Source organism: Ornithorhynchus anatinus, chromosome 14 (genome assembly GCF_004115215.2).
Source record: "Ornithorhynchus anatinus isolate Pmale09 chromosome 14, mOrnAna1.pri.v4, whole genome shotgun sequence".
Lineage (NCBI taxonomy): Eukaryota > Metazoa > Chordata > Mammalia > Monotremata > Ornithorhynchidae > Ornithorhynchus > Ornithorhynchus anatinus.
In genome coordinates, this window is record NC_041741.1 from 47,935,860 (window position 1) to 48,198,592 (window position 262,733).

The 262,733-nt window shown below is 58.2% G+C and overlaps 8 protein-coding genes, 1 long non-coding RNA gene and 1 other non-coding gene across 16 annotated transcripts; 5 read left to right on the plus strand and 5 right to left on the minus strand.

Annotated features, from left to right (window-relative positions):
- The first annotated feature begins 3,235 nt into the window (after nt 1-3,235).
- Nucleotides 3,236-20,567, plus strand: SERHL2 (serine hydrolase like 2). Its single transcript, XM_029078524.2, has 11 exons — nt 3,236-3,383; nt 3,489-3,602; nt 4,435-4,476; nt 4,875-4,894; nt 7,206-7,280; nt 10,274-10,386; nt 12,235-12,314; nt 16,409-16,443; nt 18,979-19,061; nt 19,484-19,580; nt 20,215-20,567. Exons 1-11 carry the CDS (start codon nt 3,236-3,238, stop codon nt 20,332-20,334), a joined length of 927 nt encoding a protein of 308 aa, XP_028934357.2. The 3' UTR covers nt 20,335-20,567.
- A 389-nt stretch (nt 20,568-20,956) lies between these two features.
- Nucleotides 20,957-32,666, minus strand: RRP7A (ribosomal RNA processing 7 homolog A). Its single transcript, XM_029078525.2, has 7 exons — nt 32,567-32,666; nt 30,291-30,433; nt 27,384-27,509; nt 25,071-25,194; nt 24,014-24,111; nt 21,867-22,065; nt 20,957-21,350 (listed from the first exon to the last, which is right to left on the minus strand). The coding sequence occupies exons 1-7, from the start codon at nt 32,652-32,654 to the stop codon at nt 21,265-21,267; spliced, it is 864 nt and encodes a 287-aa protein (XP_028934358.1). The 5' UTR covers nt 32,655-32,666; the 3' UTR covers nt 20,957-21,264.
- Nucleotides 32,667-36,111: 3,445 nt separating this feature from the next.
- POLDIP3 (DNA polymerase delta interacting protein 3) lies at nt 36,112-53,958 on the minus strand. Of its 2 annotated transcripts, none has more exons than XM_029079279.2 (9): nt 53,846-53,958; nt 46,178-46,565; nt 44,853-44,927; nt 44,409-44,510; nt 43,182-43,364; nt 42,268-42,345; nt 41,749-41,878; nt 40,747-40,813; nt 36,112-38,446 (listed from the first exon to the last, which is right to left on the minus strand). In XM_029079279.2, exons 1-9 carry the CDS (start codon nt 53,902-53,904, stop codon nt 38,272-38,274), a joined length of 1,257 nt encoding a protein of 418 aa, XP_028935112.1. In that variant the 5' UTR covers nt 53,905-53,958; the 3' UTR covers nt 36,112-38,271. The 2 variants fall into 2 exon arrangements, with proteins under 2 accessions (XP_028935112.1, XP_028935111.1); XM_029079278.1 differs by having other exon boundaries at nt 44,853-44,930.
- Nucleotides 53,959-54,263: 305 nt separating this feature from the next.
- On the plus strand, nt 54,264-54,413 carry LOC114816855. Its single transcript, XR_003764659.1, has one exon. It is a non-coding gene; the product is annotated as a U12 minor spliceosomal RNA (small nuclear RNA).
- A 4,972-nt stretch (nt 54,414-59,385) lies between these two features.
- On the minus strand, nt 59,386-64,232 carry MIOX (myo-inositol oxygenase). The gene is made up of 10 exons (XM_029078599.1): nt 64,102-64,232; nt 63,072-63,152; nt 62,776-62,856; nt 62,464-62,626; nt 62,232-62,299; nt 61,543-61,652; nt 61,228-61,295; nt 60,815-60,864; nt 60,307-60,419; nt 59,386-59,801 (listed from the first exon to the last, which is right to left on the minus strand). Exons 1-10 carry the CDS (start codon nt 64,114-64,116, stop codon nt 59,693-59,695), a joined length of 858 nt encoding a protein of 285 aa, XP_028934432.1. The 5' UTR covers nt 64,117-64,232; the 3' UTR covers nt 59,386-59,692.
- Nucleotides 64,233-69,080: 4,848 nt separating this feature from the next.
- ADM2 (adrenomedullin 2) lies at nt 69,081-71,466 on the minus strand. 2 transcript variants are annotated; one of them, XM_029078529.2, is made up of 3 exons: nt 71,427-71,466; nt 71,065-71,231; nt 69,081-69,649 (listed from the first exon to the last, which is right to left on the minus strand). In XM_029078529.2, exons 2-3 carry the CDS (start codon nt 71,190-71,192, stop codon nt 69,331-69,333), a joined length of 447 nt encoding a protein of 148 aa, XP_028934362.1. In that variant the 5' UTR covers nt 71,193-71,231; nt 71,427-71,466; the 3' UTR covers nt 69,081-69,330. The 2 variants fall into 2 exon arrangements, with proteins under 2 accessions (XP_028934362.1, XP_028934361.1); XM_029078528.2 differs by having other exon boundaries at nt 71,065-71,466.
- Nucleotides 71,467-76,761: 5,295 nt separating this feature from the next.
- SBF1 (SET binding factor 1) lies at nt 76,762-100,752 on the plus strand. Its single transcript, XM_029078982.2, has 42 exons — nt 76,762-76,853; nt 86,978-87,063; nt 87,314-87,451; nt 87,535-87,675; nt 87,776-87,886; nt 88,465-88,570; nt 88,667-88,799; nt 88,959-89,067; nt 89,219-89,332; nt 89,527-89,604; nt 89,739-89,852; nt 89,928-90,056; nt 90,290-90,388; nt 90,930-91,134; nt 91,252-91,364; nt 91,593-91,742; nt 91,866-91,934; nt 92,090-92,248; nt 92,413-92,693; nt 92,842-93,014; nt 93,124-93,197; nt 93,349-93,544; nt 93,693-93,814; nt 93,946-94,118; nt 94,525-94,661; nt 94,755-94,959; nt 95,055-95,251; nt 95,505-95,633; nt 95,915-96,010; nt 96,270-96,347; nt 96,884-97,062; nt 97,236-97,424; nt 97,527-97,628; nt 97,768-97,953; nt 98,038-98,164; nt 98,253-98,416; nt 98,917-99,153; nt 99,268-99,375; nt 99,558-99,793; nt 99,887-99,974; nt 100,073-100,204; nt 100,360-100,752. Exons 1-42 carry the CDS (start codon nt 76,799-76,801, stop codon nt 100,456-100,458), a joined length of 5,817 nt encoding a protein of 1,938 aa, XP_028934815.1. The 5' UTR covers nt 76,762-76,798; the 3' UTR covers nt 100,459-100,752.
- A 1,519-nt stretch (nt 100,753-102,271) lies between these two features.
- Nucleotides 102,272-187,083, minus strand: PPP6R2 (protein phosphatase 6 regulatory subunit 2). 3 transcript variants are annotated; one of them, XM_029079415.1, is made up of 25 exons: nt 187,029-187,083; nt 148,898-148,952; nt 145,028-145,165; nt 136,974-137,219; nt 135,183-135,369; nt 133,504-133,641; nt 129,801-129,866; nt 129,200-129,312; nt 128,604-128,717; nt 126,665-126,791; nt 126,256-126,408; nt 124,503-124,697; nt 122,883-122,947; nt 120,977-121,092; nt 119,852-119,937; nt 118,546-118,626; nt 117,815-117,912; nt 116,969-117,026; nt 115,395-115,552; nt 113,946-114,127; nt 112,347-112,512; nt 111,841-111,926; nt 109,538-109,775; nt 103,827-103,976; nt 102,272-102,937 (listed from the first exon to the last, which is right to left on the minus strand). In XM_029079415.1, the coding sequence occupies exons 4-25, from the start codon at nt 137,198-137,200 to the stop codon at nt 102,904-102,906; spliced, it is 2,838 nt and encodes a 945-aa protein (XP_028935248.1). In that variant the 5' UTR covers nt 137,201-137,219; nt 145,028-145,165; nt 148,898-148,952; nt 187,029-187,083; the 3' UTR covers nt 102,272-102,903. The 3 variants fall into 3 exon arrangements, with proteins under 3 accessions (XP_028935248.1, XP_028935246.1, XP_028935247.1); XM_029079413.2 differs by lacking the exon at nt 102,272-102,937 and adding an exon at nt 103,484-103,669; XM_029079414.2 differs by lacking the exons at nt 102,272-102,937; nt 187,029-187,083 and adding exons at nt 103,484-103,669; nt 158,261-158,345.
- Nucleotides 187,084-193,527: 6,444 nt separating this feature from the next.
- LOC114816681 lies at nt 193,528-202,093 on the plus strand. Its single transcript, XR_003764486.2, has 4 exons — nt 193,528-193,623; nt 194,714-194,833; nt 199,469-199,621; nt 201,748-202,093. It is a non-coding gene; the product is annotated as an uncharacterized LOC114816681 (long non-coding RNA).
- Nucleotides 202,094-205,106: 3,013 nt separating this feature from the next.
- Nucleotides 205,107-229,476, plus strand: DENND6B (DENN domain containing 6B). 3 transcript variants are annotated; one of them, XM_029079418.2, is made up of 20 exons: nt 205,107-205,382; nt 211,352-211,390; nt 211,473-211,515; nt 213,666-213,778; nt 216,564-216,644; nt 217,618-217,723; nt 218,470-218,549; nt 222,277-222,339; nt 222,683-222,738; nt 223,939-224,061; nt 224,611-224,706; nt 225,029-225,123; nt 225,661-225,726; nt 226,057-226,121; nt 226,352-226,441; nt 226,694-226,747; nt 227,094-227,203; nt 227,453-227,555; nt 227,652-227,726; nt 228,434-229,476. In XM_029079418.2, exons 1-20 carry the CDS (start codon nt 205,158-205,160, stop codon nt 228,554-228,556), a joined length of 1,806 nt encoding a protein of 601 aa, XP_028935251.1. In that variant the 5' UTR covers nt 205,107-205,157; the 3' UTR covers nt 228,557-229,476. The 3 variants fall into 3 exon arrangements, with proteins under 3 accessions (XP_028935251.1, XP_028935255.1, XP_028935254.1); XM_029079422.2 differs by lacking the exons at nt 205,107-205,382; nt 211,352-211,390; nt 211,473-211,515 and adding an exon at nt 212,591-212,756; XM_029079421.2 differs by lacking the exons at nt 205,107-205,382; nt 211,352-211,390; nt 211,473-211,515; nt 213,666-213,778 and adding an exon at nt 215,900-216,189.
- Nucleotides 229,477-262,733: the final 33,257 nt, after the last annotated feature.

The following is a 262,733-nucleotide window of genomic DNA, read 5'->3' on the forward strand; positions in this document are numbered from 1 at the left end:
TCTTCATCTCCCACTCCCTTCTGCGTCACTCTGACTTGCTCCCTTTGCTCTTCGTCCCGCTCCCTGCCCCACAGCGCTTCTGTACATATCTATAACTTTATTTATTTATATCGATGTCTGTCTCCTCACCTCTAGACTGTGAGCTCATTGTGGGCAGGGATTGTCTTTCTTTATGGCTGTATCGTACTTTCCCAAGCGCTTAGTACAGTGCTCTGCACACAGTAAGTGTTCGACAAATACGATCGAATGAATGAGGACTTCTCCAATTAAGCCCTCTTTTGCTCTTCTCCCACATCTTTCGGGGTCACCTATGCACTTGAATCTGTACCCTTTAAGCACTTGATATTCGCCTCACTCTCAGCCCCACGGCATTTATGTACACAATTGTAGTTTTGTTATTTATATTAATCTCTATCCCCTGTTCAGGACTGTAAACTTCTTATGGGCAGGGAGTGTGTCTACCAACTCTGTTGTACTCTCCCAAGCACTTTGTACAGGGCTCTGGGCTCAGTAAGTGCTCGGTAAATACCATTAATCGCTTGATCGATTGATCGGCTTTAGGACTGGGCCAAACATTCATTCATTCATTCAATAGTATTTATTGAGCACTTACTATGTGCAGACTTGCCCACAGTCACACGGCTGAGTAGTGGCAGAGCCGGGATTCGAACTCATGACCTCTGACTCCCAAGCCCATGCTTTTTCCACAGAGCCACGCTGCTTCCCCTGAGCACTTACTGAGCGCTTACTGTGTGCAGAGCACTCTACTAAGTGCTTGGAAAGTACAATTCAGCAATAAAGAGAGACAATCCCTGCCCACACCAGACTCACAGTCTAGAGAAGCAGCGTGGCTCAGTGGCGAGAGCCCGGGCTTGGGAGCCAGAGGTCATAGGTTCTAATCCCTCCTCCGCCACGTGTCATCTGTGTGACCTTGGGTGAGTCACTTGGCTTCTCTGGGCCTCAGTTGCCTCATCTGTAAAATGGGGATGAAGACTGTGAACCCTACACAGGACAACCTGATTACCTTGTATCTACCCCAGTGCTTAGAACAGTGCTTGGCACATAGTAAGCGCTTAACAAATACCAACATTATTATTAGAAGGGGGAATATAGACATAAAAACAAGTAACAGACATCGATATAAATAAATAGAATTATAGATATATACATAAGTGCTGTGGGGCGAGGGGAAGAGAAAAGGGAGCGAGGGAAGGGAGGGGGAGCGGAGGAAAAGGGAGGCTTGGTCTGGGAAGGCCAAGAGGTTGGACTTTAGTTCATTGCTTTGTTCTTTTGTTTCCAGAAACATCTGTTGTGGCAGGAGGGTATGGTTGGCTCCTTTAATGCTAACCTTCTCACTGGACCTCAATCTTGTCTATCTCACCATCGACCTCTCGCCCACGTCTTGCCTCTGGCCTGGAACACCCTCCCGCCTCATATCTGACAGTGACTCTCCCCGGCTTCAAAACCTTACAGAAGGCCCATCTCCTCCAAGAGGTCTTCCATGACTAAGCCCTCCTTTCCTCTTCTCCCACTCCCCCACTCCCTTCTGAAATGCCCTGGCTTGACTTATTCATCCCCTCTCTCAACTCCACAGCACTCGTGTCCATATCTGTAATTTATTGATATTAATGTCTGTCTCTCCGCTCTAGACCCTAAGCTTTTTGTGGGCAGAGAATGTGTCTGTTTACTGTTATACCGTACTCTCCCTAGAGCTTAGTCCAGTGCTCTGCACACAGTGAGTGCTCAATAAATATGACCGACTGATTAATTGTCCCTTTTTGGAATGATACAAAGGTGTCGTCTCCCAGGAGGGGAAGGAGGTGAAGCCAGGGCTGAGCCAGTATCCTGAATTCTTTGGCAGCCCTAATTCTCCCTCAGGTTCCAGGCTTTGCTCATCTGGCAGGGGCCCAGGGACACTCCACCGAGTTCTGAGGCACCAGGCCTGGGTTTTTCACACCCTCAAAGGTCAGGTTTCTGCCAACTATCAGAAAATAAATCCCCAATCGGTCTCAGTTGTTGAGTGTCCCCTCTGCTAATGCCCTGAAATGTGAGCGTCGATGATGATGACGGCAAATTTGACGGCTCTTAGGAAGCGTGGCGTAAGCGGGCCTGACTTGGGACTTTGTTCCAGTAGCGGGGAAGGAGGAGCCAGAGAGGGATGTGGCTACAGGGTTGGAGCTAGGGCCAAGCGGGCTTCCATTCCAGTTCTGGAAGATAGAAACAGCCTGCCCTGTGCTGGGAGTCTTGGATCCAGATGACTTATGGAGCCGAAATGAAAGAGAGGACTCTCCCCGAACTGGAAACAGGTCAGACTCCGGGCCTAGAACTGCTCCCAGGGTCTCCAATGGTAGAATGAGGGCAAGAGAATTGGTCCGGGTTTGCTCCGGTCCTGGACTGAAAGCCACGCGAGGAGTAGGGTGAGGGAGCTGAGAAGGGTTTGTTTTTAAAACAGTATTTATTAAGCTCTTACTATGTGCCAGGCACTGTACTAAGCGCTGGGGTAGTTACAAGCTAATCAGGTTGGACACAGTCCATGTCCCATATGGGGCTCACACTCTTATTCCCCATTTTATAGATAGGGGAACTGAAGGACAGAAAAGTTAAGTGACTTGCCCAGGGTCACACAGCAGACAAGAAGTTCAAGGGGATTATGAGAGAGACCCTCACCCTTGGGCACCCCCCGAAGGAGGACCAGACAGCTGGATTTGTTTAACAGCTCCGGAGCATTATTTATTTAGACTGGAAATCAAGTAAATCAAGTGAAAGCAGCGTAGACTAATGGATAAAGCACAGGCCTGGGAAACAAAAGAACCTGAATTCTAATACTGGCTCTGTCATTTTGCTGTGACTTTGGGCAAGTCACTTCACTTCTCTGTGCCTCAGTTGCCTCATCTGTAAAGTGGGGATTAAGTCTGTGAGCCCCGTGTGGGACAGGGATTGTGTCCAACCTGATTATCTTGTATCTACCCCAGAGTTTAGAACAGTGCTTAACATGCAGTAAGCGTTAAACAAATGCTATAATTATTATTATTATTAAGTAAGGAAGTGATCCAAAAAGGGGTTGTGGGGAGCTGAGGGACTGAGGAGGGGAGGAGTCACCTGGGGCTAGGTAAGGGAGCCGGTGCTACGGTTATATTGGATTCTCCCAAATGCTTAGTACAGTCCTCTGCACACAGTAAGCGCTCAATAAGTATGACTGAATGAATGAATGCACTTCTACCCTGCTCTTTCAGGAATGTTCAGGGAACTAAAGATCTCAGTCCCCTGGGGTCACATCGCCACTAAGGCCTGGGGGTCCTCACTGGGCCGTCCCGTGCTCTGTCTGCACGGCTGGCTGGACAACGTCAACACCTTTAATCGGCTCATCCCTCTGCTGCCTCCAGGTAGGGGAGGACTGGGCCTCGAGCTTTGCCGGAAAGGGCTGACGGGAAAAGGCAGGGGAAGAGTGGAGAGCAACCACTCGGTGACTCTGTCTCCCTCTCTTCTAGGATTTCATTATGTAGCGATGGATTTCGGAGGTCACGGTCTGTCATCCCACCGGGCCACGGGGTTCCCGTATCACTTTGAAGACTTTGTGAGCGAGGTTCTCAGAGTGGTGACTTGTGAGTCTGCGGTCCAGGCTGGGGAATCATCTCTCCGTGTATCCCATCGGCCCCTTGGTCTGACACGATTATCACAACCCCAGACGCTCCTGTGGAGCTTTGGGGGGCAGGAGGAGGAGGGGAAGAAAGGGATGGTGGGCCCCAAAGTGAGTTTGCCTGAGGCAAGCAAACTTTCCTGGAAAAACAGAAGTCCAAGCCCCTATTCTTTACAACATTACTGAAAGCAGCCCTGTCTTGCGTTCGGTGAATGAAATGGAGATTAGCAACCAGTCTTTTTTGGGAATTTCTACTTATGAACCAAAAGCTGTTTTTTTCAGTCCAGGGAAGCAAGAGTTTTTCTGACTTAAGCTTGTGGTCTCCTGTGGGACCTCCTCTCCTTAGGCCTTAACAGCCGATGGGTTGAGGGGGAGAGGGGCACTGGGACCACTCGATGGTCTGCCCACCCGGATGCCAGTCTGCCCTTCAGCATCGGAGGAGACTGTTCCTGGTCCCTTGGGAAGCAAACCATCAAGGGGGAAAGGGAAGACTGGGGAAGAGTCATCCTGCTTCTGTCCAGCCTCCTCTGGCCCCAGGCTTGGTGTGGGGGATGAAGGGGGATCCTTGTCAGTGGTCCTTGGGTGGCTGGAGTGAAGAGAATATCTCGTTGGTACTTTCTGGTTGCCCATTTGGTATTCTTCTGGCAAGGGCTTTAGTCAGCCAGGGTCTGGGGGCAGTGCTAGGAGGAGAGGAAGCTTGTGTTCTGGGGAATTTTCCAAGCAATTTAAAGCCAGTGAAGTGGGGGCAACGCTAGGCCTCCTGAATCAGCACTGGCTGCTCTTCTGTTGTCTTTCAGCCTTCAACTGGAACCGTTTTTCTCTCATCACCCATAGTTTTGGTGAGTGAACCCAGCCACCAGAGGGTCCTGAAAAGTCCAGAGGGGCAGGTCCACAGGGCAGCGTTTGGGGGCTTCTCCCAGGGTGAGCTGGAGCAGGGTACGGGGGACGGGCTTTGGGCTAGGCCCTGGCAGGGGTGCCATTTTGTGGAAACACCAACAGGAGACGGAGGGTGATGGAGTGGAATTCCACGCCCCGCGGGTACCGAGGGAGGGCCAGGGCTTCAATCAGGCCTGAGACCCTTCCCCGGCTCCGGTTTGTGAAACGGGTTCCCGTTCTAAGCGGGAATTGCCAGGGGCAGCTGCTCAAGCAGTTGGAGAAAGGAGAGCAGGGGGACAGAGGGAGCTGTTTGGCTCCTGCGTTCACCTAGTTTCAAGAGTTTCCTCTTCTTCCTCCCCAGGTGGAGTCGTTGGAGGAATGGTGAGTAGAAGAGTCTTTCTACCAACCCAGAGCTCCTCCTTGAATAATAATAGTAATATTTATGATATTTGTTCATTGCTTACCATGATACCAGCACTTTCATTCATTCACTCATTCATTCATTCCATTCATTCATTCACTTAGTTGTATTTATTGAGTGCTTACTCTGTGCAGAGCGCCGTACTAAGTCCTGGAGAGAATACAACAGAACAATAAATGGACGCATTCCCTGCCCACAACGAGCTTACAGTCTAGAAGGGGGAGACAGACATTAATAGAAAGAAATAAGTACAGACATGGACGTAAGTGTTGTGGGGCTGGGAAGAGGGAATAAAGGGAGCGAGTCAGGGTGACGCGGAAGGGAGTGGGAGAAGAAGAAAGGAGGGATTAGACAGGGAAGGCCTCTTGGAGGAGATGTGGCTTCAATAAAACTTTGAAGCCAGGGAAAGCAATTGTCTGTCATATCCGAGGAGGGAGGGGGTTCCATACCAAAGGCAGGACGAGGTTGAGGGGTCAGTGGCGAGATAGATGAGATTGAGGTAGAGTGAGGAGGTTAGCATTAGAGTGACCCAAACTGCTGGGGTAGGTACATGATAGCCAGGTTGGACATAGGCACCGTCCCACCTGGGGCTCACAGTCCAAGTAGGAAGGCGAACAGGTTTTGAGTATCTATTTTACAGATGAGAAAGCTGAGGTCCAGAGAATATTTATTTCTATTAATGACTCTCACCCTTCTAGACTGTAATCTTATTGTGGACAGGGAATTTGTTTACCAACTCTGTTAGAATGCACTCTGCACACAGTAAGAGTTCAATAAATACCACTGATTGACTGATTGATTGATTGATTGGTAGAAGCGACTTGCCCAAGGTCTGAGTGCCCCCAGAAGCTAATGAAAATTGTAGAGAAACAGCATGGCGCAGTGGATGGAGGACAGGCCTAGGAGTCAGAAGGTTATAATAATAATAATGCTGGTATTCGTTAAGCGCTTACTATTGTGCCAAGCGCTGTTCTAAGCACTGGGGTAGATACAAAGTAATTAGGTTGTCCCACATGGGGCTCACAGTCTTAATCCCCATTTTACAGATGATGGAACTGAGGACCTGAGAAGTGAAGTGACTTGCCCAAAGTCACACAGCTGTCTAGTGGCGGAGCTGGAATCAGAACCCACGACTTCTGACTCCTAAACCCCTGCTCTTTTCACTGAGCCACGCTGCTTCTCAGGTTATGGGTTCTATTCCCGGCTCCGCCACTTGTCCGCCGTGTGGCCATGGGCAAATCATTTCACTTCTCTGGGCCTCAGTCACCTCTTCTGTAAAATGGGGATTGAGACTGGGAGCACCATGTGGAACAGGGACTGCGACCAACCTAATTGAGCGTGTATCTACGCCAGGGGTTAGCACGGTGCTTGACACATAGTAAGCGCTTAACAAATGCCATCGTCATTAAGGGCAAATTACCCCACCACTCTATAGCCTTTCCCTTCTCCTCAAAGGGCACAAGGGGCATGGTTGGGCACGGTGGGGGAGGACACAGGGCTGTTTTGGTATTCACTATTCCTTCCCAGGTGGAGAGTGGGAAATCACGGAGGAGGAGGTGGCACGGCAGTGGGTGATGGCAAAAGGCAGTTTTGCCTCAGTTTGGCTGAATAAGGGTCTGATCTTTAGCTCTCGGTCTCTGAAGGACGGGACTCCAAAATGGTGATGTCCTGGCCTCTGCTTAGAGGGAATGAATCTCTCCCCTCTCTCCACCTTTTACCTTGTTTCTCTTCTTTCTCTCTCATTTTTCTTCTAACCTCCTAAGGAAGCAGTGTGGACTAGTGAAGGTATTTGTTAAGCGCTTATTATGTGCCACGCACTGTACTAAGCTAATCGAGTTGGACACGGTCCCTGTCCCATGTGGGGCTCAGTCTCAATCCCCACTTTACAGATGAGAGAACTGACGCACAGAGGAGTGAAGTGATTTGTCCTACATCACACAGCAGACGAGTGGCAGAGCCAGGATTCGAACTGGGATTAGCGGAAAGAGCCCAAGCCCGCGAGTTGGAGGACCTGGGTTCTAATCCCAGCTCTGCTACCTGTCTGCTGTGTGACCTTGGGCAACTCACTTAGCTTCTCTGGGCCTCAGTTTCCTCGACTCTAAAATGAGGCTTCCACCCCTGGTCTCCCTCCTTCTTTAGGCTGTGAGGGCGATGAGGAATGGGGACTGGGTCCAACCTGGTGACCTTAGATATATCCCAGCGCTTAGTACAGTGCTTGGCATGTAGTAAGTGCTTAACAAATAAACCACCCTGATTATTATCTGTCTCCAGTTTTCCTGCCTTTTCCCTGAGATGGTGGATAAACTCATTCTGCTGGATTCTCTTCCCTTCATCCTGGAAACCAAGGTAAGAAAACCCAGATGCAGACATCCACAACCAACTCCCTGGAGAATATGCTAGCGCCTCAGTAGGGAGGCTGTGATCATTTCCCCCAACACAATTAATTCCCTCAGCGATATTTCCCAAGCCAAACTAATGTCAGCTCCCTGCTAAATAGTACTTAGGATGCGGCTGTTCTTGTATTTTAAGTGCATACTATGAGCCAAGCACTCAGTACAGCGCTGCGAGGAGGTACAAGAGAATCGGCTGGAAGAATCTCACTGTGGGCAGGGATTGTGTCTCTTAGTTGTTATACTGTACTCTCCCAAGCACTTAGTTCAGCGCTCTGCATGCAGTAAGCGCTCAATAAATACGACTACATAATAATAATAATAATGTTGGTATTTGTTAAGCGCTTACTATGTGCAGAGCACTGTTCTAAGCGCTGGGGTAGACACAGGGGAATCAGGTTGTCCCACGTGGGGCTCACAGTCTTAATCCCCATTTTACAGATGAGGTAACTGAGGCACAGAGAAGTTAAGTGACTTGCCCACAGTCACACAGCTGACAAGTGGCAGAGCCGGAATTCGAACCCATGACCTCTGACTCCAAAGCTACATGAACAGCCTTTGTCCTACAGGGGGGTCAAAACTAAGAGAGAGGGAGGACACGTAATTTGCAGGTATTTTATATAATCCATTTTACAGAAAAAGAAAAGGAGGCACGGAGACGTGAAGTGATTCGTTGCACGTCACCCAGCAGGAGAGAAGCAGAGCCGGGTCTCAAACCCGGGTCTCTCCACTCCCAGGCCTGAGCTCCTTCCGCCTGCCCACACGGTTTCCCCGGGAAATACTATTAGTACTAAATAGGAGTGCCGACTTTTCATTTTGAGTGTAGAAAGAAGCAAGGAGGAGGCTTCCTCTCCTCGCTGCCTCGGGCCTTACCCGGATCATGGCGGGGTGGTGGCTATCGACAAGTCTGGCTCCCTGAGCTGCCCTTAGCTGGCTCTGGCTCCATGCAGTTCTGACTCTTGGCAGAAGAAGAGAAGCAACGCGGCTTATTGGAAAGAGCACAGGCCCGGGAGTCACAGGACTTGGGTTCTAACCCCACCTCCTCTGCTTGTCTGCTGTGGGAATTTGGGCAAGTCACTTCACATCTCTGGGCCTCAAATCCCTCATCTGTAAAATGACAATTAAAACTGAGCCCCAAGTGGGGCAGAGACCGTCCAACCCGATTTGCTTGTCTCCACCCCAGCGCTTAGTACGGTAGCTGGCACATAGTAAGTGCTTACCAAATACCACAGTTATTATTATTATTATTTCCTGCTGCCCATTTGAGAGGGGAGAGGGGCAGTGGGTCCCCTAACCTGGGGAGGGAATGTGTCAGCGGCAACTGTCCGGCTGCCATGGCCAAACTTGCCGCGGATCCCGACAACCTAGAACCAACCGGAAGAAAACGATGGCTTAGCCTCTTCTGATAGCATCACGCCCTGGTGCCTGTCAAGGGGGACGAGAGGCCTCGGATGGATGGGAGGGGGCCGCACTGTGAAATTCAGCCCCGCTGTGTAGCAGAGCATTGATCTTCCTCTGAGGAGGGGGACACATACACCCACACACAGGCATGTGAGACACCCAGGGCGGAAGGCCACGGTACCTTGGTCCGGGGCTGGAGCAGGTAATTTTTCGCCCAGCTGGACCCGGCAGACTCTATCTCCCCTGCCCGTTTTACCACCAATTCATTCATTCTTTCAATAGCATTTATTGAGCACTTACTATGCGCAGAGCACTGTAGTAAGCGCTTGGAATGTACAATTCGGCAACAATTGCCAAGACTGCTTCCAGTCGATATGCCCGTTGCCACCCTGCCGGGCGGGCCTGCTAGATACGCAGCCGGGAACACGGGGAAATGTTTTAGTAGAAGCCGTGGTCACTCTGGAAATGATTTCCTCAGGAAACCCCAGCCACTTGTCCGTTAGACCGGTTAAACCGTTGCCTTCCAGGGAGGCCGGGAAGATTCATTCATTCAGCCGTATTTATTGAGCGCTTACTGTACGCTGGAGAGTACACGGACTGCTTGGAAAGTACAATTCGGCAATAGAGACAATCCCTACCCAACAACAGGCTGTCTAGAAGGGGGAGACAGACAACAAAACAAAGCAAGTAGATAGGCGTCAATAGCATCAAAATTATTAAATAGAAGTATAGATATATACATATCATTAATAAAATAAATACAATAATAAATATGTACAAATATAGACAAGTGCCGTGGGGCGGGGAAGGGGGAAGAGCAGAGGGAGGGATTCGGGGCGATGGGGAGGGGAGGAGGAGCAGAGGAAAAGGGGGCTCAGACTGGGAAGGCCTCCTGAAGGAGGTGAGCTCTCAGTAGGGCTTTGAAGGGGGGAAGAGAGCTAGTTTGGCAGATGGAAGGAGGGAGGGCGTTCCAGGCCAGAGGTAGGACGTGGGCCAGGGGTTGAAGGCGGGACAGTCTCAGACCTTTGAAATCCATGCCCTGAGGGCCCAGACTATCCTGGGGCACCTACCTTCTGAGCCAGGCTGGTTCCAAAGCCAAGGAGGTCCTGGTAGAACCGGACTTCCGTCTCTCTCCCTGAGCATGTAAATGGCAGCCAAAAACCCAGGCTTAAAGTGGTGGCTTAGATATTCCTAAAACGGGGGCGCTGGGGAGGTGCGGCAGGGCTACATTTCTTCATCCCCTTCCCTGACTCCCCCAGCGGTGATTACAAAATCCTCTAAACCCCATCCCTCCTCGCTTGGGCCCCTAAATGAAATCTTTTTCCACTCTCTTCTTGATCCTGGCTGGGCCCTCAATCAATCAGTGGTATCTATTGAGCGTTTGCTATGTGTGGAGCACTGTACTAAGCGCTTTCATTCATTCATGAATTCAACTGTATTGAGCGCTTACCATGGGCAGAGCACTGTGCGAAGCGCTTGGGAGAGGATGATAGTGCCTGCAATCTAGAGGGGCTGGGCTTCGTGACAGGCTGACCGTTCCATGTCTAGGAAATTGAGCACCTCCTGAGCTACAGGCGGAAGGCGATTGAGCACATTCTGCAGGTAGAGGCCACTCAGTGTCGTCCCCCAACAACGCTCGGCCTTCCCGATATGCTGGAGAGGTGAGTTATTGGCTCTCCTTTACAGGGAAGGGGGTGGGGTGACGCAGGGCAGAGGAGAGCAGCAGTTAAATCCATCAGAAGGGTGGCTAATGAACCACTCGAAGCAGCGTAGCCTAGTGGGTTGAACACAGGCCTGAGAGTCGGAAGGATCTGGGTTCTAACCCCAGCTCCCCCAGTCGTCTGCTGGGTGATCTTGGACAAGTCACATAACTTGTCTCTGCCCCAATTACCTCATATGGGGATTCAAACCTCGAGCCCCCTGTGAGACATGGATTGGTTCTAAACCGATTAGCTTGTATCTATCCCAGTGATTAGTACGGTGCCTGACTTGTAATAAGTGTTTAACAAATATCATAAAATAAAAATCCAAACCATAAGAAAAATAAAATTCCATGACTACAGTCTCCAGCCCTCTCCCAACCCCAGGAATCCCCCCACCACTTTCCACGGGTCCCCAGGTCCCAGTTCGAGAAATACTTGCTCTAGCGTCACTCGTTCTCCTCATCTCGGCCCACTGTTGACCTTCTTTTAATTTTTATTTTCTTATGGTATTTGTTAAGAGCTTATTGTGTTCCAGGCGCTGTACCGAGCGCCCGGGTAGATACTGGTCTAATCAGGCTGAACTCAGTCCACATCCCACCTGGGGCTCACAGTCTTAATCCTCATTTTGCAGAGGAGGTCACCGAGGCACAGAGAAGTGAAGGAATTTGCCCAAGGTCACACGGCAAGCAAGTGCTAAGGCCAGGACTGGAACCCAGGTCCTTCTGGCTCCCAGGCCCATGATCCACCCACTGCTCCTTGAGACCTGGTCGTGTTCTCCTTCAGGACCCAATGCAGTTTTCGAATCCGGACACTCTGAGCTCAACAAGTTCTCACATAGGCCCTGTTAACTCACACTGTAGCCCTCGCAGTATCTCACACCCGGTGTAAACCCACAACCCTTTGTTCTCACCCTGAGACGACCAGTTGCCAAACAGGCTCTCGGTTGTCGGGAGAATATGCCTTAATAATAATGATAATAATGTTGGTATTTGTTAAGCGCTTACTATGTGCCGGGCACTGGTCTAAGCGCTGGGGTAGATACAGGGTCATCAGATTGTCCCACGTGGGGCTCACAGTTTTAATCCCCATTTTACAGATGAGGGAACCGAGGCGGAGAGAAGTGAAGTGACTCGCCCACAGTCACACAGCTGACAAGTGGCAGAGCTGGGATTCGAACCCATGACCTCTGACTCCCAAGCCCGGGCTCTTTCCACTGAGCCACTGCCTTAGTTGCCTCAACAGCATTCTAGCCAGATGCAAAGTGAAAATGCAAATTCTGGTGGAATCACTACTGTTGGCTAACTCAAATACGCTCTAATGGTGAGACCCACAACATCAAAAGCAAGCATATTATTCCGGGAGAAAATCTCCTTTTTGTAAATTAAAGGATAGAGATACGAGATAGGTTGGACACAGTCCATATTCCACATGGAGCTTACAGTCTCAATCCCCATTTTACAGATGAGGTAACTGAGGCAGAGAGATGTGACTTACCCAAGGTCACGTAGCAGACAAGTGGCAGTGCCAGGCCCCTGCTCTATCCACTAGGCAACACTGCTTCTCTACCTGACATCACTAGACTGGTAAGCTCCCTGTGGGAATGCGTCTACCAACTCTGTTATATTGCACTCTCCCAAGTGCTTAGCATATTGCTCTGCACACAGTAAGCACTCCAAAAATACCATTTACTGACTGATTGATTCTTTTGATTTGAAACCTCTTCTCCTTTCTTTCCATCCTCTCTCTTCTCGTCCCCGCCCTTTCCCTAGCCATTACTTAACGAGAACTTTGCTCATTTTCCTCCAGGTTCCTGAAAACAAATCCCCAAGTAGGAGAAGACGGTGGGAAGATCTTACTGCAGAGAGGGACGAGCGAGGAGGCCGGAGGTGAGTCGGTCAGTCGATCGTATTTATTGAGCGCTTACTGTGTGCAGAGCACTGTACAAAGCACTTGGGAGAGTACAACACTAATGAGACATGTTCTCTGCCCACAGTGAGTTTACAGTCTAGCGAAACCTCCTCATCCTACCATAGGATATGGTGCTGGCCAGCCCAGCTAGCGATCATTCCTTTATTCATTCATTGAATCGTATTTACTGAGCACTTACAGTGTGTAAAGCACTGTACTAATCGCTGGGGTAGATATAGGGTAATCAGGTTGTCCCACGTCGGGCTCACAGTCTTAATTCCCATTTTCCAGATGAGGTCACTGAGGCACCGAGAAGTTAAGTGATTTGCCCGAAGTCACACAGCGGACAGGTGGTGGATCCGGGATTAGAACCCATGACCCCTGACTCCTAAACCCGGGCTCTTTCCACTGAGCCACGCTGGTACTTGTTGAGCACTGTATATATCTGTAATTTATTTATTTTTATTAATGTCCATCTCCCCCTCTATACCGTGAGCTCACTGTGGGCAGGAATGTGTCTGTTATAGTGTGTAATAATAATAACAATAATGGTATTTGTTAAGCGCTCACTATGTGCCGAGCACCGTTCTAAGCGCTGGGGTAGATACAAGGTAACCAGGTTGCCCCACATGGAGCTCACAGACTTAATCCCCATTTTACAGATGAGGTAACTGAGGCCCAGAGAAGTTAAGTGACCCCCAAAGTCACACAGCTGACAAGTGGCGGAGCTGGGATTAGAACCCATGACCCCTGACTCCCAAGCCCAGGCTCTTGCCGCTAAGTGTACTCTCTCAAGCGCTTAGTCCAGTGCTTCGCGAAACAGTACGCGTTCAACAAATAGGATCGAATAAATGAAAGTACCCAGTGCCAGGGTAAAGAGGAGCCTACTGGGTTCCGCATGTGGCTCAGTGGAACGATCCGGGGCTTGGGAGTCAGAGGTCACGGGTTCCAATCCTGACTCTGCCCCTTGTCAGCTGTGTGACTGTGGGCAAGTCACTTCACTTCTCTGGGCCTCAGTTTCCTCAACTGGCAAATGGGGATGAGGACTGTGAGCCTCACGTGGGACCACCAGATGACCCTGTATCTCTCCCAGCGCTTAGAACAGTGCTCTGCACGTACATTATTATTATTACATTCAACGCAGGAGGGAGCTTCTCTAGTCAGTCCTAACCATAGTCCCACGGGCCTGGCGGCTCCCCCTTCCTTAATAATAATAATAATAATGTTGCTATTTGTTAAGCACTTACTATGTGCCGAGCACTGTTCTAAGCGCTGGGGTAGACACAGGGGAATCAGGTTGTCCCACGTGGGGCTCACAGTCTTCATCCCCATTTTACAGATGAGGTGACTGAGGCACCGAGAGGTTAAGTGACTTGCCCAAAGTCACCCAGCTGACAAGTGGCCGAGCGGGGATTCGAACCCATGACCTCTGACTCCAAAGCCCGTGATCTTTCCACTGAGCCACGCTGCTTCCTTTTTGGGGAGCCCCAATCCTGGGAGGTGGAGGGTCGTCCGGGGGGGTTCCCGGGCACCACAGGGACCCGGGCGGGGACAACGACAGCAAAATACCCTACACCACCACCCGGGGCGTCCTGCTGTTGCCACCTCCTGGTTGTTTGCGGGTATTTGTTACCCCCTTACTATGTGCCAGGCACTGTCCTAAGCACTGGGATAGGTTTAATAACAATAATAATAATAATAATATAATGTTGGGATTTGTTAAGCGCTTACTAAGCGTTCTGGGGGAGATACAGGGTCATCAGGTGGTCCCACGTGGGGCTCCCAGTCTTCTTCCCCATTTTACAGACGCGGTTACTGAGGCGCAGAGAATAATGATAATAATTATGTTGGTATTTGTTAAGCGCTTACTCTGTGCAGAGCGCTGTTCTAAGCGCTGGGGGAGATGCGGGGTCATCAGGTGGTCCCACGTGGGGCTCCCAGTCTTCATCCCCATTTTACAGATGAGGGAACTGAGGCACAGAGAATAATAAATAATAATAACAATGCTGGTATTTGTTAAGCGCTTACTATGTGCAGAGCACTGTACTAAGCGCTTGGAATGTCCAAATCGGCTACAGATAGAGACCCTCCCTGCCCAATGACGGGCTCAAAGTCTAATCGGGGGAGACGGACAAAAACGACACATCATAATCACGATAAATAGAATCAAGGGGATGGACACCTCATTAACAAAATAAATAGGTTAATAAAAATCTATCCAAATGAGCAGAGTGCTGAGAGGAGGGGAAAGGAGAGGGGGAGAAGCAGAAGGAAAGGGGGCTTAGCTGAGGGGAGGTGAAGGGGGGAAGGGAGAGGGAGCAGAAGGCGGGGTGGGGGGAGCAGAGGGAGCTTTTTATGACATTTGTTAATAACTGTGGTATTTGTACAGCGCTTATTGTGCCGAGCACTATTCTAAGCGCTGGGGTAGACACAAGGTAATCGGATTGGACGCAGCCTCTGTCCCACATGAGGCTCACGATCTTAATCCCCATTTTCCAGATGAGGGAACTGAGGCACAGAGAAGCGCTTACTATATGTTAAGCATTTATTAGATGTCAAGCACTATTCTAAGCGCTGAGGTCACAACTCCTACTGCCTTTCACCTCCCTCAAAGACCGCGAGCTTCCCTGGCCATCTTCCACCCGGATCGGTTCCTCGTGACTCCCTTCCCAGTCCGAGAGTCCTTGGACGAGAGTATACAAAGCTGCTGGGGCTCTGACCTCACCGACCATCAGTAATAATAATCACTGCGTTGTTCATTAAGTGTTTATTAGTTGTCAAATAATGTGCTGGAGTAGATACAAGATAATCAGGTCAGTCACACTCGCTGTCCCACAAGGAGCTCACAGGCTAAGCAGGGGGGAGAGGAGGTAATAATAATAATACTACTAATAATAGTGGTGTTTGTTAAGTGCTCACTATGTGCCAGGCAGTGTTCTAAGCCTTGGGGTAGATACAAGATAATTGGGTTGGACACAGTCCCTGTCCCACATAGGGCTCACAGTCTTCATCCCCATTTTACAGATGAGGGAACTGAGGCACAGAGAAGTGAAGCGACTTGCCCAAGGTCACTCAGCAGACAAGCGGCAGAGTCCGGATTAGAACCCACAACCTCTGGCTCTTAAGCCTGGGCTCTTTCCACTCCTCACGGTACGGAGGAGGAAACTGAAGCATGGAAAAGTTGAGTGACTTGTCCAAGGTCACACGGAAAGCCAGTGGAAGAGGCAGAATTTGAACTCAGGTCCTCTGACTCCCAGACCATGCTGCTTCTCAATTTCACCCACGAATTTTTACTGTAATACATTCTGACCACCTAACTGCCCAGCAGCTTTACATCTCTCTCTCACCCTCTCTCTCCTTCTCCCTCATGATGAGAAAGGACCCCATCCCAGGAGCTTTACACCGGCTCAGATCTGACCGGGATCCCCGCCCAACTGGACCCCCAGAAAAGTGGTCCGTACTCCCCTGTATTTGCACGGCCTTTGGCAAGGAGAGTAGTTATCCAGAGAACGTTCCTACCACCTCTGTTATATTGTACTCTCTCAAACACTTCACACGGTGCTCTGCACACAGTAAGTGATAAATACCACTGATTTTATCATCGCACACACGTCCACTCGTTCTGGTGGGGGACGACAAGTCCCAGCAGTGCGGGTGTGACCCGAGGTGGTGTCCCCTGCTTCGCCATCCCCAAAGTCAGGTTGGCCCCAGTCCAGAAAAGCCAGTTTTGGATCGGGGGCGAGACCCATGTCCGGTTCAGCGGCTCTAGCTAGACCCGGTCCCGCCATTTTGGCCCAAGCCTTCCTGGATCCCCCCAGTCTGGGTTGGAGTTCGGCATGACTCCGCTTCTGGTGTGTCACGGGAGTGGGAAATCCAGGAGTGGGTCTTCTGGATGTGCCAATAAAATCTCCACAGACTCCCACCTCCTGCCTGGAGCTGGGCCCCAGACTAGGGAGGTGGGGGTGGGGGGCGGGGGGTACCACCCCCCAAATCCCCAATAGGACAGAAGAAAAGCTGGGACTCTGAAGGAAGACACCGCGGTCGCCTGAGCCACTTTCTTTCCATCTCTTAGGTCTGGTGTTGAACAGAGACAGGAGACTTAAACAAGTAAGTGTCACTGGCCTTGGTTTTAACTACTTATTGGGCCTCAATCTCATCTACCACCAACGACCCCTTGTTCACGCTCTCCTGCCCGCCAGGAACTCCACCCCCTTTACGTCCAATAGACCAGAGCCTTCCCTACCTCCAAAGTCCTACTAAAATCACATCTCCTCCAGGAAGCCTTCCGTGACTGAGCTCTCGTCTCCCCCCATTATCACTCGCACTTGGGTCTATACCCCCTAGGCACTTGGATTCTCACCCTACCCACACAGCACTGATGAAAATATCCTTATACCCTGATGCTTCCCTTTTCCGTAATTTATTTTTCTGACTACCTCACGAGATTATAAACTCCTTGTGAACAGGGATCACTTTAACCAACACTATCTTACTCTCCCAAGAGCTTAGTACAGAGCTCTGCATACAGTAAGCACTCAATAAATACCACTGATGGGTTGACTGTGAGGTTCTCTCCCTCAGATAGCTTCCCTTCTTAATGGTCACCAAACCCCTATTTAAGGAGTTCCCCAAAAGAAGGCCCCAGTCTCCCCGCCTCTGCTGCAGATTAAGAACCGACACAAATTAGCCCCATTTCCCAGGACCGGCCCCAAACGCTGGGCTTGAATACACTAAGAATCAAGGTTGCAATACTGGATTCTTCTAAAATCAAGACAAACGAATTGAAATAGTCCCCCTGAGATCTGATGAAAGACTGAAAAGAATCGCAAGTTCATACCCACTCCAATCTTGACGTTTCTTTTTATGTAAATTTATTTTTCAATCTACATTGCCAAATGGCTTGCTGACATCTCAGCGCCCTTGGGAAACTTCCCCGCTCTCTTCATTTCCAACACTGCCCCGCGAACTTTCACAACACCCCTAGCCCCCACGGAAACACCAACGTGGCCTAGTGGATAGAGCACGGGCCTGGGAGTCAGAAGGACCTGGGTTTTAATCCCGGCTCCTCCACATGTCTGCTCATCTCCCCCTCCCTTCTGCGTCGCCACAACTCGCTCCCTTTGCTTTTCCCCCCTCTCACCACCCTACAGCACTTTTGTATGTATATATATACCTATAATTCTATTTATAATAATAACTTTAAGCGCTTCCTATATGCCAAGCACTGTTCTAAGCACCGATACTGATGCCTGTTTACTTGTATTGATGTCTGTCTCCCCCTCCTTTAGGCTGTGACTCCTCTGAGGGCAGGGATTGTCCCTCTTCATTGTTGAGATGTACTTTCCAAGTGCTTAGTACAGTGCTCTGCACACAGTAAGTGCTCAATAAATACGATTGAATGAATGAATGAATGAATGCATGTCTACTGTATGACCTTGAACAAGTTACTTACCTTCTCCGGGCCTCAGTTCCCTCATCTGTAAAATGGGGATGAAGACTGTGAGCCCCATGTGGGACAGGGACTATGTCCAACCTGATTATCTTGTATCTACCCCCATGCTTAGAATGGTGCCCAATACAGAATAAGCGCTTAACAAATACTATTAAAAAAAAAAAAGGGAGGACAAAAGAACAAAAGCACATTCATTGGGTTAACCCCAGTAACTGCTTAAAGGGTCACAAATCCAGGTTCAGTAATCAGTCAATCAGTGGTATTTATTGAGTACTTACTTTGTGCAAAGCACAGTACTAAGCACTTGGGAGAGGACAATAAAACAGAGATGAAAGACACATCCCGATTAGACTGTAAGCCCGTCAAACGGCAGGGGCTGTCTCTATCTGTTGCCTACTTGTTCATTCCAAGCGCTTAGTACAGTGCTCTGCACACAGTAAGCACTCAATAAATACTATTGAATGAATGAATTCCCTGCCCAGAGTAATGGTAATTCACTGAAGTGAGGACTGTGTGACTGGAACACACCAACAGAACACACCTGCTAGGTTTCCAGGGCAAAATAATCAATCGTATTTAATAATGATGGTATTTGTTAAGCACTTACTAGGTGCCAAGCACTCTTCTAAGCACTGGGTTAGATATGAGGTAATCAGCTTGTCCCACGTGGGACTCACTCCCCATTTTACAGATGAGGTAGCTGAGACACAGAGAAATTAAGTGACTTGCCCAAAGTCACACAGTTGACAAGTGGAGGAGTCGAGATTAGAATTTACGACCTCTGACTCCCAAGCCCGGGCTCTTTCCACTAAGCCATGCTGCTTAGAGCGCTGTGCACAGAGCACTGTACTAAACGCTTGGGTGAGTACAATATAACACTGAACACATTCCCTGCCCACAACAAACTTATAGTCTAGAGGGGGAGACAGACTTTAATAGAAATAAATTACAGATATAGAAATAATAAAAGAGTAAAAACTAAGGGAGGGTGACCTAAGGGCAGGGTGCTCCATCTTCCTTCCCATAGCAGGTTCCGCTGCAGGGGAGGACGGGTAATGTAAGGGTCTGCTTTGGGGCAGGGAGGGAGACGCCGCCCCCCCAAAACCTTCAGGGCTGCCGGCAAACAGGTCCAAGCCTTCGTTGTGGAATCCCTTTCGGCTAAGGCGCTCCCTCTTCTCTTGCTCCCGTAGATGGAGTTGTGCATTGAATGCGTAAGCAAGGCCAGATTCCTGAGTTTCACCAAGAAAATCCAGGCCCGGATCCTGCTGATCAAGTAAATGTGAGGTTGGGGGGGGGGGGGGGGGGCCCTGTTTCCCATCTCTTCAGCCCATCCACCAACCCATTTGTCTGGTGACAAGGAGAGGCAGAGGGGCATGTGATAGGGACTTTCTGGTGGTCAGCTGGGACCACCCACCCTCGGCCATGTGGTCTCTGCTAGGGCCAGGCCGGGGAAGCTGGTCCAAAGGCCCAAAGAAGTCACACGGGCACGGAGTCAGTCAATCTACTGAGGGCAAAGCACCGTACTAAGCGCTTGAGAGAGTACAATATAACTCTATAAGACACAAAGAATGGTGGGGGCTCGGGATGGAGTGGTTGATCTCACCTCCCTCCAGCCCGGGGAAAGGGCCTGGAAACCTCCCAAGTCTTGCTCCAATCCGACCCCTGCCAAATACCGGGTGTCACCTTGTTTTCCAGGTCCACCAGGGGATATTTTAACGTGAGAAGAGAAAACGACAAAGACGGGGAGTTGGTGGAGTCGACGGTGAACTTACTCAAGTCCACGCTGAAAGAGGTGAGGAGGGCTGTGACCAAGGGTTTGAAGGTTGGTTTCTGGGAGGCGGGCTACCTTAAATCCTAGGCCCCACCCAAGACCCTGCCCAGTGGGGCAACCCTTAGCCCGCCCCAGGAGTCGCCTAGAAACCCACCTCTGAAGTTAGGACCTTAACAGAGGTGACGACAAGAGGTTCAGTGCCCCAGAGCCTGCAGTTTCGTGAGGGAAAAGCAGCCACATTGGCCTATGCCCACCAGTCGAAAGGACAACTCATTCCTTAGGGCTGACCCGACTTCCAAAAGTGAATCCCCCCACCACCGGGCACTGCTGAGGGGGCTTTTATGGTATTTAAGAGCTTACTATGTGCCAGGCACTGTACTAAAGGCTGAGGTAGAAAAAAGCTAATCAGGTTGGATAGTCCCTGCCCCATGTGAGGCTCACAATCTTAATCCCCATTTCACGGGTGAGGTAACGACGTAACTGAGGCAGAGTTGTTGTTACTTATCCGAGGTCACACAGCAGACAAGTGGCAGAGTGGGGTTTAGAACCCAGGTCCTTCTGACTCCCAAGCCCTTGCTCTATCCATCAGGTCACGCTGTTTTCCATTTACAAGGACTCCCTCCTAATCACACCTCATGGTATTTTCCTTCCCTAGAGATTCGAATTTGTGAACGTAACGGGCAACCACTACATCCACCTGAACGAGCCTCAGACGGTAGCTGGGATGATCGGCTCCTTCTTAGAAAGCGGACCCAAGCTGAGTGCCAGGCTATAGCCCCGCTGCCCGCGGCCAGCCGACCGGTCGCTCAGACCAGGGAGACCTTCTCGTCGGCCTGGCCCGTGGCCCAGTGTGGCTCATGTACCTATGAGCCCGAATCCCACCCTCCTCGAAGCTGACGGAAAAATGACGGTGGCAAGGGCCAGGCTCCTGTGGAGGCGATGGCTAATGAGTCGTAAGCGCTAAAAGAGAGGAGCCTGGATCTGGTGACATTAAAGTCTGTGACCCAACTGTGGCTGAATTCTCTTTTTAACCTCAGAAAGGACAGGGCCTTTGGTTTGGAAGGTGGGAGTCTGAGGCCCATCCTTCGAGAAGGTCCCACAGCCCCCTGAGTTTTCCCACTCGTCGGGCGGGAGGACGTCTCTCTGGGGGCGGCAGGGCCCGGAGCTGTCAAAGGAGAGAACGCCCCGGTCTAAATCCAAGTTTGTGCTTCTGACGATGCGCTGGGGAGGCAATCCTCCTTCGGGACTTATTCCCTCCCGTCTCAGCCACACTGGAATTTGTCCGGTGGGGAGAAACCGCCCTAACCCGGGGGCCGGGACAGTCTCCGGGAGATTGGGGCCCCCATTTTCTGGTCTCCAGTCCCGAGCAGGAGAGAGGATTCCTGCGGCCCGAGGAATTAGGAAACAAGGTTGTCTTTTATTTACAAGCTGCCAGAAGCAGCGGCTGTGTCCCATCTCCATTTCCCTCCCGGCTCTTTCCTTCCGCCCCGGCCGTCGGCCGTGGGACGGGGGAGAGAATCCGGGAAGGACGAGGTCACAGGGTGGGAGGTAAAGCCTGGCTCCCATCATCACCACGCCGCTCCGGGGAGTGAACGGAGGCAAGAACGGCGACTCTCCCGAGAGCCGGAATGCGGCTCCCGGGTTCTTCCTCTCCGAGGGGGCGAGGGGCCCGGGGGAAGGCATGGACCCAGGGGAGGGCCCGGGCTCAGTAGGGGCGGAATTTGCGCTGGGCCCGCATCAGGGCGATCCTCTGTTTGTCCTCTTCAAACTTCTTCCTCAGTTGGGCCAGATCTGAAAGCCAAAAGACACGGGGAAATCTGAAACTCGCCGGGCACTCCCAGCCAGAGGTCGGGAGAATCCATCAATGGGAATGGGGGGCAGGAAGGGAGGCAGGGCAGCTCAGAACCGGGGGGGTTCCAGAAGGGCGAGTCGAGGGATGACGGGAAAAAAATGACGGAAAGGGTCCGGTGGGTTCCGCTGGCCCGAGACCCCAGAGTCTCCCTAGGGGTGATCTCCGGGGGCTTCACTGAGCCCTCAACCACCCGCTTGAGTCACCATCCCCTGACCTCCTCCAGCCCGGAGGGACTTGGGGCTCACTGGCCTCCACCCCCGACTTGCTCCTCTGTAAGTGCTGGGGCAGGGCAGAGGGCCGCAGAGTGGGTGAGCGGGTCTCGGCCTCCCCCCACGGAGCTACAGAGTCTCCCCCGGTCACTCCCCCCGTCTTGGGTGGCGCCCACTCTCTGAGAACAGCGGGGCGACCGAGGACGGAACACGGTGGGGACGGAGAACGGGGACGAAGCCACTCACGCTCCCTCTTGGTCTCTCGGTGCTGCCAGGCGTAGAAGTTGAGTAGCTCCTTGCGGGCCCTCTTCTGCTTCTCCTTCTCCAGCAGCCGCAGATTAACGGCCTCGGTCCTGGGGATCCCGGGCCGGCGGCCTTTGCGGGTCACCTTGACCCAGCCCTCGTTGTCGGGGACGCCCTCCTCCTTCTCGGCCTCGGCGTCTTCCTGTGGGGGAGGGAGCCGATCTCTGAGCTCCGCGACCGGGGTCTCTCGCCCCCTCTAACCTCCCTCGTTACGAACGGAAGCGTCCGGCGAGCAGGGAACGTTTCACTTCCTAGCTTCGGACTCCCCGAGGGCTCAGTCCGGCGTATTGCCCCTGGCAGGTGCTCAGCAAACACTCTTCCTCCTGCCCTCGCCCGCTCCCCTCCCTGGTCCCAACTGACGCCAGGTGGGCATCCCGGCAGAGGCTCCCTTCCACAAGTCAATTCCCCAACAGCTGTGGGCCAAAAGGGTGCCCGACACTGAACCAGTCAATCAGTGGTATTTATTGAGCGCTTACGGTATTCAGTATACCGCACTAAGCAGCTGAGAGTCCAACGGAATTGGCAGACACGATCCCCACCCACAGAGCGCTGACAGTCTAAACAGCCCTTGGGGAAGCTGTCCAAAAACAGTATGCCCTGCTCCCCCATACCCTGAGAAAGCTGGGGGGTTGGGGGAACGGCAGAACTGGTTAGTACAGTGCTTTACGTACAGTGAGCGCTCAGTAAATACAACTGAATTGGGAAGCAGCGTGGCTCAGTGGAAAAGAGCCTGGGCTTCGGAGTCAGAGGTCATGAGTTCAACTCCCGGCTCTGCCACTTGTCAGCTGTGTGACTGTGGGCAGGTCACTTCACTTCTCTGGGCCTCAGTGACCTCATCTGGAAAATGGGGATTAACTGTGAGCCTCACGTGGGACAACCTTATTACCCTGTATCTACCCCAGCGCTTAGAACAGTGCTCTGCACATAGTAAGCGCTTAACCAATACCAACATTATTATTATTGAATGAATGAGTTCCAGAGGGGACCCGACAGAGTGCTAACTTAGCAGGCCAGGGGACGGGAGTGGTGCCCACGTCCAGAACGGGGCCGGCTTTCGCCCTTGGATGGAGGGTCAGAGGTCCTGCCAAAGGGGCCAAAGATCTGTGGGGGCAGGTGGGGAAGGAGCCAGCGCTTAGAACAGTGCTTTGCACATAGTAAGCGCTTAACAAATGCCATCATCATCATCATCAGGTGCAACAACATCTTTTTGGAGAGCTCATTTTGCTTCCCCTTCCAAACCATGGCCTAGTGACAACAGCCCCGGGCCTGGGAGGTGGGAGATCTAGCTTCTAACCCTGGTTCTGCCCCCTTACAATAAGGATAACAACTGTGCTGCCTGTTAAGTGTTTACTCTGTGTCAAACCCTGTGCTAAGCGCCGGGGTTGAGAAAATATAAGCAGATCGGACACAGCCCCTGGTCCCTGTGGGGTTCACAGTCTAAGGGGGAGGGAGAAGAAGGACTTAATCTCCATTTTACAGGCGAGGAACCAGTCCCGGAGGAGTGAAGTGACTTGCTCAAGGCCTCCCAGCAGGTAAGTGGCAGAACTAGGATTAAAACCCAGGTCCCCTGATTCTCAGGCCCGGGTTCTAGCCGCTAAGCCACACTGCTTCTCTGACCTCCTTCCACACCACAAGCAATCACCAAATACACCAGACCGCCGCTCTTCCCTCCTTCAAACACGCTGTATCTACCCCTGCGCTTAGTACAGTGCCTGGCACAGAGTAAGCGCTTAAAAAAAAAATCACCATTATTATCGTTTTCAAGGTCACAAGTCCTCCAAGAGACCTTCTCGATTAAGCCCTCTTTTCCCCAGCTTCCTCTCCCTTTCGCCTCCTCTACGCACTTGGATCTGTGACCTTTGGGCATTTGATATTCGCCCCACCTTCACCCCCACAGCGCTTACGTACATATCTTTAAATGACATATTATGACTTATTTACATTAACGCCTGTCTCCCCCTCTAGACTGTAAATCTGCGGTGGGCAAGGAAACGTGTCTGCTCTGTGGTACTGTCCGCTCCCAAGCGCTTAGTACAGTGATCCGCCCATAGCAAGCGCTCAGTAAATACCACCGAGCGACTGATTGATACCTTGGCCATCTTCTTATCGTATTTCTCCATGAAAGTGTCCACTTCAACTTTCAGGGCCTCAGGGTCCACCAACGAAGCTGAGTAGTTTGCGATCCACTCTGGAACAGAGGAAGAGCCACAAGCCCCTAGCGTCAGGTTTCCCGCAAACCCACACCTCCCCGCTCTCCACACCGGGGGACGGCTCGGCAGAAAAGCAGCGTGGCTCAGTGGAAAGAGCCCGGGCTTGGGAGTCAGAGGTCATGGATTCGCATCCCGGCTCTGCCACTTGTCAGTTGTGTGACCGTGGGCAAGTCACTTCACTTCTCTGTGAAGTTACCTTCATATGTTACCTCATGTAACATGTCATGTAACGTCATGTTACCTCATCTGTAAAATGGGGATTAACTGTGAGCCTCACGTGGGACAACCTGATTCCCCTGTATCTACCCCAGCGCTTAGAACAGTGCTCTGCACCTAGTAAACGCTTAACAAATACCAACATTACTTCACTTCCCTGCGCCTCAGTTCCCTCATCTGGAAGATGGGGATGAAGACTGTGAGCCCCATGTGGGATAGGGGCAGGGACTGTGTACAACCTGATTAGTCGATATCTACCCCAGTTCTTAGTGCAGTGCTTGGGACACAGTAAGCCCTTAACAAATGCCATTAAAAAACAAAAAAAATCAAACGAACTGGGGTCAGATACGCTTCTAAATCCAGATAGGAAAAGTGATCGTGTCTATGACCGGAACCACACGGCTCCCTTATCGTGAGATTGTTCGTCGGGTAGCCGGACTCGAGCACATGCGGGAAGGAGGACTGCCAGAGGTCAAGGGTCAGCCTCACTATCCCTCCCCACACTGCTCTCCTTCCAGCCTCCGGAGCCAAATGGGGTTGGAGGATGGGAAATGAGGCCGGAAGGAAAGCAGCTGTCGTCGGCTGTCCTCGGCGGGGCCGCGAGGACGTTATCTCCCGGGAGGTCTCGGCGGGGAAGAAGCCCGACGGGGAGAGAGAGAGACCGAGAGCCCGGTCTCCTTGCCGGAAAGGGAAAAACGGGAAAAGCTGTGGCCCGACTCACTCTGGAGGCCGGTTTTCACGGGGCGGCTCTCTGAGGAGATCACCAACGGACCCGTCCGGCCTAACGACGTGGCAGTCCGAATGCTGGCTGGCCTCCGAAACACCACGTAGGCCACGTGGAACTTCTGGAGAGAGACAGACAAGAAAAACACTGGCCACTGCAAACTCCCTCCCGTCGCCGGGCTCGGAGGAAGCTCCCCGCCCAGCGACCGATCACGATCTCATTTTGGAACTCGTACGCGCCCCCGGCCCACGGCAGTGTGAATGTCACCATCGGGGGGAGATGGGGACAGATTGATAATAATCATGATTGTAGTATCTGTTAAGCACTTCCTATGTGCCAGGCACCGTACTAAGCCGTGGGGTGGATACAAGCAAATCGGGTTGGACACGGTCCCTGCCCCAAATGGGGCTCGCAGTCTCAATCCCCATTTTCCAGATGAGGCAACTGAGGCCCAGGGAAGTGAAACGACTTGCTCAAGGTCATGCAGCAGACAAGCGGCGGAACCGGGATTAGAACCCGTGACCTTTCGACTCCCAGGCCCGGGCTCTAGCAGTCAGAGGAAACTGCCCCTCTCCTGAGCGATCCACCCCGTCAGTTTCAGTAAGTCCGGCTCCGGACTTCCACCGGCTTTCGACAGACCGGTAGAGGCCACTTGAGGGTTTAATGAGGACTCAGAGTCAACAGGAGTCTTCTATCGGGAGAGGCTTTTCTTCCACTCCCTTCTGCGTCACCCTGACTCGCTCCCTTTATTCAGCCCCCCACCCCCAGCCCCCCAGCACTTACGTCCATATCTGTAATTTTATTTATTTCCATTAACGTCTGCCTCCCCCTCTAGCCTGTCAGCTCCCTGTGGGCAGGGAACATGTCGGCCCACTCTGTTAAGTCGTACTCCCCCAAGCGCTTAGGCCAGTGATCTGCACAGAGTAAGCACTCGATAAATATGACTGAGTGGGAGGGAAAGGAACCAGAGTCAGATGCAGCAAATGAGGAGGAAGAAGCGTGGTCTAGTGGAAAGAGCGCAAGGCCCGGGCCGTAATCCCAGTTCAGCCACTTGCCTGTAGTGTGACGCCAGTCGAGTCTCTCAGCTTCCCTGAGAAGCAGCTTGGCTTAGTGGACAGAGCACGTGCTTAACTGCTCCTGCGTCAATCCAGTCACTCACCTCAGCCCGCCTAGATGACTGCATCAGCCTTTCCGACCTCCCAACCACCTGCCTCTCCCCACTCCGGTCCGTACTTCACGCCGCTGCCCGGATCATCTTTCCACAGAAGCGGTCAGGGCACGTCACCCCCTCCCCCGGCTCAAAAATCGCCAGTGGTTGCCTATCCACCTCCGTATCAAACAAAAACTCCTCACCAGTGGCCTTAAATCAGTCCGTCACTTCGCCCTCTCCTAGTTCACCTCGTTTCTCTCCTACAACCCAGCAGGCAGACTTCGCTCCTCTGGTGCTAACCTTCTCATTTGATCTCTCCTGTCTCGCCGCCGACCCCTGGTCCAAACGTCCCGCCTCTGGCCTCCAATGCCCTCCCTCCTCTCATCCTCCAGATGAATACTCTGCTCTCCTTCAGAGACTTATCTCTTCCATGAGGCCTTCCCACACTATGCCCCACTTTTTCTCATCTCCCACTCCCTTCTGCGTCGCCCCGACTTGCTCCCTTTGCTCTTCCCCACCCCCGCCGTCCCAGCCCCACAGCCCTTATGTATAGATCTGTAATTTTATTTATTTGTATTGATGTCTGTCTCCCCCCCTCTAGATTGTGAGCTCATGAGGGCAGGGATTGTCATTGCTTATTGTTGTACTGTACTTTCCCAGGGGCTCAGTACAGCGCTCTGCACACAATAAGTGCTCAATAAACACAATCGATTGAATGAATGGGAGTCAGAAGGACCTGGGCTCTAATCCCGGTTCCGCCACCTATCTGCTGGGTGCCCTTGGGCCATTCACTTCACTTCTCTGGGCCTCAGTTACCTCAACAGGAATATAGGGATTAAGAGTATGAGCCCCATGTGGGACAGGGACTATGTGCGACCCAATTAGCTTGTATCTACCCCGGTGATTAGAAGTGCCTGGCACATAGAAAGCGCTTAACAGATACCCTAAAAAAAAAAAGCTTGGGGGCCCTACACCCCAGAAAAGCTGCAAGGATGAACTACCGATTGTGGGGAAAAAGAAATGGGGTCCCACCCGGGAGTGCTCCCGGCCCTTCCGATATGGGCCCTGATGGACACCCCAAAAATCCCCCAGTCTCCCGGAATCCCTCCTCCCCGCCCAGCGACCCCTCGGGCCGACCTGGGTTCTGGGGGGAGACTCACCACGGCCAGCTTGGGCTGGAAGAATCCGGATTGCGGCTTCTGCTGACGCTCCGCCAGGTCCGGCTTCTCCTGCAGCTCCACGGACTGGATAGTGCCACAGCAGGACAGCAGCTGAGTCAGGTCCTCCTGAACACGGCCCGGAGACGAGAAGGTCACAGCCGGTCACCACCTGCCCCCGCAGAACCTCCCACTTGCCCCTGCCCACACCTTCACCCCTTCACGTAGCACGGGCCCAGAGAACGGGTAGGAGCTGGGCAACCCCAAACTAGTCAGTGACCTCTGAATGGGCAACAGCTGACTTCTCCCTCTCTTGACTGGAAGCTCCTTTTGGGCAGGGAACCAACTGTGTTCTAGTGGACTCTCCCAAGCACCCAGTACAGTGCCCGGCACATGGGAAGCGCTCAATAAATATCACTGGTTGATTGCTCTGCACACCGTAAGCACTCAATAAATACCATGATTCGCTGACTAAAAAAACGAGGCAGTCATCCCCACCCTTCCCACCCCTTTGGGATGCTAAAGCCCAATCGACCAATAGGCTAATTAATAGTACTTACTGATCACCTACTCTGTGCATGCGCTGTACTGAGCACTTGGGAGAGGATAATATAGTTGGGAGATCCCCATCCCTGCTCTGAAGGAGCTGAAAGTGTACTGTGTGCCCCGCATGGTCTGGAGAAGCAGCGTGACGTAGTGGAAAGAGTCCAAGCCTGGGAATCGGAGGACCTGGGTTCTAATCCCAGCTCTGCCATTTGTCTGCTGAGTGCCCTCGGGCAAGTCACTGCACTTGTCTGGGCGTCAATTACCTCATCTGTAAAATCAGGATTAAATCCTCCCCACCTCTGCCTCTGAGTGCCAGGTGAGACAGAGACTGTGCCCTACTTGATTATCTTGTACCTACGCCAGTGTTTAGTACAGTGTCTGGCACTCGGTAAGCGTTTAACAAGTACCATTAAAAATCAGCAACTGGAAGAGCACAACAGAATTAGTAAACACAATTTTACAATCCAGCGGGGTAGACCCTAACAATTCACAGATAGGAGGCGGCAGAAGAAAAAGGGGATCTAGAGCGATTGATCAATGGTATTTATTGAGCACTTACTACGTGCAGATCACTGTACTAAGCGCTTGGGAGAGTACAATACAGCAGGAATAGCAGACACGTTCCCTACACATAATGAGCTCTCAAGTCTAGAGGGGGAGAATTACCGTACGAGAGTTAATGCTGAGGTAATAAGGTACGTAAGATACTCTTGGAAGAATTATGGACAGGAAATTGTGAGGACACAAGCCGACGTTTTAAACAAGAGAAACCCAGTTAGGATGTGACATAGGGCCACGGAGTCATATGACGCTCTTATTTTTTATGAATTTCTAAGAATAATGATCAGAGGTCAACTTCTTAACCAGCAGGACGTGCTGAGGTCTCTGCTGGAATAATGATCGGCCTTTTCCGCTTTAAAGAAGTAGAGTGGCCTAGTGGACCCAGGCCTAGGAGTCAGGGGTTCTGGGTTCTAATCCTGGCTCCACCCCTTGCCTGCTGTGAGACCTTGGACAAACTGCTCTGTGCTTCAATCACCTCATCTGTAAAACGGGGATTAAGACTATGAGCCCCATGTTGGGACACAGCTGTGTGCAGTGTGATCAGCTTGTACCTTCCCCAGTGCTTAGAACAGTGCTTGACACATACTAAGCTATTAAAAACATCATCGTTATTATTTCTTAGACTGTGATCCCATGTGGAACAGGGACTATGCCCAACTTGATTAACTTGTATCTAACCCGGTGCTTAGCACGGAGCTTGGCACATCGTAAGTGCTTAACAAGTACTCTGTCGTTAATTCTTTTTCTGAGCGCCTCAGTCAATTGAATTTATTGAGCGCTTACTGTCTGCAGAGCTCTGTACTAAGCACTTGGGAGGGTAAAATACAATAAACAGGCACATTCCCTGCCCACACCGAGTTTACGGTCGAGAGGGGGAGACAGACATGAACAGAAATAAATAAATGTCAGATATGGATATAAGTGCTGTGGGGCTGGGAGGGGGGATGAATATAGGGAGCAAGTTAGGGCGATGGGAGCTACTTGGGTTGTAATTCCAGTCTCTAACATACCAGAGGTCAAGGCCAAGCAGCACAAGCTGAATGACTTCTCCCAGCACCGGGGTCTCGAGGACCCACAGGGAACTTGCCGGGAACAGCCTGAAACAAACCAAAGGAAACGCGTCCTCTGGGAGGAGATGTTGGAGGGTTAGGAAAACCATGAAATCCTACTTCAGTGCCTAGAATGTCCTTTTGACTTTTTTTAATGGTATATTTTAAGCGCTTACTATGTGCCAGGCACTGTTCTAGGCACTGGGGTAGATACAAAAGGAATCATTCAATCATACCTCATCTGCAAAACTAGGGATTAAAAAATGTGAGCCCCACGTGGGACAATCTGATTATCCTGGATCTACCCCAGCACTTAGAACAGTGCTCTGCACATAGTAAGCGCTTAACTAATACCATCATTATTACATTTATTGAGCACTTACCATGTGCAAAGCACTTGGGAGAGTACAGTATAACAACAAACATACACATTCCCTGCCCATCAGGGACATAGTCCATATCCCACTTGGGACTCAAAGACTTAAGCCCCATTTTACAGATGAGGGCACCGAGGCACAGAGAAGTGTAGTGGCTGGCCCAAGGTCACGCAGCAGACAAGTGGCAGAGCCGGGATTAGAAGGCAGGTTCTTCTGACTTTCAGGCCCGTGCTCCATCCACTAGGCCATGGTACCTGGATGTCCTATTGGTATGACCCAATAATGGCACAGAGTTATGGTCTTTTAAGTGGAAACCCTCTCCACCGGTGAGGCTGCACCCCGACCCCAGACCCCGGCCCTAGTAGATGCTCACTCACCTCCGTGCAATACGGGGGCACGTTGAGGATGAAGAGGGTGCGGCTCTTGGGGTAGGGGCACTGGGTCCCCTCCCTCACCTTGTGCTCCTTCATATACAGCCAGTGAGGACATTTCTGCTTCTCCGAGAACTGGATAGGAACGGCTGGAAGGAAAAGGTGGGACATGAGACCCAGACCTTCCATCTCCTCCTTCCGGTCAATCCCTCAGTCCAGGAGGGGATCCCCCATTTCTTGCTTTTAGCTCCCAGCTTCACCCAGTCCTTCATGTCTCCTCCCTGGGCCCCTCCTGACCCAAATCTGGCTTCCCTCGCTAATAATAATAACGTTGGTATTTGTTAAGCACTTACTATGTGCAGAGCACTGTTCTAAGCGCTGGGGTAGATACAGAGGAATCAGGTTGTCCCACGTGGGGCTCACAGTCTTGATCCCCATTTTACAGATGAGGTAATTGAGGCACAGAGAAGTTAAGTGACTTGCCCACAGTCACACAGCTGACAAGTGGCAGAGCTGGGATTCGAACTCCTGACCTCTGACTCCAAAGCCTGTGATCTTTCCACTAACCCACGCCGCTTCTCTGCTTCACTAGCAGCCTTACCCCCATCAGGAGAATTAATGATGGCGTTTGTTCAACGCTTACTATGTGCCAAGCACTCTTCTAAAATACTGGGGGGGGGGAATACAAGCTAATCAGGTTGTCCCGCATGGGGGTCACGGTCTTCAACCCCACTTTACGGATGAGGTAACTGAGGCACAGAGAAGTGAAGTGACTTGCTCAAAGTCACCCAGCTGACAAGCGGCGGAGCTGGGATTAGAACCCACGACCTCCGTCTCCCTAGCCCGGGCTCTTTCCATTGAGCCATGCTGCTTCTAAGCAGGGGAATGGCCTCACAAGACCCCATCTGACTCCCCCACTACCAGTCAACTGGGATTGTGGGCAAGTCACTTAACTTCTCTGGGCCTCACTGACCTCATCTGTAAAATGGGGATGAAGACTGTGAGCCTCATGTGGGACAACCTGATTACCCTGTGTAATCACTTAGAACAGTGCTCTGCACATAGTAAGCACTTAACAAATATCAACATTATTATTATTATTATTACCAGTCCCCTGGGCACTAGGCTCTCCTGAAGCAGCAGGCCCTGGACACTGGGTTCTCCCACTATCAGGTCCCTCCCCACACAGTGCCCACCTTGACCCAAATCTGGCTTCCTTCAGTGGCCTCCCCTCACCCCCTCTGACTCCTCCACTGCCAGTCGCCCAGACCCTGGCCTTCCCTGCCCGGAATCTGGCCTCCCCAGGACCAGCATCCCCGGGACCCTGGCCTTCCCTACCCCAAATCTAGCTCCCCCATTAGGAGCACCCCCCCCGGGCGCTGACCTTTGACGACCCCCTCTGGTTCCCCTACGACCAGTCCGATGGACATTGGCCTCTCCTGTCCCGCTCTGGCTCCCCCCTTGCCAGTCCCGCAGACCCCCTCTACCTCTCCCACTACCAGTCCCCCTGACAGTGCCCTCCCCTGACCCAACTCTGGCTTCCCTCAATGGCCTCCCCTCACCCCCTCTGACTCCTCCACTGCCAGTCGCCCAGACCCTGGCCTTCCCTGCCCAGAATCTGGCCTCCCCATGACCAGCATCCCCAGGACCCTGGCCTTCCCTGCCCCAAATCTGGCTCCCCCATTAGCAGCACCCCCCCCGGGCACTGAACTTCCACGATCCCCTCTGGTTCCCCTATGACCAGTCCAATGGACATTGGCCTCTCCTGTCCCGCTCTGGCTCCCCCCTTGCCAGTCCCGCAGACCCCCTCTACCTCTCCCACTACCAGTGCCCCTGACAGCGCCCTCCCCTGACCCAACTCTGGCTTCCCTCAATGGCCTCCCCTCACCCCCTCTGACTCCTCCACTGCCAGTCGCCCAGACCCTGGCCTTCCCTGCCCGGAATCGGGCCTCCCCAGGACCAGCATCCCCGGGACCCTGGCCTTCCCTACCCCAAATCTAGCTCCCCCATTAGCAGCACCCCCCCCCCGGGCGCTGACCTTTGACGACCCCCTCTGGTTCCCCTACGACCAGTCCCCCGGACACTGGCCTCTCCTGAGCCGCCCTGGCTCCCCCCTTACCAGTCCCCCTGCCCCTGCTCCCCTGGCCCCAGTGTGGCTCCCCCACGACCAGCATGCCCCGGGGCAGTGGCCTCCCCTGGCCCCAGTGTGGCTCCCCCAGGACCAGCCCGCCCCGGGACATGGGCAGCCCCCCGGCCCTCGGCCTCTCCTCCCTCTCTCTCACCGGCGTAACCGAGGGGGCAGGGGACGTTTTTCCGTGGCAGCCTCCCCCGAGCCGCTCCTTCCCCACGCGGCCTCCCGCCCGCCGCCATGGCGCCTGCCGCCGCCGCCAGGCCTGCCGGGAGCTGTAGTTTGGCCAGCGCCAGGCCCGGGGGAGGAGGAGGGGCGGCCCCACGGCGTCTCCATGGCGACCGGGGGCCCCCCGTCCCCAAGACCAGAGGAAATCCGCCTCCTCCTCCTCATCATCGTATCTGTTCAGTCTTTCGATCCTATTTCTGGGGCGCTCGCTACGTGCAGAGCACTGGACTAAGCGCTTGGCACGGCCAGTTCGGCAACAGAGAGGGACCATCCCTGCCCCATGTCGGGCTCACGGTCTAACCATCACATGGTGTCCGTTCATTCATTCAACCGTATTTTTTGAGCGCTCACTACGTGCAGAGCACTGGACTAAGCGCTTGGCACGGCCAGTTCGGCAACAGAGAGGGACCATCCCTGCCCCATGTCGGGCTCACGGTCTAACCATCACATGGTGTCCGTTCATTCATTCAACCGTATTTTTTGAGCGCTCACTACGTGCGGAGCACTGGACTAAGCGCTTGGCACGGCCAATTCGACAACAGAGAGGGACCATCCCTGCCCCATGTCGGGCTCACGGTCTAACCATCACATGGTGTCCGTTCATTCATTCAACCGTATTTTTTGAGCGCTCACTACGTGCAGAGCACTGGACTAAGCGCTTGGCACGGCCAATTCGACAACAGAGAGGGACCATCCCTGCCCCATGTCGGGCTCACGGTCTAACCATCACATGGTGTCCGTTCATTCATTCAACCGTATTTTTTGAGCGCTCACTACGTGCGGAGCACTGGACTAAGCGCTTGGCACGGCCAATTCGACAACAGAGAGGGACCATCCCTGCCCCATGTCGGGCTCACGGTCTAACCATCACATGGTGTCCGTTCATTCATTCAACCGTATTTATTGAGCGCTCACTACGTGCAGAGCACTGGACTAAGCGCTTGGCATGGCCAATTTGGTAAGAGAGAAAGACCACCCCTGCCCCATGACGGGCTCACGGTCTAACCATCATATGGTATCTGTTCATTCAATCCTATTTCTTGAGCGCTCACTATGTGCACAGCACTGGACTAAGGGCTTGGAATGGGCAATTCGGCAACAGATAGAGACAATTTGTTAAGCGCTTACTATAATAATAATGTTGGTATTTGTTAAGCGCTTCCTCTGTGCAGAGCACTTTTCTAAGCGCTGGGGGAGATACAGGGTCATCAGGTGGTCCCACGTGAGGGTCACAGTTAATCCCCATTTTACAGATGAGGTAACTGAGCCCCAGAGAAGTGAAGTGACTTGCCCACAGTCACACAGCTGACAAGGGGCAGATCCGGGATTCGAACCCATGACCTCTGATTCCCAAGCCCGGGCTCGTTCCACTGAGTCACGCTGCTTTGTGGCCATGAGCTATGTGCCAAGCGTTTGTTATGAACACTTAAAGTGTTCTATGTGTTAAGCGCTTAGGACAGCGCTTACTGTTCTAGGTGCTGAGAGGATATATTATTTATTACCCTATTTATTTTGTTAATGATGTTTATATTTCTATGATTCTATTTACCTTGACGTTGTTGTTTTGTTCTGTTTGGCTTTGCTGTCTTTCACCCCCGTTTGGACTGAGCCCATTATTGGGAAGGGATTCTCTCTGTTGCCCAGTTGTCCAAGCGCTTAGTACAGTGCTCTGCACATAGGAAGCACTCAATAAATACCATTGAATGAATGAAATACAAGGTGATCGGGGTGTCCCACGTGGGCCTCACAGTCTTCATCCCCATTTTACAGATGAGGGAACCGAGGCCCAGAGAATAATAATAATAATGTTGGTATTTGTTAAGCGCTTACTATGTGCAGAGCACTGTTCTAAGCGCTGGGGTTGATACAGGGTCATCAGGTTGTCCCATGTGAGGCTCACAGTCTTAATCCCCATTTGACAGATGAGGTCACTGGGGCACAGAGAAGTTAAGTGACTCGCCCATAGTCACACAGCTGACAAGTGGCGAAGCCGGGATTAGAACCCATGACCTCTGAATCCCAAGCCCGGGCTCTTTCCACTGAGCCACGCTGTTTCTCCGTGGCCTAGCGTGGCCTAGCCCCTAGGCCAGTAGCGTGGCTAGCGGGGGAGAGCTGAGGTCTGGGAATCGCGGGACAATAATAACTGTGGAATTTGTGACGCGCTTACCGTGTGCCAGGCACTGTACTGCACCACCACCCGCCCACTTCAGGGTGCCCCGGGTTGGCACCCAGGGTGAGCCGTGCAGAGCTCTGCCAGCAGCAGCTAACTCCACCGTCTATTTGTCCTTCTCACTTTGTCCCTCCCCAACTTGTCTCTCAATGCCTCCCCTCATACTCACACTTGCACCCTCTCTAAGCCTGTCAGTGGGCAGGGATTGTCTCTGTTGCCAAACTGTCCATTCCAAGCGCTTAGTACAGTGCGGGGCACATAGCGCTCAATAAATACTACTGAATGGAGGACAGTCATGTGGAGCCCCCCTATTCCCAGTCTGGGGAATCAAGTGTCCCCCTGCCCCCAAGTTGTGCCTGTACCCGACCTCTCATCCACATCCTATAATAATAATACTGGTATTTAAGAGCTTACTATGTGCAGAGCACTGTTCTAAGCGCTGGGGTAGATACAGGGTAATCAGGTTGTCCCTCGTGAGGCTCACACTTAACCCCCGTTTTACAGATGAGGTAACTGAGGCCCAGAGAAGTGAAGTGACTTGCCCACAGTCACACAGCTGACAAGTGGCAGAGCCGGCATTCGAACCCATGACCTCTCACTCCCCAGCCCGGGCTCTTTCCACTGAACCACGCTGCTGTCCTATAACACCCTCCCCTCTTATATCCGACATACAATGACTCTCTCCACTTTCAAAGCCTTATTGAAGGCACACCTCCTCCATGAGGCCTTCCCTAAGCCCTCTTTTCATCACCAACTAAGCGCTTAGTAAAGCGCTCTGCACACAGTAAGCGCTCAAACACGATTGACAATGTTGGGTGTGGTTCTGGAACAGAACCTGGAAAATACCCTATAAGTCCGCGGCAAAGCACATCCCACGATACAGCTCCATTTCCGAGGAACCCACCCCAGCTGCATCACGGGCTTCCCCGGCCCACCTTCTGTTGTACTGTCCTCTACCAAGTGCTTAAACCAGTGCTATGCACATAGTAAGCGCTCCATAAATACCACGGATTGTTAGCATCCCCCGCGAGGGGTCCCATCACCAGACTCCACGGCTTAGGGTGACTGAGAGGCCCCCTGGCCTCAGCAGCCAAGCCACCCACGCCCCTGGGGGCCTCTCAAACCGCCAAGTGTCCTGCCCCGCGCCGGGAGGCACGGCTTCCCCCTTCGCCTCTTTCCGGACATCGTTCCTGAGGCCAAGCGCCATCAAAATCCTGGTTTTAAATGACGTTCGAATGAACTACGGCGGGCAGTTTCTGTAGGCCCGCTCTGTAAAGTATTTCTCAAGAGGCAACTCTGAATCCAGCCTAGGTATTACAAACGTTTATTCAGAAACAGATGAACAATACATAGTCTTCTCCACCTCTCTGGGGCATCCCCCCCTTTTATTTTTTTTTTTTTAACCAAACCCAATCGCTGGGTAATAAGAGGAAACAAGTTCACTTTCCCCCGGCCTTGACACCTGCCTGGCAGTTGCTCAATGACCTCCTCCTTCGGGAACAGCGGGGTTCTACTTCGGGATCAAAAGCAAATGGCCGAGAAAAGCGAGTCCCGGGGGGAGGTTTCTGGTCGGCCTCCCGGGGGTGCGGGAGGTGGAGCGTGTGAGAGGAATGCTTCGTGACCACTGCTGGGGAGCGCGGGGTCGGACCGCCCCGAGAGGAAAGGGAGGAGACGGCCGGCATCCACTGGGGAAGCGGATTCTGGATTCCGGGCGTCACTGGACGGATTTTAGTTTCGCTGGTTGGCCGCCTCGGAGCCGGGGGGGATCGAAGCAAGGGTTCGAGCGTTAGATCCTTCCTCTCTCCCGCCCGGACTCCGCAGCCGATTCCCCGCTCTCCTTTACGGGGTCCTGGTGGCTCCTTCTCAGGACCACCCGGGGCCTCCTGCCCCGGGGGACACGACCGGCTGACCTCCCGGGCCAGCCCGGTTTACCATCTTCTCACGCAGGATGAGGGTTCCCCTCACCTCGGGGAGTCACCCTTACCGTCGGGGGGACGGGGACGGGCGGGAGGTCCTAAGGATCCTTGGTGAGCAGCATGACACCGCCTCCTCTCCACATGGCTCCGTAGTGTTCTTCGGGCCTCTCCCGCTACGGGAGGGGCTGCGTTCTCTTCCAAAACTGGACGTGCAAGCACTTGGCGTGGGGGCGTCCAAACAGTACGAAGGGGAGGGGCAGGCTCCTCCTCTGCACCCCGCCCAGCCGTTTCCGCGCCGTCTCCAGGCGTTCTGACCCCTCAGGTGCTGTGTGAAGGCGGCCTCGCCCTCCCCCGTGACTGGCTCCTGGGGGACTTTCGGTGCCCGGTGCCTTTTCCAGTTGCATCCTAGGAATCTCCACTCTGTAGGCGGAGGTCAGGGACGTGGCCACACTAATATTCGTACGGTTGCTCCGGAATGTTTCCGGGCCAACGCCCCCCCCCCAACCCCGAGGACGAGGGTCCCCGGCTCGCCGAAGCAGCGATTCTACAGCGAGGCCGGACGGAACCCGAGCGGGAGGCAAATGATCTCGTGATTAACTTCAACCACCCAGGGAGGTTTTCTGCACTCACCTCCGCCTTCGCACACGCTCCACGGCCCCCAAACCCCTCCAGGGTCCCTTGGCTCGAACGTGGATGGCGACGGATGGGGCGGATCGCCCACTGCGGCCTGACAGACAGGGAGAGCGGGGGGGTTTGGCCTCCTCACAGAGAGGACAAAGAAGTCACTGTCCCCGGGGCTCTGGCCTGGTCCGGAGCCCCGTCGTGGCTGGACGGTCCCTGATCCCATCTGGCCTCTCACGGGGGCCGGCCCGATCGTTGTCCTCTGCCTCTCCGTCTCCGCGATGCTGTCGGCCTCTAGAAGGAGCTCGCCATCTCGCCGTAAGTTGGAGATTCCTTTGCCTCGCGGTAACGCCACGGGATCGCTTTCCTTCTTGACCGGTTTCCGCCCGGCAGCCGGACCGAGCAGCTCTCCCAACGGTCAGATTCCCATCGGCCCTGAAGACGCCCGGGTCCGCTTTCCCTTCCTCGGTGGCCAACCCGAGGGGGGTGGAGGGAACTCTGGGGAACTGCCCAACCAGAGGAAAACCTCTTTTTAAACCCCAACTCTGTAGTGCACGTCCCGCACCTGGCCATTAGAGATCGGGCTCACCCACACCTCGGGAGCGGAGGCGGGGAGAGGTCGGAGTCGTCCACCCTTCCAGAAAAACCATGAAATTAAAAACCTCGATGCCGGGGTGGGGGCGGGGGACGCACACGCTAAAAGAAACACTACTGTACAGGAAGGCTGCAGTTGTAGAAAACGACGGTGCCCAACCGCCGCCGGGGTCCGATCAGAAACGTCAGTGCTCCCCCGCCCGCCAACCCCCCGCCGCCCCTGATGTGGCCTCGGGGGGTGGGGGGCTTCCAGTCTTCACGCAGGGTTGGCCGCGGGCTTCTCGTTGACAAGTGGAGCCTTCCTCCACCCCCGCCTTCCGGGGCCCCCGCTCAAAGTTTGATTTTGAATTCTGTGGGCTGCACGGAGGCGGAGGCCGCCGACGACTTGAACAGCGCCTTGAGGATGGTGTCCGGGTCCACCTCGGCCGCGGGGTGGGGCGAGAGGGCCGAGCTGGCCCGGCGGGGCGCCTCTCCACCCTTCAGCGAGGGGCTGTCGCTCAGTCGCCTGGAGAGGGGGAGAAAAGCACGCATGAGCTTCCCGGTACGGCGAGGAGATCTGCTGTTCCACTCAGAGGGGCAGTGGGGCAAACTCCGCGGATCAGAGGAAAGCCCACTCCGACCCGATCCCAGCCCCAGATTTGGGGGGCAGGACAGGGGGCAGGGCGCCGGTTGTCTTCATAACTCAGGCACGCTCACTTGGAATTTACGCTTTACCAAATTGGGGCGACGGCGGGGAGGGTGACTGTCAGGAAAAACATTCAATTTCTCACAGAATCGGCCGGCTTTTCAAGAACAGAATTGGCTGCCGTTCTGGAGGACGGAAACGGGGAAAGAGACTGAAGACTCTAGACTTTGAGCTCACCGTGGGTTGGGAACGTATCTACCAACTCTGTTATATTGTACTATCCCAAGCGTTTAGTACAGTGCTCCGCACAATACGTGCTCGATAGACACCGCTGACTGACTGATCGAAGGGAACGGTGGATCCCTGGGTCCCTCCCCTCCGGCCGCCACAGCTGCTTGATCCGGGCCCACAGTGGCCCCGGAAGAGCTGGGAGTTGAGGTCCCGTGCCGGTCCCCTCTTGTCTGCTGCGTGACCTTGGGTAAGTCACTTCACTTCTCTGTACATCAGTTACTCATCTGTAAAATGGGGACAAAGACTGTGAGTCCCATGTAGGTCAGGGACTATGTCCAACCTGATTAACGACGCCAGTGCTTGGTACGGTGCCTGGCACGTGGTAAGCACTTAAATATCATTTAGAAAACAAATATAAAAAGCACTTAGAGCCCAGTTTAGTAGCCCAGCGCTCTTCCTGAAGCTGCTCGTTTGATTTCCTCTCCCGGGCAGCGGAGGGGAAAAAGTGAGAGGCAGCCCCCGCCCCTGCCACAAACCCCCCAGTTTCCTGGGTGAGCATCATCTTCAGCCCCTGGCCTTGTCCCCGGGCTAACTGACCGGGCTATGCCGGCCTAACCACCCCATCCGCCCTGCGTGTCCGCTCCTCTTTTGTGGGCCTGGGCCGGCCTCTCCGTGGCCTTTGCTGGGGGATGGGAAATTCACCCTGTTCGTATAGGGATAATAACGTTGGCATTCATTAAGCCCTTACTATGTGCCGAGCACTATTCTAAGCGCTGGGAAACAGGGTAATCAGGTTGTATCACAGTCGTAATCCCTATTTTACAGATGAGGTAACTGAGGCACCGAGAAGTGAAGTGACTTGCCCCAAGTCACACAGCTGACAGGCCGCGGAGCCAGGATTAGAACCCATGACTTCTGACTCCTAAGCCCATGCTCTTTCCACTGAGCCACGCTGCTTCTCACGTTGGCATTTGTTATGCACTTATTATGTACCAAGCACTGTGCTAAGCGCTGATTACAGGGTAATCCGGTTGTCCCAAGTGGGTGGGCTCACAGTCTCAATCCCCATTTTCCAGATGAGGTAACTGAGGCACAGAGAAGTGACGTGACTTGCCCACAGTCACACAGCTGACACGTGGCAGAGCCGGGATTCAAACCCATGACTTCTGACTCCCCAGCCCGGGCTCTTTCTACTGAGGCCTCCCCGCTTTCCCTGGTCGCTGTGAAGTTGGGACCACCGCCCACCCCTGCGTTCCCCTTTCAGAGGGTGGCACGTGGGAACGACGGCCTGCCCAAGGGACTGGGGTAGTCTCGATTCATTCCCCCATTCAAGAAAGGCACCCAACGGAACCGGTCACCAAACCGATCCCTGGGAAACGCCACTCGGCCTGCTTCCCCGCCCCCGGCCCTGAGCCAAGACCAAGCGACCAGGCCTGGTCTTCCCGAGCTGCCGAGGAGGGCGGTCCCGTTCCCGAAGGCTCGCGGCCTCCGACCCTGGGGCCGGCGTCTCCAGCCAAGCCCCAGAGGGCCAGCTGCCGGCATCCTGCGTCCCGGGGAGATCGTGACGAGAGGACTGGGGAGCCATCTTGCGAGCCCGCCCGGATCCGGCACCATCCGGGGCCGGAGGAATGGCTACGGGCACAAGTACGTGGCAACGGAGACCGGGGGCGGGTCCTTGCTAAGTCGGGGTTCTGTGAGAAAGCCTGCCCACCGCGCTCTAGGAGTTGTGGCGAGGCCTTCACTTCTTCCCTCTCTAGCCTGCCTTTCCATCTTCACCCCGGCCTGCCGGGGTGGATTCCGACTAAACCAAGGGAGCGCAGACTCTCAGGATGAGGAGAGACCTGACCCCCCAGACCCGAGGGCCTGAGCAGAACCCCTGCCCAGCCCCCTGCACAGCCTTGCAACGCCCCACTCCCAGCCCCTTGGCTCTGCTGGCTTCCGATACTTACAGGAGGATGGGCTGGTCTGACGTGATGACGTTCCCGTTGATGTGGAGGTTGCATTTCATGGGCTGACCTGGAAGAGAGGAGGGAGGAGGAGGAGGAGAATTTCAGACCCGGGTCCGGGAATCAACTGAGGTCACTTGCCCTGGGCGACTCCTTCTGACCCGGGGCGCCCAGGGGGCGGCCACACCACAACAGCAACGCGCCCGACACCCCCAGACAGCCAGGCCGTGGGGTCCCCGCAGGCGGTCGAGCACCAGGCCCTACTCGCATTTACGGCAGAGACTTCCTGACCTCGGGGAAGCCTCAGGGTGTCGTCGGAGGCCAGGGAGGGCGGCCACGCCGAGGCCGCAGGGCCGGGGGCTCTGAGAACAGACTGCCTGCTGGGTGCCGAGCGCTATCCACCCTTAGAAAGTGGACTCCAGGAATAACATGCATATTCCCTGCCCTCAAAGAATTTACAGTCTAGGGGCCCGTTGGTAATGGGACCAGCCCAACCTCTCCCTCCTCCCACAGCTCCCTGCCACACAGGGGAGAGTACATATGCACAGATGGAAACAATCTGTGGCTACTTCCCCTAGCTGGACCTTCTTTTCTTGTCACCTCCCCTGCTAAGACTGGAAACTCCTTCTGGGCCAGGATCGTGGCTACTCACTTCATTATACTCTCCCAAACATTTAGTTTGGTTCTCTGTGCATAGGCAAGCACTCAATAAATACCACTGATGCACTGATCAGTCTCCCCGAGGGGCCTCTTGTCCCGGAAGCCCTGGGAAAGAGTCCTGCCGGATCGGGGACGATCAGAGCATCCCGAGCCGCAGACGGGAAGTGGTAGCGTGAGTTTGGACACCCCAGGAGCCCTGTCCTCCACCAAGGTGGGGGGGGAGAAGAGGGAAGACCGGGGAGCTGGGGAAAAACCCACCACGAGCCGGCGTGGCTTGGCGTCTGGCCGCCGGAAACGGAAGCCGAACCTTCGCTTCGAGACGGCGACTCCTCCGCTCTAACTTACCATCCAAACACCGGTTGTTATACTTCTTATAGGCGGTGATGGCGTCTTCCTTCTTCACGAACACCACCTCCGCCACGCCAGGGTGCACCAGGCGGGCTCGTTTTAGCGCTCCGCACACACAGAACAGCTCCTGAGAAAGAGGAGGAGGGCTCTGGCTCAGGGGCGGGGAATCCCTGAGACCCATCCCACCACCCGGGGTCGGGAATGCTAGCTGAGCACTTTCTGTGGGCCAAGCGCGGTGCCCCGTGCTAGGTGCAATGGGTATACTGGGTACGGTGCTCTGCACCCAGTAAGCACTCAATCAATGCGACTGATTAATTGATAAATGGGCCGGTCCCAGACCCGCTCCCCGCCTCCAATCCCCCTAACGGTGGAGAGGTGGGGTCCCCAAACAACATGTCTGGTGGGAGAGGCTTGAATCGCCGGCAGAATCAAAAGCAGCTCCCGGGGCCGCTGGGGCGTTCAAGATGGGGATTCCAATCTCCCCTTCCACGGGGCCTGGCAGGGGCGGGTACTCACGACAATGTCCTCTTCCGTGACCCGAGGGTGCAGGTTATTCACAGTCATCTTGGTGCCTTCCAGGGGGCTGAAAGTCAGCTGCCAACACCAACGGGAGGAGTCATCCGGGGGAAGGGACGGAGCAGGCCGCAGGGCAAGAGCCGCGAGAGAGGAGGTTGTTCCCCGGGGCCCTGCCAGTGCCCCCACCCTATTTCCTGCCTCATTCTCCAGAGGAAGGTCAATGCCTTGCCTGATGAGGAATTTCGGGAAGCCCAGGCTGCCCTGTAGGGTGCAGAGGCTGCAAGCCACCATCTTGTGGCGGGGAGGGAGAGGGGAAGGAGGATTCGTGCCCCACTGCCCACTGGTAAGCCCGGGTGAGAGAACGGGGGGCTCCCATCTTGGCTTCTGCAGGTCAGGAGGGGGGACATTCCTGAATGGAAGGTCCATTCCATCCATTCCTGAATGGAAGGTGGGTTTGGTTCTTACCGTCGTTCCCACCCGAGAGGCCCCAGTCTCCCCCTGTGGACTGTCAGCTCCTCCTGAGCAGGGATCACCTCTACCGACCCTCACATACTGTGCTCACCCAAGTGCTTACTACAGTGCTCTGCACAGAGTAAGAGTTCAAAAACTACCACTAATTGATTGCTCTGCCTCAGACGAGGGGCCCGCTGATCCCAGTTTTCTCCCCGTGCCCTCTCCCCAGCCAGGAAATATGGGTGCCAGACAATCTGCCGCAATCTCAAACGCTCACGGGAGTGGGAGGGTGTGAACAGGGACACCACTCCCATCTCCACTTCCTCCCGGACATCTCCGTCACCAATTTTCTCCCTCAGGACTCCAGGAAGACCAGAGTCTTCCGGGTTGAAAAACTCCAGGCCCAACTGCCCCGAGGGGGACGAGCCTCACTCGGGGTCGTCTCTCCGGCCCAGACTCACCTCCGCGGCAGGGGGCTCCTTCGGGGGCTCCTCCTTAGTCACCAGAGTCCGTGACACGTTGGTCAGGGTCTTGGTTTGGCTCGGGGAGGGCAGGGTCGGAGGGGCTGTGTAGCTGTCGTTCTGCACCACTTTGGTGAGGGGGACGGTCTTGGAGAGGGAGAATTTGGAGCTGCTCAGCCCGGCCTGGACAAAAACAACGGGGCCGATCTGAAACCCGGGGGCCCGGCAGCCTCGGCACCCACGGCCCAGACGTGCACCCTCGGGCCTACTGACCCTCCGATCCGAACCGCCAATGGGCGACTCACTGCTTCGCCCCAAGGGCTTTGAGCCGCCTGCTCCCACTTTATCCCTGCTCTTCCTCCTAAGGCCGCCCTGTTAACGATTCCCGGCTGCCTGTTCCCCCTTTCCATCGACTGTGAGCTCCTTGAGGGCGGGGATCTCGGATCTTGCAACTGTTGTATTCTCCCAGGCACTCAGTACAGAGCCCGAAGCTCAGGGGTAGATACAAAAGCAAATGGAGCTGGACCAAATCCCTGTCTCATGTGGGCTCACAGTCTCAATCCCCATTTTACAGATGAGGTAACTGAGACACAGAGAAATGAGGTGACTTGCTCGAGGTCACCCAGCAGACAGGTGACGGAGCCAGGATCAGAACCCATGACCTTCCGACTCCTAGGCCCGGGCTCGATCCACTTCGCCACGCTGCCTCTCTCTAGGTAAAGAGGTGCCACCCTATGCATTAAAGTAAACTTTTGACATTTTGTGACCTTTTGACATTTGATATTCACCCCACCCCCAGCCCCATGGTACTTATTGCACATATTTTAAAATTATATATTATAAATTACTTAGTCATATTAATACCTATCTCCCTTTCTAGATCATAAGCTCGTTACGGCCAGGGATGGTGTCAGCTAATTGTTGTGTTGCACTATCCCAAGTGCTTAGTGCAGTCCTCTGTACATAGTAAGCGCAAGTGCTCAACAAACTCGATTGATCGATTGACTGAGGAGACGACAAAGCCTGGAGCCAAGGGGCAGGGATATGGGCTTTCTCTCTGGAAATCAGTTGGGGTCTGGAAAGGCCTGGAAGTCTACCCACAAGGAAAACAAACACCCAGAAGGAACCATCGAAAAAAAACCAAACCAAAAAAAAGCCAAGATTCCAGAGTTCAAGGCTTCTCCCCGGCCCCCCTCCCCTCCCCAGCGTCGAGCGACCCGCCCTTACCATGCGGGGCGGCAGGGGGAAACTGTTGGTCGTTGTGATTTTCATCTGCTTGCTGGGAGTGGGAATCACGCCCCCGTCATCTTCGTCCATATCGTACAGGTTCTGCAAACAGGGCCGTGTCGGTCTACGGGGAGAGCGCCAAGCTCCCCCGGTACCGACCGGCCCGTGCCCCGGGATGTGATTGGTGAGGCGGGGGGTCCCCGAAGCGAACCCGGGGAAGGGAGCTGACCCCGGTAGCCACGGGGAGGGTAGAGGTGGCCGCCCCCGCCCGCGAGCCGAGCGTCGTCGGCTCACGGACTCACCAGGGAAGGGAGACCAAGGGATGGCCCTCCCGGCCCATGCCCAAACTTCTGGCGGGGGTTTCCTTCTCGGGGAGAATTCCAAGTGAGCGAGCCCCTCCCACGTTCCGGGCCCCCAGCCCCATTCCCGGGGAGACGGGCACACCTGTTTGTGTTGGTGGTTGTTGACTACATTGATCCTCATTCCGGCAGGGTGAGAGAGAAGCGGGGCGATGGCCTTCTGCTGCGGAACCCGGGAGGAGAAAACCCGTCAGAGCCCCATCCCGCCCCCAGGCCACATCCCGCCACGGTCCCGCCCCTTGTCACCCGAAACGGCAGGGAGAGTCCAGTCCCGGAGCCCCGGGCCACTCCGGCCCTCTCCCGGGACCCTCCCACGCGGACTGACCGATCTCTTCCAGACGACACGCTCCCAAATCAATCCCTGGCAGAAAGCCTCTCTTCCCTGGGGGCCGGCTTGGCTTCCCCGACAGCATTTAGGCCCAGTGGCTCCTTGCCCCAGCGCCCACCCCGGTAAAGGAAGACTACCCCCGAAGTGGGCTGAGACTCTGGGATCACCACTGCCATTCTGGGATCACCAATGCCACAGGGAAAGCCAAGGCCAAATCCAAATCACACCTCCCGCACCCCAAAACACACACACACTTCCCATCACCTAACCATCAAGCTTCACCCAGCTAATCCCTTTCAGATCCTCCACCGGGCTACGACCTCCTGGCCTCGGGGGGCCGGGAAGAGGGGTTCAAGCAGGGCCGCGAGGCCCAGGCCCACTGCAGCCGGAAGGTAAGACGGTCTAAGCAGACCCATGGATAAAGGAGGGAGTTGGGGGGGCACATCATCTCCCAACCGGCCTTCAGCTCCCCGGCTCTACGGGAGGCCGGGGGCAATCGTCTCCAGGCAGCGGTACGGCGGCGAAGTGGGGAGAGGCGGGGGCAGTCTACCTTTTTTCAAGGCCTCCCCCAACAGTGATCCCAGAGGCTTCCGGGAAGGCTTTCCCAGTTCCATTTCCCACTTTCCTCTAGCTCCACCTCTCAAGGATATCTGCCCTTCTCGTCCACTGGCGAAGGCTTGATAGCCCCTCTGTTCCAAGTACACAGAAGCCAAGCTTAAGGCCCTCCTCTCGGGCACGGTGCCAGCCACGATTCCCTGGGGCCTCTGCCCAGACCCCCGGAGGGATGGAGAGGCCGCACGGCCCCCGGGGCACGTTTTCTCATTTTTAAAAGGCCCCGATTCAGCGGGGGATGGGTCTGCCCCTCTGAAACGGCTCTGCCTACCCCTCTAGACCGTACGCTCATTATGGGCAGGGAACGTGTCTGCTAATTTCTCTTGCGTTGTTCTCTTCCAAGCGTGCGGAACAGTGCTCTGCACATAATAAGCACTGGATAAATACCACTGACTGATTGGTTTGGGGGGTTGGTGGGTTCCCAGGCTTCCCTCCGGGTGCCCAGCCCACCGGGGACCCCTCCGGTGTACCTGGATGGTCTTGGTGATCTTGAGGGTGGGGGGCGCGGCCCCGGGGCCCACGAGGGCAGCAGGGGAGCCCCTCTTCAGGCCAATCTTCTCCCGGGCATCCACCACTTTGCTCCCTTTCTCCGAGGCCGTGCTCTGCTGCTTCCGGGAGTTGAGCGTCTCCCGGGCGTCTTGCACCTTCCCTTGGATCCTGAAGCGGGCATCTTTCTGCCCCAGCTTCTCTCGGGCGTCCTTGACGCCCAGTCTGTGCCGGGCGTCCGTCAGGCCGATCTTCTGCCGGGCGTCGAAGGTCTGCTGGAAGCCGGCGGCCGGAGCCAGCCGGCTCACGGGGGTCTGCTGTTGCGTCCCGATGCGAGATTTAATGCCGCCGATCCCGGGCCGGGCGTTGAGCCTGCCGAGAGAGGTCGACCCCGTTAGGTGGTCCCGGGGGAGGGGACTGGGCGGCCGCAGAGGGATGGTAGGCCCCCCGCGGTGACCCTTTTACCCGGGAGCTTTCGGCCGCACCCCAAGAGCGGAGCGTTCGGCGGCCCGTTGGGACGCTGAGCTGGACGGCAGCCGTGGGGCCTCTTCCCTGGCTTCCCACCCTCAAGGCGGTTGCCCGGGCCCAGGGGCCCCCTCCCTCCACGACGGACCTGCTGGTTGCCCCTTCCCTTTCCCCCTTCCCACCTGCCGGACCGCTGCTCTCCCCTCCCTCCAGACCTTTCAGAAATCACCACCCACTAACCACTCATCTCCCCTCCTTCTACAGCGCAGCCTAGAAGATAGAGCCCGGGCCTGGGTTCTAATCCCAGCTCCACCACTCGTCTCCCGTGTGACCTTCGGGAAGTCATTTCACTTTTCTGTGCCTCGGTTATTTCAACCGTAAAAGGGGGACGAAGACTGGGAGCCCCATGTGGGGGAGGGACTGTGACCAACCCAAAATCTGCTTATCTCCAATCCAGTGCTTAGTAGTATAGTAAGCGCCTACGGAATACAATTATTATTTTATTCTGCAGCCATTTTGTCCCTCACAGTCCTCCTCCTCCCCTACGGTAGCACTTATGTTCATCGCTTTATGATCCGTCGTTTCCTTTGAGGTACTTCAGTGTCTGTCTCCCCCCTTAGACTTTTAAGCTCCTTGAGGGGAGGATTCACGCCTACCAACTCGAAGGTAGGTACCCTCTCGAGCGCTGTGGACGGTGCTCTGCCCACGACAGCTGCTCAGTAAGTATTATAGATCGACTGACTGATTGATTGACTGACTGATTGGGAGATCCGGCCCAGCCTGAGGATTCAGGTTTGCTCAAGACCAGGTAGTGTGGCTCGAGTGAGGGCATTAAGGCTTTCTCTGCAGTAGTAATAATCATAATAATTGTGGCACTTGTTAGGCGCTTACTTTGTGCCAAGCACTGTTCTAAGCACTGAGGTAGATACAAGTTAATCAGTTAATTAATGTATTAATAGTAGTAATTGTTGGGGGGGGCAGTGCACTGTACTATACCCTTGGGAAATACAAAGCAAAACGATCCATTTCCTGCCCACAAAGAGCTTCCATTCTACTGGGGGAGACGGACCCAGGACAGTGTCTTAACCGCCCCCCCCGCAAGGTTCAGAAAGGGCCAAGGCTTTTGGGGATCAACTCGGGCAAAGTCCCGGTGTTAAACTGGATTTCCGGAGAGTCAAAGTCCCGCGCTGGCCTGGAAACCACCCGGGTTGGGGGACGACGGCGAGAACGGCACGAGGTGAGGCCAAGGTGCCGCTCAGCGGGGTGTTGGGCCTCTGCTTTCCTTTGCGGTGGGGCCCGCTGGGGCCAGCTCCCGTTCGATTCGGTCGTTTCCTCTTTCGGTGACCCTTTGGGGAAGTTTTTCCCCCAGCTAAGACACAGACTGAGCACTTCACACCATCGCGACATCAATAATAATAATAATGATGATGATGCAGCGTCTCTAGACTTTAAGCTCGTTGTGGGTAGGGAACATGTCTGTCAATTCTGTCGTACTGTACTCTCCCAAGCGCTTAGTAACTGCTCAATAAATACCACTGACTGATTGAATAATAATGATAAAAGTAAAAGATTAATATTTGTATTTGCTTTGCACTTATTGGATGCCAAGGACTGTACTAAGCACTTGGGTAAACACAAGAAAATCAGCTAGGACTTAGTCCCTATGCCACAGTGTTCACAGTAAGTGGGAGGGGGAACGGATACTGCATTCTCATTTTACAGATGAGGAAACTGAGGCACCGTAATAATAATAATAATAATAATGTTGGTATTTGTTAAGCGCTTACTATGTGCAGATCACTGTTCTAAGCGCTGGGGGAGATACAGGGTCATCAGGTGGTCCCAGGTGAGGCTCACAGTCTTCATCCCCATTTTATAGATGAGGTCACTGAGGCACAGAAAAGTGAAACGACTTGCCCACAGTCACACAGCTGACAAGTGGCAGAGCTGGAATTCGAACCCATGACCTCTGACTCCCAAGCCCGGGCTCTTTCCACTGAGCTCGCTGCGTCTATGTAATGAAGTGACTTGTCCGAGGTCACACGGGTCTCCCGATTCCCGGTCCTCAGCTCCTTCCACTGGGCCGCACTGCTTCCTACATTGGATTCCGATATGGAAAAGGAACTAAACTCAGAACTTCATCTGAAAAGAAAATAAAAGCATGCCACAATACAGGATGATCCGCTTAACTCACATGTTTCTCATCTCATCCAACTCTCTCCTTTTTATTTCCTATTCTGAACAAACAATACTGCGTGGCCTAGTGGCAAGAGCCCGGGCTTGGGAGTCAGAGGTCGTGGGTTCTAATCCCGGCTCCGCCACTTGTCAGCTGTGTGACCTTGGCGAAGTCACCACTTCTCTGGGCCTCAGTCACCTCATCTGTAAAATGGGGATTAAGACTGTGAGTCCCATGTGGGACAACCTAATGACCTTGTATCTACCCCAGCGCTTAGAACAGTGCTCGGCACATAGGAAGCGCCTAACAAATACCACGGGCTGATGGGACGAGAGGTTTCTGACGGGGTGGATCGCATGCTGGTGAATGAGTGCTGGGAGCAATCAATCATTCAATGGTATTTACTGAGTGCTCTCTATGTGCCAATCGCTGTTTTATGCACTTGGGAGAGTACGATACAATAGCGTTGGTCGGCACACTCCCTGCCCACAAGGAGCTTACAGCCCAGAGTCAAAAAAAAAGGGAAACCGAGGCACAAGGCTGTTAAATTGGCGGAGCCCAGACTTTCAGCATAACGCTCTTACCCTGGACAGACCAGCCTCCCTTCTATCATTTATTATGAATCCTCCCCAACAGAGTGTAAGCCCACTGTGGGCAAGGATGTCACCCCAGCGCTTAGTACAGTGCCTGGAACATAGTAAGAGCTTAACAAATACCACAATTATTCTTATTTTTACTATTCCCTTGCCCCCTCCGGTCTCGAGAACTTCCCTTTCTGCAATGGAGGGAGGGAAATGGGAAAAAAAAGTCTTGGTTTCAAACTTCCCAAGCCCTCAGCCCAGTGCTTTGTACTCAGTGGGCGCTCCCTAAATCCCACCATCATATAATAGTCTTTGAGTGCTTACTATGTGCAGAGCACTGTACTAAATGCTCAGGAGAGGAGAATATGACTGAATTAGATCGACTCCAAAGAAACGGGACACCTGAGGATTTCTAAACCCACGGGGCTCCCGGCAATTCTTGGGCACAGCAGGAGAGCTGCGGCCCTGGAAGTTCGTTCATTCAGTCGTATTTATCGAACGCTTACCGTGTGCAAAGCACTGTACTAAGCGCTTGGGAGAGTACGACAGAACAATAAACTGACACAGTCCCTGCCCACGAGCTTACAGTCTAGAGCGGGAGGCAGACGTTAATAGAAATAAATTACACTGGAGGTCGAGGGTTCTAGTTCCGGCTCTGCCAACGGTCTGCTCTGTGGCCTTGGGCAAGCCACTTAAACTCCCCGTGCCTCAGTTTCCCCAGCTGTAAAATGGGGATAAAAATGCCTGAACCCTATCTTGCACGGGGGTTGTGAGGAGTAAATAAAAATAACTAATGTAAGGTCCTTTGGTAATAAAAGCCCCAAACAGAAACTCACAGAGGAGCAGCGGCCTAGTGGACAGAGCCCAGGCCTGGGACTCAGAGGACCTGGGTTCTAATCCCGGCTCCACCGCTTGTCTGCTCTGCGGCCTTGGGCAAGTCACTTCACTTCTCTGGGCCTCAGTTCCCCCATCTGTAAAATGGGGATTAAGAGCATGAGCCTCATGTGGGACAGGGACTGTGTCCACTTGATTACCTTGTATCTACCCCAGTGCTTAGAACAGTGCCTGGCACGCAGTCAGTGCTTAACAAATAATTAAGTTCTCTTTCAGATGTGAGCCTGTTGTAGGGCAGGGATTGTCTCTCGCTGTTGCCGAATTGTACATTCCACGCGCTTAGTAGAGTGCTCTGCACATAATAAGCGCTCAACAAATACGACTGAATCAAGTACCATAAAAATAAAATAAATGCTTTCGGCCCTCTCGCCCTCATCCCAGACTCTGTCCCCGTCCCCATCCCATCTCTCTGGGCTCCAACGCTCTTCCGTTTGCCTCCATGGGAAGCAACTCGTTCCTAACTCCAAACCACGGACACACCTCCACGATTCAGCCTTCCTGCCCCACTTTCTCTGCTGGACCATCCTGATTGCGGTTTCCAGCTCACACCATCCTGTCCCACTCGGGGCAAGGTGTAGTGCCTACAGCCCGGGCCTGGGAGTCAGAAGGTCATGGGTTCTAATCCTTCTCTGCTGTAATAATAATAATATTGGTATTTGTTAAGTGCTTACTATGTGCCGAGCACTGTCCTAAGCGCTGGGGTAGACATAGGGGAATCAGGTTGTCCCACGTGGGGCTCACAGTCTTAATCCCCATTTTACAGATGAGGGAACTGAGGCCCAGAGAAGTTAAGTGATTTGCCCACAGTCACACAGCCAAGTGGCAGAGCTGGGATTCGAACTCATGAGCCCTGACTCCAAAGCCCGTGCTCTTTCCACTGAGCCACGCTGCTTCTCAGCTGGCTGTGCTGTGTGACCTTGGGCAAGTTGCTTCACTTCTCTGGGCCTCAGTTCCCTCATCTGGAAAATGGGGACTGAGATTGGGAGCCCCACGTGGGACAGGGACTGTGTCTAAGCCAATTTGCTTGTATCCACCCCAGCGCTTCGTACAGTGCCTGGAACATAGTAAGAGCTTAACACATACCACAGTTATTCTTATTTTTATTAGTCCCTTGCCCCCTCCAGTCTCGAGAACTTCCCTTTCTGCAATGGAGGGAGGGAAATGGAAAAAAAAAAAGGCCTTCCAGAACTTTCGGGCCAGGACGGGCTGGAGGGGCTCGACTGAACTCTCCAGACTGTAAGTACGTTGGAGGCAGGGAATATGTCGGTTTGTTGCCATATTGAACCCTCCCAAGCGCTTAGTACAGTGCTCTGCACACAGTAAGTGCTCAACAGGACTGAGGGAATGAATGAACTACGGTTTGCCAAAATGAAAACAGGCTGAAAAATGGATCCGAAGACTGAGCCTCTGCAAAATACTTGGAAAAATGTCACTCACTCCACACCTTTTAGTCAGTCAGTTGTATTTATTCAGCGCTTACCGGGTGCAGAGCACTGTATTAAACACTTAGGAGAGTTGGATAAAACGAGAGACATATTCCCTGCCCACAGTGAACAGCTAGGACTTAGTCCCTATGCCACAGTGTTCACAGTAAGTGGGAGGGGGAACGGATACTGCATCCTCATTTTATAGATGAGGAAACTGAGGCACCGTAATAATAATGTTGGTATTTGTTAAGCGCTTACTATGTGCAGAGCACTGTTCTAAGCGCTGGGGGAGATACAGGGTCATCAGGTTGTCCCATGTGAGGCTCACAGTCTTCATCCCCATTTTACAGATGAGGTCACTGAGGTACAGAAAAGTGAAGCGACTTGCCCACAGTCACACAGCTGACAAGTGGCAGAGCTGGAATCCGAACCCATGACCTCTGACTCCCAAGCCCGGGCTCTTTCCACTGAGCTCGCTGCTTCTATGTAATGAAGTGAGGGAGACAACTGTAAAATGGGGAGTCAATGCCCGTTTTCTCTCCCCTTTAGACTGGGTGGCCCGTGTCGGGTGGAGACCGTGTCTGGTCCTGTTGTACTCTATCTGCATAAACGCTTCACGGTGTTTAGCACATAGCAGGTGCTTCACAAATATGATTATTACTGTTATTACAGTGAGGCCATAAAGGGCTTGACCGGGCCAGGCTACTAAGTGGGGAATTAAAGGTCTACTCCTTATAATAATAATAATAATGTTGGCATTTGTTAAGTGCTTACTATGTGCAGAGCACTGTTCTAAGCGCTGGGGTAGATACAGGGTATCCAGGTTGTCCCACGTGAGGCTCACAGTTAATCCCCATTTTACAGACGAGGCAACTGAGGCACAGAGAAGTGACTTTTACCATTTGGATGACCCATTGAGGACATAACAACAAGTAATAATAATTACGATAATAACGGTACCGTTAGGCGTTTACTGCTTTGTCCTAAACACCGGGGGAGAGACAAATCAACCAGATGGGACAGCCCCTGTGACTGTTCTTGACTTCTCGGTGCCTCAGTGACCTCACCTGTAAAATGGGGATGAAGCCAGGGAGCCCCACGGGGGACAACCTGATTGTCTTGTATCTCCCCCAGCGCTTAGAAAAGTGCTCTGCAGCTAGTAAGCGCTTAATACCACAAATATTATTATTATTCCCTGGGCCTCAGTTCCCTCATCTGTAAAATGGGGATGAAGCCAGGGAGCCCCACGGGGGACAACCTGATTGTCTTGTATCTCCCCCAGCGCTTAGAAAAGTGCTCTGCACAGAGTAAGCGCTTAATACCATAAATATTATTATTATTCTCTGGGCCTCAGTTCCCTCATCTGTAAAATGGGGATGAAGCCTGGGAGCCCCACGGGGGGCCACCTGATTACTCTGTATCTCCCCCAGCGCTTAGAACAGTGCTTGGCACATAGTAAGCGCTTAAATACCAACATTATTATTCTCTGGGCCTCAGTGATCTCATCTGTAAAATGGGGATGAAGACTGGGAGCCTCCCGTGGGACCACCTGATGACCCCGGATCTCCCCCAGCGCTTACAACAGTGCTCGGCACAGAGTAAGCGCTTCACAAATACCAACCTTGTTATTATTCTCTGGGCCTCAGTGACCTCATCCGTAAAATGGGGATGAAGCCTGGGAGCCCCACGTGGGACCAACTCATCCCCTTGGATCCCCTCCCCCCAGCGCTTAGCACAGAGTAAGCGCTTCACAAATGCCATGGCTTTATTATTATTATTATAATGGTTCCCACAAATACTATTATTATTATTATTGTTCCCGCCCGAGCTCCTGCCTCCATCAGCCCGACCAAACCCCCTGGGGCCCCGGGAGGAGAGCGACGGGCCGCTCAGCCAATCAGCAGGCGGAGAGCGCCGGCGGCGCGGCGGGCTCGGCCAATGAGGAGCCGGGCTGGGGGCGGGAGGCGGGCACAGCGAGGCCCCGGCCGCAGGACGGGGCCGGACGAGGCGGCCGAAGCGGCGGCGGCGGCGGGACGGAGGGGCAGGGAGAGAGGGAACCCGGCCGGTCCTCCCCGGCCCCCGAACGCGACGCCGGACGCCTCCCCTTACCGCCCCTTCACGGTCACTCCGCGCTTCCGGATCAGCTCGTCCAGCGACAGGTCCGCCATCTTGCGCCGCGAACGACGGCCGACGGCCCTCACGTCATCTCCCCCCTCCTCGCGCGCCCTCCTCAACTCTCGCGATCACCTCGCGCGCCGCCCCCGCCCAACGGGGAGGGAACGGCCACGTCTCCCATGAGCCTTCAGGCTGCCGGGCTCATTTCCATACGCCAAATGCCCACGTCGTCCCTCTCCCCCTCTCCCCAGCCCTGAAATTAAAATTTTCCGGGGAAAACAAGACGGGGGACGGTGTGAAGCGCGCAAGGTTGACGGGGGAATCGCGGCTGAAGAGCCGGCTGTGGAAGCCCCACCATAAGGGAATTAGCTATTGAGTGGGATGCCAAGGGGCGTGCGGGGCACAACGCGTCATGCCTTAAACTTATGAGTAAGGAAAATAACGATTCGGGGTAACGCCCGAATCCTCACTACGCATGTGAGAAGAATTTTTGAGCGGGTACAGGTTGTCCCTAAGGTGACCCGCTTACTTCGCGGGATGCCTGGGTGTCGCGATCTGCCCGGTCCTCTTTTGTAATTTAAAGATAATTTATTACGTTAATAATATTGACCTTTAAACGCTCAGTATGTGGCGGACACTGTGCTAAACGCTGGGGCGGTTACAGCGTCAGCAGGTTGAGTCACGGGGAGATGCCAGGCATCGTCCCCCTTTTCCGGATGGGATCGTCGAGCGACATACGGAATAGTATTTATAATGTTGGTATTATTTAAGCGCCTGTTAGGCGCAGAACACTGTACTAAACGCCGGGGGAGGTGCAGCGTCATCAGGTTGAGTCACGGGGAGAGGACAGGCTTCGTCCCCATTTTCCAGATGAGACCATTGAGACACAGAGAATAATATAATGTTGGTATTATTTCAGCGCTTAGTAGGTGCAGAGCACTGTTCTAAGCGCTGGGGGAGTTACAGCGTCACCAGGTTGAGTCACGTGGGGAGGACAGGCTTCGTCCCCATTTTCCAGATGAGATCACTGAGATAGAGAGAATAATATTTATAACGTTGGTATTATTTAAGCGCTTACTAGGTGCAGAACACTGTGCTAAACGCTGGGGGAGTTACAGCGTCCTCAGGTTGAGTCACGTGGGGAGGACAGGCTTCGTCCCCATTTTCCAGATGAGATCATTGAGACACAGAGAATAATATAATGTTGGTATTGTTTAAGCCCTTAGTAGGTGCAGAGCACTGTTCTAAGCGCTGGGGGAGTTACAGCGTCACCAGGTTGAGTCACGTGGGGAGGACAGGCTTCGTCCCCATTTTCCAGATGAGATCACTGAGATACAGAGAATAATATTTATAACGTTGGTATTATTTCAGCGCTTACTAGGTGCAGAACACTGTACTAAACGCTGGGGGAGTTACAGCGTCATCAGGTTGAGTCACGTGGAGAGGACAGGCTTCGTCCCCATTTTCCAGATGAGATCATTGAGACGCAGAGAATAATATTTATAATGTTGGTATTATTTCAGCGCTTACTAGGTGCAGAGCACTGTTCTAAGCGCTGGGGGAGATCCAGCGTCATCAGGTTGTTCCACGTGAGGCTTTCAATCTTCATCCCCATTTTCCAGATGAGGTCACTGAGGCACAGAGAAGCGACTTGCCCCCAGTCACACAGCAGACAAGTGGCAGAGCTGGGATTCGAACCCACGACCTCTGACTCCCAAGCCCGGGCTCTTTGCACGGAGCCACGCCGCTTCTCTATTATTAAGCCTCAGTTTCCCCGTGAAATAATACACTGGTTTGAGCGAGAAGCAGTGTGGCTCAGTCGAAAGAGTCCGAGGTCTTGAATTCGAATTCCGACTCGGCCTCTTTTCAGCTGCGTGACCGTGGGCGTGTCGTTTCACTCCTCGCTGCCTCAGTGACCTCATCTTTAAAATGGGGTTGAAGACCGGGAGTTTCACGTAGGACCACCTGATGCTCCCGGATCTCCCCCAGCGCTTAGAACATAGTAAGCGCTCAATAAATACTGTCACTTCACTTCTCCGTGCCTCAGTGACCTCATCTGTCAAATGGGGTTGAAGACTGGGAGTTTCACGTAGGACCACCTGATGATCCTGGATCTCCCCCAGCGCTTAGAACAGTGCTCTGCACACAGTAAGCGCTTAACAAATACAACATTATTATTATTATTCTCTGTGCCTCAGGGACCTCATCTGTAAAATGGGGGTTAAAACTGTGAGCCCTACATGGGACAACCTGATGACCCTAAATTAACCCTAGCGCTTAGAACAGTGCTCAGCACATAGTAAGCGCTTAACAAATACCAACATTATTATTATTATTATTACACGTTTCTCCTCTCTAAGATGGAGAGGTGTCTTCCCTCGTTTTCCTTCCAAGCCCGTCGTTAGGGGCAGGGAATTTATAGAGAAGTAGCGTGGAGGCCGGGCTGGGGAGTCCCAGGTCCTGGGTTCTAATCCCGGCTCTGCCACTTGCCAGCTGGGTGGCTTTGGGCAAATCACTTCACTTGTCGGGGCCTCAGTGACCTCATCTGGAAAACGGGGATGAAGACTGGGAGCCCCACATGGGGCAATCTGATAATAATAATAACGTTGGTATTTGTTAAGCGCTTACTCTGTGCCGAGCACTGTTCTAAGCGCTGGGGTAGACACAGGGTCATCAGGTGGTCCCACGTGAGGCTCCCAGTCTTCATCCCCATTTTCCAGATGAGGGAACTGAGGCCCAGAGAAGTGAAGTGACTCGCCCACAGTCACACAGCTGCCAAGTGGCAGAGCCGGGATTCGAACCCGTGACCTCTGACTCCCAAGCCCGGGCTCTTTCCACGGAGCCACGCTGCTTCTCTACTAAGCCTCAGTTTCCCCAAATGTTACTACATGACACTACACGTTCCTCCTTTATAAGACGTAGGGGTTTCTTCCCTGGTTTTCCTTCTAAGCCTGTCGTTAGGAGCAGGGAACTTATAGAGAAGTAGCGTGGAGGCCGGGCTGGGGAGTCCCAGGTCCTGGGTTCTAATCCCGCCACGGGTCAGCAAGTCACTCGATTTCTCTGTGCCACAGTTCCCTCATCTGTAAAATGGGGATGAAGCCTGTGAGCCCCACGTGGGACCACCTGATCACCTTGTACCTCCCCCAGCGCTTAGAACAGCGCTCGGCACACAGTAAGCGCTTCATAAATGCCATCGTTATTATTATTCTCTGCGCCTCCGCTCCCTCATCTGTAAAATGGGGATGAAGACGGTGTATTATTACTTCATTCATTCATTCAACGGTATTTATTGAGCGCTTACTATGTGCAGAGCACTGGACTGAGCGCTTGGAATGGACAAATCGGTAACAGATAGAGACGGTCCCTGCCTTTTGACGGGCTGACAGTATTACTTGTATTATTATTATTATTATTATTACTACAAGATCATCAGATTGGACGGTCCTGGGGTAAACAGTCCGCGACCCCTCCCCGATTTCCCTTCTCCCCATCCCGTCTGGGGCCCTCACGGGTGCAGAGCAACGTAATAATAATGTTGGTATTTGTTAAGCGCTTACTATGTGCCAAGCGCTGGGGTCGACACAGGGGAATCAGGATGTCCCACCTGGGGCTCACAGTCTTCATCCCCATTTGACGGATGAGGCAACTGAGGCCCAGAGAAGTGAAGTGACTTGCCCACAGTCACCCAGCTGCCAAGTGGCAGAGCCGGGATTCGAACTCATGACCTCCGACTCCAAAGCCCAGGCTCTTTCCACTGAGCCACGCTGCTTCTCTAACGTACTGAGCGCTCAGTCTCCAGGTCAGACCGGGTTTCCAGACGCGAGGCCAACAGGCCACTGGAACATGTTGTCTGCGCAGGGTTGGGCACCGACCCGTTGGTCGCCCCAACCCCCTGGCTTCTCCTCCGAAAGTCTTTCAGGGCACAAATCCGATGTAATAATGTTGGTATTTGTGAAGCGCTTCCTCTGTGCAGAGCACTGTTCTAAGCGCTGGGGGAGATCCAGGGTCATCAGGGGGTCCCACGTGAGGCTCACAGTCTTCATCCCCATTTTACAGATGGGGAAACTGAGGCCCAGAGAAGCGAAGCGACTCGCCCACAGTCCCACAGCTGACAAGGGGCAGAGCCGGGAGTCGAACCCATGACCTCTGACTCCCAAGCCCGGGCTCTTTAATAATAATAATAATAATGTTGGTATTTGTTAAGCGCTTACTATGTGCCGAGCACTGTTCTAAGCGCTGGGGTAGACACAGGGGAATCAGGTGGTCCCACGTGGGGCTCACAGTCTTCATCCCCATTTTACAGATGAGGGAACTGAGGCACAGAGAAGTGAAGTGACTCGCCCACAGTCACACAGCCGACAAGTGGCAGAGCCGGGATTCGAACTCATGAGCCCTGACTCCCAAGCCCGTGCTCTTTCCCCCGAGCCACGCTGCTTCGCTGTGTCTTCCGGCGAGTCGAAAGGAAGGAAGGACACCAAGGACTCAAAATAATTGTTGAGCAATTTGGTGCCAACCTTTGTCCTGAGCGTTTGGGTAGAAACATTTTAATGGGGGTGGGACGCCGTCCAGGATTTACGTGGGAGCAGGGGATAATAATGTTGGTATTTGTTAAGCGCTTATTACGTGCAGAGCACTGTTCTAAGCGCTGGGGTAGATACAGGGGAATGAGGCTGTCCCACGTGAGGCATCAATATTATTATGATTATTAATATTATTATTATTAGGGGACAGACGGAAAACTGAATGGAATCCGGGCTCTGCTGCCCTCTAGTGGCGAGGCCCTTCATGTCGAGGTTCCGTCTAATCGATAGGATTGATTGAGCGCTTACTGTGTGCTGAGCGCTATATTTCCCTTGAATGATAATAATAACTGTGGTATTTGTTAAGCGCTTACTATGTGCCAAGCACTGTTCTAAGCGCTGGGGGAGATACAGGGTCATCAGGTTGTCCCGCGTGAGGCTCACGGTCGTCATCCCCATTTTACAGTTGAGGGAACTGAGGCCCAGAGAAGTGAAGTGACTTGCCCACAGTCACCCAGCTGACAAGTGGCAGAGGGGGGATTCGAACCCACGATCTCTGACTCCCAAGCCCACGCTCTTGCCACTGAGCCACGCTCCTTTGGGAGAGGGCGGCACAACAGACTTGGGGGACCCTTCTTACAGTCTAAAGGAGGTATGGGCTAAGCCCGGTGCCCCGCACAGAGTAAACGCTCAATAAGCAGCGGGGCTTGGGAGTCAGAGGTCATGGGTTCGAAACCCGGCTCTGCCACTTGTCAGCTGGGTGACCGTGGACAAGTCACTTCACTTCTCTGGGCCTCAGGTCCCTCATCTGTAAAATGGGGATGAAGACTGTGAGCGTCACGTGGGAGAACCTGTTGACCCTTTATCTACCCCAGCGCTTAGAAGAGTGCTCTGCACCTAGTAAGCGCTTCACAAACACCAACGTTATTATTATTATTATTATTATTACACCACGCTGCCATGCCCCTGTTCCCCTCCCCAGCGTGTGATTTCGATTCCTTACCCCATACACAGTCAGGACTCTGCAAGGAATTTATTTTTGGAAGAGGTCGGAGCAGAAAGCCAGAGACCAGAGTGGGGGCGGGGGGAGCGTCAGGGAGAAGGGGGCTGGGGGGTCAGTATGGGGGAACGGTTGTGGGGGCTCGGGGGGCTGAAGAGAGAAGAGAAACAGCAGAGCCCCAAGGAGAGATTTGGGGACCAAGAAGCCGTGCCCGGTTGAGAGCCGGATGGGTGGGAGGGAAGGGGAGTCTTCGGGCCTCGCTCCCAGTGCCGGGGGAGGGTCTCGACCCCGGGGGGTGCCGAGGTGCGGGGCGGGGGGCGGTCACCAGCTCAGGGGGCCCGGGCAGTAGGTGTCGATGAGGGACTGGTAGTAGGGGCGTAGCTTGGCCACATCCGGCAGGTCTGGAGACTTGGTGTATAGGTCGAACTGGCTGCGGAAAGAGCACGGGGAGGCTAGGCGGGGCTGCGGGGAGGGAGGGCCCAGGCCCCGGTGGGCAACCCCGGTCACCGAAGGGTAGAGGAGGAGGGCGGGGGGAAAGAGGAGGCGGAGGGCTGGAGAGAATGACGATTATAACTGTGGTATTTGTTAAACGCTTACTATGTGCCACGCACTGGGGCGGATACAGGCAGATCGGGTCGGACACAGTCCCTGTCCCACATAGGGCTCACAACATTGATCCCCATTTGACAGATGAGGTAACTGAGGCCCAGAGCAGTGAAGTGCTCTGTCCGAGGTCACACAGCAGACGGGTGGCAGGGGTGGGGTTAGAACCCCGATGCTTCGGACTCCCAGGCCCGTGCTCTACCCACTAGGTCATCCTCCTGCTTCCCTGAGTGCCCCCAGGGGAACATCGGGAGCAGTGGGGAGGGTGGCTCGGCCGGCCACCGGCCGGGGGGGTCCCCACTGGCCCAGGCGCCCGACCCCAGGCCGCTTACTTGAACTCCTGCACCCAAGGTAGCATGCGCAAATCCTCCTCGTTGCAGAGGTGACGGTATTGGCCGCCCGTGTGCCAGGGGTAGAACGAGTGGAAACGGACGATGTAGAACGCCTAGGGGCGAGCCGGGTGAGCTGGGCACCGGGGCGGGGCCAGGGGATGGGGGGCGGGAGGCAGGCAGGTGAAGAGGCAGGGGATGGATGAGGGGGGGACAGGAGCGGAGACAGCAGCGGATACGGTGGACCGGGCCTAGGATTCCCAGATTGGAGCAGCGGGATTAAGGCCCGGGACAGGACCGGGCTTCCAGGATTAGACTGCTGGATTGGAGCGGGGCGAGGCAAAGAAAGCTCTTCCCAGATCCAGGGCTGGGGGAGGGTCGGTGTTGGGCTGGGGTTCGGGAGGGGATGCCGAATCCCGGGGAGACCCTCCCCCCCTTCCTCTCCGGTCCCTTTGGGGCCCAGGATCCAACCCGGGCAGCGCATGGGCCGGGACCTCCGACCCCGACCTACCTCCGGCGGGAGGGAGAAGTTGTTATACGTCATCATCTTGTACATGTATTCTGGTGAGGGGCGAGGGGCGGGCAATCACCGGCCGGTCCCCAAACCCCGCGCAGCCCCCAATGCCCCTTAATTCTCCGGGGTGCCTCTCCGGCCCTGGAGAGAGGCCTGCCTTCTTTCAAACTTTCATTCCGTCGTATTTACTGAGCACTTACTGTGTGCAGAGACTTCACGAAGGGGGTCTCAGCAGCCCCCTCCCCCTCTTCCCACCGTGTCCAGCGCTCCTCCCTCCAGCCTGCCCCCCAACTCTGACAGGTTGCACCCCCTCCACCCTCTCCCTACACTGCTGCCCGTGGAACCCCGCCCCCCCGCCAAAGAGGAGCGCTCCCCTCCTGCACGGCCTAGGGGCCGGGACCCTCACTCACCATCATGGCCCCAGGACATGAGCACGTTCTGCAGACCGCAGTGTGGCTGGTACATCCCGTACTCGGTGCTGGGGGCGGCGTGGAGGACGGGGGGGTCTCAGATTTAGAGGGACGAGCAGACTCACGGCTCGCTCTCCTCCCCTCACCCTCTCCCCGGGGCGGCATTTAGGGGCTTTTCCAGGGACGGGGAGCCCGGGCAGGAGCTTCTTTCCTGGCACGGGCTGAGCGTGGACGGGGAAGGGGTGGGCGCGGGCCCGGTGGGGGGAGGGAGGGATCTCTGCTGGACTCCGGGGGTGGGACTTGGGGGGCTCTCACTTGTAGCGGGGGTCTTTGGCATCAGGGTTGTCCTGGAAGGTCGAATCGTGGAAGACAATGGAGCTCTGGAAGCGGCAACCGACGGGGAAGGTGTCTCCGACCACCGACCACTGGAGAGCGGGGACAGAGGGCAGAGAGTGGGGAGGGCAGGGAGAGGACGGGAAAGTGGGAGTGAGGACCAGAGGCACAGGGCGGTGTGGGGGCCACGGACCCTCAGCGGGGCCCCAGGCCTGGGCATCCGCAGAAAGAGGACAAAAGTAGGAGGGGGGGAAAGTCTGCAGCAGCGTGGTTTAGTGGCAAGGCGTGGGTTCTAATCCCGGCTCCACCACTTGTCTGCTGTGTGACCTTGGGCAAATCACTTAACTTCTCTGTGCCTCGGTTTACCTCATTTATAAAATGGAGATTAAGACGGTGAGCCTCACGTGGGACATCCGATTACTTTGTATATATTCCAGCGTTTAGAACAGTGCTTGGCACATAGTAAGCGCTTAATAAATGCCATTATTATTATTATAGTGATCCTGGGGACAGACTTCTGTTTCTTACCTCCCTTCTGCCTCTCCCTCCGTCCGCTCCCCCTTCCCTCCAACCCCAGTCCCTCGTCCGACCCCCCCCCACCCCTCATTTCTCCAGCGGCCCCTCACCTGTGGATTCCCAGACAGGCGGCCCCCTCCCCACCAGCCCCTTACCTGTGGCTCCCCGGCCAGAGCCAAGACCTTGCCCAGATCGTGTATGAGCCCCACGAGGTGGAACCAGCCTGGGGGAGAGAAGGAGGCTGAGAAGTGTCCCCGGGGGATGGAGGGTCTGGAGGGGAGGGGGCATCCCGAGGGGGTGGGAAGTCTGGAGGGGAGCAGGTGCCCCGAGGGGATGGAGACCTCCGAGGAGTGGACGGCGGGCGGTGGGGGGGACGCGGGCAGCTACCCTTGTCCGGGTGGGCCCGGCGGATGGCCTCGGCCGTCTGGAAGGCGTGGAACGAGTTGGGGAAGTCGACGTCGGGGTCGGATTCGTCTACCAGCCCGTCCAGCTGGTCCAGGGCCTCCATGATGGTCATCTTCTTGTAGGAGAACCCGCCGAACTGCACGTGCTGAGGGGCCAGGCCCGTCAGCGGGGTGGCCCAGACCCCAGACGCCGACCCCCCCACTTCCAGCCCCGCGGGCACCGGGCCACAGACCCCACTGCCCCCAGCCCCACGGGCATCAGGGCACCAGCCCCTCCACCCCCCTGCCATTTCACCTTTCTCCGGACGAAGTCCACCGTCTGATGCGTGTGCATGAGTAGATAGGTGTTGTAGACGCGCTCCAGCAGGGGACTGTCCTGAGGTCAGACCCTTAGATCAGCCCCCCTGCTCCCGGATAGGGCCTGGCCTCTGGGCCCCAACACTTCAGAACCAGACCCCGAGAAGAGATGGGGGGACGGGAGGACGGGGACCCGGCGGGGTGGGGGACACGGGAGGGGGTTCCTGGGAACTCTGGGCTGGGGGATTGTGGAGAGGCCGGGCGGAAAGGGGAGAAAGGGTGAGGGTCTCGTACAGAGAAGTTGCGGAAATCCCTTGGCCCTTGTCCGGTCTTGTTAACCGCGTCTGGCTGGTCTTCTTGGGAAGGGTCTTGGGCCTAGAAGGGGCAAGAGGGGGTGGAGGGGAGGTGGGGGGGCAAGGGGGAAAAGGGGGGCAGGAGGAGGAAGAGGAGGGGGGCAGGAGGGGGAGGAGGGGTGGCAGGAGAGGGAAGAGGAGGGGGAAGAGGAGGGGAAGGGGATGTCAGGCCTCAGTCCTTGAGCTATCAGCGCCTGTCTGTCCTCATCTCCCTGACCCCTGGCTGGCCTGGGGTTAAGCTCTGCCTGGGCGGGGTGGCTTGAGCAGGGGAGGGGGGGAGGGGGAGAAGGGAGAGGGTCCTTTGACCCCAGGCTGAAGGGCGGCTCCCCCGGCCACGGCCTTGAGGGTCCCTTCAGGGACGTCCTCCTCCCCCTTCCTCCTCTAAGGAGACCCGGGGGCGGGTAAAGACCTGCTCTGCCGGAGAAGGAGCCAACTGGCCGAGTGTCCGTGGGTCTGACTGCCCCGAGGGCCTCTGGGTGTCCTTGGCCCTGTCCTGAGCACCCCTGAGTGTCCGTGGGTCTGCCCCGAGGGCCCCTGGGTGTCCTTGGGTCTCTCCTGAGCACCCCTGAGTGTCCATGGGTCTGTCTCGAGCACCCCTGGGTGTCCATGGGTCTGTCCTGAGCACTGCCGAGTGTCCGTGGGTCCATCTGCTCCCAGTGCCCCGTCTTAGTCCGGATGCCACTGTTTGGTTTCGAGTGTCCGTGTGCCTGGCTAGTCTGTACGACTGTGTTCGGGTGTGTGAGCCGGTGTCCGCGCCCGTGTCCACGCCGGTGTCCGCTCCGAGCCGGAGGAGGGGTCGGGGGGATCTCGGGAAACCCGCAGGGACCCCGCCGCCCGCCCGTCCGTCAACCCACCGACCAGCCCTCCCCCCGCTGCGGGGAGCAAACCCGAGGGGACACCCGGGGAATGGAGCAGAGCGGAGCGTGGGGCGAGGGGACCCTGGACTCCCCCTGGCCGGGGCCACTACTCACCCTGGAAACCTCCATCCTGTACTTCCTCCAACCGGTGTCGAGGGGCGACTCTGAGTTGGGCGAGTGGGTGTAGATCGGGCCAGAAGGGCAACCCCCCTATATACCTCCGCCCCCCGCCGTTACATAACCCCAGGGCCGGGAGACAGGGCCTGTCTGAGCCAGCTGGACCCGGCCCGGACAATAAATCACCGATTAACCGCGTGCCGCCGGCCCCTCGGCCCAGCCTGTCGGCGGGGCGACCTCGCGAGCCCACGGGCTAATGCCTAGATTAGCCGCAAACGGCTCCTCCCGAATGACCCAAGTCATTCATTCAATCGTATTTATTGAGCGCTCACTGTGTGCAGAGCACCGTAAGTCATCGTGGGCAGTCCTGCCTGGCCTGGAGGGACCCAATAAGGAGGAGGTGCGGGAGGAAGGAGCTCTAGAACCTCCACCCGTTGTCCATCTGGTCGAGGAGATACGGCTAGCCAGATCCAGATACGGCCACTCTCTTGGCGAGTAAGCTGGAGACCGGGGAGAGGGTGGGATCGGAGGCCGGGTGGCGACTCCGTCGGCTTGCCTGAACCGTGGATTCATTCGCTCTATCTCATTTATCGAGCGCTTACTGTGTGCGGAGCACTGTACTAAGCGCTTGGGAGAGTTCAATACAACGGTACATATACAATCCCTGCCCACAACGAGCTTACAGTCCAGAGAGGGGGGAGACAGACATCAAAACGAATAAATAAATGACAGCTATGGACATAAGTGCTGTGGCTCTGGGAGGGGGGGAAGAGCAAAGGGAACAAATCAGGGCGACGCAGGAGGGAGTGTGGTGGGGGGGCTTAATCTGGGAAGGAGGAGCACCGGAGGAGCCAGGTTTGCGGGCTGGGTTGGAGAAAGAGAGAAGCAAGGTGAGGTAGGTGGGGGCAAAGGGTTGGACTGCTTTAAAGCCAATGGAAAGGAGTTTTTGTTTAATTCAGAGGTGGACGGGCAACCACTGGAGTTTTTGGAGGAGCGGGGTGACATGTCCCCAGTGTTTCTGTAGAAAAATGGTCGTAGAAAAGTGTTTCTGTAGAAAAATGGTCGAGTGTAGTAGGGGGAGAGACAGGAGTCTGGGAGGTCAGCAAGGAGGCTGATGAAGTCATCCTGGAGGATAAGATGAGTGATTGTATTAACGTGGAAGAGGTTTGGAAAGAGAGGACAGGGCGGATTTTAGCGGGGTCGCGAAGGTGGGGCCGACGGGATTTAGTGATGGATTGATTATGTGGGTTGAATGAGGGAGAGGAGTCAAGAGTAACGAACGCCAAGGTTACGGGCCGGTGAGATAGGAAGGAGGGTGGTACCGTCTACAGCGATGGGAAAGTCACGGGGAGGACAGGGTCTGCGGGGAAGATAAGGGGCTCTGTTTTGGACATGGTAAGTTTGAGGTGACGGGAGGACAGCCAAGTAGAGATGTTTTGAAGGCGGGAGGAGATGCCAGGCTTGAGATGTACATTTAACAATAATAATAATAATAATAATGATAGTGGTATTTGTTAAGCCCTTACTACATTCCAGGCTCTGTACTAAGCTCTGGAGTTGGTGTGGGGGGGGTGGGGAAGATAAGGAAATCAGGTTGGACATGGGCACCCACTCATTCATTCGATCGTATTTACTGAGCACTCACTGTGTGCAGAGCACTGTACTGAGCGCTCGACTCCTCGTCCCGTTCTGGGGTGAGGGTTAACACGGCCCGCAATGAGTTAATGGGGTTAATGGTTCAGCCGCGGGCCCCGCCCCCTCCCGCCCCCCGCAAACCCGAACCCCTAACCCCAACCCCCTGGGTCCAGCCTGTGGGTCGGGGTGGGGGTGGCCGGGGCTGGCCCCGGAGAGGGCCGGGGAGGGGGCAGGGGGCACGCCCTCGGCTACTTCTTTGCCTCCAGACCCCCCTCCCCCCGCCACGCCCCCTTCCCGGCAAAGCCCCCTTGGGGAGAGCGGTCAGCAGAGGGCCCTGGCCCACCCTTGACCCTCAGTGTTTCCCCCCGCCCTGTGTCTCACCCCACTGTCGTCCTCCCCCTCATAACCCCGTCCCAGAGACCCCCATTACCCCAGCCCAACATCCCCATCTCAGGCCCCTCCCCAGTGACCCCCATCCCAAGGACCCCACCCCAACATCTCTGTCCCGGGGCCCCCCAGTGACCCCACCCCAATATCCCCATCCAGAGGAGCGTTATGACCTAGTGCCTAGAACGCGGGCCTGGGAGTCAGAAGGACCCGGGATCTAATCCTGACTCCTCCACCTGCCTGCCGTGTGACCTTGGGTAAATCACTTCACTTCTCTGGGCCTCAGTTACCGTAAAATGGGGATTAAGACTGGGAGCCCCATGTGGGACAGGGACTGTGTCCAACCCTTTTTGCCTGTTATCTACCCCAGCACTTAGTACAGGGCCTGGCACATAATAATAATGATGATGGTATTTGTTAAGCTCCTACTATGTACACTGTTCTAAGCAGTGGGGTAGATGCAAGGTAGTCACGTTGTCCCACGTGGGGTTCACGGCCTTAATTCCCATTTTACAGATGAGATAATTGAGGCACAGCAAAGTGAAGTGACTTGCCCAAAGACACACAGCTGACCAGTGGCAGAGCCAGGATGAGAACTCATGGCCTCTGACTCCCAAGCCCGTGCTCTTTCCACTAAGCCACGCTACTTCTCTTAGTAAGCATTTAACAAGTACTATTATTATTATTTCAGTGTCCTCAAGCCCCCAGTGTCCCAAACTCGGTGTCCCTATCCCACCAACATCTCCATCCCAGGCTCCACCAGTCATCCCATCCTAGTGAACCCACCTCAATGTCCCCATCTGCGTCTCCATTTTCTGGTGACCCCATCTTCCGGGATCCCCATCCCAGTGACTTCATCCCTCAGAGTAATGATAATAATAATAATTGCGGTATTTGTTAAGCCTTTGCTATGCGTCTGGAACTGAACTGAGCGCAGGGGTCCATACAACGTAATTGGGTTGGACGCAGTCCCCGTCCGACACAGGTCTCACCGTCTTATTCCCCATTTTACAGGTGAGGGAACTAAGGCCCAGAGAAGCAGCGTGGCTCAGGGGAAAGAGCGTGGGCTTTGGAGCCAGAGGTTATGAGTTCGAATCCCGGCTTGGCCACTTGTCAGCTGTGTGACTTTGGGCAAGTCACTTAACTTCTCGGTGCCTCAGTTACCTCATCTGTCAAATGGGGATGAAGACTGTGAGCCCCACGTGGGACGACCTGATTCCCCTGTGTCTACCCCAGCGCTTAGAACAGTGCTCTGCACATAGTAAGCGCTTAACAAATACCAACATTATCATTATTATTATTAAGTGAAGTGACTTGCCTAAGGTCACCCGGCAGACAAGGGGCGGAACCGGAATTAAAACCCAGCTCCTTCTGCCTTCCAGTCCCGGGGTCTATCCACTAAACCACGTTACAACCTCCCAGTGTCTCCGGCCGGTTGTCACCATCCCCCAGGGTCCCCCCTCCCTTTGTCACCATCCCCCAGTCTCTCCATCCCTTGTTCCATCTCCAGGTCAACCCCCCCTCATGTCCCCTGTCCCAGTGTCCCTTTCCTACTGCCATCAACCCCAACCAATGAATCCATCAATAGTATTTATTGAGCGCCTACACCGTACTTAGCACTTGGGAGAGTACAATAGAGTGAATGGACACAATCCCTACTCTCAAGGAGCTAACAGTCTAGGGCGGGAGTCCGTCGCAAACTACTATCCCGGTGTCCCCATCCTCTAGTGTCCCCATCCCTCCTGGAACGCGCCCGTCTCCACATCTCCACCTTCCAGCGTCTCCATCCCCCCGGCCGTGTCCCTCTCCCACCGCGGGGGGCCAGGTTAGAGGCCGAGGAGGAGCCCACGCTGCGGATACACAGTCGTCAGACGGGGTGGACCCTGAGAATTCTCGGTTCATTTAATTTAACAATAATTTACCCTCCCTCCCCCCTCCCCGGAGTCCCGCACAGTGGCTCCCCTGGCCCCCGGCTCCCCTGACTTGGTCTCTGATCTCTCTCCATCCCGGAGCCGGGCCTCGTCCTATCCCCTCCCCTGACGCTGCCGACCAGAGGCCAGGCCGGCTTCCGGGAGGTCACCTAAGCAGTCTCAGTCCCGTTCCCCGGCCGTGGCGATCCTGGCAGTGAGTGACCCGGCCAGGGTCTCTCCCTCTGCCCGTGGGCCGAGTGGAGGCAGGGCTCAGACTCCAGAGCCGGTCCTCCCCATCTCCGCCTGGCCTCTCTTCGTGCCCGAGCCTCTCCTCCCCACACCAACTCCAGGTATTCTCAGCCTCTCCCTCCGCCATTGTGTGTGTGTGTGTGTGTAATAATTAATCATGGTATGTGTTAGGCGCTTACTGTGTGCCAGACACTGTACTAAGTGCTGCGGTAGATACAAGCAAATCGGGTTGGACACCGGGCGTGGATGTGTGTGTCTGTGTGAGAGCGAGAGAGAGTGTGTGATTATGTGTGACTCAATGTCTGGGGGGGGGGGGGGGGGGGTGACTGGGTGTGGGGGAATGGATATGCGTGAGTGGGTCGAGTGTGTGACACAGCGTGAGGAGATTGGGTTACAGAGGGTTATAGTGTCACCCTTGGCATTCTACATTTATGATTATGCGGACGAGCGGTTAAGGGTGGGCGTAGGAGCTTGCCCGTCGATGGGACAGTGTGAGCTCGTCAAGATGAGCGTGGGTCAATCACAACGGACCCGTGGGTGGGTGATGGCGTTTGTGAGCGGAGGATAGGGGTGTGAGGATGCGTGGTTATCGACAGTCTGGTAGGCGCCGGCGTTTCCGGGACCGCAGGTCAGCGGGCCTGTTTGGGTTAGGATCCTTTCCGGGACGGCTGTCGGATTCCGGGGACGTGACGGCCAGTTCCCCCGAGGCAGGGAGCGGATCTCCCGCCACCCTGGTTCTCTCGCTCGGCACAGTGCTCTGCACACAGTAGGCGCTCAATAAATGCTACCGGAGGGTTGACGGATTGCTCGATGTATTTGGAATCGTTAGTACCCTTGTGTGTGTCCGTGTGTGTGTGTGTGTTAATCTAGATATGGGAGTTGGGGTGAGGGGGTGGGGCTGGCTCGGGAGGTCGCCGTTCCCGGAAGGGGAGCCCCCATACCGGGGGGGGGGGGGGGGGGGGCGGAAGGCACGGGATCCAGGAGGCGCGGGATCCAGGAGGCGCGGGATCCGGGCCGCGACCCGGGCCGCGCGGGACCCGGCCCCTCAGCCGTAGCTGTGAGGGCTGTTGGGGTCCATGGGCGACGAGTCTCGGCGGCCGGACTGACCCATCAGCTGCCAGAGCCGGTGGCTGAGGTTCTGGACCTGGCAGGTGCCCAGCGCGCAACCCACGCGCATCAGCTGGACGTGGTGCCGCCGAGGTCCCGCGTGCCGCCGGCCCCGTCCTCGGGGGGCCCGGGGGGTCCGGAGGGGCCGCGCGGGGCCCGCCGGCGGCGGAGGCCGGGGAGGGGTCGCCGTCGGTCGGCGGAGCGGACCCGGGAGACGGGGCGGCGAGCGCGGGCCGCCGGGACGGTCGGGGGGCTCCCTGCCGGGGGAAAAGGCCGGAGGGAGAAGAGTTAATAATAATAATAATAATAATGATGGTATCTGTTAAGCGCCTACTAAGCGCCAGGCGCCGTACTAAGCGCCGGGGTGGATCGAAGCTAATCGGGTTCTACACAGTCCCCGTCCCCCCGGGGCTCACGGTCTCAATCCCCATTTTCCAGGGGAGGGAACCGAGGTCCAGAGAAGCGGAGCGCCCGAGGTCACCCGGCGGACAAGTGGCAGCGCCGGGATTAGAACCCGTGACCTTGTGACCCCCCCCCCCCGGGCCCGGGCTCTGGCCACCCCGAGAGAAGACAGAAGAGCGGGGCCCGGTGGAACGGTGATGTCGGGCCCGGGGAGTCCCCACCCCCGGCCGCTGCCCCCCAGGAACCCCGCCCCCAGCCCGGCCTCGGGCTCCAGCTGGGCCACGTGGCTCATTAATCCTCGCTTCCTCCCCCCTCCCCCCCCCACCTCCTCCCCGGGCAAAGTGCGCACCCCCCTCCCCCCCCGGCCCCCCCGCGGCCGGGCCCCGGAGCCCTGAGGCTGGAGCCGGCCGGCCTGGGGGCGGAGGCCGGGGCGACCACCCGGGGCCACGGCGAGCCCTCGGCCCGGCCTCCGGGGCCCGGCCTAAGCCCCCCGGGGCGGCGGTGGGGCGGGGAGGGGGGCGGCCCCCGCCCTTTCCCCTTCTCTGCAAGGACCGGTCCCTTTCCCCCCTCCCAGCCAGGACCGGTCCTTTTCCCCCGTCCCTGCAGGGATCGGTCCTTTTCCCCCTTCCCTGCCAGGACCGGTCCCTTTCCCCGCTCCCAGCAAGGACCGGTCCTTCTCCCCCTTCCCTGCAAGGATCGGTCCCTTTCCCCCTCCCTGCCAGGACCGGTCCCTTTCCCCGCTCCCAGCAAGGACCGGTCCTTCTCCCCCTTCCCTGCAAGGATCGGTCCCTTTCCCCCTCCCTGCCAGGACCGGTCCCTTTCCCCCCTCCCAGCAAGGACCGGTCCTTCTCCCCCTTCCCTGCAAGGATCGGTCCCTCCCCTCCTCCCAGCCAGGACCGGTCCCTTCCCCCCAACTTGCAAGGACCGGTCCCTTTCCCCCCCCTCCCTGCCAGGACCGGTCCCTTCCCCCTCCCCCCGGCCCCCCGCAAGGACCGGTGCATTTTCCCCCCTTCCCTGCGAGGACCCGCCCCTTCCCCCCTCTCCCCGGCAGGACCGGACCCTTCCCACCCCCCTCCCGTCCCCCCCTCAGGTCGGCGAAACCGTCCCGGGCCCGACCCGGGGCCGGGCTGGCGACGCCCCCCGCCCCCGTCCCCATCCCTCCTCCTCCTCCTCGTGGCGACGGTGGGGCAGCCGTGGCGGCCCTCTCCCCCCGGCCGTCCGGCGGAGGGGTGGTGGGCGGTCGGGGGCCCGGGGGTGGGTGCTCACTGACCTGCGGCGGGTGAGCAGCGGCGGCCCCTGGGCCCCTTGGGCGGAGCCCCCCGGGAGGGGCAGGCCGGGCAGGCCGGGCGGGCCCAGCAGGCTGATGCAACCCAGGGCGAGCGGCAGCGTCCAGCCCATCGCGGTGCCCGGGGGCTGGGGGGGGAGGGGGCTAGGCCTCTGCGGGACCGGACACCACGACCGACGGGGAGGAAGGGGGGCGGGGGGTCGCACCGTGGCCGAGCTGGCCCCCGCGCCCCCTTCCCTTCCCTTCCTCCCCTCCCCTCCCCACCCTCCCTCCGGGCTCCCGGGGTGTCCCGCCGCGGCCGCCCCGGACGGAGAGGGGGCCCCGGGCCTCCCCGACCCCTCGCCTACCGGGGCGGAGGGTCGGGGGTCCTCCGCGGGTCCGGGCTGTCGGCGGTGACCGTCCGGCCGGCGGACTCCCGCTTAAATAGGCCCGGGGTGGGGGGCGGGGCCGGGGCCGGGGCCGGCCGAGCAATCCCCTGCCTCCGCTCTCCCGGTCCCGGCCCCCCCGGCCTTGCCGGGGGCGGGGGACTCCCGCCTTCGCCCGCCTCCTTCCTCCCTCCCTTCCCCCCCACCCCCGTAGGGGGCCGGAGCGGGGGGGGAGGGGGGACAGTCAGACCCTGGACAGCGGCCTGGGGCCAGATCGGGTGTCCCGGTCCGCCCGCGGGTCTGCTCCGCCTGGGGGGCGGGGGGGGGTCCCCGGCTGGGACTCCGGGGGCGGGTGGGGGGGTGTCCAGACCGGGCCCGGGGCCGTTGAGGGGGGTCCCTGCCTGACTGCACGTCTGCTCTACTGGGGCTCCGTGGCTCTGTGTGTGTGTGTGTGTGTGTGTGTGTGCGTGTGTGCATTTGTGTGTGTGTGTGTGTGTGTAGGCGGGTGGGTGTCCAGACCAGGCCGAGGGCAGCTTGGGGCGGGGGGGGGCGGGGGGGTGTCTCTGCCTGACTGCAGGTCTGGTCTGCTTTACTCTGTATGTGTGTGTGTGTGTGTGTGTGTGTGTGCGGGGGGTGTGGGGGGGTGGGTGCACGTGGGGTGGGGGTAGGTGTAGGCAGGTGGGTGTCCAGACCAGGCCAAGGACCGCTGGGGGGGGAGGGGGGTGTCTCTGTCTGACTGAAGGTCTGCTCTACTGTGTGTGTGTGTGCGCACATGGGTGTGGGCGTGCGCGTACACGTGTGCGTGGGGGTGGGTGCAGGCAGGTGGGGGTCCAGACCAGGCCAAGGGCCACTGTGGGGGGGGGTGTGTCCCTGTCTGACTGCAGTTCTGCTCTACTGTGGGCTCGTGGCTGTGTTTGTGTGTTTGGGTGTGGGTGTGTGTCTGGGTGGGTGTGGGCGTAGGCAGGTGGGGGGGTCCAGACCAGGCCAAGGGCCACTGGGTGTCCTTGTCTGACTGCAGGTCTGCTCATCGGTGGGTCCGTATCTGTGACCCTTGTGTGTGTGTGTGTGTGTGTGTGTGTGTGTGTGTGTGTGTGTTCGAGGGGCGGGCCAGACAAGGCCGCCGGGGGCCGCCGGGTATCCGTGTCTGAGTGCAGGTCTGCCCATCTGTGGGTTTGTGTCTGTGATCCGTGTGTGTGTGTGTGTGTGTGTGTGTAGGCGTGCGTGCGTGTAGCTCCGGGTCAGCCTGCCTGACCGAGTCCGGTTGGGTATAGGTTTAGGTCCTCCTGTCTGTCTCCATGTGGGCGGCTGAATCTGCGCGGGTTTATTTACGTCTCTGCCTGTGACTGTGTACGTGAACGTGTCTGAGGGAGAGTCTCTGGGGGGGGTGGGGGGGTGGGGGGGTGTCTGAGCCTTGGTGTCCTGTGTGTCTAAGTGCACGTGCCTTGGGTCTGGGACGGTAAATACACGAGTCTGTGGATGCATGCATGCCTCTGTATATTTGCCTCTCGGTGAGTGAGTGCATGCGTGCGCGTACGTGTCTGGGGGTGTCTCGGAGCGTGCGTGGGAGAGGCGGGGTGGCCGAGCGACCTCGGAACCCTTTCCCCGCCGGTGCCTCGGTTTCCCCGCGAAGGGGGTGGCAGGAGGCGGAGGGGGAAGGCGACGCCTCCCCTAGGAGAGCCGGCAAGGCCAGACCCCGCTGGTGGGGGGGTCGTCACCCCGTGGCCCCTAGATACAGGAGTCACGGTCAGGAGGAGCGGGCCGGGCCGGCTCAGGGGCCGGGCACGTGTCAGCCTGCTGAGTCAGGGGCAGAGGGCTCCGGGCTGGCGGGTCGGGTGCCCGCTCCTGCTGCCCGGCGCCGCTTTCCCCACGGGCGCCTGAAGGGTGCAGGATCCGGGGAACGTGCCGGGATGCACGCGGAGGGTGGCACCGTGGCCCACGGACCGCCCACACCTGCCCGGCCCTGCCGCTCGGGCCCTGCCCGCGCTCCATCCTGGCTCATGAGAGGGCCTGTTGTCCCTTCCCCTCTTCTCCCCCGCCTCCCCCGAAGCCCGGCGGCCCCACGGCTGTTTTCGACTTCGGGACCGGCGGGCTGAGGAAGCCCGGGGCCCGGGGACCGGGGGATGGGAAGGCCGGGCGGGGGGACCGGAGGGTTGGGGGAGGGAGTAGGGGCTCAACGACCATGGTGGGGGTGACTGGGGGGGGGGGTCGGTCACCAGGAGGTCAGGGAGGCTGGGGGCTTGCGGAGCGGGGGGCAGAGCGCTTGGGCTGGGATACCGGTGGTGTGGGGCCGGGGGCCTAGGAAGGGTGGTTCAGGGGGCAGGGGCCTGCCCGGGGTCTCTGCTAGCTCCGACGCCTCCTCGGAAAACAGCTTTCCGAGCTGGCGGACTGCCCGCCGCCTGGTCCGGTGCCCAGTCGCAGGACCGGAACAGATGGCAGAGCATCTGTCCGAATGGTCAAAGGCAGGGTTAGAGGGAGAGTTAAGGAACCGGATTCATCCGTGGTTATCTGAGTTCGAGTTCACCGGATTTCTTTTCATGGGCGGGGAGGGCAGCGGGGATCTAAGGGGCCGGGGGGGGGGGGGGAGGGTGTCTAACAGGAAGGGAGGGAGAGGCCGGCTCCGGCCGAAAACCCTGTCCCGGGTCGCTCCGTCCCGTGTGGCTCTGCCCCGCGGCCCCCGCGGCCCGAGCCCACCGTCTCTGGTGCTCTACCGGGCCGCCCCGAAAGGGCAGTCGACTAAAAATAATGATAATTATGCTAATTTGTTAAACGCTTACTCTGCGCCAAGCACTCTTCTAAGCGCTTCTAGATACGAGGTAATCGGGTTGTCCCATGTGGGGCTCACGGTTTTAATCCCCATTTTACGGGCGAGGTAACCGAGGCACAGAGAAGCGAAGGGACTTGCCCAACGTCGTACAGCGGACGAGTGGCGGAGCCGGGATTAGAACCCACGTCCTCTGACTCCCAAGCCCGGGCTCTTGCCATTAGGCCGTGATGCTTCTCTAGCTCGACTAGTTCGTGGTCACACGGCAGTTTGGGGAAAGGGTGAAACCCGGGGTTCCTGTCCCTGTCCTCATTCCCCCCATCCTTTTGCCTGAGGGAGGAGAGGGAGGCAGTGAGGCCCCGTCTCTTTTCCTGCGTCCTGCCTCTGACCCTACCAGGAGAAGCAGCGTGGCCTAGTGGCTAGAGCATGGGCCTGGGTCTCAGAAGGTCATGGGTTCTAATCCCGGCTCTGCCGCTTCTCTGCCGTGTGACCTCGGACAAGTCACTTCACTTCTCTGGCCTCGGTTCCCTCCTCTGGAAAATGGGGATGGAGGCTGCAAGCCATGTGGGACATGGACAGAGTCTGTCTTTACTGCTGTACTTGTACTTCCCAAGCGCCGAGTACGGTGTTCTGCACGCAGTAAGCGCTCAATAAATACGAATGAATGGATGGATTTGCTTGTATTCACCCCAGGGCTTAGGACAGGGCCTGGAACATAGTAAGTACTTAACAAAAACGGTCATTATCATTATTATTATCCTCTTGGATACTGCTGGGAGGAAGAGGAGGAGGACGGGGGTGGGGGCGGGTGCAATCGGTCAATCAGTTGGTCACTTGTCAGTCAGTTGTCAGCAGGTCAATCTGTTGGTCGGTCAGAAGTCAGTCATTCAGTCAGTCAGTTGTAAGTCAGTCAGTTGTCTGTCAGTTGTTTAGTCGTTCAGTCTGTCAGTCGTTCAGTCGTCAGGGGTCATGGGTTCTAATCCCAGCTCCGCCACCTGTCAGCTGTGTGACTTTAGTCAAGTCACTTAACTTTTCGGTGCCTCAGTGACCTCATCTACTCCAGCGCTTAGAACGGTGCTCGGCACATAGTAAGTGCTTAACAAATACCAGCATCATTATTATTAAGTCGTCCAGTCAGCCAATTGTTCAGTTGTCAGTTGTTCAGTCAGCCAATTGTTCAGTTGTCAGTCGTTCAGTCAGCAAGTCAGTTGTTCAGTTGACAGTCAGTCGTTCAGTCGTTCAGTCAGCCGTTTAGTCAGTCAGTTGTTCAGTCAGTCGTTCAGTCAGTCGTTCAGTCAGCCGATCAGCCAGCCAGTCAGTCGATCAGTCATCCAGTCAGTTGTTCAGTCAGTCGTTCAGTCAGCCGATCAGCCAGCCAGTCAGTCGATCAATCAGTCATCCAGTCAGTTGTTCAGTCAGTCGTTCAGTCAGTCGTTCAGTCAGCCAGTCATTCATTCATTCATTCAATAGTATTTATTGAGCGCTTACTATGTGCAGAGCACTGTACTAAGCGCTTGGAATGAACAAGTCGGCAGGCAGTCAGTGACAGCCGGTCATTCAGTTGTTCAGCTGACAGTCAGTCGTGCAATCAGCCAGTCAGCCGTTCACTCAGTCAGTCAGTCAGTCAGTCAGTCAGTGACAGTCAGCTGGTCGTTCAGATGTTCAGCTGGCAGTCAGTCGTTCAGTCAGTCGTGCAGTCAGCCAGTCAGCCGTTTATTCAGTCAGCCAGCCAGTCGGTCAGCCAGTCAGTCAGTCGTGCAGTCAGTCGTTCAGTCAGTCAGTCAGTCAGCCGTCAGTCGTTCACTCAGTCAGTCAGTCAGCCAGTCAGTCAGCCAGCCAGCCAGCCAGTCAGTCAGTCAGCCAGCCGTCAGTCGTTCAGTCAGTCAGTCAGTCAGTCAGTCAGTCAGCCAGCCGTCAGTCGTTCAGTCAGTCGGTCGGTCGGTCAGTCGGTCGGTCAGTCAGTCAGTCGGTCAGTCGGTCAGTCAGTCGGTCAGTCGGTCAGTCAGTCAGGTCAGTCAGGTCAGTCAGTCGGTCAGTCGGTCAGTCAGTCGGTCAGTCAGTCAGGTCAGTCAGTCAGTCAGTCAAAGTCAGTGAGGGAATGAGTGAGGGAGTTGAGTGAGGGCGGTGGGGCCGGGCTGCGTTTAGTCCCCGGCGGCGGCGGCAGGGGGCGCCGTCTCCGAGAGGCGCCCGGGCCCCGCCCTCCCCCGGGCCCCCGAGGCCCCGCCCCCTCCTCTCCCCGCCTCGACCAATGAGGCGGGGCCCCGCGAGCGCGCGCCCCCTCCCTCCCCCTCCCCCCTCCGCGGGGAGGGGGAGAGGGGAGGGGCCGCCCCGCCGCGCAAGCGCAGAAGGGCAAGGGCGGGGGCGGGGGCGGGGCGGGCAGGAGCCAAGATGGCGTCGGGGCGGCCCGGCCGTGGCCGCGGGCCGCGCTCCTCCGTCCGCCCCGTCGCCCGAGGCCCGAGGGGCCGGGCCGGGGCCGGGGCCGGGGCCGGGGCTCGGGCTCGTCCCGGGCCGTGAGCGCGCGCCCCCGCCGGAGCCGAGCCGAGCCGAGCCGAGCCGAGCCGAGCCGCCCCGCCCCGAGCCGCCCCCCGGCGCCATGGCCCGGCTGGCCGACTACTTCGTCCTGGTGGCCTACGGCCCCGACCCGCGGGGTGAGTCCGGGGGCCCCCCGCCCGCCCCGGCCCGAACACGGCGCTGAACGCCGGGAGCGGAGGGAGGGTGATGGGGGGGGGGGAGGGGGCCCGGGAGCCACTCGCCCCAGGTCAGCCGGCGAGGGGCGGAGGCGGGATTCGAACCCACGGCACGAGGGCCGGGCGGGAGCGGGGGCTCAGAGGAGGCCCGAGAGCCAGGCGCCGGCCGTGCCCGGGGGCCGGAGGGGGAGGGGGAGGAGGAAGCCGGGGGCTCGGCTACACAGAGGGGTGGGCCGGGAGCTGCACCCCAGTTCTCTCCTGCAGGGAGCCCCTTTGCACCCCAGCTCTTTCCTGCAGGAAGCCCCCCTGCACCCCAGGTCTTTCCCGCAGGGTGCCGCACCCCAGCTCTTTCCTGCAGGGAGCCCCCCTGCACCCCAGTTCTCTCCTGCAGGGAGCCCCTCTGCACCCCAGTTCTTCCCCGCAGGGTGCTGCACCCCAGCTCTTTCCTGCAGGGAGTCCCCCTGCACCCCAGTTCTCTCCTGCAGGGAGCCCCTCTGCACCCCAGTTCTTTCCCGCAGGGTGCTGCACCCCAGTTCTTTCCTGCAGGGAGCCCCCCTGCACCCCAGTTCTTTCCCGCGGGGTGCTGCACCCCAGTTCTTTCCTGCAGGGAGCCCCCCTGCACCCCAGTTCTTTCCCGCGGGGTGCTGCACCCCAGCTCTTTCCTGCAGGGAGCCCCCCTGCACCCCAGTTCTCTCCTGCAGGGAGCCCCTCTGCACCCCAGTTCTTCCCCGCAGGGTGCTGCACCCTAGTTCTCTCCTGCAGGGAGCCCCCCCGCACCCCAGTTCTCTGCTGCAGGGAGCCCCTCCGCACCCCGGTTCTTTCCCGCAGGGAGCCCCCCTGCACCCCAGTTCTTTCCCGCAGGGAGCCCCTCCGCACCCCAGTTCTTTCCTGCAGGGAAGGACTGGGGTGAGGAACGAGCTTGGAGAGAACGGGCTCTGCCAGGGTGGGGAAGGGCAAGAGGCCGAGGACCGGCGCGGCGGGTTGACCTCTCCCATCACAGCTGGAGTTGGGGGAGGGGGTGTGGGACCCCCAAGCCCTCCTCCCGGTGGAGACCGGGGACCCTCAGATGTCCCCACGTGGGGCCGCCGTGCCCGCCGCCGGTGCCACGCTCCGTCTCCAGCCAGGCGGCCGGTTTAGAAAGTCTAAACCGGGGTGCCCCGCGCCCCCAACCCCGGAGGTTGGCCCCGGTGCCGGCTGTGTTGGGGGAAGGCCCCGTGGCTTCCTCTTGGCCCGGAGGTGGGGGAGGAGGAAGAGGGGGGAAGGGAAAGGGGGAGTGGGTTTTTAGGTCGCCCGGCCGGGCAGGGGGGCGAGGCCCCCGTCTCTCCGTCGGTCAAGGCTGCCCGTGGCCTCCTTTAGCGCCCGGCCAGTGCTCGGCTTCACCCGGACCTCGGCTGGAGGCTGCGGCCCCTGGGACCGAGGTGGGAGCTCGGGCTGCCCTGACCTCTGGGGATGGGCGGACACCCGCCCCCGGAAGCGTCTGACCGCCGGGTCCCGTGCCGTCCCCCCTCCTTCGGTCTCCCGAACCGCCCCCGCCGTGGCTGGGAGGGGAGCGGCGGCGGTCATCTGGACTCACGTGCGGGTCCATCCTGGGCCTGGGGAAGCCGAGGCCCACCCCGGGGGCGGGGGGGCGGGATGCGAGCCGGCAAAGGGGGAGGGGGCCGAAGGTCCTTCGTCCGGAAACCTCGCCGTCCGTCCACCCCCCGCCGCCGTCATCCGGGGGGGCTCTGCGGACCCAGGCCTTACCGTCCCCGCGCGTGGGCGCGGGGAAGGGGGGAGAGAAGAGCTCGCTGACCGTCTCGGCCGGGAGAGGGGCGCAGTGAAGCGGGTCGGGGGACCGGGTCCCACCCCCGGCTCCGCCGCCCCCGGCCCTCCCCCCCGGGGACGTCGGTGCCGCCGTGGGCGGCGGGGGCGCGTTCTTTCGGGGTCGGGGGCCGCTCCGGCGGTGGACGGGAGGGTGTCCGCCCCACGATGGGGTCACGTGGGTGTGTTTTTAGGTGCACGTGCTTGCCGGGGTCCCCCACGGCCGTCAGCGGGGAGGTCTCGCTTCCAGTGGGGAGACCGAGGCCCAGGGCGGGGAGCGGACATCCGTGGGCTCGAGCCGAACCCCGGTCTCCGGAGGGTGGCCGCCCCGGCCCCGCCGGTTGGCCCCGTGAGCCCACCCTGGCTCTGGCCCCGTGGTGTGGGCTGGGCCGCGTGACCGGCACAACCTGGCATCTTCTGGGGCGGCGCCAGTAGCGTGATTCAGTCATTAAAGCTTCCCTTCTCCTCCTGTCCCCGAGATCCCCCAAGGTCCCCGAGACCCCCCCCCCCCGCCCCGGACCCCGGTGCTGCCTGCTCGGGGGCCGGATCGGGACCTGCTCTGGGGCCTCGAGGGGGGAGAATTGGGGACCCTTTTGGGGAGGGCTCTCCTGGTCCCCACCCAGGGAATCTGGGACTCGATCACTGCCGCCTCAACCCCTGGGTCTCCCCTCGGGGGTCTCCCACCGCCCGTTCCTCCCCGCGGCCGTCCCCTCCCCGCAGCGGGACCCCCCGGAGCGCCGGGGCCCGGGAGTCCTGGCCGGCGGAGGCTCAGGCCGTCGGGGGAACGTGGAGGGGGTTCGGGGTGGGGGCCGGACCCGCCCCGGAGGGCCGGGCCGGGCCGGGCGGTGACTCACGCCCGGACTGGTTGGGTCGGTCCCTCCGGCCGGCCGCCGCCGAGTCCCGAGTGTCTCCCGGCTGCCAGGGCGCGGGCCGACCCGCCCTCCCATCCCCACCTCCGCCCCGGGGAGGACCGGGAGCGGGGGGCCCCGGCCGGGGCCCCTTCGTCCCCGGGGCTCTGGGCTACCCGCGTGCCACCCCCGCCCCGGGTACCCGGTCCTGGGGTGCGCGGACGCTCCCCCTCGCCCCTCGCCTCATCCTGGGGTCCGCCGACTCCCCCCCCCGCCCCCCGGGTGCGTATCATCCGGAGAAGCAGCGAGGCCCGGTGCATCAAGCTTGGGCTTGGGAGGCAGAGGGCCCGAGTTCTAATCCCGGCTCCGCCGCGTGCCTGCTGTGTGACCGGGGGCGGGCCACTTTCTCTGGGCCCCCTTTTCTCATCTGAAAAATGGGGATTAGATCCCTCCCACCGAGACCGTGAAGCCCGTGCCGGCCCGGGACTGCGTTTAAAACGATAACCTTGCGCTTACCCCAGCGCTGAGAACGGTGCTTGCGAGGCTCGTAGAAAGCGATTAACAAATAACCTAATTATAACTAATCATAATTACATCCCTCTGTCGTAGGCACTGTCCTGCCTTCCCCTCCACCTGCCATGCCTGCATCATCCCGGGATACTCAGGCTGCTCCCCCCTCCTCCCACCACCATGTCCTCCCTCCCTCCCCCCGCCTCTCTCTATGAGAAGCAGTGGAGAGAGCAGGAGCCTGGGTGTCGGAAGGTCATGGGTTCTAATCCTGCCTCTGCCACTTGTCTGCTGCGTGACCGTGGGCAAGCGCTTGACTTCTCTGGGCCTCGGTCGCCTCCTCAGTGAAACGGGGATGGAGACTGCGAGCCCCGCAGGGGACGGGGACCGCGTCCAACGCGATTTGATGAATCCACCCCAGTGCTTAGGACAGGGTCCGTCACGCGGTAAGCGCTTAACAGATACCGTGATGGTTATCACGCAGAGGGCCGGGGTCCTCCCGCCGCCCTCTCCCCGGGGGTCACCCGGTGTCAGCCGTGGGGCCGGCTCCGCTCAGAGCAGAAACCCGCCACACCGGGGGGGTCGGGGAGGTCTGGAGGCAGGAGCGTCGGTCGTGGCTTGGGCTGGGTGGCGTGCTCTTTCCGTCCTCCCCTCTCCCCCCTCCTCCCCAGCCGCCGTGTCTGTCCTTCCCCCTCCTCTCCCCACCCCCCCCCCAGACCCTTTCCAGCTGTCGGGGGGAAGGGGGCGGGAGCCGGAGGGGAGAGGGGTGGGACCGGAGGGGGCTCTGGGTGCGTGGGAAATGCCGGGCCGGGAAGGGGAGGGGGAGGCTTGGAGTGGCAGCATCTGGCCCGGGCCTGGGGTGGAGGGGAGGGGGAAGAAGCCGGCAGGACCCCGGGCCCTGAGCACGAGGTGCTCGGGCACGGGAAGCGAAAGCAGAGCGCTCCCAGCCCGACGGGCAGGAAGTGGGGCGGGAGCCCAGCCAGATGGGGTTTCTGGGGCTTTGCCAGATTCCCCCCGCTCCCCCCGCACCCCGCCCCTGCACCTTCCGGGCAGGCATCGGGGTCCCCGTAGGGAGAGGGGGGGCTTTCCCCGCTCGGTATGTTGGGGGTGGGCAGCGAGCATCTCTGCAGGCGGGGCCCGGCCTTTTCCCCGGGGCCCACCGGGTCCCCACTTAGCCTCCCCTCCCCTGCCCCGCCAGCTCCGGCGGCGGGGCCGAAGCCGCGGGTGGGGTGGAGGACGGGTGGAGCGGCCTCCCCGGGCTCCCTCCGAGGGCAGGCCGCCTGCTCCCCCGTCCCCGGCACGAGGGGGCCCGGAAGGACCGGTTCCGGCCTCGAAGGGGCCGCTGCGGGGCGGAGGTGGTGGGGAGGAGGGGGCGGGGTCCGTCGTCCCCGTGCCCCCCCCCCGGTTGCCGGGCAGGGACGGCGGTCCGTGGGCACGCGGGCGTCCGTGGGGCCGCGCGGGCTCCCCGGGTGGGGACGTCTTCCCGTCCGCCGGAAGCGGGCAGGCGGGTGACCGTCCCCCTCCGTCGAGGATGGGGCTCAGCCCCCGTGGCGCCGGCAGTGCCGGGCCGGGAGGGTCGTGGGGGGCGGCGGGGGGCCGGACGGGGACCCCGGCCCGGCCGGCTTCCGGTGCGGCTGCGGCCTCCAGAGGCGACACCCGTGCCTTCCTCTCGTGTGAGCGGGAACGCTCTCCGTTTGCCCGTCCCGCCCCGCTTGGGCCGGGGCCGGGTCCGCGGGCTCCCCCCACCACGGAGATCGCGGGCGTCCTGCCGGGATGCACCCCGGCCCCCCGATCTGCCTTCCTCTCTCACCCATCTCCTCGCCCCAGCCCCCCCACCGGGACCCGGGACCAGGGCCCGGAGCGAGGGGCAGCTGGAGGCTTGGGGGAGGAGACGGTCGCCCTCCCCGGGACTTTGGTCCTCCTGTTTCCCAGCAGCTTTACTGGCCTTCCCTGGCAGGGGGCCAGCAGGCGGCGAGGACTGCCGGAGAAAGAACGCGTCCCCGCCGGAGCCCGGCCCGGGGGCCGCGGGACCCGGGCAGGGCTCGGTCGCTCGGGGTCAGATGGCCGGCCCGGGCCGGGGGGCGGAGGCATCCAGGACGGGGACGTTCCGGATGCCCGGCGATCCCCCGACCCGCCTCGTGCGCGCGAACGCCCGATTCTGGGCAGCGCTGGGGTAACGGGCGAGGCCCCGGCCGGGGGCCGGGTCGTCCCGTGTGCCCCCCGCCAGGTGGGTCAGCGGGGTTGCCGAGATTGAGGGCTGGGACTCCCTACCCGTGTCCCCGTGGCAGATGGGGGAGAGGCGGGGGTCCCGCCCCAGTTTTGCCCACGCCCCGGGCGGAGCCCCCCGCCCAAGCTGTGCCCGCTGGCTACCGCTCAGCCCTAGCTGGGGGAGGGTCCCGCCCACCCGGCGACCCCAGCAAGTCCCTCCCTCTCTCCATCCCTCTCGGGCCCGGGCAGCGTCTGCCCACGGGTGGGATGAGATGTGGTCGCACCAGCCCCTGGCGGGGCCCCCTCCGCAGCCCCAGGGGCCTCGGTCCTGCCCTCCGGCCGCCCGCAGGCTGTGCCCTGATTGGTCTCTGGAGCCCCGGGGACCGGGCTCCCACAGTGCACCCGGCAGGAGGAAGAGGTGAGCGGAAGTGGGGCGGCTGGAGGTTAGGCTAGTCGCTTTGAAGTCGCACCCATATATAGTCAAGAGCCCGTGCCCCTCCGGCCCCCTGCCTCTCCCCCCCGCCCCTGCTCCGGTGGCCCCCGGGCCCGGTTTCCCGCCCCGGGGAGGGGTCACGGCGGCCGGGGGACGGCACGTCGACCGCGGGGAGGGCGCGTTCCCTCCCCGGCTCCGCTCCCCCTGCCGCGGGGGCCTTCGGGTGGGGGCCGGGGACCGGCTGGTGGAGCGGGGGGGCCGGCCCATGCAGGACCCGGGGGTCGTCCCGCCCCCGGTTGACCGGCCCGGTCCCGGCCCCGGCCCCGATCCCTCCCCGGCTGGCAGGCTGCGGGGGGGATTTCTGGGACGGGCTGTTCCCAGCAACTGGCGTGAGAACGGGAACGTCTCCCCACGGCCTCCCACCCGGGCCTGCTGGTGCCGCTGGATGGGGCTGGGGGCTGGGGGTTCCCGCCACCCGGCCCGGTGGAGATGGGGCTAGAGCTGCGGGAGAAGTGAGGTTCGGGAGGGAGGGGCGGAAGGGCGGGGGTGGAGTGTGTGTGTGAGTGTGTGTGTGTGTGTGTGTGAGTGAGTGTGTGTGTGTGTGTGTGTGTGTGTGTGTGTGTGTGAGAATGCCTCCAGGCCCAATCTGGGGGCCCGGCCAGCTCTCCCCACCCTCCCGACTTCCCCCAGACCTCCTGGGCGCTGCCTTGTGTGACCCGGGGCGGAGGGAGAGGAGGACCGGCCGGAGGGGATTTCTGGCCCGGCCGGGATCTCCCCAGCTTCCCCGCTGTCACCGGACATCCCTGAGGGGCCTCCTGGCCTCAGTGATGACAACCCTAATCAATCAATAATAATAATGATAATGTTGGTATTTGTTAAGCGCTTACTAGGTGCAGAGCACTGTTCTAAGCGCTGGGGTAGATACAGGGTCATCAGGTCGTCCCACGTGAGGCTCACAGTTAATCCCCATTTTACAGAGGAGGGAGCTGAGGCACAGAGAAGTTAAGTGACTCGCCCACAGTCACACAGCTGACGAGTGGCAGGGCCGGGAGTCGAACCCGTGACCTCTGACTCCGAAGCCCGGGCTCTTTCCACTGAGTCACGCCGCTTCCCCATCAATCCATCGGTGGTATTTATCGAGCGCTTACCGGGTAGAGAGCGCTGCACCGAACGCTGGGGGACATCAACAGAGCGAGCCGAGCCCTTCCCCTGATGATGGTGAGGGTGAAGCGACGGCAGCGGCGATTGCTCGGAGCTCTCCTGGGGGCCGCCGGGGGAGGCGATACACGACGCGGTCGGGTCGGACACGGTCTCCGCCCCGCGTGGAAGTCCCGGTCTGAGGGGGAGGGAGAGCGGGCATCTCCTCCCCGTTTGACAGATGAGGAGACCGAGGGGCCGAGAGGTGAAGCGACTCGCCCCAGGTCCCAGTGGAGGCAGAGGGCGGAGGTGGGATCCGAACCCAGGTCTCCCAACTCCCAGGTCCCGGTTCTTTCGGCCAGGCCGCGCTGCTTCTCCTCGATCGATGAGCCGCCTCGCCCCTGCTCCCCCGGCCTCTCCCTTCCTCCCCTGCCGTCGCATCCTCCTTTTCCCACGGCGTCCCACTCCCGGGGGCTACTGTGAGCGGTCCGTCTTGGGGTACTAAAGCAGTCCATCTTGGCCTGGGGTGGGGGGGCCTGTCTTAGATTTGGGGGCCAAAGTGAGGGTGTGGCCCCGAGCAGCCCCCAGGCCGACCTTCCGGCCCTCGGCCGGGCTCGGGGCCCGGACCGGTGGTCAGGTGGAGGGTCCTGGGGCCGGAGATTCCGGGCGGGGCCCGGGAGGACAGCGGGTGATGGTCAGCCCGAGTCCCTATTGGCTGCAGGCCGGGGAGGTGGGCTGAGTGCGCTGCCTCAGTTTCCCCGTCTGAGGTCAGGGATGCTCCGAAGAATAATAATAGTGGTGTTGGTTGAGCGCTTACAATGTGCCAAGCGCCGTTCCAAGCACTGGGGCAGATACAGGGTGATCGGGTGGTCCCGTATGGGGCTTACGGTTCTTAATCCCCGTTTTACGGATGAGGTAACTGAGGCACAGAGAAGTTAAGGGAAGCAGGAAAGCGGCGTGGCTCAGTGGAAAGAGCCTGGGCTTCGGAGTCAGAGGTCATGGGTTCGACTCCCAGCCCTGCCACTTGTCAGCTGTGTGACTGTGGGCAAGTCACTTCACTTCTCTGGGCCTCAGTGGCCTCATCTGTCAAATGGGGATTAACTGTGAGCCTCACGTGGGACGACCTGATGACCCTGTGTCTCCCCCAGCGCTTAGAACAGTGCTCTGCACATAGTAAACGCTCAACAAATGCCAATATTATTATTACTAAGTGACTTGCCCAAGGTCACAGGGCAAACGAGTGGTGGAGGCGGGATTAGAATCCACGTCCTCCGACGCCCAAGGCCACGCTCTTGCCACCGGGCCACGCCGCTTCTCCTGAGTGAGGGAAGCCGCGGACCCCGGGCGGCGGGGATGGAGAGCAGGCGGGCGGGTGAGGGATTGCTCCGTGTCTGGGGCGGAGGCTCCCGGGAGGTCTTGGCGGGCGGGGACAGAGGGGATGGGCAGGGTGGTCCAGGAGTCTGGGGGAGAAGCGAGTCTGACTGCTTGGGATGGGGGGACCCGACCCCGGGGCCCTCAGACCCCTCCTCGGCTGCAGAGTGGCACCCCGTAAGATGTTGGGGAGCGGGGCCTTCCTTGAAGGCCGTGCAGCTGCGGCCCCCCCTCCGAGGAGCCCGGGGCTGCCTGGGCGGACAGAGATCCTCTCCTGCCTCTTCTCCGCGTCCCCCCGCCCACCGCCGTCCTCGTCCCGCCCCGGGGTGAACCCCCCGCAGCGCCGGCTCCCGCCTGGCACGCCGGGCGGCCCGTTCCCGGCACCTCGGAGCCACACAAAGGGGCAGTGTGTGTCCCCGTCTGCTGTGCGGCGGGGCCGGGAGGGACCCCCTTCGTCGCCGAGCGCCTCTCCGGGTGGAGGAGGGCAAAGGGGAGACCTCGCCCCTTGGCAAGTGTAGGCCTGGCTGGGGGCACTGCCCCGGCGCGGGCCCCAGACCGGTGGGCCCCCCGCCGTCCCTGGGACTGGGCGGAGCCAACGCCCGGTGACCGCAAGGGGCCGGCCCCGGATGGGGGGCCCGGGGGCCTCTCTCTGCCCCCCGCCCTCGGCTCCCACGGCCCGCCCGTGTCCCGGACCCCGGCGGCCTCCCCACCCGGAGCCCCGGGCTTGCTCTGAGGCGCCCCCGCACCGGCTATTTTGAGTGGAAATTGCCGGTTTGGGTGCCGGGCCTGGGGGGGGCGGGGATGGGTTGGCGGGCCTGAGTCAGCCCTGGGGTGGGGTGGGGGCAGGATGGGTTGGGTCAGGCTAGGGAGCGGAGTGGGGCGAGGTCAGCTGGGGTGGGCTGGAGTGGGTCGGCCTCGGGGGCGGAGGGAAAGTCGAGCTTCCCCCAAGCGTCCGGTCTACCTGGTGGGGACGAGGTAATTGGGGTCAGATCGGGCCCAGGGGAACCAGCCCTGGTGGACCCTAAAGTACCCCCGATCCTCACCCCCGCAGACCGGAAACACGGGTGACAGAGGGGCCCCTGACTCGCAAGCACGATGGCCACCCCCGGGCCCGTTTCAGTTCGGCCGGCCTCAGCGGCGGGGACCCTCGAATCCTTCGCCGGCCCCCCAGGGCCCGGTCTCCGCCGGAGCGCGGCGGAGGGCCTCCCCGGCCGGTTGGGGGTCCGCCCCCCGCCAGGGCCTTTCGGGCCTGCGGCCTTCAGCCGCCCCCGGTCCCGTCCCTGGGCCCGCCGGCCTCGCCGGTCGGCCCACGGTCGGCGCGCTCCCCCCGGGGGCCTGCGGTCCCCTCCTCCTCGGGCAGCCCCCGGCCTCCCATCGGGCTGGGCCTACTGGGCCGCGGGGGAGGGACGCGCCCGGGGTGAGACGTGGGCCCTGCCCTCTGGAGCCCCATTCCGCCAGGCACGAGGGGCTCGTTCCGTCAGCTGGCAGAGCCAAGAGGGCTGGGGTGATGGGCGGCGGCAGCTGGGGGCTCTCTGGTGGCGGGGGGCCGAGCGGGCGACGGGAGTCGTTGATCAGTCAGGGGAGGCTGCCCGGTGGAGGAGTAGTTCAGCACCAGAGCCCCGCCGGGCCTCGAGCCCCGCCTCGGGGGAGGTAGGAGCCGGGCCGAGCCGGGGGCTGGATCCGACCCCGAGTCGGTGGGGACGGCGGCGGCCCGAGAGGTCCCGGAGGTCGGGCGCTTGCCCGGCCCGGGCCCTGATGGCCGCCCTCTGCCCTGCCCGCAGGGAGCGGCCAAGGCCAAGGCCAGATCCTGCAGCGTTTTCCGGAGAAGGATTGGGCCGACAACCCCTTCCCCCAGGGCATCGAGTTGGTGAGAGACGGGGACCCCCCGTGGGGGACGGGGAGGGTCGGCGGGGTCGCCTGCGGGTCGAGCGCGTAGCGGGGCCGGGGGCCGCATCTGCTGTCCTCGGTGCGTCGTCCCTCCCCCCCCCCCGCCCCGCAAACCCGGGCCGGGGGTCGCGATTCGACTCGGGGGGGCCGACCCGTCCACTGTCCGGCCGGCGGCCGTGGGGGTGGAGGTGGCCGGGGCCCAGCCCCGCCGTGACCGCCTGTCCCCGTAGTTCTGCCAGCCCAGCGGGTGGCAGCTGTGCCCCGAGCGGAGCCCGCCCACCTTCTCCGTCGCCGTCCTGACGGACATCAACTCGGAGCGCCACTACTGCGCCTGCCTCACCTTCTGGGAGCCCGTGGAGGCGGCCCAGGTCGGTAGGGGCGGGGCGGGGGGTGGGGGCCCGGGTCCGGCCAAGGGAGAGCAGCCCCGAGCCCCCGGGCTCTGTGCCGGCAGGCTCACGCTCAGAATGAGGCGGAGGAGGGCCAGAGGTTGGCGCAGGGGTCCGCTCCCGGGACCCCGGCCTCCCCGCCGCAGCTGTTCGCGCCCAAGACGCTGGTGCTGGTGTCCCGGCTGGACCACTCGGAGGTGTTCAGGGTGAGGCGGGTGGGGAGCGGGCGGCGGGTGGGGGCCGGGGTCCCGGGGAGCAGAGGGGACCGAGCCCTGTCCTTTCCCGGGTACCGCCCGGCCCCTGCAGAACAGCCTGGGGCTCATCTACACGGTCCACGTGGAGGGTCTGAGCACGTCCCTGGAGAACCTCGTCGGCAACCTCCTCACCTGCTTCGTCCCCATCGCGGGGGGTGCGCAGGTGGGTCCCCGGCGGTCCCCGCCTGGCGGGAGGGGCCCGGGTGGGCGTGGGGGGGACGGAGGGGTAGGAATCGGGAGGCGGGGCCGGGAAATCCCGGCATAGACGTGGGGGGGTGGGCCCGGTTTCTCCCGGTCGCCTGGCCGTCCTCCCCCGTGTCTGTCTGTGTCGCCCCCCCCCCCAAGCCTGTCCCCTCCGTGTGTCCCTCTGTGGCCCGTCCCCGTCCCTGCCTGGGGGGGGCGGGCCCGGCAGGATGTCTAACCGTCTGTCCGTCTGTCTGTCTGTCCCGTGCAGCCGGACTGTGTAGAGGAAGGAGCGGTATGCGTCTTCCCTATCCGCCCGTCAGCCCGCCGCCCCCCACCCGGGTGGTTCTGTCCAGCGCGGCTCGGGGAGCGGGGGGCGGCCCGGGTCCCCAGATGGCCCTCGCCGGGCCCGCCCCCGGTCCCGTCCCCTGGCGTACGTCTCCTGACCCTTCCTTGAGCGGCCCCCGGGGTGGGGGCGGGGCCCTCCGAGCTCCCTCCCCACCCCCCGCCGCCCCCCGGGTCTGACCCCGACCCCCAACCCTCCGCCTCTCCCTCCAGAGGACCATCTCCTTAGGCGTCGGCGACCGCCAGGTGATCCAGACGCCTCTGAGCGACTCGCTGCCCGTCAGCTGTTACAGCGTCGCCCTGCTCTTCCGCCAGCTGGGTGAGCCGGGCCCCGGGGCGAGCGGAGCGGGTGCAGGGGGAGGGCCCGGGCCGGGGCCCCGGCGCTGACCCCCAACTCCGGCCCCCCTCCCCGCAGGCATCACCAACGTTCTGACCCTGTTCTGCGCCTGCCTCACGGAGCACAAGATCCTCTTCCTGTCCCGCAGCTACCAGCGCCTCACGGACGCCTGCCGTGGGCTGCTCGCCCTGCTCTTCCCGCTCAAGTACAGGTCGGCCCCAGGCCCCCGCCGGCGTCTCCTCCCGCTCCCCTCTCCGCCCCCCCTCCCCCCGAGGTGTCTCCGGGAGCAGCGGGCTCCCCGGCCCCTTCCCCGGGATCCTCGGGCCCCCCCGGGGGTCCCGGCCCCCGCTGAGCCTCCCTCCCGTCGCAGCTTCACCTACGTGCCCATCCTGCCGGCCCAGCTGCTGGAGGTGCTGAGCACCCCGACCCCCTTCGTCATCGGCGTCAACTCCGTCTTCCAGGCCGAGACTCAGGAGCTGGTGAGAAAAGCCTGCCCCTGGCCCCCGGGCCTGCCCCCACCCCGCACCCCGGCGCCGAGCGGCTCCATCCAGCCCGGGGCCGCTGGGCGCCGTGGCCGCTCGCGGGGGCGGTCCCGGCCCCCTTGACCATCTTCCCCCACCCCGCCTGCAGCTGGACGTGATCGTCGCGGACCTGGATGGGGGGACGGTGACCGTTCCCGAGTGCGTCCACGTGCCCCCGCTCCCCGAGCCGCTGCACGGCCAGACCCACCGGGCCCTGTGCATGGTGAGCAGCGGGTGGGGCCCGGCGGGGGGAGAGGTCTCACCCGCTCACAGACCCCCCGGGGCCTGTGCGTGGCGAAGGGGGTGGGGCCTCGCTGGGAGGTGTCACCGGCCACCCTGGTGAGTGGGGGGGCACGGGCGGCGGAGCGGCCGATCCCGTGGGCCGCCGCCCCCCGTGACCTCACCCCGGGCCCTCAGGTCCTGGACCCCGAGCTGGAGCTCGCTGACCTGGCCTTCCCCCCGCCCTCCAGTTCCCCCCCGTCCCTCAAGATGCAGGTACCGGGGGTGGGATGGGGGGGCCTCGGAGGGGTGGTCTCTCCGGGGGTGGGGGGAGGGGGCGTCGCGGTCACCCTGCCGGGGAGGAGGGGCGGGGGGGCGGTGCGGCCGGTCTGAACGGGCCCCGCCCCCAGGACAAGGAGCTGCGGGCGGTGTTCCTGCGCCTGTTTGCCCAGCTGCTGCAGGGTTACCGCTGGTGTCTGCACCTCGTCCGCATCCACCCCGAGCCCGTGCTGCGTTTCCACAAGGTGGGGCCCGGGGGCCCGGGGGGCCGGGGGCCGGGGGCCGGGGGCCGGAGCCTCACGGTCCGCCCGCTCCTGCAGGCGGCATTCCTGGGGCAGCGAGGCCTAGTGGAAGATGAGTTTTTGCCCAAGGTGCTGGAGGGGATGGCGTTCGCCGGCTTCATCTCCGAACGCGGGGACCCGTTCCGCCCCGTCGACCTGTTCGATGAGGTGCCGCGCCGGGGTCGGGCGGGGGACTGGACTCGGGTGGGGGGGTGGGTCGGGCCGGGACCAGCACAGAGGATGGGACCGGGGCCCCGGGGGAGCGGGATGCCCCGACTGTCCCTCTGGCCACACGCCCCCTCCCCCCCAATTAAGGGCTGTGGAGTGAAAGCTGGGGAGCTCCCCCTCTCTCTCCCCATCGCCCTCACCCTCGGTCCCCCTTCCCCCCGGCCCGCTCCCAGCTGGTGGCCCAGGAGGTGCAGCCCGTCGGGGTCGAGGAGAAGCAGCCCCAGCGCGTCCTGCGGCATGTGAAGGAGCTGGCGGAGGCCCTGTACAAAAACGTAGGAGGCCACGGAAGGGGCGGGGTGGGGCCTGTCCTCCTCCCACGCCCCCGCCACCCCTTCCTACACCCTCTCCCCCTCCTCCCTGTCTCCATCACTTTTTCCCCCTTCCTCCTCCCCTTCTCCAGACCGTCCTCCTTCCCCACTTCATCCCTCCTCCCGCATTGCGTGGCTCAGTGGAAAGAGCCCGGGCTTTGGAGTCAGAGGTCATGGGTTTGAATCCCTGCTCTGCCACCTGTCAGCTGTGTGACTTTGGGCAAGTCACTTCACTTCTCGGTGCCTAAGTTACCTCATCTGTAAAATGGGGATTAAGACTGTGAGCCCCACGTGGGTCAACCTGATTCCCCTGTGTCTACCCCAGCGCTTAGAACAGTGCTCGGCACATAGTAAGCGCTTAACAAATACCAACATTATTATTATTATTATTATTATTATTATTATTATTATTCCCCCCTTCTGCTCCCCTCCGACTCTTCTCTCCTCCCCGCTCCGTTGCCGTCCTTTCCCGCTCTCCACCCTCCCCTTCCTCCTTCCCCGGCAGGAGAATCCTTACCCAGCGGTAGCCATGCACAAGGTGCAGAAGCCAGCCGAGGGCTGCCACCCGCAGCGGGCGCCGCGGCCGTTCCCGCGGCTGGACGAGGGCACGGTGCAGTGGATCATCGACCAGGCCAGCGCCAAGCTGCAGGGCGCCCCGCCCGCCGTGCGGGTGGCGAAGAAGACCCTGGTGCCCTCTGGCCCGCCCATCGGTACGGCCAGGAGCGGGGCTCGACCGGGTGGGTGGCTGGGACTCCGGGGGCGGGGTGGGGTTCCGAGATCCGGGGATCCCCGGGAGGGTGTGACCCCCCCCGTCCCTCCCCCGCCAGCGGCCATCGTGGAGCGGAATGGCGGGTTGCAGGTCAACAACGCGCGGAGGCTCGAGGTCGTGCGCAACTGCATCACCTTCACCTTCGAGGGCAAGATGCTGGAGGCCAAGAAGGTGCCTCCCCGATCCTCTCCAGTCCTCCCCCGGCCCCTCATCCTCCCCGATCCCCCCGATGCCCCCCGTCCTCTGGGTCCCCGGGTCCTAGTTGTTCCCCAGCCCCCAAACCCCCGGCGCCCCCCCCCCCCCCCCCGCAACCCGAGCCCCCTTCTACCGGGCCGGAGGGTCCCGCGACTCCGGGCGTCACGGGCCGGGCCCCAGCACGAACCCCCGCACCGTCCCCAGCTGCTCCCGGCCGTGCTGCGGGCGCTGAAGGGCCGGGCCGCCCGGCGCTGCCTGACCCGCGAGCTGCACCTGCACGTGCAGCAGAACCGCTCCGTGCTGGACCACCAGCAGTTCGACTACGTCGTGCGCATGATCAACTCCTGCCTGCAGGTGCGGGGGCCGCCGGGGCCGGCGTTCACCGAGCGGGCGGCGGGCGGGTAGGTGGACCGGCGGGCCGGGTGCCGGCCAGCGGAGGGGGAACTCGGGTCCGTTCCTCCCTCTCGCCCCGAACAGGACTGCGCGGCCACGGACGAACACGGCATCGCGGCCGCCCTGCTGCCCCTGGTCACGGCCTTCTGCCGGGTGAGTGGGGGTGGGGCCGGGGGCCGGGCCGTCCTGCCCACGGGGGGACACCCCCCCCCCGCCCCTCCTCCTGCCCCACACCCGCCAGACCCGCCCCGCCCCGGGCCGTGCGCCAACCCCGGCCGCCGTCGTGACCCCCGTCCTCCGGCCTGCAGAAGCTGAGCCCGGGCGTGACGCAGTTCGCGTACAGCTGCGTGCAGGAGCACACGGTCTGGACCACGCCCCAGTTCTGGGAGGCCATGTTCTACGGCGACGTGCAGACCCACATCCGTGCCCTCTACCTGGATCCCGGCGGCAACAGCCCCGTGGCGCGGGTACCGTTGGACCCCCGGGGCCGGGGCGGGCGGGGCGAGGGCGGGTGGCGGGAGGGAGAGCCGGGCGGGCCGGGACGCCGACGCTTGTGTGGCAGGCGGCGCTGGACGGCGAGGGGCCGGCCGGCCGGCAGATGCCGCCGGAGGAGGAGGAGCGGGAGGAGGAGGACCACGGGGGGCCACCGGAGGAAGAGGAGGAGGAGGTGGAGGAGGAGAAGTCGGCTCTGGAGGTGGCGGCGGAGCAGCGGCGGCTGTGGCCCACGCTGACCCGGGAGAAGCAGCAGGAGCTGGTGCAGAAGGAGGAGAGCACCGTGTACAGTCAGGCCATCCACTACGCCAACCGCATGAGCTACCTGCTCCTGCCCCTCGACGCCAGCAAGGGCCGCCTGGCGCGCGGGACCCCGCTGGCCGACGCCGACAGCGTCAGCAACAGCCTCGTCACCAACAGGTGCGCCGCCGGGGGCGGGTCGGCCGGGGCCGGACCGGGGCCGGCCGGCGGCCGGAGACGTCGGCGAGGGCCCGGAGCCCCGGGGCGGAGCGGCCGGGCCGTCACGTCGGGTCCGCCCGGCGCCAGCCCCTGGGTCCGGTCCCGGCAGCATGGCGGGCAGCGTGGCGGAGAGCTACGACACGGAGAGCGGCTTCGAGGACGCGGAGGGCTCGGACGCGGCGGGCGCCGTCGTGAGGTTCATCAACCGCTTCGTGGACAAGGTCTGCACCGAGAGCGGCGTCACCAGCGAGCACCTCAAGAGCCTGCACAGCATGGTGCCAGGTACCGGGGGGCGGCCGGCGGCGCCGGGCGACCGGGGCGGCGGGCGCCGGGCGACCGGGGCCGGGGGGGCCCAAAGGGGCTGGCAGTGAGGGCGGATGTGCCCGGGCAGACATCGTCCAGATGCACATCGAGACGCTGGACGCCGTGCACCGAGAGAGCAAACGCCTCCCTCCCATCCAGAAGGTGAGGGGGCCGAGGGGGCGGGGCGGGGGGGAGGGGGGACCTCGGGCGGCGCCCCCTCGGGCGGCGCCCCTGGCAGAGCAGCGCGGGGGGCCGGCGGGGAGGGAGCAGGGCATCCTGAGCCCGCCCCCAGCCCCCCGCCCCACCTCCGTAGCCCAAGCTGCTGCGCCCGAACCTGCTGCCCGGCGAGGAGTGCGTGCTCGAGGGCCTGCGGGTCTACCTGATGCCCGACGGGCGGGAGGAAGGGGCCGGGGGCGGCGTCGGCGGGCCAGCCCTGCTGCCCGCGGAGGGCGCCATCTTCCTCACCACCTACCGTGTCATCTTCACCGGACTGCCCACCGACCCCCTGGGTGAGGACCCTCCCCGTCGCGCCCCTCTCCTCGGCCTCTCCCTCGAACCCCGGACCGTCTCCCCGGACCTCCCGGCTCCCAGCCCCGGTCCGTCCCTTCACGCCCCTACCCCTGACTCGCCTCCTGCCCCCCGACTGTGCCCCTCCAGCGGGGGAGCAAGGGGTGGTCCGCTCCTTCCCCGTGGCCGCGCTGACCAAGGAGAAGAAGATCAGCGTCCAGGTGGACCAGTGCCAGCTGGACGGGCTGCGGCTGCGCTCCTGCACTTTCCAGGTGCGCCCCGCCCCTCCCTCCCTCCCCCTCCCGCCCCTCGGCCCTCCCCCCCGCCGTCGACGGCCCCCCCGGCCCGGGCAGCGCGGCGGGGCCGCCCCGACCCCTGACCCTCGGCCCCCTCCGGCCCCCAGCTGCTGAAGATCGCTTTCGACGAGGAGGTGGGCTCCGACAGCGCCGAGACCTTCCGCAAGCACCTGCAGAAGCTGCGCTTCCCCAACCACGTCCACAACACCTTCGCCTTCAGCGCCGGCCAGCCCGCCCCCGCCCTGCAGCCCCGCTCCAAAGAGAAGAGCCCCTCCCTCAGGTAGGCGCCCCGCCCGGGAGAGAAGAGCCCCTCCGCCGGGGGCCGCCGGGGTGGGGGTGCGGCGGGGAGCTTCGGGCCGGACTCCGGGTGCCCCCGCCGAACGGACCGCCGGGGTCCGCGGCCACCCCCCCCGGCCCCCGCGCGTCGGTCCGTCCCCGGGATTTAGAGGGCGCTGTACCGGTCGCCGGGGAGAGTACAAAAGGACGGGGTGGGCAGATGAGACCTCCCGGAAGCCCGGTCTACGTGCGTTGGGCCCCGTCGAGCCGCCCGAGGCCGGGCGGGGGGAGGGTGGGGGCCGGGGGCGTCGGGGCCGCCCCTAGGGGTCCGGCCGGCCTTGTCCGCCGGGCGGCCGCGGCGGGCGGGGTCCCCGGCCACGGTCCCGACCCGGCCCGCCCGCCGCCCCCAGGACGCTGTCCCGGAACCTGATGAAGAACGCCAAGAAGACGATGGGCCGCCAGCACGAGAGCCGCCGCAAATACCACCCGCCCAGCCTGGGGACCCTGCTCTCCCAGCCCGCCGACGACCCGGACGACCCCATCTCAGGTGGGCGTGGGGCGGCGGGGCGGCGGGGGGCGGCGGGCCCGGCCCCGCCGGCCGGCCGGACCCTGACGGCCCGCCGCCCCCGTGCCCGCGCAGCGGCGGAGGAGGCGGAGCCCGGCACGCTGACCCCCGGCCCCAAGCCGTGCGACCGCCTGACCCCGAGCCACCCGGTGGACCGGGCCTGCTGCCGCGACTACCAGCGCCTGGGGCTGGGCACGCTGAGCAGCAGCCTGAGCCGCGCCAAGCACGAGCAGCCCTTCCGCCTCTCCACCGTCAACCGCATGTACGCCGTCTGCCGCAGGTGAGCCCGCCCCCCCCCCCCGGCCCCGCCGCGGGGTGGGGGGGAGGGGCCCGGCCCCGAGGCCCCTCCTCCCGCCCCCGCTCTCCCGCCGCCAGCTACCCGGGGGTGCTGATCGTGCCGCAGAGCGTGCAGGACAACGCGCTGCAGAAGGTCTCGCGCTGCTACCGGCAGGGCCGCTTCCCGGTGCTGTGCTGGCGGAGCTGCCGCTCGCGCGCCGTGCTCCTGCGCTCCGGGGGGCTGCACGCCAAGGGCGTCGTCAGCCTCTTCAAGGCCCAGAACGCCCCCTCCCCAGGTACCGCCTCCCCTGCCCCGGGTGGGGTCCGCCCGCCCCCGCCCCGGTGTCGTGCGTCCCCCCCCTCCCCGCCACCCCGGCCCGGGCCCCTCCCCGGTCGCCCCCGTCGTTCGAACGCGAGCCGCCGCCGCCCCCCGAGGGGCGGAGACCGGGGCCCACCCGGGCGATCCCTCCCGGAGCCGAGCAGGGCGCTCCGCACGCGGCGAGCGCTCGGTGGGAATGACGCCCGGCCCCCTCCCCTCCGCCCCCGCAGGCCAGTCGCCGGTGGACTCCAGCAGCCAGGAGCAGGAGAGCTACCTGCAGGCCGTGGTCGGCTGCCTCACCCACCGCGGCCACGAGGCCTCCGGCCGCAACACCCTCGGCGGCTTCTCCTCCGTCCACGGTGAGGGCGGGGCGGGATGCGGGCGCGGCGGGGCGGGGGCCCGGGGCGGTCGGCCAACGGGTTTGCTAGCCCAGGATCCCGGGCGAGGTAAGACCGCCGCCCCCGCGCTCCCTGTCCCCCCGCCGCCGCGACAAGACGAGAGCGCGTGCGCGCGCGGCCGTCCGCCTCCCCGCGTCCCCGCCGCCCGGTAGGCCGCCCGGCCGCGTCCCCGGCCCGCCCCTCCCCTCCCCCCGGGGTCCGGCCCGGGGCCCGGTCAGAGCTGGGGTCTGGTGCCGCCGCAGATCCCTCCGAGCGGAGACCCCGGCCGGCCGGGCTGGGCTCCCTGATGAAGCAGGTGATGGGCGGGAAGGAGGACGGTGGCGGCGCAAGCCGTGGAGGTGAGAGCCCGACTCCGCCCGGCCCCCACTTCCCGCGGCCCCCCCCCCGCCCCGTCCTCCCCTCCGCCCGGCCGGGATTCCCGCCGGCCCCGCGCCTCGGGGCCGCCGGAGGCCGGTGCCCGAGGGCCTTCTCCGCCGCGACGGGAGCGTGTCCGCCGCCGCCCCCGGACGGGTGCCGGTTTCGGGGGCGGGGGGACCCCGGGAAGCCGGAGGGAGCGCTCTGGCTCCCCGCCTGACTCCCCGCACTGTGCCCCCCCAGTGCCCGGCCACAGAGCCGGGGTGACCACCCTGTCTGGTCCCGTGGCCACCCCGGGCATCAGAAGGACCAGTCCCCGAGGTATCGAGCCGGCCTGCCGGCCTGCCTGCCTGCCTGCCTGCGTGGCACTAATGCCCCGTGTGCATGGCCCGGGTGCTAACCCTGGCCGTCCTGCCCCACCCTGGGCGCTAACCCTTCCTGACCGGCCCCCCGGGGCACTTAACCCTGCCTGTCCTGCCGCCCCCTCCCCCCCCGGAGACTAACCCTGCCCACCCACCCTGGGCGCTAACCCTGCCCTCTCCCGGGCGCTAACCCGGCCCACCCCGGCCCCCTCCGGGTTCTAATCTCGCCCCTCCCAGCGCCCCCCCGGATGCCGACTCGGCCCATCCCCGCCCATCCCGCAGGCTGACCTCGCCCACCCGGGCGCTGACCTGTCCCCTCCCACGGCCCCGCCGCCCCAGCCCCGTCTCCCCGCCCCCGCCGCGCCCCCACCTCCGTCCTCACTGGTGGCGGGGGCGTCTCCCGGCTCTGCTCCAGCCTCGCAGGTAAGCGCCGGCCGGGCTCCCTTCCGGACCCTCTCCCCGGCCCCCTCCCTCTGACCCCGGCCCTCCCCACAGGGAAGTGGGGCAGCATCCGCGTGAGCGGGCGCGGCGTCGGCCCCGGCGCGGACGTGGGCTCGCGGCTGGCGGCCAAGGAGCTCCCGAGCCCCCAGCCCAACGGGGGCCCCCCCGAACCTGGCTTCCTGCACCCTCCCCGGGCCGCCCTCTACATCATCGGGGACAAGTCCCAGCTCAAGGTGACCTGGCCGGGGGCACGGGGGGCGGCCCGGAGGGGGTGGGGGAAGGGGCCCGTCGGGGAGGGGGGCGGTCGGCGGGCCGGCGGAGGGGAAGAGGGCGACGGCGGCCGTCCGGGGGGCTTCCCGGCTCTGACTCGGCCCCGGGCGTGTCTGTGCCCGGCGGGCGGGACCAGGGCGTGAAGCCGGACCCCCTGCATCAGTGGGAGCTGGTCCCCATCGAGGTGTTCGAGGTGCGGCACGTCAAAGCCAGCTTCAAGAAGCTGCTCAAAGCCTGCGTGCCCGGCTGCCCGCCCGGCTCCGCGCCCAACGAGGTCAACCCCACCTACCTGCGCTCGCTGGAGGAGTCGGAGTGGCTAGGCCAGGTCGGTGCCCGCGTCCGCGCCCGGCGGCCCCCGCCCCCCGACCGGCGGCGTCCGCCCGCCCGCCCCCTGACCGGCCGCGCCCGCCCACCCCCTCCCTCCCAGATCCACAAGCTTCTGCAGTTGTCCGTGCTGGTGGTGGAGCTGCTGGACTCGGGCTCCTCGGTCTTGGTCAGCCTGGAGGACGGATGGGACATCACCACCCAGGTGCGGGGGCCGGGGCGGCGGCGGCGGCGGGGGGCCGGGCCGCGGGGGGCCGGGCCGCGGGGGGCGGCGGGGGCCCCGGGGGGGCGGGGGGCTCCGTGCCCGGCCGGCCCCTGGAGCCGCGGGCGCCCGGCCGGCGCAGGTGGTGTCCCTGGTGCAGCTGCTGTCGGACCCGTACTACCGCACGCTGGACGGCTTCCGCGTGCTGGTGGAGAAGGAGTGGCTGTCGTTCGGCCACCGCTTCGGCCAACGCGGCACCCACACCGTGGCCGACCAGAGCGGCGGCTTCGCCCCCGTCTTCCTGCAGTTCCTGGACTGCGTGCACCAGGTGGGCGGGCGGCGGGCCGGGGGCGGGCCGCGGGGGCGGGCGGACCGGACCCCGGGGCGCTGACGCGGGGGCGGGGGCGTTCAGGTCCACCTGCAGTTCCCCATGGAGTTTGAGTTCAGCCAGTACTACCTCAAGTTCCTCGGCTACCACCACATGAGCCGTCGCTTCCGCACCTTCCTGCTCGACTCGGACTGCGAGCGCGTCGAGCTGGGTCAGCCGGGACCCCGGGCGGGGCCGGGGGCCGGGCGGGGCGGGCCCCCGGGGCGCGGCGGGACACTGAGGGGACCGTCCGGGCTCAGGGCTGCTGTTCGAAGAGAAGGGGGAGCGCAGGGGCCAGCCGCCGCAGCCGTCGCAGCCGTCCCAGCCGCCGCAGACCTGCCGCTCCGTGTGGGACTGCGTCGAGCGGCTGGGCCGGAAGGCGCCCGTCTTCTTCAACTACATGTACGCGCCCGAGGATGGCCAGGTGAGGGGCTGCCGGGGGGTCTCTCTCCTCTCCCCACTTCTTTTCTGCTTCCCTCCCTCCTCTCCCTGCATCTCTCTCTCTCCCCCGATCCTTTCCCCCCATCTTCCTCTCCCCCCATCTTCCTCTCCCCCATCTTCCTCTCCCCCATCTTCCTCTCCCCCATCTTCCTCTCCCCCCATCTTCCTCTCCCCCCATCCTTTTTCCCCCGATCCTTTCCCCCCATCTTCCTCTCCCCCCATCTTCCTCTCCCCCCATCTTCCTCTCCCCCCATCTTCCTCTCCCCCCATCCTTTTTCCCCCGATCCTTTCCCTCCCTCCCTCCTTCCTCTCTCCCTCCCATCCTCTCCCCATCATCCCTTCTCCCTCCCTCCCCCTCTCTCCCCATCCTACTCTCCCTCTCCCCCTCACCCCCTCCATCCTCTACCCCTCCCTCCTCTCCCTCCATCCTCCTTTTGAGCCTTCCTCAATCCTCCCCTCCCCGACCTCTCCCTCGGGCTCCAGGTACTCCGCCCCTACAGCAACGTGTCGAACCTCAAGGTGTGGGACTACTACACGGAAGAGACCCTGGCCGAGGGCCCCCCGTACGACTGGGAGCAGGGCCCGGGCCCCCCCGAGCTCCCCGCCGAGGACGAGCGGCCGGACGGGGCGGCCCCGCCGACCGGCAAGCGGCGGGTCGTCTGGCCCTGCTACGACAGCCGGCCCCGCGCCCAGCCCGACGCCCTGACCCACCTGCTCCAGGTGGGCCGGGACTCCCGCCGACCGACCCCACCTCCCCCCACCCCGGTCCCGGGAGCCCGTGACGACCGACCCCCGCCTCCCCGGCCCGGCCCCTGATCTGCCTTCTGGTCCCAGGAGCTGCAGCGGCTGGAGAGCGAACTCGGCCGCGGGCCGGAGCGCTGGAAGGACACCTGGGACAGGGTCAAGGCCGCCCGGCAGAGCGAGGCCCGGCCCGAGGGGCGGGTACGTGGCCGCCCACCCCGTCTCCCGCACCTCCCCCTCCCCCGCCGGAGCGCCCCGGCCGCGGCCCCCCGTTGCCCGTCCCCACCCCCGCCGGTACCCCCGCGAGGGGCCCCTCCGACAGCCCCCCGCAGGGCACCCCCCCGCCCCTCACCCCTCCCCCGCTCTCCGCTCCTCTCCTCCAGGGCACCCCCAGCTGGATGCTCGCGTCCAGCATGTCCCACCACCGCCGCTCGCTGGGCATCTACCTGCAGGAGGGGGCGGCGGCGGGGGTGGGCGGCGTCGGCGGCTCCTGCCTGAACCTCAGCCTGGACGGCGACGACGCCGGCGCCGCCTCGGCCCTGGGCGGCGGCAAGGCGGGCGCCCGCCGCGGCGCCGGCACCCTCTACAGCCAGTTCCAGATGGTCGAGAGCGAGAACAGGTGCCCGCCGGGGCCGGCCGGGGGCGGGGGCGGGCCGGGGGGCGGGCGTCCCCGGCCGCTGTACGTGCCCCTGTCCCCCCCCCCGCCCCGCAGGTCGTACGAGGGGATCCTGTACAAGAAGGGGGCCTTCATGAAGGCCTGGAAACAGCGCTGGTTCGTCCTGGACAAGACCAAACACCAGGTGAGCGGAGGGACGGGGCCGGGGGGGCGGCCGGGGCGCCGGGCGGCCGGGGAGGCCGGGCCCGCGCCGACCGCCCGGACGGGCCCGTGCCCCGGCAGCTGCGTTACTACGACCAGCGGACCGACGTGGACTGTAAGGGCTTCATCGACCTGAGCGAGGTGGAGGCCGTGACCCCCGGCGCCCCCACCATGGGGGCCCCCAAGAACGTGGACGAGAAGGCCTTCTTCGACGTGAGCCGCCGCCGCGCGGGGCCGGAGGGGCGCCGGGGGCGGGAGGGGCTGGAGGGCCAGGTCCCGACCGGGCTCGCCTCCGCGAGACCCGAGCCGGGCGTGGGGTCGTGGGCCCCGGGGCGGGGGGGCCGCTCACGCCCCGTCTGCCTCCGCAGCTGAAGACCACCCGGCGCGTTTACAACTTCTGTGCCCAGGACGGGGTGCAGGCTCAGCAGTGGGTGGACCGGATCCAGAGCTGCCTGTCCGAAGTCTGACCCGCGGCCCGCGCTGGGATCCCGGGGGGGAGGGCCGGGGTCGGGAGCCCGGCGGCCCGGCCCTCCCCCGGCGCCCCCGCGCCCGGCTCCGTCTCCACGGACCGCCGCGGGGGAGGCGGGGGAACGGCCGGCGTCCCCCGTCCGCTCATGTTTACAAGCCCCGGCGGGGCCCCGGGCGGTCAGTATTGTCCGGCCGAGAGCGGCCGCGTTTCGCCCCCGGCGCCCCGGGGCCCGGCGCTCGATTCCGTACGGGAACCGGCGGCCCCCCGGGGCCGCCGCCGCGCCCATCGAGCCGAGCTTCGCCCCCGCCCCCCGCGTCTTCGCCCCCCCGTGCCCGTCCCCCTCCGTCCCCGTCCGTCCCCCCAGCCCCGGCAGGGAGAGGCGAGGCCTCGGCTTCAGGGAGGGATCCCGGCCGTCCCCGCCCCCTCCCCTCGGCACCGCCCCCCGCCCCCCGCACGTGGGACAGGCGCCCCCCGGCCCCGGCTGGGTACGCCCCCCACGGGGGTGGTGGCCCGGCGGCCCCGGGCCGGCCGTCCCCGAGGTACAGCCCCCGCCCTCTGGTCCCTCACCCCAGCCTGGATTGGAAAGTGACCCCGGAAGGGGTCCGGGGCGGGGGGACGACATGTGTTTTGTAAATAGTCCGAGCCCCCCACCACCCCCCGTGGCTGCCGCAGGAGGTGACGGCAGGGTCGAAGGACATGAACGTTTCTGTAAATGTGCTCCCCCCCCCACCCCTCCCACCCCCGTGCCTCCCCCATGTATCGTGCCTAGAGGGACAGGTGTCTGACCAGAGGACTGATGGGATTTAATAAAAAAAGGAAACCTCTCCCCGGCCCCCCGCCTTTCCCTCTGGCCTCCCCTTGGGCCCCGGGCGGGGGTGGAATCGGGGGTGTGCCCCGGTTGGGCGGCCCCCCCACCCCAGACACGCGTGGACGGGGGCCGTTCGGCGGCCCGCCCGGACGGCCCCGCGGGGCCGGAGAGGTGAGGGGCGGCTCGTGCCGCCCCCTCCGGCTGCAGCTGGACTCCCGGTGGCTCCCTGAGAGGGAGCGGGTGCGGGTTCTGCGATCGAGCCGGCAGCCTCCCGACGAGGCCCCCGCGGAGGAGGGGGCAGCCGCCCGGTGGGGGGACGAGGCCCCGGCCGGCCTCGCTCCCACCCGTCCCCGGGGCTCCTCCGTCCCCGGGTCGGGTCTTCACCCGAAGGAGCGGCGAAGCGGCCTAGGGGCGCAAGCATCTAGACGGTTCTAACCCACCCGTGCCCTTTGGGGATTTGGGCAACCGGGCGGGTGGGCGCATTACCGGTGGATCTCCCCGGGCCGCGGTCACAGCCTGGCCGTCGTGCCCGCCTCCGTTCTACCGCGCCCCTTGGGTCGGGGCCTGGCGGAGAGGTCCCGGTCAGGTCGGGGGAGGCGGGCGACCCGGGGCCCGGCGTCGGCGCTCCTCGGTGGGAGGCGCCGGCTTCGGCGGCATCCTGGGCCAACCCGGACTCTCGGGCCGGGTCTCCCTTAACGTGGTCCCCTCGGCCTCGTGAGGCCACCGGGGCTAAGACCATGGGGTCCTAGGCTTGGGGGTCAAAAGACCCCCCCCCCCCCCCCCCTCGTAGGCTGGGCGCGCCCAGGGTGCCGGAGGTCGGACCCGTGGCGGGGGGGGGGAGGGGGGGTTACCAGTAGGGGAGACACGCACGGAACGGAACCGTCCCCGCCGGGGTCTCTCCGGCCGGACCCCGGCCGGGAGGAAGGACCCCGAATCCTCTCCCCGGACCCCTCCCGACTCCCCCACCCCCCTCCCCGGATAAAACACACAGAGACACGCTGGATCTGGGCCACAGAGGCGGCACGTCGGATGGGTTTTCCGGCTTTTTAAAGATGCCGCCCGGACCGGCCCGGGGGCCGGGCCGCGAGGGGAGCCGAGCGAAGCGGGGAACGGACCGAGGCGGCGCGGGCCCGAGGGTGACCGGAGGCCCCCGAAGGTCGGGGGCCGGGCGAGCGGGCGGTGGCCCCGGCCACCGGGGGGAGGCGGGAGGCGGGGGAGGCCGCCGGGAGGGGTCCGGGGACGGAGGGGGGACGACCGCCGCCGGAGGCGGGTGAGCGTGCGTGTCTGTGAGTCTGCGGTTGGGCGTGCGCGTGCGTACCTGTGAAAGGCCACGGGGAAGCCGCTCTTGGCCGCAGCGTAGCCCCCCACCCCTAGCAAGGGGGTCCCCACGCCCGCCTCCCACCGACGAGGGGGTCGGGGAAGGGGAGACGAGGAGCTGGCGGGGCGCGGGGGCCTCCGCGGCCCAGCCCCCGCCCGCCCCGCGGTGAGGGTCCGGGTCGGCGCCGCGGCGTAGGTGTTGCGGGGAGGGGGCGGGGGCCGCTCCCCGACCCTGGCCTCGCCGCACGGCCGGCCCCGGGCGCCGGCCTCCCGGCCGGGTGGGGGGACGCTTGGGGGGTGGGGGGGACGCTCCGAGGGTCAGAGGTGCGCCCGTCCTGCTCCAACGCTGTTGCTGAATACAAAGTGCAAAGTGTGACTGTCCGTGCATCCGTTAAAAACGTTAAAAACAGACCCGGAAACGCCCCCGGTCCCCGTCAGTCCGCGCTCGCCAAGTAAGTCCCGGCGGGGCCGGCCGACCGCCGCGGCTCCGGTTCTTCCCGGACGGACGTCCAAGCCGGGCAGGGGGCCGGGCGCCTTCGGTCTGTCCGCCTGCCCCGGCGCGGCTCCGGGCGGCCTCTCCCCGCGGGACCCGGGGGGCGGGGGCGCCCCTCGGCCCCCGGGCCCGTCCCGGCTTACTGCTCGGGCGTCGTCGTCCTCGGGCGCGGCCGCGTCCCCCGGCCCCCCGACGCGGGGGCGCCCCGGTCCGACGGGGCCTTATTGCTATGCGGAAGGGGAGCGGCGGCGCGGCCGGCCCCCGGCGGCGGGGGGTCACGGGGGCGGCGGGGAGGGGAGGGCCGGGTCCCGGGCCGGCCGACAGCGCGATGCTCACGCGGGCGGGGCAAAGGTCGGTCTGGGCGTCGCCAAGAAAGGTTCGGCGCTTTCGCCGTGGTGCGACCGGTCCTGACCGCTCCCTTTATCAATGCAGCATTTATTACAAAATAAAATTAAAATTAAAAAACCAGACAGACAACTGCATCACCAGGTAGTTTTCTTGGGTAAATGAAGCCGCCCGGCTGGGTGGGCCCGGCGGCGTCAAGCGGGGCCGTTCACCGTGGCTTCCGGCGCCGGCTGGGCCGCCTCTTTCCTGCAGGGAGCAGAGAGGGCGGCCCGTGGGCGGGGGTGACGGCGGCCCCCCGCCGGGCTGAGAAGGGTCGGACCCCGGGTCGCCGCGGCCCCCTCCCCTCCCGCCCCCCCGAAGCGCGCCCCCCCGCCCCCCGGGACGCCGGGCTCCCCCGCCTCACCTGCCTTTCGTCCCCGTCTCGGGGTCGGCCGGGGGCGTCGCGCCGGACGGAGGCCGGGCGGGCTCGGCCACGCTGTTGAGCGGCGGGGTCTCGCCGGCTCCTCCCACGTCGGTCACGGCCAGCTTGCGGAGGGCCAGGCCCGCTACCTCGCTGTGCGGGGGGACACGTCAAAGCTCGGGTCGGCGGGGCCGGCCGGAGCCGGCATCCGGGGGCGCCTCCAAGGCGGGGGTCTTCCCCCACCCCCCCACCCCCCGGGCTCCCCCGGGGGGTCGGGGGCGGGTCGGCTCCGAGGCGTCGGCGGAGGAGGGCCGCTTCCGGGGTGGCCCCTCGCTCGGGCTGGGCGCCCGGAGCCGCGCGTGCCGGGGAGGGACCCAGCCAGCTGGCACCTCCGTGCCACCCGGACTCGGCTGATGTAAGTCCCGGGTCGAGGGGGGGGCGGGCACGACGGCCCGGGGCCCCGCACGTCGGGCGGGCAGGCGGCCCGTTCGCCCTCGGCCGGCCTGGCCCCGGGCCCCGGCCGGGGGCTACGGGGGCCCGGGGGGCCGGGAAGGAAGCTCGCTCTGCAAACTGCGGGCGGGGGGGGCGGACGGTGGTAGAGGGGACAAACCGGGAGGCCCGCCGGCTCCGGGGAAGGGAAGGGGCGTGGCCGGGGGCAGGGGAAGGCAGGAGGGCTCAGGAGGAGCTAAATCCGTAGGGCCCGGGAGGGCGCCGAAGCCCCGACTTGCGGCCCCCGAGAGGGGGCCGTGGGACCAGCGGGGACGCTTCGGGTGGGAACGCAGGCGGGCGCTCGGGGCCGAGGAGGCCCCGGGCCCTCGGGCGGCCTCCGAGCCTCCAGCTCTGGTTCCGGGTGCCGGGCGGACCCGGATCCCACCGAGGCCAGTCCCCGCACGACTCGCCGCGTCCTTCCCCCGTCTCTGCCCCGCCACCCTCGCGGGGACGAGCCAGCCCGCCAGCGGTGCGCCCGCTCCGGCGGAAACATAAGGGCGGGGGCGGCGGGGAGGAGGCCCCCGCCCTGGAAGCGGCGGAGCGGGAACCCGGCTCTGCCCGGGCACGTGCCGACCGTCACTGCTGGGCAGGCCCGCCATCCCCTGCTCCGCCTCGGGGCTCCCTGCCCGAGGGCAGCGGCGAAGACTGGCCACACCGGAGGCAGCCTACGTATGGCACCCTGGCACTCCCCGCACCCGGGGAGCCCCCGCCTCAGTCCCACGGCCTTCCTGACCAGCCCCCTCCTCCAGGCGGCCGGCCCGATTTCCGAGAAGGCCAGGTTCTCAAACCCCGCCGGGCTTCAGCGGGCCCCGTGACCCTGGCGGCGGAGGGGTCCCCCGTGGGAGGGTCGCCCCGCCAGCAGAGGCCGCGGGCGGGAGGGGGCGAGGCCGTGGAGCCCGTCTCCGCCCACCGCCTCTTTCCCGAGCCGGGCGCGTCTCTCGGGGCCCGACGGCCGGCGGAGAAGCACGGCCGGCACCTCGAAGGAGAAGGGCCCGGATCTGGGCGACGGCGATGGAACGCCCAGCCCGCCCCGCCGACCGCCGGCCACGGTAGCCTGAGGGTCCGGCTCCCTTCCCCGAGGCGGCGTCCCCGGCTCCGGACCGCGCCGGCCATCGCTCTTGAAGCCGCCGCGGAAGCCGAAGCGGACGGGCCGGCCCCGGCCGGGGGCGGGGTGAGGTGGGAGCGGGCGAGCCGGAGCCGGGGCGGCGGGAGAGGCGCTCTGGGCCGTGGCGATTACGGACCCCGTTCCGAGTCGTGGAATTACGCGCTCGGGGTCGGCGCGCTGACCGTGCTGCGGCTCGTGCCCCTACGCCGGGGCGTGAGCCGACGCGGCCGCACCCCGGGAGGAATCCCGGGTGCCGGGAGAGCCGTTCCCCGGACCCGGCCCGATTCTTCCCGGGAACCCTCCTGCGGGCAGCTGGGACGTGAGGCGGGGGCCGGGGGGGCTCCCGGGGCTGGTGTTCGGAACAGCTGGGGCGGGGCCCATCCCGGGTCTTCGCAAGGGGTGGGACCTAATGATGATAACTGTGGTATTTGCTGAGCGCTTACTATGTGCCAGGCACCGTGCTAAGCCTTGGGGTGCATACGAGCAAAACGGGGGTGGACCCAGTCCCCGTCCCACGCTGGGCTCCCGGTCTCGATCCCCAGTTTACAGATGAGGTAACCGAGGCCCAATAGAGCTAAGTGACTTGCTCAAGGTCACAGAGCTGACATATGGTTGACCTGACATCAGAACCCACGACCTTCTGAATCTCAGGCCCGAGCCCTATCCCGTATAATAACAGTAATAATTACGGTATTTAAGCACTTACTATATGCCAAGCACTGTTCTAAGCGCTAGGGTAGATACAAGGCTATCAGATTTAAAGATGAGGTAACTGAGGCAAAGAGAAGTTAAGCGGCTTGCCCGAGGTCACACAGCGGACCGACGGCGGAGCCGGGATCGGAACCCACGTCCTCTGACTCCCAAGGTGATCGGGTTGGCCCACGTGGGGCTCAGGGTCTTAATCCCCATCTTCCAGCCCAAGTAACCGAGGGCACAGAGAAGCGAAGTGACTCGTCCAAAGTCACCCAGCTGACAAGTGGCGGGGGCAGGATTAGAACCCATGACCTCTGACCCCCCCCAAGCCCGGCCCAAGCCCCGAGCCCGGCCGGCTTGGCACCGGCCGGTGTGCCCGGCCGGCTTGGCACCGGCCGGTGTGCCCGGCCAACACACCCCGGCGGCTGCGTGGAGCTGGGGCTCAGCGAGCGGGGACTCTACCACCCGGCCCGGCTCTCGAGGGGGTGGGGTGACGTCGGGGTTATTCCCAACCGGGACCCGCTCGATGCCGGAGAACGGACTCGGGAGGATGCGGCCGGCGAGGCTCTGGGCCGCCCACTGAGGGGAGAAGCCAGTAGGAGGCCGTGGGAGGAGGGGCGGGAGGGCCCGGAGGACAGGTCACCCCACGGGGTGGACCGGGGGGAGCGTCTGGCCACCTGGGCCAGAGGGACACGGGCCAGACCCGCTGGAGACTTGGCAGCAGGCGGCTCCAGGCCCCGGGCCCCCACCCCGTCCCCGGAGGAGTGGAAGCGGGCCAGCGAGAAGGGCGGGTCCCCCCGGGGAGCCGAGGGAACAGGGGGGTCGCTGTCCCAGGCAGACGGGACACGGGAAGCCCGAGCCCCGTGGCCGGACGAGGACGTGCGGCTCCGCACGGACGGCCCCAAGGCCCTCGGGCACGTCCTCTCCCTAACGGCCGGGTCCGGGAAGGGCGGGAGCCCCGGGCCCCGTCCCCGCGTCGGGGGATCCCCGGCTCCGATGCCGCCCCCCGGGGTGCCCGGGCCCCACCCCGCTCAAGCCGACGCACTGGGGCCGAGGCCCGGAATGCCAGGATGGGGCAGTTTTGCCATCGGGGCCTGGAACTGGCGGGGGGGGGGCTCAGAATCCTGGGAAGGGTATCGCTGGGGCGGGGCACAGGTGAGGCTCCTCAGCCACTTGGCTGAGCCCACGACGCCCCGGGGCGCAGGCCGCCGACCGTGGGGCAAGTCTCCGGCCTGCCCTTTTCTCCAGTTTCCCCCGAGGGCGGTGGGGAGCGGTTGGGAGGAGGGCAGGATCCGGCGCCTGGAAAGGGCTCCGCGAGCGTCACGGAAGCCGGCTCACGTCGAATGACAACCGTGCCGGGGCGGCGAACCGGATCCCGGCAGCTTCCCTCGGGCGGAACGGCGGCACCCCCAGAAGTGACGCGGGACATCCGGAGGCACCCGGACGCCCCCTGCCCTCACCCCCCCGGGAGGGCCCTAGGGCAGCCCTCGGCACCCACGAGCGGCACCGTGCCAGGGACCCGCACCTGGCTCCCCTGGCCCGGGTGCGGAGGCGGTGAGGGTGGAGGCGGAGCCCGAGACCAGGCTGAGTTGCCCGGGGGCCCGGTGGGCCACACCCCCGTGCTCCCTTCCGGCACGGCCCGCTGAACCAGAGCCGGGACGGTCCTATCTCTTGGCGACCGAGGGGCCGGCCGCCCCGGCCGGGACGGAGCCCAGCGTCTGAGACGTCAGCAACAGAACTGGATCATCGGGGAACCCCAGAGCTGGGTCAGCGGCAGGGAACCCCAAAACTCAATCGACCAGGAACCCCAGAGCCGGTCGAACAGGCCCTCAGCGACACCCCTGTTCGGCTCTTGGCTCCATCCGGCCCGGGACCGGCTCCCAGAACGTCCCCTCTCCATCCCTGACCGTCCCTCCGGTCGGGAGGATTATCCACGGATCCTTCCCCACCACCCCCCCGGGAGCTGCCAGAGTTTCCGGCCGCACGGCTCCCTGTGGGAACAGATCCCAGCCTCTCACTCCCAGCCGGGGCAAGTGTCTCCTTGGGTCGGTTTAGAAACCCGCTGCTCTGCGGCTTCAGTGGGTGCCCCCGGCCCTGGGGGGAGCGGCCCCCCAGCCGCCCGCCTCCGCCTGCGCTTTGGTAACCTCCGGCCCCGTCCTTCATCCGTCTGCACGGCCCCGACAACACGGCGTAGTGGATACGGCACAGGCCAGGCAGTCGGAAGGTCACGGGTTCTAATCCCGGCTCTGCCACCTGTCTCCTCGGTGACTTTGGGCAAGTCCCTTCATTTCCCTGTGCCTCAGTCACCTCATCTGGAAAACGGGGATTGAGACTGTGAGCCCCAAGTGGAACCAGGACTAGGTCCCACCGGATTTGCTTGAATCCACCCCAGCTCTTAAGTACAGTGACTGGCATATAGTAAGCGCTTAATGAATACCATAATTACTACGGGTTCCCCCGCGCTCTGCTTTTCCTCAGCTCCAGCTCTGTCCTGCCCTCCCTGACTTAGTGCCCACCACGGCACCCAGCGTGCCAGAGTTGGCCCGTGAGACTGGGAGCTCCCCGCGGGCAGAGACCATGCCTGCTAAATCCTTCATCATCCTCTGCCTTCCACGGCAGGCGCTCAGTCAGTGCTGCTACTGGCCGGCCGCTGAGCCGGCTGGCCGAGCCCTCGGTGCCTAAGCCCGGGTCCGACCGCGTGTCCGAACCCCAACCCACAGTCCCGGCCGGCAGGAGGCGGCGGGGAGACCTAGCGGCGTGGCTCAGTGGAAAGAGCCCGGGCTAGGGAGTCACGGGTCATGGGTTCGAATCCTGGCTCTGCCACCTGTCAGCTGTGGGACTGTGGGCAAGTCACTTCACTGTGCCTCAGTTACTCATCTGTAAAATGGGGATGAAGACCGTGAGCCTCACGTTGGACAACCCGATGACCCCGATGACCAGAACAGTGCTCTGCACATAGTAAGCGCTTAACAGATACCAACCTTATTATTATCGCGTCCCTCAGGCTGGGAGCTGGCTGGCAGGTCCAGGGCTACCGGGCCACACAGCCACCTCACCTGACCCAGGAACAGGTTTGGCTGAGGCAGAAACCCGCAACAGGAAGTCAGGGGCCCTGGGTGGTTCTCTCGCTTCAGGGGTGGGGCGGCAGGAAGAGCCGTAACCGCTTCTGGAACCAGCCCTCTGTACTCTCGGGGGGAGGACGGGAGGAACGGGGGGAGGGAGACGGGAAAGGAACGTGGCTGCCTGCCGGCCGGGCAGGGACACGCCGGTTCTGGAGGACCCCGAGGAGGAGGGCCCAGGGCAGGATAGGGAAGGCGTTCCCCGAGAGCCCGGGGGCCGGCCCGGCGCGGTCCGCCGGCGGCAGGGGTGGCCGAGCCAGGACCCGGGGCCGGCTCCCTTCCCGCCCCCGGTCCCCATCCCCTCGCACCTGGAGGGAACGTCCACCTCGCCGCGGGCGTCCGGGGTCGGCTGGGCAGCGTTCCAGGGCGGCTGGGGAGCGTCCCGGCCGGAGGCCGGGCCGGCTCTGTCCTCCTCCTCCTCCTCGCTGTCCGAACCCCCGGACGAGCTGCTGTCCGAGGCCACCAGGGGCGCCTTCCTGGCCACGCACACGTTCCAGGCACACGGGGAGCCCGCGCCCACCGCAGGGGAAGAGAGCGCCCGAGGACCTGCAAGGGACAAAGCCAGGGGTGAGGGGACGGGAAGAGAGCGCCACGAAGGGAGGGAAGGGCCGGAGAGGGTCGGGGTGCTCAGGCCGGGAGCAGGCGGGGCGATCCCCGACCGGGTCTCCGCGCGGTCCTCGGGCTGAGCAGCCCTAGGTGAGTAGGCCAGCTTCTGCCGGGTGGGCGCTGTGCTCCCTCCCTCCCCAGCTGGGTGGGCCCTTGAGCCTGCAGCCCACGCTGGACGTTCTCGAGGGAGCCGCTCTCCCGGACCCCCCGGGCTTCAGGGACCGGCGAGAGCGGGCACTGGGAGTTGGGGGGAGTGGCAGCGGTGAGCCACTCGAGAGACTCCCTCGCCCTGCCTGGACCCCATCTCTCCGGGCCTAGCGGCCCTGACTTTCCCAACCGCTCGGTGAAGCCCCGCTGACCTCCGCCCAGGACTCTGTCTCCCACGGCGGCGCCGGGGGGCTCGGAGGAACCGCGCGCTGGCTGCCTTCCAGGAAACCCACCCGAACCATAAGGGAAGGGCCATCTAACTCCCCACCGACACCCATCCCCGCCCCTGACTTCCTCTGCCCCGCTGAGGCGCCCCTCCACCTGGCCAGGGCGGTGGTGGTGGTGAACAGCATTTTAAATGCACCCCGCCCTCTCTTTCCTTCATTCGGTAGCTTCCCCGTGAGTAGCGGTGCCTTGGCCTTCAGTGACTCGGGCGCATGTCGACCCTTGGGGCGACGGCAAAGGTGGGGTGGCGGCCCCAGAGAGGTCTGGTTTCCCCCCCGGCTCCGGTCCCACGCTCGGGCATCTAGGCCAGGGCCGGGAACAGGCTGGGATGGCGGGGGCCCGGGCGGGGCACCGACTCGGAGGGGCTTAGGCCCCGGCCAGCTTTAGCCCGGGGAGGTTTGGGGGCCACTGCGCCGCCCGTCTGGCTGGCACGTGTGGGGTCATCTCTGAGGGCGGGACAAAAGGCTGAATCCTGGCCCGGAATCAATCCTGTCCGTATCTCAGAAAGGGACAGGGCAGAGGTGAAGGCGGCACAGGATACGACGACCGGGACGGGACGGAGCGGTTTCTGAACAACTCAACCCTCTGCAGGTGGGAAAGACTCAGCCTGAGACCCTGGGTCTGGATGGGAGTTCACAGAACCGTGAAGGGGGCGGGCAGGGCGACCATGGGATTGCTGTTTCCCAAATCCCACCCCGCCGGGACGAGAGGCCCCGCTGGAACCAAAGGGCTGCAGGTTCAAACCCGACACAAGGAGACGCTTCTTCCCCCAGCTGGGAGCGAGAGCCCGGGATCCGTCCCCACAGGGAGCCGTCCAGTCGGAAACGCCGGCAGCTCCCGGGGGGTTTGGACGGAGCGGTCCAGGCTGGGTCACTGGGGGAGAGGGAGGGACGGATGCGGGAGGGCCAGGGGTGTGGGACGGACGGCGCTGGGTCACTGTGGGGAGAGTCGAGGATGGACGGGGAAGAGTCAGGGGTGTTGGACCGTCCATTCCTGACCATGAGGAAGGGTGTCCGAGAGGGCAACTAGCCCACGGCTCCCCCGAGGGTCCCGAGGCTGCTGCTCCTGCTTTTGGACAGGCTGACCAGGGAATGCCTCAACAGCCAACGGGGACAACCTGCCTGGGTTAACCCTGGCACCCACGTGCTGGCCTGCTCATCCTGCAAGTGACACTGACTGGGCCCCCAGTGAGCCGTAGCTGGCCCGTGCGGACTCCCTCCCCTCAAGCCACACCAGAGGGAGTTGGGAGGTGTGAACAGGAGGGGAGGGAGTGTCACTCTCTCTCTCTCCCAGCTACCTCCCCCTTCCCTCTTGGGGCTGCCAAAAGCTTCAAGGTTGCTGAGGTTTCCCCGGGAAGAAAGGGGGGCTCTGGGAGGAGCAGTCTGTCTTGGGGCCTGGCTTATCTACCAACATCTACCCAGGCTTGATGCCAATCCCCTCCGTTCTACAGGTCAGCCCCCATTCATTCATTCAACTGCATTTACTGAGTGTGCAGAGCACTGTACTGAGCGCTTGAGAGAATACACTACGAGAACAGAGAGACGCATTCCCCTCCCACAACGAGCTCACTCACAGGCCTCCTGGTTCTGTTTGAGGTTTCCCTCAGAGTTGCTGTTTTTCGTATCCACTGGAGAGCTGCATCTGGGCCCTGATTCTGAGCTGGAGGAGAGAGAAGAGTGGACAATCAGCGTGCACGGATAGCGACCTGGAAACGGCCCAGCTCTCCGCCCAACTCCCACCCAGATCTCCGACCTGAGGACGGCCCAGCTTCCTGCCCATCTCCCGCCCGGAGCCTCGGCCTCGTGGCAGCGCAGTTCTCTGCCCGCCCCCCACTGGGACCCCGGGGCCGGGGACGGCCCAGTTCCCTGCCAATCTGCCACCGGATCCTCAACCCGGGGATGGCCCCGGTCCAGATGCCCTCAGTCCAGATCCCCTCCCTTCACACAGTGCGGCTGCAGGCCCCGGAAGGGTGGGGTGGCACGGGAGCCTCGGGCGAGCAGGGGATGAGAGCGCGGCACGGACCCGGGGCCTCCCTGGGAGCGGGGTGCCCGTCGCGAGACCGGGCCCGTCTCTGCTCACCAGCAGAACGGCTGGAAGTCCGTAAACTTGGCCCAGCCTTTCTCTTCTGGGGCCGAACTCTCCTGCGCCGCGGCATCCCACACGCTGGAGCCGACATCCATCGCTACGCACGGGGGAGGGGGCTTGGAGTTCACTGGCTCATCGAACACGGCTGTCCAGCCAGAACCTTCGAGAGGGTTCGGGGGAGGCAGGTGGGTGAGAGGGAGAGAGAGTGCGCAGAGGCCCATGGGACCTGGGAGTGGAAGGCAGAGGGACCAAATCGGAACATCCCCCAAGCAATGGGCACATGAGGAGGAGCCCCACGGAGGACCCTAGAGCCAAACCTTAGCCAAGCCCAGTCCCAGGACCCCAGCTCCCCCCGACATCCCGAAGAGCCACCCCTCAACACCCCACCACTGACTGACCCAGCTGATTGGGACTGCCCAGTGGACCCCATCCGGTGGCTCAGGCCAGGCTCTGGCCCTTTCCAGGTTTCCCAGGGAAGAGGCCCCACGCGCAGGCGGCTGGGGATAGAAAGCGAGGGGGTGGGGGGTGGCAGGGCCCTGCCGGACACCGAGCCGGTCGCCCAGGCTACTGAGCCGGGCGTTTTGTTTGGCTGCTCAGGCCTGAATAAGTGCTCAGTTCCCACCAGGGCCGGGGTCACGGAAAACTTCCTGAGGGCTGGCCAGGACTTTGCTCAAGGTGGGGGGCAAGACCTCACGGTGGGGAGGAGGGCACAATGGGGGACACAATCGGTCCCCTGGACTGACCCATAGATGCCGGGGATAGGGAGGGGGTGCAGGAACCCAAATCTGAGACATGCCCCTGGCGAGACACGGTGACCAGCAGAAACCCTGCGGCTCCCTCCTAAAAGCGTCACTTCCTCCCCCAGCTTCACCTCCTCCTCCTCCTCTTACCTGATCCTGCCAACCGAGGACTCACTCCTTCACTGAATACCTATTTCACTTCTTCACTTTTGGTATCCCTCATCTCTCCACTCTGTTTTACTTCTACGTTTGGCGATTTGGGCCTGCCCGGGTCTCTACTTCCGCTTATATTTTCCCAATGACCCAGTGGAGGGCGGGCACCCACTCCGGCGTCCGGCCCACGGCGGGTGCCCGGTCCGTACCGTGGGAGACCAGAGAGCCGAGTCTCCCACCTGACCCACTGTGACGAGGTCAGCAGGGAGATCGCTGCGAAGGCCACGGCTGAGGAGGCCACCGGGAGCACTCCCGGGCCAGTGCGGGTGCTGGAGGAGGGGGTTTGGGAGCACCCGACTACAATTCCCGGTCAAAAGGCCAAATCGCAGTTGGGACACAGCCCCAATCCACTCACCAACCCCTCAACTCCAGGGGCGGCAGGGGCACCCCACAGACCCATGATGAGGAAGGTTGTGTGGCGACAGCTCGTTTACGGTAAGCAAATGTGTCTACCAACTCTGTTGTACTGCACTCTCCCAAGTGCTTAGTACAGTGCCCTGCACACAGTAAGCGTTCAATAAGTACTACTGACTGATTCGAGGCAGGGCCCACTGGCTTCCATTTCACTATCGGTTTCCCCCAGGAATGTCCTGGTGGGAGTGGGAAGAAGGGAGCAGAGGGTGGGCCCCGACCCCTTTACCTCCGCAGGAGTCGGCCTCCTTCGTCCCAGCGGCGGGGCCCGGGCTACCGCCGGTCTTCCTGGCCGGGACAGAGGCTGGCCGCTGGGGCTCCCTCTCCTCCTCGGAGTCCGCGTTCCCTTCCCGATCTCCGTTCTCTAGGTCGCTCTTAGAGGAGCCCTCCGAGCCCTGTGACGCTCCAAACCTGCCCCGGACGGGTAAAGGGGGGGGTGAGTCGGACGGGGTCTCCCCGGCGGCCGTCAGGCCGCGGCGCCAGCTGACCCGCTCTCGCCGACCGCTCGCCTCCTGCCGCACCCGGGACCTCCGGATGCAGTTGGTGGGCCGGGCCGCGGCTCCAGGGCCACTGACGGCCGCCCGGTGGCCACAGGCCCGTCGGGCCTCCCCCCCCGCCGCGAGCCTCTCGCTCCTACGGCCTTCTGGCTCCCCGGAGAGGGAGGACCGGGAGCCCTCTGGGAGGCCGAAGACTGGGTCTCTACCTTCTAGACAGATTTCCTTCCCAGCCAGTAGTACAGCGTTTTGCAAGTAGCGACAACATAATAAAGACTATTTCTCTTCCTAAGAAGTGGGGGAAGAGGAGGGAGGGAGGCCACCTGTCAGCTGTGTGACCGTGGGCAAGTCACTTAACTTCTCTGTGCCTCAGTTACCTCATCTGTAAAATGGGGATTAAGACTGTGAGCCCCACGTGGGACATCCTGATTCCCCTGTGTCTACCCCAGCGCTTAGAACAGTGCTCGGCACATAGTAAGCGCTTAACAAATACCAACATTATTATTGTTATGCAACTCTGGCGCCACCTACAGTCCTTGGCCTCCTCGGCACCCCCGGGGGACCCAGGGCAAAATCGGAACGAAAATGGGCTCTAGGCTCCAGATTTAACTCCCCCAGCCCCAGACGCTGCTCCACAAGCGGATCCGGCAGGGAGGCCACACGGGAGATCTTTTTTCCCCGCCCTGAAAGAGGTGACGCGTCTCCCCCCGGCGCCCTCCTGAAATCCGTCAGCCCGGCCAGCGGCTCTGCGGCAGTGGGCTGCCGGCAAGGCCGAGGCGAGGACGACCGCCCCGGGGTTGGGGAGGGAGCACGCGGACAACCGCAGGAGGAGAGAGACCGCCCCCCGGACCGTTCAGCCGCCGGCCGCGACGGGGACCGGCTAGCCGGAGGTCACCCGATTGGCCCCGGCATTCCCGAAAGGGCAGAGGGGGTGGGCAGCTAATTTAGCAACCCCACCCTTCGCCGTGACCCGACAGGACCCCCCGCCGTTCTCCGGAGGGCACCCGGAGGTCAGTTCCGAGGCCCGGCTCCGGACCCCCGGCTCCTCGGGCCTGGGAAGGACTCCGTCCCGAGTCCCGAACTCCGGGACCAGGCACGAGGCAGCCCCAGAGCCAAGCAACGGGCTTGGAAAGCGGGCACAGGCGGCGCCGGGCAGACCTCTCCGCCTTCCCACCTCCCCATACCTGGTCCTGGACTTTCCCTGGGCCGTATAGCTCATCTCCTTGTCATCCCAGATGTCCTCCTCCTCCTCCTCCTCCGCCGCCGCCTCCTCCTCCTCCACGTTGTCGTCGAAGGGCTGGATCTGGTCATTGCAGCACGCTTCAAACAGAGATGCATTGGGCTGAAACAGAGTTCCACCGACATTAGCTCCTGGAGAGAAGCCTGGGCCGGGGGGCGCTTACTGGCGGGGGACGGACCCCCGCGGCCTCGACGGGGGCAGGCCCGGGGGCAGCAGGGACGGGGCCGGGGCGGGAGCGGGCTCGGTGGGGGCCGCCCCTCGGACCCCCGGTGTCAGAACGCTCTCCCTCCCTGGGAACTGCCATCTGCCGGCCACGCTCCTAATTCATTCAATCGTATTTCTTGGGCGCCTACTTAATAATAATGTTGGTATTTGTTAAGCGCTTACTATGTGCAGAGCACTGTTTAAGCGCTGGGGTAGATTCGGGGTAATCCAGTTGTCCCACGTGAGGCTCACAGTCTTCATCCCCATTTGACAGATGAGGTCACTGAGGCACAGAGAAGTGACTTGCCCACAGTCACACAGTTGACAAGTGGCAGAGCCAGAATTCGAACCCATGACATCCGACTCCCAAGCCCGGGTTCTTTCCACCGAGCCAAGCTGCTTCTCTAAGAGGTCATCGGGTCCTGCCCTGCTCACCGACGAGGCGATCACCACGGTGCAGAGCACTGTACTAAGCACTTGGAGAGGCCAGTTCGTCCCGACGGTAGTAATTAGGTGGTTCACAAGGGGCCAACCGCCACGCCCAGCTCTGGGGCAGATACGAGATAATCGACGAGACACCTTCCGTGTCTCCCTCAAGGACTGCAAGTCCAAGGAGTAGGGGGTAAGGAGGACAGGTATCCCCTCCCCAGAGGATCTTGCGGCCCAGAAAGATTAGGAGTCTAGCCCAGGTGGCAGACGCCAGGTCTCCTGAAGCCCATTCTGGGTTCATTCCAGCAACAAGCAGCCAGTTGATGGGAGCTCCTTTCCCCACCCCGGATCCCCACACGGCACGGGGAGCTGCAGATCCAGACCACCCTCCAGAACCAGAAGCAGGATGGACTAGAGGGAAGAGTCCGGGCCTGGGAATCAGAGGACCTGGGTTCTAATCCCAGCTCCGGCCTCAGTTTCCTCATCTGTAAAATGGGGATTAAATCCTACTCTCTCCCATTGAGACTGGAGCTCCCTGGAGGACGAGGATTGGGTCCAACCTGATTAGCTTGTATCTGTGCCCGCGCTTCGTACAGAGCTCGGCACATAGTAGGCACTTAATAAATGCCATTAAAAACCCCACAAAAAACAATTTCCGGGCAAAGTTCCAATGCGGAGTCAGTCACCTGTCCCTCTTCTCTCCTCGCTCCCCGCTCCCTCCGTTTCCAGAGGAAGGTAGCGTTGCTTACTGGTGAGTACCCAGGTGACTCATTTCTCCTCCTGAAATGGGCCGGAGGGCCACCCTCTGCCTCCCGAGGGGGTTCCCGGTCACAACCCGTCTGCTCTCCACCACACTCGCGCCCCACTCCATGCGGCCCCACTTACGCTGTCGTCGTCTGCCTCAACGCTGAAGTTGATCTCGGCAATCCTGTCGAAGGGGGCGCTGCAAAGAAGGGAGATGGGCACCGAGGCTCAGCGGCGGGCAGGGCCGTCTCTCGCTGCCAGCCGAGCCAGCGGGATGGGGGCGTCCCAGCCACCGCCGGCCCCGCGGCCCCCGGCACGGGCAGGTCCCGCTGGGCTCGGGGTCTGCCGGGGAGAGGGGAAGGGAGCCCCAGATGGGACAGCCTGAAAGGGTCCCCAGGCCCACTCACTGGCCCTCCCCAGTCCAAGAAGATCGTTTGGAAATGAAGATGTCCAGTCTGCAGGGGCCTCCAGGCCTAAGGGTATCCTGGAAAGCTCCTCGGCCAAAAGCTACATGGCCGTTCCTCTCCAGGGAACTCCTGGGTTTCCCGGCGCCCGGCCTCAAACCTACGGAAGGGGGCGAGCAGACAGCCCTGTCTCCCTTCCCTCCCGCTATCCAAGCCAAAAGAGGAACGTCAGGGATAAGTGAGGGAACACTTTTTGGCCCACGCTCCACGTGCCAGCAGAGGCTATCGTGACCAAGGAGTTGCCCGAGGTCTGGTCTCCGTCCTTGCCCACGCTGACCCGACGTGGGCTCCGGCTGAGGGCTCCGGGGACCCAGCACGGACTCAGAGTCCCGAACGACTCTGGCCAAGCGCACGTGGGCCTTCGGAAAAGGAGCGGCCCCGATCCACCTGAGAGCCCCCGTAGACTCTGGGAAGGGGAAGGTGAGCGGGCCCAGGCCTCTGGCTCTGAATCAGGAGGTCTGAATCAGGGCCAATTGGGGACCGGGCAGGAGTCGGGCCCTACGATGACCGTCAAGGCACTCACTTGATGTTGTCATCCTGGTCTGCAAACTCTTCATCGTTGAAGCCAAACTGATCCACGAAGTTGGCGGTCATCTGCTGGATCTGGTACTCGGAGAAGGCCTGCGAGAGATGCCCCCAGCGGGACCCATTAGGATGGGTGGCTCTCCCACCTCCGGCGGGACTGGGCCGGAGATGGTCGGGGGGGAACGGCAGCCCAACCTACCCTCTCCTTCACCGTCCTGACCCCTAGATCCTCGGCCCCGTATTTCAGAAACCCCCTAGGCAAACCTTTCTGGGGAGCCTCCTCGGGGCCCTACATAAGGGTTAAACCTACATAACCGCTGGGAGCTGCATACTCAGAAATATCAAGCAGACACCTCCCACCAACGCTCAGGTGCTCCCGATTCTCCGGATCCTCTGGCTACAGGGTTGCCAGCTGGGAAAGCCAGCTCCCTGAACTCCATCCTGCAAGGGGTCCTGGCAAAGCAGGCTGGGGCCCTTTTGCCAGCTGATCCGGAGGTCACCACCAGCTAACCCCTATCTTACCGCCTGCCGGTGAGGCTTTTTAGTCTCCTTGCCGATGCCCCACTGTGCCCATTGCGGTACCAAAGCAAATTTCTTGCTGCCTCTTCCCTAAAACCCCCGAGCAGCAAGGAGAGCGGGGGCCACCCCGTGCTGCCCGACCTTCCCTGTCTGGGCAGGTGGCGGGCGGGAGCGGGGGAGCTGGAGCCGCGTCAGTGTCGGCCCCCTCACCTGCTGCAGTGACAGCTCGTTGGGGAAAGCACTCTCGATGTCCTCGTCTTCGCTCGACGAATGCAGGTGGTGCGTGCTCACCTGAAACACAATCGGCCACAGTGCGGTGAGCGCGGGGTGACGGGACCTGGCGAGGGAGCTGTGGGGAGAGGGGCCTAACGATAACAGTAATGACGGTGTTTGTTAAGTGCTGTCTATGTGTCAAGCACTGTTCTAAGTGCTGAAGTAGATTCAAGATAATCAGGCTGGACACCGTCCCCGTCCCACATGGGGCTCACAGCCTTAATCCCCAATTCGCAGATGAAGTAACTGAGGCACGGAGAAATTAAGTGATCTGCCCAAACTCACCCTGCAGACAGGTGGCGGAACCGGGATTAGAACACAGGTCCTTCTGACTCCCAGCCCCACGCCCTATCCGCTAGGCCATTGATGTTGGTATCTCTTAAGAGCTTACTATGTGCAGAACACTGTTCTAAGTGCTGGGGCAGATACAGGGCAATCAGTTTGTCCCACGTGAGGCTCACAGATAATCCCCATTTTACAGATGAGGTAACTGAGGCGCAGAGAAGTTGAGTGACTCGCCCACAGTCACACAGCTGACAAGTGGCAGAGCCGGGAGTCGAACCCACGACCTCTGATTCCGAAGCCCACGCTCTTTTCACCGAGCCAGACTGCTTCTCCATTAGTGAGGGAGCAAGGAGGGAGTGGGGCAGGACAGGGAGCTGGGGGAAGCTGGGTCTTGCAAGGGAGTCTGGCCTGGAGAGGGAGCAGGGAGGAGTCGGGTGAGTGGGGGGCGTGGGAGAGAGACCAGGCCTGCCCTCCTATTTAACTTCAGGATTTAGCATATGTTTTCACTTTAACTGCCCAACCCTACTAAATCTCCAGATGATTAACTAATCTGACTTCATCTTCTCACTGATGACGAGATGCGAGATGTCGTGCAGAGGACACGTGCCAGGGCCATCACGGGACTACTGACTGAAAAGGTTTCTATTGGTCTGAGGGATTTTTCTTTCTACGATTTTTCAGGGCATTTTCTCACTGCAGCTTAGCCCCGGGAGAGGTGGCGGGGGGGAGCAGGGTACAGGGTCGGGTAGCCCCAGTACCCACGCTCGGAGTCATGCGGTGCCAGGCGGGCGCAGTCCCCTTTCTCCAAAGTTCCCACTTTGGCCCCAACTCAAGCTCAGCCGGCTCCCGGCACAGATCGGCCGGCCCCCACCCGGCCCCGGCTCCAACCTCAACCCGAGCCCCCCGGCTGCAAGGGAGATGAGGGAGAAGGGACGCCAGTAACCGGCCCCTGCCTCACCAAGTCGACAGTATTTCTCCGGTTGGTCTCGGTCAGCGTCTCTTCCACAAAGCTCTCCCACCTGCCGCGGCAATCCTCGGGGAGCTCTGCGAACAAGAGATCCCGGCGGGTAGGGGCTCAGTGATGGTCATGGGGGATTGCAGGGGACTCAGGGGCCCCTTGGGGAAGCACTCGCCCTGCTGCTCTTTCCCACCCCATTCGAGTGGCCCTCAGCTGGTGGCTACTGCTCCTGTTCCCTGTGAGCCCAGTTCTGAGCTGGCGGCCCCCAGCCCCACTCGTGCAACTCCTGCCCTCCAGGCGGGGGTTCCTCTCTGGTTAGACTGCCCCTCTCCTGCATCCTGGCCCCAGTCTCGGTGGTTTCCCGCTCCCCTCCTGCCCCGTCGTGGGCCTGAGACAAGGAGAGAACCCAAGTCACCCACCGCCAGGACCACAATTCAAACCCAGTCAAACGGGGCACAGAGACTGGGGATAGTTCCCTTCTTTCACTTTAGCCTCGGCCTTCACATTTGCTGGATAGCCTTCTGTTCCTCGGGCCGGCTCCCACCCACTGAGATATGGGGTGGGAGAGAGAGGACACTTGTGGACCCAGGCCGGGATCGAGTCCTTCAAATTCCTGTTTCGAGTCAGGTCACAATCAGCACTCGGCTGGTGCCCTCTGATGCTGACCAGTGGATTAGACGTCGCCTATTCTTCTGCTCTGCCCGGCCTATCAGCTTGAGGTTAAGCCCACGGCCCAGGAGAGTGGCTCATGTCCAAGCCAGAGGGCCCGGGAGCTGGGGGGAGCAGGGACCAGACCCCCTAACCTTCCTTCTCCAAGCCTAGACCAGGACCTCTCCAATGACTTCAAAGCTTCTTTGATGAAAACCTGGCACTTGGGACAATGCCGGGGGGCCAGGGGTGGGGAGATGGAAGGTTAACCAGGTCCCTTGGGACTGGGATTTGGGGGCTTCTCTGATGTATGGGGCCACCAGTGATGGGCAGGTGGAGAAGGGAGAGGAGAGGGAGGAAGGGCAGGCAGAACAAGTAGCTAGTCTGGGTCCAAAGGGTCCGGGGCAGAGGGAAAGTGATGCCCGACCCTCCGTAAAGTGTAAACTGGGTGAGGAGTGTGAGGCACGGGGCACGCACCTTTGATGAACTCGCTGATCTGGGCTTGCCTGGGCCCCTTCTCCACAGTCTGCACCACGGCGTTGGCTATCCTCGTGAGGTGACCCATGTTCCCCCGCCTCATTCCACCTTCAGCCCTGGAAACAGCCCCTGCCGGTCAGTGCCACCCGGCCCCGCGGCCCCCGAGAAGACGATCGACTGTCCGCTGCCCCGCTAGGCCCAACTGGGGCCGGTCGCACAGCAGTCTGTGGGAGGATGGAGGACAGCCCGAGGCCCGCTGTCTCCCGCCAGGACACCTCCAGGCTGAGGGGAAGCAGCACGATCCCAACCGGGAGGGCGAGACCCCTGGATTCCTCGTCCTGGAGGCTGGCTGGCAAGTCAGCACCCGGGGGAGAGCGAGAGAGCCTGGATCATGCCAGGCTGCCCCTTGGGCCGCCGGAGGGGAGCTAGTGCCCTGCTCAGGCCCCAGGGCCCGTGGCCGGGACACTGGAGCCTCCCAGACACCCAACTTCCTCCCAACCAGGCAGGCCTGGTTTTCTTCCACCCAGCCTGCTGTCCAGAGTCTGGCCCGGGCCTCGGACAGCCCTTGGCGCCTGCCCCTCGGGTCCAGACGGAGCCGGATCCCGAGCCTGAAAGCGTGTGGACTGGGAGTCCGGGATGGCAGGCCTCCCCCGGTCGGAACCGAGAGGCCGAGAACAGCAGGCCCCACCCATAGGCTGCAGGCTGAACCCACAAGGGCGGGGCCCCGCAGCCCACGCGTCCGTCACTGCCTGGGTCACCCCGAGGTCAAACTGGGCACCGGGGCGCAGCAGATGCACTGCTCCTGGGGTCGGGGGTCCAGAGGTAGGGATCTGGGAATCTGTGCTCTTTACCCAACCCAGGGGTGGGGGACTAAACCAAGCAGACACACGGGTGAGGAGAAGGGGGGAGGGGAGAAAGGAAGGAAGGAAGGAAGGATGAAGGAGGAGAATGTCATAAGACCTGAAGTCCCTAAACAATCCCCTCTGAGCCCCGCTCCCACCCCTCCCTAGCTCCATCCGGCTCTCAAGCAGAATCCCCTCCAACCTAAAACCCAGAAGTATCCGGGGCAGCAAAGAGTTGGGGTTTAAGCGGAGGAGGGGCTCCCCGTAGCTCCTGAATGTAGAGTTTCATGGTGCGGGGCTAACCTTTCCCCGATCCAGGGTCCGGCCAGTTTGGGTAGGGGACTTCCAATTTGGGGAAGGCGAGAACTCAAGGGGTAGTACAAGAAAAGTAATGTAGCCTAGTGGAAAGAGCTCAGGTCTGGATGTCACTTGATAGTAATTATGGTATTTGTTAAGCGCTTACTATGTGCCAGGCCATTGTTCTAAGTGCTGCGGTAGCTACAGGATAATTGGGTTGTCTGCTCTGTGACGTGGGGAAAGTCACTTCACCTCTCTGGGCTTCAGTTAACCCATCTGTAAAATGGGGATTCAGTACCTGTTCATGGGACTGTGAGTCCATGTGGGATGGGGACTGTGTCCAACCTGATTTCCTTGTATCTACTCCAGCGCTTAGGACAGTGCCTGGCACAGAGTAAGCACTTAACAAATGCCATTTAAAAAAAAAAAAAGCAGAGGACGCAGCGGAAGAGTCAGCAGGGAGATAACAGTAGACCGCTCATTTGGAATGATCGGTTTCGCTCTCCGAAGCCCAATCCCAAGTAAACGTGTGGAACGTCCCCCGTCTGGGTTACCAGTTCACCGAGTGGACTATAGCCGCCCTCACCCCCAGCCTCCCCAAAGAGGCCACGTAGGCACAGAAGTTGCGGGCAGGGATTAACGCCATGTTGGCTCTGGGTCTCAAGCACCCACTGCTGGGCACTAACAGGGTTATCAGACCATCCCCGAGGGTCACCCATGGGCAACCGGCCCCGTGCCAGCCTCCAGTCCTCCCAGCAGGCCCTTACTGTGCTTGGTCATTGGCCTCCCAGGCATCCAGGATCCTCTGCACCAGGCAGCACCTCTGGAATAGCTGAGAACAAAGACAGACACAGAGCAAGGTCACTTCGGACTACAGCCACCTCGACGCTTCCCGTCACCACCTCCGGACCTTCTCCTTGCTCTCTCCCACAGAGGCCGGGATGGGATGGAAGGGAGGGCCCGATTTGGGGAACAGACCACCGGCGTCTGGGTTTCTAAACCCAGCTCTCTGACTTCCCCGTACTGGCGGCCAGGTACAGACGAAGAAAAGTGGGCTGCAGCCACAGGAAAGCCAGGCTGACACGGACCTGGCCCGGGCCTGGCCGGGCCCCGGGGAGCAGAGTGAGAGCCCCACACTCCTTGCTCCCTAGCTTGGATAGGGCCTTCCAGCCAGCCCCTTCCCATCTCTGCCTGCATTTCCCTTTCCTGGCGCCACGGGGAGGGCATCCTGCTATCCCGGGGTGCTCAGGGGGGTCATTGAGCGGCAGGGGCTGGTTTGGTTGCCTCTCCAGACCCCGTTGGCCCCTGGAGAAGAGGCTGGGTGTTTGGTCTGGGATGGAGAGAGGTCCCGATGCAACTCGAGGCTCAACGAGCCTGTGTTTGCCTTTCAGTTTCTCCCGAGCTGGGAGTGCATTGAACTCCTCGAATCGGGGGAGAGCGTGTCACCAGAGAGGTGGTGAGCAACAAATGCTGGCCTGGGCTTAATGTCCCAGTGCCCTCTCTTGTCCTCTAATTCCCCATGCCCGTCTGCCAGCCATCATGTCCCCGCTGAGTGCCTTGCTCCCACCTTGCTCAGCATCAGAGGAGGAACGAGCCACCCGCCGGTTTGCCCGTTGCTAAACTCCCCACTCTGGACTCTGCCAGACCCAAAGGGCCGGTAGCCCCAGCTCCCACGCTGTCCCGGCAGGCCTTGGTTTCCCCCTGGACTTCTCAACGGTGCCTGCGGATGGGCCTCCTCCCCAGCTAGACTGGAAGCTCCTTGAGGGCGGGGATTGGACCTACTGCCTCTATGACCCTCGCCCAAGGGCTCAGTACAGAGTCGGGCACCCCGTCGGGGCTCCACAAATGCTACCGATTGAGGGACTGACGGGGCACACCGACCACTCTCCCCCGCCCGAGGTAAGAGAACGAGAAGCCACATGGAGGCTGAGCCGGCTTCGGCCCTGATGCTCCGTTACAGAAGCAGCACGACGCATCGGATCGAGCGTGGGCCTGGGAATCGGAAAGTCATGGGTTCTAATCCCGGTCCTGCCACTTGTCTGCTGGGTGACTTTGGACGAGTCATTTCGCTTCTCTGGACTTCAGCTACCTCAACTGTAAAATGGGGATTGAGACTGTGAGCCCCATGTGAGACAGGGACTGTGTCCAACCCTATTTGCTTGTATCCACCCCAGAGCTTACTACAGAGCCTGGCACATAGTAAGTGCTTACCAAATACCACTAAATTATGGAGCAGGAAAGAGGGAGGCGCATTTTGGCCATAATGGGGAGAGCCCTTGCCCCGGCCCGCTGTGGCTTTGAGCGGGGACGGCTTGCTGGACGGGGAGCGGCATGTGTGTGGCTGCTTTTCCCGGCCGGCCGGTCGTGGAGCCCCGGGGCACACTTACATGCGTGACCATGACGTTCGCGGTGCTGTCGGCTGACTCTGGGGCCACGTTGCCATTTGGCATCTCTTCTTTGTTCTCCGACTCGCTGATGACGGTGGCCTTCCCTTCCCGGGCCGAGTGGGAGAGAATAGCCGCTATGCACAGTTCCACTTGGAAATGCAAAAAGTTATTCCACGTGTACTTGAAAAACAGGTCCTGGGCCAGAAGAGAAGGCAGAAGAGGAGGGACGGTAGGTCAGCCAGACGTCGACTAGATGGCCTCTATGAGCATCTTCTCCCCAGAAAGCAGGGGGCAGGGCGACTCTGCCGGTCACTGTGGGTGGGGAACGTGTCTGCCGACTCTAATGTACTGTACCCTCCCAAGCGGTTAGTACAATGCTCTGCACATAGTAAGCACTCAATAAATACCACTGATGAAGATGACGACGACGACTGGTTCAACGCTTTCCTGTTCAACCGCCACCTCCTGACCCGGCCAGGCCATGCCACGGTGAAAATTCCGGAAGTGGTTGCCCGGGTGCTGCTGGCCTGGGAACCCTCCGACCCTCATCGATTTCACTCGGGAACTCACCCCCTCGGCTCTCTGCCATCCGCCCCGCCGAGCTGCTCGGCATGGGGCCAGAGAGCCGATGCCCCGCTTTGTTCTGGCCGGTGCCGGCTCGGGAAGGAAGGGGAACCGGAGCTTCAGGTGACCGAGAGCTGGGAAGCCACCTCTGAGCCAGGCTCCCCTGTGGCGGGGAGAGCTGCGCCCCGGCTGTCACCCGGGCAGCTGGCATCAGGACAAAGGGTTGAAGGACGGAATTGACCCCGGAGACTCGGGCCTCCAACCCACCAATGCCGGAGGGCTAGCTCCTAGAACTCCTGCACACCTGCCTGCAACCGCTGACCGACCAGAGGCGGCGACTGCTGCCTGAGGAGAACCTCGAGGGAGTCTGCGGTGGGCAGGGGCCGCGGGAGGGGGGACAACCAGCCTGCCACGGCCCCTGCCTTCCCTCCCTCAAGCTCTCTCGGGCCCTCACACGGCCCCAGTGCCACCACCCACATCCCTCTCAGGACAGAGCCCTTTCACAAGTCCGCCTGGAGCCCATGGAGGTAGGTGAGTTGGGACGGCTGGGTGGGCTTCCCCTTCTTCAGCCCGGCCCGAAGCGCAGCGTTACAGGGGCCGCTGATTTTTAGCCACCCTCTGAGGCGGCTCTGCTGTCCAGCTCCCTAGTCCTTTAAGGGCACCCAGCAGGAGCTGGGCTGCGTGCGTGGGTGTGTAAGTGTGTGTCTCCGGGTGAGGTTAGGGCCCAAGGCAGGCAACAGGCCACGTGGAAGGGGCGTATTTTGCGGAGAGGTGGATTAAAAGGAGAGGAAAGCGGATAACTCACTGGTCAGCCAATCACCCTGCAAGGATCACTTTCTAGCACAGTTCCTGTTAACTGGGAAGAGGAAGAAGCGAAGGGCGGGAGGGATATGAAGAAAGAGAAGGATGGGGGGAGGGTGATGTAAGTAAGAGTGTACGTGTGCGTGTAGGCACGTGAGCACCTGGGGGACAGGGTGAGGGAGAGCGGTAGGAAGCCTGAGGAGGAGCGAGGCGAAGGGTGAGAAAGGCAGGTCTACGGTGGTTTAATGGGCTCCCAAGGGGGAGCCCGGGGATGGTAAGATGACAAAGCGGGCGGCCAGCCCCGGCCCCCCAAGACCCTTGCTGGTGAAGCGACCATCGCGTGGCATCCCCCAGACCCCCGTCCCCTGGCCGCGGCAAGGCTACTGACCAGCAGAAGGTCCACCGTGTTGAGCCGGCACAGCTCCTGGTTGATCCTGGGCGTGTCGGTGTGCAGCAGGGCGGCCACCAGGCGGGCCCCATGCAGACGTGCGTTCCCCAGGGGCTCCTCCAGCACCCCGATGGTGGTCAAGATGGCCGGCCTCTGCCACAGAACGAGAGATGCCCCCGGGCTGGAACTGCCACGGTCCAGGACGGCACCAGCCACGGCTCCTCGGCTCCTCAGGCCGAACCCAAACCCCAGGCTGCTCTTCGATCCCCGCGTTGCTCCGGGCTTGGACCCGGGGAGCGGTTCCGGTTTCCCCGAGGAGACCCGGCCCACGGCGGAACCGGCGGAAAGGCGCCCCATCGGAGAGGAAACATCCGGGAGGGTCCTGGGGGCCGGCGGCAGGGCCGCTCACCTTTGGGGGGTGGAGCAGGAGCTGGTGGAAGTCTTTCAGCCGAGGCTCGATGCCGTGCAGGACGCTGCTGCTGACGGCACACGGCCTGTCCGGTCCCTGAGAGAAGGTATCCGCCAGCCCTTCCATGCTGCGGGGGCAGGAAAGAAAGGTTGGGCCGTCACCGGGCCACTGGGCGTCCGACCCGCCGAGCGCGGTCCGGACGTAACTTCCTCCGCCGGGGGCGGCTCTGACCCCAGAGGGCCCCGCAAGGCCCCCAAACCCCTGGGGCCTCTCGGGCCTTGCAAGCCGGTTCCAGGGAGTGATCAAATCCTCTCCCCTTGCTGCTGGTGGATTGTCCACGTGGGGCAGGTGGCAAGAGGGATGGGGGGACCTGGGCCGGGTTGGTCTACCTCCCGTCCACCCTTCTCCCGTCCCCAGGGCCCACCTTACCACCACGGAGAGGGTGGGGGGGTGGGAGGGGTGGCGTCAAGGCCAGAGTGGTCAGGTTAAGATGGAATGGGCCCCTTCCTAGCAGCTGCCCTTGTAGGGTCCCGTCTTCCCTCTGGGACGAACCACTCCCCACTGCAGGGCCCCCACCGGACCCCTCTAAAGCCACCGTAGGCCTCACAGAGCCACCGTGACTCTAGGTAGCCACCTCGATTGCTCTCGAAGCCCGGGCCCAGAAGCAGGGGACTTGGCCATTGGTCAGCTGACCTCTGCTACAGACTGAGGTCCCAATACAGTGGGCATGGTCCAGCACTGGGCCCTCAGTGTGGACGACGGAAGGCTAGAGATGCAGCTCTGCCCTCGGAGGGGAGGACCGTTTGTCACGTGCCACAGATGAAACCGGAGAAACCAGAGACTGACAAACGAATACGGCCGCCCAACGTGACACGGGCCACTGGGAGAGCCATGGGAACGTACTAAGGGTAGTGAGCAGCGAAGGGGCGGGGGGTCGGACCGGATAGGGAGAGCCATCCCGGGGGCGGCGTGGGCAGTGACAGGCTCGGGGGCGGAGAGAGCGGAAGACAACGGAGCGGGAGAGACAGCTGGAGGAGAGCCCTGAGGCTTGGCCGCCTCGTCCCTCGGACGTCCCGCAAGGCTCCAGACCGTCTGTCCGGCTCCGGCGAGGGTTGCTGGAGGTCAACTGCCTGGAAACTCTCCAACTCCACTCATGGAAGTTCCACGGGACGGTAAGCACCGTGAGGGTAGAGATGGGATCTTTCACTTTCCTTGCACGCTCCCAAGCACCCGATACGGTACTCCGCACTGGGCCCGAGAGGACCCGGGAGGGGTTCCATAAATCCGTTCGATGGCTCGATTAGCTGTCGGCACTTTTGCGCTCATGGCATTTCACCTTCTCTCCTCTTTAAGCACTCATCTATTTACCTACCCAGCTCTCGAGTTCCCTTTCCCTGCTCCCTACGAATTGTTTTGCGTCTGTCTTCTCTACTAGATGGTTAGTTTTTCCAAGGCAAGATCTGTGACTCTGACCTCTACTGCACTCTCCCAAGTACTTGGTGCAGAGCTCGCCACGCCTTGGACACATCGACTGACCTCGGGCATACAGAATCATCAGTCAATGAGGCCGAGTTCTCCCCATAATGGAATGACCCCAGGAGAGGCCAAACTTCCTTGGGGAAGCAGTGTGGCCTCGTGGAAAGAGGACGGCCCTAGGAGTCGGAGGACCTGGGTTCTCACCCCAGCTCCACCGCTTGCCTGTTTGGTGACCTTGGGCAAGTCGCTTCACTTCTCTGGGCCTCAGTTTCTTGAACTGTAAAATGGGAATGAAGTTCCCCCTCCTAATTAGACTGTGAGCCGCAGCGACTGAGTCCAATCTGACTTATACCTACCCCAGTGCTCAGAACTGTGCTTAACACAGTAAGTGCTTAACAAATATCATTATTATTAGTATTATCATCATCATCACCTCCTTCCCCGGGGAAAGGGACTAACTTACCCAGATCGCCTCGTCTCTAGTAACGTGAGTAAAATCTGCGTTCCGTTCACTATGCAGTTCTCCGTCTGATCTCCATCGAACATGTTCTTCAGGAGTTGCTCCACACACCCTTGCCTGGGGAATGGAACAAGGCCGGGTTACAGCGACGGCAGGATGGGCACACTGATGCTGTCTGCAGACCTCTCCCAAGGATGAGACTGCCCCGTTCCCCGGACGGCGGGCCGGGAGCATCCGGCCCCGAACCACCCCGGCAGGAGGCTACAAAGCGCCAGCTAGGAGACCTGCTGGGAAATCTGGGGCTCTGTGGGCCTCTTCCGGGAGCTGAGAGGCCCCACAGCCTCTGGGCCGGGACAGAATCGCTTTGGGGAACCCCGTCAACCACGGGCCTCCAGGGTCCCAGGAGGCCGCGGACTCCGCCCCGGACCTTAGGAACAGGAGAAGGCTTAGAAATAGAAATGAGGGTGCAGGTTCCAATCTCCCAAGCCAGTGGGCCCGACTGGGTCGGGAGATACTAGGCCTCCGGCAGCACTGGGGGCACAGCACACTGGCACCGTCCCCTGGTCCGACCACCCCGGCGCCTGATGAGGGCCACTCACGATTCCAGGGCGGCGAGGAGGGGGTCGGGCTCAGAAGTCTCCTGCAGCTGACTGCTTTGGTCTCGGCTCAATCTGATGATGTCACACAGGGTCTGGGAAGCGTTCGATTGCCTCTGGAATACGCCAAGGGGACCTGGTTAAGGAGCAGGCGTCGCCAGCCCCTTCACGAGGAAACGAGGCCCAGCCAGGGTCCGGGACCCGCCGGCAGTGGCCCTTCTCCAGACTAGCACCCCCGGGGGGAGGAGACTCCTCCAGTGGTGCCGGGCTGGGGGCGACTGGGCTGCCAGTTGAGGGCGGGAACTGCAAAGGACCCGACCCCACCGACGGCCGATTCCAGGGAGCCCTCGGGAGCTGCTGAGCGCCCATGTGCTCCATGCCCAGAGCGAGTTGCTGACCGGTCATTCGTGGCCAGAGCAGGGGCACGACCAGGGCGCTGTCGCCCGATTGGGGGAGAATCTGGAGGTACTGGGGGGTCTCAGCAAGCAGGGGGAGGGAGACCCTGCCCCTTGGCTCCACCCCAGGGAGGCTCACACCTCCCAGTGGACGCTGCGTGCCCGGGCCCCGGGGGTTACAGGGCGGCGGCGGTCTGCAGCTCACTCACGTCCTCATCCTGGTCGGAATGGATCAGCTCCACCAGTCTCTGGATCACCTTCTCCTCGTTCAGCCACTGCAAGGGGAAAGAGGAGCTGTTGGGAAGCATCGACACTTGGAATAAGGGTCCCGGGGAAGGTTCTCAACTGGGCAGGTAGATCCTGGCCCCGTCTTGCTCCCTGGCCAGCTTCCTTGGCCCTAGAGATGTGGGGAGGGCGGGCTTGTTCCGAGTTTGGGGGACCCGCCTGGGAGAGGGGCTCGGAGAGCTTGCCAGCTTTCATTCGGTGCCTCTTCGAAAGCCTCCGCCAACCCCACTGTTATCTCCTGAGACCACAGGGGCAGGGGTGGTGAATGTTCTTTCCCAAGGGGTGAAGGGCTTGTCCCAGTTTGCCCGAGGCCTGCTCCCACTCTCTGCCAGCAGCCTGGCTTCAGGTCTATTGGGAAGGGCAGAGCGGACAGAGGCCCTCCAACCCATGTCCCACTCCTGACTGCTCCCACATTCCTGGGAAAGCAGCCCACGTCTACCTCGACTCATCTTCGGGGGCTAAGGACCATCACTTTGACCCGGCAAGTTAGAGGAGGTTTGGCAAGAAAGCCCACCCTTCTGCCGGACTGTGAGGGGCCGGTCCCTGGAGGCCCCTCGCCAGTACCCTGCTGCAAGGAGGAGCTGGGGGTGGAACAGGAAAATCATCCATCCAGACCCCAGCCAGCCACTAGCCGAGTTCCCCTCTGACCCCAGGCAGCAGGGGCAGTTAAAGAGTAGTCCCTCAGAAGACCGGGGCTGCCCCGGGGGTCCCTGGCTGCCCCTCGACTCTACGGCCACTGGTGCTCAGACACGACATAAAGACCTCTACTCCAAGCTGCTTCCTGGCTCTGAGGGCCAATTTTGCAGCCAGCCACCCGACGCAAGGGACCGACGGGCCCGGGACCGACAGCTTCCCCAGGTCGGGGTCGGTCGGCTTGGCGAGATAACAGCAGGGTCGCCTGGAGGGACTCGGATCAGGAGGCGAACCCCGCCGCCTCCGGCCCCCTCGTCGGCTGGTGACGCTTGCCCCCGTGTCTTACTGAAGCCATCTGTTCTGCCCGCCCTGCCAGGGAGGAGCCGCCCAGGCACGGCGGGCTCAGCTGCTCCTCCTGGCAGGGCTTCCGGCACCGGTTTCTGTAAAGTCACGGGAAGCGGAGCAATCGGAACATCCCTGCGTCAGCCCCGCGGAGGGCCGGCACCGCAATCGCTCTTCTCCGAGGCCCCGCCACGCTGCAGCCCGAGGGCTCCCCTGGCCTCTGCCCCTTCCTTCTGTCCTTAAAGGGATCTGGTTCTTTCCCGATCCCTGAGGGAGGAGATGGAAGGGGAGAGGTGGAAGGGGAGGGGGAGGTGAAAGGAAGAGGAGAGGGTTGAGGGGGGAAGGGGCCATTCAGTGACACATCAGGGTCTGGACTTTAATTCCCACCCCAATGGCTCGCAATTCTCCCGGGGTCTCTCCTCACTCAATCAACACCCCGGCTCCAGAACCAATCTAACTATACAAAAGCTCTCCTGCGGCCTGACCTAGTCCTCGATGTCTGGGGAGGCTACAGAAGAGAGCAGATACCCTGAAGCCCCCACAGTCCTCCAGAGCCGGGCCAGGGGCTCTAGGGTCCTGAAAGCCAACAGAATTTGAGTCGGCCTTTCGGTGAATGAGGGAGAGTGCCTGCGTGAGCGCGTGCATGTGTGTACGTGCGTGCATGGCGGGTGGCGGTGAATCGGGGGGAGCAGGTGGAGGGCATCATTCTGACCTGCTCACTGGGAACAGAAGGGTTTTCACATGTGGGCACAAGGCGAGACGCCCTTGCGGTTTGCTGTTGCTGTGGCATTTTCCACTTCCTCATTACAGAAAGAACTGGTGACACCTCCCAGCCCTCAGCAGGGCGCTAAGTCCCCTCTTCACTGGTGTGGGCCAGCTCCACTCTGAGTATCTCCTCGAGCCACTGCTATTTCTTGAGCAGTTTCCTGCCTAGAAGTGCTTTCTCCTCCTCTACCCTCAACTCCCCCACCCCCGTTTCCTCCTCCTCTGACCGGTGACTGACCTGGGTCCCCCCACCAGGAGCCATTTGCACAAGGCAGCTGCTCTGGGACCCCCCCCACTGCGGGGGCCGGAGGAAAACCTGCCCTGAGATGGTTGTTTGTGGAAACAGGAACATCAAACCACGAGTGATGCCCCCCTCCATCAGACAGCCCCGGACCTTTCAGTCCCAGATTCTTGCCTTTGACGCCAGGATGCTGTGAGGAACTGGGCCCTCCCCGACACCCATTCTCAAGGTCAGGGATGGACCACCCGATACCCCTGACTCTCCTGTCTCCATCTCTGACTGGCCCCTCAGTGACCCAGTCTGGACCTCTCATTCATGGATTGATTCAAACTCTCCAGAGAGCTGGCGGCAGTTTCTTGCTCCCTGTGGGAACGGATCCTAGGCTTTTACCACCCACTGGGGGAAGAAGAGTTTCTTCATGTCAGGTTTGAGCCTGCCACCCTCCGGGTCCAGTGGGGCCCCTCGCCTTGGTTGGGTGGGATTTGGGGAGCTCACCCCTCAGACTCTGTGGTTCTGTGAATGCCCGTCCTGGCCCCTAGTCTCAGCCTGCGTCTCTCAGGAAGGGCTGCAGGGCCCTGACGCCGTCAACGTCTTCTGTGAGGGGAGCCGCTCCAACCCCTGACCCTCCCAGGTGCTTTCTGCCGGCCCCTGTCTGGCAATCAGACCAGTACGCGGTATCCCAGGGTTGGGCAGACTTACTGTCTTTTCTCTTAGGTGCCTTCTCTCCCCGATAAGAACCAGAGGGCCCACAGACACAAAAGGAAACCCCTGAGGCTGCCATCCCGTTAGGCCTCCGGGGTGGAAGGCGAGGGGGACCGTAGTGCTACTGCATCACGGCTCAGAAAAGGGGCTCTCTGACCAAGATCGTGGGAAATTTGGCCCTGACTCCCAGGCCGGGGCCGGGGGGAGACTTCCGCAGATCGCCCAGAGGTCTGCAGGAGCCCTTGACAGCCAGGTCGTTGACATGCTGGGGGTCACCTCCGTGCGCCAAAGACTCTCCCTTTGGAGCCCAGAGAACTCAGAGCAGCAGCCCTGCCAGCAGCAGCCTGGGGGCCCCGGAGGGCTGACCGGCCTCAGGGAAGGCTGAGGAGAGGAGGGCCAAGGCTGTTTGCTTGTTACCTGTCCTCCAGGGCTCCCAGACCAGACCCTCTCCTGACCTGCAGCAGAATGTGAAGCTGAGGACCGTTCCCTCCTCACAAAGTGTGGTTTCCTGCTTTGCTCTCTGGGGCGACTCACTGGAAACTGAGCCGTTTTGGGGAGGTTTGCAGGTGCTGCAGCGACTTTGTGTCCCCTCCCCCCAGTCCCCCACCCACCCAAACGGCTATGGCAGGGGGAAACCCCCATGAGTAATACAGAGCTGGAGGGCAGTATGGGGCCTGTGGCCCGCCGGGTGAACCGGGAAGGAGCTGAGAGGTGGGGAGGAGATGGGAGGTTGACAACTGGAGAGGGCACTACATCTGCCCGGGCTACGCACTGAAGGATTATTCTGCCGGCTCGGAATCGGAGAACTCCAACCTGAAAGTGACCCACTGAGGGCAGCCTCGTCTCTCTCCCTCCTCGAGGAGAACGTTCCTCCCCTCGCTCCCTCCCCCTCGACGCCTCCATCCCTCGATGGCACGGGGGTGACCACCGGGGCAAACACGTACGTTCAGCACTTCCTGGCGTAGGCTGGCGGGCTCCACGCAGCTGATGAGACGAAGCAAAAGGTCCATCATGGCCGACGTGTCAATGTGCTTTAGTACCAGGCTGATGAATTTGTCCTTCTTTTTCAAAAATACAATCACCTGAAATACAGATGCGTCGTTAACGGGCAACAGGGGCAGCGTCCAGCTAGCTGAAATCAGGGCCGGTCACGGCCATGATCGAGAGGGACCAAGAAGCCGGGGAGATGGATGGGGCCCCCTGCCCGTTCGGACAAAGCGGATGCCCCTTTTCATCTCTCCCCCGCATCTCTAGGGGACCCCCAATGGGGACAGGCACAAAATCCTTCGGCATCTCCGCTCCCACATGGGAAACCACGTAACATTTCCTCTGGCTCTCCAGGGAGTTTGGAGCCTCGGGGTGTCTGTATAGTCACAGGGCCAAGAGGTCACAGCCTGACAAATGACTGCAGAAGGGTCACTTCTGTGGCTGATGCTTTTCTACTTTTTCTAGCTGACTGTTCAACTGTGTCTGATGAGGGTCTGGCCTCCTCCACCAGTCTCTCGTCCTCAGAGCGGGAACCCTATCGTCTCGTCCGTGTGTGTTTGTGTGTCCTGACTTCCCCTGGCTGTCGTGGCAGGAAGGGCAGGGATCCTGTCTCCTGCTCCCTTCATCCTTCCCCAGAGCCCAAAACTGCTTCCTTCAAGGCCGGTGCTCCCCAAATTCTTAGGGGATGGCGACGGTGGTTGTCGGCATTAATAAGGGGAAAGATCTCAGTTGCTCCTGAGGAGGTAGAAAAAATCATGCCTTACTTGAGGAGAGGAGCAACGAGAAATGTCCTTCATGTGACCTTTACGGAAAACCAACAGCTCCTCAGCTCTCTCTGGGGCAAAGGCCAACAGGGTCAACTCCCCCACCCCTCGGGCAGAGCTCCCGTTCCGTCTCCTTGTACAAAGATGCGGCCATCTCCACCTGGGTCTCTGCAGAGCACCGTAATGTGGCCGTGGGAGAGGCAGGGGCAGGGGGGGAAGGAAGAGGGAGGGAGAGCAGCGGGTAGAGGAAGAGGAGCAGCAGCTAGAGTTCTGAGAGCCTAAAGTCATGAGGTGAAGCTGTGGGGCCTAGTGGAAAGCGCCCAGGCCTGGAAGCTGTGGCCCCTAGAGGAGAGTCCAAGGGGCCGGAGGGGAGAAGGGGACGAGGTGTGAGTTTCTGCAAGTCTATGTCTACTGAATGAATCCCAGACAAGACTTTAGGCAAGTGCACAGTCTCCCCCGTTATCCCACCCCAGACAACACTCCAAGAACTCAAGCTCACCTCCTCTTTGCCTCCCATGCCCATCTGCCTGAATTTCCAGTCAAACTGTCCCAGGCCTCCGCCCAACACCACCACCACCCATGAATCTGTCCGGGGCTTCGGAGCTGTCACCGCTAATCCCCTCTGGCCATGCCGGGATGCGGCTAACTCGGCTCTCCGACCGGCAGACTGTTGACAGACCAAAAATGAGCGACCTCGTCGGGAAGGCCGAGCGAGCGGCCCCAGGAGGCCACGTCGCCCGTGCCGGACTGGGTGAGGGGGGCTGGGGGATAGCCCAAGGGGAAGGGGAAGTCAGCCAGAGCCCCCACCCTCAAGGACCACTGACAGACCAGCTGGTCAGATGACCCAGCCAGGCCTCCGAGTCTGGCGTTACCTGCTCTGTTTTCCTTGCAATGAGGTTGCCGATGGTCTTGCTGAAAAAGCTGGCTAGAAGAGGGTTGAGGGGCGGCTCGTGATCCAAGAAGTCATAGAGAATATTCAGTAGAGTTTCATCCCCGCCGAGTTTATCGTTGATCTGTGGCACGTCGGAGGTCAGGAGTTCACAGGCTGTGTTCGGATATCTAGGGAGAGGCGACCCGAAGCCCTGGGGGTGAGACTAGACCTGCCCGGAAGTCCTCAGGGACCTGCCGGTTCTCATGTTCCCTAGGGAGCCAAACCATCGTTGGAGAAACCGTCCGGAACGGATACGGTGACTGCCGTTCTCAAGGGGCTCCTGCCCCGACGCACACGCGGCCAACGCGCTGTGCTCTTTGCGGATCAAGTGGGGACTCCTGGGTGCTCCTTCGAGGGCGATGCCAAGATGGGGACAGCCCCTCCCTCTAAGCTTGCCGGTCCCGCTGTCAACACCTACTCGAGGCCTAACCCCGCACCGCCAAACCGAAGCCGTGGAGAAATCCCAATCCCGACTCCTAAAAGCAATCCTAAAAGGCCTAAATCCCTCCCGCTGTATTCCCTGCCGTGGTTCTGTCCCCACTGTAATGGCCCCGGGTGAGTGCGACTCTCTAATCTCCCCTATAACTGAAGACCGGAGGAAGCCACCTCCCAGGTTTTTGGGAGGGCTAACGGCCCTGACCGAACCCTTTCTTGACATCCTACTTCAATCCTGTATATCCTTCTCCTCACCAAATCCCTCCCATCTGGGGGCCTGGAGCCCAATCCTGCTCTGAGTCAGGAGGGAGCCTGACTGCTGCCGGAGGGAGGGGAAGGGAGCGGGATGGAACCCTGCTGCTCTTGCCCGGAACCCGGCCCAGTGCGAGCGAGCACAAATACCCAAGGAGCGAGAGCCGAAAGCCCCATCCTCCTGCCCGCGGGGGCCGTTCAGTGGGGTGGCCCGAGTGGCCGGGGAGGGGATGACCTCTGACCTCCCTTCACCACGCCCAGCCAGAATTCTGACTCCCCTCCCCAGCCCTGCCCTACCAAAGCGCTCTGAGGCCTTGGAGAAAGTTCCCACATGTCACCACTGGGTTTCTATTAAAGTACTTGCTCACGTCCATTACTGCAACTTGAAGGAGCGAGTTCCAAGGCAGAACGTGGTACGGCCCGGGGCTGGTCGGAGTCAGGGCCGGGGGCCGGGGCCCACCACCAAGCGCAAGCCCAGGAGGTGAGCATCCTGGAACGTGCCTGTGCTCGGCAGGGAGGCCCTGGAGGCTCCCGGCCCCAGCTGCGTAGGAGGGTCCACATCCCCCAGGGAGCGCCAGACCCCTGGCCCTTCTCGCACCTGGGCTGCCATCTTAGCTCCTCCCCAGGCCACTGCCAACCTGGCAGCCAGAGCCGGCAGGCAGAGCGGCGGGACTGGGCCCTCCCCGCCAACCCAGCCGCCTCGACCCCCGCCGCCGATCCCTGAAGAAAGAGGCGCGGCCATCCGGGCCGCCCACGGCAGCGGGACTCTAGCCTCGCCACCAGACCAGCTCCCTTACACCCCGCCCCGACTCCCCGAGGACCTGGGCGGCCCGAGGCAGTGGGACTCGGCCCTCCCCTCCGGGTCGGCCGTCCTGAGGTAAAAACCCGCCACCGGCTGCCAGGAAACTCAGAGAGGACCCAGCGGCACCGGTGTTCCCCCGTGGTTCACCCAAAGCGGCGGCTGGCTCCACTCGGCCAGGATCCGGTTCCCTGGTACCCCCGGGGGCGCCTCGGCAGCCCGGAACCTGCCCGCGGGCTGACGTACTTGAAGCGGACTTTCTCCTCCATGTCCAGGGGAGGATCCCGGGTGATGAGGCCGACCAGCTCCTCCATGCACTGCTGGCGGCACAGGAAGTCCAGCAGCCTGCGGTTCTGGGCCTTGCACTCCTGTAAGATGTCATCTTCGTCCATCAGCTCGTGCAGCGTCACGTCCTCCTTCTCCAGCAGCTTGTCCACGTGGGATGTGGTGTTCAGGTCAAACTTCCAGAACATGGTGCTGGGGGTTGCCAAGCTGGGGGGCAAGAGGAGATCGGCCGATTATCGTTCACTGCTCTCACTCTCGACGATCTCCTCTCCAGGAGGAGGGACGCCCGAGAATACAGGAGGGAATGCTCTCGGGCCACCTCCAGTTCGGCGACCTGGGCCTCTGTACTCTCCCAATCGATCAATCGCAGAGCACTATACTAAGCGCTTGAGAGAGCATAATACAACAAAATCAGCAAAAACTTTCCCTGCCCATAGCGAGCTTCCAGTCTCCCATGTCACAAGAACGATACCGACACGGACTACATGCCAGACGGTGGACCAGACGGCAGGTCGGGATATCAGACCCCGTCCCTGTCTCATATGGGGCTCATGATCAATCATTTAATCGATCAATGGCACTTACTGAGTGCTTACTCTGGACAGAGCATTGTTCTAAGTGCTTGGGAGAGTTCAATGCTAACTCTGTTGTAGGCACGTTCCTTGCCCATAATGAACTTGCAGTCTAGAGGACTTGTGAGCCTTATCCCCATTTTACAGGTGAAGAAAGCACGGTCCCGCGTGCTTCTGGAGTCTGGGGACCCGGGTCTCTCGTCTCCCAGGCCTGATCTCTTGCCGCTAGGCTCCGCTGCGATGCCGCTGAGCCCCCGAGCCGCACTCAAGGGTCCCGACGACCTAGAAGACCCTGGTCCCGTGACCCTCCAGAACCGTGAGCTCATTCCTTTGGGAATCTGGCGGTGTTTCTTTGAGGCCCTGGGTCGGGATTCATGCCCGCCACCTGTGCCCTGGGAACCTCTTGTATTTGTGCCGATCCAGGCCCCGTGGCAACGGACAGCAGGCAGGCCTCTGCCAAACCCAAACTTCCACAGCCCCACCCTCCAGCCCAGTATCGCGCAGTGCTTCTTCCTCCGTTGGGACACGGACGGACAACTACTGATTTCTCCCAAGTGCTCAGTCCAGTGCTTTGGATATAATAGGTGCTCACTCAATACTCCCGAGTGATGGATTGGTGGTTCCCTGCCATGAAGGCCCAGCTTCTCATGAGTCCAAAGATCATGGGTTCTAATCCCGGCTCTGCCACTTGTCTGCGGGGTACCTTAGGCAAATCACTTTATTTCTCTTTGTCTCAATCACCTCATCTGTAAAATGGGGATTGAGACTGTGAGCCCCTCGTGGGACAGGGACTGTGTCCAACTTGATTTGCTTGTACAGTGCCTGGCACATAGTAAGCACTTAACAAATACCACAATTATCATCGTTATTATTATCAGCCCCCCGGGGAGTGTGCCCAGAGAATCCATCCCCACAGGAAGCCGTGTGGCCGGAAACACCGGCAGGTCCCACGGGGGTCTGGATGATCCACTGACCAGTCTGTGCAGGGTCACTGGGGAGGGGGGCGTTGGCGAGTGGAGAGGCAGAGGTGTTGGATGGTCCATCCTCATGGGTGGGACCAGAAGGGGAGCCATCACAGGGCCCCTCTAAGAGGCCTAGCAACTAAGAGCATATCCACCGATGGCTTAAAGCGTTCAGAGCACTGTCCTAAGTGCTGGGCGAGTAGACAGGGGTGGGAATCAGAGACGGCCTCCGTCCCTCAAGAGGCTCACAATCCACAACCTTCTGCTGAGGTCAGATACAGAGCCCTGGGTGGAACAGACTGGTATGGTTGACCCGCTGCGGTGGCGAGGGTCCCCGGGCTATTGCGGGCACTGCCGTGATTCTCACTGCAACAGCTTTCCGCTGTGGGGGCTTCGCAGTGAGGCACCCCCATCAGCGGCCCCCAGGTAGGCCCTCCTCGGCCAGTGTTGCCCCGGAGACAGGAATGCAGCAGCAACTGGAGGCAAGATCAGTGGCCTGCCAGGTGGGGCGAGCCGGGGCTCTCACTGTGGCGCCCACCCAAGTCTCGTCCACTTCTCCTCCTCAGCCCCTATTATGGGCGGAGCTGCATCCTTGGAGCTTGGGAGTGCACAGTAAGAGTCAAAGACGTGGTGCCCACCTTGGAGGATTTTAAAATTTAATGGGCCTCCCTCTTTAGAATGGCCCAGCAACATTTGTACGGTAATAGCGCCTGGGTTAGCGCTGTAAATGCCTGCTGGCCAGGGGAGGGGAGGGATGTTATCGTCCGCGAGGGAGTTGGTCCAATGCTCACAGCCACCCAGAGCTGCAGCCCTGCTCAGGAGAGGAGTGCCGTCACTCGGGGCTGCTTAATTTTGGCGGACACCCCTGATGCCTTTCTCTTCTTGGATGGGCCACAGATGAGGCTGATGGCTCTTGATCTGTGCCCTTGCATCTCGGCTTCCCAACGACTCTTCTCCCGGGTCGGCATTGATGCCGAAGCCCAAGCCTGCCGGAGCCCAGAGTCGTGGGACCGAGTTAATCCGGATGCCTTAGGAACTCTCCTTGTTATTCAACCTGGGCGGGGGCACGGACTCACGGGCTGTTCCCATGGCCCCAGCGGGACCAAAAAAAAAGCCCGAGAGGAAGACGCATCTGTGTGTACGTGTGTACGGTCTCACTCTCCGAACCTTGGGAGAGGCAAATTACCCTGCTACAGCCAAGGCCCGACCATATCCTGGGGTCCTGGGCCCAAGGCTCCAAACGGATCTGCGCGTAGCCCACCTGAGAACCTGCCTGATGCTCCAAGGACAGAGGCACTGGATGACAGACTCCTAGCCCCCGCACGGCCACTCTAAGCTCATTGTGGACAGGGAATGTGTCCGTTTATTGTTATATTGTACTCTCCCAAGCGCTTAGCATAAGTGCTTTGCACTAAGAAAGCGCTCATTAAATACGACTAAATGAAAATACGATTGAACATCGTAGCCCACCTGGGCCGAACCGGCCCGGCCCAGCCCGGGGACACCACCACCACGTCGACGCTCAAATCCCCAGCATCCAGGAAGTCTTCTTCGGGGAAAAGTTGTTCTGAGGGCCGTGCCAGCCCAGGCGAGATCCCTTTCGAAATGTACGCTCTGGTGATGGAGGTTGCTGCTAAGAAATGATTAGAACCCCAAATGAATTCCATTCTCTTGATCTTTTATGGCTGAGATGGTCTTCAATCGTCATCATCATCAAGACTGTGGTATTTGTTCAGTGCTTACTCTGGGCCAAACACGAGGTAATCACGTCAGACACAGTCCCTGTCCCACACGGGGCTCAAAACTGAATTAACAGGGAGAACAGATACTGAATCCCCATTTTACAGGTGAGAAAACTGAGGCTCAGAAGGTGGCATGACTAGTCCAAAGTCACACAGCAGGCATGGTGGAGTAGGGATTAGAGCCCATGTGTCCCGATTCCCAGGCCCGGGGACATTCCACTAGGTCTTGCTGTGGCTCACTTCAGGGACAAGGTTAGCTTGTATCTACCCCGGCGCTTAGTACAGTGGCTGGCACATAGTGTTGAACAAAGACCATATTGGGAAAAAACCCAAACCAAAACAAACAAACCAACAAAAAAAACCCCTCAAGGCATCAAAACTGGATCCGGGCCAGGATTGGAAGGGCTTCACTCAGTCAAGAGATCACCTATTGACCTCTCTATATGCTCTGGCCCCAGAAACAGCCTCACTGGATCCTCAATCCTTCAAAGGCAGCTACTGAGCGCCAACTGAGTGGAGAGCACTGGGCTTGGTGCCGGGGGGAGGACGAAGAGGCAAAAGACCGGTACCCGACCTCGGAGACCTATTAGGAGACTCCGGGCAGCCACAATCGTATTTAGAAGTAGTGGGGTGAGGAGGCTCGTCGTGGGCAGGGAACCCGTACACCAACTCTGTTGTACTGTACTTTCCCGAGTGCTCTCCCACAGTAAATGCTCAATAAATATCATTGATTGACTGATAGTTTGAGAAGGAAGAACAAAGATACACTGGTCCCAGCACAAGTGAGATGGATGAAATAGATGATTTGGTGAATTGAAAACAGCAGCATGCGCAGGTCGATTCGGACCACCAAACTAACCGCCGGCTGCCATCTTGGCGCCGACGGGGCTGCCGGGTTGGGAGCACCTTAGGGTGGGGGGAATTCGCTGGGGAAGACTTCCCGGAGGAGGTGGGTTTTGCAGATGGGGAAGACCGCAGCCCGGTGGATTTGAAGGGGAGGGAGTTCCAAGCAGTTCCTGCATCACTCAGATTGATGGGGAGAGGGTTAGGAAAGCGGGGAGGGGAGAAAGGGGAACTCCGGTTTTCCACCAAACAGCCGAACAGCCAAAAGAGCACAGACCCCCATGTCGGAACTGGGACGACAGAGGCGGGACGGGCTGACGGAGCCTGGAGCAAGGGAGCACAGGGGGAGGCGGAGCGGTCATTCAGGAACAGGAAGCCTGGGCCCTCTGATGGAGGACGCGCTCTCAGGGGAGTGTTCGGCTTTTAAGGAAGCCTTGTAGAGAGGATAAGGAAGTGGCAGGGGCGCCGGAGAGGGCATCCGCAGAGATATGCCCCGGCCCGCGGCTCGGGAGAGTTTACTGAGGGCAGCCGTAGCCCGGGCACGCCCCTGCCTCTGCCAAGGATCCCGGGGACACCCCCTCCTTCCCAAGCAGAGTTGACCAGTCGGCTCCCCGGCCGCCGGCGAGGGGGCCGCCAGAGGGACGGCCAGGTGCCCTCCCACGGGAAGGCCCCGCTTCAGTCAGTCAACCGTATTTATTAAGCGCTTACTGGGTGCAGAGCACCGGGGTGAGTACATTACAACAATTAACGGACACGTTCCCCGCCCACAACGAGCTTACGATCTAGAGGGGCTGCTGGCGGGGCAGCCTCCACGGCCTCGGCCTCTCCCAGAGCCCATCTCGGGCCCCGGGAAGACCGAAGGGCCGATAAGCGTTGAGGGGACGGGTCAGCTTTACTGGGCCGGCCGGAGTCGGACGCTGCCCCAAATTACAACCGCTTTCCGAACGACCTACTTTACGGGGAAAGGAACGGGCTGAGTCACTGCCCGGGAACTCGTATAAGGAGCAGGTCCCTAAGAGGGGTGTCATCGCGGGCCGGGCTGGAAATAACCCATTCGGAGCCTCGTTTCTAGTCACGCCTTCCCGGAGAAAGGCCTCTTTCGCTTTGGGTTGCCGTTCCTCTCCCAGAAAGGGGAATGAAAACAAATCCACGGGCAAACATCTCTTGTAGGGGAATGGGGTGGGGGGAGGGAGGAAATCAGGGGTGGACCCCCTTTCTTGTGCGGAAGAGTCTGACGAAATGAAATTTTGAGCCGCAGGTGCTCCAAGAGCCAATTATAGAGTTTAAGCACACATTAACGTAGCTTACTTCATCGTGAATCGAAAGGCGAGAATGCCTCGTCTCCCAGCCCGCGTAACGCCTGCTTGGCGGCGACCAGGCCGGACGACTCCCCACCCTGGGACTTTATGGGGCCTCCATGTGACACATGACATCGTGCTGCACGCAACAGAAGATGCTGATGTCACTGCATCGCACAGACCGTGAGCCCGAGGTGGGATACGCTCCCTGTCCGACCCGATTATCTTCTACCTCAGTGCTTAGTTCAGGGCCTGGCATAGAATAAGCGCTTAAACACCACAATCGTGACGACGATAATAATGATAATGAAAACAGCCATTGCTGCAGAGGCGGGGGCAGGAAAAAGGAGCCCACTGGCCCGTTTATGGCGGCTTTCGGGGAGGCTGTAGTGGAGGTGCTCCCCTCCGAAGTGCTCTGCTCCCCGTAGGAGCCCAAGAGTATCGATTTCTTCCCTCCACCTCTGCACTGGTGAAAAGGAACCACCTCTGACTTCCTACTGTCACTTCATCGGCTCCTTCCCGGAATCCCCGGCGTGATTTCTGCATTTTGCCGAGTTCGGAAGCTGCCCGGCCTTAGTGGGACGGATGGAAGGGGCCCCTTTTCCGAGGGCGTTCGCTCCTCGCTCGGGGCTCGCTCGGCAGGAGACGACACCTTCGAGGGGGTCCAACGGTTTCGAGGCGCGGGCTGGGAGCAGCCGGACAATCGACCGAGCAGCAGGAGGATCGAGTCCAGAGCCGATTCAGAAAATCTGAACCCAGATTAGCGGCGGGCTGGGCTGGCCCGAAGAGGAGGCTGGCCCGCTTCCCCGCTGCTTCGCCTCCCGCTCGGAGCCCCCCTCACCCGCCCCCTTCCACTGTCCCCAGCTCTCTCCGGGCAGGCCTCCCGCCCCTCCCCTCCCTTCCGCTCTCCTCCCACTCGGGTTCCCGCCTTCTGTCGTGTCCCTCCGGCACTGACTGCCAAAGCACCCCCTTCCCCCTCTCCCGAGCCCGACTCCCAACGAGATGACATCTCTAACGCTTGGAACACTGGGTGTTCCGGCAACGACGGAATCAATAACCGCGGCTCTTCCAAGGCACCCGGGCGCAGTCGTGTGCGTCTGTGCCCCGTGTCACTCCCCACAGTCCCGAAGCCCGCACTCCCCACCCCGGCGGCCCCAACGGCCCGGGCCGGGGCGTAAACGGCCGCGGAGCCCGGGTCTGTCCCACGCCACCGCGGGGGTGGTCACAGCCCTTGGCCAAGGGGCCCACAGGCCAGCCGGGACTGAGTGCCGTGACGGGAATCGGGGTGGGGTTTGGGGGTAGGTGTGTAGGGAGGTGGGGGAATCCCCTCCTCGATAGACGGTAATAATAATTACGATATTTATTAAGTGCTTACTATGCGCCAGACACTGTCCTAAGCGCTGGGGTGGATATAACATGGCTCAGTGGAAAGAGCCTGGACTTGGGAGTCAGAGGTCATGGGTTCGATTCCCCGCTCTGCCACTTGTCAGCTCTGTGACTGTGGGCAAGTCGCTTCACTTCTCTGTGGCTCAGTTACCTCATCTGTAAAATGGGGTTTAACTGTGAGCCTCACGTGGGACGACCTGATTACCCTGTATCTACCCCAGCGCTTAGAACAGTGCTCTGCACATAGTAAGCGTTTAACAAATACCAACATTATTATTATTATCTAACCCAGCACTTAGAACGGTGCTTGGCGCATAGTAAGTGCTTAACAAGTACCATAATTTCAGTGCTTAGAACAGTGCTTGGCACATAATAAGCGCTTAACAAATGCCATCATTATTATATTATAATATATTATATATTATTACATATTCTTATTAATCCCCGTTTTACAGATGAGGTAACTGAGGCACAGAGAAGTGAGGTGAATTGCCCAAGGTCACACGGCAGACATGTGGCGGAGCCGGGATTAGAACCCATGACCTCATGACTCCCAGGCTCATGCTCTATCCACTAGCCATGCTGCTTCTCAGGTTGAGAAGCATAGGGACGGGGGTGGTGGGGAGCCCGGGCCCAGCTCAGGGGGCCTTCGGCCCCAGCCCAGACAGTCAAACGCATCCTGGGCTGAAAACCAAGTCCGGCAGCTGGGGGCCGGTAGTGGCTACCGGAGACCAAGCAGCCCACTGGCTACCAGGGCCCATTGGCCACATGGCTCGGTCTCTGAGAGCCGCCACAAGTCACGGTTAAGCCCCTCCGGCGGACGGCCGAGCTCCCTAGCCCACGGATCTTGTGGCCCGGGCCACGCTGGGCTCCCCCTGCACTGGCCAGGAGAGGAACACAGTCCTTCCCACAGGCAGGACGAAGGGCCGGATCGAAGCGCCGCCCCGCCACTGGGAAAACTCAAACAAGGGTTTTCGGCCCGGGACCCCTCTCGCGTGCAGCGGACCACCTGGAGGGATGGACTCAAAAATACCGAGCTAGGGTCCGCTAGGGCCCCGGGACCCCAGACCCACCCCGATTTCAAAACCCTCGGCCGAACGGCAAGAAGTCACACAACGTGACCTCCTGTTCCAAGAGCGCCACGCACCGGAGGACGGCAGCGCTGAACTCGAGAAGTAGGGAAGAGCGGGAGAGGAAAGGAAATGCCCATACCTTCCACAGAAACTCCTGGTTTCAAAGCTGAAATCTGGTCTCCGGACAGAGAAACATTTGGGTTACTGATGCCCGAGTGGATGCCGACGGGTAAAAAGATCTGTCGCCCGAGGGAAGATCTCTCTCCAGCCGCTCTGCCTGCAGGAAGAGGAGCCAAACGGACGATTTCAATGCATGTCACACCCCTCTGAGAGGCTGCCGGGCCCTGTATTGATTCCATACATCTCCAGCCGGACGGAGAAGCCGGGCCAGAATGTACAAGGGATGAAAAAGCAATTCTTTTAAAGGAACAAACTCCCTTAGTCTTCAGAGCCAGTCCACGGATTCAACTGAGAAATGAGCCATTCATTAGAAGACCCGTGGCTATTTCTCACATTCCCCTTAAAAAGAGGACTTGGGTCACCAAGGAAACCGGAAGGCCACAAGCCCTGATTCGCTCATAGTTCCAGCGACAATCCGGGCGATCTCCGTGGGGTCTTCGGGCATCGGCTCCGCCTACTCTGACTCTCGGATAACCAAGTCGGACGGGAAGGGAGTTCCGGTCGGTAGGCCCGGCCTACGGACTCGATGCCCCGACCTGAGCCGCGTCACGGAACGGTCCCTATCGCGGGCCTCCTCTGGGGCAGTGAAGCTGGGAACGGGCCTTCCCACTCTGCTCTACCGTACTCTCCCAAATGCTCAGTACAGTGCCCTGCACGCAGTACGTGCTCAATAAATATCCCTGTGGGTTGATGGAAGGGGCAGGGTTATACCAGCCACAGACAGAAGGAGGGCACGGTTGCCCGAGCCGCCGTGATGCCGGGACGACCAATCCCAGCAGCCAGCGTGGACATCCCGGCCAGCCCGCCCCCAGCGTATCAGCCCGGGTTCGGGCTACTGGTTCCCAGGCCCGGACTCGTTTGGGGCCCGGCCTTAGGACTCCATCCCACAGGCGCGGTTAGGGTTGTTTGAAGCTAATCAAACAATAGTGTGCCCTGAGTGCCCATATCCATGAGAGTGCAAGGAGTGCTTGGGAAAATACAACAGAGTTAACAGACACGACCCCTATCCTCAAGGAGCGTCGAGTGAGGGGGACAGACAGGAGGAAGAAAAGGGGAGCTGGGGGTGGGTTAGTGCTCGGGAAGAGGGTGTGGAAGGGTTGCACACAGGGTTAAGGGGGGGGGGTCTTGAGCCAAGGCCTCGTGGGGCATTTCAGCAAAGCTCCTCCCCTGATGCTTTCCAAGAAGAAGGCTCCAAGCCATCCCAAGGGCACCTATGGCCTCTCGGGAGGACCCAACCCCAGCCCTGAGATGAGAACAGAGAGCTTTATTTCCTAAGGAATCTGTTAAGCACTTACTATGCGCGAGGCATTATATTAAGCACTGGGGTCGACACAAGCTAATCAGGTTGGACACAGTCCACGTCCCCCATGGGGCTCATAGTCTTCACCCCCATTTTACAGATGAAGTGAAAGGCTCAGAGAAGTGACAAGCCCAAGGTCACACAGCGGACGAGTGGTGGAGCCAGGATCGGAACCCAGGTCTCCCGATTCCCAGGCCTGGGCTCTTTCCACTAGACTGTGCTGCTTTCTCTTTTGGCCTTTTTCCCCCCCGAGTCACTGCTTTCCCTACCTGGGATGATGGGGCCGAGGGACTCCCCAATTCCCAAATGTGGAGGCGGATTCCACCACCCCTCTTTGGGCCGGATTCCCAGTCCCCCTCCTCCGGGGCCTCCGGCGAAGCCCGAGAGCTTCCACGCAGAGCTGAAAACCTCGATTAGCTTTTCAGAGCCCGTTGACTACTCCAGCCCCTTCTGCCCGGTCCCCTCAAAGCCCCGATATCTCCCGATGAAACCCTGGCACCTTCGGCTCCCGCTTTCATATTTCTTTCTTTCTGCTCTCTTCTCCTCTTCCTAACTCCCCTCTTCCTGCACTGAGTCTTCGACCCTCCTCACACCCACCTGCGGGAAGGTTTAATTCCTACTGTTTCCCAGCCAAGAGGTCACAACATCAGAAAGATGCGGCTTCAGGGTTGCTGTAATTAACAGTCCGCAGACAGATAAGGTAATGAAGAGAATACTCAAGCCTCATGGAAGCAATAATCTGGGGCAAAAATCCTAGGAAGCAACAAAATCCCTCAATCTGCCTGCCTGCCCCTGAAGGAGGGGATTTACGGAGACACGATACCAGTGAATCCCTCCCCCTCCTCTCCTCTCCCTACCCTCCCAAAAGAAAAGGGTGGATAAAGGGGAAGAAAGCAACAAATTCTTCTTCTGCCATGAAGCCTCTGATTTTGCTGCGGGGGGCGGGTGCCAGTTTCAGAACACTATGGAGAATGTGTACGTGTGTTTGTGCACATGTATATTAACAACAGGATCAGCCAGTGGCATTTACTGCGTGTTTACTTTGTGCAGAGCTTTGTACTTTCATTTATTCATTCAATTCAGTCGTATTTATTGAGCACTGTGTGCAGAGCACTGAACTAAGCGCTTGAGAGAGTACAAAATAATTCATTCAATTGTATTTATTGAGCATTTAGTTACAGTAATAATAAAAATAATGACGGCGGTTCCTGCTTTTGTTAGGCGCTTACTATGTGCAAAGCACGGTTCTAAGCGCTGGGGAGGATACAAGGTGATCAGGTTGCCCCACGTGGGGCTCACCGTCTTACTGCCCATTTTACAGATGAGGTCACTGAGGCCCAGAGATGTGACTTGCCCAAAGTCACACAGCTGACAAGCAGCAGAGCCGGGATTTGAACCCATGACCTCTGACTCCCCAACCCGGGCTCTTTCCACTGAACCGTGCTGCGACACACTCCCCGCCCACAACGAGCTGCCAGTCTAGAGGAGAGAACGACACAAAAGAGTCGGTAGACATGTTCCCTGCCCACCCCAAGCTTGCCAGCTAGAGGGGGAGACAGACATTTATAGAAGCAGCTTTCCCTAGGGGAAAGAAGCTGGGCCTGGGCGTCAGAGGACCTGGGTTCTAATCCCAGCTCCACCACTTGTCTGCCGTGTGATCTTGGGTAAATCACTTCACTTCTCTAAGCCTCAGTAACCTCAACTGTAAAATGGTGATTAAGACTGGCAGCCCTATATGGGAGAGGGACTGTATCCAACCTGTTTATCTTCTATCTACTCCAGCACTTAGTGCCCGGTGCATAGTAAGCACTTAATAAATACCACTTAAAATACAAAAATAAATAAGTTACAGACATGTACAAATGTGCTGTGGGGCCGAAGATGAGTTGAGTCCCAAAACCCCTAAGTGGTCAGATCCCAAGTGCAGACTCATTCCTTCATTCAATAGTATTTACTGAGCGCTTACTATGCGCAGAGCACTGTATTAAGCGCTTGGAATGTACAATTCGGCAACAGATAGAGACCATCCCCGCCCAGTGTCGGGCTCACGGTCTCAACGGGGGAGACAGACAGCAAAGCAAAACAGAACAAAACAAATCATCATCATCAAGATAAATAGAATCAAGGAGATATACACCTCATTAACAAAATAAATAGGGGAATAAATAATATATACAAATGAGCACAGTGCGGAGGGGAAAGGGGAGCAGAGGGAAAGGGGGGCAGATCCAATGCAGACTGTAGGACAGTGCGACAGGGATGGGGTCCAACCTGTTTAACTTATATCTCCCCTAGTGCTTAGTACAGTGCTCGGCACCCAGTGAGAGCTTAACAAACACCACAATTAAATTTAATTAATCTTCCAGAAGCCCTTGGATATCATACCGCGCTGCTCTTCCCGTTTCGAGATAAGGCTTTGACAATGACTAGCATTCAAGGAGGCGGGGAGGGGCCGGACACGTGAACAGGCAGGGCACAGCCGCTCGGCTCAAAACGTTCCTCCCAACAAAGGCTCAGAGGAAGCCTTACCGGAACAGAAGAGGAGAGAGGAGGCCGAGTCACATCCTCGGAGAGCACCCTTGACCTGGAAAACAGAGAGAATGCCATCCTCAGTCAGTCCGTCGTATTTATCGAGCGCTTACTGTGTGCAGAGCACTGAACGATAAAAACACATTCCCTGCCCACGCGAGCTTACGGTCTTAGAGGGGGAGGCGGACGTTCTAGCCGCTTAACGTCCGGGTCTTCCCTACACCGGCTGCTCTTGGGGGGGGGTCGGTGGAGAAAAGCACCCATCCGACGGGCGGCAGCGGCCAGGCCGCCTCCGAGGTGCACAGCGCGGCCCGTGGGAGACGGGCTAAAACGGCCAGCTCTCGAGGAGCTTCCAGGAGAATCGATCAACGCTGGGCGTTTCTGGGTGTATGGCACCGTACTGAACGCTTGGGAGAGGACATTCCAACAGAGTTGGTAGAAACGTTCCCTGGCCACAGGAAGCTAACGGTCCGGCTCTCTCTGAATTAACAATCAGCCGTTCTCTCAGCCTTTTTTGGGAAAGACTTATTTTAGCAGATGAGTCTGGCGGAGGAGGCAACTGGAGGGGGGGCGGGGGGCGGGACGCAAGAGGGTAGACGGGAGACGTACATCAGCGGGGGTCGCGGCGGTGTGAGTGCTTTGACGGTACAGAAGGGCTCAAGTGGCAGGGTGGAGGCTCGGAGTTGGGGGAAGAGTATAAAGTGAGGAGAGAAGAGATTGCTCAGGGAAGGCCTCCTGGAAGAGATGTGACCTCAGAAGGGCTTGGACAACCACATTATCAACCTCCCCGCAAAGTGCTTACTAAGGGCCTCTACGTTGGTATTTGTTAAGCGCTTACTATGTGCAGAGCCCTGTCCTAAGCGCTGGGGTAGATACAGGGTCATCAGGTCGTCCCATGTGAGGGTCCCAGTCTTCATCCCCATTTTCCAGATGAGGTCACTGAGGCCCAGAGAAGTGAAGTGACTTGCCTACAGTCACACAGCTGACAAGTGGTAGAGCCGGGATTCGAACCCCATGACCTCTGACTCCCACGCCCGGGGTCTTTCCATTGAGCCACGCGACCCGGCGAGCTCCATTCCAACCCCTGGGGAGACTGGGCCTAATTATTATTATTGCAATTGTTAAGTGCTTACTCCGTGACAAGCACTACTCTGATGTGGATAAAAATTAATCGGATCAGACACGGTCCCCGTCCCTCCTGGGGCTCACGGTCTAAGTCGGGGAAGAACAGGGTCCGAGTCTCCATTTGACACATGCGGAAACTGAGGCACAGAAGAGAAACGGCTTGTCCAAGGTCACACACTGAGCCAGGTCCTGACTCCCAAGTCCGTGCTCTTACCACTGGGCCACACCGCTCCTCTTCCAGAGCAAAGCCGTATGGGCTTTTACCAGACAGCTCAGGCTCTTAGCCAACTTGGGTCTTAGCTTCCCCCCTCCTCCAGTCTGCCTCTTGCTTGGCTGCCCCTGGGCTTCTGTGCAGGCCAAGAACAGAATCGATCACTTAAGCCCCTGGCCGACGGCCCGGGGCCTCACGGTAAAAGACTCACCCGCTGTACCCCTCCCCAGATGTGGCCTGCTCCACCAGGAGCCCAGCTTGGATGGGTGACAGCCCTGTCACACCGTGAGGATACAAAATATTAACTTTCGAAGGGAGACGGGCACCAAAGAAGTCTTGGCTAGAAGAAAAACAGGCCCCAAGTTTGCTTCTCTAAATTGCCAACACACAAAACCTACCTCACCCCAACTCTTCTCTGGCTGAGAAGTCGTGGCCTAATGGATACAGTGCAAGCCTGGGTGTCACAGGGACCTAGGTTCTAATTCTGACTGACATTTGTCTGCTGTGTGACCTTGGACAAGTCACTTCACTTTTCTAGGTCTGTTACCTCATCTGTAAACTGGAGATTAAGACTGTGACACAGACTGTGTCTGACTTGATGACCTTGTATCTACCCCGGTGCTTAGTACAGCGCCCGGCTCGTAGTAAGCCCTAAATAATTAATGGTGGTATTTGTTAAGCGCTTACTATGTGCAAAGCACTGTTCTAAGTGCTGGGGGATACAAGGTGATCAAGTTGTCCCATGTGGGGCTCACAGTCTTAATCCCCATTTTACAGATGAGGTAACCGAGGCACAGAGAAGTGACTTGTCCAAAGTCACACAACTGACAAGTGGCGGAGCCAGGATTAGAACCCATGACCTCTGACTCCCAAGCCTGTGCTCTTTCCACTGAGCCACGCTGCTTCTCTAAATAACTACCATTAAAGAAAAATCAGGATGTTTTCTCACAGACTGCCAGTTCTCTTTGGGCTCTTGGAAGAAAACACCTCCAATTTCATCCCTCCCTTCTTTACCGTCAGCTCTTTCCGCTCCCCGATCCCCTCCTCCTCTTCAATTACTTCCTCGGCTGCAAGTCAGGCGATCGGTGACACTTACTGAAGTGCTTATTGGGTGCAGAGCACTGTACTAGGAGCTGGAGTGCTTAGTACAGTGCTCTGCACACAGTAAGCGCTCAATAAATAAGACTGAATGAACGGAGAGGGGACAATAAACTAGAATTGATAGACGTGATCCCTGCCCTCAAGGGGGCTTCCCGTCAATCTCTCTTCACTTTAACAATCGGCCATTTGCCGCTCAGCCTCTTCTGGGAAAGACTTACTTTCCCTTTTGTGTTCCGCTTTCAATTCTCCTGGCATTCCCTGCTTAAGGGCCACTCGGGATCACGGCACATGAGCTGGCTGCCCTTCGCCCACGCCAAACGGCAGCCTCCTGCCCGCCGTCTCTCTCTGTGCCCCCCGGCCTCCGTGAATCCTGGTGCTAATTCTGGGTCCCGGCTGCTCCCCTGGGGTTCAACCCACCAGGGTGCTCGCCGCGTAAGGGACACCTTGAGAAACGAGCGAAACAGTCACGGAATGTTGCTCTCCTCCCCAGGATCGCAAATCCGGGTTCACCTGCTTTTGCAGCTTGGCGCCTCGATCCCCCGTTGATCTTTAAGACACAAAAGGAACACGGGCGAGGTTTTGCTGGAGTCGGATCTACATCATTCAACTCATTCAATCGTACTGATTGAGCGCTTATTGTGTGCAGAGTATTGGACTATGCGCTTGGAAAGTACTACGAGACAGCGACGCACTGTTTTGAAAGCTCCGCGGGCATTATGGATCACGAGGAGCAGCAGCTGAAGCCATTTCGGTTGGAAAGCTGATTTTATACATCGCAGGTTTACCTTCAAAAACAATACGAGCTCAAGATTTTTCTTCAGTAGAGGGGCCAGCTACTAGGAATCACTTAGTACAGAGAATTTTTTTTTTTAAAGGGGGGCGGGGGCAATCCGAAAAAGAAATCTCTAAATAACTCACTGGCACTGAAATGCCCAACGCCAAGCACCCACCCCATCTTTTCTTCTCTCTCTCTCTCCCCAAAACTTCCACTAAGGGCCATTGTGCTGAGAGGAAACTTTCCACCCCGCCAGACTTGGGGTTTTGGCTCGCCACCGCCAACCTTTCCAGGAACTCCGGGGGGTTTCATATTTCAAAGACCCATTCATTGAAGTGCTTATCTCCGTGACGCTGTGGACTAGGAAGGCGAGCTCACCTGAGCGTCAGAGGTAGAACTGGTCAATGACTTTATTTTCATACCACCCTGTCACTGGAAGCCTCCGAATACCTGCCTGGGAATCCAGGCTCGGAAAACTGTGCTATTCTGGGAGCACTTTATCTCTGGGTGGCTTCCTCTTTGGGTCGATTTCCATCTTGCCCTGGCAGAGGGCTGCCTGTGGGCCGACGCTGAAGGGGGTGAGGATGGATGGGCCGCTCGGGGACCCTCCAGAGGGGCCGAAACCAGCGCCAAGTTGGGTGAGGTAGAGGTGGCGGCGAAGGAAGGTCAACAGGTGAAAAGTCCCGTTTGATCCGTTCGGGCCAGGAATACCGCGTGGGGTCGGCAACAAGCCGGGGACGTGCGGGCTGCAAGCCTGAATCTGGCCCGTGCTCTGTTTTGAAGAGGGGGCTTGAACGAGACCCTCCATCTCTGGAATTCACGCACAGCCCCCGAGCGAATGCCGACGTTTCTGAGCTCTCTCTGGTGCCCCTTCCCTCTGATGAGCACGGGCTGCTCTCCCGAGGGTTATGCCCTTAGATTTGGCCAGCAGACCCTTCCCTGCGTAACCCATTCTGCAGATGCGAATGTATTTTCCAGGCAGAAGCAGCATCACACTGGGCACCACCCAGGGTGCCCCCACACCTGGGCTCAGTCTCCGACAGCACCCCCAGAACTGTGGGAGGAATGGAGCCCGGAGCCAGCGGGGCCTAGAAGGAGGAGAATAGACCTGAGAGTTGGGAACCCCGATTCTAATCCTAGCTCCCCGCCGGGCCTGCTTTGTGACCTTGGGCAAGTCACCATCTTAGTCGATTTTTTAAAATGGTATTTATTAAGCTCTTACTGTGTACCAGGCACTGTATTAAGTGTTCAGGAGATTACGACATGACATAGACACACTCTGCCCACAAAGAGCTTACAGTCTAGAGGTTTCCTTGGGGGTAAAAGGGGGAACATGATATCTGCTCTCTCTAGGTCTTCGATTGTGATTCCCGGAGAGGACGGGACTTTCTTCGCAACTGATTTCCATGTATCTTCCCCAGAGCTTGGCAATGTGCTTGGCATTTAGTGAGGGCTGAATAAATACCACGAATTTAATTAGCTTGAAGGAATCGTGTTGGCAGCCATCCTGGGCACCCACTCTCAGGTTCAGGGTGGCTCATCGAACACCCTTGATTTGCCCCTCTCCGTCTCTGACTCTGCCCCCGGAACCCCAGCAAAGACCACTGACCCCCCGACGATCCCCCTCCATACCTGTTTCCCAGTAACTCAGCATACAGCATCCAACACCCCGGCCTCCCCCCTCCATCCTGGCACAGAGTAAACACTTAGCAAATGCCATTATTATTATTATTATTATTATCCCCGACAGTCCCCCACCCATGGATCCATCCAAACCCTCAAGGAGCTGCTGGTTTTTTCAGCTGCAGTTTCCTGTGGGAACAGATTTCATGATCTAGTCCCCAGCAGGGGGAAGAAATGTTAATGTCTGTCACCTCCTCTAAAGTGTAAGTTCATTACAGGCAGGGGCCGTGTCTGCTAATTCTCTCCTACTGTACTCTCCCAAGCGCTTCCTACAACATTCTTAACATAATAAGCACTCAATAAATACCACTGACTGCCTCCTTGGGTTTGGTTTGAACCTGCCATCCTCTACTTCCAGTGGGGCCCCTCGCCGTGGTAGGCCGGGATTTGGGGAACAGCACTTTCTGTGCTCCCCCCCGCCCACCCGGAGCTGTAAATGCTATTCCCTTTAGTATTCTCGGTGCCGTCTTTCCATCTGTGGTATGACTTAGACCCTGATTTTGATCTTGCCCAGTCTGGGAGTTTGGTCTTGTCACGGCCGCTGGGGCTTACCCAGAACTTTTAATCCGGATGGAGTTCCCCATTCCATAGTTTCCTTTGGTAGCCTCAAATAGAGGACGGCGGCTACCGGTCCTACTTAATCGGTCTTACAGCCACGCGGCCCCAAATCCGATCCGAGGGGAAAACCTTCCCGGGATCCTAACTGGAAGCAATGGCCGCGTATCGGACACGGCACGTGTTTTCTAAACCCAGGCATCTTCCAGAAGGAGAGCAGACTGAAATCTAATCCAAAGAGAGTACTTTTTATGGCAGTTTTCCACGCAGCCGATTATATACCCTGCCCGGGATCCGCTTTCCCACTTGGAATGCAAAAAACCAAAATCGATAGCGTGGGAACGGACTCAGATGATTCATCGAATTTCTCAAGTCTTCTGCGGCCAATGCTGATTCATCCCTCCCCTCCTCCGTGTGGAGGGCTTTTCATGACCCGCTGGTTGCATTTTTCCATCGAAACAGTGTTCTCCCCCAGCAGAAAAAGCCAGCCACGGTACAGGAATGCTGGATCTCTCCTTGCGGGGCCCAACGTGGGACAGACCAGGTGACGGCAGCCGGAAGCGTCCCCGGGGTGCAGACGCGCACACCACCGAGGTCTTCCAGACTTTCATTCATTCAATAGTACTTACTGAGTGCTTACTATGCGCAGAGCACTGTACTAAGCGCTTGGAATGGACAATTGGTCAACAGATGTTGCCCGATACCTTCGAGAAAGCGGAGCTACTGACAGGATGGCTCCTCCCTGGCAGAACTGGGTAACGTAAGCGGTTTCCTGGCTGCAAGCACAGAGTCTTGGTCTGTATCTAGCCTTGCTGTGTGCCCAGCCCTGGAGCTGATGGAAGCTGGTCAAGGGCAGAGATGGGATTAGAAGCGGGCCTTCCCGATTCCCAGACCCTTTCCTGGAGATCGTGCGGCCCCTGGCCTTTGCCAGCCGTCTCTGGAGTCTGCCGGAGCAAAAGGGGGAGGTCGAGCAGCTCCTAGAGTCTAGAAATTCAGTGGTTGCCCACACTCGACTGTGTTTCTACGTTCTGGGGAGGCTCTGGCCAAGTGCCTGTGTCTCCCCCCCGCCCTTCCTGACCCCCATCGGTCAAAAAGGGAGCAATGGGTCTCATTAAGGAACCGGCTCGAGACAAATGCCGGGCCCTTGATGCGTTTCCCTAAGGCAACGGTCTGGAGCACACAGCCTGGACAAGGCCAGGGTGGCAGTCACCTGGAGGAGGCTTGGACTTTTTCGAGCGGAGGGGTACGTTACTGCCCGGAGCGCGTATTCCCCTCCCGCGCCAGTTCGATCTGGTTTCCAGGGGCGGTGTGCAAATTAAAGAGCCACCCACGCTGATTCCGAAGGAAATCACAATCCCTCACAGGATAGGGGTTGCTTTTCCAACTGGGCGCCGTGAGGCTAAGAGAATCGGTGGCTCGGAAATGCCGGGTGGCGGCTCTGAAGAAGCTGGAGGCTTCCGGTGGCTAAATAAGGCAGGGCCCCGCCTTCCAGAATCAACCATCTTAATTACTGCGTCACGGCCACTACAGTCCCGCTTCTGCCCTCATGCAGTGAAATGCCGTTTTGTTTGGTTTTCTCGGAAACAGAGACGACTCCAGGGACGTGGACGGGGGGCAAACGACGTTTTCAGGAGCACGGTGACTTTCGAGCTCAAGTCGGTCGCCCATGGCTCCCACCGAAGAATGGCGAAACGAGGCCAGCGGTGTCTATTTCAGGCCTGGGCGAAGACGAAATCTGCATCTCAACTGACGAAATTCATCATTTATTAAAAGACACACTCCCGCTCCCAGCCAGAGCTGGGAACCCTAGGAAGCATCAGGATGATCGCCGAGGGAGAAGAGACCAGATCAACCTCCCAGGCTGGAATGAGCTCAGTGTGACGGTCTTGGAGAGTCCCCGGGACCAGAGGCCAAAATAATAATAATAATAGTGATGATAATAATAATTACGGTATCTGTCAAGTGCTTACTATGTGCTGGGCACTGTACTATGCGCTGGGGTGGATACAAGCAAATCAGGTTGGACACAGTCCCTGTCCCCCGTGGGGGGTCACGGACTCAATCCCCGTTTTACAGATGAGGGAACTGAGGCACCGAGAAGTGAAATGATGTGCCCAAGGTCACACAGCAGACAAGTGGTGGAGCCGGGATTCAAACCCATGACCTGAATGAGAACAGGCAGGGCCCCAATTACACTTTGATTCATTCAATCGTATTTACTGAGCATTTACTGTGTGCAGAGCACTGTACTGAGGGCTTGGAAAGTACAATTAGACAAGCAGCAGGGCTCAGTGGAAAGAGTATGGGCTTGGGAGTTAGAGGTCATGGGTTCTAATCCTGGCTCTGCCACTTGTCAGCTGGGTGACTGTGGGCAAGTCACTTCACTTCTCTGTGCCTCGGTGACCTCATCTGTAAAATGGGGATTAAGACCGTGAGCCTCACGTGGGACAACCTGATGACCTTGTATCTACCCCAGCGCTGAGAACAGTGCTCTGCACATAGTAAGCGCTTAAACACCAACATTACTATTATTACAATTCAGGAACAGAGAGACAATCCCTGCCCTCAAGGGGCTCACAATCTAGAGGGGGGGAGAGAGACAGCAAAACAAGTAGAGAGGCATTACTTTATTCCTCCAGGAATCTCTCAGGGGTAGACGCGCTCACTGTGTGCACAGCACTAAACCAGGCTCTTGGAAGAGTACAACAGAATGGAGCTGGTAGACACGTTCCCTGCCACAATGGGCTTATAGTCTACGGTAGTTACCATTACAGCTCCCCTCGTTCCATCTCACCCCCCAACAGATCAGCAGGGGAGAGGGAAATCCACTAGACCACAATCCTCCCCTTCTTCAAAACTTTCCTGAAATCCCTCCTCCTCCAGGAGGCTTTCCTCCATCAAATTTTCTCCCCCCCATGTCACAGCCTCCCTTCGATCGCCTCAGCCCTGTGGCCTACCTTACTTCTTGCTGCGCCTTTGGACGTATCATGTTATAGATACCGTCCAAGCCCTCCTTCTCCTATCTGTATGTTAGCTTTGGTCCATCACCCCACCTAGACTGCAAGCTCCTTGTGGGCAGAACGTGTGTCTTCTTCATTTCCATGTACCCAGGGATTTTTCACCAAAGTATAGCCCCCGCTCTCTTCACGCCCCAAACCAAAGACCCATTTCACGCAGAGGGGCCCGGCAGGAGCCGCGGCTCTGCTGCCGCAGAAATTCCCGGGACGGGGAAAGGGCAGAGGGTTGTGGCCGACCGCTAAGCAGGGGGCAAGGTCAGAACCCAGGTAAACAACTCGTCGGCCGATCCCCGCGTCCTGACGTCTCTGGTCCGAATTCCAACGTGAGGCCGGACGCGGTGGGCGTCCCCCGGACCCGGCCGGAGCTCACCTGCTGGGGAGCGACCGGGTCAGACCTCTGGGGCCCTGGCGGACGCCCACCCCGTGGTAGCCGGAAACCTTCTTTACCGAGGATATAATTCGCCGAGTTGGGGGTTGGGAGGCTCTCTTGAACCAGATCCCAAAGGGCAGCCACTTCGGCAGAACTACAGAACTGCGGAACTACGGCAGCCGTGGTGATGCCCGGTTACCACGGGCCTGGGGGTCAGAAGATCATGGGTTCTAATCACAGCTCTGCCACTTGGGCAAGTCACTTCACTTCTCGGCGCCTCGGTACCTCATCTGTAAAATGGGGACTGAAACCGTGAACCCCACGTGGGAGATTCTGTCTAACCCGATGCGCTTGTATCTGCTCCAGTGCTTAGTACAGTGCCTGGCATCTAGTAAGCACTTCGGAAATATCACGATCATCATCATTATTATCTGGGACTCGTCTGCACCTTAAATCGCACCCCCAACGCACAGTCTATTGGCTGGGTGGGAGAAGGGCTTCTGCGGGGCCCCAGGCTGTGCGGTACCTTAGCACCAGCTGAAGCTTCTGGGTGGGCATCCGGAGTAATCTTCAGATGAGTCTGAGGGGACACGGCGGGGTCGTCGTTATCATTAGCTGTTTGCAGCTCCCGCTGCTGTTTTCCATTCTGCCTCCATTTCGCCATCTGGTCCGAAACCACGCTTGAGGAGAGCCGCCTCAGCCAGGGCGGCCCCGCCTCCCAACCCCCTGACTGACGGGGTGCGTCGATGGGCCGCTCAAACCGACTTCCCGCCCCCCCGGCTTGCGGTCAAGGCCAGCGCGGTCGGCTGCCCCGGCTGTGACCGGGATACGGACGGCTGGAGTGAGATCCCGATCCCGGCTCCGGGACCGGCGAGGCCTGGAGGGCGGGGAGCTTCCCCGTGGCTGAGCGCCGCCAGCTCGCCGCCCACCTGTCTGATCCGGGACGGCGCCACGGACCCCGGCGGGCAGGCCGTTCCATCCATCTGGCCCTGCTGCTGGCCTGCATGCTGGACAGGACTGGACAGAGACATTTCTAGCCCTGGCCACTCCCTGAGCCTCCAGAAGCAGATGTGTATCACCTCAGTCCCGGCAGGCGCCTACGGTGAGCTTCTCCTCCCGTGGCCAGACGGAAGGGGCTGGGGGGAGGGCATGCAGGGGAGCGTCGAGAGATGGAAAGCAGCAGCGGCGCTGGCCTAGCAGAAGAAACACGGGACTGGGAGACCCAGCATCTAATCCCAGCTCACCTGCCGAGTGACCCTGGGCAATCGCTTCGCTTCTTTGTGTTTCGGTTTCCTCATCCGTAAAATGGGGAAGAAATTCCCATTCTCCCTTCACCTTAGACTGAGAGCCCCATGTGGGACAGGGACTGCGTCTGATTTGATTATCCTGTACCTACCCCAGTGCTTGGCATATAGTAAGCACTTAATCGCAATTATCATTATTATGATTATATATATGACTATATTAATAATAATAACGGTGAGAGCCCCTGAAATGCAGGCCCACGAGGAGATTTCGGCCTGGAGCACCCCAGAAAAATTGCAGGACTCTGAGGGAGAGGACACCTCCCGCGTAAAAGATGATTTTAGGGGTGGGAGAGGAGGAGGTAGCATGGGTAAGACAGACCAGTAAGGAGATTAAGACGACCTGGTAAGCCAGATGTTGCGGGTATTAAAAAGTCATCCGGTACACTGGAGGAATGCCATTCACAGCGACACCCGGGAAGGATCAAAGGAAGGTGAAATGAAACAAATATTGGAGGGACGGCCAATCCGCTCCCCGCTGGGAGGTGAGCCACAAGAACCCGTCCCCCTCGGCCTAAGTACCTTTTAAGGGCCAAGAGTCTGGAGGAACCTATGAGTCTAGTCCTGACGAAGGAGGGGAACAAACACATACGGAGAAGAGTGCCGGTCTGAATTCATATTTGTATTCCTTGACAGAAGAAATGGACACAGGAAGGCTCCCTGGAAGTGCTAGGTCTAATAATAATAACTGTGCTATTTGTTTTTTGGGGGTTTTTTTTAAGGTATTTAAGTGCTTACTATGTGCCAGGCACTGTACTAGGGGCTGAGGTAGACATAAGCTACTTAGGTTGGATACAGCCCATGTCCCAAATGGGGCTCATAGTCTTAATCCCCATTTTACGAATGAGCTGAGGCACAGAAGTGAAGTGACTTGCCCAAGGTGAAAGTGCAGTCAAGTGGTGGAGCCAGAATTAGAACCCAGGTCCTCCTGACTCCCAGGCCCGGGCTCTCGATCCACTATGCCATCCTACTTCTCGCTAGGTTTTTTGTTTTGCTTTTAATGGTATTTGTTAAGCGCTTACTATGTATTAAGCACTGTTCTAAGTGCTGGGTAGGTTCAAGTTAATTAGGTCAGACACAGTCCTTGTCCTGCATGGGGCTCCAAGTCCACGTGCTAAGCACTGGGGAAGATACAAGACAATCAGGTCAGACAGAGTCCCTGTACCACGCAGAGCTCACAATCTAAGCAGGAGGGAGAACGGATATTGAATTCCCATTTTACAGATGAGGTGACTGAAGCACAGAGAGGTTAAGTGAGTTGCCCCAAGTCTCACAGCAGAGCCGAGATTAGAACCCGGGTCCTCCGACTCCCAGGCCCTTGCTTTTTCCACTAATAATAATAATAATAATAATGTTGGCATGTTAAGCGCTTACTACGTACAGAGCACTGTTCTGAGTGCTGGGGTAGATACAGGGTCATCAGGTTGTTCCGCGTGAGGCTTACAGTCTTCATCCCCATTTTACAGATGAGGTAACTGAGGCACAGAGAAGTAAAGTGACTTGCCCACAGTCACACAGCTGCCAAGTGGCAGAGCCAGGATTCGAACCCATGAACTCTGACTCCCAAGCCCGGGCTCTTTCCATTGAGCCACGCTGCTTCTCATACCCATGCTGCTCCTAGGTCTGAGCAGATTCGGTAAAGATGAGAGGTGGGTGCGGGGGGAAACTGTTCCCCACCTCGAGGACCGTCTGAACTCTGTGCCTCAGTTCCCTCGTCTGTAAAATGGGGATTAAGACTTTGAGTCCCCTGTGGGCACGGACTGCGTCCATCCTGATGATCTTCTATCTACCCCAGTGCTTAGTGCAGTGCCGGACACAAAGTGAGCACTTAAGAAAAACCATTAAAAAAGAAAAACAAGAACTGGGAGGTTGATCCCAATGTGAGATAGGCAATGAGTCACTGGGCACAACAAGTCAAAGTCGCTCAAGCTGGGTCGGTGATGGGGATATAGTAAGCGCTCGGTAAATGCCACTGATAGACTGAACGGATTCAAGGGCTAAAAGAGACTTCTCACAGGCAACACCTCAGCAACTGGCTACACAAGGGAGGCAACTGGAAGGCTCCGACAAGTGGGACGATGATGGCGAGTGAGGGGGATGCCAAAGTTGGAGGGGTCGAAGGTCACTCTGACCCCTGTGCCACTTATAACTGCCCCTAAAGAAGCCCTCGAACAGCCTTTCTTAGCACCTATAATAATAATAGCGGCATTTTATAAGCACTTACTACGTGCCGAGCACTGGGGTAGATAACACTCAGGTACATATCTGTAATTTTTTTCCCCCCACCTCTAGACTGCCAGCTCTTTGTTGTACTGTAAATAAAATAAATTGTGGTATTTAAGCGCTTACTATGTGCAAAGCACCGTTTTAAGCACTTGGGGATACAAGGTGATCAGGTTGTCCCATGTGGGCTCACAGACTTAATCCCCATTTGACAGATGAGGGAACTGAGGCACAGAGAAGTGAAATGACTTGCCCAAGGCGGCGGTGTGGGGTTTAGAACCCGTGACCTCTGACTCCCAAGCCCGCGCTCTTTCCACTGAGCCACGCTGCTTCCAAGAGCTTAGTGCAGTGCTCCGCACACAGTAAGCGCTCAATAAATACGACTGAACGAATCGGCGTCAGACCGGACACAGTCCGTCGCACCCACTCACCTGGTTCCAGCCTGATCGCAGCCAAGTGCGGGAATCCGGAGGGGGACACCTGAACCCGCCTTCTACCACAGAGATAAGACCGTTAAAAAATGCCCAGAAAAACTAACTGCGATGGAAAGACGCGGCACTTGTCCCGATCGCTAAGGAAATCACTGCGGTCGGCGGAGTCCTGAAAGATGGCCGGACACCTGGACCTGACGGTGTAGCTGCTGAGCTGGACAAGGAGGAGGGGACGCCCAGCCTAAAAACATTTAACCGCTCTTCCTCAACACCTGGAATCCCGGGGAAATGTCACCATCACTTCAAAGGGAATTGCGGAAGATCATACAGCGGCCGCTGCTGAAGCACCGCCCTGCTCTCCCCACCACTGGGAAAGTATTCATTCATTCATTCAATAGTATTTATTGAGCGCTTACTATGTGCAGAGCACCGTACAAAGCGCTTGGAATGAACAAGTCGGCAACAGATACAGTCCCTGCCGTTTGACGGGCTTATGGTCTAATCGGGGGAAGTAGCGTGGAACAGCCACCTGCCTGCGGCGTGACCTTGGGCAAACCACTTCACTTCTCTGTGCCTCGGTTCCCTCGTCTGCAAAATGAGGATTCAATACCTGTTCTCCCTCCTACTTAGCCTACGAGTCCCACGTGAGACCTGCTTAGCTTGGATCTACCCCGGGACTTAGTACAGTGATTGGCACATAACCCGCACTTAGAAAAACCCACAATTATTATGATTACTACTGTCCACAAGTTCCTAGCCAAAAGACATTTTGGGTCACAGACCCAAGAGTACCGGTGGGCCCGCGCTCCTGGAATACCGGAAGGCTTCAGGCCACAGCATGGTAGAGCGTGAGGGTTCGCTGTGACGCGGAAGACATCTGGGTGCACGGAATTTCTAACTAAATCCTCTAGTCCTTACTAAGTCCTCTGGATGCGAAGCTCAGTCTGTTGCACTGTACTCTCCCAGGCACTTAGTCCAGTCCACCGCACACAGTAAGCACTCAACAAATACCACTGACTGAGAAACCTGGAGATTGTTACAGGACGGCAACGGGAAGGCCCGTCCCCTTTCCCCATCACACCCCGCTAACCGGCAGGCACGGGCCCAGTGCAGTCCGTGGGGTCTTCCTAGAGGAAGCCGACATGGACTTGGGCCGCGGCACTGGAACACGCCGTCAATCTTCCAGGGATCTCTTCCAACTCGGCAGGCTAGAGAAGCCAGGTGGCCTAATGGATAGAGCATGGGTCTGGGAATCAACAGGATCTGGGTTCTAATCCTGACTCCGCCACATCTCTGCTTTGTGATTCTGGGCTAATCGCTTCACTTCTCCGTGCCTCCTTCACCTCATCTGGAAAACGGGGATGTAAGCCCCACGTGGGCAGGGACTGTGACCAACCCAGTTTGCTTATATCCACTCCAGTGCTTTGAACAGTGCTTGACACACAGTAAGCGCTTAACGAATGCCATAGCTTGGCTCAGTGGAAAGAGCCTGGGCTTCGGAGTCAGAGGTCATGGGTTCGACTCCCGGCTCTGCCACTTGTCAGCTGTGTGACTTTGGGCAAGTCACTTAACTTCTCTGTGCCTCAGTCACCTCATCTGTAAAATGGGGATTAACTGTGAGCCTCACTTGGGACAACCCCATTACCCTGTATCGACCCCAGCGCTGCTCTGCACATAGTAAGCGCTTAACAAATACCAACATTATTATTATAATGATTATCAGCATCATCAGAGAGCCTCGGAGACTCTCCCCTTTAAGGGCTGCAGTATGCAGGCTACAGAGACCTGAGGGTAAAACCCAAGAGGACTTGCGGTTCGATGCGAACGGTCTGTACGGTATCGGCCCCGGGCTTTGGGCTGACAGTAAGTTTTAAAAAAACAAAAACACAACAAGGTAAACATGTCCGCCTTCACCAAGGACACCCTATCCGCAAACCAAGCTCTTCAATAACATCCCACAACTGAAGGCCTTCACAGACTTCTAAAGAGCCTGCTGACCAGTGATGCACCCCGGACACGGAAATAGGAAAAAGAATCGAGGGGGCCTGGGGATCCTCTGGGAGTCACGCAGCGTGGAGCAGCGACGCGCACCAGACTGCAGTCCAAGTTAAAGATCTTCAGAGCTGAACGTCCGGCTGCCTGTTGGAATCCTGGCAAGCTGTCATCTCTCTCTATACCTGGAAACCAGGACCAGGATTAAGGGAAGGGAAGGAACTAAGAACTCCAGCAACCACTGGGCAGGGTTGTATGGGGCCCCGCGACGCCGGATGAACTTCACTTCCGAATCGGGCAAGATTGCGATCAAGATTTATTGAGTAGCACAAATGGGAGAGATGGCGGATAACTCAGATTGCCGAGGGCGAGGTTCGCAAGGCAACTATTTTCAGCTCCTCAAAGTTTCAAGACCACCGGGCCACCATGAATTCGGTCTGACCGGTAAGGCCGGGTACCGGGGCCAGGCCTGGCTTGTCAGGAGGACTCTGAAACCTGGGCTGACTGAGGGCTTAAATCTCCCACAGATTATGCTCAGGACCAAACTGGGCCACACTACCTTCCTTTTCAATCACTCGATCCATCAGTAGTGTTCACTGAGATCTTACTGTGTGCAGAGCACTGTACTAAGCAGTAGGAAGAGGACAATACAGTCGAATTGGTAGACACGTTCCGGCCCACAGTTAGAGCTCGGACTGAGTCTCGAGGACAGGAATCCACCCTGCAGGCCCAATTCGCAACAAAGCTTCAGATACGCGGGCTTCCCGGGCCCGGGCCCCCGCACAACCCCAGCCCAACTCCGCTCCCCACAGCAGGCCGGGGAACGGGGAAGCTCTTGCCCCAAAAGCCGGCGGGGAAGGGATTAATCTGGCCCGGACCAGTTTGCGACCTGGCTAACGCTGTCCTACCTGGTTGTGAGATCTGGACCTTCCACAGACGCCACATCCGCCTGCGTAAGCCGCGTCACTTAGAGGGGCCGCTCTCACCGCCGAATGGCAAGGCAGGATCTCAGACCACAAAGTCCTGGAACGAAGTCATTCTACGAGCACCTAAGCCCTGCTCACCGCCGCACGATTTAATCGGGTGGGGCGGGGGATGACGACAGAACGAAACCCAGACGGTGGCTCCGGGACGGAGAACGATGGGCTGACCGAGAACACGGGAGACAGATGAGCTGTTTCAGGGGGTGCTACCACAAAGCCTCAGAAACCGTGCCGGCCGAAAGCCTGCAACGGAACGGAGAGCGGGGCGCGCTGCATTCCAGCAAAGAGTGGTCTCCTGGAGTAGAAGTCTTTTTGGCGTTTCTTTAAACAATCAATGGTATTTATTACTAGTTGCAGAGCATTGTATTAAGTGCTTGCGAGAGTACACAGAATTAGCAGACACAGCCTCTGCCCTTAACGAATTTAAGTGTCTACCACGTGCCAGGGACCGTTCTAAGCACCGGAGGTGGGTACAAGATATCAGGTTGGACGCAGTCCAAGATCCACATGGGGCTCGCCGGCTTAATCCCCATTTTACGGATGAGGGGACCGAGGCAGAGAAGTGAAGTGGCTCGCCCAAGATCACCCAGCAGGCGAGTGGCTGCTGACAAGCACAGAGCAGACAAGCAGATGGAGCCGGGATCAGACGGGATCGAAGCTTGTGGGATCGGGAAGGGTGCGGACGGGGTGTCTCGCTCCAGTCAGTGGTATTTATTGAGCACTCGCTGGATGCAGAGCGCTGCATAAGGTGCTTGGGAGAGTACGGTACGGCCTTGGCTTCACGGACTTGGTCCTCTCCTGGTTCTCCTCTTATCTCTCTGGCCGGTCCTCTGACTCCTAGGCCCGCGTTCTAGCCGCTAGGCCAGGCTGCTTCTCTTTTCATGAGGATCATGAGACAAATCCGCCCAAGTGAAACAGCATCAGGTGCTGCAAACAACAAACGCGATGGCCCAACAAAGGCCAGTCTTTGTGGGTGCTCGGTGTGGAATGAGCTCTCAGCCCCACCTTGATCTTTCCGGTCTCTCACACTCACACACGCTTCACCATCGATTGTGTCGCCTTTGAACACTTACCAGACTGATCTTCCCCTTTTCCCTCTGCTCCCTCTCTGCCCCCCCTTCACCTCCCCTCAGCTAAGCTCCCTTTCCCCCTGTTCCTCCCCCTCTCCCTTCGCCTCAGCACTGTGCTCATTTGTACATATTTTTATTACCCTATTTATTTTGTTAATGAGGTGTACATCCCCTTGATTCTATTTGTCGCGATTAAGTTGTCTTGCTTTTGTCCGTCTTTCTCCCCCCATTAGACCGTAAACCCGTCAATGGGCAGGGATTGTCTCTGACTGTTGCCCAATTGTACATTCCAAGAGCTTAGTACAGTGCTCTGCACATAGTAAGCACTCAGTAAATACTACTGAATGAACGAATGACTATTTGGCAACGACTGGAGTCACACGGAGCACCGACGGCAGGCAGCCTGGGCCCCTCTCCAGGGTGCCCTCAAGCTGGATCCTGATGCCCAGCTAGGGCTGTGGTCCCCCGGGGACCACAGGAAGAGGCTCTGGGCCTTAATTCTGACCAGATCAATGGTCTGCTCAGCTTTCCAACAGCAACGTCGGCGCGCTAGGGGAGCCGTGGCCCTCCTGGACCCTCCTCCTGGGGGTTAGAGGGGGACCATCCGTCACCGCCCGAAGGCAATCCTGGTTTTCCCTCCAGTGACTTAGCGTGGACTACTCATCCACAAATGCATCCACACCTCCTCTGAACCTTACTTCATCTCCCCTCCACGCCCCCAGGGCCGTACCTTCCTCCCTGGGGGGAAAGTGTTTCCTCTTGTGGGTTTGGAAGACTCCGTGGGTGCTCCGTCACCCTGGAGCACCACCGTGATTTTTTTGATTTATATTAATGTCCGTCTCCCCGCTAGACTGAAAGCTCCTTCTGAGCAGGGAACGTGTCTACCAACCCTGCCGTACCGTACCCTCCCAAGCACCTTACGCAGCGCTCTGCACCCAGCGAGTGCTCAATAAATACCACTGACTGGAGCGAGACACCCCGTCTGCACCCCGTCGATGCCACAAGCTTCGATCCCGTCCTCTCTAGGCCTGTATCCTTCCGGGCTGTGCCCCGGGACCAACTCCCTCAGACGGAGTGGAATAGGCGGCGGTTCATTTATTTGGTCTCTCCCGACAAACCCACGGGCTCCGATAGGAGCTCATCGCCGGGAGCCTCGGAGGACGACCACCGCTTCGGTGTAAACCATTTCACGCCACCCTTTCTCCCTCGGGGTTTCCCAGTTGGCAGTCTGAGGAGTCCAAGAGCTCTTTCCCAGGAAGGCTTTAAAATACTGAAAATGGTGTCTGATTTCCTCTCCCGTGCCTCTTTCCCTCAGTTTCTATTTGGCTTGTCAAGCCAGCACCTTAATAGGTACCCTGGGGTTTGATGAATTTGCCCGGGCCGGGGCTTGTCAGGTTTCTCGTTGGAAAACGGTGGTGTGGAAACGTCCTCCAGTTGACCGAGTGTTCCTGCCATCTGGTGGCAAGCTCCAAATGACACTCACCGTGGGAGCCGTGACACGGACGCGCTCTAGCTTTCCGGTCGACGTCGAGGGAGTTAGGTGGGCGACTCTGCTACAGGACAACCTGGCGGGGGGGAGGGTCTGTACCTGCCAACCCTCCCCTACACCCTTTGGCGGAGCCCCTAGCCGCCCTTAAATTCCGGCCCCGTCCACCCCCCACTCACTTTTCATACGCCGCTTCTTAGGCTAGCCCAAGTTCTAAGCATCATGATATTTCGCCCTCCCACAATGAAGGGAAGCAGGGTGGCTCAGTGGAAAGAGCCCGGGCTCAGGAGTCAGAGGTCATGGGTTCTAATCCCGGCTCCGCCGCTTGTCAGCTGTGTGACTCTGGGCAAAGTCACTTAGCTTCTCTGTGCCTGTTCCCTCATCTGGAAAATGGGGATTAAAACTGTGAGCTCCACGTGGGACAACGTAATGACCTTCTGTCCACCCCCGTGCTTAGAACAGTGCTTTGCACACAGTAAGTGCTTTGCACACAGTAAGTGCTTAACAAATACCATCATCATCAATCCCTAAGCAACTGCACAAAACAAAAGATCTGTCCCTGACCTGGATCTCTTCTCCTGGTTCCCAGAGGTGTATAAAGGAGAAGCAGTGTGGTCTAGTGGATAGAGCACCGGCCTGGGAGTCAGAAGGACCTGGGTTCTAATCCCAGCTCCTTCACTTGTCTGCTGGGTGTCCCTTGGGCAAATCTATTCACTTCTCTGTGCCCCGGTTACCTCATCTGTAAAAATGGGGGTAAAGACTGTGAGCCCCATGTGGGACAGCGACTGTGTCCATCCTGATTATCCTCTGTCTACCCCAGTGCTGAGTACAGTGCTCGACACATAGTAAGTGCTTAACAAATAACATTTTTAAAAAATGCTTTAAAAATCTCTGTGCCCTGAATATAGCTTAACAGATGTCCAAATCCAAAAGATCTGGCAGCCTATGTGGGAGAGAAAGGCCTGTAAGCAACTCTGGAAATTAAAAAAAAAAAAATGACAGAAAGGCTAAGGGATTGTATCTGTTGATCATCCTTGGACCCGAGCAGAGAGGCAAGAGGAAGGAAATGAGTGGAGAGTGAAGCCCCATCCCCTTCGTCACCATCATGACACGGACCCAGCCACAGTTACAAAAGATCACATAACTGGAACCCTGCCAAGGAGAAGTTTGCCCTCTACAAACCATAACCCACTAGACCATCATGACTCTGGAAGAAGTCCTCCACCAGAGTGAACCATCTACCCACTAATAATAGTTTTAATAATAACTGCAGCATTTGTTCAGCACTATGTGCCAACCTCTGGACTAAGCAGTGGGGGTAGACGCACGATTATCCGGTCAGACACGGTCCCCGTCCTATGCGGGGCTCACAGTCTAAGCGGGAGAGAGACACCGAAGCGCAACAACCCACGGTCACACTGCAGGCTGGTGGTAGAGCTGGAATTAGGCCACCCCAGTCCACTGAGAAGACAATCACGGAGGTCGACAGCTGGGCCTCTCCTTGGTCCTTCATCTTACGGCAACCCATCCCCGTCTCTGTTCTTGAGGTTACACAGCGTGTGTCTAAATGCATGCGCTCCCCAGGCCTCTAGCCACAACGGTCTCCTAACAGAGCTGAGCTTGTCTTTTCCACCCAACCTGGGGCGAGCGAGGGAGGGCCCTGGGAGGAGGAAGCCCCCAGGCCAGGCGGCCTCTGCTCCGGGGAAAACAGTAGCTAGATTCAGCTTCTCGGACCCCTGGGCTGTTCCTCCTAAATCAGAATGAGAGGTCACTGAGAGCAGGAGTTCCCCAAGGGCAGGAGTGTCCCGGTCCCTGGGGGAACCCAGCTGAGGTTCCTTGGCAAACTAGCAATGAAGAGTCTACGGTCACCGGAGCCGAAGCGAAGAAACTTCACTTCACTCCCCCTTCCCCCTCTCCCGGCCCAGTGTCAGGCACTTTGTGGAGTTAAGACAATAAGCAAAGAAGCAGGGTGGCCTAGCAGATAGAACAGAGGTCTAAGAGACAGAAGGACCTGGGTTCTAATTCATTCATTCATTCAACTGTATTTATTGAGCGCTTAATGTGTGCAGAGCACCGTACTAAGTGCTTGGAAAGTACAATATGGCAACAGAGAGAGACAATCCCTACCCAATAATGGGCTGACAGTTTAGAAGCGGGGAGAGAGACAACAAAACAAAACAAGTAGACAGGCAGCAACAGCATCAAAATAAATAAATAGAATTATAGATCTATACAAATCATTAATAAATAGAATATATATGTACAAGTGCTAAGGGGTGGGGAGGAGGCTAGAGCAAAAGGAGGGAGTAGGGGCGATGGGGAGGAAAGGAGGAGCCCACTCCACCATCTGTCTGCTGTGTGACCTTGGGCAAGTCACAACTTCTCTACACCTTAGTTCCCTGATTTGCAAAATGAGGATTAAGACTGTGAGCCCCTATTGGACAGGGGCTGTGTCTAACCAGATGTGCCTTGTATCTACCCCAGCGCTTTCTACAGTGCCTGGCACATAGTAAGGGCTTAACAAATACTGCAGTTATTACTGTTAGCTAATTGGCTGAGGCTGCTCCCCCTTTAAGGAGCTGGCAATGACAGGAGAACTTGAAGTCGGACTTGTTCAGCCTATTTTCCCTCCTAAAACGGCCCCCGCAACCGTCGATCAATCAATGGTATTTATTGAGCCCTGTATGCAGAGGTCTGTGCACCCGATATCAGAGTCATCTGTGCGAGCTCGAGCCCCAGACCTGCCCTGACCGTTTCCAAGTCAGGGTGAAAAAAAAGGACCTCCAAATGGTGGTTTTGTGGCCTGTGGCCTATTTTCCAGACCTCATGTCCCTAAAATCCCTGACCCCTTTGCGCCTCGATGCTGAAAATGAAAAGCTGGCACCCCTGGAACCAAGTACACCTAGAAGAGTGCTGCCCACTGAGAGGGGCAGAAACCAGAGAGGTCTGAACCACCCGGAGGCGGTGCCCACCGGGGCAGCCGGCCACTCCGGCCGCTCCTGTCCCCCGGCTGCCGTGGAAAAAAAGATCCACTCCACCCCCTCTGCCCCCCGGAGAGTTCATTAGGGGAACCGGGAAAGACGCTGTGCCTTCCATAATTAAAGTCAAGGTCTCCACAACTCTCCCGAAGAATACCAGGAGCAGGAAAGGCTGCCTCTGGCCCCTTCCGGGCCTGATTAAAGATCGGCAACTGAAGAATGCACGCCACAGCCGAGGACAAATGTCCCTTCTCTGGCGGTTCGGCTCCAGGCGAAAAACAAGGGCAAGAAAAACTCAGATTTAGACCACAGTAAAGGGAGAGGAGACATTATACCCCAAACTCCCCGCTGGCCGGCTGCGGGGCGGGAGGAGCACGGATCAGTAGAGCACTAATGACCCTAGACCCGGGTCTAGTGAAGAGTTTCAATCTCTCCAAGGGATTCCTCTTTTGCAGAGCTGCCAGATAGGGACAGGAGAGCTTCCCCTCTCTCCTCTTTCCTTCTGATTAAAGTCCTAATGAGGAGAAAAATGGTCCAGGCCACAAGCAGGGGCGGAGGAGGAAAAGCAGGGATCCTAGATAATGCTCACACTGAAACCCTCTACCCCTGAAAAATCCAGAACGGGCCGCGTCCACGGAGCCACTAATAAGGGAGGAACCCGACGAATGCTAATTGACTGAGACCGTGAAATCATCTTCCAATCAGATTTAACGGAAGAGGAAGTAGAGTTGACAAAAATAGCCCCTGGTACGAAGGCAGGTAATGGAATACTTTAATCATATAAATCCACCAAATGATCGGGTCCAGATGACGGGCTTCCCAGAGCATTTGGGAACTTTGCCAAGACCCACTTCAAGACACACACATAGGCCCCGGGATCCTTGTTTTGAACAAGAACTGTAGACCGTAAAAGCCTCGTGGGCAGGGATCTTGTCTACCGACTCTGGTGTACTGTGCTTTTCCCAAAACACTTCGTACAGTGCCCTGCACACAGTAAGCGCTCAATAGATACCACCGATTGATATGTTACCCAGTTCTGCCAGGGAGGAGCCATCTTGTCAGTAGCTCCACTTTCTCGAAGGTATCGGGCAACATCTGTTGCCGAATTGTCCATTCCAAGCGCTTAGTACAGTGCTCTGCACATAGTAAGTGCTCAATAAATACTACTGAATGAATGAATGTGCATGACTCTTGAAACTGAGGTCCTGTGGACTGAAGTCAATATTAAGAGAAATGATGAGTTCTGGCCTCCTGCCTAATGTCTGATTTGATTTGACTGGCACCATTCTGGACGAGCCCCGGGGGCCGACCTACCCAGGACTCGGTCTCTGATCGGGGCACTGGGAAACTTGAAGAACCGGGTGATGTTCGCCTTCCTGACCGCCCCCAACCCTCTTGGCCAGGTATGGACTACCCAACTCCCCTGACTCTCCTCTCTCCATCCCTGACCGACCCCCCGGTGCCCCGGCCTGGACCGCTCAACCACCGATCCAATCAAACCTCCCCGGGAGCTGCCTGAGTTTCCATCTGCAAGGCTCCCGACGGGTACAGATTACAGGTTCTCACTCCCAGCTGGGGGAAGAAACAACCCCGCCCTCTGACACCCCCCTACCGCTTCCAACACCCCAATTCAATTCCCTGACAACTCAGGCCTCCTAGAGAGATGTGCGAAGGGAGTGGCGAGGACGCCGCATCCCTAAAAGATGCCAAATGTTACACCTCTGGGATTCCCGGGCAAAGGGGCAGGGTGGCTTCCTTCCATTGTAAGCGAAACAGCAAGACTCGTCCCCCGCTGCTCCCCAAGGGAGCTACCAGCTCTTTGCAGAGGGTCCAGTCCACATCTACCAAGGGAGGAAATCCTATATCGGGGGAGGCACTCGTGACCAGCGGTGGGCCTGGAGATTTAATGCAATTCGCACCAAATTAAAATTCAGCGTGTATGTGAAAGACTGTGTGTTCATGTTATTGCAAGGCACTACAACTGATGGTGACCCTCTACCACCTGCTTGGGGTTGGCTGAAATGCGGAATTATTATTATTATTTTCTTTATTAAGCCCTTACTATGTGTCACGCACTGTTCTAAGTGCTTGGTTAGAGACAAGTTAATCAGGTTGGACACAGTCCCTGTCCCTCATGGGGCTCACAGAGATGTACAACCATCTTTTCTGATGTTGGTATTTCTGAAGTGCTTACTATGTGCTCAGCAATGTATAATGCACTTCGGTAGATATAGGATAATCAGAGTGGACACAGTCCCTCTCCCAAATGGGGCTTGCAGTCTAAGGAAGGAGAACAGACTCCTTATCCCCATTCTACAGATGCGGACACTTAGGCACAGGCGGCCGGGGAGTGGTGGAGTCGGGGCAAGGGCCCGGGTCTCCCGGCTCCTGGCTCGTGTGCCCCTCGTGCGCAAAACGCCTCCCCACCCAGAGCGGGCGACCGCGGCTCCTACCCAAGAGCCTGGCACTGCTTTCGAACTCTGCGTTTGGATCTCAGCCCCGCAAAGACTCTCCTCCAAAACAGCCACCCCGCCTGATCACTCTACCTGCCCCTCAGGGACTTTAGCAGCTCATCTGCGGGTTGGGGCGGGGGGGGGTTCCCCTCCACCTAATACATGCACCCGCATGTGGGCGAGGCTATTCCCGAAGGAGGGCCAGAAGCACACAAGGAAGTGACACAGAGGATCATGGCAATGCTTTCCCCAAGAGAGAGATCAAGGCTTCTTCCCTCACCAGCGCTGCTCTAAATCAGTTCCAAGCAGACACAAATCTCCTGGGATGAACGCCCAGGGAAGTGGGGAGGGTTGTGGGGTAGGGAACAGGCCTCTGGAGGTGAGAGCCGTTAGTGAGACCCCTCCCCTGCAGCCGGGCAGCTGGCTCCCTGCCCGGTCCTGACTAGCGGGTGAGCCGGGAGCTTGCCATTCAATGCCGGGCCCATCCCGAACCTGCGATTGGGAAAAGGGGGACAGCAGAGAGGACGAAATGGCCTAAAGTATCACCCCAGAAAACCCATTTAAAACACTTTATTCTTCATCCTTGACAGCTTTTTCGGTGGGAGCAACATTCGACGACCTTAACACCACCACCCAACTTTTCGTATCTCCTTTTCTTTCCCTCTAAAAGACAACAGGCCTCGATATACCCGGGCCCCATCCAGTTAGAGCAACTGAGATTCTGGCTTTACCCTGAAAGACAGTTTGGGAAACCGGGGAATCCGGTCCTCAGCCTGAACTGCTGACAAGAAGCCAGCACTTAAACCTGGAAAGAATGGAAGACCGACAGCTTACGTTGAGGTCAAAAGAGTCACCTTACAGAGCTTATGTAGAAAGCTCTTTCGGGGTAGAAATCTCATTCAAAAAAATCAAGTAGGATACAAAACGAGCTTATGAACTGCAGGTGACCGTGTACTGTACATTCATAAATATAAAAGATTAGGGCAATTCTTTGGCTGAACATAGGAGAAACGACTTTAGGGAACAGCTGACCATGACGTTAGAGTAGTCTATGTTCCCAATTACCAAATATAATCACCCATCCTTATTACCTTCCACTTTGGGGTTGGAAACCAGTGATGGAAACATGGGCTGGAGAGACTAAAACAAGCTGGAAGACCCAAACGGATGTCTACCTGGGAGACTTACCACTGACAAGCTGGAAAAATGCAGTCTGTGATAAAGTCTTACTTTCTTCTTGTAAATTTGCAGCCTCTTCTCAAAGCAAAAGGCCGTAATAATAATAATAATAATGACCCACCAGGACACATCTCTCAGAATCAGCATGGTCTAGTGGATAGAGCACGGGTCTGGGAGTCAAAAGGTCATGGGTTCTACTCTCTACTCTGGCACTCGTCTGCTATGTGACCTTGGGCAAGTCACTTCACTGTGCCTCAGTTACCTCATCTGTAAAACAGGATCGAAGTTGTGAGTCCCTTGTGGGACGGGAACTGGGTCCAACCCCATTTGCTCGTATCCACCCCGGCGCTTAGCACGGTGCCTGGCGCAAGTGCTTAACAAATACCATAATTATTATTATCCTCTTTACTCTTTATTGGCCACTCTGCCTCCACAAAGCTACATGAATCATCTTTCTAAACTGCCATTTGGAGCATATCACTATCCCCCTCAAAAGTCTCTAGTGACTTCCTGTTATTTCTCACAGAAAAGAGACCAAAAAAACCCTTCCCCATCAGCCTCAAGATTCTCTGTCAGTTGGTTCCCTCTCACTTATCCACTCTCGCCTGTGGTCACACCCACTGGGTGGTACTGCTGGGGCCTACACCAAGTGCAGAGCACTGCACTAGATGCTGGGTGCTTGGGCAAAGTACCGTAAATGTCCTCAGAGAAGCAGCATGGCCAAGGGGAAGGAGCACGGACCTGGGAGTCAGAGGACCTGGGATCTGATCCAGGCTCTGCCACTAGTCCACTGTGGGACCTGGGGCAAGTCAAGTCGCTACTCTGGCCCTCAGTTTCCTCCGTCTGTAAAAAGGGGATTAAATCCTCCTCCCTCCTCCTTAGACTGGGAGCCCCCAATGGGACAGGGACTGTGTCCAACCTGATTATCTTTTATCTGCTCCAGCGCTTAGCACATGGTCAGTGCTTATCAAATACCTTTAGTATTATTATTATGAAGGAAATGATCTGGTCCCATCCTTGAGGAATTTACAATCTAAATGATGAGGGGGAAGGAGGGAGAGACATAAGTGTGTGGGAGGATCCTCCCACTCCAACCTGCCGGCGGTCCTACGGCCTCCATGTTCTCACACCTGAACTCCAAATGACAGCCTTCCCCTCCACAGTACCGTCTTCAAGCCTCAGCTTCACTGAGCCGCCTCCCGCCCCCAAAACTTCCTTCCTCCTCCAGACTGTAAATTCACCGTGGGTAGGGAATGTGTCTCTTTTATGGTATTCATTCATTCATTCAATAGTATTTATTGAGCGCTTACTATGTGCAGAGCACTGTACTAAGCGCTTGGGATGAACAAGTCGGCAACAGATAGAGACAGTCCCTGCCGTTTGATGGGCTTACGGTCTAATCGGGGGAGACGGACAGACGAGAACGATGGCACTGAACAGCGTCAAGGGGAAGAACATCTCGTAAAAACCGATGGCAACTAAATAGAATCAAGGCGATGTACAATTCATTAACAAAATAAATAGGGTAACGAAAATATATACAGTTGAGCGGACGAGTACGGTGCTGTGGGGATGGGAAGGGAGAGGTGGAGGAGCAGAGGGAAAAGGGGAAAATGAGGCTTTAGCTGCGGAGAGGTAAAGGGGGGATGGCAGAGGGAGTAGAGGGGGAAGAGGAGCTCGGCCTGGGAAGGCCTCTTGGAGGAGGTGATTTTTAAGTAAGGTTTTGAAGAGGGAAAGAGAATCAGTTTGGCGGAGGTGAGGAGGGAGGGCGTTCCGGGACCGCGGGAGGACGCGACCCGGGGGTCGACGGCGGGATGGGCGAGACCGGGGGACGGCGAGGAGGTGGGTGGCGGAGGAGCGGAGCGTGCGGGGTGGGCGGTAGAAAGAGAGAAGGGAGGAGAGGTAGGAAGGGGCAAGGTGACGGAGAGCCTCGAAGCCTAGAGTGAGGAGTTTTTGTTTGGAGCGGAGGTCGATGGGCAACCACTGGAGTTGTTTAAGAAGGGGAGTGACATGCCCAGATCGTTTCTGCAGGAAGATGAGCCGGGCAGCGGAGTGAAGAATAGACCGGAGCGGGGCGAGAGAGGAGGAAGGGAGGTCAGAGAGAAGGCCGACACAGTAGTCTAGCCGGGATATAACGAGAGCCCGTAATAGTAAGGTAGCCGTCTGGGTGGAGAGGAAAGGGCGGATCTTGGCGATATTGTAGAGGTGAAACCGGCAGGTCTCGGTAACGGATAGGATGTGTGGGGTGAACGAGAGGGACGAGTCAAGGATGACACCGAGATTGCGGGCCTGCGGGACGGGAAGGATGGTCGTGCCATCCACGGTGACGGAGAAGTCTGGGAGCGGACCGGGCTTGGGAGGGAAGATGAGGAGCTCAGTCTTGCTCATGTTGAGTTTTAGGTGGCGGGCCGACATCCAGGTGGAGACGTCCCGGAGGCAGGAGGAGATGCGAGCCTGAAGGGAGGGGGAGAGGACAGGGGCGGAGACTGGTACTGGTACTCTCCCCAGTGCTTAGTACAGTGCTCCGCACATGGTAAGCCCTCAATAAATACGACTGAGCGACTGACTCCTTCAAGGCCCTCCCGAGGAGGCAATGCCTGATGAGCATCCCACCCAACTTCCCGGTCGTGCCACCCCATCGGCCACCTCAGCACTCCTGCCCCCAGCAGGGTTCTAATCCCGGATTTCGATCGACCAATCAGTGGCATTTATTTGAGCACTTGCTATGTGCAGAGCACTGTACTAAGCACTTGGGAGACTACGATACAAGTGAATTAGCAGAGGTGTTCCCGACCCTTTACGAGCTGACGGGGAAAGGCTCATCCATCCCAAGAAACTCCATCATTCATCAGTTTATTTGCTCCCGATTTACCAAGCTCTGACCTAATTCAGTTCCGTCTACCTCTCTCAACTCAGGCATATTTGTTGATTTACGCCTACTACTTAAACTTCCCGAGGATAGGGACGGTCCTTGTTACTCCTTTTGTATGCCCTCCGAGTGCGTAGAGCGGTGCTCGACACCCAGCGGGCTCTCAATAAATACTTCTGGATGACAATATTAGGTGAATAGCTTCTCTAAGCGAAGGATATATGATAGACAGCTCAAGAGGTGTCTTATTACTACACCTTAAATATGTTGACAAATACCCTTTCAAATATTATCAAACTTCGCTAATCCAATAAGTCACAAGAGTACTTGACAGGCATCTTAAATCATTACCATTTTTTTCTCCACTTCTTAGAAGTGTTACAGACTGACAACAAACCTGAAAGAAATTGAGCTAATGCACCAGCCTACGCTAAGGAAGCCCTACACACCCCAGAAACTTTTCATTAACCTGAGCGGAATCTTCCCACCGGTTTCTGCTACCTAGGCAGCACCCCGAACACCAACCCACGGCGCGGCTACACGAAGCAGAAAAGGAGGTCGGCAACGGTTTGCCGGAGACCGTCAGGGCCCGGCAATGACTTGGTGCCATCGTGTTTCAGAACAAACCGCAAGCCTGCGGGTGACCGGACTTCGTGAAGCTTTATAGGGGTCGGAGGCCCGAACTTTTCCGCGGGCAACTCGGCCATTCGGTGAGCAGTTCCATCGGCATCTCCAACAAGGCGTATTTAAGGTCAGTGCTCAGAGTCCGGCTCCGTTGAATGGAGCGGCCACAGGCACGGACCCGCCGGCTGAGACGTGGTGAGTTAGATGAGGTGAGCGAAAGCAGAAATGAGGGGATGAAACACCCTGGAGACCCGATGAAGCACGGTCAGAACGACACCGCATCACTGCGGTCTGCTTGGGGAAAACAGCCTCAGATTAACTTGGCGACAGACGATAATAACAGTAAATAATAGTTGTATTTGCTAAGCACTGTACTAAGCGCTGGGGTAGGTATGAGATAATCAGGTCATGAATTCCCCATGTGGCAGGATCCCTGACGACAGGAAGCTTACTATAAAATGGAGAGGCAGTAGACATTATGTGGCAATAGACCACAGTGAGAGAGAGAATAGACGAAATAAGAGACTCGAGCAGATTAAGTGAATTCATAACAAATAGATAACTAACTTCCTATCTGCTCCTGGGCCAGAGGAGTCGTTTTGAATCAGGACACGTGGCTTTTCAGGAGAGTTCGGAGGGACACGGTTCGGGGAAGTTGCAGGGCGAGGGCTTTCTAGGCAGGTAGTAAGTGGTGAGCAAAGTGTCAGAGGCAGAAGAGTCCGGGCGAGAGACGGTTAGGAAGTAAAATTGAAAACAGAGCCAGGTGCAAAGCAGATCAGCCCAAGGGGTGATCTTGTCACGTTGTCTGTGGGGAAGGAACTCAGTCTTGCATCGGCCTCTTCAGGCTCAACGAAGATCCTTAGTACAGTGCTCTGCACAGAGTAAGCGCTCAATACATACGACTGAATGAATGAGGCGCCGCGGACCCGAGTGAACAGAACCCTGACCTGGGAGTCAGGAGGCTCTGGGATCTAGTCCCGGCTCCGCCCCTTGGCTGCTGGGTGACCTTGGGTGAGTCACTTAACGTCTCTGTGCCTCCGTTACCTCCTCTGTAAAATGGGGTCTGAGACTGTGAGCCCCAAGACATGGACTGTGTCCAACCTGATTACCTTGTGTCCAGCTCGGTGCTTAGAACTGTGCCTGACACATAGTAAGCGCTTAACGAATACCACACAAGAGTTCACCATCAGTGCCGTTAACTGTTTCGGATGCCCACTGGCGAGATGCCTATACACACCCCAAAACGCTGGGACCGGCAATGGTTCCTGATTTCTCTTTTACAATCAACAGACCTCAAACCCATAATCTCTCATGCCCCACTAGAAAAAACCCAACATGCCCTAGTGGAAAGGTCCCAGGCCTGGGAGTCAGAGGACCTGGACTTTAGTCCCGGTTCCCCTGCTTGCCTGTTGTGTGACCTTGATCACATCGCTTTGCTTTCCTCGACTGTGAAATGGGGACTCAATACTTGGAGAAGCAGCGTGGCTCAGTGGAAAGAGCATGGGCTTTGGAGTCAGGGCTCATGAGTTCGAATCCCAGCTCTGCCACTTGTCGGCTGTGTGACTGTGGGCAAGTCACTTAACTTCTCTGTGCCTCAGTTCCCTCATCTGTAAAATGGGGATTAAGACTGTGAGCCCCACGTGGGACAACCTGATTCCCCTATGTCTACCCCAGCGCTTAGAACAGTGCTCTGCACATAGTAAGCGCTTAACAAATACCAACATTATTATTATTATTATTATTACTTGTTCTCCCTCTTGCTTAGACTGTGACTCCCATGTGGGATAAGGGAAGCAGCGTGGCCTAGCGGCTAGAGTGCAGGCCCGTGGGTCATAAGGACCTGGGTTCTGATCCCAGCTCTGCCGCTTGTCTGCTGTGTGATCTTGGGCAAGTCACTTAACTTCTCCGGGCCTCGGTTACCTCATCTGGAAAATGGGGATGAAAACTGTGAGCCTCTTGATTAGTTTGTACCTATCCCAGTGCTTAGAACAGGGCCTGACTAATAGTAAATGCTTAACAAACACCATAAAAAAGGGGACTGTGTCTGCCCCGACTGATTGACGTCTACCCCAGTGCTTAGAACAGTGCATGACACATAGTAAATGTTTAACAAATGCCATTTAAAAAAACAATCCCAAAAGCCCTTAAATCTTCCTCTCACACAACCCACTGACCCTGCACTCAGCGACCGCCAAATTAGGGGTCCTCACAGCCCTGAGAAACAGTATGGCCTAATGGAGAGAGCACAGGCCTGGGAGTCAGGGCCTGGGTTCTGTACCTGGCTCCACCGCTTGTCCGCTTTATGACCTTGGGCAAGTCACCTCATTTCTCTGGGCCTCAGTTCCCTCATCTGTAAAATGGGGATGAAGACTGTGGGCCCGACGTGAGACATGGACTGTCTCCAACCTGATTAGCTCGTATCTACCCCAGCGCTTAGTAGAATGCCTGGCACGTAGTAGGAACTTAAATACCATTCAAAAAAAGAAACCCAAGAAAAATTATTTTCAATGGTCCGGGATTTAAATAACAGCTACTGACACCTGGGGGATGGGACTCCCGGGGGAGGAGTATTCCTCCAGTCACAGATATTTTCAGCTCGCGAGGACCCAAGCTCTTCACATGATCCCAAGTCAGATTTCTCAAGCCCCATCACTATTTGGTTACCATCCACTTCCTAGCAACCCACGGTCATTCTGCAGCCCCAACCGACCCTCGAAGGAAAAGCCAGGAAAAGCAAGGGAAAGGATCGGAAAGCAAAGGGAGCAGCGGGGCAAGCTGGGTCACGTTCCCCACGGCCAACGAGACCAGAGGGCAGATCGATGGGGTAAATTTCCACGCTGCTCGGCCCGATGATTTTCAAGAGGCCCGGATCCGGCAGGGCGGCAGCTGAAGGGGACTGGGCTCTGTGCAGCGGGGGGGGCCCGGGAGGACTGGCGTCGTTATCGTCACTACTGCCTACCTCAACTCACCTCACGGCAGGCCAGAGCCAGGAGGTAGATCGGCTCCGGACCAGTCTCACAATGGACCTCGGGGTTCAGAGGCAACGTCCGATCCGGGGACAGATCTGCCACCCCATCGGCTCTGGGGCTCAGTTCTTCCCCAACCGGACAGTACTCTCTGGTTCCTACGGGAGACTGGGGAAAACGGGGAATCTCCCAGGTGGTTCGACGGGAGAAAGAGGCCGAGATCTTGGGGCCCGGCCCAGGTTGATGTCTAACCTCCACGCCTTATATCTCCCAACTGCCATTTCAGCACTTGAGTGCCACCTAAGTACTTAAGTACTCGCAGCCCCCACCCACTGGGACTCTCATGTGGACATACTGGAAACTTCCTCCTAAATGTAATTCATTTCTGAGTCTGTCTCTCCCACTAGACTGTAATGTCTTTGAGGTCAGGGAGCGTGAACGCTGAACCTATGGGATTATCCCAAGCTAAAAGTGCAGTACTCTGCACCCTGTGGGTGCTCGATAAATAATAATGATTGACCCAGCTCCCGGAGCGTTGACTGGGGCCGGCCTCAATCTGGTGGGGCAGGACTGCACACGCACAGCACCCCCGCCCCCCCCCGGGGCACAGCGTAAGGAGATCGACAGGCCCGGGCACGGGTGTGCCCCGGCCGGCTCACCCCCAGCTGGAGGGTGACTCCAGGGGGGCACGCCGCCTTGCTCCGACTCGGCCCCTGCCCGGCCCCGGCGGTCGGCAGATGAATGGGAGGCCGACCGCGGGTGCCAGAGAAACACATGATCTGCAGTTCGACATTACGTGGTTAGGTCGGGTCAATACACCTCCCGGGATCTACCCTTCCTATTTTGAAACTGGACTCTGAATTTTGATACGATTCGTCGGTCCAGACTGAGGGAACAGTCGCCCACCTGGGAGTTTTTCGGTGCCATTCGCGCCGCAAACAGCGGAGTGGCTTAAGGTTATCTGTTAAATCCGCAAAAGATTCCGGCCAGAGAGTTTCCACAAGATAAGGGCGACGGCGGGAGATTCCACCGGGCCTACCTACTGCTTCGGGGCTGAAACGAGGGAACCGGACGGGCTCCCGTCGGGCCCAGAAAGGACGGTATAAGAAGCTATTTGGGTGCAGGGGCGAGGGTTTCATTTTCTTCTACTCACTGGGCTGTGGCCACAAACAGGGAGGCCAGAGAAGAACAGCAGGACAAGCCGGGAGGTTAACGGTAGAAAGGGGGTCATCGTAAATTTTTCCTACATGCAACCGGGCACGACTCAAGTCTGACTGCTTCTGAACCACAACGGGGACAAGGACACGGTCTGGAAACGCACCCGACCCGATGCCGGTGCCTGAACTTGCCGATTTGGGGGTCGGTCCCCCTCGTATGTGATTGGGCTGTGCTTCCTCCAGATGGGCAACGAAGATTAGCATGCACCTGAGCTTTAGGCCAAATAGTCTGAAACGATGTCACGTTGTACACCTGTTAGCAGTCGAGGTACTTAACGGGGAAATATAGTGACTGTTGTTAGAAAGGGATTTAGTTGGAGCTCTGGGGCTACAAACATTTCTCCTTGAAAGTGTGCTCTTTCATTAAAGTGAGCTCCCTGGAGTCCTAGAACAAATTATCGTCAGGGATAGGCTCCAAGCGGCCCCTTCCTATTGCTGGTGGCCGAGCAATCCAGCAGCCGGAGATTTCCCCAAATTTCAGAGCAACGATTCAAACGTGAGCTTCTGTCTGTGATTTTACCAGGAGAGGCCTACATTCCCCAGGAATTGTATAGTCCACAGTAGACTGCATAAAGGACTGTGACGTGCAATTCATACAACACGGGGGAGAGGGTCAGGAGAGGACTTCAAGGGACAGACTGGTGGTTTCTTGGCTAGGTGGGGTTTTGGGGAATTGGGACCTGGCCTGCTTTTTGAGCTGTCCTGTGGCTCGATCCCAGCCCGCGAGCTCCTTGAGGGCGAGGATCATGACGACTAACTCCATTCGTCCTTTCAAAGCGCTTAGTACTGGGCTCTGTCTACAGGAGGCACAAAATAAATACTACCGATTTAGTGGACGAGATTCACGCTGATTTAGGAACATTCTACCTCCAGGTCTGTTTTTGGTGGTGGGTTTTTTCTCATCACTGATATTTACTAAGCAACCAGGGAGCGGCCCGCTCCGAACCACAGTCCCTACGAGCGGGTACACTTGCTGGTGTGATACTGGAAGCGTGAGCTCTACGAGTCTCCCGACAGTTTTTGGTTTCGGGGGCCGGTGGCGGGGAGAGCATGAAACCAACAGGGCCACTACTTGAAGGTCAACCATCTTAGTCCAGTGTTTTTCCAACTGAGTTCAAGCACTCCAGGAGAGCCCCACCAGGGGAATTTCAATTGGGGGGGGGGGGGAACAGACCCACACTGTGAAACTCTAAACCGTGATTAGGTAGGATTGAGGGTGGCAGGACTAGCCTAGAGGGCATATAATGGGGGTAACCTGGCTTTCTCCAAAAGCAGCATGGCGTAGTGGGTAGAGCACGGGCCTGAGAGTCAAAAGACCATGGGTTCTAATCCCAGCTCCCCTACTTGTCCTGTGTGACCTTGGGTAAGTCATTGAACTTCCTCTGTGCCTCAGTTATCGCATCTGTATAATGGGGATTGAGGCTATGAGCCCTACATGGGACAAGGAGTGTGTCTGACCTGATTTGCTCGTATCCACCCCAGCGCTTATTACAATGCCTGGCACATAGTATGCACTTAACAAATATCATAATTATGATTATTCTCCACCCTTACACGCTTTGCTTCTGGTTGCTGCTGGGTTTTGTAGATATTATATACATATATATACACAGAGAGATAGAGAATTTATTAAGCACTTATGTGTCACACACTGTTCTAAGTGCTGGTGCTAGCTACAGGATAATCAGGTTGGACACAGTCCCTCCCCCAAATGGGGTTCACAATTTAAATTGGAGGGAGGATTTAATCACCATTTAACAGACGAGATAACTAAGGCAGAGACAAGTTAAAAGACTTGCCCAAGGTCACCCAGCAAACATTTGCCAGAGTCAGGATTAGAACCCAGGTCCTCTCTTCCCAGGCCGTGCTCTTTCCACTAGGTCACGCGGCATCTTTGTTGGGTAGTGACAGTGTCAGAAAGAGAAGCTCGGGTCTTCTTTCAAGGGGCGTCACGGGGTGGGCTTTGGGCATCACAGAAGCTCTCTGGGAAATCCTGGGGCGAAAGGCGGAACCCCTAAACTGACCCAGATCGGCCCGCGGCTCGACGTCTCGTTCCAGCAGCTCTCTGAATGCCCAAAAGGGATCCCCCAAAAGGCGGCTGCGGTGCTAGCCGATAAGACTTCGCACAGACAGAATTTTCCCATCTCCAAAGCTCTTTGCCGGCATCTACTAATTAAGCCCTCTAATTATTAACATTAATTATCTCCCATTCTTTCCAGCCCTTTTATAAAGTAGCTGGGGCAGACCTGAGCCTAATTCCGGGTCGGACCCTGCAGGCCCTGTGAAAACGAGCCCCAGTCCCATCCAGCATCTGATCGGAGGCATCCACCGAGTCACGACTGCGAAAGGGCACGACTGGATTTTGGACGCAATAGGCCCAGCCCTCCAAACAAGGCGTGCCGCCCGACCTGCTCCAAAACCAGGCACAAAAATCAAGTAACCCTCGTGGCTAGGGCACGTGCTGGCCGGGCCAGTTGCCCTGGTCGGACGGCGGCCCGGGGCCGGCGGTATCCCGAATGCAGAACCGACTCCTCGCCAGCTTCTGGCAGCCACGGTTTCAGCTCCCACCCAGCCCCGCCGCCTCCTCGGCTCCCCCCGCCACCCATCCCCACCCCGGCAACACCTGGACGATCGTACACAGGAGCCAAAAGCAGGGTCACATTTTTCAACACGCTGTTCTAGAACAACCGTTTCCATCAGCCCCGTTTCCCCTGGCCGCCCTCACAGGGCTCGGCCCCTTAGAAAACCGACCTCTCGTCGTCTGTCTCCGGACGGTTTTCACCGGTGACACGTCGGTTTAAACCAGGGGTGGACCGGAGACAGAGCCAAATCCTAAAACCTGCCTCTCGCTACCGAAACCAGGGGTGGAGCGGAGACAGAGCCAAATCCGAAAACCTGCTTCTCGCTACCCAACAACCTTGCAAAGTGCCCTCCTCGGCCCGACCCGGGCGCGCAGGACGTGGGGATCGCTTGCACTAGTCGGTCGTCACGCAGCTCCAGGTAACAGAACACCAAGTCCACACTTGGCAGAGAGAGGCATCTGGGCCCCGCTCGCAGCCACGGTTTGCTGTTTGCATAGCTCCCGGCGAACTGGAGAAAGCCAAACCAGACCACTGTCAAAACAGGCAAATCCACAAAGCCAAGATAGAAACAAACCCAAACAAAGCCCAGTATAGGAACTTTGGAGTTGCTCATCAGGAGGTGAGGGGAGAAAAGATTGGGGGGGGGGTGGGGGGTAGGGGAGGGAAAGGAAAGTACATGGGTTGTCTCAAGTATATAATTTCAGGAGGATCATTTGGCTCAAGAAAGGAAACGCAAGGGGTGGGGGTGGGGGTGCTAGTGGTTGGTGGCCCTTGAGGAACCAACTGATGATTAAAAAGAGGGAACAAGAAAGGGGCAAAGACCTGCCCCAAGAACCACTGGGGGTGAGGACGATGGGATCCGTCAAGCGCTTCCTATGGGCCAAGCACTGTTCTAAGCGCTGGGGTAGATACAAGGCAATCAGGTTGACCCACGTGAGCTCACATGCACGCCCGGATGCTTGTTGCCTAGACTGAGAGGAGAGAGGTACGGGGCAAAAAAAAAAAGTCCCAAAGGGCCCTGTGACAGTCGCTTAATCGGGACCGTCTCTGAAGATGAAAGGAACAGACTGGACTCCCCGGAGGAGGCCAAAAAGGATCACCTGGACAAGGCCGGGGAATGGGGAGGACCCAGAAGAGGGGACGGGAGCGGATCCGAGGAGGGGAGGGGGCGGCCTGGACCTCAGAAAATAATAATAAAAAATATTGGTATTTGTTAAGCGCTATGTGCCAAGCGCTGTTCTAAGCGCCGGGGTGGAACCAAGGTAATCAGGTTGTCCCACGTCGGCCTCACAATAGTAAAGCAGCGTGGCTTAGCGGAAAGAGCCCGGGCTTGGGAGTCAGGGGTCGTGGCTTCTCATCCCGGCTCTGCCACCTGTCTGCTGTGTGACCTTGGGCAAGCCATTTGACTTCCCTGTGCCTCAGTTCCCTCATCTGAAAGATGGGGATGAAGCCTGTGAGCCCCACGTGGGACAACCTCATTACCCTGTCTCTACCCCAGCGCTCGGGACAGTGCTTGGCACATAGCAAGCGCTTAACAGATCCCCTCGTTATCCTCGTTGGAGAAGCAGAGTGGCTCAGTGGAAAGAGCACGGGCTTTGGAGTCAGAGGTCACGAGTTCAAATCCCAGCTCTGCCACTTGTCAGCTGTGTGACTGTGGGCAAGTCACTTAACTTCTCTGTGCCCCAGTGACCTCATCTGTAAAATGGGGATTAAGACTGTGAGCCCCACGTGGGACAACCTGATTCCCCTGGGTCCACCCCAGCGCTTAGAACAGTGCTCTGCACATAGTAAGCGCTTAACAAATACCAACATTATTATTATTATCCCCATTTTACGGGTGAGGGAACCGAGGCCCGGAGAAACGACTTGCCCGAGGTCACAAGGCCGAGAGGCGGGGGAGCCGGGATGAGAATCAACGACCTCTGACTCCCAGGGCTACAGAAGGGGGGCGGGAGGGGGAGGTTGAGGCAGAGGAGCAGGAAAAGAGGAACAGAGAGGGAGGCTTGTGGGCTTCGGCCTACCAACAGCAGCTTCGATGCCTGGGCTGGGCAGGGCTGGGCAAGGTAGGGCAGGGTGGGTAAGGTAAGGTAGGGCAGGGCTGGGTAGGGCAGGGCAGGACTGGACAGAGGTGGGTAAGGTAGGACAGGGCAAGGGAGGGCTGGACAGGGCTGGGTAAGGCAGGGCAGGGCTGGACAGGGCTGGGTAAGGTAGGGCAGGGCTGGGGGGTAAGGTAAGGCAGGACTGGGTAGGGCAGGGCAGGGCAGAGTAGGGCAGTGCTGGGCAGGGCAGGGCTGGGTGGCACGGCAGGGCTGGATAAGGTAGGGCAGGGGAGGGCAGGACTGGACAGGGCAGGGGAGGGCAGGGCAGGGCTGGACAGGGTAGGGCAGGGTAGGGCAGGGCAGGACTGGGTAAGGTAGGGGAGGGCTGGACAGGGCTGGGTAAAGTAGGGCAGGGGAGGGCAGGGCTGGACTGGGCTGGGGAGGGGAGGGGAGGGTAGGTCAGGGCAGGACTGGACAGGGCTGGGTAAGGTAGGGGAGGGCTGGGCACGGCAGGGCAAGGGAGGGCTGGACAGGGCTGGGTAAGGTAGGGCAGGGGAGGGCAGGGCTGGACTGGACAGGGCTGGGTAAGGTAGGGGAGGGCTGGGTAGAGCAGGGCAAGGGAGGGCTGGACAGGGCTGGGTAGGGCAGGGTAGGTCACGGCAGGACTGGACACGGCTGAGTAAGGTAGGGCAGGGCAAGGGAGGGCTGGACAGGGCCGCGTAAGGTAGGGGAGGACAGGGCGGGACTGGGCAGGGCAAGGCGGTGGCGGGCGGGGTGGGGGCGGGGGTGGAGGCCTCGTTGGGGGTCCGGAGGGCGTCTGTGTGTGACAGGGGCAAGCGAGGAGGAGGAGGAGGAGGAGGAGAAGGCCGGGGGGGGGGGGGTGCGCGGCGGCTCTGACCTGTCGGGGCTGCCGGGGCCGGGTGGGGCGGTGGTGGCGGTCAGCGGCGGGCCGGGGTTTGGGGGCGGGGGTCCGGGGGCGGCATGGGGGGTCCGGCGGGCGGCGGGGGGCGGCCCGGACACACACCCACACGGGGACCCCGGACGCTTCAAAATGGCGGCGGCGGCGGCGGCCGAGGAGGCCGAGGAGGCCCGGGGACGCCCACGGGGCCTCACCACAAGCGCCACCCGCACGGGAGCGCGCGCGGGGGGGCGGGGACGCGCCGCGGGAGCGCGCCGGGGGGGCGGGGACGCGCGTCCCGCTCACTCGCCCCGGGCCCAACGCTCACCCCTCTGCCCAGGCGCGGCTAAGCCGCCGACGCCGTCAGCGGCCGACGGGGATCCTCGTCGTCATCGTCGTGTTAGGGGTTGCCAAACGCCCGACTGGGTGCACAGCCCTGCTCTAAGCGCTGCGCCAGCTCCACCGTCATTAGGTGATGATAATAATCATCATGTTAGTGCTTGTTAAGCGCTCACTAGGTGCACAGCCCTGCTCTAAGCGCTGCGCCAGCTCCACCGTCATCAGGTGATGATAATCATCATGTTAGTATTTGTTAAGCGCTCACTAGGTGCACAGCCCTGCTCTAGGAATAATAATCATCATGTTAGTACTTGTTAAGCGCTCACTAGGTGCACAGCCCTGCTCTAAGCGCTGCGCCAGCTCCACCGTCATTAGGTGATGATAATAATCATCATGTTAGTGCTTGTTAAGCGCTCACTAGGTGCACAGCCCTGCTCTAAGCGCTGCGCCAGCTCCACCGTCATCAGGTGATGATAATCATCATGTTAGTATTTGTTAAGCGCTCAGTAGGTGCACAGCCCTGCTCTAGGAATAATAATCATCATGTTAGTACTTGTTAAGCGCTCACTAGGTGCACAGCACTGCTCTAAGCGCTGCGCCAGCTCCACCGTCATCAGGTGATGATAATCATCATGTTAGTATTTGTTAAGCGCTCAGTAGGTGCACAGCCCTGCTCTAAGCGCTGCGCCAGGTCCACTGTCATCAGGTGGGAATAATAATCATGTTAGTGCTTGTTAAGCGCTCACTAGGTGCACAGCACTGCTCTAAGCGTTGCGCCAGCTCCACCGTCATTAGGTGATGATAATAATAATCATGTTAGTGCTTGTTAAGCGCTGAGTAGGTGCACAGCCCTGCTGTAAGCGCTGCGCCAGCTACACCGTCATCAGCTGATAATAATAATAATCATGTTAGTACTTGTTAAGCGTTTACTAGGTGCACAGCACTGCTCTAAGCGCTGCGCCAGCTCCACCGTCATCAGATGATGACAATAATAATAATAATGTTAGTGCTTGTTAAGCACTGACTAGGTGCACAGCACTGCTCTAAGCGCTGGGGTAGGTCCACCGTCATCAGGTGGGAACAATAAGAATAATAATAATGTTGGTATTTGTTAAGCGCTCACTGTGTGCAGAGCACTGCTCTAAGCGCTGGGGAGGTACAGGGTCATCAAGTGGGAATAATTATAATGTTAGTACTTGTTAAGCGCTTACTATGTGCAGAGCACTGCTCTAAGCGCTGGGGGAGGTCCACCGTCATCAGGTGATAATAATGATAATGGTATTTGTTAAGCACTTACTATATGCACAGCACTGTTCTAAGCGGGGGAGATACACGGTCATCAGGTGGAAATAATAATAATGTTAGTATTTGTGGAAGCGCTTACTATGTGCACAGCACTGCTTTAAGCGCTGGGGGAGATGCACGGTCATCAGGTGGGAATAATATTGTTAGTATTAGAAGCAGCGTGGCTCAGTGGAAAGAGCACGGGCTTTGGAGTCAGGGCTCATGAGTTCAAATCCCAGCTCTGCCACTTGTTGGCTGTGTGACTGTGGGCAAGTCACTTAACTTCTCTGTGCCTCAGTTCCCTCATCTGTAAAATGGGGATGAAGACTGTGAGCCCCACGTGGGACAACCTGATTCCCCTCTGTCTACCCCAGCGCTTAGAACAGTGCTCGGCACATAGTAAGCGCTTAACAAATACCAACATTATTATTATTATTATTAGTATTTGTTAAGCGCTCACTATGTGCACAGCACTGTTCTAAACGGTGGCGGAGGTACACGATCATCAGGTGGGAATAGTAATAATAATGTTAGTATGTGTGAAGCGCTTACTATGTGCAGAGCACTGCTCTAAGCTTTAGGGGAGGTACAGGGTCATCAGGGGGTCCCACGTGAGGCTCACAGTCTCCATCCCCATTTTAATAAAAAATAATAATGTCATCTGGGGGTCCCACGTGAGGCTCACAGGCTTCATCCCCATTTTAATAATAGTAATGTTGGTATTTGTGAAGCGCTTACTATGTGCAGAGCACTGTTCTAAGCGCTGGGGGAGATCCAGGGGAATCAGATTGGCCCACGTGAGGCTCCCAGTCTTCATCCCCATTTTACAGATGAGGTCACTGAGGCCCAGAGAGGTGAAGGGAACTTATCCACAGGCCCACAGCTGACAAGTGGTAGAGCTGGGATTCGAACCCAAGACCTCTGACTCCCAAGCCCGGGCTCTTTCCACTGAGCCACGCTGCTTCTCACCCCCTATCATCATCATCATAATGGTGGGGCAGGCGAAGCCCTTCCAAGGGGCCGAGCTCTCTTTCATTCAGTGGTATTTATGGAGCGCTTACTCTGCAGAGCACTGGACTAAGCGCTGGGAATGGACAATTCGGCCACAGATAGAGACCATCCCTGCCCCATGACGGGCTTACAGTCTTCCAAGTTAAAGGCTGACTAGGTGAGAAGCACTCTTCTAAGCGCTGGGGGACATCCAAGGTCGTCAGGGGGGTCCAACGTGGGGCTCCCAGGCTTCGTCCCCATTTGACGGAGGAGGGAACTGAGGCCCACAGAATCATAAGAATGATAATGGTGGTGTTTGTGAAGCACTTGCTATGGGCGAAGCACTGTTCTAAGCGCCAGGGGAGATCCGAGGTCCTCAGGGGGTCCCACGTGGGGCTCCCAGGCTTCATCCCCATTTGACAGAAGAGGGAACTGAGGCCCAGAGAATCATAAGAATGATAATGGTGGTGTTTTATGAAGCGCTTGCTTTGTGCGAAGCACTGTACTAAGCGCTTGGAAAAATGTACAGTTCGGCAACAGATAGAGACCATCCCTGCCCAATAACGGGCTCATGGACTAAACAGGGGAGGCAGACAGCAAAGCAAAACGTGGCTCAGTGGAAAGAGCACGGGCTTTGCAGTCAGAGGTCATTCATTCATTCATTCATTCATTCAATAGTATTTATTGAGCGCTTACTATGTGCAGAGCACCGTACTAAGCGCTTGGGATGAACAAGTCAGCAACAGATAGAGACGGTCCCTGCCGTTTGACGGGCTTACAGTCTAATCGGGGGAGACGGACAGACGAGAACGATGACAATAAACAGCGTCGAGGGGAAGAACATCTCGTAAAAACCGATGGCGACTGAATAGAATCGAGGCGATGTACAATTCATTAACAAAATAAATAGGGTAACGGAAATATATACAGTTGAGCGGACGAGTACGGTGCTGTGGGGATGGGAAGGGAGAGGTGGAGGAGCAGAGGGAAAAGGGGAAGATGAGGCTTTAGCTGCGGAGAGGTAAAGGGGGGATGGCAGAGGGAGTAGAGGGGGAAGAGGAGCTCGGTCTGGGAAGGCCTCTTGGAGGAGGTGATTTTTAAGTAAGGTTTTGAAGAGGGAAAGAGAATCAGTTTGGCGGAGGTGAGGAGGGAGGGCGTTCCGGGACCGCGGGAGGACGCGACCCGGGGGTCGACGGCGGGATAGGCGAGACCGAGGGATGGCGAGGAGGTGGGCGGCGGAGGAGCGGAGCGTGCGGGGTGGGCGGTGGAAAGAGAGAAGGGAGGAGAGGTAGGAAGGGGCAAGGTGATGGAGAGCCTCGAAGCCTAGAGTGAGGAGTTTTTGTTTGGAGCGGAGGTCGATAGGCAACCACTGGAGTTGTTTAAGAAGGGGAGTGACACGCCCAGATCGTTTCTGCGGGAAGATGAGCCGGGCAGCGGAGTGAAGAATAGACCGGAGCGGGGCGAGAGAGGAGGAAGGGAGGTCAGAGAGAAGGCTGACACAGTAGTCTAGCCGGGATATAACGAGAGCCCGTAATAGTAAGGTAGCCGTCTGGGTGGAGAGGAAAGGGCGGATCTTGGCGATATCGTAGAGGTGAAACCGGCAGGTCTCGGTAACGGATAGGATGCGTGGGGTGAACGAGAGGGACGAGTCAAGGATGACACCGAGATCGCGGGCCCGAGAGACGGGAAGGATGGTCGTGCCATCCACGGTGATGGAGAAGTCTGGGAGCGGACCGGGCTTGGGAGGGAAGATGAGGAGCTCAGTCTCGCTCATGTTGAGTTTTAGGTGGCGGGCCGACATCCAGGTGGAGACGTCCCGGAGGCGGGAGGAGACGCGAGCCCGAAGGGAGGGGGAGAGGACAGGGGCGGAGATGGAGATCTGCGCGTCATCTGCGTAGAGATGGTAGTCAAAGCTGTGAGAGCGAATGAGTTCACCGAGGGAGTGAGTGTAAATGGAGAACGGAAGAGGGCCGAGAACTGACCCTTGAGGAACTCCGACAGTTAAAGGATGGGAGGGGGAGGAGGCTCCGGCGAAGGAGACCGAGAATGATCGGCCAGAGAGGTGAGAGGAGAACCGGGAGAGGACAGAGTCCGTGAAGCCGAGGTGAGATAAGGTATGGAGGAGGAGGGGATGGTCGACAGTGTCAAAGGCAGCAGAGAGGTCGAGGAGGATCAGAATGGAGTAGGAGCCATTGGATCTGGCAAGAAGGAGGTCACGGGTGACCTTAGAGAGAGCAGTCTCGGTAGAGCGGAGGGGACGGAAGCCAGATCGGAGGGGGTCTAGGAGAGAATGGGAGTTAAGGAATTCTAGGCATCGATTGTAGACGACTCATTCTAGGATTTTGGAAAGGAAGGGTAGTAGGGAGATAGGACGATAACTGGAGGGGGAAGTGGGGTCAAGAGCGGGTTTTTTTAGGATGGGGGAGACGTGGGCATGTTTGAAGGCAGAGGGGAAGGGCCCCAGCTCTGCCACTTGTCAACTGTGTGACTGTGGGCAAGTCACTTCACTTCTCTGTGCCTCAGTGACCTCATCTGTAAAATGGGGACTAAGACTGTGAGCCCCACGTGGGACAACCTGATTCCCCTTTGTCTACCCCAGCACTTAGAACGGTGCTCTGCACAAAGTAAGCGCTTAACAAATACCAACATTATTAAAACGGAACAAAACAAAACAAGTAGTCTGGCGCTAGCACTGGGGGAGATCCAAGGTCATCAGGGAGTCCCACACGGGGCTCCCAGGCTTCATCCCCATTTGACAGAGGAAAGAACTGAGGCCTGGAGAATCCGAAGAACGATATGGTATTTGTTAAGCACTTACTATGCGCCAAGCACTGTTCTAAGCGCGGGGGTAGATCCAAGGAAATCAGGTTGTCTCACGATGGACTCCCAGGCTTCACCCCCATTTTCCAGAGGAGGTAACTGAGGCCCAAAGAAGTGAAGTGTCTCGCCCAAGGTCACAGAGCAGACGAGTGGCCGAGCCGGGATTTGAACCCACGTCCTCTGACTCCCAGGCCCGGGCTCTTTCCACTAGGACACACGGCTTGATAAAGTGCTTACTGTGCGCAGAGCACTGTACTAAGCGCATGGGAGAAAGCAATAAAACAAACACATTTCCTGCCCCCAATGAGCTTACAGTCTAGAATGACCACATGGACATTTGAGTACGGAGAGCGCCTAAATAGTGAGGTGTGTACATTGGACTCTGTTGAGCTCTCCCAAACACTTAGGGCAGTGTTTTGCACAGGGTAAGTACTCAGTAAATAGCACCGATTGACTGGTATGTATCAAAATGCTGGGGGGTGTTTGTGAGTGTCACACAGCTGAGGTGGTGGCTGGGAGGATGTGACCTGGGAATTAGATCTATTAAATGGGGAAGGCTTCCTGGAGGAGGCGGGCTTTTGGTAATCATAATAATCGGGATATTTATTAAACGCTTATCCTGTGCCAGCCACTGTACTGAGTGCAGGGGTGGATACAAGCAAATCGAGCAGGATTTTCCTCTTCTCCCACCTCCTTCTGCATCGCTCTTGCACAACCTTTATTCACCCCCTTCCTCGGCCCCGCGGCCCTTGTGGTAGCGTGGCTCAGTGGAAAGAGCCCGGGCTTGGGAATCAGAGGTCATGGGTTCGAATCCCGACTCTGCCACTTGTCAGCTGGGTGACCGTGGGCAAGTCACGTCACTTCTCTGGGCCTTAGCGACCTCATCTGTAAAATGGGGATGAAGACTGGGAGCCTCACGTGGGACAACCTGATGACCCTGTATCTCCCCCGGCGCTTAGAACAGTGCTCTGCACATAGGAAGTGCTTAACAAATGCCAACATTATTATTATTTTTATATCCATAATTTATTTATTTATATTCATGTCTGTATCCCCCTCTAGACTGAAAGCTCGCCGTCGGCAGGAAACGCATCTACCAACTCTGTTGTACTGGATTCTCCTAAAGTGCTCAGTCCAACGTGCTGCACACAGGAAGTGCTCAGTAAGTATAATCGATTGATTTTTGAAGATGGGGGAAACTGTGATGGAGCGGATTTGAAGGAGGAAGGCCTAGATTTGTCATTCCAGGCAGGAGGAAGGGTTTGAGCAAGGGGAAGGAAATGGGAGAGTCAAGAACAGGGAACGGCGAGATTAGATTAAGAGAAATAACGAGTGCAAGGTGGCCTGTAGTGGAAGAGGAGAGTGGATAGATAGGGAGAGAGGCGAATGAGTGCCTTAAATGCCTAGAAGCAGCATGGCTCAGTAGAAAGAGCCCGGGCTTAGGAGTCGGAGGTCATGGGTTCGAATCCCGGCTCTGCCACTTGTCAGCTGTGTGACTGTGGGCAAGTCACTTCACTTCTCTGGGCCTCAGTTTCCTCATCTGTAAAATGGGGATTAAGACTGAGAGCCTCACGTGGGACAACCTGATGACCCTGTATCTCCCCCAGCGCTTAGAACAGTGCTGTGCACATAGTAAGTGCTTAACAAATACCGACATTATTATTATTATTAAAACTAACAGCCAGGAGGTTTCTTTTGTGTCTGTCCCAGCACTTAGAACAGTGCTTGGCACATAGTGAGGGCTTAACAAATACCAACATTATTATTATTGTGTTTTTTTTTAATGGTATTTGTTGGGCCCTCGCCGTGGGTCAGGCACTGTTCTAAGCACTGGGGGAGATAAAAGCCAATCAGGTCGCATACAGTCCGTGTCCCACGTCTCACAGTCTTCACCCCCATTTTACAGATGAGGCAACTGAGGCACAGAGAACTCAAGTGACTTGTCCAGGGTCACAGAGCAGACAAGGGGCAGAGCCGGGATTAGAGCCCGGGTCCTTCAGACTTCCAGGCCCGGGCTCTGACCACGAGGCCACGCTTTTATCCTCTGCGTTGGGTGCTTGGCAGATTGTGTCTGCTCTGTCTCCCATTAGCTTGCCAGCTCCCCGGGGAACTTAATTCTGTGGCCCGCGCCAAGGTGCTCGGTGGCGTGCCCATTGCGCCTGAGCACCGAGGTCCCGGAAGGCATGATGTTGGGGTGAATCCGCCCAAAGAGAAGCCAGCCCTTAAAATACTAATAATTCTTTGAATTGAAGGAGAGCTTGGCTTTTTCACAATACCAACCTGCCTGTGAGGAAAGGAGGGTCGTGTCATTGTGCCCATCTTCCAGATGAAGAAACTGAGGCTCGGAGAGGTGCCGTGACTTCTGTAACACGGTATTTGTTAAGCGCTTTTATGTGCCTTGATTCTATTTATTTGATATTGTCTTAATGAGATGTTCATCCCCTTGATTCTATTTATTGCTACTGTTCTTGTCTTTCCGTCTCCCCCGATTAGACTTTAAGTCCATCAGAGGGCAGGGACTGTATCTGTTACCGATTTGTACATTCCAAGCGCTTAGTACAGTGCTCTGCACATAGAAAGCGCTCAATAAATACTATTGAATGAATGAATGTGCCCAGCGCCGGGGCAGATACAAGATAAATCTGGCTGGACTCGATCGCTGTCTCTCAGAGGGTTCACGGTCTAAGCAGGAAGAAGAACAGGATAGCTCTATATGGGAAGGGAATGTGTCTGATTATTGTTTAAATAATAATGATAATGCTGGCATTTGTTAAGCGCTTACTATGTGCTAAGCGCTGGGGGAGATACAAGGTAATCAGGTTGTCCCACGTGGGGCTCACAGTCTTTAATCCCCATTTTACAGATGAGGTAACTGAGGCCCAGAGAAGTGAAGTAACTTGCCCAAAGTCACACAGCTGACAAGTGGCGGAGCCGGGATCAGAACCCACGGCCTCTGACTCCTACACCCGTTATCTCATCCTCTCCCAAGCGCTTAGTACAGTGCTTTGCACACAGCAAATGCTCAATAAATACGACTGAATGAATGAACGGGTATCGAATTACGGATGAGGAAACTGAGTCAGTCAATCGTATTTTTTGAGCGCTTCCTGTGTTCAGAGCACTGTACTGATCGCTTGGGAGAGTACACTAGAACAATAAAACAGACACGGTCCCTGCCCACACGACCTTACAGTCTACAGGGCTGAGGCCCAGAGAAGTGAAGTGACTTGGCCACGGTCACTCAGCGGGCCAGAGGACAGGCCCGGGACTCGAACCCAGGCCACCTGCCTGCCCGGCCTGTGCCCTCTCCACTGCCCGGGTGCCACAGTGTGACCTGAGGGAGATCCAAAGTGCTCCTGATTCCAGTGGGAAAATGGAGGGAACGTTTGGCTCTGGAGGGGAAGGGCGAGAGAATTCTTGCCTCCAGCCTGGGGCTGGGCGTAGTCGTCCTGCCGCTGGGTGAGTGGTAATTTGGGGCGGCTCCATTGCCTCACTTTCTCTTTTATTGTCTGGCCGGTTAACCCGGGTGCCCGGTCTGGCCTGTCCCGGTTCCCACGCCGTACACTAGGCCGCCCCACCGCTCGCCCGAGATCCGTCCGCTCACGGCTCCGGTTCTTAACGTGCCAGCCCCCGGCCGGGCAGCCGGAAGCTGGCGGGGAACGTGTCTGCTTATCGTTTTACTATACACTCCCAGACACTCAGCAGAGTGCTTTGTACAGAGGAAGAGCTCAATAAATACGAACGATGGAGACCATCCCTGCCCTCCAGGAGCAACGATTGCCCTCCTGGGGGCAATTCCCCGGCTTCCTAGATCGCTGAAGCCCCCGGCTGGGTACCACCGTGACGCTGAGAGGGTTTGGTCTCGATGTCCTGGGTAACCGTGGTAGCAGATTGGCCAGTATGGGTCACCGCCCCCACCAGAGAGTGGTAGGAAAGCTGCTGTGTGGCCTGGGGTAAGTCACTTCACTCCTCCGTGCCTCAGTTACTTCATCTGCAAAATGGGGATTAAGACGGCGAGCCCCATGCGGCACAGGGACTGTGTCCAACCTGACTTGCTTGTATCCACCCCAGCGCTTAGTACAGTGCCTGTCACGTAATAAGAGCTTAACAAATACCACAATTATTAGAGTTTCCTCCAGAGGTATTGGGAACAATGGGCTGAAATGGCAGTGCCTAAGGGCTTGGGAAAGCGCAGCACAGAGAATCCATCAATCAATAATAATTTTCCTCTGCTCCCCCTCCCCTCCCCAATGCCCCCACTCCCCCCCTCTGATCTACCCCCTCCCCGCCCCAAAGCACTTGTGTGTATATATATTTATAACTTATTTATATTTCTATTTAATCTATTTATAATTCTATTAATGGTGTGTAGAGATCTATAATTCTCTTTATTTATACTGATGCTATTGATGCCTGTTTTGCTGTCTGTCTGCCCCCTTCTACTCTGTGAGCCCGTTGTGGGCAGGGATTGTCCCTATTTATTGCTGAGTTGTACGTTCCCAGGGCTTAGTACAGTGCTCTGCACACGGTATCTGTTGCCGACTTGTTCATTCCAAGCGCTTAGTACAGTGCTCTGCACATAGTAAGCGCTCAATAAATACTATTGAATGAATGAACGGTAAGCGCTCGATAAATACGATTGAATGAATGAGTGAATAACGATTATGGAATTCCCCAAGTGCTTACTGTGTGCCAAGCGCTGCCCTAAGTGCTGAGGCAGATACTAGGTAATCAGGTGGGACACAATCTAAATAGGAGAGAGAACAGGTATCGAATCCCCATTTTACAGTTGAGGAAACTGAGGCCCAGAGAAATTATGTAAGTCACCCAAAGTCACACGGTAGGCAGGTGGCAGAGCGGGAATTAGAACCCAGGTCTACTGACTCTCGGCCCCAGGCTCTTTCCCCTCGGCCGTGCTCCTTCAATGGTATGTACTGAGCGTTTACTATGTTCTAAGCGCCTGGGAGAGGACAATACAGAGAAGTGACCTGTTCCCCGTTTTCACGGTGATGGGTGAAAGGGTGAACCATCCAACGAACACGGGACTCAAGAGAAGCAGCGTGGCTCAGTGGAAAGAGCCTGGGCTTAGGAGTCAGAGGTCATGGGTTCTAATTCATTCATTCAATAGTATTTGTTGAGCGCTTACTATGTGCAGAGCACTGTACTAAGAGCTTGGAATGTACAATTCGGCAACAGGTAGACAATCCCTGCCCATTGACGGGCTTACAGTCTAATCGGGGAAGACAGACAGACAAAAGCAATAGCAATAAATAGAATCAAGGGGATGTACATCTCATTAACAAAATAAATAGGGTAATAAAAATATATATGATTCTAATCTCGGCTCTGCCACATGTCAGCTGTGTGACTTTGGGCAAGTCACTTCACTTCTCGGGGCCTCAGTTCCCTCATCTGTAAAATGGGGATTGAGACTGTTAGCCTCATATGGAACAACCTGATTATCCTGTATCTACCCCAGCACTTAGAACAGTGCTTGGCATATTGTAAGCGCTTAACAGATATCAACATTATTATTATTATTTTTATTAAGAAGGCTGAGGCCTGGTTTAAGGATGAAGCTAAGAAGACAAAAGCAGGCAACTTTGTCTTCTCTGCGGGGAGGGAGATGGACCGGAGGGAGATGGACCGTATCTTCTGAGAAGCAGCGTGGCTTAGTGGAAAGAGCCCAGGCTTGGGAGTCAGAAGACGTGGGTTCTAATCCCGGCTCCGCCACTTGACTGCTGTGTGACCTGGGGCAAGCCACTTCACTTCTCTGGGCCTCAGTTACCTCATCTGTAAAACGGGGATGAAGACTGGGAGCCCCACATGGGACAACCTCATTATCTTGTCTCTACTCCAACGCTTAGAACAGTGCTCGGCGTATAGTAAGAGCTTAACAAATGCCATTACTATTATTATTCTGAGACTTCCCCTCCCTTTCTCTCTCTCTCACTCTCTCCCTTTCTGCACTCCCGTTCTGCTTCCCCATCCGCACGGAGGATGCGCGGGCCAGAAAGCGGGGTGTGCTATTCCTGGAGGCTGGTGGGCCCCTCTTTGGGGCAGGGGATTTCCCCCTTCGCGGCCTCTCGGTGACTTCCGGGCCGTTGTGGTGGCCGTTTTTCCGCCGCAAGAACCCGGGGTGGGAGGAGGGGACACCTGGTAACCGTTCCCTCGTTTCTTAAAACTTCTCCAGAGCCCTCCCGGCCTGTCTTCCCACCGCTGATCGGTGAGCCGTCTGCGAGAGCTGAGCGCCGGAAGGTTCCAGCGGGACCGAGGACCAGAGTCAGCGTTTGAGGGCCTTCCTTAGCGGGAAGAGCCCGGGCTTGGGCGTCAGAGGACGTGGGTTCTGATCCCGGCTCCTCCGCTTGTCTGTGTGACCTTGGGCAAGCCACTTCACTTCTCTGGGCCTCAGTTACCTCATTTGTAAAATGGGGATGAAGACTGGGAGCCCCACGTGGGACAGCCTGATTACTTTGTATCTACCCCAGCGCTTATCATTATTATTATTCCTCTGACTGTAGGAGGTAGAAGTGGCCAGGCTCTTCCATGCCTCCCCTCCTCCCCTCCCGATACCTTGCCCCCTACCCCCCAGCCGCTGAGTTAGGTATTCCGGAATCAGCAGAGTGTGGAGCTGGAGGCTCGTGCCTGCAGGATCCGGGGCGGCGTGGGAGGCACGGGGCACCTAGGGCCAAGGGGCAGGGCCTCTTCCCCTCTCGCTACCCTATTTCAATCTGCTGAGGTCAGCGTTGTTCCGCAGAGGGCAAGGCTGTCCAAAGTTCACGCCGGGCCCTGCCACGGGACCAGTTCCAGGAGTGGTACGGAGCAATCCCTGAGGGGCGGAGGGCCGGAAGGGCGTCCGCGCCCCAAAGAGGCGGCTCGGGCCAGAGCTGCGGAGCAGGTGGACGCGGAGGGGGGGAGGGGGCAAACAACAAGATGAGGACCAAGGGGCTCTGAATCACAAAGAATCAATCAATCAAAGGTATTCATCGAGTTCTTATCTCTTGCAGAGCAACGACTGTTTGGCGCTGTACGGTACCCATGGTAGAGTCAATCCCTGAATTCATTTCTAGCACAGTGGAGTGGTTGGAGGGAGGGCCTAGGAGTCAGAAGATCAAGGGTTTTACTCCCAGCTCTGCCACTTGTCTGCTGTGTGACCTTGGGTAAGTCATTTCACTTCTCTGGGCCTTGGTTCCCTCAAATGTAAAAAAGAGAATGAGAGTGTGAGCCCCTTGTGGGACTGGGACTGTGTCCAAGCTAACTTGCATCTACCCCAGAGGTCTGAACGGTGCCCGGCACACGGTAAGCGCTTAACAAGTACCATAAAATGTTATTAATATTACCAAATATCCACTCTGTGCAGAGCACTGCCCTGAATTCTGACTGTATACAGAGCAGGGTGTTTAGCATCCACTGTGTGCAGAGCACGGTACTGAGGACCGATTACACGCAACACACCGTACTCAATCGATCAGTGGTATTTACTAAGCACTTACCCTGTGCAGACCACTGCAGGAAGCACTTGGGAGAGTACCATGGAGGAAATAGATACTGTACTAGGACCTTAAGAACAGAAGTGAAAGGCACGATTCCGCAGAATTTAATGGGGGAGACAAATGGTCAAAAAGATAATAATACTATTTACTAAGCTCTTATTATGTGCCGAGCACTGGGTGAAATTAAAAAAAAATCAGATCCGACACAGTCCTGCCCCCTGGGAGAGAAAAACAGGCATTTCATCCCCATTTTGCAGAGGGGAAACAGGCACATAGAGGTTAAGTGACTTGACCAAGGTCACGGAGCAGGCAAGCGGCCCTGTTAGGACTAAAACCCGGGTCAGCTGACTCCCGGGCCCTTGCTCATTCCACCTTGCCAAGCTGTCCTCACTGTGGTGATTGCTAAATATACCGAGGATCAAAGAGTACGACCATAGACACACATACCAAGGTGAACTATTAAAAAAAAATCCTAAAATAAATAGAAAGAGATAGACATGAGAACTACGGTGGACTGCTGGGACGACGCGGTCAGGAGGTGGGGATTAGCTGAGGAAAGGCTTCCAGAGATAGTGGCTTTTTAGGAAGCCTCGAGGGAGATTGGCAAGCCGCTTCACTTCTCCTTGCCTCGGTTACCGCATCCGTAAAATGGGGATCGAGACCCTGAGCCCCACATGGGACAGGGACTGTGCCCGACCCGATTTGCTTGTATCCACCCGGGCGCTTACTATAGTACCCGGAACGTAGTAAGGGCTTAACAAATGCCATAACCGTTATTGTTATTATTACGTCTACCAACTTTATTATAATTGTATTAATAATAATGGCATTTGTTAAGCGCTTACTATGTGCAAAGCACGGTTCTAAGCGCTGGGGAGGATCCAAGGTGATCAGGTTGTCCCACTTGGGGCTCACAGTCTTAATCCCCGTTTTACAGATGGGGTAACCGAGGCCCAGAGAAGTGAAGTGACTTGCCTAAAGTCACACAGCTGACAAGTGGTGGAGCCGGGATTTGAACCCAGGACCTCTGACTCCCAAGCCCGGGCTCCTTCCACTGAGCCAGGCTGCTTCTCTGCACTCCCTAGGTCTTAGTACAGTGGTCCACACACTATAAAACACTCAGTAAATACCCCCGATTGACTGCTTGATTGGGCTGATTTGGCAGGGGAGGACGGAAACCACTACTCTTAGATTTCCCCGGGTGCACTCTTTCAGCCGTATTCATTGATTCATTCAATCATATTTATTGAGCGCTTACTCTGTGCAAAACACTAAGTGCTTGGGAGAGTATAATATAACCATAAATAGACACATTCCCTGCCTACAATGAGCTTTCAATCAAGGAGGGATATTGTAAGGGCTTAAGGGGGATGTTGATAGGGACCACTGCATTTCGGGTATCCTCTGTACAGTGCCGTGTCTTGGGTGTCATCATCTTTCTGACTTTCCTGCTGCCCCTTTAGCAGTACATCCGAAATATGGGTTCCATCTAATAGTATGCCATCCACATCCGCTGGAAATAGGGCATTTCCTTAAACAAGTTAGGGCCAACTCGTTTGAGAAACAAATCTTCCTCTCAGAATCCTTAGTCCCTCCCCTTTTCCTGATGCACTTCATCATCATCCACAATGGTATTTACTGAATGTTTCCTGAGCGCAGAACACTGTATTGAGCACCTGGGAGAGCACAGTACAACAGAGTTGGATGACACGTTCCCTGCCCACAGTGAGTTTACAGTCTAGAGGGGGAGACAGACATTAATATAAGTAGATAATTTATAACATAATTCACAGGTACAATCCCAATCTTGCCATCGCTGACCACGAGACGCTCCTGCCCTCCTGGAACTTGGATCGGGTGTCCGCAAAATGGAGATATGACAGTTTCTGGCTCCTGTTCATCTGATCCTTACAGACGGGTCAAGGGAACACAGGAGGGACTCCATAAAATCCACTGAATGAAGTTCAGGAAAACTATTCCGCCGGGGGACTGAACGATCCCAGTGAGTTGTGGCAGAGAATCAAATTTAGCAGGAGAGTTGTCAACTTTCCAGTGTGCACTACACACCTCCTCTTCCCGCCCCTCAGTCAATTGTATTTATGGAGTGCTTAATTTATGCAGAGCACTGTATTAAGTGCTTGGGAGAGTACAATATAACAGACTTGGTAGGCATGTTTCCTGTCCATGACGAGCTTCCGATCTAGAGGGGGAGACAGACATTACCCCTTTTCCCTCTGCTCCCTCTACCCCCCTCTTCACCTCTCCGCAGCTAAACCCTCTTTTCCCCCCTTTCCCTCTGCTCTTCCCCCCTCCCTTCCCCTCCCCTCAGCACTGTACTCGTCCGCTCAACTGTATATATTTTCATTACCCTATTTATTTTATTAATGAGATGTGCATCGCCTTGATTCTATTTATTTGCGATTGTTTTAATGAGATGTTCATCCCCTTGATTCTATTTATTGCTACTGTTCTTCTCTGTCCGTCTCCCCCGACTAGACTGTAAGCCTATCAAAGGGCAGGGAATGTCTCTATCTGTTACCGATTTGTACATTCCAAGCACTTAGTACAGTGCTCTGCACATAGTAAGCGCTCATAATACTATTGAATGAATGAATAAATGAATAAATTATAGCACCCAGCTCTCCCCATCACTGATGTCCATTTTTGGGATTAATAGTAGTTATTATTATTGTATTTGTTGAACACTTACTATGTGCCAGGCACTTTTCTAGGCACTGGGATAGATACAAGCAAATCAGGTTGGACATGGTCCTTGTCCCACATGGGGCTCACAGTCTGAATCCCCATTTTACAGATGAGGTAATTGAGGCCCAGAGAAGTAAAATGAGTTGCCCAAGGTCACACAGCAGACAAGTGGTGGGGCCAGGATTAGAATCCACCACCTTCTGACTACCAGGTCGTTGCTCTATCTACTATGCCATGCTGCTTCCAATCTGTTGTTGGATTCCAGTTGACCAAAGCAGCGTGGCTCAGTGGAAAGAGCCCTGGCTTGGGAGTCAGAGGACATGGGTTCGAATCCCGGCTCCGCCACTTGTCAGTTGTGTGACTTTGGGCAAGTCACTTCTCTGGGCCTCAGTAACCTCATCTGTCAAATGGGGATGAAGCCTGTGAGCTCCAGGTGGGACAACCTGATTACCTTGGATCTACCCCAGCACTTAGAACAGTGCTTGGCACATAGTAAGCGCTTAACAAATACCATCATCATCACCAAAATGTATTTTGACTATTTTAATTGATGGGGTAATTTTGCCTGACTGAATATTGGGTTGACTTTCTGGGTCTCACTGGTTGATCTAGCTGTATTTTGACCATTTTAATTGATGGGCTAATTTTGTGTGACTGACTGAATGTTGGATTGACTTTCTGGGTCTGACTGATTGGTCTAGTTGAATTTTGACCATTTCAATAGATGGGCTAGTTTTGTCTGACCGATTGACTGAATGTTGGGTTGCCTTTCTGGGTCTGACTGACTGATCTAGCTTTATTTTGACCATTTTAATCAATGGGCCAACTTTGACCGATTGACTGAATGTGGGGTTAGACTCTCTGGGTCTGCCTGACTGATCTAGCTGACTGATTCCTCCTCTTCCCCTGGGACGATCATCCCAATCCTTAATCAACCTGTTTAGACCGTGAATCTGTCATTGGGCAGGAATGGTCTCTAATTGTTGCCGAATGGTCCATTCCAAGCGCTTAGTACAGTGCTCTGCACATAGTGGAAAAGCAGCGTGGCTCAGTGAAAAGAGCCCGGGCTTGGGAGTCAGAGGTCATGGGTTCTAATTCCGGCTCTGCCACTTGTCAGCTGTGTGGCTTTGGGCAAGCCACTTCACATCTCTGGGCCTCAGTTCCCTCATGTGTCAAATGGGGATGAAGGCACTGAGCCCCACGTGGGACAACTTGATCACCTTATATCCCCCAGCACTTAGAACAGTGCTTGGCACATAGTAAGCGCTTAACAAATGCCATCATTATTATTATTATAGTAAGCGCTTAATAAATAGTTACTACTGAACTTCTCACTCTAGGCTTCAAGGCTCTCCATCACCATGCCCCCTCCTACCTCTCCTCCCGTCTCTCTTTCCACTGCCCAACCCACACGCTCCGCTCCTCCGCCGCCCACTTCCTCACCGTCCCCCGTTCTCGCCTATCCCACCGTCGACCCCTGGGCCACGTCCTCCCGCTGTCCTGGAACGCCCTCCCTCCTCACCTCCGCCAAACTAACTCTCTTCCCCTCTTCCAAGCCCTACTGAGAGCTCACCTCCTCCAGGAGGCCTTCCCAGACTGAGCTTCCCCTTTTCCCTCTGCTGCCCCTCTACCCTCCCTTCACCTCCCCTCAGCTAAGCCCCCTTTTCCCCCCCCTTCCCTCTGCTCCTCCCCTCAGCACTGTCCTTGTCCCCTCATTTGTATATATTTTTATGACCCTATTTATTTTGATAATGCGATGCACATCCCCTTGATTCTATTTATTGCTATTGTTTTTGTCCGTCCGGATCCCCCGATTAGACTGCGTGGGAAAGCAGTGTGGCTCAGTGGAAAGAGCCCGGGCTTGGGAGTCAGAGGTCATGGGTTCGACTTCCGGCTCTGCCAGTTGTCAGCTGTGTGACTGTGGGCAAGTCACTTCACTTCTCTGTGCCTCAGTGACCTCATCTGCAAAATGGGGATTAACTGTGAGCCTCATGTGGGACAATCTGACGACCCTGTATCTCCCCCAGCGCTTGGAACAGTGCTGTGCACAGAGTAAATGCTTAATAAATACCAACATTATTAGACTGTAAGCCCGTCGAATTGTCCATTCCAAGCACTTAGTACAGTGCTCTGCACATAGTAAGCGACTCAATAAATACTATCGAATGAATGAATGAATGAACGAACGACCCCCGCCTCGCTCCCACCAGGCCCCAGCGCCTCCTCTCCCGCCGACGGGCCGCTCTAGCCCGCGGGAGGCCCCTCCTCTCGCTGACCCTCGGCGGTGACTCGGGCTTGCGCCGCTCCGCCAGCCGCGGGAGGGCGCTCTAACGGCTCGGGGCTGGAGCGGCGCGCTAGGCCCGCTCTCTATGGTTCCGGCGAGGGGCTCGGCTGCGGCGCGTCCCTCCGGCCGCCGGGGGGCGCTCCCGCGCCCGCCGGTCTCCATGGCAACGGGCGGCGGAGCCGCTGGTCCAGGAGCAGCAGGGCCGAGGCTGTGATGGACGTGCGGTCCTGCGCCCATCCCCGCCGGGCCTGCGAGCCCTTCCCTTCGGAGCTGGACCCCGCCGCCCCCAGCACCTCCTCCTGCACCTCCTCCTCATCCTCCTCCTCCTCCTCCGGGGTCCCGGCGGCCCAGCCCTCGCTGCCCTGGGCCCGCTTCTCCTCCTGGCTCGAGTGCGTGTGTGTGGTCACCTTCGACCTGGAGTTGGGCCAGGCCATGGAGGTAATAATCGCAAACGAGGGCATTTGGTGAGCGCTTACCCTTGTGCCGAGCACTGCTCTAAGCGCTGGGGAGGATGCAAGGTGATGAGGCGGGCCCACGTGGGGCGCACAGTCTTCGCCCCCTCTGTGACAGATGAGGCCTGCAGAAGGGAAATGACTTGCCCCAAGCCACCTAGCTGACAAGAGGCGGAGCCGGGATTTGAACCCATGACCTCTGGGTTCCAAGCCCGGGCTCTGTCCACCGAGCCATGCCGCTCCTCCGTGGGCCGTCCCGGGACCAAACTGTCCATCCACCTCGCTTAGTGGCAATAATAATCATCAGAAGGGTGGGATTTGTGAAGCGCTTACTATGTGCCAAGCACTGTTCTAAGCGCTGGGGGAGATAGAGGGTCATCAGGGGGTCCCACGTGGAACTCACAGGCTTCACCCCTCTTTTACAGATGGAGGGAACTGAGGTCCAGAGAAGAAGAATAATAATGATGGCCTTTGTGATGCTCCTGCTATGTGCCGAGCACTGTTCTAAGCGCTGGGGGAGATAGAGGGTCATCAGGGGGTCCCACGTGGGGCTCTCAGGCTTCATCCCCCTTTTACAGAGGAGGGAGTTTAGGTCCAGAGAATAATAGTAATAATAATGATGGCATTTGTGAAGCTCTTACTATATGCCGAGCACTGTTCTAAGCGCGGGGGGAGATAGAGGGTCATCAGGGGGTCCCACGAGGGGCTCACAGGCTTCATCCCCGTTTTACAGATGGAGGGAACTGAGGCCCAGAGAATAATAATAATAATGCTGGTATTTGTTAAGTGCTTACCATGCGCAAAGCACTGTTCCAAGCATTGGGGTAGATACAAGGTGATCAGGCGGTCCCACGTGGGGCTCACAGTCTTCATCCCCATTTTACAGATGGAGGTAACTGAGGCCCAGAGAAGTGACTTGACTAAAGTCACCCAGCTGACAAGTGGTGGAGCCGGGATTAGAACCCACGACCTCTGACCCCCAAACCTGGGCTCTTTCAACTGAGCTACGGCAAGAACCCAGCCTTGGGAGTCAGAGGTTGTGGGTTCTAATCCCGACTCCGCCAATTGTCCGCTGGGTGACTTTGGGCAACTCACTTCTCTGAGCCTCAGTCACCTCATCTGTAAAACGGGGATTAAGTCTTTGAGCCCCACGTGGGACAACCCGATGACCTTGTATCCCCACCAGCACTTAGAACAGTGCTTGGCACATAGTAAGCGCTTCACAAATGCCATCAATTTTATTATTATCCAGGAGGGCGAGTCGTGCGGACCCCAGGGGTTCCCCCTGACCAGGGCTGGGACTCGGCTACAGCCGCACCACTAATCATCATCATCATCATCATCATGGTATTTGTTAAGCACTTACTCTGCGCCAAGCACTGTTCAAAGCGCTGGGGGAGATACAGGGTCATCAGGTCGTCCCACGTGAGGCTCACAGTTAATCCCCATTTTACAGATGAGGTCACTGAGGCACAGAGAAGTGAAATGACTTGCCCACAGTCACACAGCTGACAAGTGGCCGAGCCGGGATTCGAACCCATGACCTCTGACTCCGAAACCCAGGCTCTTCCCACTGAGCCACGCTGCTTCCCTTCCTTGAGCTCACAGTCTTCATCCCCATTTTACAGATGAGGTCATGGAGGCCCGGAGAAATGAAGGGACTTGCCCAAAGTCACACAGCTCTTAAGTGGCGGGATCATGACCTCCGACCCCCAAACCCCTGCTCTTTCCACTAAGCCACGCGGCTTCTCTAATAATAATAATAACGGTTGCAATTGTGGTGTTTGCTGAGCGCTTACTATGTGTCAGACACTGTAGTAAGCGCCAAAGTCGATAGAGGGAAATGGGGTTGGCCCTGTTTTGAAAATGGCAGTGGGCTGGGACTTGGCTACAGCCACCCTAGTAATAATAATAATAATAATAATAATAATGATAGTTACAGTTGTGGTATTTGCTGAGCGCTTAAATATGTGTCAGGCATTGTAGTAAGCACCGGGGTAGATACAAGGAAATCGGGTTGGATGCAGTCCCTGTCCCACGTGGGGCTCACGGTCTTAATCCCCATTTTACAGATGAGATAACCGAGGCCCCGAGAATAATAATGTTGATATTTGTTAAGCGCTTACTATGTGCAGAGCACTGTTCTAAGCGCTGGGGGAGATACAACGTAATCGGTTGTCCCATGTGAGGCCCACAGTTAATCCCCATTCTACAGATTAGGTCACTGAGGCCCAGAGAAGTGAAGTGACTTACCCACGGTCACACAGCTGACAAGTGGCAGAGCGGGGATTCGAACCCATGACCTTTGCCTCCCAAGCCCGGGCTCTTTAATAATAATAATAGTAATTGCGGTATTTGTTAAGTGCTTACTCTGTGCCAGGCACTGTCCTAAGCCCTGGGTTGCGTGCAAGCAAATCGGGTCGGACACAGTCCCTGTCCCACGTGGGGCTCGCGGTCTCAATCCTCGTTTTACAGATGGGGTAACTGAGGTGCGGAGAGGTGAGGTGACTTGCCCGAGGTCCCACCGCAGACAAGGCTGCGGAGGGAGGATTAGAACCCGTGCCCACTGGATCCTCCCAAGAGCTTAGCACAGTGCGAGAGCTCAACAATCGATCAATTTTTATTTTTTCTATTTGGAGCTAATCTCTTAATCTTGGCCCACTGTTCATTTAGTAATGGCTGTGTGTTTTTCTCCCCCATTAGATCGTAAAGCTCCTCAAGGCATTTACCGAGGGTTCCCAAACACATGCTCAGTACAGTGCCCTGCCCTCAGGAGGTGCCCACTATGGTCCTCTGCACCGAGGAGGTGCCCAGCACGGTGCTGTGCACAGAAGACGCTCTCTGGGGCACACAGGACGAGCTGAGGACTTGCCCTGCACAAAAGAGGTGCTCAGCAAGGTGCTTTTCCCTCAGGAGGTGCCCAGCACAGTGCTGTGCACAAAATAATAATAATGTTGGTATTTGTTAAGCACTTACTATGTGCAGAGCACTGTTCTAAGCACTGGGTTAGATACAGGGTCATCAGGTTGTCCCACGTGAGGCTCCCAGTCTTCATCCCCATTTTCCAGATGAGGGCACTGGGGTCCAGAGAAGTGAAGTGACTTGCCCACAGTCACACAGCTGACAAGTGGCGTAGCTGGGATTCGAACCCATGACCTCTGACTCCCAAGCCCGGGCTCTTTCCACCGAGCCACGCTGCTTCTCTAAGAGATGCTCCGTGAATCCAGGAATCAGTTCAGTGCTCTGCCCTCAGGTGGGACCCCCGGAGAACAAATGGAGAGCAGAGCATCAGCATGGAGGCGGGAGTGTCCGGTTGGACAGATATCGTGGTTTAGTGGCAAGAGCCCGGGGTTGTGGGTTCTAATCCCGGATCTACCACTTGTCAGCCGTGTGACTGTGGGCAAGTCACTTCACTTCTCGGTGCCTCAGTTACCTCATCTGTAAAATGGGGATTAAGATTGTGAGCCTCAAGTGGGACAACCTGATTCCCCTGTATCTCCCCAGCGCTTAGAACAGTGCTCTGCACCTAGTAAGCGCTTAACAAATACCAACATTATTATTATTATTATTCTCTCTGCCTCAGTTACCTCATCTCTAAAATGGGGATTAAGACTGTGAACCCCACGTGGGACAAACTGATTACCTTGTATCTACCCCAACGCTTAGAACGGTGCTTAGCACATAGGAAGCGCTAACCAATACCATCATTTTATGAGAAGCAGCGTGTCTCCGTGGAAAGAGCCCGGGCTTGGGAGTCAGAGGTCATGGGTTCGAATCCCGGCTCCGCCTCTGTCAGCCGTGTGACTGTGGGCAAGTCACTTCACTTCTCTGGGCCTCGGTGCCCTCATCTGTAAAATGGGGATGAAGACTGTGATCCCCACGTGGGACAACCTAATCACCTTGTATCTCCCCCCTCCAGCGCTTAGAACAGTGCTCTGCACATAGTAAGCGCTTAAATGCCATTATTATTATTATATTCCGTGCGGGCGGGTCCACTGGGCCGGCGCGAAAAGGAAAACAGCCCTCTCCCAGAGGCCATCGCCGCACGGGGCGGGGGCGCTGGTATGAACGCAGGGGCCGTTAGGCCGCGGAGCCGGGCGAGGACCTTCTGGTCTGGCGAGCGGCATTTCTGCCTCCCGACCACCGGAACTTTCCAGAGCCGGGAGGGTGAAGACAGATGAGATTACCTGAACCATCCGCGCTCTAGCCCGGCGCCGGCCCACGGCGCTATTTTTAGAGCGCGAGCGGCTGCCAGGTTCTGAAGACGGCTCCCGTTCCCGAGCTCAGCGGGGCCGCCCGGCTGGCCGGGAATGGACGGCCGGGGAAGGGCCTGCACTCTTTAATGCCTTCCGATGGCCATTCCGGGCCTCAGGCCTTCCAGACCCGTTGCTTCTCGACAGCCCGGGCCTGGGAGTCAGAAGGAGCTGGGTTCTAATCCCGGCACCGCCCCTCGTAATAATAATAATAATGTTGGTATTTGTTAAGCGCTTACTATGTGCAGAGCACTGTTCTAAGCGCTGGGGTGGACACAGGGGAATCAGGTTGTCCCACGTGGGGCTCACAGTCATAATCCCCATTTTACAGATGAGGTAACTGAGGCACAGAGAAGTTAAGTGACTTGCCCACAGTCACACAGCTGACAAGTGGCAGAGCTGGGATTCGAACTCATGACCCCTGACTCCAAAGCCCATGCTCTTTCCACTGAGCCATGCGGCCTTTGACCTCACTTCTCTGGGTCTCAGTGACCTCATCTGGAAAACGGGGATGAAGACCGTGAGCCTCGTGTGGGACAGGGACGCCCAGAAGCCTTGCTCTCTCCAGCGTGGCTCAGTGGAAAAAGCCCGGGCTTGGGAGTCAGAGGTCATGGGTTCGATTCCCGGATCTGCCACTTGTCAGCTGTGCGACCGTGGGCAAGTCACTTCACTTCTCTGTGCCTCAGTGACCTCATCTGTAAAATGGGGATTAAGACCTTGAGTCGCACGTGGTACAACCTGATTACCCTGTATCTCCCCCAGCGCTTAGAACAGTGCTCTGCACATAGTAAGCGCTTAACAAATACCAACATTATTATTATTATTATTACTCGGCCACTCCCCAGAAGCCTTTGCTTTCTGCCTGCCCCTTTTCGCCCTCCTTTGCCGGGCCACTCCCAGAAGTCTTCCTCAAATTTCCGAGTTCCTTGTGGCCACTCCCGGCAGCTTTGGCTTTCTCCTTCGCTTGGCCGCTCCCAGAAACCTTTTCTCTCTCCTCTGCTGGGCCACTCCCCAAAATCTTCCTGCAATTTCGGTCTTAAGATAGAGCCTCAGGGGCATTTCTCCCCACTTCCCCTCCCAGGTTTCAGATGAGAAGATTAATAACCGTATCCGTGGCTTCACTGTGTGCCGAGCCTCGTGCTAGGCGCTGGGCTCGAAACGGGATCGCCGCATGGGTCCCGTCCCCGCCTCATCTAGGGCTCGCTGTCTATTCGGTCTCAGATTAGCTTCCCTCGTCCCATCTGTAGCCTCTTCTGCTCTAATTTCTCCCGTCGACACGCTCGGCGCAAGGGTTAGTGTCGCCCCTTGACGGCTGAGGAACAGGTGTGCCGTAGCTGTTTGTCCTCGTCTCCATGGATCGGGGAGGGTGTAGAAACCAACGCACTCAGTGGTTTGGGGATGAGTCAGCACCGACTGGGTTTTCATTTTTCCAGTTCAGATTGGGGGACCGGACCCCCGGCATTCCTGCTGCCCCCCATCAACCTCAACCTTCCCCTCCCCCTCCCCTTCCCAAATCCTTCTCTACAGAACCCCCCCTGACCAGGTGAGGAATGGGGGGCTGCGTCCCCTGCCTTGGGGCAGAGAGACCGGGGGTGCTGCATCACTGGCAGGCACTTGCTGGGAGTTAGGGGGTCGCGGGGAACGTCAAGTACCCCCGATCTAGGGAGGGGAAATAACCCTCTCCGCTTACTCCCTCCTGCAGCTGGTGTACCCCTCAGACTTCCGGCTGACGGAGAAGGAGGTGAGTCTGGTGGCTTCCTCGGGGCCCGGGTTTCAGGACGGTGGGTCGGACGGAGCCTCACGTGTCTTCTCTTTGGTTCCAGAAAACCAGTATCTGCTACCTGTCCTTTCCGGACTCCTACTCAGGTGAGGGGTTACTGCAGTTCCTCCTCGGGGGCCGGAGAGGGGGCGGGGGGCCGGGGACGGGCAGGGGTTGGGATAAGCCAAAGTCTCCCTTCCCCAGTGGTGACTCGCCCGGGATTTGTGGTTGTCAGGGTAGTCCCGGGAATGTCTCCCAGGAGGAACGGGGAAAGGACCCCCGGGAAGGTCCGAAGAGCCCGTAGTTGGATTCAGAGCTGACAGTCAGCGAAAGAGAGGGCAGGGCCCGGGGCCCTCATCGACAGGGTTGGTGGGCGAAGCCAACCCACACCCGTCCCGTCGGCGCTCCGGGTCAGGACTCCGAGCCGAAACCAGCGTGCTGTCCCGGGCCTGGGCCCTCGCCTCGCTGCCCTGACCTTACCGCCCTGGATTTCTTAATAATAATACTAATAGAAATAATAATGATAATAAAATCATCGGGGTGCTTGTTAAGCACCTACTCTGTGCCAAACGCTGCATTAAGGCCTAGGTACACATAATCAGGCTGTCCCTGTCCCACATGAGACTCCCAGTCTGAGAAGCAAGGACAACAGGTATCGAATGCCCATTTTGCAGATGACGAAACTGGGGCCCAAAGACATGACGGGAACTGGGTCACAAATCAGGCAAGTGGCCGAGCCGGGATCAGAACCCTGGTCGCCTGGCTTCCCGGTCTCTGTTCTACCCCTGAGGCCACGGTGCTTTCTCCCCTAGGATTCCTCAGAGCAGGATGGGAGGGCAACCTCGGCGGAGCCAGACTTCGTCCCCTGGAGCTCTCTGGGCTGAGGTCCCGGCAAAGGCCTGGGCTTGGGTTCGGTGTCCCGGTCCCAGGTCGATCGATTGATCGATCGATTGTTGTCAGAGGCCGGAGCCGCCCCAGCGTCAGCGATGTTTTTCACTGGACGGAGGGAGAGGGGAGAGCTGGGTCCCCTGAGAGACCGCTGTGGCTGGGGTCGATTAGCAGTGTACACCGGCTCGCGTCGAAACGGCATCTGATGTTGCACGGATCGGGCGTCTCCCGCTTAGAGAGATGTTTTCAGCCCGGGGGTTGGGGCCGCTTGCAGGGCAAGGGCTTGGCCTCTGACCAGAGAGACGGACAGGGAGGACAGAGACCTTTGGATTCTTGGCTGTGCACACGAGACACCGAAATTTTCCATCATCAACAACGTCACCGCCACCGCCACTCTGTCCGGCTCCATGGTCAGCTGAGACACCTCCCGTCCCGCCCCGGCTTATTCCAGAGCTGCCAGGTCTGTTCTCCCACAGCAGCAACCTTGCCGAACCCCTCCTCCCAGTTCCCGTCTCCCTGCAGAGGACCTTGAGCTGCTTTAAAACCAAGGAGTGGGAGAGGGAATGGGCGGGGTGGGCATAGGGGTGCTGAAGAGAGAAGGGGGAGGAAAAATTACCACTTAAGCCCCTGTTCTCCCTCCCGCTTAGAGTGTGGACTCAAAAAGGGACAAGGACTGCGACCAGCCTGGTTATCCTCTATCTAACCCAGTGATTAGTACAGTGCTAAGAATGTAGTAAATGCTTAAGATATTTAAAAAACAACAACAAAAAAGCAGTTCCCCAGAATGAGGATGAGTACATCTCCCAGTTTCTGGGAATGAGCAGCAAAACAAGCCTGGGACCCAGTTCTCGCTAAGGACATCTGCCCTTGGGTGACACCCCTCCCCCTACCAGAGCCACAGGGGTCAGCCCCTGGTCCGCCCCGGCGACTCCAGGGCTCTTGTGGGGACCGTGTGCCGGTGACCCTCTCGGATACCCCTCCTTGTTGTCGGGCAGAGTGGACCCTCTGGGGCCCGGGGGGGGGGGTGGGGGGGGGCCTCGTTGGGTTCTGACTAATCTCAGCTGGGATCGCTTGGACGTCTTCCCGTGTGGATGCAGGTGCCCCTCTTGGGTCAAGGACTGTGTCCAACCCGTTTGCTTGCATCCACCCCAGCGTGTGGTACTGTCCCTGGCACAGAATAAGCGCTTAATAAATGCCACTGTTATTAGAGTTGGGCTGGAGGCACGCACACACACACATACACCCTCCTCCCCTCCTCTCACACCTACCCACCCACCACCACTCTGCTCCTAGCCCACCCCCTAGCCCAGGTCACAGGGGGCCTCCCGGCACAACCCGGGGACTAGTGGGCTACGTTGTTTGCACCCAGGCTGCCTTGGGGACACCCAGTTCAGCTTCCGCCTGCGGCAGTCCGGCGGACAGAGGAGCCCCCCGCCCCCGGATGACGGGGACTACGCCCGGAGGGCCCCCGTGACGCTGCAGGTGAGCCGGACCAGATGACCCCTCCCGGGCCGGAGTGGAGGCCTTGCCCCGGAGTGGAGTTGGTCTGGGAGCGGGAAGCCCCGGGAAGGACACATTTCCTCCCTCCGCTTCGCCCCACCAGAACCCGGGGTGTCACTCGGGTGGGGCTCGGGGGAGACGATCGGGCAGGTGTCATCGTGGTCAGACCAAGCGAATGGGACCGTGTGGGGGACCCCGGTGGGAGCCAAGGCGGCCTCAAGCCGAGATGGTGGCCCAAGGCCAGGGCGGCGGCCCCGGGCCAGGACGGCGGCAATCGGCATCGATTTTGTTGGAGCTGGGGTTCGGGGCCTGGGAGAATGGATGGGCCCAGGAGGGTCCGAGCCTGATTCACTTAACCTCCAGCTCCCCACGGGCTTCAGTTTGCTCACCTGTGGTTGGAGCGTGCACCGGGCACCCCTTCTCGCTCCTAACCCCCACTCAGAGAAGCAGCATGGCTCAGTGGAAAGAGCACGGGCTTTGGAGTCAGAGGTCATGAGTTTGAATTCCAGCTCTGCCACTTGTCAGCTGTGTGACTGTGGGCAAGTCACTTAACTTCTCTGGGCCTCAGTTACCTCATCTGTAAAATGGGGATTAAGACTGTGAGCCCCACGTGGGACATCCCGATTCCCCTGTGTCTACCCCAGCGCTTAGAACGGTGCTCGGCACATAGTAAGCGCTTAACAAATACCAACATTATTATTATCATCTTCTCGGCTTGTTACCCCTGACCTCTCCGTCCCTATCCCCCTTTTCTCTTTACTCTCCTCTTGTCCTCACCTCTCCCAGCCCGACCTGCCAACCCTCTTCCCCTTCACCCTGCTGCATGCCCTCTCTCTCTCCCCACCCTCTCTCAATGCCCCGGCCCCCGTTGCCCCGGCCCAAAGGCTGGTAGTAGGAATGAAGAAATGACATCTTCTCTCGCTCAGAGAAGACATCAAAGGAATCCATGTTCTTTCTGGAGGTCTGCCTGGACAGGGAGATGGAGGCCCCTAGGCCCCCCTGGCAGGGCCCCGCGCTGAGCTGGGTGGTGTGCTGCAGCCTTTTTTCCCCGACAGCAGCGCCGGGGTGTCTTCCGCCCCGACTGGCTGGTCTCACCTGAAAGAGTCTTTCAAGCATCTCCGTCTGGCCCCACTCCCCTGCCTGCCCCATATCACTGCTGGACCCCTGCTCCCCGGACCTGGGAGAGTGAGCAGGGGGCTGGGCGGAGGGCTTTCGGCCTGGCGGTGGGGTTCAGGGGGTCCCGGAGCTCCTGCGAGCGAGCGAGCCCCGCCTTAGGTGAAAAGGCCCAGTCTCTCTCGCCACTGGGTCGTGGGGGGCCTCAGGCAGGTGACGAGGGTGGCGGGGCCCGACCGGCAGCCCTGCCCCTTGACCACCGTGCCCTTCCCACCCAGCGTTTTGCTCAGGGTGGGGCAGGGCAGGGTGTTACAATGCAGCACAGGGTCCGCTGGGTGGCAGCAGAGGGTGCAGCCGAAGCTCGGGCTTGGGGTTTGATGATGATGGTATTCAAGCGCTTACTTTGTGCCAAGCACTGTTCTAAGCGCTGGGGTAGATACAAGGTAATCGGGTCGCCCCACGTGGGGCTCACAGTCTTCATCCCCATTTTACAGAAGCAGCGTGGCTCAGTGGACAGAGCCCGGGCTTGGGAGTCAGAGGTCATGGGTTCGAAGCCCTGCTCTGCCACTCGTCAGCTGTGTGACTGTGGGCAAGTCACTTCACTTCTCTGTGCCTCAGTGACCTCATCTGTACAATGAGGATTAAGACTGTGAGCGTCACGCGGGACAACCTGGGGAATCAAGACTGTGAGCCCCCTATGGGACAACCTGATGACCCTGTATCTACCCCAGCTCTTAGAACAGTGCTCTGCACATAGTAAGCGCTAAACAAATACCAACATTATTATTATTAAAAGTGCTCTGCGCATAGTAAGCGCTTAACAAATGCCAACATTATTATTATTATTACAGATGAGGCAACTGAGGCACAGAGAAGTGAAGTGGCTTGCCCAAGGTCACCCAGCAGACAAGTGGCGGAGCCGGGATTAGAACCCACGACCTCTGACTCCCGAGCCCAGGCTCTTGCCACTGAGCCACGCTGCTTCTGGGTTGGGGCCTGGGGTTTTTTCCCGGGAGCCCGGGCAGGTCTGGAGTTCTCTCCGATCCTGAGGGAAGGGGCCAGTGGTGGAGTCCCAACCAGCCAGCCTCCCCATCTGCCTGGCCACCAGAGAACAAGCCGGGAGGTGGGAGAGGAACAGGAAGAGGTGGCCTCTGTGCTACAGATGGCTCCATCGGGGTGATTCCCCAGGAGTCAGGCCCCAGTCCCCTCTGGAGGCAGGCCGGCCAGCGGGCGAGAAATCCATGCCCCCTCCACCTCCCGGGAAGGAGGAAGATAAAGAGGTGGGGAGAATAGGGTTGGGGGGGACCCTTGGGGGCAGAAACTCCTCATTTGTTAACTCAGTGGTATTTATTGAGCGCTTACTATGTGCAGAGTACTGTTGTAAGCGCTTGGGAGAGTATAATACAACAATAAACAGTGACGTTCCCTGCCCAAATTGAGCTTACAGTCTAGAGAGGGGAGACGGACATCAATACAAATAAATAAAATTGCAAATAGGGACCTGAGTGCTGTGGGACTGGATGGGAGGGAAGAGCAAAGGGAGCAAGTCAGGGTGACGGAGAAGGGAGGGGGAGATGAGGAAAAGTGGGGCTTAGTCTGGGAAGGCTTCTTGGAGGAGATGGGTCTCTCATGTTTGCTGGCTTGTTTCTCACAGCGGGAGCCGGCCCATTACTTCGGCTATGTGTACTTCAGGCAGGTGAAGGACAGCTCTGTGAAGAGGGGCTACTTTCAGAAGGTGAGGGACCTTCCCACTCCCTCCCCACTTCGGGGGCCAGCCAGGAGAAGGACAACTGTGCTGGAGGGGCGGAGGGAGGGGACGGGGGTCAGCCAACCCCATCCCCTCCTGCCCTGGGTACAGATGGGCAAGTGAAAGGCCACCCTGGCACAGCCCCGGAGCCCACGCTGTCTCCGCCTGAGATGAGTTTGCTGCCAGCGTCTGGCTAGGGGAGGGGGCTCTGCCCGTCCCCACTTGCCCCGCTCCGCTGCTGACCAGCTAGCCAGCATGGAGTCTGGCCCAGTACCGAAGGTTTGTGACCTTACCCTAGGCAACGTGGGCCCCTCTCGGCCCATCCAGCCCATCTGGCTGGGGCCATTAATTCCACTCTGCAGTTCTGAAGGCTCTGACCGCCATTTTAAGGGTTGAAGTGGCTTAAGCTTTGAACTGGAGCCAACCCGGAATGGAGAGAGAGACCCCGAGAGGTTTGGAAAAACCACACTTGCCGCCTGGGGCTAAGGGCTCTGCTAGGCTGATCCAGGGCAGGGGCTGTCTGACTGAGTCAGCCAAGGCAGCCACACAGCCCCCAGAGACCCTGTAAGCTACAAGCCCAATGTTGGGCTTTTTGTGGGCTTCCTTTTGCCCCTTAGCACAGCCCCCAGGCCCCCCCTCGCCGGCGCTCATAAGATTTTCATTCATTCAGTAGTATTTATTGATTGCTTACTGTGTGCAAAGCAGTGTACCGAGCGCTTGACTTGCTGCCCACCCACTGCCATCCTCTTCCCGGGGATGGCACAGTCACAGAGACCGTTGCCTGGTGGGTTCTAGTGGGCCCCGGGTTCTCCTTTGATAAGACCAGCACATCTGGCCCCGGTTCAACCAAGCCAGCGGAGCCCCGCCACTCCCAGGTACCCCCCACCTGCCCCTCAGTGGGATGGCGGGACCAGCCGGCCCTGACGGGCCGGCGGACTGATTCCCCGCGGGCCTGTTTCAGTCTCTGGTGCTGGTGTCTCGCCTGCCGTTCCTGAATCTGTTCCAGTCGCTGCTCAGCCTGATCGCCCCCGAGTACTTCGACAAGCTGGTGCCGTGCCTGGAGGCAGGTGAGCTGGGTTAGGCCCAGGGAGACCCCCTGTAGGACCCTGGCTCGGGGGGGAAGGGGTGGCACAGAGTGCAGGTGACTGGGGACCTAAGGAGCCTGGGCTCCCCGACTCTGCTGCTCTTTGACTCTCCCCGCATCCGGAGAGCTTCACTCTGCTGCTCTTTGACCCTCCCCGCATCCGGAGAGCTTCCCTTCTGAGTGGGCTCAGTGCTCTCTCTGCTAGCCCCTCAACCTCAGGGGCAGCAACCTAGTAATAATAATAATTATGGTGCTTGTTAAGCGCTTATTATATGCCAATCACTGTGCTAAGCACAGGGATAGATACAAGTTCAGCAGGTCGGACACAGTCCCTGTCCCACATAAGGTTCACCCTCTTAATCCCCCTATTATAGATGAGGTCACTGAGGCCCACGGAGTGAAGTGATTTGCCCAAGGTCACACAGCAGACACAGGGCAGAGTCGGACTAGAACCCATGTCCTTCTGACTCCCAGGCCCGTGCTCTATCCATTGAGCCATGCTGCTTCTCAGCCTGTTCCACTCCCCAGCTCTGCCCTCCACATCCTGCCCCTGCTCTGAGGGCTGGAGGCCCTGCCCGAAGTATGAGTCTAGGCCTTGGGGGGGTCTCCATTAGCTAAGGGATTGTCCCCAGCCCTGGGGGGGTGGGGAGGGCAGTCAGCAGTGACCCGGGCGGCCAGCGTGTCACCTTCCTCCCAGCCTCCGACCCTCAGACTCCGGTATGTTTGCAGTGTGTAACGAGATTGACCAGTGGCCCTCACCGGACCCGGGGAGGACTCTGAACCTGCCGGTCATGGGAGTCGTCATGCAGGTACCGTGTCCGGTGGTCCGGGTGGCCGTTGCCACCTCTGAATCCTGCCGGTGGCCTCGTGAGCCATCCGGGCCTGGGAGGGGTTTGGGGGAGGGCTGCGACCCAGCGAATCTTCAAGCTGAAATCCTCCGAGCCTCCCCCCACCCAGGCCTGGCCAGCCTCTGCTGAACATGCCGAGCAGGGGGCAGCTTCCCCAGCGGGGCTCCTGAGGGCAAAGGGTCTCCACTTCCCAGAGCAAAGTTCATATTTCCCCAGAACTGAAAATCAGGATAGAGAACAGACAGCCTCCTGCAGGGCCAAACCCCAGCAGTCCTGGAAGCAGTTGGTAAGTCTATTAATTGTATTTATTTAGCGCTTATTGTGTGCAGAGCATTGTACTAAGTGCTTGGGAGAGCACAGTAGAAAAGTAAACAGACATTCCCTGCCCACACCAAGCTTACAGACTAGAGGGGGAGACAGACATTAATATGAATAAATAAATTAGAGATATGTACATAAGTACCGTGGGGCTGGGAGAGAGGATGAATAAAAGGAGCAAGTCAGAGCAACACAGAAGGGAGTGGGAGAGAGGAAAGGAGGGCTTGAGGCCTGAGACTCCTGACAGTCTTGACCCAAAGCCATTTCCCAATCAATCAGGCAGTCATTCAACGTATTTATGGGGTGCTTACCATGTACGGAGCACTGTATTAAGCGTACAGTATAACAGATTTGGTAGACACATTCCCTGCTCACAAAGATCTTATAGTCTAAGTGTCCTTTCCCAGATTTTGATTGTGTCATCGACCCTGGCCGCCTAGAGCTCATCAAACTGCTCGTCACCCCCTTTACCCGGCCCCGTGATTGGTTCTCAGTCCCAGACGGGGGGGATATGTTGAAGCCCGTCTCAGCGCTGAGGCTCCGGAGACAGCCCATTTCCAAAGAAGCGGCTTTGCCAGGACCGTGCCGCACCTCCAGGCCACCCCGGCCGCTCTTCCCGGAGTGGCAGCCGGCCCCACACGCCGACTCCGGACGGCGCCTGCCCTTTGGGAAAAAGTTGAGCCCGAGGCCGCCCAAATCCACCCCCGGCTCCCCTGGGGTCTAGATAAATTCAGGGTGCTGATCCCTCCAGCCTGCCCACCCTCTCTTCTACCAAGACCAAAGAAATTTGGACATCAGTCACTAATATTTATTGCACATCTACCGTGTGCAGAGCACTGAACTAAGCACTTAGGCGAGTACACTAGGATAAGAAGATGTGGCCCTGCCTTCAAGTTTATAGTTTAGCTGTAATTACTGAACCAGGGCTAGAGGTTGGGAGGTCCCCAGCCACATGGAGCTTAGGGTCTAATGAAGGAGCCTGACTTTAGAGGCCCTGTCAGTCTCTCCCCAGTAGAGAGCCTGGAGCCCTGGGGGTTTGGGATTCATTCATTTTGTCATTCATGTTTATTGAGCGCTTACTGTGTGCAGAGCACTGTACTAAGTTCCTGGGACAGTACAATACAATAAAAAGACACATTCCCTGCTCACAACGAGTTTACGGTTCTAGATGGGGGCAGAGAGACATTAATATAAATAAAAATAACTCTTCTCTAGCCTCCAGTTTCCAATCCCAACTTCTCATCCAGCACCTAGTAGGTAGGGATTGGTCTCGGGTCTGTGGGTTTCCTTTCTGATTGTCCAAAGCTGCTCTCACGGACGCTTGGAGACTTGGGTTGTCCCCGCCCACTGCCCCTTCCCTGTATCTTTGTCCCCGGAGCCACCTCGAGGGCCAGTGCCAAGCAGGGCTCCTTCTCCAGGATCCTCTCCGGGCTCCTACCAATAGTCATAATCTTTGTGGCCTTAAAGTGCTTACTGTGTGCCAAACACCGTCCCAAGTGCTGGAGTAAAATACAAGATCATCAGGTCGGACACAGCCGCTATCCCTCGTGGAACTCGTGGTCTTGAATCCCCATTTTACAGATGAGGAAATGGAGGCTCATTACAGTGCTTAAAAGGCAGCAAGCACTCAATAAACCTCATTGAGTGATTGACTAGTTGATAGTAATTAATGGTAATAATAATAACTGTAGTATTTGTTACGCGCTTACTATGTGCCAGGCACTCTACTAAGCGCGGGGGTAGATACAAGGTATTTGGGTTGGACACAGTCCCTATCCCACATGGGGCTCACACTCTTAATCCTCATTTGTAACTGAGGCCCAGAGAGGTGAAGTGACTTGACACAGCAGATATGTGGCGGACCCAGGATTAGAACCCAGGTCCTTCTGACTCCCAGGCCTGTGCTCTCTCCACCGAGCCACGGCCGCTTGAAGCCCAGAGACATTAAGTGACTTGCCCACGGTCACGTAGCAGGCAAGCGGTGGAGCTGGGAAGTGCCTTGCCCCAAATTGCTCAGCTTCTAACTGGTCGGGGTGTGATGGAGGTAGAATCCCAAGACCCACTGAGCACCCCAGGACTGGCCTCACTCCTGGCCCCGGTACCCTACGTCCCCTACGCGTCTCCTCCCTGCGTGCAGCTTTTCCGCCTTGGTCTCCCCTCGCGCCGGGCAACCCTCCTGCCCTAGGGTGTCTTCGGACTCCTGCGTCTCCCTCTCCTCCTTCCTCAATGGCAGCGCCCTAACCCGAGGCCCAGACCGGTTCCCAGGGGAGGCCGAGAATGCTCTCCTCCTGGCCGCTCAACCACCACCAGCTGGTCTCCGTCCGTTCCGGGTTCCGTGGGCCTCTGGCGCCCCGCCAAGAGATCTGCCTCCATCCAAACCCATCCATCTTCCCGACACAAACCTCCCCTGCTCAAGGACGGCGCAGATGGAAGCAAATCTCTTTAAAATTCCCCTCTGGTTTCCCGATCCCTGGGCCCGGCGGCTCTTCCTCCCACATTCCTTCAGGATTCTCACGACCCCCTGGGGCGCCCCGCTGTGCTCACCAGAACCTGGGAGGGTGGCGCCTCCCAGCGGGCAGACTGGTCTGGCAGGGGTGGGGTCGGAAGAGGGTGAGCCGTCCACTTGAGAGGAAATTGCAAGCTCCGGGTGAACGATGGGATCAATGCTCCTCCCCAGAATAACAGAGCAGCTCTAGCGGCCCGGGAGCCCCCCACCTGCCAGACATCAGCATCGTGAGCCCAGCAATGGCCTAAGATCAAACCCCGTAGCCGGATGCCAAGTGCCCCAGATCCGATCTTGACCCGGATCGGCATGGGCCGGGACTACCCAGCCACACCTTGGCCTCCGTGGGCTTCCGGCCCCGAAAGACTGGGGGGCATCGACCTGGACGGGTCGGTGGACTTCCTTGGGTCCTAGCCCCATCCCCATCCCCGGGGTCACCAGGTGGAGAAGGCCCCCCTCCCCCCGGGAGCAAGAACGGTACCGCCGCACTCTGACGATGGCAGGAGGTCACAGCCTGCAGACCCGTACCTTTCTCTCCCTGCAGGATCCCTGAAAATAGCAGGCTTGTGTTTATAAAATGGCTCTGCTTCCCAGAAAACATCTCGGCCAGCTGAAAAGGCCCAGTGGGGGTGAGAAGGGGCGGGGAAGGGAAAGAGAGAGAGAGGGAGACTGACTCAGACTCTCTTACTTCCGGAGACAATTCTTGGGCCGAACTCTGAGGCCAAGGAGGAGCAATGAGGAGATCCCTGGTTTCAAGCTCAGGCTCCAGAGCCTGGCCCGCTGGCAGCCTTCTTCCCAAGAGCTCTTTGAGGGCTGCAGGGTGTTGTGGGAGAGAAGACCCCGCGCAGACCTGTGCCCTCTCTCTAGGTCCGGATCCCATCCCGTGTGGACAAGCCTGAAGCCAGCCCCCTGAAGCAGTTTAACCAGGAGGTGAGAAAGTGGGGAATCAGGAACCGGACTCCACCCAACGCCCCTCTCCACTCGCCCGGCCCCCCGAACCCGACCTGGCCTTCCCACTGGGCCTTACGGGAACCGATCCGTGCTCCTTATGGCCCTTAATGCCCGGCCGCCCCCAGCCACCCTGCCCCCCGACCCCGCTCCTCCACCGGGCCCAACCCCCACCCCCTCCCCAGGCTCGGCCCTCCTTTCCACTGGATGGCGGGGCAGAGGGTCAGGGGAACCAGGTGAGACCGGCCCGCCGAAACCTGGTCTGCGGCCTCGGCCCGGGCCTCGGGACGGGGTCAAGGGAGAGTCGCCTTCTGTCCCCCTGCAGAACCTGCTGCCGGCCCCCGTGGTACTCCCCAGCGTTCACGAGCTGGATCTGTTCAGGTAGGAGGCTGACCCGAGGACAGCCACCTACCCCTCCCTCCCTCTCATCCCCCCCTTTCTCCCTCTGAGAAATCCTCACGCTACTTGGAAGCTTTTCATAGCAGGAGGCATTGCAGACCCTGGTCCTGCTCACATGGCCATGTGGCCCTGCAGGTGGGCAACCCCTGGAAACCAGCTGCTAGCAGAGGTGGGCTGGGGACCCCTTTGGGCCCCAGCAGCGTATTTAGACCCTAACTGGCGCCCGTTTCCCGAGCTGCGGGACTCCTGGCCGGACCTGCCTGACCTTGAGGAAGAGAGCGGGTCAGGGATTGTCCCCCACCTCCCAGGAGGAAACTGGAAGGCAGGAAAGGGTGGCTAGAGCACCACGGGCCCAGGACACTGGGGAAAGCGCTGCCCTCCTCCTCGGGCTGTGCCACCTCCACTTTGGCCAGCTGGGGTCAGATTTGGACGTGAGGATTGCGTTCTGACCTTCAGAACAAGAGGCCGAACCGGTCTCCCTGGCCCTGCCCCAGAGACTGCTGGAGGGGGCCCTCCCAGTCATGCCTGCAAGCAGGCCCAAAACCCAGACTGGGCCGTCGCCACAACTGAGGCAAAACTGTCAACGATCGCCCAGATCCTTCTCCGGCCATGCAGCCTGGGTACCGCTTGGCCAGCACGGGGTCGGGGTGGCTCTGGGTACAGAGAGGAGCAGGGTCTGCGGCACTGAAGGTCCGGGGCTCGCGCCTTCCGGCCCTGGCCCCGCCTGGCCTGCTCATGGCAAGAGGAACGGGGATGCTGCCAGGCAGTCTTGGGTGCCTCTCTCCAGACCCTGCCCCCTACAAAGGAAAATGACAACCCTGTGAGATTGGTTTGGCTACTGGGGATCAGGGACTCCTAGCTTCCATCGACCCCCCCCCCCCGCCCGCAGGCCAACCACAGGGAGGATGGGGGGTAGGGAGAAAAGAGGGGCTTGGTTTCAGCCACTTTGTCCGGATTTCAGTCCCAGCTGCACTCTGCCACTGTCTACCTCTAGGGCTATTGCCTGAGAGTCCCAGAGAGTAGGTTCACCCCCACCCGTGTTGTCCATCTGCCTTGCCCTGCCATCTGCTCTGCCTCTCCCACTGCCCTCTTCCTGCTCCAGCCCTACCCACCTCCCGCCCCAGCCTTGCACGCCCCCTGCCCCGGCCCGGGGCTTTACCCCGGCTCTGCTCGGCGTGGCAGGTGTTTCCAGCCAGTGCTGATCCACGTCCAGATGCTGTGGGAGCTGATGCTGCTGGGGGAGCCCATCGTCGTCATGGCCCCTTCTCCGACCATCTCTTCCGAAACGGTGCTGGCCCTGACCAGGTAACGGCCCCCTGGGCCCCGCCGGCTTCCTGACCCCACCTAACTAGCCATTGGTCTCCGACCGCGGGCCGGGGGGGCCGGGCCCCGGCTCTGGGAACTCCTCGTTTCCTCTTCCAGCTGTGGGTCCACTCTTTAGCGTCCCCCTGACCGCCCGTCTCTAGCTTCGTCCAGGGCCTCGGTCCGGTCCGTGTGGCTGGGGGCCACGGTCCTCAAGTTCGAGCGGAGGAAGCCAGAAGCTGCAGTTCTGGCCCGGCCCTTCTGTCCATCCGGCCAGCTCCGGGCCAGGCCGTCTGCCTGGCCCAATCATTCAGTCAGACAGTTAATCAAGCGATAGTATTTATTGAGCACCTACTGTGTGCAGAGCACTGTAGTAAGCACTTGGGAGAGGACACTAGAGTTCAGTTGGAAAACAACGATCCCTGCCTTCGAGGAACTTTCAACCCCAACCCCGCCTTGAGCCCCGTGGGCAGAATTGGGGTCCCGCCTGCTCGCCCCACCCTCCTAGCGAACCTGCGGACCCCTGGTCTCTCCCCACCCTCGTTGCTGCAGCTGTCTGGCCCCTCTCAAGTTCTGCTGTGATTACCGCCCCTACTTCACCATCCACGACAGCGAATTCAAGGAATACACCACCCGCACCCAGGCTCCGTAAGTATTTGGTGCCGTGGCAGGCCCGCTCAGCTCACCCCCTGGGGTCAGCCTGCCTCCCACCCCGAGTCATTCCCCTCCCTGAGAACAGCAGTTACTTTTGCACTCCTGTCCTCACCTGTCTGTATATCTCTTCTCCATTCCTCCTTCGCTCTCTCCCTGTCTGGTGTGTGTTTGTGTGTGTGTTTCTGTCTTCTCCTCCTTCCCTCCCTACCTTTGCATGTCTCCTCCTTCCTCTCACCTGGGGGTGTGTGTGTGTGTCCCTCCTCTTTCCCTGCACGCGTGTGTGTGCATGTATGTCTTTCTCACTCTTTCTCTCTAGACCAAATGTTGTCCTGGGGGTTACAAACCCTTTCTTTATCAAAGCGCTTCAGCACTGGCCACACATTCTTCGGGTGGGGGAACCGAGGCTGTCAGGTAAGACTCGGGCAGGCGAGGACTTGGGCCCGTGGCCCAGCACCGAGGAAAGGAGGGTGGGAGGCTGCAGCAGCCACGAATGACCAGGGGCTCCGGGCTCCCGACGCCCCGGGCTGCGAACAGTCGGGGAGGAGAAGGGTCAGAGCTTGAGTCGCCTGTCCCTCACTGAGGCGAAGGCAGGGGGAGTGGGATTCCCTGCCGTGGGCCAATGTGGAGGCTGGGTCACCTTGGACTGGGGCATGAAGAGCCTACTAGAGCCTTCGGTGTTGCCTAGCTCAGCAGACCCAGAAGGCTGAGGGCCAGCGGGACCGGGCGGCACCCAGACCAGCCCGTTTCTGACCACACCACTACCCTCTCCCGGAGCAGAGGTGGACCCCATCAGGAAAGCACAGCCCTCATCAGTGCTGAAAAGCCCCAGGCCCAGGCCCCGCAGAGTCTGAGCCACCAAAGGGGGAATGACAGGGCCGGGTCGTGGTGGTAAAGGCCTGCGGCCTCTCCCTGCAGCGTGGTAGATCTGGAGCTACCCGTGTTTTTCAGGGGACCTTCCCAAGCAAGTCAAAGTTAAGAAACCTACCAAGCTCAAGACTTTAGACACCAAACCAGGTATCCGGTTGGGTGTCTTCCTTCTCTCCCCTTTGACCGCAGCCCATCCCCAAGCTTCGGGGCTCAACAGGCTGTCCCCTCACGAACTGCGAGCCCCCACCTACGGGCTGCCGTAGGTTCTCATGGTGAGAGGCTCTTTCCCTCACTGGAAACTGGCCCTTCCCCTTCCCTGTCCCTCGCCCTCCCCGCACCCCCCTCAGGCCCAGCACGCCCCGGGGCCCTCATCGGGGAGCCCGGCGGCACCCGCCTTAGCCTCGCCTCCCGGTCCCCGGGCCGGGCAGGCCAGGGAGCGGGCCAGCGGCCGGATCTGGGTCTGCTCTCGGCCCCCAGGGCTCTACACGGCCTACAAAACCTTCCTGCACAAGGACAAGGCGCTGATCAAGAGGCTACTGAAGGTGAGGGTCACCTACCAGGGTGGGGGGCACTTGTCCCCTCCCACCCCTGCCCCGAGACCACCCGGAGCCCCCCTGCCGGGACACCCGACCCCACAACCCCCCGTAATTTGGAAAGACCCCGGGATGGGGCCGGACGCCGGGCACCACGGGTTGTTGGTCATCCTAGACTTGCCTCACCCGTCCTCCCTCCCACCGTGTTCGTTGGCTGTGGGTCCTGCCCCCTCCCGCAGGGTATCCAGAGGAAGAGGCCTTCGGAAGTGCAGAGCGCCCTGCTGCGACGCCACCTACTGGAGCTCACGCAGAGCTTCATCTTCCCCCTGGTGAGCCGCTGGGGCTGGGCCGGGTTCGAGGTCGGGAGATAGGCAAGGCCGTCGGGGCAGACACGAATGCCACCCTCCTTCCTCCCTCCCTGGAGCCCCGCATCTCTCCCCGCAGCTAGAGGAGCTGTGAGGTAGGGAAGGCGCTCAGCAGGCTCCCCCGGGGGAGCCAGGAAGGCCCGGGCCCCAAACGTCCAGTGGCTGCCCATCCCTGCTCTCCTTCTCTTATCTTTTTTCCCCCCTCTCCCTGCCCAGGAGCACTACATGGCCAGCCTCATGCCCTTGCAGAGAGCCATCACTCCCTGGAAGGTGAGGACCAACCGAGATCTCTCCCTGAGCTAGGGTCGCCTCCCAACCCAGCCCCCCGAAAAAATGCCAAGACGCCAAACGTCTCCCAGTTGGCAGACCCTCCAGACCCCTGGAGCCCCGGTCCATCTACACAGGGGTAGACGGGAAGGGGAAAGGGGAGCGCTGGATCTGTGAAGACCGGGCCAGAGCCGGTCGGGGCGATGGGTCAGGCAGCAGGGCGGACTGGGGTGGGGGCTGGAGAGGTCCGGGGAGGAAGGACCGGGCCAGGGGACGCAGGGGGCGTTCGGGCCAGGCCTGGCTGGGCCAACGCGTACTGATGAGGTGTGTGTCCGGTCTCTTGGCCCAGAACCCCCCTCAGATCCGCCCCTTCCGGCAGGAGGATTTCATGAGGACCCTGGAGCAGGCGGGCCCCCAGCTCACCTGCGTCCTCAAGGGTGACTGGCTGGGCCTGTACAGGTAGCGGAGAGGGGCCTGGGGGTGGGCCAGGCCACGGTGGGGAGACAGGCGAGCCTCCAGTGTTTGGAGGCGGTGGGAAGGTGGGGAGGGTTGCCCAGAACCTTCACCCCAGCCTGGGGCCTCTAGAGCCTCAGCCCCGACCAGCCACCGTCCCCAGCCCTGCAACCGTGCCCACGCATCCCCACCCCCTGGCCTTGGCCCAGGCCACAGCCCTGGGCTTCATCGCCTTCCCTGGGCACCGTGGGGCAGGCGTTTCTTCAAGTCTCCCAACTTCGATGGCTGGTACCGGCATCGGCACCGAGAGATGACACAGAAGCTGGAAGCCCTGCACCTGGAAGTCATCTGCGAGGCGGTCAGTGACGGCGGCCGCCTGGGGGCCGGGGGTGGCGGGCAGCGGGCCGGGAGCCGGGGGCCACCCCGGGACCCGCACTTCTCCCTTTCGCCTCAGAACATCTTGGCCTGGATGAAGGACAAGTCTGAGGTGGAGATCGTGGACCTCGTGCTGAAGCTGCGGGAGAAGCTGGTACGTGTCCCCTCCCCCTGCCTCCCTCCCTGAAGCTTGAGACCCCTGTGGGGAGCAGCCACAGGGAGACAGATGCCCGGGCACAGCCACTGGGGCACAGTTGCCTGGATACAGCCACGGGGACTCAGCGATGCGGCCACCTGGGCACAGGTGCCTGGGTACAGCTCGGGGATCCAGCCATGGGGGCCCAGCTGGGCACGCGTAATAATTATAATTGTGGTATTTGTTAAGCACTTACTACATTCCAGGCACCAAACTAAGCGCTGGGGTAAATACAAGGTAAATCGGGTTGGACGCAATCCCTGTCCCGCGTAAGGGTCACAGTCTCCATCCCCATTTTCCAGATGGGGTAACTGAGGCCCAGAGAAGGGAAGTGACTTGCCCAAGGTCACGTAGAGTGGCAGAGTCGGGATTAGAACCCAGTTCCTTCTGACCCCCAGGCCCGTGCCCTATCCATTAGGCCATGCTGCTTCCCACGTGTTGAGGCAGAGCTGGCTGGGCACTGCCGCAGGGACACGGGCACAGTGGCCCAGCTGGGTAGGCACAGTTTACGGGGACCCAGCTGCATGAAAACAGCTCTCGGCATGATCTGCTGCCACCAGAGCCTGGGACCAGCTGGCAGCCGCCATCTGGGGAGGAGCTGAGAGACTCCTGGGGGACAGAGGGACCCCTGCCAGGATCTGGGTGACGGGCATCTCTCCCTCCAGGCGCGTGCCCGGTGTCACCACCTCCCCGTGAAGGAGGAGACGCTGCAGCGGGTCGGCCTGTACATCGAAACCATCATCGGCTCCCTGCCTGAGGACCTGCAGGCCGTCCTGCACCACCACTGAGTGGTCGCCCTCCAGCCAGCCACCGGACCCACACACCGCCGTGGGCAGAGCCAGGAGGGACGCTGGCCTCACTCCCGCTCCGCCGCCTTGCTCCCGTTCCTCCCGCTCAGGATTGAGGCACGCTGTTTTCTGCGCCCGGCTCCTGGGCACCCGGGGGTGACCACCTCCTCTGGCGCTTCCAGGCCTGGCCCTCACAGCAGGCATTCTCAAGCTGTGGGCTGAAGAGGGCGGACACTGGCCCGGTCTTGGCTCAGCGTGCTCCTGAGGATGGAGAGGGCTCGGCCTCTGTCCATCCCAAGCGTGGGAGGTGAGGGCAGAGAGAAGCAGGGTCCAGTCTTCCAGTGGATCGTGATTGGGCCTGGGAGCCCATCAGAGCCTCCTCAGAGCCAAGCTTTCTACCCTCAGGGTACCCGGAAGGCACATCAGAGCCTCTTCCTCTTCCAACAGAAGCTGGCGGCATCTGGGCAGGGCTCCCCGGGGTCAGGGTGGGCCCCCGCCCAGGTCTGAGGTTCGAGCCCTGCTCTCCTCTCCAGCCTCCCTCCCCCTGCCCCGAGCACGGGTCGGGGTGAACCTACATGAACCAGCCCTCAGGAGGAGACGCCGGGGCTCAGGGCAGTCAGGACAGGGGCACGGGCTCAAGAGGGTCTGACCGGGTGGGCGGTGAGCAGGGGATCGGGGTGTCAACCAAGCACAAATGGATTTGTGGAGGGAGGGTCCCCTGGTACTGGGGTCGGGGGGCCTCACGCTCCCATCACCGGGGCCACTCTAAGGGAGAGCCGCCCCCACCGACTCAGCATTCCGGCTCCAGATTCTCCTCCGGCACGCCACACCCGCTGGCAAGGGAGCAGCCTCCCTGCGTGCTTCTCCCCGCCTCGGATCGGGGCTTCCAGGCTAGTAAACGAGACCGTTTTAAACCGCTCGCTCTGCCCCTCCCGTGTCCTCGTCCGTGTCCCGGTCTGCGTCGTCCTCGTGGGGGGGGATCTCCGAGTGGTGTGGGGGCGGCAGAGGCCGGCCAGGCCTACCATTTCTCGTTCAGGTTCCCGGCGCCCAAGCCACTGAACCAGCCTCCTTCCTCATCTCACCATCCTCAAAGATCTCCTCTCCCCGCTCTCTCCCCAGAAGAGCCCTCCTGTTTTTGCAGCCCTATAATCCCCCTGCACCTGAGGCCAGAGCTGTCCCCAGCCTGAAGACCAGCCTTCCCTGTGACCACCCTCATCGCTACTACCATGCCAGGGGAGCCTGGGGCAGCCAGGGTGGTCCTGTGGCAGGCAGGGATGCAGCTCCCACTCCCAGCTGACAGGCCACAAGACCCCTCCAGTTCTCCAGGGCAGTCCCAGAGGGTCGAGAACAGAGAACGCCCCCAATCAAAGCCTGCCGGTCCTCACAGCTCCCAGGATGGCTCCCTCATTGTGGGATTGGGGAGAAGGTGTGATCCAGGGCACCCCTTATTCCCCACCTCAGGGCCCTGGGTTTCTGACCTGGGCCCCCCAGTGTACACCCAGAGGGGCTGGTGGGCCGGACTTTTGGATTTTGGGGATCTGAAAACCCCCTTCTCAGAGGAGGTTGTACCATCTGGTGGGAACCGAGGGCACTAAAGCCGGCGGGGGGGTTGGGGGGGAGAGGAACAAAATGGGGATCCTGTAGGGGAGGGGTGGTCAACCCCACTTGGAGAAATGGATCTCTAGAAAGCTTGCTCTCCTCATCCTCCCGGCCAGAGCAGTCATTCCCTTATGGTCTTTCTCCCTCATTTGCTATGGTGTTTGCGGATGCTGATTGGCTGCAGCTTTGACCTGGCCCTCTCTTCGGCTCCTGAGAAGGTGCGGTGGGCAGGCCTTGGGGCTGGGTACAGAAACCTACGTCCGGATTGTCAGTCCCTGCTCTTACACGCTGGGAGACCCAGAGCTCGGCCCTGCCCATCTGGGCCGCTCCAATTTGGATCTCCGACAGGACCTGGGTGCCGACGCTGGGCCCGGGTGGCGTGCGGACCGCCCACTGACTCTCTGCCACCATCTTCCAGCCCCGATCTCCTGGGCAAAAGAGCATCAGGTAGGGGACATCGGCAGAAGCTCGAGGTGGGTCTTCACTGATTCCCCCCAGCGTTGTGACACCTACTTGTACAAGTGGGGAAACAGACCCCGAGAGGGCAAGGGATTTGCCCAGGGTCTCACAGAATTGTGGGAGCAGAGCAGGAACAAGGAACACAGAGGTCTCCTTGGTCTCTGAGCGGGAGCCTGGGTGTCTTTGGAGTCAGAACTTGGCAGGGCTGCAGATGTAGGGTTCTTTCAACTCCAAACACACACACACACACAGACCTTCCCCAAACCCACCTGGTGGACCCCTGGGAGTACACTTGGGCCCGGGGTAGAGAGAATAGGAGAGTGCAACTTAAAATCCGATGGCGTAGCTGAAAGCATTTGGGTCTTCATGTCTGTGCATATGTCTTTCCGTACATGTGGGTATGTCTGTTTGTCTATGGACATCTCTGGGCCCATGCGCGTCTTTCATTCATTCAGTCATATTTATTGAGCGCTTACTGTGTGCAAAGGACTGTCCTAAATGCTTGGGAGAGGACAGTTTAACAGCAGATACATTCCCTGCCCACCACAAGTCCACACTCTACAGGGGGAGATAGACATTAATATACATAAATTACAAATATCTACCTATATTTAGAGATATATAGATATATAGATATGTGCTGTGGGGATGGGAGGGAGGATGAGTCTGCATAAGTGACCCCAACTTTTATCTTCACTTCTTTTGAATCTGCTTTCATCCTCCTCAGCAAAGGTTCATTGGAGGGAGAATCGGGGATAGAGAAGAGTTAGGGGTGTTGGATGGTCTGTTCTGGGTCATTCGGGAAAAGTCGGGGACGGAGAGGGAAGGGTCAGGAGCGTTGGATGGTCCGTGCTGGATCTCAGGGAGAGAATCAGGGATATTGGATGGTCCATGCTGGGTTGCTGGAAGGAGAACCAGGGATGGAGAGGGGAGAGTTAGGGGTGTTGGATGGTCCATACTGGGTCCCTGGGGAAGAGTCATGGGTAAAGAAGGGAGGCTCAGGGGTGTTGGATGGTCCATCCCCGACCACAAGAGTGAGTGACCAGGAGCGCACGTGGTTCTTTCACGGTTGGAGACGGTGCCGCTGTTGTAGACAGAGTCCTGGAGCAAACAGGCTCTGGACTGGGCTGGTGTTTTCTTTTTCCACTCCCCACGACAGGTCGGCTTGAAGCTGTTGTCCTCAAGACCCAATTGTACCGACAGCAGCTCTGCCCTGGGGATCATCTTGGGGTGGGGAGGGTAATCAATCATAGTAACTGAGCGTTTACTGTGTACAGAGCACCATACTGAGGACTTGGTAGAGTGCAATGAAGTGTGGTTTGTTAGTCACATTTCCTGCTCACAAGGAGTTTACAGTCTAGAGAGTAAGACAGACATTAAAATAAATTTTGGGTAGGTACATAATGCTCAGGGGCTGTGGGCAGGGTGATTATCGAGTGCTTAAAGGGCACAGATCCAGGTGCAAACCGTGCAATCCAAGTGTCCTGGGGTGTCCAGTGCAATCTGTAACCGAAACAGCCCCGCAGAGAGACCTCCCTCCTCCCCGCCATGTCTCTCCCGCTCCCTCCCCACAGGCCCTGCAGACAGGAAGCTGCCGGTCAGGCCGAAGTCGGTCTCTGCCTCATCGATCCTGGTTTCCCTTCCGGGTTGGAGCTGTATCGATCGGCTACGGGGCAGCGTGACTGCGTGAGTCCCTCCCGGAGCCTGCGGCAGCAGGCTTCACCCCTTTGCCCCCTCCGCTTTCCAGCGCCCAGCTGCTCTGTCTGCCCACTCCAGCCCCAGCGAGGAAATTCCTGCTCTTCAGGGGCCAGGCCCAAGGAGATAAGGGCAGCCGTGATCACCCAGACAGGCCCAACCCAGTCCTGGCGGGGGCAGGGAGAGCCAAGCACAACTCTCCCAGGCTGACTAGCCACTCCACCGATCCTACGGCTGAGAGACTGATCAGCTGTTCGGCCAGCTAATTGGCTGAACAGCCACCCGATCGACCGACTCATTAGCTAACTGGATGACCGCCTGCCACTCTGGGCTCCGAGAAAGGCGTCTCGCAGGACAGGGTCCACTTGTCCCTGAGCGACGCCCCCCCCCAGCCCAGGACTCTGTCTCAGGCAGCTGCTCCAAGTTACTTGGAAGAACCGTGAACTGGTCACCCTTCTGGACAGCCTCCCTCATTATCAGGGATGGACCATCCAACACCCCTAACTCTCCCCTCTCTATCCCTGATTCTCCCTCCAGGGACCCAGCACGGACCATCCCGCACCCCTCTGACTCTCTTCTATCCATCTCTGACTCCTCTCGTTGACCCAGCATGAACCATTCCACACCTTCTACTCTCCTCTTTCCATCCAGGCTCTCCTCCAGTGACCCAGCACAGACCATCCAACACCACGACCCTTCACTCTCCATCCCTGACTGTCCTGGGCCAGCCCCTCATTGATCCATCCAAACCCCCCTGCCCCGGGAGCTGCCGGTGGTGGTTCCAGCGGGGATGGATTCATTCATTCAATAGTATTGAGCGGATACTATGTGCAGAGCAATGTACTAAGTGCTTGGAATGTACAATTTGGCAATAGATAGAGACAATCCCTGCCTATTGACGGGCTTACAGTCTAATCGAGGGAGACATATGGACAAAAGCAAGACAACCTAATCATGATAAATAGAATCAAGGGGATGTACACCTCATTAACAAAGTAGGGTAATAAAAATATATGGAAATGAGCAGAGTGCTGAGGGGAGGGGAAGAGCAGAGGGAAAGTGAGGAAAGGGAGTTTAACTGAGGGGAGGTGAAGGGGGGGCAGAGAGGGAGCTGAGGGAAAAGGGAAAGCTCAGTCTGGGAAGGCCTCTTGGAGGAGGTGAGCTCTCAGTAGGACTTTGAAGAGGGATTCCAGGGGCTTGCCCCCAGCTGGGGAAGAAATGCTTCCTTGTGTCGGGTTTGAACCTACTCCCCTCTGTCTCCAGGGGATGACCCTCAACTTGGTGGGATGGGATTTAGAGAACAGCAGTTCTGCCCACACACTCTGTGGTTCTGTAAACTCCGAACATTTTGTTTTGAATGGTATTTATTAAGCGCTTACTCTATGCCAGGCACTGTACTGAGCACTGTGGTATATACAAGGTAATCAGGTTGGATACAATCCCTGTCCCACACAGGGCTCATAGTCTTAGTCCCGATTTTATGGATGAGGTAACTGAGCCCCAGAGAAGTAAAGTGAGTAGCCCAAAGTCACACAGCAGACCATTGGTAGACTTGGGATTAGAACCAGGTCCTTCTGACTTCCAGGCCCTTGCTCTATCCCCTAGGTCAAGTTGCTTCTTACAAGAGAAGCCTTCCTTATTATTATTTATTGTGGTCTCTGTTAAGCACTTACTAGGTGCCAAACACAGTACTAAATACAAGATAGTCCCTCTCCTACACAGGGGTCACAGTCTAAGTAGAAAGGAGAATAGTTATTGAATCCTCATTTTGTTATTATTAATAATAATAATAAAATTATGGTATTTAAGTTATGTGCCAGACACTGTACTAAGCACAGGGGTAGATATAAGCAAATTGGATAAGACACAGTCCCTGTCCACATGGGGTTAACAGACCTAATCCCCATTTTATAGATGAGATAACTGAGGCACAGAGAAGTGAAGTGGCTTGCCCAAAGCCACACAGCAGACAAGTGGCAGAGCCGGGATTAGAACCCATGACATTCTGACTCCCAGGCCTGTGCTCTACCCACCACGCCATTCTGTGGGCAAACTGAAATACAGAGAAGCTAAGTGGCTTGCCCAAGATCACCCAACAAGCAAATGGCCGAATCAGGATTAGAACGCAGGTCCTCCGACTTTTAGGCTGGGCCTCTATCCGCTAGGCCAGGCTGTGGTGCGAGAGATAGTGGGGGAAAAGCACCTTAGCAGGCCCCCTCCCCCTCATCCCACCCCTAATTGCTTAGTACAGTGCTCTGCACATAGTAAACGCTCAATAAATATGAATGAATGTCATTTATCAGCAGCATGTTGATACCAGGGAAATTCCCCTCATTAATGGTCACTTTTCGTGCAAAAGTTGGTGATCGACGTTACCGGAAAACACAGGGCAGCAGCGGGGGCTGGGCCTCCTGTGTCAGCCCCAGGTCCTCGGCTGGGGCAGGTCCCCCTGCGCTGACCCTTCCAACCCTACGCCTTCCGTGTCCATCTGTCCACCCACCACCCTCGGCAAAGCCGGGCCCGCTCAGGAAGGGCAGGGGGACTTTTTCCGGGCAGGGTGGGCAGGACTCTGAGGTCCCCGGGCCGAGACAAGCCCATTTCTGAGAATCTAACCCAGGTCCTGGCCGGCCCCAGGACTCACTTGCCGCTCTCTGCTCCGTCCCTGACCCCCAAGCTGGGAGGGGCATAGGCAATCTCCAGGTTCCCTGCGCCCGACCAATCTTTCCTGTTTAGTGGATAGAGCCAGGGGACTGGGAGTCAGAAGGCCCTGGATTCTAATTCCTACTCAGCCACATGTCTGCTGTGTGACCTTGGGCAAGTCACTTCACTTCTCTGGGCCTCAGTTACCTAATCTGGAAAATGGGGATTAAGACTGTGAGCCCCATGTGCTTAGTACAGTGCTTTGCCCACGGTAAGCGCTCAATAAATACAATTAATAAATGTGGGGCAGGGACTGGGTCCAACCCAATTACCTTGTATCTACCCCAGCACATAGTATAGTTCCTGGCACATAGTAAGTGCTTTACAAACACTGTCATTATTATTATTAGTATTATTCTTCTACTGGATTTTTTTCTGGCTCCCAAGGGGGCACCACCATCTCAGCACCCCCTTCCCTCCCTGCCACCATGAGGTCTCAGCTCCCCTTCTCCTCTTCCCCTATCAAGTCTTAGAGCCTCCCCCCACTCCCCCAAGTCCCTGGCCTCTTGCTCCATCACCCAGAACGGTCTCGGAGCCAGATCCCAGAAGTTGGGGGGAAAATAGGGTTGGGAGATGAAATATTAATCAGGGACGGCCTCCTGAAGGAGATGTGATTTCAGAAGGGCCTTGAAAATGGGGAGAGCACTGGAGGAGGGAGTTCTCTGTAGAAGGGAGGACAGAAGCAAGAGGTAGGTGGCAAGAGAAAGAGGAAGGGCAAATAGGTTGGCACCAGAGGAACAAAGTGAATGAGCTGGGGAGGGAGAAGAGTGAGAGTGACTAGCTTCTTTCCATGCTGCCTCCCCTAAGAAATTTCTGGGTTCTTAAAGGGTTCCCAATCTGAGATTCTGCAAGCAGTCGGGTCCTCTGACTCCCAGGCCCGGACTCTTTCCGCTAGGCCACGCCGCTTCTCTGGGGATGTGATCTGAGTGGTAACAAATGCCACTTGAAACTGTGTGGCACCATGGGAAAATGAATTGTTTGACTTTGGGCCCCCTTCCCCGCCACCCCTGATATGCTGACCCAAAACCAGGCCTCAAGGATCACGACATAAATAATGATGGCATTTATTAAGCACTTGCTACATGCAATGCACTGTTCTAAGTGCTGGGGGGATACAAAGTGATCAGGTTGTCCCACGTGGGGCTCACAGTCTTCATCCCCGTTTTACAGATGAGGTAACTGAGGCACAGAGAAGTGACTTGCCCAAAGTCACACAGCTGACAAGCGGCGGGATTAGAACCCATGACTTCTGACTCCCAAGCCCGGGCTCTTTCCACTGAGCCATGCTGCCATACACACTCTCCCTAGACTGCTTCAGCCCTGTAATAACAACAACTCTCATCTGTTAAGCGATTACTATGTGACAAGCACAGTACTAGTCATTCATTTTTTCAGTCATTTATTGAGGACTTACCCGTGTGCAGAGCACAGTACTAAGCGGTTGGGAAAGTAAAATAAACACATTCCCGCCCACGACGACAAACACATTCCCTGCCCACAACGAGCTTCCATCTAGAGGGGGAGACAGACATTAATATAATTAAATAAGTTACAGATAAGCATTCATTCAATAGTATTTATTGAGCGCTTACTATGTGCAGAACACTGTACTAAACACTTGGAATGTACAAATCGAAATGTGGGGCTGAGAAGGGGGATGCAGAAGGGAGTGGGAGATCAGTACAATCAGATCACATCCACAGAGAAGCAGTGTGGCCTTGTGAAGAGAGTCTGGGTCTGGGAGTCAGAGGACCCGGGTTCTAATCCCGACTCTGCCAATTGCTTGCTATGTGACCTTGGTGAAATCACTTCACTTCTCTGTGCCTCAGTTTCCTCACCTGTAAAATGGGGATTCAATGCCTGATCTCCATCCTACCTAGACTGAAAGCCCCATGTGAGACTCACATCTCAGTAAATACGATTGACTGATCTTGTATGCGGCCCAGTGCTTATTAGAGTGTTTGACACATAGTAAAGGCCTAACAAATACCACAATTATTATTATTATTATTACTCTCATGTGCAGCTGGGTTCCTCCCGATTGTTTGACTGGTTGATCCATCTGTACAACTGCCTCCTCCAATACCCTCCTTGGGATGCAGAACACCAGCCGCCAGCCCCAACCCCGCACCCCAAGCGGGGCTCAGCCAAGGGTCTGGTCTGAGTCCCCATCTTCCACGTGCCCGTTCTAGGGCCCTGAAACTCAATTTCTCACTCACTCAATCAAACAACGGTATTTATTAAGCATTTACTGTATGCAGAGCACCGTAGTAAGGACTTGGGAGAGTATAGTACCCCAAAGTTGGTAGACAAGATCCCTGCCCGCAAGAAGCCTTCACCTCTACTGTCTTTGATCCCTCACAAGTTCCTTCTCCTGTGTGGACCTCTCTCTCCAAATCGCTCAAATCACAGCCGTCCCCAAAGGCAAAACCCTCTTGAAAGCCTACCTCCTCCAAGAAGTCTTCCCCACTTGAACTCCAACTCCCACGTCTTCCCATCTGCCACATTACCAATTACCAATATGCACTCATTCCCCCTAGCACGTGTGCAAATGGTATATCTATCTGTGTATTCCATAGATACCATGGCCCCCAAAGCTTTTTGACTTGGACTTTCAGCCTCCTCCATCCAGCTCTCCAACCGGATGCGACAGTTTCCATCATCAATCAGCGGCATTTGTGGAGCACTTACTGTGTCCAGAGCACTGTACTAAGTGGGAGAGAGTTGGTAGACATAATAATAACAATAATGGTATTTGTTGAGCGCTTACTATGTGCCAAGCACTGTTCTAAGCACTGGGGCAGATACAAGGTAATCAGGTTGGACACGGTCCCTGTCCCACATGGGGCTCATAGTCTTAAACCCCATTTTACAGATGAGGTAACTGAGGCCCACAGAAGTGTAGCGACTTGCCCAAGGTCACACAACAGACAAGTGGCCTAACTGGGATTAGAACACAGATCTTTCTAACTCCCCGATCCGTGCTGTAGCGTGGCTCAGTGGAAAGAGCACGGGCTTTGGAGTCAGAGATCATGGGTTCGAATCCCGGCTCTGCCACTTCTCACCTGTGTGGCTGTGAGCGAGTCACTTAACTTCTCTGGGCCTCAGTTACCTCATCTGTAAAATGGGGATGAAGACTGTGAGCCCCACGTGGGACAACCTGATTCCCCTGTGTCTACCCCAGGGCTTAGAACAGTGCTCGGCACATAGTAAGCGCTTAACAAATGCCAACATTATTATTATTATTATTGCTCTGCACATAGTAAGCACTTAACAAATACCAACATTGTTATTATTATTATTAAGCCCCACTGCTTCTCATTTCCCCTGCCCAAAAGGAGCTTACAGAGGGACTGTAATAGGAGCTAAAAGACCCACTGTGGTGGCTTTCTGTGCTGTTCCTTTTGATGCTGGCCCCATTCACTGTCCCCCACTTCCTCAAATCCCTCCCTTCTTTTCACCCTCAGGCGCAAAGGAAAAGTTGATACAACTAGAGAAGCAGCATGGTTCAGTGGAAAGAGCCTGGGCTTGGGAGTCAGAGGTCATGGGTTCGAATCCCCGCTCTACCGCTTGTCAGCTGTGTGACTGTGGGCGAGTCACGTCACTTCTCTGGGTCTCAGTTCCCTCATCTGTAAAATGGGGATTAACTGTGAGCCTCATGTGGGACGACCTGATAACCCTGTATCTACCCCAGTGCTGAGAACAGTGCTCTGTACATAGTAAGCACTTAACAAATATTAACATTATTATTATTACAACACACACATTCACACTCACATAGACTCCCCCCCCCCTTTTTTTTTTTACCTATTCATTCACTTATCTCTTCCCCTTTCCCAGGATCATTACTCTTTTCTCCTCCCCCAGTAACTGAAAAACTAGTCCCTGTAGGTCTTCCCTGTTGGAAGGTAAACCCCTTGAGGGCGGAGATCATGTGGTCAGACATTGGGAAGACCTTCCCCATAGCTGGGTGTGGTCACTTGGGGCCAGTGGGAAGGGGCTGATATGGCTGGAGGCAGGGGATTGCCCTGCCTTCCAAACCTGAGATTCATCTGTCCTCATTCATCTGAGGCCTTGGGCTGGGGCAGGGAGGGGCAGGTGGGCGGCGGGGAGGGGGTGGGACAGGACATAGGCAGGGTTGAACAAAACCAGGGCCAGGCCTGGTTCACGGCAGCCCAATTCCCTCCTACTCAGTTTGTGAGCCCCAGCGCTTAGAACAGCCTTTAGCAAATAGCATAATTATTACAGCAGTCATTGACCACTCGATTTCAGCAGTTGGGTGGCCGGCAGTGGCTCTGACGGTCACCAACCCTTTCTGTGAGGACTGAGGGAGGAATAATAATAATAGTAATAGTGATGGTATTTGTTAAGCGCTTACTGTGTGCCAGGCACTGTTCTAAGTGCTGGAGTGGATACAAGTAAATCGGGTTTGTCAGAGGTACTGAATCCCCATTTTACAAATGAGGGAACTGAGACACAGAGAAGTGAAGTGTCTTGCCCGTGGCAGAGCCGGGATTATTCATTCAATTCATTCAATCGTATTTATTGAGCGTTTACTCTGTGCAAAGCACTGTACTAAGTGTTTGGAAAGTACAATTCGGCAACAGAGACAATCCCTACCCAGCAACGGGCTCACAGTCTAGAAGAGGGGAAACAGACAATAAAACAAAACAAACAGAACCATCAATACCATCAATATAAATAGAATTATAGATATATACACATTATTAATAAAATAAATAGAAAAATAAATGTGTAAACCAAGTGCCGTGGCGCGGGGAGAGGGGTAGACCAGAAGGAGGGAGTCTGGGAGATGGGGAGGGGAGAAGGAGCAGAGGGAAGGGGGGGCTTAGTCTGGGAAGGCCTCCTGGAGGAGGTGAGCTTTCGGTAGGGCTTTGAGAGGGGAAGTGTGCTAGTTTGGCAGATGTGAGGAGGGAGGGCTTTCCAGGCCAGAGGTAGGACGCGGGCCAGGGGTCGACGGCGGCACAGGTGAGAATGAGGCCCAGCGAGAAGGTTAGCGGCACCAGAGGAGCGGAGCGTGCGGGATGGAGAAGGAGAGAAGGGAGTTGAGGTAGGAGGGGGCGAGGAGATGGGGAGCTTTGAAGGCAAGAGTGAGGAGTTTTTGTGTTTCGTACAGAGGTTGATAAGCAACCACTGGAGATTTTTGAGGAAGGGGGACCTGCCCAGGGAGTTTCTATAGAAAGATAATCCGGGCAGCAGGGTGAAGTATAGAGTGAAGTGAAACCAAGTTCTTCTGACTCCCAGGCTCCGGGCCATGTCCACTAGGCCATGCTGGGTTCTCATCCCAGCTCTGCCAATTGTTTGCTCTGTGACCTTAAGTGAGTCACTTACCTTCTCTGTGCTTCTGTTCCCTCATCTGCAAAATGGGGATTCATAGTAATAATAATACTATGAATAATTCAATTCACAATTCATAATTGAATAATAATGAAAATAATTCATTCAATAATAATAATGGTATTTGTTAAGCACTTATTATTTGCTGAGCACCTGTTTTAAGCGTCTCCCCCCCCCATTATCTCTCAAGGCCACCCCCCTGCTCTTACCCCGAGCAAGGCTGCAGAGATCTCCCAGTGAAGACTTGTGCTTCTCCTTGACCCCATCTCTTCCTGTCACTATCTCTGCCACTTCCACTCTTTCCCAGTTTTTCTCCTGTCTTTCCTAGTTTTTCTCTCTATCCCTGCCTGTCCCTCTGTCCCTATCTCTCTTTCTCCCTCCCTGCCTCTGGTCCCGTAGCTCTCCATGTCTGTAGGTTAACGTTTTGTCCGTCCCCGTCCCGTTTTCTGTCCGGCTCTGGGGTGAGGGAGGATGGGGGCTGGGCCCAAAGGTGGGGCTTCGGAGGGCCTGGATCTGGGAGCAGGGATCTGGGAGGAGGGAGGAGCGGGGAGAAGGGATCGGGAGGAGGGAGGAGCGGGGAGAAGGGATCAGGAGGAGGGAGGGGGATGGGGAGCGGGGAGAAGGGAGGAGGGCAGGGGGAGGAGGGAGGAGGAGAAGGAATCAGGAGGAGGGAGGGGAGGAGGGAGTAGGACGGGGGAAGAAGGGAGGAGGAGGAGGAGGAGAAGGAATTCATTCAATAGTATTTATTGAACGCTCACTATGTGCAGAGCACTGTACTTATCGCTTGGAATGTACAATTCGGCAACAGATAGAGACAATCTTCAGGAGGAGGAAGAGAGAGGACGAAGGGGGATAGGGAGGAGGGAACAGGGCGGGGGAAGAAGAAAGGAGAGAGGAGGAGGAATCAGGAGGTGGAAGGGGGAGGAGGGCGGGGGATAGGGAAGAGGAATCAGGAGGTGGGAGGGGGACGGGGGAAGAAGGAAGGAGGGAGGAGGAGAAATCAGGAGGAGGGAGAGGGCGGGGAGAGGGGGAAGAGGGAACAGGACGGGGGAAGAGGGAACAGGACGGGGGAAGAAGGAAGGAGGGCGGGGGAGGAGGAATCAGGAGGAGGAGGAGGGAGGACGAGGAGGAATCAGGAGTAGGAGTGAGAGGAGGAAGAGGAAGAGGGAGGAAGGGAGGAAAGAGAAGGGAGAGGAGGGGAGGAGGAGGAGGAGGAAGGGGAGGACTCCTCCCCTCCCGGACCCCTCCCCTCTCAGACCCCTCCCCTCCCCCGGTCCCTCCTCCTCCCCCTCCTCTGCCTCCTCCTTCTCCTCCTCCTGCTCCTGCTCCTCGCGGACGGCCCAGCCGGACCCCAAAGTCGTCGGTAAGTTTCGGGGACCCTTCCCCACTCTCACCTCGCCCCCATTCCCGAAGTCTCCTCCCAGCCGCAGGGGGATCGGAGCGGGGGATGGATCGGGGGGATCAGAGTGATCGGGGTTGAGGATGGATGGAGCCCTTGCGCCGAATGTCGGGGTCGGTCCTGGCCCGGGACCCTCCGACCCGCGCCGGCCACCCCGGAGGGCGCCCCGGAGGAGGACGGCCGCCTCCACCCCCGCCACAGCGCCCCGGCACCGGGTCCTGGGACTCGGGGGGTCAGGGGTCAGGGGAGGGGGTCCTGTGACACGAGGGTCAGGGGAGAGGGTCCTGTGACTCGGGGGGTCAGGGGGAGGGGGGGTCCTGTGATTTGGGGGTCAGGGGGAGGGGGACATTTTCGTTGTCCCCACTCCCGAAGGTTTCATTCTCCCTGGGCTCCGGGGAGTGGTCGAGGCAGGAGCAGACACCCCTACCCCCCACGCCGCCCACCCACCCAGGGTGCCACCCCCGATCACCCCCAGGTGACCCCAACCTCCGCCCCAGGCCCCCCGAGACACTGGAAGCTGAGGAACAGCAGGTTTTGGGGGGGGGGGGGAAGCAGTGGGACCTAGTGGGTAGAGCCCGGATCCGGGAGGCAGAGGACCTGGGTTCTAAACCCTCCTCCGCCACTCGTCTGCTGGGTGACCTTAGGCAAGTCACTTCACTTCTCTGGGCCTCAGTTACCTCCTCTGTCAAATGGGAGTGAAGACTGTGAGCCCCATGTGGGACAGGGACTGTGTCCGACCTGATTAGCTTGTATCCACCCCAGAGCCTAGAACAGTGCCTGGTACATAGGAAACACTTAACAAGTACCATTATTATTATTATTTTGCTGATGGGGGTCGACCCCAGATTCACCGGCTTCCGGCTGGACGGCCGAGGTGGCTTTGGAAGTCACGGGTGGTGGAGAAGATTGGGATTGGGATTCGGCCTCTCGTGGGCTTCTCCCTTCGCCGTTCTCGGGCAGGGCAGACGCATGGGAAAGTCCAGGCCGGCCTGGCAGGCCCCCGGGTGGACGGGGCAGGGGCCACCAAGCCAAGCAGGCCCCGCCCAGTCAATGAAGGGTGCCAGGGTCGCCCAGAACCCCCTTGCCCCTGGATGGCTTCCAGACTAAATCTTCAGCCTCTCTGGGCTTTGGGGGAGCGGCCTTTGACCCCTCCACTCTCGGACCAATCTATGGGGTGTCCAGAGAGCAGAGCTTACAGCTCCCCTGCAGATGATGATGACGATGATAGTATTTGTTAAGCCCTTACTATGTGCCAAGCACTGTTCTAAGCGCTGAAGTGGATCCAAGGTCATTGGGTTGTCCCACGTGGGGCTCACAGTCCTAATCATCTGTAAAATGGGGATTAAGACTGTGAGCCCCCTGTGGGACAACCTGATGACCCTGGATCTACCCAGTGCTGAGAACAGTGCTCGGCACATAGTAAGCGCTTAACAAATACCAACATTATTATTATTATTATTGTTCATCCCCATTTTACAAATGAGGGAACTGAGGCCCAGAGAAGGGAAGTGGCTTGCCCCACGTCACACGGCTAAGTGGCGGAGCCGGGATTAGAGCCTACGACCTCTGACTCTTAGTAGAGTGCTCTGCCCACAGTAAGTGCTCAATATCTACCTTTGGGTGAATGAATGAATGACTCCCAAGCCAGAGAGATGCCCAGAGCTGTGTGTGCTTTGGGCGGGGGGGGGGGGGGGGGGGGGGCTGATTCTGGCCCTGCGCCCCTTGGGTAGGAGCAGGAGAATGGGAGAGCTGGTTTGCGGCTCGCTTGTGGCCGGAGATGGGCTCTAGCTGGTGAGCGAAGCCTCCGCTCCAGAGCCAAGTTTGCACCTCCCCCTTCCCCCATGGGGCCGAAACCAGAGGGGCTGGAAGATGCAAGAGTGGGGGGGGGCTTCTGCCTGGCTGCCGGGGGTCTTCTCACCTCAAGTCTTCAACTATCAGCTTCACACTTCTTCCCCACAGCCAGTGGGGTGGGGGTGCATTTGCTTGGCTGGCCAGACCCCAGGGTCTCCAAGACAGGGGACAGGGTGGGTGAGGAGGGGCAGGGGACCGCTGGAGAAGGTTGGGGCCCGGGGACGGAGTTAGAATGGCTAATAATAATATAATAATTGTGGTATTTGTTAAGCCCTTACTATGTGCCAGGCACTACTAAGTGTAGTGTATATTGTATGTATATATAATAATAATAGTAGTAATAATGGTGGTGGTATATTGTGTATATATAATAATAATAATAGTAATAATGGTGGTGGTATATTGTGTATATTTAATAATAATAATAGTAATAATAATGGTGGTGGTATATTGTGTATATTTAATAATAATAATAGTAATAATAATGGTGGTGGTATATTGTGTATATTTAATAATAATAATAGTAATAATAATGGTGGTGGTATTTGTTAAGCGCATACCAGGTGCCAAGCACCGTTCTAAGCACTGGGGTAGATATAAGGTAATCCGGTTGTCCCCCATGGGGCTCACAGTCTTCATCCCCATTTTACAGATGAGGACACTGAGGTCCCGAGAAGTGAAGTGACTTGCCCAAGGTCACACAGCAGACGAGTGGGTTATTTGTATATATTTGTTATTCTATTTAATTTATTAATGATGAATATATATCTATAATTCTATTTATTTCTATTGATGCCTGTCTACTTGTTTTGTTGTCCGTCTCTCCCCTTCTAGACTGTGAACCCGTTGTTGGGTAGGGATCGTCTCTATCTGTTGCCGAATTGTACTTTCTAAGCACTTAGTATAGTGCTTTGCACACAGAAAGCATTCGAGAAATGCCATTGAATGAATGAAGCACTGGGGTGGATACAAGCAAATCAGGTTAGACAAGGACAGGGAGAAGTGGTTCTGCTTTTTTTTTAATGGCATTTGTTAAGCGATAACTACGTGCCGGGCACTATACCAAGCGCTGGGGTACAAACAAGCTATTCAGATTGGACACCATCACCCTCCCACATGGAGCTCACGGTCTTTCGGTCCCCCATTTTACAGATGAGATAATTGAGGCACAGAGAATGAAGTGAGTTGCCCTAGCTAACGGCAGGGACTGTCTCTATCTGTTGCCGACTTGTTCATCCCAAGCGCTTAGTACAGTGCTCTGCACATAGTAAGCGCTCAATAAATACTATTGAATGAATGAATGAATGAATGAATGAAAGTCACGCAACAGACCAGTGGTAGAGCTGGGATTAGAACCCAGATCCTTCTGACTCCCAGACCCGGGTTCTATCCACTAGGCCGCGCTGCTTCGGAAGTGACATTTCCATTCATTCATTTGATGGTATTTATTGAGCGCTTACTGTGTGCAGAGTGTTGTACTAAGCGCTTGGAAAGTACAATTCAGCAACAAATAGAGAAAATACTGTGTGACAACGGGCTCACAGTATAGAACCCTCTTTGGCCGCCCTTGTGTTTGACCTGTGCTGGGGCTGGAGGGAAACAAAGCTGGGGCTGGAGGGGGGAGCCTCAGGCTGGGGGGAGACCCTCGCTCGGGCTGAGGTCCCCCCGGGGGGTCCCCCTTTTCCTCCATCCGGGCTGTGGCCCAGGACTGGCGGTGGGAATAGTGGTTAGACAGCTCTGGACAGGCTGGGGCCGGGGTTGGGGGGCTGGGCTGGGCTGGGGGGTGGTCTTGGAGCTGGGCCGGGGGTCGGGGGTCTGGGGTCTGGGCCGGGGGTGCCCCTCTCCCTCAGGCTCCTTGCCCTTCTCCCAGCCCCAGAAGCTTCCCCTGGCCTCTCCCCCCGCTCCCCGCTCCCCGCAGAAGCATGTAAGGAATGTGCAGCCGCCCTGCGCGCCACATGGAGACGCGCCTTCCCGGCCCCATGCCCACCGAGCCCCCCCAGAAAGAGCCGAGGCTCATGCATTCATTCAGTCGTATTTATTGAGCGCTTACCGTGTGCGGAGCACTGTACTAAGCGCTTGGAAAGTACAATTCGGCAACAGATAGAGACAGTCCCTACCCAACGAGCGGCTCAAAGTCTAGAAGGGTGAGGCAGATAACAAAACAAAACAAGTAGACAGGCATCACTACCATCAAAATAAAGAGAACCATAGATAAATGCACATCGATACGAGTAAGCAGACATCAGTATAAATAAATAGAATTATAGATATGTTCGTAAGTCACCGACCCGCCTGGCGGGACCCCCACAGCCCCGGCGGGCCTGCTGGGCTGGGAAGGCCCGGAACGACCGGACCCTCTGCCCCTTAGACTCCTGCCCTTGCCCGCTGTGCCCCATCCTGCTCGCCACGGGAGCCCGGACCAGGCAGAGCCTGGCAGAGGGTAGAAATCCTATCTTCCCGCAGCCCGATTTCTCCCCACCCCCCAGGGTCTCCTGACTCCGGGAGAGGGCGGGGGGCGGAGGTACAGGACCGGCGACCTGAATATTAACAAATACCACAATTGGACGGGCCTGGGAGTCAGAAGCTTATGGGTTCTAATCCCAGCTCGGCCACTTGTCTGACTACTCTGGGACTCAATACCCTCATCTGTAAAATGGGGAGGAAGACTGAGTTCCACATGGGACAGGGACTGTGTCCAACCTGATTTGCTTGAATCCACCTCAGAGCTCAGTACAATGCCTGGCACATAGTAAGCGCTTAACAAATGCCACAATTATTATAATTATAATAATTATTAATCCCAGCTCTGCCATTTGTCTATGTGATTTTGGGCAAGTCATATAGCTTCTCTGGGCCTCAGTTCCCTCATCCGTAAAATGGGCATGAAGTCTATGAGCCCTACGTGATTACCTTGTATCTACCCCAGTACTTAGCAAGGTGCTTGGCACATAGTATGAGCTTAAACAATGCCATCATTGTTATTAATGCCATCATTATTACGTGGGTTCTAATCCCAGGCCCCCCTCTGTCTGCTGTGAGACCCTGGGCAAGTCACTTCACTTCTCCACGCCTCAGTGACCTCATCTGTAAAATGGGGATGAACAATAATAATAATAATGCTGGTATTTGTTAAGCCGTTATTATGTGCCAAGCACTGTTCTAAGCACTGGGGTAGATACAAGCAGCGTGGCTTAGTGGAAAGAGCCTGGGCTTCGGAGTCAGAGGTCATGGGTTCGATTCCCAGCTCTGCCACTTGTCATCTGTGTGACTGTGGGCAAGTCACTTAACTTCTCTGTGCCTCAGTTACCTCATCTGTAAAATGGGGATTAACTGTGAGCCTCACATGGGACAACCTGATTACCCTGTATCTACCCCAGCGCTTAGAACAGTGCTTGGCACATAGTAAGCACTTAACAAATAACATTATTATTACAAGGTAAACAGGTTGTCCACATGGGGCTCACAGTCTTCATCCCCGTTTTACAGCTGAGGTAACTGAGGCCCAGAGAAGTTAAGTGACTTGCCCAGACACCCAGCTGACAGGTGGCGGAGCCGGGATGAAGACTGGAGCCCCACGTGGGTCAACCTGATGACCTTGTATCCACCCCAGCGCTTAGAACAGTCTTGGCCCCTGGTGAGCGCTTAACAAATACCATTGTTATTATTATTATTGTTATTTTCCGGTCCCTTTCCCGTGGCGTCTTCTCTGGCCCACGTGGAGGCCCTGGGAGAGCCTCGGGGCGGTGGGCGGTCCCAGGCCCCAGATAGATCCCAACCGTTTTCCCCTGGGCTCCCTTGAAACCACCCTGGAGTCGGGGGTTGGGGCGGGGGGGGGGGGGAGGGGGGCATCCCCTGGCTTCGAAGTAGCAGACAAGCAGCACGGCCTACTGGCAAGAGCCCGGGCTTGGGAGTCAGATGTCATGGGTTCTAATCCTGGCTCCGCCACTTGTCTGCTGTGTGACCTTGGTCAAGTCACTTCACTTCTCAGTGCCTCAGTTCCCTCGTCTGTAAAATGGGGTTGAAGACTGTGAGCCCCACGTGGGACAACCTGATGACCTTGTAATAATAACGACGGTATTTGTTAAGCGCTTACTATGTGCCAAGCAGGGTTCTAAGCGCAGGGATAGATACAGCCTGTTTTGTTTAGAGAAGCAGCGTGGCTGAGTGGAAAGAGCCCTGGCTTGGGAGTCAGAGGTCATGGGTTCTAATCCCGGCTCCTCTGCTTGTCAGCTGTATGACTTTGGGCGAGTCACTTCACTTCTCCGGGCCGCAGTGTCCCCATCTGTAAAATGGGGATGAAGACCGTGAGCCCCACATGGGCCAACCTGATCACCTTGTATCTCCCCCAGCACTTAGCGCAGTGCTTGGCACATAGTAAGCGCTTAACAAATGCCTTCATTATTATTAATCCCGGCTCCGCCGCTTGTCAGATGTGTGACTTTGGGCGGGTCACTTCACTTCCTGGGCCTCAGTTCCCTCTTATGTAAAACGGGGATGGTGACAGTGAGCCCCACGTGGGACCACCTGATGACCTTGTGTCCCCCCCCCGGCGCTTAGAACAGTGCTTGGCACATAGTAAGCGCTAAACAAATGCCCCCCCTTATTATTATTACAAAGTGCGGAAAGTCTCCCCCTCTCCCTTCCCCTCCGCTCAGCACTGTGCTCATCTGCATATATTTTTACTACCCTATTTATGTTGTGAATGAGGTGTCCATCCCCTTGATTCTATTTATCGTGATTAAGTTGTCTTGTTTTTGTACGTCTCCCACGATTAGACTGTGAGACCCTCAGTGGGCAGGGATGGTCTCTATCTGTTGCCGAATTGTCCATTCCAAGCGCTTAGGACAGTGCTCTGCACATAATAAGCGCTCAGTAAATACTGTTGAATGAATGAATGAAAGTCCGGTCCCTTTAACGGGGGGAGGGAGGGGGGTCCCGGGATGGGGGTGGGGCTCAGTGGGCCCGGCCCCCTCCTCCGCCCGCCCCCTCCCCCGCCCCCACAAAGACAGGCGTCTCCATGGCACCGCCCGGGACTCTTCGGAGCCGGAGGGAACGGCTGGGCCCCCTCGACGCCCGGGCCATGCGGGTAGGCGACCTCTGACCCCTGGTCCCCCCCACCCCACCCCCAGACCCCAGCGTGTCGGGCAGGGTGGGCTCGGCTGCGCTGGAGCGGAAAATCGAGGCCCCGGCTCCCGCCCCGGCCTGGCGGCGGCCGAGACAAAAGGGATGGGGCGAGCGGGAGGGCGAGCGGTCCGGATGGCCTCTCCGCGGGGCTGGGGGTCCCGGGGGACGGGACGGACTCACGGGACACCGGCTTTCGCCTCCAAACTTTCCCGCTGGGCTGGGACCCCCGGGGAGGAGGGGGCCTGAGGGGAGAAGTAGCCCCCGGGGGGCTCCGGGAGCAGTCCTGGGCGCCCCCGCCTCGTTTTTTGGAAGGGCGACCGTCTTTGGGGTGCGCGGTGACCGTGTTTGGCTGTGGGCAGCTGTGTTTGGGTGGGGGCGACCGTGTTTGGGGGTGCATGGTGACCGTGTTTGGCTGTGGCTGTGTTTGGGTGGGAGCGACCGGGTTTGGGTGGGTGACCGTATTGGGGTGCGCGATGACCGTGTTTGGGTGGGGGCCACCGTGTTTGGGGTGCACGGTGACCGTGTTTGGCTGTGGCTGTTTGGGTGGGGGTGACCGTGTTTGGGTGGGGGCGACCGTCTTTGGGGTACACGGTGACCGTGTTTGGCTGTGGGCAACTGTTTGGGTGGGGCGACCGTGTTTGGGTGGGGGCGAAGTGTTTGGGTGCACGGTGACCGTGTTTGGGTGGGGGCGACCGTGTTTGGGGTGCACGGTGACCGTGTTTGGCAGTGGGTGACCGTGTTTGGGGTTCACGGTGACCGTGTTTGGCTGTGGGCGACCGTGTTTGGGTGGCGACGACTGTGTTTGGGGTGCGCGCTGACCGTGTTGTAGCGTGGGCGGTTGTGTTTATGGTGGGGCTTGACGGTGTCTTGGGGGGCATGTGGCTGTTGGGGTGTTCCTGGCCGTGTTTGGGAGGGCGGCGGGGAGGCCCGTCCTCCGGGGTCCCCATGGCTTAGTCTCTCGGTCCCCGGAGCCTCGAGCTCCCGGGATATAAAATCAATCGTGAGGGGCTGGCGGGTGGGAGGTGGGTCGGGGGGCTGCGGAGCCGTCTCGGCCCCCGATCCCCCTCACTGCCCAGGGGAAGGAGTGGAAGCTGGGGACGCCCAACCCATTTGGCCCCTGAGCCGAGTGAGGATTCTGAGGCCTTGACCATTCATTCAGTCATTCAGTCGTATTTATTGAGCGCTTACCGTGTGTGCAGAGCACCGTACTGAGCGCTTAGAAAGTACAATTGGGCAACAGATAGAGACAATCCCTACCCCACAATGGGCTCGCAGTCTAGAAGGGAGGAGACAGACAACTAAACAAAACGAGACCTCTCCCGCAGAGAACGCCGTCCAGAAAATAGAGGAGGGCAAGGGGGTGATGAGGAAGCAGCATGGCCTAGTGACTCCCCTCAGTCTGCTGTACTCTTCTAGACTGTGAGCCCCTTGTTGGGTAGGGATTGTCTCTGTTGGGTAGGGATCTGTCACCGGATTGTACTTTCCAAGCGTTTAGTACAGTGCTCTGCACACAGTAAGCGCTCGATAAATACAATCGGATGAATGAATGGATAGAGCACAGGCCTGGGAGCCAGAAGGTCGTGGGTTCTGTTCACGGTTCCACCACTTGTCTGCTCTGTGGCCTTGGACAAATCACTTCTCTGTGCCTCTCTTACCTCACCTGTAAAACGGGGATTAAGACTGTGAGCCCCATGCGGGACAGGGACTGTGTCCAACCTGATTTGCTTGTATCCACCCCAGCGCTTAGTACAGTGCCTGGCATATAGTAAGCGCTTAACAAATACCATCATTATTATTATGAAGATTGATGAGGTTGGGATTCCAAGGGGGCGGCTCAGGTGGGACAGAACCGTCCACTGGCAGAGCCGTGGGGGAAGCCCAGTCCTCTGGTCTTGTGTGGACAAGAGAAGCAGCATGGCCTAGTGGATAGAGCCCGGGCCTGGGAGTCAGAAGGATCTGGGTTCTAATTCTGCCTCCGCCACTTTTCTGAAGCATGAGCTTGGGCAAGGCGCTTCACTTCTGTGCCTCAGTTGCCTCATCTGTAAAATGGGGATTAATTCTGTGAGCCGCGTTTGGGACAGGGATTCACAGCTTGTAGCCACCCCAGCGCTTAGTACAGTGCCTGGCACATAATAAGTGCTTAACAAGTACAATGAAGAAGAAGAAGACATGGTATTGATCAGCCCAGGACACCCCCTGCCCTCTGGGACCTGCCTGGCAGCAGAGTAAAATGTCCAGACTGGTCAGGGCTCGGCTAGTCCAGAACAGGGAGGGACGACACGGCTGGAGCTGCTGGGTGTGGGGCACCCCCGTGTGTGTATGTGTGTGTTTGTGTGTGTACATGCACGTGTGTGCACGTTTCACCCCAACCCTGAATCCCTTCCCACGATTAGCCATGCAGCTGGAAACACTGGCGCATCCCAGAGGGATATGGATGGATCCACGGTCAAGCGGACCGTGCTGGGTCACTATACTCTCCATCTACACCCACTCCCTTGGCTAACTCATTCGCTCACGTGGCTTCCACTGCCATCTCTATGCGGGTGATTCCCAAATCTACATCTTCCGCCCTGATCTCTCTCCATCTCTGCAGTCTCGCATTTCCTCCCTCCTTCGAGACATCTCTACTTGGATGTCCTGCCCGTCACCTCAGACTTAGCATTTCAAAACAGAACTCCTTATCTTCCCACCCAAACCCTTCTCCTGACTCTCCCATCACGGCAGACAACACTAACATCCTCCCTGTCTTGCAAGCCTGTAACCTTGGCATTATTCTTGACTCCTCTCTCTCATTCAACTTATCGCTAAATCCTGTCGGTTCAACCCACACAACGTCACCAAACTCTGTCTTTTCCTCTCCATCCCAACAGCTACCGTATTAATCCGAGCAATTTATCCTATCCCACCTCGATTACTGTATCGGCCTCCTTGCTGACCTCCCTGCCTCCTGTCTCTCTCCACTCCACTTACTTCACTGCCACCTGGATCTTTTTTCTACAAAACCATCCAGTCCATGTTGCTCCATTCCTCAAGAACTTCCAGTGGTTGCCTCTCCACCTCTACATCGAACTGAAATTCCTTACCATCGGCTTTAAAGCATTTTAATCCCCTTGCCCCCTCCTACCTCATCTCGCTACTCTCCTACTACAACCCAGCACACACACTCAGCTCCTCTAATGCCAACCTACTCACTGTACCTCTTTCTCTCCTATCTCGCTGCCTACCTCTCGTCCACATCCTGCCTCTGGCCTGGAACTCCCTCCCTCTTAATATCTAACAGACAATGAGTCTCCCCCCCTTTGAAAGCCTTATTGAAGGCACATTTCCTCCAAGAGGCCTTCCCTGACTAAGCCCTCTTTTCCTTTTCTTCCACTCCGCTTGGCATTACCCTATCTCTCTCCCTTTCTTCATCCCCTGCCCCCAGCCCTACAGCACTTATGTACTTATCTGTCATTTATTTATTTGTATCAATTAATGTCCGTCTCCCCCTCTAGACTGTAAATTCACTGTGGGCAGGGAATGTGTCTGTCATACTTAGGAGAGCAGGACAGTGCTCTGTACATAGTAAGTGCTCGATAAATTTGATTGAGGGAGAGGCAGGGATGGAGAGGGGAGGGTCAGGAATGCTGGATGGTCAGTGCTGGGTCACTGGGGGAGAGTCAAGGGAGTTGGTTTGTGCTGGGTCACTGGAGGAAAGTCATGGATGGAGGGGGAAAGTTAACCGTTCTCATAGTGTTTATTAAGCACTTACTGTATGGAGAACCCTGTATTAAACACCGGGAGAAAATGCACAGGTGGGAGTTAGACACGGTCCCTGTCCCTCTAGGGGCTTACATTCTAAGAATATAACTAGGGGAAAGGGACTGGAGACAGACGCCTCAGAAATGATGAAACGTTAAAACCCGACACAGAGAGATACGCAAAACAGAAACAAAATCAGTATGTGCTGTGCCAAGAGAAGCAGAATTTCAGCTTCCTCAGGGCTCGGAGTGCAGGACACACCCAGAAGCCACAGCAACCACTGCAACAGCCACCGACCTTCCCGAGATCCCGTGGAGGTAGAGACGGGCAGACTCCGCTGCTTTTCTCTCACCTGCCGGAGCGGCGGAAAGACGGGTCAGGGTGGAGGTTCCTCGGTGAGGCGGAGGAGAGTGGGTGTGGGGTTCCTGGGACGGGGGGCAATGCGACGGTCTGTCGGGGGAGGGTCCCCAGGGCCTGTCAAGGTGCAGTTGGGGGGGCGGCAGGTACACGGAGGAGTCACGCAGGCATCTGGTGGCCCTGGGTGTCGAGTCAGTCAGTCAATTGTATTTATTGAGCGCTTCCCGTGTGCAGAGCACTGTACTGAGCCCTTGGGAGAGTACAGTACAATGATAAGCAGTCACATTCCCTGCCCACAGTGAGCTTGCAGTCTAGAGGGGGTTTTAAAGTGGTCCATCCGTAACCATGCTGGTGAGGTCCAGGAGGGCACCGAGTCCACAATTCCTCCAGATGTCCCGGGTCCTGTCAGTTAAGAGTCCTGGGCCGAGCGGCCCATGGGTGGGACCTCTAGGCCGTAAGCAGTGTGGGGAGGGAATGTGTCAGTTTATTGTTGTATTGTCCTCTCCCAAGAGCTTAGTACAGTGCTTTGCACACAGTAAGCTCTCCATAAATAAGATTGAATGAGTGAATCCAGACGGTCTTGTGAGGATGCGTGCATGTGTGGGGATGCACATGAGGATGCGTGCATGTGTGGGGATGCACATGTGTTGTCTCTTGTTTTCAGTTCCTCATGGTTCCGATGGGGCCCTCCAGTGATTGCGGAAATTTTAGTAGCCGCCTAAGCCCCTAGGAGTCCTTGGCGAATTTCGTTACCGGTGGTTGTATCCTCCCCCACCCCCCCACCCCACCACCACCATCCCTAGCTGGGCGTTGTGTCCGTGCTGGTCGAGTAGGCCGAGCGCCAGCCTCGCGCAAATTCTGCCCGGACAGCCGTGGGGGAGGATGGTTCTGGAACCGACCGGCCGTGGGGACACCAGCCCTCCCGCGGCCATTCTCTGGGCGTGCCTCGGGGCTGGCCCGCAGGCTCTGCCCCCAAAAGGAGGCCCGGTTGGCAGGGAACGGAGCCACAGGAACGTAGGAGATCAGACGGCCGGACCTAGAGGAGCCCGTGGTGGGAACCGAGGGGCATCTGTGCCGAGCCGTCTTGAGGCTTGTGGCTGGGACGAGGTTTTCTGTATGTCTTCTCATACTGCTTTCTGGGCCCATTCCACTGGTCTAGTTCTTCCCCAGCCCGCCTCTGGCCGGGGGACTGAGCATGGCGATTCCCGCACCCAGGATGCTGTCCCGTTGGACCAACCAGGTTGTTCCAACTTGGGCCTCGACCTCCCTGCCCACAGCTCTGGGCTTTAGGCAAGGTTTTCCTGGGTGTCATTCATTCATTCATTCACTTCATTCAGTTTTATTTATTGAGTGCTTACTGTGTGCAAAGCACTGTACTAAGTTTTTGGAAAAGGACAATACAACATCAGGTACATCCCCTGCCCACAACGAACTCACAGTCTAGAGGGGGAGACAGGCATTCATATAAATAAATAAATAAATAAAATAATATTTTTTTATAAATAGATAAAGCAATAAATAAATTACAGATGTATAGATATGTGCTATGGGGAAGGGAGGGAGGATGAATGAAGGAGCAAGTATGAATGGCACAAAATAGGGTGGGAGAAGACGAGAGGAGGGATTAGTCAGGGAAGGCTTCCTGGGGGAAATGTGCCTTCGATAAAGCTTTATTGTCCACAGGCTGCTGGGAATTGTAGTCCCCACGGTCCCAGTTGTCCCAGGCCCAAAGGTTTCAGGGTCTGTGCATGGTTTTTGTGGGTGTGTGCTGGCTGCTACTTAGTACAGTGCTTTGCACACAGTGATTGTGGGCAAGTCACTTAACTTCTCTGTGCCTCAGTTACCTCATCTGTAAAATGGGATTAACTGTGAGCCTCGTGTGGGACAACCTGATGACCCTGTATCTATCGCAGCGCTTAGAACAGTGCTCGGCACATAGTAAGTGCTTAACAAATACCAACATTAAATAGGATTGAATGATTGAATGAATGCTGGGAATGGCAGTCCCCAGGGACCGGCGCCACCCAGGAGCCTTCCCGATCCAACCCTGGATCGTGGACCCCTCTGGGATGAGGGCTCTGGGTCCGCGCCAGGAGAGCAGACCAGGCTGGGGTCTGAAAGCCCCCAAATTGTCTTTTATTCGATCGTACTTATTGAGCACTTACTATATGCAGAGCACCCCAGTAGCTCTTGGGAGAGGGCAATATAACAATAAACAGACACATTCCCTGCCCCCAACAAGCTTAGGGTCTAGCCTTAGGGAGAGGCAAACATTAGTAAGCGCTAAATAAATGATTGAATGAATGCATTAATATAAATAAATTATGGATATGGACATAAGTGCTGTGAGGCTGGGGGGGGGCATGAATGAAGGGAACAAATCAAGGCGACAGAGAAGGGAGTGGGAGAAGAGGAAAGGAGGGCTTAGTGGAGGAAGATCTCCTGGAGAAGACGTGCCTTCAATAGACCGTAAGGTCGTTGTGGGCAGGGAAAGCATCTATTTATTGTTGAATTCATTCATTCAATCAATCGTATTTACAGAGTGCTTACTATGTGCAGAGCACTGTACTAAGCGCTCGGGAGAGTACAATGCAACAATAAACAGACACATTTCCTACCCACAGCGAGCTTACAGTCTAGAGAGAGGATTGTACTCTCCCAAGCGCTTAATACAGTGCTCTGCACAGTCTAAGCGCTCAATAAATAGGATCGAATTGAATAAAGCTTTGAAGGAGAGACAGTAATTGTGGGAACCGAGACAGCCCCGGGCCACGCTCCTGTCGGAGTGGGAAGGGCCAATAATCCAGCAGGAGAGTTAAGAGCAGGCTGAATGGGTGGGTGGATGATTGTGAGCCCAGGGTGGGTCAGGGAGTGTGTCCCACCTGATTATCCTTCATCTACCCTAGCACTTAGCACAGTGCTTGGCACATAATAAACACTTTATAAATGCCAGTTATTACTACTTTGACTCTGGCTGGGCGGGACTCCTGCTAAAATCACATTTCCTCCAAGAAACCTTCCTCTCCCCACCCCTATTTACCCTCCCTACTATGTCCCCCATGCTCATAATAATAGTAATAATAATTGGATTTGTTAAGAGCGTACTATGTGCCAGGCAGTGTACTAAGCGCTGGGGTGGATACCATCCCTGTCCCACATGTGGCTCACAATCTTAATCCCCATTTTACAGATGAGGTGCCTGAGGCATGGAAAAGTTAAGAGATTTACTCAAGGTCACACAGCACCGCTGACTGACTGGTCAGTCAGAACTGGACTGGCCCTGAGGACCCTTGGCCATGTGCCCAGAGGCCAGCGGGGTCCCGGGAAGAGCAGAGGTCCAAGCCCTTCCAGGTGACGTCAGGCAGCAAGGACGTAGAGCCCTTGACATCACCCGGGGAAGCCCTGCCCTCCGGGGGGCTGAGGGCAGGGGGTGCCTGCCCGGGCTGGCGGTTCGGGATCGCCTGAGATGGAGGCCCGGTGTCGGGCTGCCCCGGGCTGGGGTGCGGGCGGAGGTAATCGAGGTGACTCACCACCCCCACCCCTACCCCCACACCTGCGGCCCAGGGCCGGGAGCTTGGGGTGCCGGGGTTCTGCGGCGGATGAGCCGGCAGGGACAGGGTTCTCTATCGTCGGAGGCAACCGGGGAGGTGCCGCCCCGCACTCGGGTTTCAAACCTGTTGGACGTGGTGGATGTTGGCAGCCGCGCCCTAACCCCCGGCCCAGCCTGAGCCGGTTCCGGGGACCAGTGTTGGGTGCAACCCTCCCCCTACCACGTTCAGTCGGGACCAGTTGGAGGGAGGGGTGTCTGGGGTGCCTGGCCCTGGGGGGGCAGGGTTCCAAAGGGTCCGGGAACCTCCGGAAAGCACTGATGCAGGGTGTGTGTGTGTGTGTGTGTGTCTTTGGTGGGGGGGTGTCTCCAGATGTCCTTCCTGCCCATCAGCATCCTAATTCCAAAGATCTCTGGGGGTCCTGCCTCCGTGACCCTGTCACAGCCTCCCGGACCCCAAAGGCAGAGCCATGTCCACCATGCCGACCCACTATCCCTCTCGCCCACCTGTCCACGAGGGGCCACAAGAAACCTCCCTGGCTCCCCGGGGTGTCCAGCCGTCTGTGTACTCTCTGACAGCCTGAGGGCTCGGGCTCTTTTCCCTCTGGTCTGCCTGTCGTCGCCTCCTGCCCGTTCTGGAATCTCAGTGGTGAGCTGGCTCCGGGCCAGCGCTTCTTGGCCGGTGGGCACGTGGCCACCTGGGGCCAGGTCTGCCAATGAGGGGTGGTCTGGGGCCGTGGTCAGTGGCTGTGTGGGGGTGAGCCTGGGGCAGCCTCTTTGGGGGGCATGGGGCTGTGCGGTGATTGTGTTTGCTTCAGAGGTGGGTGTGCGAATAACCCGTGCCAGCACAGACCTCGGCCCAGAGAAGCAGCTAGCCCCCTTGAGACCCAGATGGGCACCTCATCCCCATGGGCAAAGTCTCTGCACAGAAACCTCACGGGAGTTGGGGTGGAGGATGGGGGAAGACCTTCTCAAGCCCCCACCATTAGGGGCTGCTCAGCTGCTTGGCAGGTTCTCTGCCTGGAGACCGTCCCACCGGGTCTCACCAGATGGGACAGCCCTCCTGCTCCCACACCCATATATTCATTCATTCATTCAATAGTATTTATTGAGCGCTTACTATGTGCAGAGCACTGTACTAAGCGCTTGGGATGAACAAGTCGGCAACAGATAGAGACAGTCCCTGCCGTTTGACGGGCTTACGGTCTAATCGGGGGAGACGGACAGACAAGAACAATGGCACTAAACAGCGTCAATGGGAAGAACATCTCGTAAAAATAATGGCAACTAAATAGAATCAAGGCGATGTACAATTCATTAACAAAATAAATAGGGTAACGAAAATATATACAGTTGAGCGGACGGGTACAGTGCTGTGGGGATGGGAAGGGAGAGGTGGAGGAGCAGAGGGAAAAGGGGAAAATGAGGCTTTAGCTGCGGAGAGGTAAAGGGGGGATGGCAGAGGGAGTAGAGGGGGAAGAGGAGCTCAGTATGGGAAGGCCTCTCGGAGGAGGTGATTTTTAAGTAAGGTTTTGAAGAGGGAAAGAGAATCAGTTTGGCGGAGGTGAGGAGGGAGGGCGTTCCGGGACCGCGGGAGGACGTGACCCGGGGGTCGACGGCGGGATGGGTGAGACCGAGGGACGGCGAGGAGGTGGGCGGCGGAGGAGCGGAGCGTGCGGGGTGGGCGGTAGAAAGAGAGAAGGGAGGAGAGGTAGGAAGGGGCAAGGTGACGGAGAGCCTCGAAGCCTAGAGTGAGGAGTTTTTGTTTGGAGCGGAGGTCGATAGGCAACCACTGGAGTTGTTTAAGAAGGGGAGTGACATGCCCAGATCGTTTCTGCGGGAAGATGAGCCGGGCAGCGGAGTGAAGAATAGACCGGAGCGGGGCGAGAGAGGAGGAAGGGAGGTCAGAGAGAAGGCTGACACAGTAGTCTAGCCGGGATATAACGAGAGCCCGTAATAGTAAGGTAGCCGTTTGGGTGGAGAGGAAAGGGCGGATCTTGGCGATATTGTAGAGGTGAAACGGATTGGTAACGGATAGGATGTGTGGGGTGAACGAGAGGGACGAGTCAAGGATGACACCGAGATTGCGGGCCTGCGGGACGGGAAGGATGGTCGTGCCATCCACGGTGATGGAGAGGTCTGGGAGCGGACCGGGTTTGGGAGGGAAGATGAGGAGCTCAGTCTTGCTCATGTTGAGTTTTAGGTGGCGGGCCGACATCCAGGTGGAGACGTCCCGGAGGCGGGAGGAGACGCGAGCCTGAAGGGAGGGGGAGAGGACAGGGGCGGAGATGTAGATCTGCGTGTCATCTGCGTAGAGATGGTAGTCAAAGCCGTGAGAGCGGATGAGTTCACCGAGGGAGTGAGTGTAAATGGAGAACAGAAGAGGGCCGAGAACTGACCCTTGAGGAACTCCGACAGTTAAAGGATGGGAGGGGGAGGAGGCTCCGGCGTAGGAGACCGAGAATGATCGGCCAGAGAGGTGAGAGGAGAACCAGGAGAGGACAGAGTCCGTGAAGCCAAGGTGAGATAAGGTATGGAGGAGGAGGGGATGGTTGACAGTGTCAAAGGCAGCAGAGAGGTCGAGGAGGATCAGAATGGAGTAGGAGCCATTGGATTTGGCAAGAAGGAGGTCACGGGTGACCTTAGAGAGAGCAGTCTCCGTAGAGTGGAGGGGACGGAAGCCAGATTGGAGGGGGTCTAGGAGAGAATGGGAGTTAAGGAATTCTAGGCATCGATTGTAGACGACTCGTTCTAAGATTTTGGAAAGGAAGGGTAGTAGGGAGATAGGACGATAACTGGAGGGGGAGGTGGGGTCAAGAGCGGGTTTTTTTAGGATGGGGGAGACGTGGGCGTGTTTGACACGTCTGGGCCAGTTAGCCGGGACCCCTTTCGGACCCCCGCCGCTCTGACTGGACGCGCAGGTCCCCCTAGTCCCTGAAGACTTGGGTGGGGGTCCCCGCTCCGGACAGAGGGAAGAGTGAATCCAGAGGCTTGATCTTCATGGGCTCCTTGGGATCCATTCGGCCGCCTTGGTGCCCCACCCCTTGACACCAGTGGCCGGGACTGTGGCTGAGAATCAGGGTGCCAGTTAGGGCTAATTAGAGAATTAAGGCATCCGGGTGCCTGACTGCTGGCAGGGTGGTGGAGGGACAGGCGGCGGGCCGGTATCCTGCTGCGGGGCTGGGCCTTGTCGGGCAGTGCGGGGCAGTGCCAGGAGGAGCTGGGTCATGCTGGGTTGAGCTGGGCCGGCCCAAGCCAGTTAGCTGGACTGCCCGGCCACCCGGGAGATGAGCTGGTTGAGGGCAGGAGTGTGTCTGTTTGTGGTTATATTGCACTCTCCCCGTAGTACAGTGCTTTGCACACAATAAGCGCTCAATAAATAGGATTGAATGAATGAATTTGTTTGCTCTGCTACCTGTTACCTCATTTCCCCGAAGATCCTCTGCTAACAACTGTTTTCCTTCAGGGAGGGGTAGGCGTAGGGGTGCCTCCACTTGGGCTAATTGTGCCCAAGTCTCCAATTACCTCACAGCTGCACTGCCGACCGAGCCCAGATCGGCTCTCATCGGCCTGCTCTGGCCCGGATGGGTTTGGGGGAGCGGAGATGGGGCAAGAGGGAGGGTGGGGCTGTGTGGGCAGGTGGGGCTGGGCACCCGCTTCGGGGGGTTAGGGGGTGTACTTGCATGTGTGTATCTTCATATGTGTGTGCACTTGCGTGCATGTGTCTCCATGCATGTTTCTACCTGTGTATTTCTTTGGATATGGGTGCCTGTGTATGTCTCTGTGTGCTTGTCAGCGGGCATACGTGTGTGTGTGACGCCACACTTTTGGGCATCTGCAGAAAGAAGGGTGAAGTCATTTGGATCAGTTTTTCCAAATTAAATCAATCAGTGGTATTTATTAAGTGCTTACTGGGTGCAAATCACGGCACTAAGCCCCCGAGAGTACAGTAGAGTTGGTAGACATCATGACATCATCCCTGCCCTCAAGGAGCCTACACCCCCTCTGAGGGTCCCGACTTTTGTGTAGAGGTTTTGTTTGGTTTTTTAAAATGGTATGTGTTAAGCGCTTAGTGTGTGCCAGGCAACAGGCACTGTATAAGCCCTGCGGTAGGTGCGAGTTAATCAGGTTGGACCACAGCCTCTGTCTCATATGGGAATCACAGTCCAAGTAGGAGGGAGAATAGGCATTCCCAATGAGGCAGAGAAGTGAAGTGACTTGCCCGAGGTCACATGGCAGACAAGTGGTGGATCCAGGATTAGACCTCGGGTCCTTTTGACTCCCAAGCCCTTGCTGTTTTCACTAGGCCGTGCTGTTTCTTTTCTACTCTGTCCTTTTGAGTCCCCTGGCCCCGTCCTGCCTCCTGTCCCACCCGTGTCTGGTTTCTGTGGGCGTGAGCTACCACGGCTTCCCATCCACCGGGATGCATGCAAAGGGCCAAAGCTGGGGCGATCAGCTCGTCGGGGATCCAGACTCTGGCCTTGCCTGGAGGAGGGGATGGCGCCGGTCACTGGGCCAGTGCCTACGGGGACACCGCGGGCCAATCCGAGGGTGGGAGGAGTGACCGGACGGACCCCGGGACCCGGGGGAGGGGATGGGGCTGGGGCGTGGCCGGGGCTGGTCTGGGAAGACTTCCTGGAGGTGGTGAGCCCCGGGCAGGCCTGGGCAAGAGCTGGGGCAGCGCCCCAAGGTGAAGCAATTCTTCTGGGAGGTCGGGCCTGGCCGGCGGCAGGAACGACACCTTTATTACTGGAGTATCGTGGCCCCCGGCTACCAGGCTCCGTGGCGGGGGCTCAGGGAGGGGCTGGCTAGGCACTTGGCTTTCATGGGTGGGTGGGAGGGCATCAAGCTGAAGAGCCCTGGGCACCCTTCCCCTTGCCAGCCCTTTCCGTGGAGCTGACAAGGAGAGCAGGGGTGGGGCTGTGGCTCCTTCTGGAACTCTGCCCTGCCCCATCCCGCCCTGCTGGAGCGCCTGAGGCCCCCCACTCCCCAACGCCTGGTCATCCCTGCCCCCCACCCCCTACTCCCGGGGCTCCCGCCATGTGGCAGCAGATGTCTGGAGCTCCGTCCTCCAAGGCCGGCACAAGCGTGCGGGGTTGCACAGGGATCTTCTGGCAATCATAGAGGAAGGCCTGGTTCTGGCCTCTCTTCTGGTCCAGGCTCTGGTTCTGGCCCCACTGGGTGTCCTGGGTTCATGGCTCCCGTCTCTGAACTTTGCTGGTCCCAGCCAGCTGTCCTAAATGCTCCCCTTGGTGAGTGTGTGGGCCCCTAAGGTCATAGACCCCGCAAACTGGATCATTTGTGCAAACTGGGGGCTCCTGCAGCTTCAGCCCACACCCCCAGCTGCCCTCCTGCTTCTGCCCAGACTTCAGGCTCAGGGATTTGAGGGCTAGGGGGCTGCTGAGCCCAGGCCTATGGAGTGGGGAGGGTCTTCATTGGCTGGCGACATCGTGCCAGGAACCTGGAGTATCCACAGGCCCATGACCGGCCCCCACCTCCCCAAAGGCCCAGCCCACATCCCCTGGGTCCTCAGGGTTCTGGGGTGATAGACCCCTTAGGGCGAGGTTGAGCTCCTGTTCTCAGCCCAGGATCATTCTTCCAACACCAACTGCATCCCTGTCCCCTCTGCTCACCATTCACCCATCCTCAGGCAGGGGACTGGCTCAGGTGACCTCAGCCAGTGTACGTCTGACCCTGACGCCAGCTTGGCCGCTGCCCCGGGGACGCGAGGACACCCGGGACGCCAGGACCCAGGGCCCGGGTCCATTCCCTCCCTCCCCTTGCCGCTCCTGTTTTTCTCGGGCCAGAGCCGGCAGCCGAGCATGGGGGTGGTCAGGGGCCGGGATTGGGAAAGAGCATGGGGGGTCAGGGGCCAGAATTGAGTAGATTACCAAATCAAGGGGGTTTTCTGAATTGCAGCAATGAGTCACCTCATACCTTATTTTTAATGTCAGTCAATAGTATTTATTGAGCACTTACTCTATGCCAAGCACTGTAGTGAAACACTGGGGCTAATCCTCCCCTCCCCTTGGGGTCGGGCCTCCCCAGTTTCATTTCCACCCCCCGGACCTGGACGGGGCCCCGGGGCAGTGGCACTCGTGTTCCTGCTGCACTGGAGGAGCTTTAAACGGACCAGCTGTCCTGGCCGCCCACTCTGCCTCCCTTCCCTGTTCGCTCTGAGGCTGGAGGAGAGCCGGGCGGGCCCAGCCGGGAGGGTTCGTCTTCTCCGGCTCCAGACCCCTCTCCGGGGGCGGAGGGTGACCAAGACGCGTTTTCCCCAGCGGCTTTTGTGGGATGGGGATTGGGGGGGGGCATCTTTGTGGGACCCAGCCCGCCGCCCAGCCTCC

Bases quoted from the DNA above. Each gene is read 5' to 3' on its own strand.
- SERHL2 (XM_029078524.2), top strand. From the start codon at position 3,236: ATGTTCAGGGAACTAAAGATCTCAGTCCCCTGGGGTCACATCGCCACT. The intron at 7,281-10,273 runs GTAAGAAAACCC...TTCCATGTCTAG, and splicing joins CCTTCATCCTGGAAACCAAG to GAAATTGAGCACCTCCTGAG. The intron at 10,387-12,234 runs GTGAGTTATTGG...ATTTTCCTCCAG, and splicing joins CTTCCCGATATGCTGGAGAG to GTTCCTGAAAACAAATCCCC.
- RRP7A (XM_029078525.2), bottom strand. From the start codon at position 32,654: ATGGCGGCGGGCGGGAGGCCGCGTGGGGAAGGAGCGGCTCGGGGGAGG. The intron at 30,434-32,566 runs GTGAGAGAGAGG...TTTTCCTTCCAG, and splicing joins CTGCCCCCTCGGTTACGCCG to CCGTTCCTATCCAGTTCTCG. The intron at 24,112-25,070 runs GTGAGTCGGGCC...CCTCTGTTCCAG, and splicing joins CGTGAAAACCGGCCTCCAGA to AGTGGATCGCAAACTACTCA.
- POLDIP3 (XM_029079278.1), bottom strand. From the start codon at position 53,904: ATGGCGGACCTGTCGCTGGACGAGCTGATCCGGAAGCGCGGAGTGACC. The intron at 44,511-44,852 runs GTGTGCCCGTCT...CCCTGTTTGCAG, and splicing joins ACAACCACCAACACAAACAG to AACCTGTACGATATGGACGA. The intron at 38,447-40,746 runs GTAAGTATCGGA...CCCCCTCTCCAG, and splicing joins TCAGACCAGCCCATCCTCCT to GCGACTGAGCGACAGCCCCT.
- MIOX (XM_029078599.1), bottom strand. The intron at 62,627-62,775 runs GTGAAATGGCAG...CTGGCCCCTCAG, and splicing joins TGGACTTCGTCCGGAGAAAG to CACGTGCAGTTCGGCGGGTT. The intron at 62,300-62,463 runs GTAGCTGCCCGC...TCTCTCCCCCAG, and splicing joins CCGGGCCCACCCGGACAAGG to GCTGGTTCCACCTCGTGGGG.
- ADM2 (XM_029078529.2), bottom strand. From the start codon at position 71,192: ATGGGCTGGACGCTGCCGCTCGCCCTGGGTTGCATCAGCCTGCTGGGC. The intron at 69,650-71,064 runs GTCAGTGAGCAC...TTCCCCCGGCAG, and splicing joins CCGCTGCTCACCCGCCGCAG to GGAGCCCCCCGACCGTCCCG.
- SBF1 (XM_029078982.2), top strand. From the start codon at position 76,799: ATGGCCCGGCTGGCCGACTACTTCGTCCTGGTGGCCTACGGCCCCGAC. The intron at 89,068-89,218 runs GTGAGAAAAGCC...CCCCGCCTGCAG, and splicing joins AGGCCGAGACTCAGGAGCTG to CTGGACGTGATCGTCGCGGA. The intron at 93,015-93,123 runs GTACCGGGGGGC...GTGCCCGGGCAG, and splicing joins CCTGCACAGCATGGTGCCAG to ACATCGTCCAGATGCACATC.
- PPP6R2 (XM_029079413.2), bottom strand. From the start codon at position 137,200: ATGTTCTGGAAGTTTGACCTGAACACCACATCCCACGTGGACAAGCTG. The intron at 126,409-126,664 runs GTGAGCGGCCCT...GTTCTGTGGCAG, and splicing joins TCCTGCTCCACCCCCCAAAG to AGGCCGGCCATCTTGACCAC. The intron at 117,913-118,545 runs GTGAGGGGGCCG...CATCTCTCGCAG, and splicing joins ACGAGCTGTCACTGCAGCAG to GCCTTCTCCGAGTACCAGAT.
- DENND6B (XM_029079418.2), top strand. From the start codon at position 205,158: ATGGACGTGCGGTCCTGCGCCCATCCCCGCCGGGCCTGCGAGCCCTTC. The intron at 211,391-211,472 runs GTGAGTCTGGTG...CTTTGGTTCCAG, and splicing joins TCCGGCTGACGGAGAAGGAG to AAAACCAGTATCTGCTACCT. The intron at 222,739-223,938 runs GTAGGAGGCTGA...TCGGCGTGGCAG, and splicing joins CACGAGCTGGATCTGTTCAG to GTGTTTCCAGCCAGTGCTGA.